This window comes from Squalius cephalus (assembly GCF_949319135.1).
Source record: "Squalius cephalus genome assembly, chromosome: 18".
NCBI classification, from domain to species: domain Eukaryota; kingdom Metazoa; phylum Chordata; class Actinopteri; order Cypriniformes; family Leuciscidae; genus Squalius; species Squalius cephalus.
Genome location: NC_137139.1, coordinates 10,692,935 through 10,981,292, shown reverse-complemented (window position 1 = coordinate 10,981,292; position 288,358 = coordinate 10,692,935). Strand labels below are relative to the sequence as shown.

At 38.6% G+C, this 288,358-nt stretch overlaps 6 protein-coding genes across 30 annotated transcripts in view; 3 read left to right on the top strand and 3 right to left on the bottom strand.

Moving 5' to 3' along the window:
• ap4b1 (adaptor related protein complex 4 subunit beta 1) overlaps positions 1 to 10,917 on the bottom strand; it is a 23,888-nt gene extending 12,971 nt beyond the window's left edge. Inside the window, exons 1-6 of the mRNA XM_079849439.1 lie at positions 10,779 to 10,917; positions 10,165 to 10,295; positions 9,070 to 9,294; positions 7,637 to 7,767; positions 5,754 to 5,901; positions 4,094 to 4,590 (exon numbers count right to left, since the gene is read on the bottom strand). Coding sequence (XP_079705565.1) covers positions 4,094 to 4,590; positions 5,754 to 5,901; positions 7,637 to 7,767; positions 9,070 to 9,294; positions 10,165 to 10,277 — 1,114 coding nt within the window. The 5' untranslated portion in view covers positions 10,278 to 10,295; positions 10,779 to 10,917. The remainder of the gene's footprint in view (positions 1 to 4,093; positions 4,591 to 5,753; positions 5,902 to 7,636; positions 7,768 to 9,069; positions 9,295 to 10,164; positions 10,296 to 10,778) is intronic.
• Positions 10,918 to 12,061: 1,144 nt separating this feature from the next.
• Positions 12,062 to 64,863, top strand: bltp3a (bridge-like lipid transfer protein family member 3A). 3 transcript variants are annotated; one of them, XR_013818957.1, is made up of 21 exons: positions 12,062 to 12,219; positions 33,109 to 33,271; positions 33,372 to 33,410; positions 34,685 to 34,776; positions 36,536 to 36,725; positions 38,932 to 39,072; positions 39,835 to 40,005; positions 42,644 to 42,824; positions 44,004 to 44,090; positions 47,179 to 47,349; positions 47,618 to 47,766; positions 51,295 to 51,445; positions 51,603 to 51,796; positions 53,608 to 54,890; positions 56,280 to 56,464; positions 56,552 to 56,632; positions 57,441 to 57,597; positions 58,520 to 58,785; positions 59,510 to 59,618; positions 59,717 to 59,802; positions 60,779 to 61,391. XR_013818957.1 is itself a non-coding variant. In XM_079848550.1 (21 exons), exons 1-21 carry the CDS (start codon positions 12,176 to 12,178, stop codon positions 60,887 to 60,889), a joined length of 4,113 nt encoding a protein of 1,370 aa, XP_079704676.1. In that variant the 5' UTR covers positions 12,062 to 12,175; the 3' UTR covers positions 60,890 to 64,863. The 3 variants fall into 3 exon arrangements, 2 of the variants coding, with proteins under 2 accessions (XP_079704676.1, XP_079704675.1); XM_079848550.1 differs by having other exon boundaries at positions 47,621 to 47,766; positions 56,552 to 56,697; positions 60,779 to 64,863; XM_079848549.1 differs by having other exon boundaries at positions 56,552 to 56,697; positions 60,779 to 64,863.
• A 12,284-nt stretch (positions 64,864 to 77,147) lies between these two features.
• LOC307146236 (NACHT, LRR and PYD domains-containing protein 3-like) lies at positions 77,148 to 95,777 on the top strand. 5 transcript variants are annotated; one of them, XM_079850118.1, is made up of 15 exons: positions 77,148 to 77,229; positions 77,596 to 77,687; positions 77,847 to 77,948; positions 79,289 to 79,384; positions 79,526 to 79,580; positions 81,306 to 81,537; positions 81,793 to 83,533; positions 84,347 to 84,520; positions 84,928 to 85,101; positions 86,166 to 86,339; positions 86,635 to 86,808; positions 91,425 to 91,598; positions 93,570 to 93,743; positions 94,459 to 94,632; positions 94,971 to 95,777. In XM_079850118.1, exons 2-15 carry the CDS (start codon positions 77,635 to 77,637, stop codon positions 94,981 to 94,983), a joined length of 3,510 nt encoding a protein of 1,169 aa, XP_079706244.1. In that variant the 5' UTR covers positions 77,148 to 77,229; positions 77,596 to 77,634; the 3' UTR covers positions 94,984 to 95,777. The 5 variants fall into 5 exon arrangements, with proteins under 5 accessions (XP_079706244.1, XP_079706246.1, XP_079706243.1 ...); XM_079850120.1 differs by having other exon boundaries at positions 77,187 to 77,229; positions 81,375 to 81,537; XM_079850117.1 differs by having other exon boundaries at positions 77,187 to 77,229; positions 94,459 to 94,565; positions 94,971 to 95,776.
• A 1,602-nt stretch (positions 95,778 to 97,379) lies between these two features.
• taf11 (TAF11 RNA polymerase II, TATA box binding protein (TBP)-associated factor) lies at positions 97,380 to 99,703 on the bottom strand. Its single transcript, XM_079848622.1, has 6 exons — positions 99,589 to 99,703; positions 99,234 to 99,383; positions 99,015 to 99,160; positions 98,794 to 98,881; positions 98,026 to 98,122; positions 97,380 to 97,933 (listed from the first exon to the last, which is right to left on the bottom strand). The coding sequence occupies exons 2-6, from the start codon at positions 99,369 to 99,371 to the stop codon at positions 97,803 to 97,805; spliced, it is 600 nt and encodes a 199-aa protein (XP_079704748.1). The 5' UTR covers positions 99,372 to 99,383; positions 99,589 to 99,703; the 3' UTR covers positions 97,380 to 97,802.
• A 2,453-nt stretch (positions 99,704 to 102,156) lies between these two features.
• LOC307145432 (ankyrin repeat and SAM domain-containing protein 1A) lies at positions 102,157 to 232,365 on the top strand (the record flags this gene model as incomplete). Of its 17 annotated transcripts, none has more annotated exons than XM_079848561.1 (28): positions 102,168 to 102,601; positions 131,489 to 131,569; positions 131,665 to 131,821; positions 135,706 to 135,768; positions 146,759 to 147,055; positions 148,692 to 148,767; positions 148,852 to 148,953; positions 149,039 to 149,125; positions 150,268 to 150,440; positions 152,634 to 152,690; positions 154,961 to 155,081; positions 155,955 to 155,998; positions 157,321 to 157,420; positions 164,572 to 165,065; positions 181,030 to 181,080; positions 183,457 to 183,526; positions 186,950 to 187,062; positions 204,828 to 204,926; positions 205,062 to 205,208; positions 207,482 to 207,589; positions 209,421 to 209,588; positions 209,664 to 209,801; positions 210,036 to 210,107; positions 211,533 to 211,619; positions 213,743 to 213,880; positions 216,544 to 216,708; positions 219,939 to 220,027; positions 225,528 to 226,712. In XM_079848561.1, exons 1-28 carry the CDS (start codon positions 102,423 to 102,425, stop codon positions 225,529 to 225,531), a joined length of 3,480 nt encoding a protein of 1,159 aa, XP_079704687.1. In that variant the 5' UTR covers positions 102,168 to 102,422. The 17 variants fall into 17 exon arrangements, with proteins under 17 accessions (XP_079704680.1, XP_079704685.1, XP_079704692.1 ...); XM_079848562.1 differs by lacking the exon at positions 225,528 to 226,712 and adding an exon at positions 220,132 to 220,185; XM_079848554.1 differs by lacking the exon at positions 135,706 to 135,768 and having other exon boundaries at positions 102,157 to 102,601.
• Positions 227,462 to 265,373, bottom strand: LOC307145437 (PDZ domain-containing protein 4). 3 transcript variants are annotated; one of them, XM_079848574.1, is made up of 7 exons: positions 265,244 to 265,373; positions 239,271 to 239,536; positions 238,261 to 238,351; positions 238,039 to 238,137; positions 235,156 to 235,218; positions 234,051 to 234,152; positions 227,462 to 230,480 (listed from the first exon to the last, which is right to left on the bottom strand). In XM_079848574.1, exons 1-7 carry the CDS (start codon positions 265,301 to 265,303, stop codon positions 228,636 to 228,638), a joined length of 2,526 nt encoding a protein of 841 aa, XP_079704700.1. In that variant the 5' UTR covers positions 265,304 to 265,373; the 3' UTR covers positions 227,462 to 228,635. The 3 variants fall into 3 exon arrangements, with proteins under 3 accessions (XP_079704700.1, XP_079704701.1, XP_079704702.1); XM_079848575.1 differs by lacking the exon at positions 265,244 to 265,373 and adding an exon at positions 240,835 to 240,878; XM_079848576.1 differs by lacking the exon at positions 265,244 to 265,373 and adding an exon at positions 240,847 to 240,872.
• Between the last annotated feature and the right edge of the window lie 22,985 nt (positions 265,374 to 288,358).

Below are 288,358 nucleotides of genomic sequence, written 5' to 3'. Positions count from 1 at the left end.
AACAGAATATAAAGATATCAACGAAGCACCTGAAGAGAATAATTTCATCTTTTCTGTACTTCTAAACACTCCAAATATACAACAAAATGCATTTAAGGGCTAAAAAAGTGCATTTAGCATGATATGTCCCCTTTAAGTCCACAAGACCGAAAGTGCATATGAAGTGTGCCATTTGGGACAGGGCCATTGACTATGCTGGTCCATTTCTGGGGAAAATGTTTTTAATCTTATTCAACGCCCATTCTGAGTGGATTGATGCATATCCAGGAAATGACTCTTGAATCACTCTTTACTCTTGAGTGCCTCAGAAATAGCTTCAGTACACATGGCATTCCTGAAATGATAACGCTCAGTGTTTTGGCATTGAAGCGAGCAAAGAATTCATGTCTAGGAATGAAATAACACGTCACCTCTGCAACGTGTCATCCATCATCCAATGGTCTTGTTGAGTGGGCAGTACAAACTTTTAAGGAATTCATGCAAAACGTTCTGGGAAACACTATTGAGACCAAGTTGCTTAGAGCATTTAGTTATCGTATTACACCCCAGTCTACAACGGGACTGTCACCTGCAGAAATGATGAGGGGAGGAAATTGCAATGCAACACAGACAAAATACACCCTAACTTCACCAGCAAAACTGAAGCCAAACAACAAGTTCAAAAAGAGCACCATGACCAACATTTTGAAGTAGGAGAAACTGTGTATGCATATTCGGGTCCAAATTGGGTGAATCGAGCAATTAAGGACAACACAGGACAAAGGTTTTAATGTTGTTTTAAGGTGGGGTAGAATTAAATGAATGGCAAAACTATGGCGTCATTTTTTAGTCAAATGTTATGAGCGTGTAAGACATGCTCACGAGCACATTATGTTATTTCACACGCGCAAAAATGAACCTTCAGCTGGCATGATAAAAGTACTCGCGCACAAATTCAACAACCGAGAGGTGTACAGGTAGCTGCGAGCGAGTGCCTGGCATACTCTCATAGGTTAACTCTGCTTGTACAGTGGAATCCTGCTCGTGCGCGGCGGGCTTCTGCTCGCGGAGTGCTGTTTTGCTCGCGCAGTGGATTTCTGCTCGCTCAGCTGATTTCTGCTCGCTCGAGTCTACATGACTTTTGACAATTTGGGGGCGGAAACCAAGGAGGGCACTGACCCTCTTATGATTGGTCACTTTCATCATGGAAAATCTTGGGAAATCCTAACCCCGCCCACCTTCTGACGCAGCGCACGTCACTCAGCTCGTTCTGCTACTCCGGTTATCTCTGTGTATATTTTAGGCAACGAAATATGTGATAAAACACCTTGCTAACTATTTTCGTTTTCATTTAAAGAAATCTTAAACATGATAGCCACACAAATGTGGTTCATGCAATGCGTATTGATTATATTCACTGCACATAACGTTGGGGTGAAATGCTCATTTTCACTCAATCTCCTGTTAATCTTGAGTACCTATAGAGTAGTATTGCATCCTTCATATCTCCAAAAAGTCTTTAGTTTTATTATATTTATAAAAGAAAGATAGGGTGTACCGAGTCTTTCCGGAAAAAACCGAGCGTCTGGAGGCGGGCCGTGTGGGCGAAGCCAGAGCCATAGAGAGAATCCGTCATCTGGGCTTTGTTTATAAAACATTCATCGTCGAAATGCAGGGAACAAACAGTCTACACAACTCGTTTTTGCCCCGGAAAAACAATCTGCATCCACTGTTCCTAACGCTGGGTTCTTTGGGAAGCTGAAAATCTTCCTTCATATCTCCAAAAAGTATTTTGTTTTATTATATTAATAACAGAAAGATAGACTGTACCGAGTCTTTCCGGAAAAAACCGAGCGGCTGGAGGCGGGCCCTGTGGGCGAAGCTAAGCTGTGCTAACGCGCCGAGCTAGTGACAACACACAGAGACATTTATTCAGTTCAACAGTTTTACTCACCGTCCGGTTCCAACGCACGACCGCGAATCTTTATCATTGCGACTGCTCGATCCTAAGCATTAGACGATCTGCAAATCCGTAGATCTGGGCTTTGTTTATAAAACAATCATCGTCGAAATGCAGGGAACAAACAGTCTTACACAACTCCGTTTATGCTCAGGAAAACAAACTCCATCCACGGGTTCCTTAATGCTGGGTTCTTTGGGAATCTGTGCAGGGTTGTCTTGCCCTGGCAACCAAAAACACACTTCTTTGGTGACATTGACTTCCCAAAAGCCGGGCAGGGCGCTTTGATGGCGAACTGCTTTCACTCTCTTGCTCTGGTCTAAGAGTGCGCGCGCGGCCGTGATCTTACCGGAGAAGTGCCCTTAGGACCCATATAAGGAAATTCCGTTACATCTGACGTCACACATACCCATACTCGAAAAAAACTTTCCGAAACTTGTGACAAACCGGAAGGAGTATTTTTGGAACAAAAATACTCCTTCAAACGTACAACTTAGTTTTTGAAACTTTGTCCATGTTTAGCATGGGAATCCAACTCTTTACCAGTGTAAAAAACTCAGTATGCATGAAATAGCATTTCACCCCCCCTTTAAGCATTTAATATGTCCCGACGGCAGGGGAATCCTGGAGTATGACGTATTGAGCACAGCGCCGCGATATTAAAGTTAAAGGGTCATGAAACCCTAAACTAAATTTTCTGAGATTTTAACAGAGGTATGTGTGATGAACATCATTGAAGACAATGTTAGCATCTGTTAGATTTAATTGTAGGGGAAAACTGGTTAATTTTGAGGTTATTTTCTTCTTTCAGGTTTAAAATCTACATCGTGTCCACTATAGTACTTCGATGACGCATTGGTGTAATAGTTGAGAATCTATATGTTGATGGGTCGCAAAGTGTTTGTTTCCGTGGTGTGAAAGTGGGGGTGTGTTGCATGGCTTTCCCGGCGATGATTCCAGGGCTAGACTCTGGCTGTGGGTGGTTGGTTGGGTATCATCTACCGACACATCGAAACTGTTTGTAGCAAGCATCTTTCTCGAGGCGTGAGGTGTTTTGTCATTTAAAAACCTTTATAATGATCATGTTAGCTGATCTATAATGCGAGATGGGCGCCGCAGTTCAGAGAGTCGGATCTGTCAGATTTACAACACGTCAATTCATCCACTTCTCCAGAAATAATAAGTAAGTGGCCAGTGAAGTTGGACAAGAAAAAAGTTACTTACACAATGTGTATCTGATATGAATAAAACACATGGTCAATTTATAATTGAAAGGATTGCTATTCCTGCTTTCATAGACATCAGTGTGTATTTTACAAACTACAAATGTATTGTTTTGCTAGTGCTTATGTGTATTTAAATGTCTGAAACCTAAAATAAAGATAATGTGGTTAAAAACACTGAATAGTTGTGTCATATGACAAGCTTTAAAGCGTTAATCTAATATATGTAGCAGGGCATTCAATTACTTTTAAAAGGACAAATTTCACTGGACTTTAAAAAATACAAATCTTGTGTGTCCTCACATTTTACCCCGGATTTTTAGTGAGAGTCGGCATGGGCCACTGAAAGATGACAGACTGTGTCCCTTTACTTTTGTGAAAACAATATAGTTTCAAATAGAGTAATCCCAAGAGTAAGAATGATTAAATCTGTTAGTAAAATTATTATATCCTAGCATGAAGCAGCTAGGTTTAGTCAAACTCTGTACTAATACCCTTTAATGGTGATTTTGGCCGTACCCACCTCAGTGGTCTCAACTGTATCTAACAATTAAAATACAACAAAATTATTATAATAATTCTGACAATTAATTGATGTTGGAATGATACTCAATTAAATGTAGAAAAACTATCATGCAAATCTCTTTTTTGAGTGCAACCCAGTTACCGAATTATTTTCTCTTTTAGAAAAATGGGGGAAAAAAATTGGCTAAATCTTTGTTGCCCATTGTTGTTGTTTTTTAATTATTTTTTTAGAAAAATAAATTTGATCCATTTCTTTTTTATATTTATATATATAGCGCATTACTAAAAGTAATGAAATCACGGTTGTAAACCATGCACAATGTGCAAAATTTTTAAGTCAGCATGAAACAGAATTTGTAACAGTCTTTTCTTCCCTGTTGTAACATATATTTGTGAGATGTGTTACCTATAGCGGCAATGGCTGCCTGGGCAAGCTCAGGAGACACATCAGTGCAGTAACTTCTCAGCTCCTCCAAAACCAAAGCCACGTTTTCATCGTTCACCAGCTCCACCAGGATCTCCATCTTGCGAAACTTAATGTAACCCGGTTCAGAGTAACCACAAAAGAAGCGTTTGTAATGTGTGCCGAAAAGGCCCGGCTGACTCCGCATGACCTGCTGAACGTGACAGAGCCCAGCGAAGCGAAGTTCGCGTGATGCAGAACCACACGTGGCCAGCAGGGGGGCGCTTGTGTGCAGGAGGGCGTCGGCCTGCACAGCCGGGTGGGCGGCGGCTAAATGAAGGAAGAGGCGGAGCGTGGAAACTGAGACATGTGCGTGGGCGCTTTGGAGGAAGGCGTCTAATAGGCTGAGGATGTCGAACAACTCGTCATCGCTACGAGGGCGGTAGCGTAGCAGGAAGGTGAGGACCTCACTCTGAGCCCAACTGTCCAGGTCCTTCATTCTGAAGGAGAAAACACACACAGACACAAAGTCCGTCATTAGAAAATCTGCTAAATGGGTAAATGACATGATTCGTGATGCTGTTAGCATTTGAACACCTTAGTCCTTCAAAAATGCAGGAAAAAATTTAAAAAACTAAACAAAATAGAAAGTGGAGACCCTTTAGTTTAGGTTGTAAAATGTCATGTGGTTTTTATTGTTAACTATTAAAAAACATGGTCAGTAATTGAAATAAAACTGAAATAAAATAAATGTATGTATTTATGTATGTATCCTTTAAATATTTTTAATAACCTTTTCTTTTCTAATTTTAATAAATTGAAGTACATTATATATTAATTTCCACATATATAGAATTTAGATACACCTGTTATATAGTAGAATTCATTTAAGGCATGACTTTATATTTAAGGTATTCATGTCAGTAATTTTGAACCTGTTAATTGCAGATTACATTAAGTAATTGGCAGCATGTATTTTTCTTTATTTTCTCTTCCTTTTTTCTTCTGATTATGTATTGTTGTAAAATACTTCAAATTAAATTAAATGAAATACACAAAAATATAAATATTACATGAAAACAAACTTTATATTTAACTGCTGGCTTAATATTTTTGTGGAAACTGTATTCTTTTGAAGAACAGAAGAACGTTCAAAAGAACAGCATTGTTTACCTTAGTAACAAAATCCTTAAACTTAAATTAGAAATGTTGCCAAATAACTGAGTACTAAAATTACTAAAACCGAAATTTTAATTAAATCAAATAAAAACTAAATAGAAAAATATGCATATAAAATAAAACTAATAAAAATGACAAAATCACATAACAAAATTACAAAAACTTAAAAACATAAGTTAAAATGTAAACTGAAAATATGAATACTATATAGTAAAATGTTGTGCAAAAATGTAATAATATTTATGAATAAGAAGTGTAAAAAATACTTTTAACCTTTGAAAACACTTATTAGGGTTTGTACATGTATTTAAGGTGTAAGGAATGTGTTATTACATATGTTATTACATAACCAAACGAAACCAACATGAATAAAAAGAGCATATTTCTAAAAACTTGACACTTTTTTTTCTTCTTCGAGTTTTCATGACAAAATTACATTATTTAGATGAACAATCCATTGAACGTAATGGCAAAAATGACACACCTGTTGAGTAGGTGATGAGCAATGGGTTTGTTAATAACCACACCACCCTCATCTTTGAGAATTTCCTCCAATGCACGAAGACAGTTCACCACAACCACAGGGTCCGGGTCCCTCAGGAGAGCATACAGCTCGTTCACTATACTGCCATCTAAACGACACAATGTATTCATTTAGCAGACACTTATATCCAAAGAAACTTCATTCAGATGCTCTACTGTACATTCATCATGTAAAAGACATAAACTAGATTCTTATAGAAAGGCTATTCAAAGCCCTTGAGGCTATAAACACACTGAATGTTTAGAAAAGACAGGAAATACCACAGTTTTGTACTGCTGTTTAGTATCATGGTGATAAACAAATTGGGATTTCCTAGTTTTGGCCTGTTTTGATGATCCAACAGGGCTCCAGACTAACATTTGAGAGTTCTACAGATGGTGGCGCCAGCACCTGAGACACTTAAACATAAAGGTATTTTAATCATAAAATGACTATTGTTTTGCATTAGTAAGTGCAGTTACTAATAATATTACGTTTATTTCTTGGAAATGCACATTTGACAGTTAAGCACTGAGCTTGAGTTGAGATGCAGATAAAATTAACTTTTATTAACAACAGTAACGTGCAATACCCAAATTTTTATTGGGAAAAATTGAAATATTCTACTCTCATTAAAAGTACCATTGTTCTTGTAGAGTATCATACTGAACTGACCGACAGCTTCAGTGATTATAAAACGAGCGCTCTATACTTATTTTCTTTGTAATTCAGTCAAAATTTGAAGAAAAGTTTTTGTTTTTTATGAGACTTTATGACGTCCTAAATTTTTCCATATATTAGGGAGTGGAAATGACTAATAAGTTAATTAGAGCTCCTATGCTGCCATCTACTGGTTATAGTGGTAATTGTGTGTCTTTTATTTTGAAGGGGTTTGTTTCCCACTAAGTGTTTAGTTTTCCTATAGGTTTAAACATTTAGTTTTTCAAACCATCACATTAAGAAATAATTTGGCTAATATTTTCGATTTGATAATATTGGATTGGAAAATTGGATAATATTTAGAGCTTTGAAGTGCTGGAAAAAGTGTGAAGCACTTGAAAAATACTTGAATTTCACTCTTAAAAGGTTGTACGAACCCTGAGATGAATAATGTACAAAACAACAACATTCGACTATTTCTGCCACAATACCATGGTTACAGTTAGCATGAATGTTGGTGATTTGTGGACTGAAAAGCCTTCTATAACTTACTTAAATGTTACTCCTGTGTCAGCCCTGTTTGATCTGATATCTGCGGTTTATGTGCCGAAATTGAATGCTTCTCAATAGATCTCACTGCAATGTTGTTAATTCTGCATGCTCGAGATCGTCCCGCAAGTAAACCGGTTCTGAGCTCGCGCTGCGTTGTCTATTGTTGCTCCGAGCTGATAAACGGTCCGTGCAGCACAGCTCAATCGAGTAGCGCAGTTTCCTTTCACTTCTGTTTCATTTGCCGTTTCTCATATGCAACATAAAAGGCAGCTCTTATCAGTAGGGCAAACGTGGTGGTCGCACTAACAATGTTTAGTTGCACCAGCAGGAAAAAAGGTTGCAAAACGCCACCATTATGTCTGTCTGGAGTCCTGTCCAACAGGTTATCTACAAGTATGTGATGTTGAGGGAATGTTCTGTTCAGTTAAGGGTGTGTGACATGCTGTTATTCGTCACAGACGCTGCACTTAAAACATTCCTTTAAGGGAACAGTGTGACCCAAATTATTCAGCTCATGCATTCATGTGCATCCATGCACATGTATTAACCAAAATAGAATAAGATAGCAACAGTTATTATCACATTATGTTTAGCTACTGTTTGAATTCAGATAAACGGAGACTAGGCTCTACCCATGTCTGTGTAGGGCTGTAGATTGTGCAGTTTGGCACATCCAAGCACAGCGACTCTCCTTACGTAACTGGCCTTGTCTCGCAGACCTGCAACAATGGGCTGCTCTATGTACTCTGGCATACCTGGCATTCTGAAAAACAAGCCAATTAATCATATACAGTATGTTAGGATTTATTCAAGAAATATTCCACTTTAGACTGTGCCTTACTGTGATTTTAACACAGCCATGATGCCAGTGTTATGGGTGGTTTTCAGAGAGTTTGTTGTTAGGATGTTGCTAGGCTGTTGCTGTGGTGTTTTGAAAGGTCAATAGGTTGTGATTGCTACGGTGTCCTGGGTGGTTGCTAGGGTGTTGCTAGGCTATTGCAGTGTTCTGGGAGGGTGCTAGGTGATTGCTAAGTGATATCCAAGGTGTCCTGAGTAGTAAGGCCGACTGTTGTGGTGTTCTGTGTCATTGCTGGAGCATCTCTTGGATGTTGTCATGGTGTCCTGGGAGGTTTCTAGGGTGTTTCTTGTTAGGGTATTGCTATGATGCTGTTTCAGTGTTCGGATGGTTGTTGGGGTGTTACTAAGTGATTGATAGGGTGTCTTGTGTTGTTGCTAGGGTGTTGCTAAGATGTTGTTGTGGTGTTTTGGTGGCTGCTAGGGTGTTGCTAAGTGATTGCTAAAGTGTCCTGGATGGTTGCTAGGTTGTTTCTTGTTAGGGTGTTGCTAAGATGTTGTTGCAGTGTTCTGGGAGGGTGCTAGGTGATTGCTAAGTAAACTCTAAGGTGTCCTGGGTAGCTGATAGGGCATTGCTTGTTAAGAGTGTTGCAAGGCCGACTGTTGTGGTGTTTTGTGTCATTGCTGGGGCATTTCTTGTTGACGTTTTGATGTTGTCATGGTGTCCTGGGAGGTTTCTAGGGTGTCTCTTGTTAGGGTATTGCTGTGATGCTGTTGCAGTGTTTGGGTGGTTGCTGGGGTGTTACTAAGTGATTGATAGGGTGTCATGTGTGGTTGATAGGATGTTTCTACTTAGGGTGTTGCTAAGATGTTGTTGCGATGTTTGAGTAGTTTCTAAGGTGTTGCTAAGTGATTGCTTTAGTGTCCTGGATGGTTGCTAGGGTGTTGCTAAGATGTTGTTGCATTGTTTGAGTGGTAGCTAGGATGTTGCTAAATGATTGCTAAAGTGTCCTGGATGGTTGCTAGGGTGTTGCTTTTTAGGGTGTTGCTAAGATTTTGTTGCAGTGTTTGTGTGGTTGCTAGGGTGTTGCTAAGTGATTGCTAAGGTGTCCTGGATAGTTGCTAGGGTGTTGCAAGGCTAACTGTTGCAGCAGCTGGTGTTGCTTAGCTGATGTTGTGGTGTTCTGGGTGGTTGTTAGGAGGTTACTAGGTGATGGCTTGATATTCTGGGTCTAGAAAGACAAAAACAAATGATGCCAGACATACAAACCTGAAGTTGCACATGTTCCTTAGGGCCAACCCTCGCACCATCGGATTGGGATCAGCGCAATCCTTACGGAGGGTGTTGATTGCCAGTAGTGCCAGGTCAGGCTTGTTACTGGCATAGGTGCACATGTACAGATATACCAGCTTCTTCTGAACAATATCGACCGTGGCACTGGCTTTTACCATGTCCATAAATAAAGCAGAGACATCCAGACCCTGTGTCATGTACCTACAAAGAAACAAACAACAGCCTGAGAAATCTTGTCATGATTTTTTTTTGTCAACAATTCACAAGTTGTGTCTCAGGATATATCTACATTAATTACGGTACATTTAAAAATTGTATTTTCATTTCAAAATGCTCTCAGTCCACACTAGCATTTTCAAGCTTTTTCCAAAGGTTTCTCGTCCACACTGAAACATCACAGTTGCTGTGCAAGCTTAAAACATAATAAATAAAACAAAATTTCAAATTCATCCACTTGGGATAGTGTCTTCAAAAAGCTCAGTTTTCGCAGGAGAAACAAATGCGTTTTCAAATGTATCCGGATTAGTGTAGACATAACTAATGATAAGGGTTAAGGTGGGAATCAAGACGCGTAATGAACAATGACATAAATGTTGTTCTGTTTCTCATGTAATATATTCGAATATATTCTTCAGAAGGCAAGATTACTTCATGATATTTTTAACTATAGAGATGCCCACACTTTTCCAGTCACGTGTGATTAATGGATAATAACTACTGGATAAGTAATCATTTATATGTCATATGCTAATAAATAATTCAAAATGATTTGAAAACCAGTTAAACTGATTAATTCAGAACCGACTCAAAAGTTTATATTCTACTACACAAGCAATATCTAGCTGATGAATTATTTACGAGCTGACTAGCACAACTAGAAATATGTATATCTATAGATATTTCCATGGTTTTTAAGATTTTATTAATTTCAATAAGTATTCCAGGCCAGAAAACTCTACATTTTAATTTTAAATAAATAAAATTTGATTCTGATATTTCCAGGTTTTCCATTGCTTGGTGCTTTTGAAAGTCCTCTCTTCGTCAGAAAAGGCAGATGTACACTTGACGGACCTGATGACTTTGGTGATGTAGTTTTTGTAGCGGAGGCGGTCTGCTTGGACGTGGGGATTGGCCAGAGCTCGCTTGAGCTCTTTCACCGTCTCCTCCGAGCCAAAATAAGGCATTGTGGGTTCTTCAGGCGCCTGCCAAAGAAAAGCAGAGGAACACAGTCTGAACAAACTTAATATCATTTCAGATTCCATGTAAACATGCTGGTGTTGTGTTGTGGAGTAATGTAATTATTCTCTAATGATGTATTTTGGTTTGTGCCTAATGCTAACAAATATCATCAATTATAATAAGTGTCAGTCTGGCAGTAACACACAACTAACTCAACCCCACCATAAAATGAATAATCATAATCATAATCAACCACAACTGGAATCAGCCTGACAGTACAGTAACAGACCAGCATACTGTACATCTAAAGACCAGAAGAAGATGACAGCTGTCAGACTTTATATATTGTTATTTCATGTATTTGTTTAGCTTGTCTTTATGAAGCTCATACCAATTAGTTTATTTCAAAAGCAATACATGTATCATCTCCCTTTCTAAAGTAGCCTACTAATGTGATTTTCGCAGACACAAAGGGCACGTAAGACTATAAAATGTAACATACATACCTCCTCTGTTAGTTTCTAAACAGTACATCAAAACACAATCAGCTAAAAGAAAACAACGAGAACTGAATATTAGAAATATTAGCGCGTTTATGGAAATCATGAAGCGTGAAGCCAGGATCAAAACTATTTTGTTCCTCTCAAAACATGTTCACGAAATTCAAAATAAAAGCTCATCGCTTACCTGATTGATTTTGTGAAGTGATTTTAAATTATATAAAACTAATCTGAATCATAAAAATAAATATTTTTCTTAAAATGACTGTAGTTACAAAAAAAAAAAAAAAGTAATATAATAACCATGATAGAGATTGTAAAAGAGATGAATTTATTTGTTTTTCTGTTGTTATCTGATACAACTGCTATATTATATATGTGTAATTTGAATGCTTTTTGTTGATTTACAGGTGTTTAGTTTAAAACAACACTATATAACACTGTCTGGAGTAAACCAATTTTATGTAAATACATGTTGGCATGATCTATTATAAAACTATGAGAAGCTTCAGTCATTGACTTCTGATGCAGTAGAATGGGAATAAATGACAACATACACTAGCAATTCATTAATGTATGGTAATGATGGAACCATATTCTTTATTAATATTATTATTATCATTATAATTTCAGTTTCTGTACTTTAAACTTTAACATTTATTTTGTTATAATTTTATATACAGGCCATTTTTGGAACTCGCTTAAAATGCAGTTTTAATGCAGCATGCTGTATCATTAATAATGTGATATATTATATTGTCTCCAGATATCGTATATAGTAGTTTAGTTTAGTAAGATGGTTCTCAAATCTTTTGACTTCAAGGGCCCATTAAAAGTATTTTTTACTCACAATTTCTATCTGATAAAATATAATAGAGTTAAAAAAACTCATAAATATTTGCAATTATAAAATCTGAAAAACATAATTAAAAAAAATTATAATTATGCATAAAAATGCACAAAAATATCCAAGCAGTTCTACTGTTTTATTAATTTATACGACTTTTCCATGTCTAGAAATAACACTTTTATAATTCTTCAAAGAAAAAAAAATAGATGTTGAGGGGTGAATTCATATAATAAATATCTTAGTTGTTTTAGTTCTTACTTTAATGCTTGTCTTTATTTCAATTTTAATTAAGAAAATAATAATAATCTTGAGGCCCCTTCATTAGGTTACTGAGGCCCTCTAGTGGTTGAGTCTCTTCTCAGTAAGGACTTTTATTTTGACACGCAGTCGTTGCGGCGATTCTGATTGGCGGAGTCTGCGCTGGAGCAGCAGCAGTGTCAGTCGTGAGTGGGGTGTGAGTGTGTGTTTGTGTGTGTGTCTGCGTCTGCGTGAGTGTGTGTGTGTGTCAGCAGAAGATTTCTGAAGATGCTGGAGAGGTAGCCAGTCTGACGGGATGGCCGGAATAATTAAAAAGCAGATCCTGAAGCATCTGTCCAGGTAATATGCCGTTTGGGTGTCATTTGTTGATTCATCAGTGTCAGTGTTTTCACGGGACAGTCACACCGCTAATAAACAAACACAGACATACGCTCAGTGTGTATCAGTCCCTGTAGTTTATATATTTGAAAGGATTATAAATGTACATTTGGGGTCAGTTAGGTGACATGCTAATAGACTGCAGCATCTATGCTGGTGTTATGCTGAAACTACACAACGTTATGTTGAAACAACATAACTGACCTACACGCACACACACACAAACACACATACACACACTGGGCCTGTGACAGAGTAGTAGCATATTAAACATGTTAGGCTTGGGAAAAACTCCATAATCAGCATGTTTATGTGATATTCCAATAGTTTAAGCAGAAATAAAAAGGTTTATTCAACAGTGATTTTAACTCTTCATGCCTTTGTTTTTTATTGATTTAGTCTGATCAGTAAAATCACCACTGTGACCTTGATTCAGGCTCTGAACCTCAGGTGACTCCCGAGAGTTAAAGATGTTGCTCGTCCTGGATCATTTATTAATATCAAGCACATCCTACCAATCCAATTCCAGACATTTCCTTTTGATTTTAGGGGTTGTTGATGTTTGAAAGAAGTTTTGTGAACTAGCAGAAGGTGTAGGTCTAGGAATATGTCTTATTTGTGGGCAGTGATACTTTATAATCATTGATAGTTAGGGGTGTAACGGTACACTGAAGACACGGTTCGGTACGTACCTCGGTTTTAGGTCACGGTTCGATATGAGTTGGGTACATCAAGGAAAGCAACTAGTCCTTAATGCTAGGTTTCTTTTCATTTATTTTGAACAGACAGCAGAGCAAATTACAGTCGTCGCCCCTGAGGAAGTGTCTACAGTACATCCTCCTTTAGTGTATTAAACACTAAGCGGTAAACAATGCACTCTTGCATATATACGCTGTCATTTTCTTTGTGTGTGAGAGTTCATTAACATGCGGTGACAATGGCGGATGCACAAAGTTCAATATTACGCTTTTTCAAGAAATCACTGAAAGTTAAGCGAGAAGGAGAAAAAGAGCCATCTACATCTGAACCTACTTCACTCTTCCTCGAGGAAACAGTGAGTGAAGAGACACCTGAGGCTTCCCGTTTCCAGGACACGCATATTTCACCACTGGACTGGAGTGAGACTTTCACGACACACATCGACACAATGCCAAATGATTTTGTTTCATTATAACAGCAGAAACTACTTAAAATACTCCATCATTTATGGTCATACAGAGAAGAGCAAGACTTTCGATTCAGGATGCCACTTTCTTCCGTCCCAGTTTCCTTTCCGTGAAGTTTGTGGAGCACGTCACAAATATTAAAGGGGTGGTATAATGTCCTCTCCTTTTCACAAGATGTAAAATAAGTCTGTGATGTCCCCAGAGTGTGTATGTGAAGTTTTAGCTAAAAATACCCCACAAATATTTTTATATAGCATGTTAAAATGGTCACTTTTTGAGAGTGAGCAAAAACGCACCGTTTTTGTGTCTGTCCCTTTAAATGCAAATGAGCTGCTGCTCCCGGCACAGAAGGCAGAGCTTCAAGAGCTCGTGTCCTTTTACCTCACACACGCACTGAAAATTTCAAAAACTTTTAGCCTTTTATGTTCAAACCGGAGTCAGATAAAGATGGAGAGACTCAATAAGTGACAACATGTAGACAACATTTCTGAATGGTTAGTTGGTGAATTTATGTATGTGTAGTATCTTCTAGTCATTGATTAGCATATTCTGTCATGATTATCTATAAATCGTGTTCAGGGGGCGGGGTTTATGTAAATTTTAGGGTTTGTGATGTCACTAACCCAGGAGGAAGCTCGTGTAGTCCCTACCAGCCGTTTGTTGTAGTCCTTAAAAAGCAATTTCTTTAAAAGCAAATATCTCCCTTTGTTTTGAACTTTGAGTGTCGTAACTTTGCAGATGTTAAATGCTCAAACAGCAACATTACACACTAACTAAAGTTAGAAAAGTGAAATCATATTCAACCACCCCTTTAATCTAAACTCAGCGTATCGGCTACTAGCAAGCTCTTGCGTGACATCTGAACTCTTGCTTTGGGTTGGTGCGTAGATCGTCTCTTCTTCTGCTGCTCAACAGTGTTGCATTACCGTGAGCGCCCCCTTCTGGACTGGAGTGTGGATCGCCTGTGACTGACACTTCATTGTCTGACTGAATGCACCAAACCGTGAAGTCCGTACCGTGACGGTTCGGTACCAATACATGTACCGTTACACCCCTATACTATAGTATTTTGAATAAAAATCTGATATAATGATGATATTCTGGCACAGAGATACAAATCACTCTCATTTCATGTCCAAAGAATGAGGAAGACAGTTCTACATAATTTCAACATCAAGTCCTTGTAGTGTTTGGGCTGTTATTTCCCAGCAGGCTCTCTGTGGGTGTTAAAGCACATGCTAGTTCCTGCTGTTCTGAGTCTCAGCTGAAGCTCTGCCAGCTCTCCCTCATTCAGCTCGGCCTCTCCTTGCTTCACTCGGTCATGTTGTTATGCTTGTTTGACGCGCACACACTCCCGGACCTTCTCTTTAGTAGTGTTTACTAAGGCAAGCATCACTACTAGTGCTCATACTGAGGGCTAGGGATTTCAGCAGACCTCTACCACTATATATTAAATGTTGACATTACAAAACTTTTATGCTACAAACATAAATGATTCTTCAAATGAAGGATAACATGAGATTTTTATTAATCATTATAATCAGAATGATATCGTCTGCTGGTGTGGATGCTAATATAGTTATCGTTAAAGTTATTATTCTTGGTGTGACCTGGCCTTACTTGATCAGACTTATGATTTTTAGCTTGAAGAAAATACAAATCCAATAGATGTACATTAGAGGGGCCATATCTAGGCTAGCTCTTGTATTGGGTTGTGGGTCAATTTGACCCTTTAGATTTTTGAATGGTTGGAAATTAACCATACTTTTCCTGAAGTTTTGTAAAATTTTCTAATTTAGGGTCATAAACCGTCGCTAGCGGGGCAAAAGGTGGTGACGATTCTAGGGGCCCCCGCTTTAGTGATTTCAACTAAGGGGGACCCTGTTATATATAATCATTTCTATTATGATTATGATGAACAGCTGAACAGACCCAAAATAAAAATCTATTTTTGATTATTGATTTTTAATCTGGGCTGGACACCAGAATATCACGTAACTGTCCAGAACACCTTGATCATCGTGTGGGTGAGTTGCACAGACATGCACCACTTAGAATCTGCTTGTTCATCGGCTAAGTGATATGGATATCCAGGACAATCCTGCTGGAGTAACCTGGGGTTAAGTGCCTTGGCCAGTGACTCGCTCTATCTGGGGATTGAACCCAGCAACCTTATGGTTATCAGGCCATGAACCCCATGAACAAAATCAGCTTCAAGCTGTTATACACATTTAAAATGTACAGTCTTGTTGAAAAACTGAAAAAATATTGATGAATATTGATGACTCGCCTTGCACTCAGGGGTCCAATCAAATCTCTCTAGAATCAGAACGTCTCTCCCTCTAATACCAGCAAATCTTGGCTTCTGATTTACTTTACTCATAAAGTAAAGGCTATTGGCTATTAAAAAAAGAAGCCCTCGCCCAGTTAGAGGTGTCAACAAAACCGCTTTATTTACAGGGTTTTTTAACCATTACACCCCGAGGCTTTGATGGTGTTGTCGCACAGAAACTGTCCTTTTATCAGAAGGCTTTTTGTCATCAAGTATGCATGATTTTATTTTTATTTATTTTTCTGAGAAGGAAGGATTTAGTGAAAGGAGTATTTATAATCTAGGCTTGCGTGATGTGTAGCTGTGGTCTCTTCACAGAACGCTGAACTTATCTACAGTCGTCAGCCTGACATGTTAGTAGTTTTCACACTGTTTGTTAAGGTCTGTGGGAGACGAACGGGGGAAACTACAGGAGCGTAAGAAAAGAGGAATGGATAATGATGGTGTGAGGAGATACGAGCAGATCCATCCCTCTTACCCATTCATGGGCCAGATTTACTAAACGTTTCAAATTAGCGTAAGAGGTCAATCCCATAAAAGCGCCGGTGGGACTGGAAAGTTTTGCACGTGACGATGCGCAAATGAAAGAACACAGACGCAACCGGATCATTTCCATAATGACCAATGCAATCTACCAAGAGCAGCGCAAATTAGCATCTGGAATTTAGACATGCTTTTTTTGGGGTAGTAAATAATGGCGCAAATACCAGTAAATTGACCAATGCAAACCTTAGTAAATCACCATGATTCATTTAAATGCTCTCATCCCATTGCGACTTTTGCGTGTCTTTAGTAAATCCTAACAGTAGTTTTTTAACACCAAAAGAAGGTTTGCACTGGAGTGAGCAAGCTTAGCAAATCTGCCCTCAAGTGTGCTTTTTGTTGGGTGTATTATTATATTTTCTGGGCTGCGTCCGAAATCGCATACTCTCTTGAGTAGGTACTTATTTTGAGTAAGTAATTACTTTGCGACCACTAAAAAGTTCTATGTCCTATATAGTATGTGTGTAGGCTGAATGTAATCCAGACGTAGGCTACTACATCCGCCTTGTTGTCATGGCCTCGTTTACACTGCAGGTCTTGATGCCCAATTCTGATTTGTTGCCTATATCCGATTATTTTGGACCGTCCGTTTACACATTCTTTCAATTGTGACCCTTATCCGATTCATGTGTTTACACTTGCCATACTATCTGAAACATCGTTCATGCTTTAAAGGGGGTTCTTGCACAGATGGACGAACGCGAAATATGCTTGATGCTAACCCTGCGATATATGTGAAGTTCGCCAAACATCACCATGATTTTGAGACGGAGGAGGACGAAAAGGGCCATCATTATTGCATCATTGCGCATATACTTCAGTTACTGTGTGCGAGAGAGATCTCAGGACTGGTGGGAGCATATTGTGGCGGGCTTTAACGAGGAGCAGTGGGTCCGAAATTTTAGGATGAGCAAGCCAACCTTTGATATGTTGTGTCAAAGTTTGTCCACATTCCTCTCCTACGACGACACAATGTTTCGTCGGGCCATCCATCCCTTTGCAGATGCGCGTCGGGGTTGCTCTTGTCATTAAACCGCAGAGAAGTAGCCTAATGCCTCAGAAAATCCGATCAGGGGTGGGTTTCCCGAAAGCATCGTTGGCCAACTATGGTCGCAAGTTCCGTCGTTACCAATAGAGTTCAATGGACATTGCGATGAACTTGCGACCATAGTTGGCCAACGATGCTTTCGGGAAACGCACCCCAGCCTGTTTACATGACAGTCGCATTGGCACATAATATCTGATTTATATCTGATTTATTTCCACATATGAGTGAGGCCTGAAACCGATCTCGAAATATCCGAATGCATGCGTTTTTTTCCAGTTTACACGGTCATAGAACACATCCGGTCTGTGTCACATATGAGCAAAAAATCGGAATTGGGTCACATTTCACTGACACTGTAAACGAGGCCGTTATCATGTGATCTACCAGCATCAGTTGCGTCGCTTCAGTGCCATTTATAAATCCTCTCCCAGTCATGGGCGGCACTAGGGAGGGGCTAGCAGGTGCTTCAGCACCCCCAAGAAAGACCAAAGCACCCCGATAGCACCCCTAAAAATAATTTCTGGAAGCAATTATATTCAGGCTGTATTCTATGGAAGCCCTGAACCGCATGGTGAAGAAAAAAAGAAAAAAAAAAGAAAACTTATCTTGTTATTTCGAGATATTAAGTCGTTATTTCAACATAATATCTCCTTATTTCGACATAAGTCGTTATTTCGACATAATTTCTGTTATTTCGACATATCTCGTTATTTCGGCATATTATCTCGTTATTTCGACATAACTCGTTATTTCAACATAATAAGGGGACATTCTAATCTGCATTAAGCCACATTAAGCGTTTTTTCTATGGGAGGAAAATGCTTAACGTGTAATTAAACATTGCTGGGCTCATCTGATTTATAGACCTTATGTAGCCCCGCCTCTTTTCAGCGCTGCACTCGTTGTCTTTTGACTTCCGGTCTGTATTTTCACAGCGATTTTGCGTGTTTATTAATGAACGGCTCGTTTTAAAATCTTCCCGGTCGACTGACATTTGTTAAGTCATCTGCTTTAAACATTACAGTCCTCATGATAACTTTCGTTAACTTTACATTAAGTAAATCCACTTCAAAAGCTAATTACTCCTGGACAGCAGCGCCATAGAAATATACAGAGCGACCGCAAAACGGAAGTTAAAAGACAATATTCTAAAGATGGCGGCGCCCTCGTTTCTCTGGCGCATAAGGTCTATAGTATAGCCTACTTTATTATGATTTTAGTATCATAATGATTAATAAATGCACGCACAATTATCCGTGAACTTGATAAATGTTGCAGATATGTTTTACTAGGCACAAACAAATGCCTTTCAACTTGTGTGTGCAAAATTCAGAATTAAATGAATGTGCAGCAATTTGTACAAATAGAGAGTCTGTAGGCCTACTATACGTGTTGTAGCCATTAAATAAGAGCATTTAGTTTCATATTTGTTCAAATATTATAATGTTATTTCTTTTCATCTATGTTGATTATGAAAAGTGAACAGCATGAGTAAGATATGGATGCTCTATATATCGGGAGACATGGAGTGGGTCAGACATGATTTTGACCACTTCATTAAGTTTTGTTTTGTAGAAAGCCTTTCTTTAAAGTGAATTTCGTTTTGTATAAATTTGAATCAATTTTTAATCAACCAATTTCCTGGATTTAATAAATAAGAATATAGCAAACAATAAAATCATGACATGGAGGCGCCGGCGCGCCGCGGTCACTTGCATTGCACGTGAACTGGAGCGCATCTCATCATAAACTTAACCGAAAATCAGTGTATGCCTCACAGACATGAGCAATATATCTAGAAAGTAATTTAAAACGAAAAGAAATAGGCAACTCTCAGATTATGTAATCCATTGTGTGCATTTCTCTCTATAAGCGCGTTCACTACGGAGATGGCGATCGTCAACTTCATCTTTGCAGCCGACACTGACACAGAAAACACTAGTTTATTAATAAAAATCAATGCACACGTGTCACCGGATTTACAAATGCACATCTTGCTTGTTGCACGCACACATATTATGTCGAAATAATGAGATATTATGTTGAAATAGCATTATTAATAATACTAAATATTTAAGAATATTTGATTTAATGCTGAATGTTGCGCTTTTTCAATTTAATAAAATTAAAACTTTAATTGTGATAATTAAAATAATTGAATATTAATTATAATATATATATATATATATATAGCCTATAATTGCGCAGCTCCCCCTGTCAATGATCTAGCACCCCCTCAGTACCAGCATTAAAAATTCTCTGGCGCCGCCCCTGCTCCCAGTGTCCAAGTAGTAGGTCATCTGAGTACTTTTTGCCTATTGCCCTGCATCCGCAATTGCATACTTCCCTTATACTGTATATATAGCAGGCGAAAAACAGTTTTTGACTGAGAAGAAGTATGTCTGAATTCATGATATTCATAAAACAGTAGGTAAAGAGTCCCCGGATGATGTACTACTTCTGGTGAGATTCTGAAGTGTGTATCCGATGGACACTTTACTATCCCATGAGGCCACGGGAGCGGATTTATCAATGGCAGTGATGCTCTCAGTCACATGATAATGACAACATGGCGAATGCAGTATACGTCTGGATTACATTCATACACCTTCACATTATGTGGAGCATAGAAGTATATTTTATTTTTGGGTCAACTATCCCTTTAAGAAATATGAATACAGAAATACGATGAGCATTTACATATATGTTCATATACATAGGCTAAACACTGATGTTTTTGCTGTCACCTTGCCCTACATTGAAGTGACTAACACTCTCAGAAGAAGAGATAGAGAAAGACGACGGATGAGATAAACACACCTGGAGACCGCAGAGACATGCTGAGTTTACAGACGTCAGGCTGTTGTTTGTCCCATAGTCCTCTCTGTTCTCTCTGCTTTATGTCAACCGGGTCACTCTGACTAGAAAACCCTTTCATCATCTTCTACAACCTTTTCCACTGTCTTCCCCTCTTCTTATTTCATTTATTATCAGTATTATTTTATGGGACATTTACACTACACTGTTTTCAACTAAAAACTGAAAACTTTTTACTTGTTTTGGCCGTTCAATTAAACGACAATGGCGTTTTGGGGGCCTGAAAATACAAACTTTTGAAAACGGGTTTCAAAGTGCAGGTTTTTGAAAACTATACCTTTATCGTCTCCTTGTAAACTACATTTTAACAAATGTGAATTTGTTAAAACGGTGACATCATGTGCATGTATATTACGTGTTCAGTCTATAGGTGCGTAGTGTTTCTTTACAAAGTGACATCGCCAACTACTGGCCTGGCATGAATAATACAGCGATTTTAGTCGTTTTCACGGATTGACAACAGTGTCGTCTGTACGTGAAAATGTGAAAGAAAAACTTTTTCCGTATTTACTACATTGTTGTTGTGTAAACGTACCTTTAGTACCCTTGAGATATTATTATATTTTTACTGATTTTTTTTCATTTTTTTTTTTTCATTTTAGTTTTAGTAATTTTATTGTTTTTGTCTTTTTTTTTATTTTTATTTTTTAAATGTCTATATAGTTTTAAACAAATTATTTCAGTTTTAGTTATTTTAGTACATTAAGTTATAAAAGTTTATAAAAAACAGAAACCTTGGCAACTAGCTGGATTAAAATAAGTTTAAGTTATTTTTATATACTTTATTTCAGTAAAAGCTTACTTTATTACAAGTAAAAAAAAAATTAAAAGAAATTGTATGGCTTTAGTTCCAGTTAACTTTAATCGCCCTGTTTCATTTTCTCTCTTTCTCAGAGGAATAACAATCACACAATCCTGTATGATTTTCTTTTTTCAGTAAAACACAAAAGGAGAAGCTTTGAGGAATGTTCACGCTGCTCTTTACTCTACAGTGACCAAAAATCTTCTGCCAAAAATTCTCATTTGCACTTTTTTTTCCAGTCTCGGTTAGAAAACTTCTGAATTATTGAATACGCCAAAATATGTAATTAAATTCTCATTGTCATCAACAATAACACATTAAAGAATCACAGAGAATCACAATCATGTATTGCAGCATATATGGTTAATCGCACCATGTTGAAGTGTGACTGAAGTGGTGTGGTAAATTTCCCTCTCTTTGGTCTTCTGAAGGCTAGGTTAATCTTTGAAGTCTTTGAACAGATGGAGATTTCCCATTCAAATGCATGAAGCGCTTCAGTGTTTTGAAGCGGCCACTCTGTGTTCTGCGTTTGTAGTGAATGTGCTGTTTTCATCTTAGGAAGTGTTTACTGTTTAGGCTGGTGACCGCAGTGCTGTACAGTGAATATTAGATGTGCTCTGTGTGCTTGTGTCTGTGATCTCAGCAGGTTTTGAGGGCAGGGGTTAGAAACGCTCCCGTGGGCTTAAAGCAGTCTTACTGCAGGCCTGTTGTAATCTTATTACCCACAGTTAGTCAATGACTGTCTTTGTGATGGAGTTTCAGCTCAGAAATCAGTTCCTTAAAATATAATCGCGTCAAAAGTGACCGAATGGGGAATGAAATGGAAATTACATGGAGGGCAAGATTTTTTAAAGAATATGACTTTTATATGTTCACATGACCTGAAATGTTATTGGTTATTAAGTTTTCTCCTAATGATGACATAAAGATAATGTAAGCATAATAATATATATATTTATGAATTAATCATTTATTACATTTGGGTCAATGACATGACATGCATTTATTTTGTCCAATTGCATTATTTCCTTTTAAAATAATTTGATAAATTATTCACAAGTATCTCTTTATTCTACATAACTTATTTAGTTTGAATTAATTTTCAGTTCATTCAAATAATAAATATTATTTTATGTTTTGGTATCTTAAACCCACAAAATGTCAGGTGGCACAACCTTCCACATAAATTAACTGACTTAGAATGATTTCTTAATAATAAGAAATTAAAAATAAAATAAAATACTATGGCAAAATGTTATGTTTTATATATGAATTTTATGTTTTATATATGAAAATACATACCACCTGACCAAAAAAGTAAAAAAATAAATAAAAATTAAACGCTTTGAAGAGTTATTTAACAATTAAAACTTGTTAGGGCCCGAGCACCGATGGTGTGAGGACCCTCTTGGAATTGCTCTGTTTATTAGGGCCCAAGCCCTGAAAGGGCGAAGGCCCTATTGTTTTCGGTAGGATTATTTATAATTAGGGCCCAAGCCCTGAAAGGGCGAAGGCCCTATTGTTTTCGGTAGGATTATTAGGGCCCAAGCCCTGAAAGGGCGAAGGCCCTATTGTTTTCGGTAGGATTATTGTTTATTATTAGGGCCCAAGCCCTGAAAGGGCGAAGGCCCTATTGTTTTCGGTAGGATTATTTATTATTATTAGGGCCCAAGCCCTGAAAGGGCGAAGGCCCTATTGTTTCCGTAAGGATTTTTTTTTTTTTTTTTCTTCATTATTTTTTTTTTTGCCTTTTTGACACTTTTGGGGCCCTTAACATGCTCAAAAACTCTTGAAATTTTGCACACACGTCAGAACCCGCGGCCATCAGGGCCGGGCTGAAGCTGGTACCGGGGCGTGGCAGGGGGGCTCGACGGCGCCCCCTGGAATGGGGTCCGAAAACTTGGTCCATAAATCAAACACGCTTGCATGTAATAATATGAAACTCAGTACACATATAGATCTCATCGGGCCGAACAACTTTCGTGCTCTAAGTTTTACAAAAGCCCAACAGGAAGTCGGTTATTATACGTTGTTTGGAAAACGCATACAATGGAATGTGAAATACTCCTCCTAGGGATTTCATCCGATCGCCACCAAACTCGGTGAGAATAAAGTCAAGACATTGAGGATGAATTCTTGCGAACAGATTTTTGATATCTCGAACGGTTTGGCCGTGGCGAGGAAACTAATTTATGGCGAATAATGGGACACAGGAAGTGTGTTATAACTTCTGCATACATTGACTGATCTTGATGAAACTTCAGCAGTGTATTCGTTGTAAGAGGCCGATCACATGGATGTGACTATTGTGAGTCAAAGTTATAGCGCCACCAACTGGCAGCAGGAAGTGTGTCACTTTCAAAATGCTTTGAAGTCACCCTCTTACTTTTACCCGATTTGCTTCAAACTTTGTGTATAATGTAGACACACGGCAGATGTAGACCTGTGAAAGGATTATTGATATCTTAGATACTGTTGCCGTGGCAACGCATCAAATTTGAATATTCTTTTCGGATGCGTTTGAAACTCTTAGCATGCTTGAAATTGGATGAAACTCGACAGACACATAACACTTATTAGCCAGTAGACATGTGAAAAGTTTCAGAAACGGGCGTGGCAGGGGGGCTCAACAGCGCCCTCTTGAACAGGGTCTGAAAACTTGGTCCATATATCAAACACGCTTGCATGAATTAATATGAAACTCGGTACACATATAGATTTCATCGGGCTGAACAACTTTCCCTCTGTCAAGTTTCACGCCAGCCCAACAGGAAGTCGGCTATTATGGGTTGTTTGGAAAACGCTTGCTGTGGAATGTGATGTACTCCTCCTAGAGAATTCATTCAATCACCTCCAAACTCAGTCAGCATGAAGTCAAGACATTGAGGATGCTAAATTGCGGACGGATTTTTGATATCTCGAACGGTTTGGCCGTGGCGAGGAAACAAATTTATGGCGAGAAAAGAGAGGAGACGAAGTGTTATAACTTCTGCATACATTAACTGATCTTGATGAAACTTTAGCAGTGTGTTCGTGGTAAGAGGCAGATCAGATGGATGTAACTATTGTGAGTCAAATTTACAGCGCCACCAACTGGCAGCAGGAAGTGTGTCACTTTCAACATGCGTTTGACAAAAGTGGGTGGGTTAGTTTTACCAACAGTTACAAAAATCAGTATATATATTGGTCTCACCGAGCCGGACAACTTTCTAATTTACAGTTATTAGCTCAGAGCAAAAGGAAGTCAGATATTTTGGTTTGAATGTTGATTTTTTGGATATTTCAGACTCTGAGTTTTTAGCTACTCTTCCTAACTGGTTTATTTTATTCACACCAAACTTTTTCAAAATGATAAAGATACATTAAAGATGCTAAATTGTGAATATTAAACATCTCAAACGGTTTTGCTATAGTGAGGGACTAAAGTAAAGTAACACTTAAAGCCTCATCTTCTAAAAATGTAATTAAACACCATTTATTTCTATATAAAAGTATAAAAATATCACAACTAAACCCATTTTATTCTTTTTTTTTAATTTAATAAATATTTATAAGTTTAAAAATAGTAATTGTACTATTTAGTCCCATAAAAGTCAAGTCATACATAGGGCTATACTGCCCTCTTGTGTTCAAAATCAGGTAGGCCTATTGTATCTACTTAAAAATATACTAGGTATGTGACGGTGAGAATATTTTACCACCGGTTAATCGACGTGTGACACCGCTGGGGGCTTTTGAATCGCCAACTTAAAAACGAAAGTAAAATATGTTCGTCCACACTGACGTTGATAGTGGTTGAGCGAGCGTTTCAAATTAATTCCTATGGAAGTAGGAATTAACTGAAAAACGTTCACTCTGTTCTGCTCGTTCCTCGCCGTGGATGTGCACCGTTATGAATGCCCGTGCAGCCATGAGCATTTTAGTTTAATTTTAAAATTAGCGCCTTTCGGGGGTTGATTGCTTGAAATTATTTTACAAAAGCACAATGTTGTGTTTTATTGCGACTGTACACAAATATAAGTTAACACTTTGCAGTTTGAATGTCATCCTGTATAATGACGGAGTATGTTTTTATGTGTCCACTGTTCAAACGCGCCCACGCCACACACACACACCCACCCACACACACACGGTTTACTATCTTTGTGGGGACTCTCCATAGATTTAATGATTTTTATACTGTACAAACTGTATATTTTATCTCCTTACACTAACCCTACCCCTAAACCTACCCATCACTGAAAACTTTCTGCATTTTTACATTTCCAAAAAAACTCATTCTGTATGAAGCTTGTTTACCCATGGGGACCTCTATTTAGGTCCCCACTGTGATACGAGTCCCCATGAGTCTGTGTGCATTCAGGTTAAAGTCCCCACCGGGACAGAAAAACATGAACACACACACACACACACACACACACACACACACACACACACACACACACACACACACACACACACACACACACACACACACACACGCACACACACACTAGCATTGCAATCTTGACATTGCAGCCTGTTCATTATAGACTTAATAAAATATAATAATAAAATGGTCAACCTAACATATAAAGATTACACTGCTCTAAATAGTCAGTAGTACAATTCGTACAATCACAGTAAGCACCGCTCCACTGTGAATTTTCCAAGGACATTTTTGCGCATGTGAAGAGGATCATTTTTCCCTTCGATATTGGAACGTGAGTGAAGTACAAAGCATATAATAAACAATAGTTTAGCATCCAAAAAAAGGTAATTATATATATATATATATATATATTTTTTTTTTTTTTTTTTTTTTTTTAAGTGACAAGACAAAGAATATTACTTGTCTGATATATATATATATATATATATATATATATATATATATATATAATATATAATATATATATATATATAATATATAATATATATATATATATATATATATATATATATATATATAGCTGCGAGCAGCGATGGAGGGCCCAAGCCGGTGACACCGCCACCCCGGTGCATTTAGTGTAACTAAAGGCACCAGGTTGGCGGTGCCACCGGCTTGGGCCCGCAATCGCTGCTCGCAGCTATATTTATTATTATTATTTTTCTGTCAACCTTTCGGGCACTTTTGAGACCCTTAACGTGCTCGAAAACTCTTGAAACTTTGCACACGGGTCAGAACCAGCGGCCATCAGGGCCGGGCTGAAGCTGGTACCCGGGCGTGGCAGGGGGGCTCGACAGCGCCCCCTTGAACGGGGTCCGAAAACTTGGTCCATAAATCAGACACGCTTGCATGTAATAATATGAAACTCGGTACACATATAGATCTCATCGGGCCGAACAACTTTCGTACTTTTACTTTTTACGCCAGCCCAACAGGAAGTCGGCTATTATGGGTTGTTTTGAAACGCATGCTGTGGAATTTAATGTACTCCTCCTAGAGAATTCATCCAATCGCCTCCAAACTCGGTCAGCATGAAGTCAAGACATTGAGGATGCTAAATTGCGGACGGATTTTTGATATCTCGAACGGTTTGGCCATGGCGAGGACACAAATTTATGGCGAGAAAAGAGAAACACGAAGTGTTATAACTTCTGCACACATTAACTGATCTTGATGAAACTTCAGCAGTGTGTTAGTGGTAAGAGGCCGATCATATGGATGTAACTATTGTGAGTCAAAGTTATAGCGCCACCAACTGGTAGCAGGAAGTGTGTAACTTTCAAAATGATTTTGACAAAAGTGGGGGGGTTACTTTTACCCACAGTTACAAAAATCAGTACGCATATTGGTCTCATCGAGCCGGACAACTTTCTAATTTACAGTCATTAGATCTGAGCAACAGGAAGTCAGATATTTTGGTTTGAATGTGGATTTTTTGGATATGTCAGACTCTGAGTTTTTAGCTACTCCTCCTAAGTGGTTTATTTTATTCACACCAAACTTTTTCAACATGATAAAAATACATTAAAGATATATATATATATATAAATATATATATATAAATATAGCTGCGAGCAGCGATGAAGGGCCAAAGCTGGGGGCACCGCCACCCCGGTGCCTTTAGGTAACTAAAGGCACCGGGGTTGCGCTGCCACCGGCTTGGGCCCGTAATCGCTGCTCGCAGCTATATTTATTATTATTATTATTCTTCTCCGCATTTAATTGCATTTTTGAGGGCCTAAACATGCTCGAAAACTCACGAAACTTTGCACACGCGTCAAAACTGGCGAAAATTGACATCTGATATAGGTTTCAGAATTGGACGGGGCAAAATGGCTCGACAGCGCCACCTATAAAAGTTCAACGGAGTGCGCATCCCGCAACGTTCCACGTACGTGCACGAAATTCGGTACATACATGTAATGACCTAATACCTACAAAAAAGTCTCTTGGAGCATAGCCCTAAACACAACAGGAAGTCAGCCATTTTGAACTTCCTCCCAGATTTTTGTGCAGTTTTTGACATTTTCAGGCCTCGTACTTTAACGAACTCCTCCTACAGTTTTAATCTGATCATCTTCAAATTTGGTGAGTGTAATCTTAAGGCCTTTGCGACGTTAAATTGCGAAGATCTTGAGTTTTCGTCGAAGGGCGGGTCCTCGGCGGCCTGACAAATTTTGATGTTTCGCCATGAAACAGGAAGTTGCTGTAACTCAGGCATGGAATGTCCAATCTGCCCCAAACTTCACACATTTGATAAGAGTTCTGTCCTGAACACATGACCATGCTCATATTCAGTTATAGTCATAGCGCCACCTGCTGGCAACAGGAAGTGACATGTTTAACACTGTTATGGACTCCTAATAACATATAAAAAAGTGCCAGCAAGTGCTAAACATGCTAACAACATACTAGAAGCATGCTAAAACATGCTAGCAAACTCTTAGCTAAGTGCTAAAGCATGCTATTATTGCAATTAAATAGGAATTTGCTGTAACTCAGGCATGGAATGTCCAATCTGCCCCAAACTTCACACTTTTGATAAGCGTTCTGTCCTGAACATATCTACATGAGAATATTCAGTTATAGTAATAGCGCCACCTACTGGTAACAGGAAGTGTCATGTTTAACACGTTGATGCCATTCTAGCAGCATGTTAAAAATGCCATTGACTTCTAAACATGCTAGAAACATGTTAAAACATGCTAGCAATACTTAGCTAAGTGCTAAAGCATGCTAATTCAATGAAACAGGATGTTGTTGTTACTCAAGAAGGCAATGTCCAATCTGCGCCAAACTTCACACTTTTAATAAACGTTCTGTCCTGAACACATGACCATGCTCATATTCAGTTACAGTCATAGTGCCACCTGCTGGCAACAGGAAATGACATGTTAAACACTGTTGTGGACATATAAAAACATATAAAAAAAGTGCCAGAAAGTGCTAAACATGCTAACAACATACTAGAAACATGCTAAAACATGCTAGCAAACACTTAGCTAAGTGTTAAAGCATGCTATTGCTGCAATTAAATAGGAATTTGCTGTAACACAGGCATGGAATGTCCAATCTGCCCCAAACTTCACACGTTTGATAAGAGTCATGGCCTGAACACATCTACATGAGAATATTCAGTTATAGTAATAGCGCCACCTGCTGTCAACAGGAAGTGACATGTTTAACACTGTTGTGGTCTCCTAATAACATATATAAAAGAGCCAGCAAGTGCTAAACAGGTTAGCAACATACTAGAAACATGCTAGCAAACACTTAGCTAAGTGCTAAAGCATGCTATTACTGCAATTAAATAGGAATTTGCTGTAACTCAGGCATGGAATGTCCAATCTGCCCCAAACTTCACATGTTTGATAAGAATCATGGCCTGAACACATGTCTATGCTCAAATTCAGTTATAGTAATAGCGCCACCTACTGGCAACAGGAAGTGACATGTTTAACACGTTGATGCCGTTCTAGCAACATGTTAAAAATGCCATTGAGTTCTAAACATGCTAGAAACATATTAAAACATGCTAGCAATACTTAGCTAAGTGCTAAAGCATGCTAATTCAATGAAACAGGACTTTGTTGTTACTCAAGAAGGCAATGTACAATCTACCCCAAACGTCACACGTTTGATAAGAGTTATCTCTTGAACACATGTCCATGCTCATATTTAGTTATAGTCATAGCGCCACCTGCTGGCAACAGGAAGTGACGTTTAACACTGTTCTTGACTCCTAATAACATATAAAAAAATGCCAGTAGGTGCTAAACATCCTACCAACATACTAGAGACATGCTAAAACATACTAGCAAACACTTAGCTAAGTGCTAAAGAATGATATTACTGCAATTAAATATGAATTTGCTGTAACTCAGGCATGGAATGTCCAATCTGCCCCAAACTTCACACTTTTGATAAGCGTTCTGTCCTGAACACATGACCATGCTTATATTCAGTTACAGTCATAGCGCCACCTGCTGGCAACAGGAAGTGACATGTTTAACACTGTTATGGACTCCTAATAACATATAAAAAAGTGCCAGCAAGTGTTAAACATGCTAACAACATACTAGAAACATGCTAAAACATGCTAGCAAACTCTTAGCCAAGTGCTAAAGCATGCTATTATTGCAATTAAATAGGAATTTGCTGTAACTCAGGCATGGAATGTCCAATCTGCCCCAAACTTCACACTTTTGATAAGAGTCATGGCCTGAACACATCTACATGAGAATGTTCAGTTATAGTAATAGCGCCACCAACTGGCAACAGGAAGTGACATGTTTAACACGTTGATGCCGTTCTAGCAACATGTTAAAAATGCCATTGAGTTCTAAACATGCTAGAAACATGTTAAAACATGCTTAAATGCTTAGCTAAGTTCTAAAGAATGCTAATTCAATGAAACATGACTTTGTTGTTACTCAAGAAGGCAATGTCCAATTTGCACCAAACTTCACACGTTTGATAAGAGTTCTGTCCTGAACACACATCCATGCTCATATTCAGTTATAGTCATAACGCCACCTACTGGCAACAGAAACTGACATGGTTAACACAGTAATGCAGTACTAACCACATAATTATTGTGTACTGAGCATGCTAGAAACAGACTAAACATGCTAGCAACACTTAGCTGAGTCATGAAGCATGCTATTATCACCATTATACAAAACATTTTGTAACTGACTTTGACATACTCTTACTATATATCCCTCCTTAAATGTACATTTCCCAACCATGCTCTGCCTTCCTAAAGCCACCGAGTGTTGATGGCACGGGTGCGAGGGCCCTTTCATCGCTGCTTGCAGCTTTAATTTAAACCTGTTTTTGCTGAAAAAATATGCGTTACATCAATTTTGAAAAGATTTTTTAAAAATGATTTTTTTAAGCTATATTTGTCATTGACTCATTTGTAAAATATATATATATTTAATGTTAAATACATTCAAATACTTGTTTAAAATTTTTCTTAAATATTGTGTTTTTTAACATGTATTTAAGGTGCAAGGAAAATACATTATTTCTTTTTACTTGATGGTTACACCGTATGACATTTTCAAGTCATTAAAAGGCAAATTTATGCCCTCTTACAAAGTCTTGATTTTGTTTTTGGACTCTACTTGAATAGGTTTTCATGACTGAATGTTAAAAAAAACACATTATTTTTCATATATTCTCCATTGTTGCAGCTCCTTTCTTCCCAGTCTGTCAGTATCGCTCTGTTTAGTTCCTGTCTCTCAGAAAAGCTCAATGTGCTCTGTAGGGGTGGGAGATATTGACAAAAATGAATATCTCGATATTTTTTTCCAATATCTCGATATCGATATTCAGACGATATTTTTGCCATCCTTCAAAGAAATGTATGCAAACTGGCAAAGAAGGTCCAGTTGGTCTTTTGACTTGCTGCATTTTACCTATTATTGTAGGCTATAGAAAAAACAATAAAGGAGCTAACTAAACAGAATCTGAGGTAGCCCCTACTTTTTCCACTTACAAAATAAAACAATAAAAAAAAAACGGAACTAGGCACCTCTTGCAACAGTGATTATTAAATCAAACAATATTGTTGATGATGATAATTCAAAGTAAAAAAATAATATTTTCAGAACACTATAATTCCATCCATTTTTTCCCCAAAACGCCTTTTTTTCCTCAAAACGCTATAAATCCATCCATTTTCTTCCAAAAATTGATGGTTTGTCTTTTTAAAAAAGTCTTTTGTCTTTTATTTTTCGTGTTTGCATTTATGAGGAAAAAACAATATCACGTGACAGTTCTCCATTATGGACGCGCGCTCGGAAAGCGGCACTAAAAGACTTTCAAACTTTCACAGAGAACTCAAAACAGAAAGCACAAAGCCTTTCTTTAAAACGAATTTCGTTTTGTATTAATTGTATCTTAATTTTAATACATTTTTCATTCACCAATTTCCTGAATTTAATACATAAAAAGTAAATATAGGCTAGCAATCACAACATAAGGTGCTTGAACTGGAGATATCATCAGGAACCGAACCGAACCGTAGCCTACTCGCCTCACAGGCCTAAAAAATGTGAAATATATTTACAGAAAGCTGGTTCTAAACAAAACCATCCAAAACAAAATAAAATAAAACTATGTAGCCTAATAAATGTGCATTTCTCCGGTGCGTTCACTAGCCTACTGCGAAGATCGCGAGTCAATAGTAGATCGTCAACTTCATCTTTGCAGCCGACACAGAAATTAATAAACAATTAAAATGTCTTATTGCAATATTTTACATATTCATAATCATTACTTTTGCTGGTTCTTTGAGGCAGCTTTTTAGGTTTATGGCGTTTTGGAAAAGAGCTCTTCACATACAAACACCGTTTCACCAAGGCACAGCGGCCCTTCAGCACATAAGAACAAAAAGAGAAAAAGCACGGACTTACTAATTACGAAACTTTGATGTGGTTGAACAGGTGAAACAGTCACAAATTCCTCTGCAACTCAAACCTTCTCAATACGAGTTATGAAGGAAGAGAACAGCATTACAGTTTTCAGCGCGTCCTCCTCTGATTGCTGTGTTGTGACTGAAAAAGTGCGTGCGGGAGCACATGCGCAAAACGTAGGTTTGTAAAATGTCCTTTTGTAAAATGACATATGATAAAATAAAAATAATTAATATATAATTTTCCAAAACGGTTTTGCGCATGTGCTTCTGCGCGCACTATTTCGAATTTACGTATGAATGTGCGTTTTTGACGACACGGGACCATGGGCTGGGCCACTTGGAGGTTGCTTCCGGGAATAGTACTGCCCTACAGTATTAAAAATCACTACATATAATTGTTTAGAAGGTTATAGTGTGCGTTATTTGTTTTCTCTTTAACTTCTATCAGCTCTTTTCATGTTTGGGGGGTCGGATTGCACAAATTATGAAATATTCGATATCCCAATTTTGCATATCGTCCAGACAACAATTTGGATATTATCGTCTAAACGATATATCGCCCACCTCTAGTGCTCTGATTGGTCGGCTGGATCAGTGTGTTGTGATTGGTCAAGCTCTTTGAGTGTGTTTGAGAGAAATGTCCCGCCCCTTACCATAACCGTGAGTTTCAACCAGGTTTCAACACACTACGAACTCAACCAGGCCCCGCCCCTTTAGTTTTCATATGCAGTGGACAGGAATTATTTAAATGAGGAATATTGTGACGTGTTCGTTCCCGGGAGAAAACTCAAGAGTACAATGGAGGCGTTTCAGGGAGTTCAGAAACAGTGTTACTGATATAGAGAATAACTCCCGCTGGAGGAACTTAGTGCTTTATTACTTTGCAACATTGCACATTAAAGGCCCTGATATACTCATGTTGAAGTACTTCTGTTGTTTCAAACTCCTGAAGCGAACTTCGTTTTTACCTGATTTTTCGTTTTGGACGTCACACCTGTTAGTTCTTCGATTTCACTTTAAGTATATCGGGGCCTTAAAGAACTTTTACATGTATAAAAGCATAATAGGACCCCTTTAAATTAAAATCTTCTTGAAAATGGTGTAAAACATGAGTTCTAAGAACTTGGTACATGTTTTAAACATGTTTTAAACACCATTTATTTATGGTGGACCCTTATTGACTCATAACTCTTAAACCATCTAACCAGTGCTTTGTTCTTGTGTAGGTTCACTAAGAACCTCTCCCCAGATAAGATCAACCTGAGCACACTGAAGGGAGAGGGTCAGCTGTCCAACCTGGAGCTGGATGAGGAGGTCCTGCAGAACATGCTGGATCTGCCCACCTGGCTGGCCGTCACCCGCGTCTACTGCAACAAGGCTGCTATACGGGTAGGGTGGAGGAGTCATCATTAATGTGAGAGGATACTGTCATGAATAACGTTATAGCTTGGAGAACTGTAGTTAAATGTCTTTTTTTCCCCCATGTCAGATACAATGGACGAAGTTGAAGACTAGTCCCATATGTTTGGTAAGAATCTCCCTGAGTGTGTTTCCACTCTTATGTCATGCTTCTCAGTCACATTCTGCCATCCCCATGCTTATCACATGATCTCCAGTCCCTTTTCACTTCTGCAAAAGTACCTTTATTTTATTTCTGTGTTTCACTCAGATGTTACAGCGTCTGATAAGGTCGGATAGAGTTCTGTGCAATAGTGACTGCACACTTTTTCAGTGGCTTGATTTACAGCTAATTTCTCCATTGGCGTTTCAGCAGTTTTAGTATTTAAACAAACCAAATCACATCAGAGATTAATGGCAAAACCGTAGCAGTTGATTTGAAGCAAAAACAAATGCATATTATGTGAGAATGAATGAACTACTTATCATTTCAAATGATAAGGTTGAATAAGCCTGGGACTTTTTGTGCTTTTTTTAACACTCATGATGCATTCCGATCCATTTTGACTTGTATGAGATACATCGATAATTTGGTTCCCCTACTAAAAACTTTGCAAATGAGCAAAGACTATCAATATACACATCATTTTTTTTTTTTTTTTTTTTTTTAAAGATATAATCATAAAATAACATTTTGAATTGGGTATTAACTGAGGCTGTAATGTGATCTTGTGCAATTATTATTATTTATTTTAAATATATGAGTTAAATTAGTCTCAATTCTGTAATATGTCATATCTCACACACTTTTGCATCTGGATTTTGTTGATAAACATGAATATGCACAACTATTGATGAACCATTGCAGCATAAATTGATCACCATTTTCATCTAAAAGTGAAAAAAGTAAATATAATTAGTTTTTTTTAAGGTTTTCATGTATTTCAGTGATTTTCTTTAGTTCATGTAAAATGTGAAGTTTCAAAGAATTTCTCATTTTATAATTAATAAAAAGGGGGTTAATGTAATAATAACATGGTAATAACCTTCAAAATGTTGATATTTTTGCATTTCAACATGTTAATGAGAAGTTATTAATCAGATACAATGTGGTTTTAGTTGAAACATATTAAGTTAAGACTGTGTTCGGAACAATGTATGCAGATTTTGAATCCATGTTGTGCATTAATGCTCTATCACTACAACATCCCATACATTAGATTAACTAGTTAAAGTTAGCTAGTGTTACTTAAAACTTCACTCCGAAGATTTCAGGGATCTTCCCGTTTCCATATTCTATAGATAATGTATGTCTTGAGAAGTGTAGATCATAATAAAACAAGTGACTAACAATACATCAGTTCAGTTCTGACGCACTGAATTCTGTTTCCTCTCCTTTTGCAGTTCCTGGATAAAGTAGAAGTTGAAATGAGAACCTGTGAAGAACCGCGGCCTCCAAACGGCCCTTCTCCAATAGCCATCACTGCAGGCCAAAGGTCAGAGTGATCTGCCATCCTCCTTTTAGTATACAAATGTACAGTGGTTTACAAATCATACAGAGAGTGTTGAAAGCTCCCTATGATGTCCTCTCCATCATGCACAGTGACATTTAGATTCATTAGTGGTACTTGCTAAGTCAAGCATCAATTCTGTTATTTCTTCAAACTTTTAATAAAACATATGGCACAAATGTACTACAAACAAATGATTCCTCAAAAGGTGGCCATAAATTAGATCCCATATAAGCTATGAAGTGGGGACACAAGCCAAATCTATAGGAAACAGAATATCATTAGAATATTCTTTATAATATCAGCAACAAGCCAGGATGTTAAACACCTAGGGTTTCATTAAAATGATGTGGGTTTTTTTTACCATCATTCAATAAAAAGCGTTTTATAATCATCATTAGGCACACAGCAGTTGACACAACACTTCATGTTTTATTTTAATTAAACAACATACAATATAACATAATATTTATAGTTAAATTATTCATTTTGTCTTTATACATTAAAATGCATAATATCAGCGTCATATCATATGTATACATGATATAGTTATAATAGTCATTACAATTCAGATCTAACCTTTTTATCATAGTAAACATCTATATATGGTTCCCAACAAAAGTATTGTTTAGCGTAAAACATTTTGAAGATTAGTGAACAGGCTGTCGATTACTTAAATGTTAAGGTGTTTTCTCACAAAAGCATTTTATTCAGTGTAGTGAAGATTTTCTCCATTGACATCCATTCATAAAAAACAGCCTCTGCTCTCCTTTCCTGCGTAACAGTGTTAGCATTAGCCGTTACGTTTTTTTGGCTAAATCTTGCAGGCTTGTCATCTAGTGGCTATGCCTCTACTGTGTGTATTCATGTGTTTTGAAGGAGGCGTGGCTTTGAGATGCTCTGAAAAGGGAGAGTTGGATCTTAAGGTTGGGACACACCACACCGACGGCAAAGAACTAGCGCTGATGAAAGCCGACTGTGTTGTTGCCTCGCGTCGCCTGCGCCGGGGGAAAAAAGCTGCACTTGAACACACCGAGAGAACTACAGCCGACTGTCAGCTAGCATTCACGTTCTGTGCCTGCGTGTAAATGAGACAACTGTCTGTTTCTGCAGATGTATTCATCATTTAAAAAGGGAAACTGACACTGCAGGCTGCAGATACACACACCGTAAACAAAGCAGCGCGTGCTAATCGTTTTGAATATCAATCCTGCTGATCACTTTCTTTATTCCACTCCGCTCATGTTAATATTAAAATATTCACCCAGGAACACTCAAGTAACATCAGAACATCCTTCCGTCTGTACCGTCTTGACTTCTTTGCTCGCTGTTTTGATTTTATTTTTGTGCACTGACTTGTTCGCTAAGCTGAACAGCCAATCAGAGTTCTCTCTCACCGACGGCCGATTCTACATGCTGTAGAAAAAAAAACCTGATGCCGTTCGAATAAAGCCAACGGCTCTAAACAACCATGTTGGCCGACGCTCAAAAACCATTGGTGTGTCCCTGGCTTTTTGCTTTCAAAGCTAGCTTGCTATTGCTAGCCTCTCAGAAATTGCCTACCCTACCTTTAAACGTATTAATTTCAGTTACTTTCCCAGGCAACTTTTTTTTTACATTTTAAGTTGTTCATCTAATTCTTTTATTTTATTTCAGTTATTGAAAAGTTTTGGTTTTAGTGAACAGTAACTGGATTGATCGTTCTGTCTAACGGATGTTTGCGGTCTGTCTCTGGCCTCTGCAGTGAGTACGGCTTCGCTGAGAAGGTTGTGGAAGGAATGTCTGTGATCATCAACTCCATCACGATTAAAGTTCAGGCCCGAGCGTTTCATGCCTCCTTCGAGCTCTGGCAGCTCCAGGGCTGCAGCCTCAACCCCAAATGGCAGAAGAGCGACCTTCGGCACACACGCATTACTCATCCTAAGAGAGGAGAGGTACAGTACAGACGGCAGTGAAAGTGCCATGCAACAGTAAAAACAGGTGTACGGTGTTCATGTTGGGCTGTCCTGCAACGCTGACCCCTCAATTTGACACGTACGACACCTACTGGAAAAAGCACCCGAGGTTATGCAGCACTTTTGTCGCATTTAGCTTGAAGAAGTGCAAAAAATGTCCTCATTAGGTTTTTGTGGCATTAAAAGGGATTACCCTGGTTAAAACACCTTTGAGTATGAACTGTCAGCTTCTTCATTTTAAAGAGCAAGTGAATCATATAAGGGAGAAAACTAGCATTGGTTACATGATCTAACAGGGGACAAAAGCAGCACAGATCAACATCTGCCAGATCAAAGTGTTTCTACACTTCACTTCTCCTCTATTTGTTCCTCTTTCACTTGCTTTTCTCCACACACTGAAGCACATGCTCATGAGAAGTCCCCTCTCATTACTTTTCCAGACCAGCATTAGGTAATGAAATCTGGCCAATCATTTTGATATATGGACTGAGTATTCAGGTTGCCAGATCTTCTAAATGAGCTGTAATGCAGTTAGATGTGAGATGGATGTTACACTCAGAGATGACCTCTCCTGCTTTCTTAATATAGAGCTGTGCTTCAGGGTTACGCCGCCCACTGAAGCACAGCCAGTGGTGTAGAAAGCCAAATGCTCCGATTGTAATGTGTCTTTTTTTAGCCATCATGAAATCAAAACTGACACTATCTTCATGGTAGCACTTTAGGTTACACTTTATTTTAAGGTGTCGTTGTTACAGTGTAATTATATATTTAAGTACTGAGTAATATTAAGCAACTACATGTACTTACTATAGGGTTAGGGTGGGATTAGGATTTGGTTGAGGGTTAGTTGCATGTAATTATGCATAATTTACTGTTATTACTATGGTAAGTACATGTAACATATGTAACAAGGACACAAGTGTTACCGCACTTTATTTTACAGCCCTGTTCCACATGTACATACTATGTACTTATTATAGCAATTACAATAACTGGGTAATAACCAGGAACTAACCCTGAACCTAACCTTAACCCATGTAGTTACCTTATATTACCAGTACTTTCTTAGGTTAGTACACTGTAAAATAGAGTGTAACCATTTTCATAATACACTTGTCTGACAGTTTTCTTGACTACTGTTATATACACAATATGTAAAATTAAGAATGTTCATAAATTTCAAAATTTATAACATCTAAATCGCATCGCAAGTCTACAATTTAATTAAAAAATATAAATGCATTGTGGGTTACAATAGTATTATTACAATAGTAATATATTTCCATTTTTATTTTCATGATAATCACAATAAAAATTATAATAATTATTATTTTATAGTATTTTTGAATGGGTCAACAACAGTGAAATTGTGGCCTATTATAACAGTCATAACTCTGTTCATGAACACTCAAATTTAAAGTTTTTCCCAATAGTTCACCCAAAAATCATAATTTACTCACCCTCAAGTTGTTTTAAACATGTATGAGTTTCTTCTACTGAACACAAAAGATATTTTGAAGAATGTGGGTAACCAGACAGTTGACGGTAGCCATTGACTTTCATAGTAAGGAAAAAATATATAATTAACGATATTCAACGGTTTTATTTTTGGATGAAATATCTTAAAGGATGTTTTGTACCCAAAGTAAGTGCCAAAGTGAGTAAGCTTTTTCTTATTATTTTTATTTTCTATGCAGATGCACTCACCTACAAAATCAACCCAATCATTCTAGAATGATTAATTTTCCAAAGTCATATAGTTAAAATCTCTGTATTTTTTTATATCGCAATATATATTGCAGAAAATCAAAATATCGCAATGCCACTTTTTCCCAAAAACTGTGCAGCCCTACTACTCTTGTAGGCAATACAGCCTTTCTTAAATCTTGCACATAGGTTAGGCAGTAATTCAATGACAGTTTACATGTAAGTGCAAAGAAAGTTATGACAATAATAGAAAACAAAGACGGATTTTAAAAGGAAAAATGTTTTATTTTGAAGAAAGTCCATTCGATTGCCATCTTGGCAATGCCCTTGGGTAGCTATTACCAGTCTTTAAACTCTACTTCAATGTGGTAAAGATTAAAATCTCCATGATTGCTCTCCAAGCTTGCATTAGTGACACGACTTGCCTGTGTTGGTGTTTTTCATCGAGTGTGATGGCTTATACTCGGGTGTCCTGCAGGTCCTGACGTTCAAGGAGATCAACTGGCAGAGTCTGCGCATTGAGGCCGATGCGATTGAGAGTGACGAGCAGGATCTGGGCAGCACGCCACTGCGCCTCATTACCAACCAAGGACGTATACGCATCGCTCTCAAACGCAGGGTACACTTTACATATTTATTTACAAATCTTCTTCACAGAAAAACCCTCTTCATCACTTGTTTGCCAAAGTCACATGAGAAAATTTTAAACTACTCCTAGGTTTTTGCCTGATTGTAAAGTTTGCTTGGTTTTCCATTCTGCCGGGCAAATATTGACCATTTTTGTGACCATTATGAGTTTCATTCATTTGATATCAATTTTGATATTTTGATGTCTGACATAGTGTGACAGGGCATCGTCTGTTTCAGCTGATTTTATAGTGGTGTGTTGCTTTTGGGATACTGGAACTAAGATTAGATCATCATAAATATCAGAATTTGCACTGAATGATATAAAAAACTGACGTTGTGATATTTTGTTTCTATTCGATATATAGACTGCTTTATACATTTTTTTGATGACCAAGTTTACTTTAATAGCTCTATTTGGAAAGATTTATCATTCTAGAATGGTTTTTCGAATGAACGAAGATAATTTATAAAATATATATATATTTTTACTTTTGAAGAATCTCTACTTGAGTTATCATATATGTCACATTTACAATATGTTTGACAGTTCTTCACTGTAGCATTTTTACCGTTAAAATCACAATCATTTTATATCATTGTATATTTATTTAATTAAATCACAGCCTTTGCGATGTGATAATCACACTAAGCTTATCTCATGAAATTGGTTTTATGTCAGTATATCTTGCAGCCCTAATCAGAGGGGAACGGCATGTATTCTGTGCTGACGTTACTACCCTCCTCGTCTCAGGTGAAGGACTGTAATGTCTTGGCCTCTAAGCTGCTCTTCATACTGGATGATCTGCTGTGGGTGCTGACAGACTCCCAGCTCAAGGCCATCATCCACTACGCCAAGTCTCTGAGTGAGGCCATGGAGAAGTCCGCGCAGCAGAGGAAGAGCATGGCTGCTGAAACACTACAGGTGCCACACTGGACCCTTTAAATCCCTCTCAAAAATGTTATGAAGACAACTTAAGGGGCTTTCGTATGAAGGTAAAACAGTAGCAAAACTCGAGAGCTTGCTAATTTGAATGTGAGAACTTGTAAAATTAATATTTGTATTTGTAAGTTGAAATTTATACTTGCAGCTCTGATGTGAAAAGCTGCATCTATCGATTTGCACACACAGACAATACTCAGAACACCTGTGTTTTGAATTCGAAGTTGCAGATTAATAGTTACAAATGTGTAAAGTGTCATTTACATAAACAAAATGACAGGCACAATTGTGTACTACACATTTATCTTTGTGCTTTAGTTCAGTTTCGTTGTACAACCACAAGTCGGCACTCACAACCTCTCATATCTGGCAGTACAACTTCAAATCCTAGCGCTTTGACTTTTGCTACTCTTTTTGCGATATGCCTGTAGCAAAACTCACTCGTGCACTTGTAAATGCAGACTTGAGAGAGCAGAGTCGGGGGCGGGGCTGGGGTCGGAATGAAGTCATTTTATTGGTCGATGCCTCACCAATGAACAACGCCAGCCACAATGCAAACATTTGTATGCATATGTATCAGCTATTTTTTAAAACGCTTGGAAAATATTTTTATGAAATATCATTAGTTTTACTGGAATAGTTTTACAGAATATGAACGCAACGCGTTTAATTGAGACAGTGGTATTAAAAGACCAAACAGGAAACACCATAAAGCATTTCGCTTTGGAAAAATGTAAATGTTTTAAATATTCACCCTAGCCTAACTGTTGGACACACAAAAACAAACAAAACATAAATAAATTATATATATATATACGTACGTGTGTGTGTGTGTGTGTGTCTTTTACAGTCTATGGTATACCATATATATATATAGGGCATATATATATATGGCATACGTCATATGTTTTACGTCATATTCTGTGCTCATCTGCTTTTCTGTAGTATGCATTAGCATTGTGTCTACTGAGTTTGATAATTTCGTTTATTTATTTTAATATCAGTCTAATGCATTAAGCCATGTTAGTGTTTCAGTGCACGCGGGTTTCGTGACATCATCGAACTCCCATTTCATTGGCTAGGTGCCAACCAATAAAACGGCTCCTTTGACCCCCCCTCCTCCCGCCCCCCTTTCCCTCTCACCGCCTCTGAGTTTCAAGTGCACAAGTTAGTTTTGCACCTGATATATCGCGAAAAGAGTAGCAAAAGTCAAGGCGCGAAATTTGAAATTGCAGTGACAGATTTGAGAAGCTGCAAGTGCCTAACTGAGGTAGTACTGCGAATGTGAATGTAAGATTAAACGCAAAATATATATTACAAGTTTGTGTCTGTCGTTGTATTTCTGTGAATGGCATTTTACACATTTGTGTCTACTTGTCTGCAGCTTCAGATTCAGAATACAGGTTTGTGACTATTGTCTGCGAGTGCAAATTTCAACATTCAACTTCAGTTTTTTATTTTACAGGTTTTCACATTGGAGCTGTGAGTGTAAATGTTCATGTACAAGTACGAATATTTATTGTACAAGTTCTCAAATTCACATTTACATGCTCTCGAGTTTTGCTACTGTTTTACCTTCATACTTTCGCACCGAGTAGTTCTAGGAACTCAGTTCTAGGAACTGGCCACCAGGATGGTTTCCCGAGAACTAATGGATCCCTTAGGAACGTTTTCCATGTTGCATTCGCACCGCTAGTAGGAACTCTGAAGTGGCGTGAGCCGCGCTTGTTGTTGTGACTTTTATTTTGACGGCTCTGAGAACGCCTGAGCAAACAGCGCTCGCATTCTCTGTGTTCATTAGTTTCCGATCTGTCTAACAGTCCTGTCTAATACTTAATTAGATAGAACTGTTAGACATAGAAAGTAGACAGTAGTGAAAAGTTATCAGCGTATGCCGTGTGGTTGATGTCCAGTGTTGCTAGCTGAGCAGAAATACATAATCATAATCATGTTTGGCTTGGTCCCCTGAAAGTTGCGTTGGATTTTCTCCTCAGCGTAAAGGTTAAGAGGCCCATCTATCACTGTTTTCCATGTTCGTAGAGTTAGTTTCTGGAGTAAATATATAGGCTATAAACTGTTTACACTGCTTTTTTTTAAATGGCGGGTGCCAGTGTTTCGCGTGCGTTCGGCCAATCCGCGTCACTAACGTCACTGGTAGTTCCTATAGTGCTGGTTTAGACCGACTCTGAAGTTGGAGCTAAATCAGTTCCTCCAATAGGAGTTCCTGGAACTAAAATCATTCCTAGTTCCTGCGGTGCGAACACACCAAAATCCGGGAACTTCCGCCTATAGTTCTAGGAACTATGAAAAGGTTCCTCCGGTGCAAGAGCCTCTTTAATGGTTAATGAGATACTCTTATCGGCACATCAGATTTTAAGATCAAAAAGAAAAGGAAACCCTTTGCCCTATACTGCACTGCCTCAGGTTTTGGGGTAAAGGTTGTAGTGAGGCTTTTGGACACAATTGTCATTACAAAACAGCTCAACAAAGTAAATGTTGTGTAAAGCCGTCTATAAGATATTCAATCCCTAGTGTAGCCCATCCTGCGTCAGCCACTCCCTGTGAATGACTCAGACAGTGCCGGAGTGTGTGTTTATGTCTTTGTGTGTTTGTGCACCAGACTGCGCCTCCCTCTCCTGGGATCCACCCTCTGTGGACTGAACCTCCTCCACCCGAAGCGGTCGGGACTCCGGACACACTGGCCCAGTATTTCGACCTCCATGATGTTAGAGAATCATCCTACCACACTTTCATCTCCCGTCTCGACCTGCACATCTGCAGCGACAGCTGTTCAGATTCTGGTAATGAATTCAGATCACGGTTACCATTTAATTATATTTCTACCCAGTTACTTGAAAGGAATAGTTAATTGAAAATTTAATTTTGTAATTAATTCACTAGGACCCACTTTATATTGTGTTTTTAACTACTATACACTAACATTTAAGTTAATAATTTGATACAATGCACTTTTTGTGTACATACATGTTTAACATTGTCTTTATATTTAAAAATACCTGCATGTAAACACATCTGTTATTAATTACTAATTATTAATCTATAATTATATTGTTGACCCTTCCCTTTTAAATAGGGATGTCAGTTTACATAGATTTACATAATAGATTGGTTTAAATTAACAATCAATTAATTGTTAACCTTAATTAACCAATTTTATTCCTTAAAACGAATCTTTGATCACCAAAAGTATATATTTAAAAGTTTTTTCCTTGAAAAAACGTCTGTCATGCCTTAAAAATAGCTTGAATGTAACTCCACACCCTTGCCTCATTTAGTATACACGGTTCTATGAATATGCAAATGATCCCTGCCTCCACTCACTCACACCAGCTCACGTTGATCTGATTGGTTACAAGGTAGTTTGTGACGTCAGAAGCACCAGCGATTTCAAACCGTGTTTTTGAGACTGTCTTTGGTTCACTGCAGTTTTAAGGAGAAAATACTCAGCAATGGTGTCGACTTATGAATTAGTACATGGTTTGTGTTAAAGCATATTAAAAACACTACATAGACATATAAACAACATTAAAAACTTGATTTACACCACAGGGAGACTTTAAATCTGAAGTGGGGGGTGCTAATAAGTTATCATGTTACTTAACAACCACTTGCTTAACCAGCACAAAATAGGTGTAGTTTTAAAGCTTAGAAGCTTGGCTTTAGAGTGAATATAGGGAACATGACCATCACTTAATAAGTGCTTTTAAATTTGCTGGCATGTCAGAAGTGCTCTATTTTCATAGCGTGAAAAAATAACTGCATGAAAAAAAGTAGTTTGTACATTCAAATAAATAGTCTTTTTTTGTTTAATGGCAAAAAGAAAGTCGTACAGGTTTGGAACCACATGGAGATTAAATAATGACAAAATTGAAAGTTTTGAAGGGAACTAAACTTATCTTGTTGGCTACATATATCATCATAACACTGACATACCCATGTGATTTATCCTGTACACACAGATGAAGCTCCGCCTCCAGGAACACAGGGTGCGATGCAGCTGACCCTCCGGAAGCTGGGCTGGGATTACTACCCTTTCCACAGACCAGGTGACAGACGGGATTCATATCATACACCCTCTGTTGCCTTGTGGTTCTGAGGTTTTAACTTGTACTTTTCTGTCTCTGGCTTTGAGGTCACGCCATATAAATTCACTTGACTATGTACACTACCATTCAAAAGTCCATTCTGCTCACCAATGCTGCATTTATTTGATCAAAAATACAGTAAAAACAGTAATATTCAAGAATATTTTTACACTTTAAAATAACTGTTTTCAGTTGTAAATATATATTTTTCTATTTGAATGTATTTTAAAATGTAATTTAGTCCTGTGATCAAAGCTGATTTTTCAGCATCATTACGCCAGTCTTTAGTGTCACATGACCCTTCAGAAAGCATTCTAATATGGTGATTTGATGATGAAAAAATAATTTTTATTATCATTTATTATGATTTTACATTTGACTTCCCTCCTCCTCATTCATTTAAAATTAGACATCAACCTTCTTAGATTGATTCCTCCTCAATCAATTCATAATAAACAATGTAACAAAGAGTTGTTGTTTTTTAAAAAGAAATGTGTTTTCCAATACATTTTTTGTGAATAGTGACCCGAGGTGTGTAACAGTGCAAGTATATTTTTTTCTGCACAACAATAATTGAATTTCTGATGACTGAATAAGTGCAATTCATCTTCATTCCTACAAGGTGCCAATGTCTGATACACAATGATAACCTGATCTTTTACTCATCATTAAAAACAAAAGAATAGGAAGAATCATCAGCGAAACTAAATGAACTGGCTCAGTGATTTACTGCAGAGCAAGTACTGAACGCAATCAAATATTAGTGTCACTGTCACTTGATGGTGGGTCTGGTGAAGAAGCTGTCATCGATCAAAATATTGATTATGAAGACTTGGAAAATGATAGTTTTGAGAATATGGTTGACATCGCGAAAATGAGTCGGATACTGAATATACAAAGGAAATGAACTCTGATGTTGACACTAGCAATGTTTCCATCACCCTGTTTTTATGCATTGCACATGTTGAAGTATCGCATCAGAAATGAGAGATGGAAACGCCAAATTTTCCGAAAATAAATAAATAATAATAATTTGCAAAAAAGATTTTACGTCGTTGAGGTGGTTTTTGACTTGTGAAAAAAAGAGTTTAATGCGAATAATGGGAGATGGAAACGCATTTGCCGGATAAGCAGCAGTCACCCACTTTACTGATTGGCTGTTTCCGCTGATGGTGTTTTATTTACAGTGGGTTAGTAGTTTACCAATAAATAGCACCATCACCTGCTCAAACTTTTTTTTTTCTGCGACCTTTGATTCACTTCACGTTTGGATGGAAACGCAGCTAGTGATGACAGTAAAAAGCATCCGCTCAAATTAAACACTTTCAAGGTCTATTCTTTAGTAATTGTTACTCTAATATCAGGAGAGTTTTATACTATTGCAGCAGTTAGAGAGTCATCCATGTTAAATATACTAGATCCGGGTCACTAAAGACCCAAATATTAAAGGGGGGGTGAAATGCTCATTTTCACTCAATCTCCTGTTAATCTTGAGTACCTATAGAGTAGTATTGCATCCTTCATATCTCCAAAAAGTCTTTAGTTTTATTATATTTATAAAAGAAAGATAAGCTGTACCGAGTCTTTCCGGAAAAAAACGAGCGTCTGGAGGCGGGCCGTGTGGGCGAAGCCAGAGTCATAGAGAGAATCCGTCGATCTGGGCTTTGTTTATAAAACATTCATCGTTGCATCCACTGTTCCTAACGCTGGGTTCTTTGGGAAGCTGAACATGGTAAGCTTTCCCTCACATCCAAAAACACACTTTGGAGACACTATGCAGCGCTGCCGATGATTTCCTGTTGAAGCGCGTTGATGTGCGCGGTCTCGCTCTCCTCTGGTCGACGTGTGCGCGGGCGAGCTTTTCCGGGAGAAATGCTCATATAAGGAGTTCCACTCTGGTCTAGAGCTGTAATCGGGCCTTAAAAGTTCGGCCCGAAAAGGCTCGAGCCCGACAGAGTTTTGCCCGAGCCCGACAAGTACATTTTGATTGACAGCTTTTTAAAAGCCCGAACCCGTTTACAGCCCGACTGTCCAAAAGGCCGTCTATCAGCAGTGATAAGAGTGTCGGAGAAAAGCGCGGACACGCGCTTCACACCGCGAGCCGGCACACGCACCACTCGGCGGAAAAGGGAGAGAAAGAAAAAAAGAGACTGCGCCGCACGCACACAGCAGCACCTTTGTCTTTCGTAAAAAAAAGAGTAATTTATACATTTTTTAACATCATTTATTCATGACTAACGGAGCTAGAGGCCACTTGGAAGTTGTAACAAAGAAATAAAATAAGTCCTTCAGAGACCAGCCTCCATTTCACCTCCTCAAGATCCATTTTCACGCTAATCTAAACACATCACCTGACCGCTCATTTACCACGCAACCCAAAGCGCGAGCCCGAGCCCGGCCCGAGCCCGTGTAAAATAATAGAAATTAAGACCGAACCCGACCAAACCCGTCGGGTCCCGTCGGGTTCGGGCAAAGATCTTCAGCTCTACTCTGGTCTACGTCATTAGATCCACGGTCGAAAAAAACCCAGCCGAAACTTGTACCAACCCGGAAGTAAGATTTTCGGCACAGAAATTCTCCGTTATTCGTCCAAAATATTTTTTAAAAACTTTGGCCATGTTAAGCATGAGAATCCATCTCTTTAACACTGTAAACAACTCTGAATACATGAAACACCATTGTACCCCCCCCTTTAATGATTGGCAAAAACTTTTTTTTTTAACAACATTCATTTGAAATATAATTTTTTGTTAACATTCTAAATGTCTTTACTGTCACTTTTGATCAATTTAATGCATCCTTGTTGAATACAAGTATTCATTTCTATTTTAAAAAAAAACAAAAAACGTATTGGCCCCAAACTTTTGAACGGTAATGTTGCTCTGAGCTTTTTGTTTAGGTTGTCACTGTTTTTGAAGTCTTGTTTTTTCCCCTTATTGTAACGACGCAGCGATCGATGTATTGTGTGAATGGTTGACTGCAGGGTAACTGGCAGATGTGTAGTTGAGTGAAGCCAGCTGTTCAGTGACATGTGCTGTGTGCGGGACAGGTGAAGGCTGCCGGCACTGGGAGCGTCACTGCGGGGCGATGGAGTCTCGTGCTCAGTGGGCCGCCAAACTACTGCAGGAGTTTCAGAGGAGCGTGGAGGATCTGGGCATCCCTGGGCCTCACACAGAACCAAATGTGTCTGCTAAAGACTCTCCAGCCAAAAAAGTCAAGGGTAAACTTTCTCTGACTGTCTATCCATCCCAAATCATCAATGAATGTTGGTGTTGTTGTGCATGATTCATCAGTCCACTTTATTGAAAAAAAACAAGAGGCACAGTTCTTATAATTTTGTAGTCTAAACGCTAAAAAATATTTGAAGTGATGCACCGGTTCCTCAAAAAAAATTATGTATTTGTCATGAACGTGTCTGGTTTTGATTTTGAGAAGTTCTCTTGTTAATTTCATGAATTGAATTTGAATTGGTCCTGTTTTGTTTTTAGCAGACGGGGAATCACTGTCTAATTTCAGTCCTGAACGGACTCAGACCCCGCGCCGGACATCAGCAGCCGCCCCGTCCTCGGGAACCACACTGAAGAAACTTCGCTCCAGCTGTATGGTGATCCGCGTGGATGATCTGGACATCCATCAGGTTTGAGACGTCTCTGCACAAACATAACAAAAGTTAGTGTGAGACACACGCTTGACAGTGACAGCCTTTATATGCTTATATACAATGCAGATCAAAAGTCAATTTTCTCATAAAATTTCTCCTTTTGATCAAGTCCATTTTCTCATTGCAGCATCACCTCTTTTCTCACAATGTCTGAAACGATTTGATAAAGAATTCAGACTCTCTAAACCCCTCCTTTCCGAAAACCTACTCTGTTCTGATTGGTCAGATGGCCCAGTCTGTTGTGATTGGTCTACTCTGCTCTGATTGGTCAGATGGCCCAGTCTGTTGTGATTGGTCTACTCTGCTCTGATTGGTCAGATGGCCCAGTCTGTTGTGACTGGCCTACTCTGCTCTGATTGGTCAGATGGCTCAGTCTGTTGTGATTGGTCTACTCTGCTCTGATTGGTCAGATGGCTCAGTCTGTTGTGATTGGTCTACTCTGCTCTGATTGGTCAGATGGCCCAGTCTGTTGTGATTGGTCTCCCGCTTACAGCATGTGTTGGAAACCAAACGCTCATTACCATATCTGAATTTGGCGTGCTCTTCCGCAGCACTTTATACACAATGATACGAACAGTAATGATGGCATCGGTTTTACCATATCTATTCCAGCCTGAGTCCTCATCCTTTAAAGTGCATCAAAGTGGATTTGACATGGTAAAAATAGACGTTGTTTGCGGACAGTCAATGAAGACCATAGGCTGGCTTTATGCAAATGTCTTACAACCAGGGCCGGCCCGAGGCATAAGCGAACTAAGCGGCTGCTTGGGGCCCCCTCGCCACCAGGGGGCCCCCAAGCGAGTTTTTTTTTTTTTTTTTTTTTTTTTTTTTTTTTTACATATTAATTAAATTAAACAAGTGACATAAATGAATGAATGGATTAATAATTCAAGACAAGAAAATTCTGATTTCATGATCAATATACCTGCCTACAACTGCTGCTGTGTCTGCCAGTGTTTGAGTCATGCGCATAACCTCGCGTGCATAGACAATTCGTGCGCAAAGTCACGGTAATGTTAAGCCATGTCACAAAAATTTGATTTGATCAATGATTTATCCTTTAAATTTAATGATATTCAGAACAGAACAAGAATAAAAAAATAACTAAAAACAAGCCAAAACGAAATAATTTAAAGCGAAAGTGAAAGCGGCGTTGGGCTCACGTATCTCTCTCATTAGAATCAAAATGTTTCAACATTCGCAATGGATTTGGATGGTAAAATATTCTTTATTATAGGCTTCTTTGTACTTCACCCACGTTCCAATATCGAGGGAAAAAAATCATTCTCTTCACATGCGCAAAAATGTGCTTGAAATCCAATATCGAGGGAAAACAAAATCACTCTCTTCACATGCGCAAAAATGTGCTTGGAAACATCACAGTTGAGCGTTGCTAAGGCCGTTACGCAGTGCTGAATAAGAATTGTAGGCTTATTTAAACAGAGCAGTGTAATTTTTATATGTTAGGTTGACTATTTTATTATTATATTTTATTACGGCTATAACGAACAGGCTGCGATGTCAAGATTGCAATGCTTGAATATGTTGTGTGTGTGTGTGTGGCACGGGCGCGATCGAACAGTGGAAAAAACATACTCCGTCATGTTCATACAAGACATCATTCAAACTGCAGTGTTGCAAAACGTTTGAGGATATTTTGCAATATAAGTTTTTTAATATGTTTTGTGACAATTTGTTCTCAGAAGTTTCAAAGAGTTAGTAAAAGAGTAAAGAAAAAGTTAAAACATTTTTAAGTATCTATTTTTTATTAAATATTTATTTTGTATTAATACATAACCTCATTGTATTAATTTATAATGTAACATTATAGAGTGACATTGTGTCAATAATCGTCAAGCACAGGTGACTCCGTGTGGTGGGAGGGGGCCCCCAAATCAAATTCTGCTTAGGGCCCCCAAAAGGCTCGGGCCGGCACTGCTTACAACCCTACGTAGGTTTTAGCAGGAAGCAAGACTGGAATTACTGATGACTCGTTTCAGCAGTTCAGAATCGATTCTTTCTTTTAGGAGACCATAACTTTATTTGTTGTGGACTTTGTTTAAATCTTTGAAGACCTTTTACATTCTCAAACAGCTACATTACACACTACATGAAAGGTAATATTTGAAAAAGCATATTAGGGGCACTTTAAAGTTATATTTACAAATATAAAATTTAATTTCCAGGTTTAAATTAGATTTTGAATCTCAGATGTGGATAATGTGTGACTTGAACAACACTGTAGATGTCTAAGCATATTACAGCAAACCGTTTATCATAAAAGCCTGTAATTATGGGTACTTTTGTTCTATTATGCATAGCCTAGACTTACACTGAGACAGCTAAAAGAGGAAGTATGCATTTTGTTATTGCTTTTCCTTACCACAAGCTTGTTTACTCATGCTTTTTATGTGACACACAAGTCAGTTTCATCTAAATTAGTCTAGTCTTGCCAAAGAAACCTGCTTATGTCATCCCTTTTTCATCACAAGGAGAAAGCAGCCTGTGATATGTTGCCTATGTTATGCTTTGGTTAACTACGCTCATATCAAATTGAGTTCAAGTACAAAAAAGTTATTTGATCATTTTCATTGAGATTGGTATTTGTTAAATGAGAGTAGAGAACAATAGCCTCGACAAGACAATGTGAGACTTTAATTTTTAACATGATGCATCCTTAGGGCTTTTACATGTCATCAGTGCTGTCAGTTATGATATAATGCATGTTTTCTTGTGTTCACAGACACGGTTGTCTCAGTAGCTCAATAGAGACAGAAGTGTTTACTGTTAAAGCTATAACTCAAAATTGAGTTATCAAGAGTGAATAAACAGATAAAATGTGGGAATATAACAGCACTAGATAAATGTTACATTACATGCATGCATTTAGCGCTCACTAATTATATAAGTTATTCAACAGCTCGCTTTTGAAACTGAAATTGCCATTGCTAAATTTTCTGGCACAAACAAACCTGAGTTACACTATCGGTCAAAGGTTTGAGGTATTTAAGAATCTTTTTTTTTTTTTCCAGTTTGAAATATTCATACTTTAATTCAGCAAGGACACATTCAAGTGATCAAAAGTGACAGTGAAGACTTAAAAAAAAAAAAAATCTATAAATAAATGCTGTTATTTTGAAATTTCCATTCATCAAAAAGAATCCTGAAAAATATATATTTCAGAATTTCCATGAAGCAGCTCAACCGTTTTTAACATTGATAGGAATAAGAAATGTTTCTTGAGCATCAAATCATCATATCAGAATGATTTCTGAAGGATCATGTGACACTGAAAACTAGAGTAATGATGCTGAAAATTTCAAATAGAAAAGAGTTATTTTAAATTTTATTTTAAATAATATTTCACATTTTGGTCAAATAAATGCATTCTTGGTGAGCACAACAGCCAATGAAATTGCACAAGGAAAGATTATGAGGGAAAGGCAGGAAGCTGAAGTCCAAAGAATGTGAATGTTTGTTATTAAAGCCCATCTGTTTCTTTAGGTGTCCACCGGGGGCCGTCACAGCAAGAGAACGCAGTCCCTCCTCTCCTGCAACCGCAAATCCCTTCATCTACCGGAAAACACTCCTGCAATACACCTTCAGTTCACTGAATACTACTTCCCTGATAAGCCTGGACTTCCTGGTGTCTTAGGTAGGGTTTTTCACATTCATTGATTACTATTGTTAATGCATGTCATTTATATTTACAAACTCACATCCTTGTGGGACCCCAGTATGAAGTTTGATCTGTCCTGCTTGGAAAGAGTTACCATTTTTATGTTCCACCCATTGTCCCATTCTCTCTTTAGTGCCCTGCTCTAATCTTTATGCCCAGCTGAATGGTCTGCAGCTGTGTCTGGATGCTCCGAGCATCTTGTGGATGACTCTGTTTTCACGGGGTCTACACAGGACCCTAGATCAGGTCAAAGCCTTTTACCACCTCCAGGACAGCAGCAAGACAGACGAACACATCGATATCCGCCTGGATGCAACACAGCTGAAGGTAAACCATGAGATCTAACAGGCTTTAAAAGGAATGTCATGTATGGATCAGTATGGATCTTGTAAAAAAAGCTTTTGGTGCTAGACATTTGATCATCTGGTGTCATTTACACCTGAATGGTTTATAGTTCTGATCCCCTCCAATTATATAGACCTTATGCGTGCAGCCATCTTTCGAATTTTGTGTTTGAACTTCCGTTTTTTGCGTTAGCTCTGTATTTTTCTATGGCATCGCTGTCGAAGAGTAATTAGCTAGTGAAGGAGATTTACTTATTGTAGAGGAAATGAAATGTATCATGGGCATTGTAATGTTTGAAGTGGATGTCATAACAAAAATGTCAGTAGACCTGAAAGATTTTAAAACGAGTGATTCATTCATAAATCCATAAGATCTTACCTTCATGCTGTGGAAATAAAAAGCTAGACCGAACACTACAAGCGCAGCGCTGAAAAGGGACGGGGTTATATAGGTTCTATAGAGCTTAAACACCTGATTGGCTCCTGCATTCAAGAGATCAACAAACATGTTTGTGATTGGCTACATTTCTCAACGCTGCAAAAACATGTTGTAAATGAAAACATTTGACATTCTCCAGAGCGCAAACACAAATACACACTGGAGCGTTTACCAAATCCGTTTAGTCAATATTATATTAGTATAGTATCAACTGAGGGTGCTCTTGCTTTCGTTTGAGGGTGCTTAGCACCTTCTCGCACCCCCGTAGAACCAGGCCTGCCTGTGTATCTCACTCTTCTTCTTCTGAATCAGTTTTTGGTTCGAACACAATATGGCTGAATTAAACCGATATTTCCACTTGCCATTGTGCAGCGTTTACTACAGTTGACAGAGTGGGTCAGGTAGTCCGAAATGGTGTGAGTGAGTGGAGGTAGGGACCAATTAGCATAGTCCTGCGCATACTTAATGAAGCAAGGGTGTAGAGTTACATTCAAGCTATTTTAAGGCATGAAATTATTTTCACAGGAATTTCTTTTTTTTAAATATGCAGTGATTATCAAAGATGAGTTTTAGGGGTGTAATTGTTGACTACAGGGGGACTTTAAATCCCAATCTAAGAGTGGGTTGCACCAATAAGGTATTAAGCTTAAATCTAGATGCCCTTTCACACTGAGGTTGTGAATCGCCTCAGTGTGAATCGCCGACGAACGGCACTTTCACAATGAAGGTGAAACGATTGATTGCGTTCTGCTAATTCACGCCTGCACGATAGGTGGTTCTGACCGAGAATACATTTTTCCTCATGTATGGGATGTGTATGTTGTGCGGTGAGACATAACTTGAAACTATTTCAAGGAAATCTGTTTAAATGTGTTTTTAAAGGGGAAGCACATCTCCGTAGCCTGGAGTCGGTTCACTCTCTTCCTATGTTGCTTGATCAGACCTTTATTTTAACAGTCTTTCTACATAGCAGTTTATAAAGACAGTTGACAAGTTTATTTCCTTCATAGGCAAGAGCTACTAATGTCAGAGAGAGAGAGTTTCTGGTGATCAAAAAAAAGGAAATGGAATATTAACATTGTTGCTGTTTAATTACAATGGCGAATCCATCATGGTGGAGAAAATTAATCATAAATTTTAATCACAGGTTAGAATTGTAATCCTTGATTTGTTAATCTGTGTTTTAAATTAAGTGGTGCAACACAACTCGATTTAAATAAAACCCAGATCAACAAATCCTTGATTTAGCATTAAACTTAATTCAATCATTTTCGGTGCAACCCACCCTTACTCTCTTTGTGCTTTTAATAACATTTTGCAAGTGTTTTGGCTGAAACTTATTTTGTTTTCTTCAGCTGGTCATTCCTCTGGAATCCTCCATTATGGATCACCCAGACCGCCCTCAGTCATTGAGCATCAGTCTTCCTCAAATCGTCCTCAGCAACACGCGTCACTCTCCTCACGGTTCCCGTTCGGACCTCAACAGCACCTACGACAGCTTCTCCGCCTGTCCTTTCTTCCATCCCACGGCTTGCCAATCATTCCCTCGGGATCAGAGCCTCCTACATCCCCTGCCATCAGCATTCCTTCAACGCTTTCTGGAAGACAAGTCCCTGTCGTTAGAGCACAAACGTCCCTCTCGCTCGCAGGACGTCTGGTCTGTCAGTCTGTCCCGAGTGACTCTAGGCTTTGATGGGGCTCGTCGAGGGCTCAGAGGGAAAACCCTTCCCTTTGTGGAGCCCTTTGCCATGTCTTTGTGGTTGTGCCGCCCTTCTGCCTTCAAAAAAGATTCTCATTGTTCGAGTATAGATGGCGATTCAAAATCCCCCACCGGTTCTAGCAAACATCCTCTCCTTGACTCACCACAGCATGTAAATGACATTATATCTGATAAATTCGACCAGACCAAGGATCTAGTCAACTATCCTTTGGCCTCCATCCATATCTTAGCCCAGTCGATCACTCCAGTTAAAATGTGGCTCAACCACTACCAATTTGTAGCCCTTTTGCGGATGAAGGACTACCTTGCCCGACTTGCTGGAGATTTGACCAAGGACTTCCAGGGTTTGGGACAATCCACACATAAACCTTCAGATCCTCCTTCGGTTTGTGTCTCCGTGCTGATGGAGGCGATAGAGCTTGCTCTACTTCTTCCTCCTGCAACGTGCGAGCCAGAAGAAGCCCATTCCCCAGTGGAAACGGACACTCCCAGCTTGACAGACTCTGATCTCTCGCCATCGCACCATGCTGGTGAGCCTGGCCTGCTGGAGGACAGTGGGACACGAGGGAACGAGGAACAAGAAGATGATGCCGAGCAGGAGGGTTCGGTGGAGGAGGCTTACGAAGCCATTGAAGAGGGAATCGATGGACAAACAGGGCAGGATGGTGATGCTCAAGCCGTTGTTCCTGCCATGTCTCCTCTGCTTTCTCCAGTGAATCCTGCAGTACTGTCCCGGCATAGCTCCACTTTCAGCTTGGAGGGGGAGCTATCCAGTGCCCTGAATGCCACCAGAGGGGTCACCAAAGATGCACTCAGTGCCTCCCTGGATCTCACCAAAGGGGCGCTGTCCATCACGAAAGATGCCTTCAGCCTCCTGAGCCGAGGATCTGGCATGACCAAACTCTTCACTCAAAACAAGTAAGACCTCTGAGCCATTTGCATTGTTGAGGTCTTGATCTTAGGATTGCACAGATACAGAAAAATTACAGCTGATACTGATAATAGTCCTGTACACAATTCACACTTTATCTCATTCAGCTGCTAATGAACTCTTTCCATAGCTAATTAAAGTAGTTGTAAATGCCATCTATTCTATCACTTGGCCATGGTTGATTCCATCTGAGATTATCTGATCTGATATGAGCCATTTAATTTGTGGTTAAGCTTGAAACAATGTATCTTATGTTCTCTGGCCATCTGTCCATCTTTTAGATGAGCTCACATGCAGTGCACACAGTACATAATTGAAAAGAGCTGATGCTGTTTGTGGCTGTTCTAGTGAATGCTTATATTTTAAGGAAGACACATTGGTCTGTATTTGAAAGTGTTTGGGCATTGTTACAGTAAATGTTCTCATTTGTTAGTATGTTATCAGTCTAAAATGGTCATTTGACCCAAAAATTAAAGCACTATTATCTTTACTCACTCTCATATTGGTACAAATCCATAAGACTTTCGGTCATCTTCGAAAAGTTTTCTATTTTTATTGTTTTTAGTTTACGAAACCTGTGAGATTTCTGTCTTCCGTTGAAACTATTTCACCAAAACTCTGATGCTTCAAAAAGTTCATAAAGACATTGTAAAAGTAATCCAAATGAATCAAGCAGTGTAATTTAAGTTTTCTAAAGAAATGCTTTATGATGAACAGGTTTAATTTAGGCTTTTATCCAAACGTGATGAACTCACATAATTTGAACACATCAAATATAAATAAAGACAACAGCAGCTCAAACGTGCTTGATTGAAGCGTAAGAACCAATAAGGTTTGTTCCATGCATCAGGAAAGTTCGACTGAGTTAATATTAAGTGTGTGCGATGCTCAGTGTTATATTTAAATAAAAGACTAAATTAAATTATTTGCAGATTCCACCTCTCTATTCATCTTGTTTACTTTATGTAGTTTTGGTTGTGTGGACTTTCAGTGGAGGGACAGAAATCTCACAGGTTTCTTTTAAAATGTCTTTGTTTGTCAAAGCCAAAAGCCTCGTGAGCAGCACTCCGACATGTAGGCCTAGCGCGGTTGCACTTCAGACGACCCGAGTTCGAGTCCCGGCTCATGGAACTTTCCCGATCCCGCCCCCCTCTCTCCCTCACACTCCACTTCCTGACATTTCTCTTTACTGTCCCATCTCAATAAAGGCAAAAGCGGCAAAAATAAATCTAAAAAAAATATTTGTTTGTGTTTCGAAAATAAACGAAAGTCTTATGGGTTTGGAACGACATGAGGGTGAGTAAATCATGACAGCATTGTTCTACTTTTCCATGAATTAACCTTTTAACATGTTTAACATGACATGGCTTCTGTAGGGAGCAAAGCTCACGGCCAGAGGATTCCAGTCCCTCCATCATGGGGAACCTGCGGCTTCACTCCATGAAACAGTCGCCTTCCCAGAATTCCTATGACAGTGCCATTTTAGAGGGTAGTCTAGCGGACGATGGCTTATCCATTGACAGTGACATCAGTGAAAACTATGTCATCCTAATGGACTCTGGTACTGAAGCACTTGTATTTTAAAAGCTATAACAATTATATCTGTCAGTGTCTTTAATTGATGTATATTTGTGTTGTTGTGATTCAGAGTCTGGTGTGGAGTCTTTGCGTCCTAATGGGACAGGTGTCCTCTCGGGAAGCTGTGTGAGTCCCGCTCCAGGAACAGAAGGTGGGTCATCGGCAGACCTCAGCAGCTCTCTGTCCCAGAGCATTGAAGACATTGCCCAAGATATGGTGAGTTGTATCTAGTGTAATGACATCTAGATGCCTAAACACCTGCCACTTGTCCACTGCATGGAAGATGTCCACTTTAATGCAGTTCTTGTGGTCTAAAAGTCTGAAAAACAGCAAGGTACTATGTTTTATTTATACTTTTATAACTCATTTAATATTTACCAGTCAGACAGCAGCCTTCTAACAATCTGCATCCTTAGAAATGCTTTGAATGACTCAGAACGTCAGTGGAGAAACGCACATAGTTCGTCATAACATCGTAATGTACATCACACACGCTATATTGCTAAATGTACCCGATTTTTCATATCAGCAGAAAAAAAATACCGGGATAACCTGGCTTCTCTTGAGACTCCCCTGCTTCAGAGCGCTCATAGTTAATGATGTGCTAAAGCCCGCCGGCACGTTGATCTGATTGGTTACAAAGTGGTTTGTGACGTCAGAAACACCAGCGATTTCAAACCGCGTTTTTGAGACTGTCTTTGGTTCACTGCAGTTTTAAGGAGAAAATACTCAGCAATGGTGTCGACTTATGAATTAGTACATGGTTTGTCTTGAAGCATATTAAAACACCACATAGACAAACAACATTAAAAGCTGGATTTTCACTATATTTAAGCATATTGTACTAAATTGTGCTGGTTTAAAGTCGACATAAAACAGAAGTTGCGATAGTCTTTTCTTTCCTTACTCTTAGTTGGTTGCGTGACTGATGTTTGATGAACGCTCTGCTTTTATTTCAGGTGTCTGTGTTAGTTGTGTGTCTGAGTCGAATGGAGTGCCTGTCGGAGATGCGCGGTGAAGATATCGTGGTGGCGCTTGAAGCCCAGGAGCTTGTGCCTAAACAACAAGGCAACCACAAACTCACAGACCTGCTGGCAGGACCGACACTGACGCAGGGTTAGGATGCTAAATGTGTCCAGAATTGTGATTGCAGAAGAATTGTCAGGATGTAATTTAGGCTGTGTTTACACTTCAAGGCATAACACACACGTCCTCTCTTTTTGACAATCTTTTTTTTTTTGTCTCGCCTTTTTACATTAACTTAAGATAATTCTGAGTTTGCATTTATCTCCCGCCCAAACATTTCAAGGATTCCATTGGTAATCACTTTCACTAGCGCCACGATTGACCCTCGGCGTTTGAATGCGCTTGTGCTAATTCAGCTTTTCAGAAGTCGACAAAAGTACATGCGATTGCAGTTACGATATACTGTATGTGAAATGGACAAACAAAAGATGCTTTCAGTTTCTGTGGGAGCGTTTACAGGCCCATCCAACCCGATCTCATGAGAAAACGTAACTATTTTACGGCAAAAAGTAAGCATGAAGGTCCACACCTAAATCTAATCGTCAGTGGAATGTAAGCAGATCGTACGGAAACATATGAATGAGTTCAAATTTCTTACTAAATAGAGCCACTAATTCACCAAAAAGAAAAATAGTTATGAATTGCCATTAGAGTTAAGAAAAGCGATTCCTATTCGCAAATGTGTTGCTCGCACTATTGCACACTGTTAAGGCACAGATCAGGCGATACACACATGCTACTCGTAGTACGTCTCTTTTCACTCCCTGGTTATGAAGTCTGTATTCCAGTAATCTGTATAAACCACTAATTATTCACAACACACAGGGTACCATATATTTATCTTGGCAGCAACCCATTATAATTGCCTCTCTCGCTCTTTATTTCTATGGTAACTGATTCTCAATCTGCTGTGAACATCATGTTTTTTTAGATATACATGCAGTGTGATACTCATTCCAGATTTACCACAACATCCTCTCAGAACATCTTCACTCTCTCTCTGTCGCCACAGCTGCTGCTTCCTCTCCTCTGTCTCCGGGCCCCCGCTCTCTCTCCCGCCCCCCCGCAGCGGCCCTCAGGCTAGAGATGGGCCCGCGTGCCGCCAGACACTCGCCTCTCTCCGAGAGCGTGGGGTTCATGGAGATGTGCTTGACAGGGTGCAGAGCAGAGCTCCTGGCTTCTACCTTAAACACACTAGGACCCTTCCTGGAGGACGAGCTCAGCGCAGACCCCCAGCCAATGAGACTGTGGTTACGGGACACTGCTATTACACTAAAGGTGAGAACGAGGGTCAAATAATGGCCACATCTCTCATCATCTCCAGCTAATGGAAGATTAGGGATTCCCTTATAGATTATCTGTTATGTGCTTAGTTGTTTACTGTACAAGCTACAGCATCGGAGTATAATAAGACAGGACTAAGGTAATGAAAGACATTGTATGATGTTTTCTGTTCTGTTTTTTAGAGTCCAGCATCTCTTAAATTCCCCTGTAATTTTATCTCTTGAAACTCATCTTTGATCACCAAAATGACATATTTAAACGTTTTTTCCTGTGAAAAAAAAAAATCTTCATCCCTTAAAATATCTTGAATCACCACAGACCCTTGCCTCATTTAGTCAGCATGAAACAGAAGTTGCGATAGTTTTTTCTTTCCTATTGTGACGTATATCCAAGTGAAACGGCTTCTCGAACAAGAACAATTGTAGGGCGAAGCTTGATTTTGTTCAAGGGGAATTGATTGGATGGTTGTGGTTTGCTATTGGTGGATCTCGTGTGAGTGACAGGTCGCCCCGCCCTCATGACAGTAAGACATGACGAAGGCACATAAATAAATAAAAAGATGTCAATGGATAAATCGCTTAAAATAATAAATACTGCAATATTTAAACTTTAATAACCTTGAGTTTAATTTTTGTATTTGCTCCATCATAGTATATCAACTTACACCAAAACGCCAACTAATTAAATGTTCTCTGTTTTCTCTCTCTCACTCTGTCAGGACGATAATCCTCGTGTCTTCCCGACTGCTCCTCAACCAGTTCCTGTGCTCTTCTCTCTGGACGGCATTGCGCTGGAGCGTTTGGATGATGGCATCCTCCGCTTGAGACGTGAGTCCCTCGGGTTCGGGTTACTGCAGCTGCTCAGATGTTGAGGATGTTCCTGTTGAACTAACGTTTGCCTCCTCTGTTTCACTCTCACGCATCAGCTGCACAGAGCCAATCAGGGATCGAGACAGAAGTGGACCAAGAGAGAGCTGACCAATCCTGCTTCAGAGCTGAGGAGAACAACAAGGTATGGTATATTAGGAGAGTAATATGCAGTGTAACACTGTATTTACTGTATTTGGCCTGTTTGAGTTCTGTTTAAGATATTAGAACATATGCCTATTCATTGTAATTTTCAAATCTCATTTGTGCTCATATTCAATTCAGATATGGCATATATAGATGCATAAGGCTGGACATGGCAGAATCAAGGGCATCAAATCTAACGTAATGCATCTTGATGCACAATATTTGAAATAAACAGTGCAAATGAGTTTTGTACGGAAGCCCATTTCTGCCATGTAAGTAAAAAATCACAATTGTGATATAAAAATCATTAATATGAAGAAGTCAAAATTGAGATAAAACGTTAAAAGTTGAGGTGACTCAATTGAAAATTTTGGGATACTAAGACAAATCCATACTATCTTTTAATTTTGACTCCTATCAACTGTCATAATTGACCTGGATAATTGTCAATTTTGACGTCATAATTAATTTTGTGAATTTCAACTTCATTTTGACTTTGTCAGAATCTCTAGTTTTTTATTATATTTCAACTGTCATAATTATGACTTAGTATCTCAATTTCGACTTTTTATGTTGTAATTATGACTTTTTACCAAAGCATGATTTTTTTTTTTTTTTTACTAATCTGGCAAAAATGGACTTTCATAATTTTGAGGGCAAATACTGAGTTCTTTTTTGGAGGAATCAAAATCAAAATCAAAATTCAGAGTGATAGAGTGATTGTAATTTTCCAGTGCTTGGCTATGATTCCTTTCGAGAACGAGAAGACTCGAACGTCAACCTTGGCATTATTATTCATGGATGAAGGTGTATTGTTGCAAGTTCAACTTCTCTCTAAAATTGTCTATTTTTAGTATGTTTGTCTGTTTCAAAGGAATGTTTTTGTGCTTCAACTGATCATAATTGATATAATTTGTTATTTAATATTTAGTTCAGGATAGGTGTAATATGTATGTGTTTCTCCGTTGGTACAGTCTCTGGAGTCCAAACTCACTGACGTCCAGTCGGCTCTGGAGAAAGCTCTGTCGGACCGAGAGCGCCTGCTACAGGAAGTCAGGAAACACAACCCCTCATTCACCTTATGATGTACAAAGGGAAAGAAACCACAGACTTTAGTCCAAATGAGGCACAAGCTAACATGTCTTGTAGATAAACCAGAAGAACAAGACCTTTGCCTTTTCTGACTCAAAGTTCTCATCCATCCCTTTCTCGAACATCTGAGTGTAAGACCAGACAGTTCAGTCTCTGTGAGCGTCCTCCACCCAGTCTTCCTGTACAGCGACTTTTCTCTCTTTGTGACTGAACTACATCGGCTCATCGAGTTTCCAGTTGGAGGAGGACTGAAGTGAAACTCTTTCGCTGCCGCAGACCCTCTTTACCGCACAATAGATCATCTCTTCACTTCTGGTCAGCATGCTTCTTGCACATTCGTCTTTTTTGATTTCATGACTAGAATATGTAAAGCTTTTAGATTTTATAGACACGTCCGAGTGTTGTTTGGTACCAAGGCTTTGTAGTGCTGGTATACAAGCTCTGTTCCCAAACCTAGTGAGCAGCCTTCATAGACAGGGCTGGGTTGACATTATCAAAAAAAAATTTTTATCACTCTTGGTTTTCATTTTGACCCTGTTAACACCTAGTAGACGAGGGCTACACATTCCTGTTTACACCTGGTGTTTTAATCCGTCTCTTTTGTCCACTTTCAACCACTTCTGTCCTGATTTCTTCGAGGGGAGGGTCTATGGGCGGGGAAATGTATGTTTTTTTCAGATCTTTCGATCTAATGGATGAAATAAGCTCTCGCAAATAACATATAAACGCGACCGGAGACGACAGAAAAACATTTTTAGTTTCTGCTCTGAACCGCAAGACCAGCCGAGCGCTGTGAGTGTGTGTTATAAATCAGCAATGGTGAGAGAACATTGTGCTTGGTACATTTTTCATCTTCAAAACAAACTTCTTCAGCCAACAAAGTTTAAATCCCGTCTGGCTAGAGAGTTTCCCATAATGTTACTCATCAGGTCAGTATGTGGAGAGAAGTTGGTCTTTTGTGGCTGTTTGAACACATTCGTCCACATGAGCATTTACACTACGAAAAGCAATCCGGACGAATGTGTTTTCAACTACCTCTGGAAGTGGTGGAAAGTGGACAAGCTCAAAGCGTTTTAGACTCGTTCACACCTGTATTTAGCGTCGTCCACTTCATCTGATCGACTGAAACGCATCTTTATACCAGGTGTAAGCAGGGCCACTGTAAATTTTTGGGATTGACAACAAATTTACTTTCAGGTGTGAGTCTTGAACTCTACCATTCACAGAGCAACTTACAGTAGCCTCTAATTAAAAATTGATCTAATAACTGTCTTACATCATTATATCTACAAAATTAACAGCAATTGAATATGGAATTTGAATTCTTTGAGAAAAGGAATGTATTTATATATATATAAACGAATCAATATAGAATTGAATCAAATCTGAATTGGAATTTAATCGATTCGTGGAATCTGTCAATACCCAGCCCTAATAAACACAATATCAAGACATAGTAGACGTGTTGTTAATACAAAAGGTACTCCACAAATGATGCTGCGCTCAAAAATAATAAATCAAAAGTCAAATCGGTCACTTATGAGGTTCCATGACTGTTAGGATGTTGTATTTGAAGGTTACTAGTAAGAGTAGACACGAAAGCAGCTTACTAGGTTTAGGGAACAGAGCTGTGGATTTGACTAGTGTACTGTATAGTACGTTTTTTATTAGCTGCTATTCATCTGAATCAGTGCGGTGTGTAGAGTTGAGCTGATGTGTGTGTGTGTTATTGATGAAAGGAGCTGAAACAAAAGCACTTTGACTTAAATGTTCACTGCTATACATCACCCTTTATCTGAGGTTTAATGTACAACAGATGGTACTTCTATTAACCAACACGTCCTCAGAGTCGTTGTATTGAGATGATGCCCATTTCCTCTAGTGTAAGATCTCACGTCTCATACTGATGAGCACAGATTGAAGTAGCATTAGTGCCAATGCTGGTGTTCATACGAGTTGCTGCACAGGGACTTTTGTGAAGTTGTGAAGTCACTTTTATTCAGTATTATTTTTGCTTGTGTCAATGTAACACATTCAGAGTGATCTAGATTTGTTACATTGTAAACTGGGTAATTATACCCAACATAGCGTGAAAGCAGCATTAATTATAAACATTAGTTTTGTTTAGTGTTTATGTTCGTAGTCTGTTACACTAAATAAGACATTTCACTAATCTGTAGAGTTAAAATATTAATGTTGATGCATACTTGAACCTCATTTGTATGAGGAGATGGTTTCTTGTGAAGTAGAGCAATGACATGGGCAATTTTTTGTTTTATATAAAAAATAATGGAAATAATTTAATATTTTTTATTGTTGAGCTAACCCCCTTTTAAAATGTTTAACTAGGAGTTGTGATAAAAGGATGATGTGAAACGTGTTTCTGTTTGATGTCCTGTACGTCATTTAAGTAAGTAAAAGTTATTTACTTTACAACTACAGCTTTTTGACACCTTGAAGTTGTGTATTGTAATGTTTAGGACTGTCACAAGGCTTATTTCCATGCTAAATCAGTATTTTGAGGCTGATAAATCTGGTGGGTTTATAGGAAACAGCTGGATGAATGTGACTCCTGTATGTCCTATCAACATCCTTCTGTCTTCAAACGTCTGGATTGATTTATCAGCAAGTGTACGGTTAGTTTCAAACGTTATTGAAAGTGCATTTTCTGTTTCTGTATCAACCTGTGATGGTTCGTGTCTGTGCTTCAGCTTTCAGTGAAATGTGTAGCATTTACATACACTAAACATTCTCTGTTAGTGTATTAAGATATGTCACGTCTTCCTAAAATCTTTGGAAAACTAACGGTTACAATTGTCTAAAAACTGTAAAGACATTTCCTGTAGATGGTAGTAATTGAAACATTATTCTTACGATCAAAAAACTTCATCCAGTGCATGCGAGGAAAAAATTTTTTTGGTGTTTTCTGCATGACTTTTACTTGAAATCTTTCACAAGTGCAACATCATCAAGGTCACAGACTGTTGAGTGAGGATTTTAATTTATACATTTTATTTAAGGGTCATTATTTTACTGTTGTAGACGAGTACTGCATATGTGATCAGAATGAGCATAATATGAGCATATGTTAAATATTTACCTGATTTTACTAATTGTATTGATTGTTTTAGCTGTGTAGTTGGTACTAAATGAACTTCTAATTCTGTGTGCAGTTAAATCAGATTATTTGTCCAGTACGACGAATGTTTTAAGTTTGAAGGTGTCAGACGGTGTGGTTGATCTTTTCTCAAGAGCAGGATGATTGGTCTCTTCATCAGTCTGGAGAGTGAAAGTAGTTCTAGTTAATGATTTGTGATATATTTGTAAGAAACAGAAATGCCCTTTAGATACACACTAATTTTACATTTCTCCTCTAGTTTCAGAAAAGATCTGAACAATGCCTCAAACTGTGCTCAGATTTGCCAAGATACCAAAGTCTGTAATCAAAAGTCAGAGATTTCAATATGAACTCAAATATTTCTCAGATTCACAAAATGATCCGAGCTGCCATCCATATATTGTCACTATTTCTCCAAAGGCATTTTTAGAGAAACATCTTGAGTATTTTTTTTTTTTTTTAAACAGTGCATACATATTCTTATCCAGAAGATGGCATGATATGTGATGTGTCTCTAAACTGAATGTTTTGGGCAGCAAACTCTGCTGGGATTATCAGGTGTACGGGAAGTGTTAAATTGTTGAATTGATTTGTCCTTGATTGTCTTGTTTTTGGTTAATTGAATGTCACATGTTCATCCCAGTAAATGCCCCGCTGACCCGCTGTAGATAAAACAATTATTTTGACCTCTGATCTATTCATTAAAGTAAGCTAATATCATTTCACATTTTACATCACCACCATTAAAGTCCTGGAACAAAACATTAAAACCAAACTGATATTTTGTTGGTTCTGTGAACCATAACTGTGTGAAAATGTCACCAATGATGATCAATAAAATGTTTCTTAAAGTTGAACTTTGTATATCTCCTGTCAGTTACTCTCTAATGATACACTTATTCAGCTGAGAACTGCATGACCAACATTTTATTTGTTCAGAACGAGTGTGTGTGACATTATGATATTAATGTTGAGTAACTATATTTTTATGTACACTATTGTCATATATATTGCCAGTCACTTTGCCCATCTCTGCTCCACCAACTAAAATAAGTGCAAATTAAGCCAAACCAGAATCAACCTTTCCGCATCCTTGCAAATCAAATCCTGCATTCAGAATCGCTTACCAGCATATTACCAGGCCTATTACTCTTTCTGCCATGTAATAATTTATGGTAAAAAAAAAAAAAAATTAGTACGACTTGTCAACCCGTTCTCATTCCCAGGGCGTCATATACTTACGCTTTTGTCACGTCCGTTGGCGTCTACTACCAACGCACATGCCACCCTTTAGCGTCAATATGAGACGCACAAAACTTTCCACTAACTCCAACGTAAACCCATCCGCGGTACTATTGGACGCCCAGGGCAACTTCGTCAGTCATCAACTCATTCCAATATAAACCGGATGATGGATAATGATATCTTTAATAAAAAATGTGCTTGATAATTCTACAAAACATTATGATAATGTTATGGACATTATTTTTTTTAATTATTTACCTTTTGTTGCAGAGAAATAAAGGAATTACTTCTCCACCTCGTATGTCACAGCAACCCACTCAGAAAAGCTTTTGCTGAAGCTATCAGCTGACATTTTGCCAGCCTTTTAGATATAAGACAAACATAGGAGAAAAGTCTAAGGAAAATAATATTTGTGTATGTGTAACTTACCATAAACACTAACTAATAAACATTGCATGCATCTTCATTAAGCTTGGCAAAATTGAAAACTCACTCTTCCGAAGCGCCCTGTTCTTTCATCAAGCATTTTGATGTACGCCTTAAAGGAGAACTCCGGTCAATTTTAACATTGAGCTAATTTTTTTGTACATTTGGAGTGCTGTCAATATAGAGAACAACGACAAAAATCAGTGTTGCCTACACCGTGTTATCCTCTTTTTAAAATTTGCACCCTGTTGACAAACGGGGCAAGTTTTAAACCTGCTTTTAGCCTCTTAACATCCTTGATGTGTCATTACAAGTGCACAGGTCATGTGAGTGATTCCTTCGGTGTGAACGCGGGTCAATCTGACTGCAGTAGATGTGAAAGATATGAATAAAAATTATGTTTATTCAGCCAGCGCACATACCTGTATTTACATCCTGTTTTCGGTCAAAGTCCAGAGTAATCGATTGTCGAGTTCACGCGCATTGGTTTAGTACCTAGGATCACGCGCCCGAACTCGATAATCGATTACTCTGGACTTCAACCGAAAACAGGATGTAAATACAGGTATGAGCGCTGGCTGAATAAACATCATTTTTATTCATAACTTTCACATCTACTGCAGTCAGATTGACCCGCGTTCACACCGAAGGAATCACTCACATGACCAGTGCACTTGTAATGACACATCAAGGATGTTAAGAGGCTAAAAGCAGGTATAAAACTTGCCCCGTTTAAGTAAACAGGGTGCAAATTTTAAAAAGAGGATAACACGGTGTAGGCAACACCGATTTTTGTCGTTGTTCTCTGTATTGACAGCACTCCAAATGTACAAAAAAATGAGCTCAATGTTAAAATTGACCGGAGTTCTCCTTTAAGTGATACACCTGGTGCGGCCATCTTAAGGTCATAGAAAGACTGAAAGACATCAGTGGTATACAGGGTGCAGAAATTCATGGTTCCAGGCCAGTATCCAGCACACTGGATGTCCTTAATAGTGGGGGACCATGTTAGGGAACAGTTGGTGCAACTCACAGCTGGCAATACAAGGTTGTAGCGGCCTGTAGGGAGTATTAATTCAAATGAATAAATTAAGTAATACTGTTCATTTACCTCAACAGAAGAAGGAAACAGGCCGTTGTTTCTAATTCCCTCTTTCTGATAAGTTTAAATGGTTATAGGAAAAGATTGCAAGAAGATGTTGCGGAAAACACATGATAATGCACTTGAAATGTAGGTACTGCCACCTTGTTGTGCTCGTGCATTACAACAAAATACCGCTTGGATGATACATTAACACACATACACCCACAGTGGAATTGGGCAAAACCTCTTGCATGATGAGTAATCATGAACAACAAGAAGGAAGGGAGGTCAGTGCGCATGTGTGGGCGTAGTGTGTGTGACAGAAGAGAAAGAGAGACAGAGCACCAGCTGTGTCGGTGTTGTGCAGAGTTTTCCGCACCTCGCGGGATGGTTGAATCATTTATCACCATTGATGAACCGCGCAAAGAATATTATATCGTTTTTAAACAGTACTTAGAATATACTCACGAGAAACCGTGATGTGCATGCAATTCTCAGCGGCAGTGCCGGCCCAAGCCTTTTGGGGGCCCTAAGCAGAATTTGATTTGGGGGCCCCCTCCCACCACGCGGAGTCACCTGTGCTTGACGATTATTGACACAAATGTCACGCTATAATGTTACATTATAAATTAATACAATGAGGTTATGTATTAATACAAAATAAATACTTAATAAAAAATAGATACTTAAATAAAAAGTTTTAACTTTTTCTTTACTCTTTTACTAACTCTTTGAAACTTCTGAAAACAAACTCACAAAACATATTAAATAAATTATTTGCAAAATATCCTCCAACGTTTTGCAACACTTTGCAGTTGAATGATGTCTTGTATGAACATGACGGAGTATGTTTTTATGTTTCCACTGTTCGATCGCGCCCGCGCCTCACACACACAACATATTCCAGCATTGCAATCTTGACATCACAGCCTGTTCATTATAGCCGTAATAAAATATAATAATAAAATAGTCAACCTAACATATAAAAATTACACTGCTCTGTTTAAATAGTCAGTAATACACTTCGTACATTCAGCGTAAGCACCTCTCCACTGTGATGTTTCCAAGCACATTTTTGCGTGTGTGAAGAGGATGATTTTTTCCGTCGATATTGGAATGTGAGTGAAGTACAAAGCCTATAATAAAGAATAGGTTACCATCCAAATATATCGCGAATGTTGAAACATTTGATTCTAATGAGAGAGATAGGCCTACGTGAGCCCAACGCCACTTACTTTCACTTTCGCTTTAAATTATTTCGTTTTGGCTTGTTTATAGTTATTTTTTATTCTTGTTCTGTTCTGAATATTATTCAAATTAAAGGATAAATCATTTATTTAAAGGGGGGGTGAAATGCTATTTCATGCATACTGAGTTTTTTACACTGTTAAAGAGTTGGATTCCCATGCTAAACATGGACAAAGTTTCAAAAATTAAATTGTACGTTTGAAGGAGTATTTCTGTGCCAAAAATTGTCCTTCCGGTTTGTCACAAGTTTCGGAAAGTTTTTTTTGAGTATGGGCATGTGTGACGTCAGATGTAGCGGAATTTCCTTATATGGGTCCTAAGGGCACTTCTCCGCGGGCGCGCGCGCACTCGTAGACAAGACAGAGAGAGAAGAGAGCGAAAGCAGTACGCCATCAAAGCGCTGTGCTCGGCTGAGGCTTTAGGGAAGTCAATGTCACCAAAGAAGTGGGTTTTTGGTTGCCAGGGCAAGACAACCCTGCACAGATTCCTAAGAACCCAGCGCTAAGGGACCAGTGGATGGAGTTTGTTTTTTCAGAGACTGTTTGTTTTTGTGCAAGACTGTTTGTTCCCTGCATTTCGACGATGATTGTTTTATAAACAAAGCCCAGATCGACGGATTTGCAGATCGTCTAATGCTTAAGGATCGAGCAGTCACAATGATAAAGGTTCGCGGTCGTGCGTTGGAACCGGGCGGTGAGTAAAATTGCTTCAAATGTCTCTCTGTGTGTTGTTAGCTCGGTGCGTTAGCACAGCTTTAGCACACCGCCCACACGGCCCGCCTCCAGACGCTCGTTTTTTTCCGGAAAGACTCGGTACAGCCTATCTTTCTTTTATAAATATAATAAAACTAAAGACTTTTTGGAGATATGAAGGATGCAATACTACTCTATAGGTACTCAAGATTAACAGGAGACTGAGTGAAAATGAGCATTTCACCCCACTTTTAAATGTAAATCATCAATCATTGATCAAATAAAACTTTTGTGATTATGGCTTAACATTACCGTGACTTTGCGCACGAATTGTCTATGCACGCGAGGTTATGCGCATGACTCAAACACTGGCAGACACAGCAGCAGTTGTAGGCAGGTATATTGATCATGAAATCAGAATTTTCTTGTCTTGAATTAGTCATTAATTCATTAATTTATGTCACTTGTTTAAGTTAATTAATATGTATAAAAAAAAAACTCGATTGGTGGCCAGGGGGCCCTAAGCAGCCGCTTAGTTCGCTTATGCCTCTGCTCAGCGGGCACAACTCGGCACAAGACTGGCAAGCGAGCAGAGGCAGAGCATATAGAAAATGTCAACAATATGCCTCAGTTTAGCTGTAAGTGTACGGGGTAAGTTACAGTGACTAAATAATAGAGACTGCAACTCTGCAGCTTCTCAAGATTAAAGCGAAGCTACCATGTGTAAAATGTCCACTTACCATTTATGGTAATGACAGCCACATTTCTGCCAAGTGACGCATGAATGTTGCCTGTTGAACAGCCACACACGATCTGGTCTCTGTATAGGTAACAGCCGTGCTATCAAAAAAAAAGAAATTGTGTATTGTTTAGATACCCAAAAAAAGCACACACACTAACTTGTTCTGCAAATATTAACTATTTCTTCAACTAAAAAGATGCATTGCATAGAGAATTTGAAAAACATCAACATTTGGTTTCTTAATGTGAATCCAGTAACAGGAATAGCACATGTTTCATACATAGTAAGGCAACATACTTGGAAATGGTCTTACCCATTTGTTGGCGCAACTCTGACAAAGGCTGCAAAAACCCTCCAGTTAGTGACTCTCTGTTGTGCAAGACAAAGCGTGAATGAACACCAGTATCACAGTCCTCACAAAGGAACGGGATAGGCAGGCAGTCCAGACACCTCACAACAGCTTGTTTGCCACACTGGCACCCACAATGTGGATGTGGATCTTGGGTAGCCAGCATATTTTCAACAAGAAATGGCCTGGCCTCTTTCCACTTTTGTGAGGACACTTTGTTTCTGATCTCCCAGTCAGTAGCAGCTGACTCAGGTGACACCTCACAAGTCACTGCTGTATCCTCTAATGTACCGTCTACTTCATCGTCTACTCCATCCTCAAGCAGCTCAAGGAGCTCCTGACGAAGCACCTCATTTTCAGATCCTAACAGAAAAAGAATGAAATACATAAACTTCGCCAAAAAAACAACTCTATTGTTTCAAATTGACAACAGCTCATACATTTCTACCTAAACCAAAACTGTCAAGAAATGACATCTAAACTAATTAAAAGTATAATCTATCCAGGCAATTACAATACACTATGCTTTAATTATGTACCTTTTGTTAGGTTGACACTGGCAACAACATCAGTAGGTGCCGCACATCTGGGCTGATCTGTGTTAACAATAATGTTTTGAAGGAAATACAGGTGGCAAAGACATGCAGACTTTATAAGGGAGACTATCAGTTTTCAGTACAATTCTGACAATAACATTTGCTCTGTTTTATTAACTGATGGTATTGCTGCTGACTGCAACCCCTTCAACATGACATAAGGAGAGAAGAAAGACAATCTGGAACTTTGAAACTCCTTTTCACAGACTTTAATAAGGTTATGGAGATTAAAACCATGTTAATATCAATCTTTATTAGTTTTTCATTAATCACAAAATGTGTTATTGCTTTACCTGTGCGTTGATGTTGCTTGATAGTTGGCGCTGAAAATGACATTGAGACCAATTTAGTAATGGAAATTGTTAAGTAAACAGAAAGGAGAAATATAAGTAAGACTACTAACCAGATGGCATTCCACTGGTTTTCCTGCTGGATGAAGGCCTTTTAGGAATAACAAACCCATGCCTGTCACGCTTCTTCCATTGGACAGGGGTTGGGTTGTGTTCCCTCTGTGCCTTGAGTTCCTTCTGAGCCTCACTCTGTGTAATTCAACAAGACACAAAAACGCAACACTCCAAATAATGAGTCAATAATTTAGGTGTAAAATAATTTTCTTCAAACGTTTTGCCATAATGCAACACTTAACTAACCTCCAAAACCCGAAGAACTCTGTTAACATCCTGAAGCTCTTCCTCCAACTCCAAATCTTCAGCATCAAAATCCAAACCACTCATTTTTCAACAAACTAAACAGGAGAGATAATATTGACAGAACATGTCTGTAACACTAAAATACACAGATATCTTACTTAATGAAAACCTACAATCAAATGCATCTTCATATTTTGTACTCGGGTGAAAATGTAAAGTAAAACAAATTTGAAAATACATGCAAAGTTATAACGTGAGGTTATAATGTCATAAGTTAGCCACGTTGGTATTTTTTTTACAAAAAAACCTGAATTTTCATTTTACACACTCACTTGAATAACGTTACAATATATCATATTGTAATGCTCGTTTTGTGGCCTGTACAATTAATTCATTTTGCCCCAACTTCATAACAGATTGCAAAAGTCTTCTCAACAGATTAACCTGCAGCCATGTGTTTCCCTTATGGTAGACTTTAGCTAGCAAGCTCGTTAGCTAGCCTAGTTTAAATCATAGACAGTGGTTTAAATTTACTTCTTGAAAAAGGTTTGCGAGATTTTAGCAAATCAAGCCAGACACGTTGTCTTTCTAAAACAGCTGTATATCACCTTCAGAACTTAAATAATAGCCAAAGTTTGACTTACCTGTCTCAGAAAATGCTCAAGAAGAAAAAACTCCCATTAAACTCTGGTGCATTGGTTGCAATTTATTGGGTGAATGAATCCACCGACCCCGTCAGTGTCTCCATAACAACCATATGGGTAGTTCTCTTCTGCCAAAGATTTTATCGAGATTAATTGATTATTAATGGTAACGTTTGTGGCTAATGGTAGGCTGAATATAAATATTAATAATAAAATCATCTTTAAACCAATCAATATTCATGACGCTGTTGTAAAGTAAAAAAAATAATGACCATATCATGTTCATATTGTATTGTAGGATTATCAATCACATTTTTGTGTTGAAATATAAATAAGTAAACTGCTGTGAGCTAGGGCTGGGTTTCGATTCAAATTTCAAGAATCGATTCGATTCCGATTCTCAAGATCTTGAATCGATTATCATTATTCGATTCGATCCGATTCGATCCGATCTGATCCGATCCGATCTTCGAGATTTAGATAATGGTTTTTGAAAAAAGCATTTTTTTCCAGCTGTTACCTGAATTACAGGACTGTAGTTATGCAACATATTGATACTATTATTATAGACATTCAACTGCAAATTAATGGAGTATTGGTGGTTGTAAAGAACAATCCCCCTTCCAGAGTGTTGATACAACTGCTTTCACAAACTTGCACTGGTGTAGACGACCGAGGACGCAGAGGTATATCAGCAGCAATAGACCGATTATTTAGACGCGAACCTGATGTATTATTAAAAATGACATTAAGAATTTTCCAAAAAGCTGCTACAGTTCAGATGCAAATGCACCTTTATTTTTTTATTTTAATTATCAACATTTAGAACACATTTGTTCTAAGCCAGTGCAAATGTAAACAGATTGTTGGTTACTGGCTTCACAGTAAACAGACAACATTACACAGTAGAGATGCGCGGATGGGCTATTATTTCAACCGCATCACAAAACAAAACTCATCCGTCCGCACCAACGTTTTTGACCAATTTTCAAAACCGCACCCGCCCGCCATCCACTTAATGTATGCATATATTTTTTATTTGATTGGTTAACCGCCAGCCACCCATCCGAATTTAATTAAAATATAATTTTTCGTCACGTCATCCGCCCGATCCACGGTTTATCCACGGAGTCCGCGGCTGTAACCGCCAACCGCGCATCTCTACACAGAATGTAAATAAAAATTTAACTTACAAAACCTTTAGAAAACCTTTGCTTTTGTCAAGCTCGTTCTCTGCATTGCTTCTGAACCCGAAATGGTGCCAGATCGCAGCTTTGAGCGTTTCTGGAGTTTTCAAAGCAACCGCTTGCTTAACGTTACTGACGTTGTTTTAATGTCCTTCCACCTCGCGCGCATGCGTGAATTCAATGACGCGGCAAGTTAAAGTTCACGGGGAAAATCGATCCTCTGAGTTACGGATCGATCTTTAGAAATTAATATGAAAATCGATTCAGAATCGGTGAATCGATTTTTTCAACACAGCCCTACTGTGAGCTGTTTGGTGTTGCAGTGCAGTGGGTTTGCTTGGAGCTTTTTTTTTTCTTTCATTGGTATGGCAAAAAGGACAGCAAACTTATTGCATGTAAAATTTAAGCTACTCAATAATATTAACTTTTTATTAATGGAACTGTTGTATAAAGGCGATATCACACAATTGTGTTGCCTTTTAATAACTTCTCAGAAACAGCACAAGTTGTTGTCGCTAGTTAACATGATTATTTATTTTAACACTTTTGTATGCAAGCACTGCCACTGATCTATTCATGTCTCTATTATAGATCATGGAGGCTTGTATTGTCTGTTATTTGTCAGGAGCGAAATATTACAAAGGCATGAATATCAGTGTGCCTGTAAGGAACAAATACTGGTTTAACATCAGCAGATACTTCATCCAATCTGCAGAGTTCATCCACAAGGCCCTGAGTAACCCATAGAGTAAGAGCTGACACACACACACACCATATAATCTATAATCATATATAATTGTTCAAGTGTCCTACAGTGACAAACTGTCTAAACATGAGTGTGTTTTTCTATCCTCAGATAAGGTGTTAGTGCACTACAGAAAGGGTTCCAGCCGCTCCATGATGATCCACCTCATGATCCACCAGAACATGAAGGTATAGATGCATCAAGCCCAACATAGGCTTCCTGAAGCAGCTGATGATCCTCGACTCACATCTGAAAACAAAACAGAGAGACGTAGATAAACAAGCACAGATAAAAAAAATAGAGGATGTTCCTGATCATGTCATAAAGATGAGATGCAGGAGGCGAGCAGGGTGGGGCCGAGAGCCGCGGGAACGGAGCAAGGCCGGCGGCGCGATGGATAATTGACAATGAGCTCCGGGAGGATAAAAGGAGGAGTGATGACGTGAAGGACGAGAGAGGACCAGGTCTGGACTTTTATGTTGTGTTTTATTACGTTTATGGCTTGTTCAGTTGGGGGTTTAAAAGACACTTTAGCCCTGTTCACACTGCCAGCGACAAAGTGACATGATCCCATTCTTTTTCAGTGGAGATCTGGTGATTTCCAGCGACACGAGAGACAGTGACTTTTGGCGACAGGATGTAGACATGTCCAGCGACGCAACAAAGTTGATAGATGTTTTAGGCCGCTGAACTTTCAGTAATCCTAACAACAAACAGCTGTGAGTAATGAAGTGCAACAGCCTCTGATTGGTACAGTAAATTACATTATCTAATCAGCATAGATGGTAGGGAAAGGTCATATAGGTTAAGTTTCTAAAAAAAAGTGCATCTATTCCACTTAAAGCTACAATATGTAATTTATTTTCCGCCGCTAGGGGTCGCTAACCTACAATAACCTACAATAACAAAGGTGTAGGTTGATGATGCATTAATAAGCGGAATAATGGAACTTGTTGTTATGCTGATAGATCTAATAATGTTTATGGATAAGTGAAAACATTCATGCTTTTTAACATGACTATGAATAATTTTTTGGATTTAAATCGGCTTGCAATCAATTCTGTCATAAAAATCTCATTCCAGTTAAGTAACCAAAGTTGGCAATTAACCCTGGATAAAGATGATTTATATCAATTTACTGTAGATCCAAAACAGAATTAAGAAGAACATCAAAATATTGGCACACTTTTTGATGGGTGACCTGTGCCCCAGTACTTATGAAAGGCTAGAAACACCCCTGGTCGGGACTCCAACTGGTGCGAACTTCCATTAAGCATTGCTCTAAAAACAACGACTTGGTGGATGTCACTGTTACTTTGACATCCAAGTTGAGTGCGATTTTGAGTGTAATTTAAATGCAGCTTCCCATCATTTGACACTGTCAGAGTTCAGGGACTCAATATGAAAGCAAATATAGTAAATAAAGACCATAGTTGTGTTCTAAATTAAACACTATACACTCACCTAAAGGATTATTAGGAACACCTGTTCAATTTCTCATTAATGCAATTATCTAATCAACCAATCACATGGCAGTTGCTTCAATGCATTTAGGGGTGTGGTCCTGGTCAAGACAATCTCCTGAACTCCAAACTGAATGTCAGAATGGGAAAGAAAGGTGATTTAAGCAATTTTGAGCGTGGCATGGTTGTTGGTGCCAGACGGGCCGGTCTGAGTATTTCACAGTCTGCTCAGTTACTGGGATTTTCACGCACAACCATTTCTAGGGTTTACAAAGAATGGTGTGAAAAGGGAAAAACATCCAGTATGCGGCAGTCCTGTGGGCGAAAATGCTTTGTTGATGCTAGAGGTCAGAGGAGAATGGGCCGACTGATTCAAGCAGATAGAAGAGCAACTTTGACTGAAATAACCACTCGTTACAACTGAGGTATGCAGCAAAGCATTTGTGAAGCCACAACACGCACAACCTTGAGGCGGATGAGCTACAACAGCAGAAGACCCCACCAGGTACCACTCATCTCCACTACAAATAGGAAAAAGAGGCTACAATTTGCACGAGCTCACCAAAATTGGACAGTTGAAGACTGGAAAAATGTTGCCTGGTCTGATGAGTCTCGATTTCTGTTGAGACATTCAGATGGTAGAGTCAGAATTTGGCGTAAACAGAATGAGAACATGGATCCATCATGCCTTGTTACCACTGTGCAGGCTGGTGGTGGTGGTGTAATGGTGTGGGGGATGTTTTCTTGGCACACTTTAGGCCCCTTAGTGCCAATTGGGCATCGTTTAAATGCCACGGCCTACCTGAGCATTGTTTCTGACCATGTCCATCCCTTTATGACCACCATGTACCCATCCTCTGATGGCTACTTCCAGCAGGATAATGCACCATGTCACAAAGCTCGAATCATTTCTTGAACATGACAATAAGTTCACTGTACTAAAATGGCCCCCACATTCACCAGATCTCAACCCAATAGAGCATCTTTGGGATGTGGTGGAACGGGAGCTTCGTGCCCTGGATGTGCATCCCACAAATCTCCATCAACTGCAAGATGCTATCCTATCAATATGGGCCAACATTTCTAAAGAATGCTTTCAGCACCTTGTTGAATCAATGCCACGTAGAATTAAGGCAGTTCTGAAGGCGAAAGGGGGTCAAACACAGTATTAGTATGGTGTTCCTAATAATCCTTTAGGTGAGTGTACACTAACTATGCACTTCTACTATGCACTACGAACTCAACCTTCTAGTGCAGGCAGTGGTCACCAATTCTGGGAACATGGACCGGACCCCGGCCTGGTTCTATCTGGAGCACGAGTCAACGGTTGCACATTTTTGTCAAAACAACAGAGTTGTACCAGAGTTGCCAAGTCCGTCTATAAAGCGCAACTTTGGGTTTCTTTTTCTTTTTCAAGAAATCATGGGCCGCAGTTTTTGATTTATTTATTTATTTATAAATACTGTTTTTGCTGTACACTCGCGCATCTCTGAGTGGTTTCAGTTGAATATGCTTCAGGCTCATTTATCGAGTTTGTTGACATTGAGATTGTAACAGGCTATGCTGCTGTTGCTTGTCTTGCAAGAGTTGGCAACACTGAGCTGTACTCACCACAACCACTCAGGGTCCATTATAATAATAATCTTTCAGCGTTACATTATATCCTTTAATATATTCATCTAGATCCAGATCCTTTCTCAGTAAGCCTTATGTGTAATATGTGTAAGGTATTGGACAAAACAGTAGACTAAAAGTCTGATTAAACATCTGATCTTTTTTTGACAGTTTAATAGTCAAATCCAATTTGGCCAAACAAGTTAAGTATTTTCATTTTTGGAGGGATAAAAATTCTCAGACACCAGTTGTTTTTTCCCAGTATCCTTAATCCTTGATGACTATTTCAACTGTTTTCTTTAACAAAGAACTACTGCTGTCCACATGGAAGTGTGTAACTATTCCAAAACAGTATTATCTGGACCTCCGCTGGGAATGAAAAACAGAGACTGGATCTCTTGGAAATTTAATTCAACACCCCTGGCCTACAGACTCCTCCTCCACAGGTGAAAGTAAAACTGTTTACCAACAAAAGATTCAAGGAAGCACTTGGTAAGAAGAGGGGAATTACACAAGGAAAGACGAATACAGTGAGTATCACAGCTTGTGCTTTACACATTGACACAATAAACTAAAACAAAATCGTAGAGATTTAAGTCTTATTCTATAGTATGTAATACATAATACTGTAATGTAATATTCATGTGAATGAGGAACTGGATGTCAGCAAGTTTCAACAGGTAAGTACTGAGCAAATAACAACACTTGAAAAATTAAAACAAAAACAAATGGTAAACCTCACAAGAGAACATTAACATTCAAAACTAACAGCTACATCGCACATCCCTTTGGATTGATCAGCACAGAAACTGCAGGCAGAACAGACAGCCACTATAACAAATACAGAGACTTTTGATGTTTTGATGTATCTGAATTGCTAATATGTGTGTGCTCAGTTTATTTGCAGATATATAATCAACATTTTAAATGATGCCATGGCTTCCAGAAAGAGTCTCTATGGAGAAACTGGTGCAAAGACAAAGGAATGGTGAGTCAGAGTCAATGGTTAGGTCCATTTCACTGTGGAGTGGCAAATTTCAGCATTTGATATTTATTTGTAATTTAGTTATTTGATCATTCTGCTGTACATAATAGCAAGAAACAGATTAATAATAAAAAACAATAATGAATTGCTGTTTATTTTCAGTCAAAGTGAATCTACTAAACCCCGCAGTGAGACCATGACGAGCAAGCAGTCAATGGATGAACCATACGGCTTCAGTTCAGGAAACACTTCTGCTCATGTGAGGTAGGAAGAGTCTCATGACAGCTGGAGGAACAGGTCTGACTGCATCAAGGATCCCAGAAAATGCATTTCCTTGCTTAAAAACAAGTTCCTCAAGCATGATGGGTTTGAAACTTTTTGACTTGATGACAAAATTTGAAGGCACCCCATGTACTCATATTTCTAAAATATATCAGCTTATTATTATTTTTTTTTTTACAGGAGTGGCAATATACTGTATTAAATTAATTAAAAGATACATAATTAATTAAAATAATAAAGGGTTCACACTTTTTGACCAATACATTTACATACATTTTCAGTTGTTTGTGATTACAGGATAAGACATTTCAATTTCTACTCCCTAAAATATTTTAAAGCCTAACATAACTATAAAATTGTAGATGCATCAGACACACTAAATGCAAAAGTTAACAATTGTAACTTTTCAAATTTTTTTAAATATCTTAGATAAATCAGACACACGATCTAGTCCAAAAGTAGATTCTGCTTGATTCATTTAATCATCCTATGTTTGGGGCATGGCTACTGCTGCAGGTGTAAGGTTTTTAGCCGGTGCGGGACCATGGCTGACGCGTTACAGGGGAAAAGATCACAGTCATAAACATGTCAAAGAAACAGGGAATTGGGATGCTATGATTTTGATTCTAGCATGCATAGATGGAGTTACAGTATTAGCAACAATGCAAATTTCCTTTTTACACAGAAGGAATGGGCATGAGAATTTTATTGTCATGATCAAAATATGTGATGTATATGTTGGGGTATGATTTTAAATTTACAAATGCATATGTGACGAGTTGGGAGTGAGATTGTGTTGATTATAGTGGAATTACAGCAAAGTTCAAAAAGGTATTATTCAATCTGTTTACCTCTTTGACTTAGGTCTCAAATCTTAAAGTTTTCACATAAAAGCATATACAGTCCCAGTCACAGGACTGGCCAGTTATGCAATGGATACATTGATTGCATATATGATTTTGAAATAATATATAAATATAAATTCATATTCTATGGGAGCCATAAATGCATAATAATGGTTATTGCATTTTTGATGCGGGCCAGACCCTCCGTCACCCCTAATATTGCATACTGGTTACTTGTACAGTATATTAATTATTAAGAAATTAATTATTAGCTGTAAATGAGGATGATAAGAAATCCACCATGTCATGTCATGACAATGAAAGTCAGGGGGGTTCACTGTTTTATCATTGCTTGGTCAAAACATGTTGAAAACTTCTTCAAAATATCTTCCTCCGATTTCTTCAGAAGAAAGAAATCATACAAATTTTGAACAGCATGAGGGATTAATTGTTGTTGTTTTTCAATCTGATTCAAAGTGAATCTACTAAACCCCGCAGTGAGACCATGACGAGCAAGCAGTCAATGGATGAACCATACGGCTTCAGTTCAGGCGACTCTTCTGCTGATGTGAGGTGAGGACAGACTCATGGTTTACAGCTGGAGGAGTCTGAACAGTTAATGTAAAGATTTAAGATGACAAATACTCACATTAATTCAATTTGTGAATTGCATGCCTGAGTAAATATTTACAAAAAATCTTCACACAACCACAGTGTAAATCAGGAGGAATCAAAGTCTTCCACAAGGAGGCAGTTTGACATTTTTAAGGTATGTGTTTTACCTTATATAAATCCAAATGAACATGACATCCCTTCAGAGACACGACTATGGGTGGTCTTTCATATAATTGGTTTTCAAGGATAATATCTTCATCTTATGAACAAATGAATCAAAAGTGGGCCTTTTTGGTAATGGTCAATTAGTGTTGTTTAAGTTAGTCTACTTCAAAATCCACTCAATACCGCTAAGTTTCCGTTCAGCACAAACCCTGAGTTCTGCATGCCTGCAAATGCTCTCATTATAACCAACAAAGTGTAGACACAATGTAAAGAAGCTATTCATTTTGCATTGTAGTGAGCTTCCTTAGCTAAAATGTGAGTTTTAACAGGAGTTCAGAACTCATTCAGTGAGCTTGTGATAAACTAAAGTTTTGCTTGCTTATTTTTTTGTTTGTTTTATGAATACATTATAGTCATCAAAAATATATAATATATAATCTGGTAACAATTTAAAAGATGGAGCTGAAAATGTAGATTTGCCAATATTTATAATAAACATTTTACATCTGTCACGTGTGGTTGCAGGAAGGCAGGCAAAGATGAGAATAAATTTCCAACACGAAGGTTTAATGGTAACAACAATATAAATTATAGCATAACAGGCAGCAACACGCACTATACACAACGTAGATCGGACAAAGACTGACTGAACAGACAGAACTTAAATGCAAACACAGATGATGATAATTTATTGAACACAGGTGATACAGAAGACGATGATGAACTGAACACAGGTGATACAGATGAACTGATAATGACAATGAAGATGACACCTGACTTGATGACAAGCAGACTAGCATAACAGGCAGCAACACACACTATACACAATGTAGATCGGACAAAGAAATGTGATGACGTGATGACAGACAAGTCCAATGAAAACAAACTAAACAAAACACAACAGTGACAACATGAAGCATGTAGCCCACATATATAGCATGCATTACAGTGTTTGTTTAATTAAGAAATAAAAGACAATATTCCTATAATCTCAGCAAAAAAAGGAACAACAAATGAGCATGAAATGATTCAACAACTGAGACCTAAACTGAACAAATTTCACTGACATTTGACGAACAGAAATGGAATAATGTTTAATATCAAAAATAGCAGTCAGTATCTGGTGTGTCCACCAGCTACTTTAAGTCCTACAGTGCATCTTAACCTCATGGTCTGCAGCAGATTGGACAGTTCTTATTTTGAGATGGTACTCCACTCTTCCACCAAGGCATTTGCAAGTTCTCTTAAAGTCCCATGTAGTCAATAATTGTATCCCTTAAAACTCATCTTTGATCACCATCTTACATTACAGACATTGCAGTTTATTACTCTGTCCACATGTTGAAACATTCTAGTTTAGTATTACTATTCTGAAGTGGTATTGTTGTGATTGGTCGTAGTGTTATCCAATTGCATGCAGTGAAATTTTCAAATACATGCTTGGTGCCGCCCCTAGAGCTGGCCAATTTCCTTAGTCGATGCCAGACCCTTAATCTTTCAGATTTGGGTCTGGATTTCCAGGCTAATTATGAACACAAATTATTGTAAATTTATTGTAATTCCCCTGCAAAAGACAAATGTCCTTTTTTTCCAACCCAATTTTTTTAAGAAAACAAAATTGGGCACACGGTGTATTTTTGTATCTGTGTTGACATACTTGATATCAAGTGATATCATGGAAAAATGCCTAATTTGTGAAAATCATCATCTGAAGATGAAGAAAGAGCTGAAGAGGTCTACAAGACTGCTGAGCCCAGATAACCCAGAATTCTCTAAAATAAAGGAGGAGGAGGAGGATGAAGGTCAGAGAACTGATTACCCAGAATTCTCTGAAAGAGAGGAGGTGGATAATGAAGAGCAGAGCGGAGTCAGACAGGGGCTTCTGAAGACACCGCAGGTCCTGAGGAACAGGAACCATACAGACATCACTAACATACTACAGACCAGTAAGAGCTTTATAGGAATATAAATATTTATTCTCATGTTACAAATCTGTATGACTGACTTGTGTGAAATGCAAAAGGAGTAATCTAGCAGAATGTCCAAACTTCTTTTTTCCATAAAATTAAAGTGAATGGGGACAAGGTACAGTTGTGGTCACTATTTTTGTTTATTGTATCATAAAAATAATAGATTGTAATGTTAGTTAATGTATGGCTTGTGAATAGCAATTTTTATTTTCATCTTTCTCTGTTTACCAGAACATACCCCTTTCTGTTTGGTACAACACAAATCTACAGTAAAGGAAAATTTCCATATAATTAATGATGGAATTTCAAATCAAGGAAACTCAATACCTCTACATGAGATCTACACGGAGTTGTACATCACAGTGGGAGGAAGAGGAGAGGTCAAAAATCAACATGAGGTAAAACAGATTGAGGCAACATCATGGACACCAGTGACACATGAAACGCCAATCAAATGCAATGACATCTTTAAAGCCTCACCTGGACGAGACAAACCCATCAGAACTGTACTGACTGAAGGAGTTGCTGGAATTGGAAAAACAGTCTCTGTGCAGAAGTTCATATTAGATTGGGCGGAAGAAAAAGACAATCAGGATGTTCATGCCATATTTCCCCTTCCTTTCAGAGAACTCAATTTAATGAATAAAAAGAATATAAGTCTGATGAAACTTCTTCAATACTTTTTTATGGATACAAAAGAACTGAGAGCAACAGACTTTGATGACCTCAAAGTCCTGTTCATATTTGATGGACTGGATGAGTGTCGACTTCCTCTAGATTTCCAGAACAATGATAGCTTGTTTGATAAAACAGAATCAGCCTCAGTGGATGTGCTGCTGACCAACCTCATCAAAGGGAATCTGCTTCCTTCTGCTCTCCTCTGGATCACCTCTCGACCAGCAGCAGCCAGTCACATCCCTCCTGAGTGTGTTGACCTGGTCACAGAGGTACAAGGTTTCAATGACCCTCAGAAGGACGAGTATTTCAGAAAGAGAATAGGTGATCAGAATCTGACCAATAGAATCATCACACACATCAAATCATCAAGGAGCCTCCACATCATGTGTCACATCCCAGTGTTCTGCTGGATCTCAGCCTCTGTTCTAGAGAAGATGTTGAGTGAAAACGAGAGTGCAGAGATCCCAAAGACTCTCACTCAAATGTTCACTCATTTCCTGATCTATCAGACCAAACTGAAGACCCAGAAGTATGATGGTAAATATGAAGTAGATCTTCAGCAGGCCAAGATGACCATCTTCTCACTGGGAAAACTAGCTTATGAACAGCTAGAAAAGGGGAACCTGATCTTTTATGAGGAGGATCTGAAACAGTTTGGTATTGATGTCAGAGAAGCAACAGTGTACTCAGGAGTCTGTACCCAGATCTTCAGAGAGGATTTAGGATTGTACCAGGGGAAGGTGTACAGCTTTGTTCACCTGAGCGTTCAAGAGTTTATTGCTGCTTTATTCAAGTTTCTTTCAGATAAAGAAACAAAAAGTAGCATGACAGATTTACTGAAGAGGGAAGTAGACAAGGCTTTACAGAGTGAAAATGGACACTGGGACCTTTACCTCCGCTTCCTTCTGGGTCTCTCACTGGAGTCCAATCAGACTCTCTTGCGAGATATTCTGACACAGACAGAAAGCAGTTCTGACAGCAAACAGGAAATAGTAGAGTACATTAAGATGAAGATCAAGGATAATTCCTCTCCAGAGAAGTCCATCAATCTGTTCCACTGTTTGAACGAACTGGAGGATAATTCACTAGTTCATGAAGTTCAAAAATTCTTGAGCAGAATGAATGTCATTCATTTCCCTAGAATCAGTCTTTCTCCTGCTCAATGGTCAGCTCTGGTGTTTGTGTTGCTGAACTCAGAAGAGGAGCTTGATGAGTTTCAACTGAGTAAATATAGACCATCTGAAGAAGGTCTTCTGATGCTGCTGCCAGTCATCAAAGTTTCTAGAAAATCTGAGTGAGCATTTTTCTAATTAAAATACATCATAGTTTATTTATTGCTTTAATGCTCTGAAAATATTGCATTGGGAAACATACCATATTGAAATATATACAGTACTGTGCAAAAGTCTTAGGCATGTTAGTATTTTCACCAAAAAAAAAAAAAAAAAAAAAGGTTTTAAACCAGTTATTTCTATATTTTGCAGTAGTGTGCCAGTAGGAAATATCAGTTTACATTTCCAAACAATCCATTTGCCATTAATTGTAATAATCCAGTGAGGTTTTTGAATGAGTCTGACAACAGCCAGTATGCTCAACATGGCCCCACACCATCATCGAGTCTGTCTGTGATTACATGAAGAAACAGAAAAAGACAAATAAATAAATAAATAAATCCAGAAGAACTGTGGTAACATCTCAAGAAACTCGAAGAAACCTACCTTAGAAACCTAAACTTGAAGAAACTATGAGCAAGTGTACCTAGGACAAAGGCTGTTTGAAATGCAAAGGGAGTTCTCACCAAATAATGATTTGATTTACTTAATATAATTAAATTGATAAATAAAATCGATTTATGATATTATTTTTGAAAGCATCCTCACTTTATAGCATTTTTACAGAAGAACATAACATTTTCACAGTACTGTAGCTTTGCATGAAGGTTTATTCATATACAAATTGTTTTAACTAATTTGAAAGCTAAAACATAACATTTTTATATGTATTGAGTTTTGTCAAAAGGCTGAAAAATAATGAGATACTGTATCTTTTGAACATAAGCAATTCGGTGTCTGTAGTTACATGGTTATTTTGATCACTTCTCTTAAAGTCTACAGAGCTGTAATCTGACAATGAAGAGCTGTTCAACACTGGCCTCAGTTCTCAGCTCAAACTCTTCAAGTCTGAGAGAGCTGAACCTGAATAACAACAACCTGCAAGATTCAGGACTGAAGCTACTCTCTGAGGGACTGAAGCATCCTCAATGTAGATTGCAGACTCTAAAGTAAGACGTTACTCAAAGGTTTTTTAAACGTAATATGAAAGATCCAACACACCTGCCTGGAAACACTCTAACACCACTAAAGACTCTGCAGAATAGTAATCCTTTAGGTGTAGGATTGGGCACCCCTGCTCTACACCTTATCTTTTTGTGTATATATAGCTTACATATTTGTTATAACCACTAATAGTTTCTTTGTTTTTAATGTCAATACATCAGTCAAACACTAACAATTCACATAATTTTTTCCAGTGGCATTTATTTGTGTTGATCTCTGTGAGTGATTTTACTACTTGTGCAGACTACCTTTGAGAATTGTTCAGAAGTTCAGATGAATTGCTATTAATATATATATATATATATATATATATATATATATATATATATATATATATATATATTCTCTACAGGCTGTATAACTGCAGGATTGGAGAAGAAGGTTGTGTTGCTCTGGTTTCAGCTCTGAGATCAAATCCCTCACACCTGAGAGAACTGGATCTGAGCTGGAATAAACCAAGGGACTCGGGAGGGAAGTTGCTCTCTGATCTATTGAAGGACTCACACTGTAAACTGGAGAAGTTATTGTGAGTGCTGCTGTATTGACAGATTTTTGAATGATAAATAAGTTATTTCTTTATTTTTTGCTCCTTACAAACTCCTTTTCTGTAACAATAGGGTCTAAAAGTCTGAGACCGCAAGTAAAATGGCATGTTATATGTCTCTAACCATGTACAGGGACAACATTAAAAAACAATGAATAGAAAAACATGGTTAAGATTGTGTGTGAGAGAGTGTGGACCCAGATAGCCTAGTGTTTGTCCTCAACACTAATAAGTGGCTGCAATGGCAAATAATCTTTGATAAGCAACGTTATGCACTGGTGTAATTTTTATGCAAACTTTCTCCTCCATGTTTATAATTTTTAGCAGCATAAGATAGCATGCAGCTGTCTACATTAAAACCAGTTTAGTGCTTGCTTCAGAAGAATTACTAGAGCAACCAAAACTAGGAACAATTACTAAAGAACAACCAGTACGGCAAAGTTACCAGTTTAAACAGGTCCTATACAGTTTGTATCATAGTTTAAGAGTTTTGGTTTTGGTATGTTTCAGTACTTGCTATATTCAAGAGAAAAAGTAATGTACTAACAAAAGAAAGAATACTCTTTAGATTACCTTAAAAGACAGCTTTTTAAAAATTAAATCAGCATTTTAACTTTGAAATACATGCATTACACTACATCTTTTAACAAAAACTGCATTTCTAATTCAACATATAACATTTGGAAGCTGTGTATCACTTTTTAAACAGCTGAGCAGCTCAGAACACTCAGTCAATCTCTTATGTTCTAGGCCACTATTTTTATGTTCTATATGCTATATGCGTCATCAGATATGAGATCAACTATGGTGCATATGACTCAAGTAAGAGTAAATAAGTTGTTTGCTTAAAAACTACTCAAGTAACTATGTTACAAAGTATTTTAGTATTATTTTTCTATTTTATAGTCTGTACCGGCACCCAGTTTGCTCTGCTCAATATTCTGCTCTGTGTGTGCCCTCACTGCTCAGTTGCTGTTCATTTCACCTGCTGGATTTTCAATTGTATTGAGCAGTAAATTTGAGGATGTTTCTTTTTCTCTCTACAGGCTTTGTAACTGCAGTATTGGAGAGGACGTTTGTACTGCTCTGGCATCATCTCTGAGATCAAACCCTTCAAACCTGAGAGAACTGAATCTGAGCTATAATAAACCAGGACACTCAGCAGTGGAACTGCTCTCTTACCTACTGAATGATCCACACTGTAAACTGGAGAAACTGCAGTGAGTCTTATTAGTTATTATAGTTTTGAAATTTGAAATTATCATGCTATCATTGGGCAGATGTTATCATTGAGAACTAATGGGGTGGATATTTATTTAAATAATAATAATCCTTATAAGTTATCTCAGGACATCATTTCCTATATTTTTCTCTGGTTATACAACACTATGGATAGAATAGTAGTAAAACAATAACATTAAACAATACATAAACACATTCCACCAATGGAAAAGTATATTTATATTACAGTGCAGAAAGAGCAGAATAAGAATTATTTCTGTATATTCTCCACAGGCTGTGTAACTGCAGTATTGGAGAAGAAGGTTGTGCTGCTCTGGCTAAAGCTCTGAGATCAAACCCCTCACACCTGAGAGAACTGAATCTGAACTATAATAAACCAGGAGTTTCAGGTGTGAAGCTGCTCTCTGATCTACTGAAGGATCCACAATGTAAACTGGAGAAACTACTGTGAGTTTAAATATTTTACCATATTGTAAAATGGTTAATATGATGTAGAATTTATAATACCTTTTAATAATACAGACATATGGGAGGAATTCCAATGTTTTTATTTTATTTGTCCAGAATTTACACCACAATGATCACATGGACCACTGCAGTACAGGGTTTGTCTTTGTCAAAAAAATATATGGATAAAATCTAAAGGTCCATGAAAACGAAACTGAAACAATAACAGTTTGTGTGTCATGATACGTTGTTGGAAAGCACACAAAGATGAAGAATCAGGTTCAACAATTTTTAATAATATCCAAAGGTATCTTCAACAAAAGGCAGGCAAGCAAACATAACGTCACATTAACGAGACCGTACAAACTAAAGGGAAAACAAACATGAACTTATATACAAACGATAACAAGGTGCATACACCTGAACAGAATGACAAACCAAATTAGTTACTATGACAACTAAAGACTGGTGGTCACTAGAATGGCTGGATCCCAAATGGCACACTCCGGCCTTGTGGACCTCCTCCGAGTTCACACTAGGTGACGTCAGGAAGTGCAGACCTAAGGGGCGCTGGCCTTGAGTCCATGAGGGCACGCGAGCGTGTATTTTGGGACAGGCTTGATGACATCATGCTACCGAAAGTCAAACAGCCACGAAACTCCTCCCCTGATTGGGTGTTCGCAATGATTCCTGGGTAGGTAACTCGTGTGGAGGGTGCGAAAATGCGGGCTTTGCCGAAGTCCGCATCAAGGGCACAAAGGCGGCGCTCGCAAGCACACTTCTGAGCGCTGAAATGCCGAATGGGACATCTTACGGACTCGTACACTTGGTGAGCATGCGCAATTTAAGGCCACGAGACCGCGAGTCCACATGAAGTGTGCCATTTAGGATCCAGCCAACAAAGGAAAAAGGAAACTAAATAGAAACATACTGAAAGTCTATGAAAATAAAATTAAGACAAAAATAACTGAATATGTTACTATGTGACCGTTATTTTTTTCAAAGTTTGAAATGTCCTTGATCTTTGAACTTACCAGCTCTCACCAGCCACCCTAAAGATAACCTGAAACGTAGATTTTCAATACTTGATATCATAACTTTAAAATCAATTTGTAGTCCCATTTAAAGATATAATATCTTTAAATCTATCTATCTATCTATCTATCTATCTATCTATCTATCTATCTATCTATCTCTCTCTCTCTCTCTCAATATATATATATATATATATAGAGAGAGAGAGAGAGTATATATGTATATATATATATATATATATATATATATATATATATATATATATATATATATATATATATATTAGTGCTGTCATAGTTAATAACGCGTTATTTTAACGTGTAATTAACGTAGCGTGTATTTTCTGTTTGACCCGTGGCCCAACCCCTAGTTGGAGAAATGGAGATACACAGTGTTACCAACTTAGCGACATTGCAGACCCCTTTAGCGATTTTTCCCTTCAAAAAAGCGCCCAAACCTTATTTAGTTTCTGAGAATCGCCGGTACTGCTCTCCCAGCACGCACTCGCACCTTTCTCTCTCTCTCTCTCTCTCTCTCTCTCTCTCTCTCTCTCTCTCTCTCTCTCTCTCTCTCTCTCTCTCTCTCTCTCTCTCTCTGCGTCTCGTGCGGCAGAGAGGAGCAGCGCTTAAATTCAGTTAAACACAGATATTATGCTGCTTCTCTAATTTTACATGCAAGTATAGCCGAAATCACAGCACAGATATTGTCTTTATCTTATGTGTATTTGATTTCATTAGACGACGACTTGATTATCGGGATTTTTGTGCAGATTAACATCTTGGAAGGGAGAGCTGGTTATGTCTTAATGGGTCGCGTTTCAGTCACTATTTCATATTCATTCCGTTGTTTGACAACAGAAACAGTAAAATATACCAATGAAAACAGTTTTATTGAGAATTTAGCTTCATCAAAATGGGCACAGAGAGAGACAAACCAATGTAATAATAAATGTACATTTAGCATTTTCAGAAGAGCTGCCCTGTCATGCAAAAATCTAAACATGTTTGTGTTAGTAAATTGCTCAGTGCAAAGAAAGAGAAGTAATGAGAACCTGATATTTCTTTGTTCTTTCTTCATGTGTCTAATAGACATGAACAAGTTCTTTGAAAAACATCTATGACCTTTGAAACATGTCTCATCTTCATGCTCTATATTTACTATGCTGCCCTACAAAGGCAAAAGACCTTAAGTCGCTAGAGTGTGGAACTGAGAAAAATGACTTTAAAGATTTTTAGTTGTCTCGCCAAATTAATTATAGGTAGGACACTGGAAATCTGGCAAATAGATGTTTTAGTAATGGAAATTATATACATAAAAAAATCTTGAGCTCAAACTTGACTTTTGACCACTATTTTAAAGTTACTGTACTCTGCCTTTGTATTGTCAGCAAAAAGTGAGAAGTCATGCCAAGGCAAAAGGCAGTAACTTCCACATTATCAATATTTAGTTGCTGATCACCATTAACAAAATCATTATAGTACACACCTGTATAAAATCTAGTGATCATGGCATTTATTTTGTATGATTTACAATTATTTATAGCCATCTACTTATTGCTATCCTGTGCTTTGGTTGCATTCTGATGGCATTATTAATACATTTGACATGACAAAATACCTCCTATTAGTCCAGTGTTAACTCGACCGCGTTTAGGGCGGGGCTGAAGGCGAAGTTTTGGCACTCTGCCAGCTAGTTTGCCGAGCTTTAATTCTTGGTTGTATTCATCTGATACGGCAATGTGTAACGTTTTTCTGTCAACTCTGCATAATCCTTCGCGATCGATATCGCACGTTTGTCGATGGAGCAGACCATACTAAATGTTCTGACCGCTCTGAGGACATCAGAAGTTAGAGCGACTGATGGCAGCTGTACAAAGTACACAGGCTACACCGTAATTTTAATTTTAATGGACATTAAAACAAAGGCAGATAACCGTACAGTCTGGTAGGTAGCATTATTTGATTGAACACCGGCACAGTAACTTCATATTGACGCGCGGCTAAACAAAGGCAGAGCACCGTAACTCGTAATTTGAGCGTTCCAAAACAAAGCCAAAGAGCGGTAACTGATGTTACGGTGTTCTGCCTTGGTTTCTCATGGGCTTTTGGAAGTTACTGTTAAGACAAATCATTATTTTCTCGATAAAAAAACGGAATTGATTCAAGATACTTGTCCACATGATAAAGAAGGTCTTGAATGTGCCAAAAATATAAATAACTCATTTTCGACAAAAAACGAAGTTACGGTCTTTTGCCTTTGCACGGCAGTATGGTTTCAATAATAAACATACATTTGCATAAAGCATCCATATTTATCCATGTCCAGATTAGAGTATTACAAACTTGAAAAGTATTCATTTAAGGTACATTTATAACAAATAAAAAATGTGTGAATAATCGTGAGTTAACTCATGACAATCATGTGATTAATCACGATTAATTTTTTAATCGATTGACAGCCATAATATATATAATATTGAATGCGTTTAGCGATTCTAGTGAAAAACTTAAATTTTACTTTCACTTATTTACTTTCGACAAATGTTTACCTTGTGAAATTTGTAGTACTTCTGGACATGTATACATTTAAAAAATAATTTAATTCAAACCACTTAGCATTAAATTACTTTATATTGAATTGGTATTTTATATTAATTGGCTGATGGTGCAGGCGCCTCTTCACAGGCACTACGTCACTCACTCTTAACCTTCATCATTCCCCCGCATTTTGTAACATATCTTTCCGTTGCGGGTCAAAATGAACCAAAGCCCTAAAATTATACTTTTTTTTTTTTTGTCCAGAAACCTTATTTTATTTCATTTTGATTATATATAATCAAATATATATATATATTTGACTGTTTATTTGACTGTTTTTTTTTTCATTCACTATAACATAATATATAAAACATTCATTATAACATAATATATAACACATTAACATAATTTTCTGATCATTAATCAATGATCATTAATCATTAATCAGTTAAAGCACATCAACAAAACATTTCTTTGAACACAGAAACTCACCAGAGTTTGTAGAAGTAATGTTTTCTCAATCGACATAGATTGGAATTCCTTTTGAAACCCATGAACATACTTAAACAATTTTATATGAAAAGTTCAAACATCTTTTGTCAGAAAATTGTGCGTATCAGCTATAGTCTTCTCTCAATATCTATTCTCTCAATATGTCTTTACATTGCAATGAGAAATGTACAGTATTTTTTTATAGTACAATGAATTTCAAAAGAGCAAATATAATTAGATTTCTCTTGTTGTCACCGCTTTAAGGGTGTTACGATCCAGCTTGTGCTGCAGCAAACTGGGTGTCTCCTCACATTTGTGAGATTTTACAGACTGTGACAAGTGTTGGACTAATGGAAACATACCCATATTTCAGGCTGTTCCTTACGTTATTAGAGGATGTTCACAGTATTGTAATTTTTGAGTAAATTATGTGTTTAACTTATAATCAGTTTCTCTAAAAATAAAAGTAATACACATAACATTTTTTTTTGCTGAATTCATGTGCTGAACTGAAAGGTGTGTGTGTCATGTGCTTTCTCTTTCTCTCTATAGGCTGTGTGACTGCTTTATTACTGAGGAGTGTTTTAAAGCTCTAGTTTCAGGTTTGAGATCAAACCCCTCACATCTGAGAGAACTCAATCTCAATGGAAATGAAATAGGAGACACAGGGGTAAAGCTGCTTTCTGATCTACTGCAGGATAATCACTGTAAACTGGAGAAATTACAGTGAGTGTCAGTGTAGTTATTGAAAGGCAGCACCACAGTGAAATTATCTTCTTGTTCTTGTTTTTCTTTTCTGCAATTCAGTATGAACTATAATGTACAGACTCCTTTCAAACATTTTATAAAATACAGTTTCCCCCATATACTGTACGCGCTATCTATTATTGGTTGTTTGGTTATTTAACCATCCGGTGCTCATGGGGTTCAATCAAAATAAATTTTTTCAGTCAAAAACATTGTGTTAGAACATTATGTTAGGCTGAAACAAAGGTTACAAAGTTTTTAACATAGTCCTTCGAGCTAAGATGGCTAATGTATTTTTGCCCACTAAAGAGCAGCTCCTTCTGACATCTCATTATGAAATAAATGTTTTTCTCTAGTTCACGTTGGCCACAATTATTGGCATCCAATTATTGCAATGTCCTTTTATCAAGATAATAGCTCTGAGTCTTCTTCTACAATGCCTGATGAGTTTGGAGAACACCTGACAAGAGATCAGAGACCATTCCTTCATACAAAATCTCTCCAGATCCTTCAGATTCCCAGCTCCATGTTGGTGCTTCTTCTCTTCAGTTCACCCCACTCGTTTTCTACAAGGTTCAGGTCAGGGAACTGAGATGGCTATGGCAGAAGATTCATTTTTATTTGCTAGAGTCCATGGTTGATAGGTATTTGCTAGAATCCATGATACCATGTATCTGAACAAGATGGCTAGGACCTCCAGCATAAAAAATAGGCCCACAACATTAAAGATCCAGCAGTATAATTAACCGGGGGTTTGGGTACTTGTTATCCCTGTTTGCTGCCAAAAAGCTCCTTTTTTAGTTTCATCTGACCATAGAATAAGGCCCCTTTTGAATTCCAGTCGTGTCTGACAACTGAATATTCTGGAGTTTGTTTTTGGATGAGTGAGGAGGATTTTTCTTCAAACCCTCCCTAACAACTTGTGGTGATGTAGGTGTTGTTTGATAAAAAAAATGTTTTTAGGTTGTCTGACCCCAAGACTCAACTAATCTCTTCAATTCTCCAGCTGTGATCCTTGGAAAGTCTTTGGCCACTCAAACTCTCCTCTTCACCGTGCATTAGGATGATATAGACCAGGGATCTCCAACCCTGCTCCTGGAGATTTACTGTCCTGCAGACTTCAGTTCCAACCCTGTTCCAACACACCTGCCTGTAATTATCAAGTAACTCTGAACAGCTTAATTAGCTGGTCCAGGTGTGTTTGATTGGGGTTGGAGCTAAAATCTGAGGACAGTAGCTCTCCAGGAGCAGGGTTGGAGACCCTATAGACACATGTCCTCTTCCAGGCAGATTTGTAACATCTTTAGTTTATTGATTCTTAATTATCGCCCTGATGGCAGAAATGGGGATTTTCAATGCTTTATCTATTTTCTTACAGCCGACTTTCTATTTTGTAAAGCTCAACAATCTTTTGCTGCACATCAGAACTATATTCTTTGGTTCTAATCATTGTGAAGAATGATTAAAGGAATTTGGCATTTGTGTTTCCTTATATGTATTCTCCTGTGGAACAGGAAGTCATGGCTAGATGCTCTAAGTCACCCTGGTGTGCTAAAACAAACTTAAATATGAATGGGAATATATTTGCATAAGAATTTATAGGGGTGCCAATAATTGTGTCCAACATGCATTGGAGAAAAACATTTATTATTGTGAGTTTCCCCCTACTTTCAATTGTTTTACTTCAATGAAAGTTTAGAATTTTGTGAATTTTTTTAATGAAAGATCAAAAGGATAAACAATGCCAACAGTAAAAAATGTGAAGGTTGTTTTAAAATGCATCCAACATCATATGATTGTGTTATCTTGTCTTATTCTGTAGTTTGCTCACAACTCTTGATCCACGGACTGTTTTTTTCTTTGGAATGATAAAGTACACATTCATCTGATTCTAACACTTACATATAAATGTATATGATTTAACTATATTTTCTCTCCTTTCAACTGCAGGCTGAAATCGTGCAAATTTCAAGAAGAAGGTTGTGCTGCTCTGGCTTCAGCTCTGAGATCAAACCCCTCACATCTGAGAGAACTGGATTTGAGCAATAATAAAATAGACGATTCAGGAATTAAGCTGCTCTCTGATCTATTGAAGGACTGGAAATGTAAACTAGAGAAACTGCAGTGAGTTCTGCACTGGTCATATTATATTTGTAGTATTTGCGGTATATATATATATATATATATATATATATATATATATATATATATATATATATATACATATATACATATATATATATATATATATATATATATATATATACACACATATATATATATATATATATATATATATATATATATATATATATATATACATATACATATATACATATACTGCAGTGGCCAAAAGTGATGTCTCGCCTATGAAAATTAACATCTTCATCCTTTATTCCTAATTTTAAAAACTTGTTAAAGATTTTATAGGCATATTGCTGTAACGTAGTCAACAGGCAGAAAGACAAATGAGATTTAAAAACAAAACAGTTTTTTATTAATTATCTGAACACATTGGAGATAACTCAAGAGAGTAACACAAACAACATTTAAATCAAACGAGAACTGACAAAGAACAACAAAGAAACAGGGTTATAAATACATGGTTGGAACAAAGGAAACCAAACTAGGTGAAACTAATATGTTGTAGCCAGTGTACGCTTTTTCCTGTGAGCTTTTTTTATTTTTTATACATTTTGTTCTAAAAATGATTTTAAAAACTGGGCTGATAAATCATTGTAGGCAGATCACACACAAAATATCTCAAAAATACATACATTTCATTTGTACAACATTGAAGGAAACATTAAGGATTGTTTGTACTTTTTATTCACTACAGGCTGTATAACTGCAGTATTGGAGAAGAAGGTTGTGCTGCTCTGGCTTCAGCTCTGAGATCAAACCCCTCACACCTGAGAGAACTGAATCTGAACCACAATAAACCAGGTGATTCAGGAATGAAGTTGCTTTCCGATTTACTGAAGGATCCACACTGTAAACTGGAGAAACTACAGTGAGTGATGATTTACTCCAGGGATGGGCAACTTCGGTCCTGGAGGGCCACTGTCCTACAGAGTTTAGCTTCAACCCTAATCAAACACACCTGAACAAGCTAATCAAGGTCCTCAGGATTATTAGAAAATTACAGGCAGGTGATTTTTTCAGGGTTGGAGCTAAACTCTGTAGGACAGTGGCCCTCCAGGACCGAAGTTGCCCATCCCTGATTTACTCCATGAATTTTAAATGTTTAATTGCATATTGCAAGTAAAGTGTCTGTCATTCACATTTTTGTCTTATTTTTTACAGTAAAATGTTTATTCATTTCTAAGTTTTCAGTCTTATTTTTTACAGTTTCATTTCCTAAAACAATCAACTACAAAGGCTACAAATGGCAATCCAAACAACTGATTTCTGTCATAATCAACCGGATTATGGACATTTCCATTTAGTTATTTAGCCATATGCTGTAAGGACTTACAGCAAAGTGACTTACAAATGAAGAACATGAGAAGAAATTGATCATAAATGTAATTTTATTTTTTATTTTTTTCAATACAATTGAAAACATCTATACAATTTAAAGATATGAAGTACAGAAGCAGAGAAAAGAGTGTTTATGATAGTGCCCAGGAGACAAAGCTCTAAACTGGTAAGTGTGACTTGGAGACCTCTCCTCTCCAGGAAACCTTAAGGGTTCTCTTGCCATGGGGTAAGGATCGAACCATTCAAGTGCAATTCTGCTTTTCTGATGATCATTACCTACAGCTGTTTACACATTTCTGATCACCAAGAGAGCAGCATCAAAAGAAAGGAGTTGGATTACCACCTACAGCAGATTAGTGGGGTGGGTGTTGAAAAGAGTTTCTTTGTTAAAGGAACTGTTTAAAAAAGAAAAAGAAAAAAAATGTATGTGTAAATGAACAAGACATTGGTGTCATGTCAGATTGTTGGTTTTAAATTCTTGAATTGATTTGTCCTTGTTTACCTTGTTTCTAACTGATTGTCTTGTTTTTTGGTTAATTGAATGGCACATGTTCATCCTAGTTCATGTCCTGCTGAGGATAAAACATTTATTTTGACCTCTGATCTATACATTAAAGTATGCTAACTGTGTGAAAATGTCAACAATGATGGTCAATAAAATGTTTCTTAAAGTTGAACTTTGTGTATCTCCTGTCAGTTGCAGTCGTGTCATTGTTGGGGTTGTTACGCTATGCCCTTTACACCATTTTCACAAGCAGATGTCACCAGTTTGGAGTGCTATGAAACAGTAAATCATTTCGCAGAGCTGATAGATTTAAAAGTTACAATTATATACAGTATAATTGTAAATATGTACTTGTAAAACATATTTTTAAAAACATTTATTTGAGATTTATATTTTGGTTGTGATGTATATTTTTTATGCTCTGCTTATTTATGTAAAACTGGCACATATAAACAGTGATTTGGGCCACATGAGATACATTACACTTTCCACAGCAAGATTTCATCACATTACATGCCTACATAACTTTAAAAGTGACTTTTTGATGTTTACAGACGACTCCACAGGTGAAAGTAAAACTTTTAAAGCCACCACATTACATCATGACATACACTATAACAGACAGACTCAGTCCTCTAAAATTATTGCCTACTTGAGGGTGTCAAAACAAATAACTGTATGATTATCTTGTAACTTCCACTGTTACAATATAATTTTAAAATGAGTGCACATTCTTACACAGTCTACACCTTAAGGCTGGAATACACTACACAACTTTTAAAATCTGATCAGATTTTAAAACACTAGGTACAACACTTGCTGACTTTGAAAAACCGGGCATTACTCTAAATGATTGAGGATCAAACACTATCAGAAGTTGTTCCAAAAACAAACTCGCACAGAAACACGTGCCTCGTTATAGGAGATGCTTGACATGAAAATAATGCATTCTTTTCGGCTCAAAATCTCAGACATGCTTGATATGCTCCAACTGGACGGATTCATAGTCTTAACCTAAAACATCAGTCAGTGCCCATCATACATTATGTGATTTTCTTTGAAATCTGTCAACTTTGCCGATTTACTCTGACTTTCAGCAACTATCGTTGACTTGTCCAGAGTGTAAATCTGGGCAAAAAGTCACATTTAAATATTATTCCATTAATTTTTATGAAAATGTGTCATATAATTGAGATGTTTCTTAAAAACTCACTGAAATGTTTTGTGTAAACCTTATTGCAGATAACTGCTTATAAACTTCTACAATATAAACTGTTTCAATATAAAAATTAATGTGATTTGTTCACTTCAGTATTTTGGGCAGTTCCATAAATGTCTGTATTGCAAAATATTTTTTTTATATTCCTTCTTGTTCAAGAAGCCGTTTCATTTTGATATACGTCACAATAGTGAAGAAAAGACGATAACAGATGTTAAAGTAGAATGGTCTACAGTCTTTACAAATGAGGATCTTTTTCTGTTTGTTTTGTATTGATTAATTAACCATCAGGTTTATATACTATTATACACATAAACTAGTTACTGTCCTTTGATATTTTGCACTGCATTATAATGGTAAACTCAGAAACCTTTTAGTTTATATGCAGACTAACATGGCATTATAAGATATGAGCCTAGATTACATTTGTTATTACATATAATAACATTTGTTATTATTAGCTTTTCTATGACTCGCTCACCACGCCACTAGTGTGCTGGCTGTGAAAAGGTTTACACTAATAAGAACAGAAAATGATAAAGAAAACTCTGGGTTCCGTCAAAATATTTAATATTCCATTCTTCAAGTCAAAAGATAACATTTTGACAATGTCCACAAACATAAAATGACTGCACATATATGCAATTTTCAAAACAAAACAAACATTATAAAATATAACAATAAAAAAAGAGAGTCCACAGACATTTCTCTGACCTAGAGATTTGAGTCACAGCGAGGAACTGTTCGATATGTACTGTCCTAAAAGTCTTCAATAACATGAATTTATTGTTGTTGTTTATAATTCAGCTGCTATCTCCAGATGACAGACTGAAGTATTACTACATTGTCAACTGTAAACCTCATGATCAAAACAACAGTGCCTTCCAGACACCTCAGAGATCTGGAAGAAGACATGGTCATGACCATATTCCCTCTGCTTATCCACAGAGCCTTTTCCGTGAAGAGGGACTCAAGCTCAGTGGAAGAGGATGTGTTTGTGTTTGGTGTTGGGAATCTGCTCTCGGCTCTTCAGTCTCCTGACGGCTTCTCTCATGTGTTTGGGCTGCAGGGGTGGCGTGTCGCCCCACTTCTCACACACGTCAAGAGCTGGAGTGCAAGAAAAAAAAAGAAAAACATTATGGAGGCAATCAATGAGGCGTACGGTTTCTAGCTGAATCATACTTCAGTGTCATACCAACCTTCCTCAACAATCTCCCCAGCAAACACCTTCGAAATTCCAGACATGGCGATGACCACATTTTGAGAGACGGATGATCCTGTGATGGACTGAACTAGCTGGAAGACAGGAACAATCTTTTTAAACAACTTTCAACCTTTTTCATATATATATATATATATATATATATATATATATATATATATATATATATATATATATATATATATATATATTCCAACACCTTGTGGTATACTTAGATCTTGTAAATGTTTACAGGATTCCCATTAGAATTGTTTTTATCGTCATTTGGAACCAAGCCTAATTAAAATGTGTGTATCAACTTATTATAAATGTTTAATTCCTATACTATCTGTACAACAATTACATAACGGTTTTCCTTAATTTTCCAGTAGCAAGACATTATTTCAGTAGAAGCAGGGCTCTGATAACATTTACTATATCATGCAATAAGACTCAAAATATCAAATAAAAATCTTTTTTGATAAAAAGGACTCTCATTTGATCAAATTAAGTTGTTTTAAAGTTGGTCCCATATTATGATTAATTCCAAATGAAATCTTGCATATATTTCTTAAGGATTTCCTGACTGATCCCATGGATGCCAGGTGTGCTAATCACAAACTAGCCCAATGGCCAATCAAAAATAGTCAAACTCAAACATGACTTTGTGGGGTTTTGGAGTGTCGAAATTGTACATCTGACCTTCAACAATTTAAAAGTAGCCCAGAGGAAAAAAACACGGACAAACACCGACTCCTCCACTTACTCTCTTTATAGCTGCCTTTGGGAAAGCGGAGCGTCTGTACATCTCATAGCGGTTCAGCTGTTCTTCAGAGAATGATGATACTAAAACTCTGTGCAACAAAAATGAGGAGTAAACATATCAGTCAGTGTAATCTATCAGAGGCAGGTTTTCAGGTAAGGTAAGTTTTGCACCTTAATACAGTAAACCAGCATGCAGCACAATGAATGACAAACAAAACTCACTGCATCTTTTGTATTTCATCTTCATCAACTTTTTGCCGTTTCTCCTTTTTCTTGTCTTGCTCCAATTTCAGTTTTTTAGCAGGAGAGGGGTGAAGAGAAGATCCTTCTTCATCTTCTTCACCAGCAGCAGCAGCGTCTTCAGACCTCTAAAGATAAAACATGAATAAATACATTTCTATTATATAATTTCTAGTGTTTCTGGATGAGAGGTGGACGGACCGCTTTGCCCTCCTCCTTGGGTCTGCTGTGTCCCGCCGCGGGTTCATTGGAGACCCCGCCGCTCGCCGGAGCGTCCCCGGACCCCAGGCTCTTATGCTCGACTCTGTCCTCGGGCTTCACTCGGTCCGGGTCTGCCATGCTTCGGCTGAGCTGAGGGGCATTCAATAAAGAGGAAGAAGAAATATAACTTAATATAATATGATTTTACATCACGGTACTATATATGTTTATTGTGTGCATAATTTACATTAGACTGGGACCGAAACTGAAACAACATTTTAGACAAAAAGGCCGTGTGTGTAAATAAACAGTGCAAAATAGACATTAAAAACAGAGACTTCTCCTAATAACATACCTCAGGCCGACCGCAGGGTTGAAAATAGTTTTATAAACACGGAATCAGAACTGTTTGTTTGTTTTACGCCTCTACACTCCAGACTGAACCCGGACTCAACAGTCAGGACAATATCCGGTCAATTTCAAAATAAGAGTCCAAATCAGTTTCCATCACTGGGTGGCGCACTTTGCTAGATAACGAACTGTTGCGTAGGAAAAGCAGCTTTGCTTATTTTTTTACATTCTATGCTTTGCACAGAGGAATAGAGGAATGCTCCACTGAAACGCATGCATATCCTAACCTACTGTCTAATTGGAGGAAATTGTACAACAACCGCTTAAATAAGTATCTCGTTTGAATCTATTACTTCCAATGACATGCTTAAGCTTTTTTTATATTATTATTTAAATAAAAAACCCATAAACATAAACACAAACGTTTGTGATTGTGCCATCCTGACCAGCGCTAAGATAAGTAACAAATGCCACGTGACACACCATTTGCTTATTTCTTCATAAGGAGCGTGAGGGCCTATGGTACGGACACTATTTTACACATAGACTGTAAAAAATAGATTTTACAGCTAAAAAAAAAAAAAAATGAGAGAAAGAAAAAGGTAAAATTTGAGTCATTGAGTAGAATTTACACATTTAAATTAGAATTATTATTTAGATCCAATTAATATATTTTGCTTGCACCCACGCCTCTTTAAACACCACTGAATTTAATCTATAAAATCCATACTTTTAAGACCAAGAAAATTTATGTCTGAAATTAATTTATTTACAAAAATCGCTTTTTAGAAAAAACATTTATTTTTAATTATATAAATTATTTTATTTTATGTGATGCTTTTTGCATGAAATTTCAAGTGGTAAATGTGTATTTAAAATATCATAATGTATAATCTATAAATGCATGATGGCCAAATTGGTTTATGAATAAAATAATAGGCCTACTACAGGAGCATAAGAGTCAAGAACCCGCTAGAAAATCAATCAAAGACTGTAAATCCTATGCTCAAAATAATGAATCGGTTTGAGTAGGGTAAACGTAAATTAAACAAATTAGTTCAATCAAATGAACTGAGTCTATACCTTTCTCTTTCTTTTGATTTCACAAAACTGACAGATTTTAAGTTTTCTGAGTGTTTCAATATTTTGAGTTTTATTAACTCGCTTCTTTTAACTTAGACAAACTTAACACTGGGCTGGGATTCCTATTTCCTAGCATGCTTTGACATGACACTTGAAAGGGAGAGTAAATGCTAAAATGAAGTGTTATATAATGTTTTTGTGTGTGTGTGTGTGTGTGCAATATTAATGTTTATGATTTAGTTTTATTTTATGTTTAGCTATGCTAACTTAGAAAAAATTCTGTTATGTGTTTTTTTGAAGGGCTTCAGTCATTGTGATGAGTGGAGCATGAGCTTTGAACAGGTATATGTTAAATGTTCTATATTGCCTTACTTATAACTTACTTACAATGCATTAATAAGCAAGTTAGCATTTACTAGCTAATTAAAGCTAGCTATGTTTCCACTACTAAAAATATTCAAGTAAGATATTCCATGGTAATTTGAAGTGAAATGTAGCTAACTCAAATATTTAAAGTTAAGAGCAATTAAAATGTATGAGTTCAAAAATAAAAATCAGATTTTTATCGAAAGGAATGCGTTTCATTACTTTTACGTTACTTTTCCTCACCTGGGCTGGGCTTGCTTATTTGTTTTATAATAACAAATAAATAAATAAATAAAAATTCTATTTTTGGCAAATGTGAAGTCAACTCAGATATTTTGTTGTAGCCTACATTTAAAACTAACGTTGTAGGAGCCATACTTTTATTTGTTTTGTTTAATGTTACAATGTTATTAGTTATTTTTGATTTAATAAACTTCAGTTATTTGTTTGGAACATCAACAGGCCTCTCAGGATCTATTATGGTACTTCGCACGCCGTCAGAATCATAGCATCAACATCTCCCACAGTGGACGGGAAACAAAGATTAGAAATTGGGAACTTGTTTTTTAACACTACAAACATGTTACTTTACTAGTTACTTGAAAAAAAAAGTAATCTGATTATGTAACTTGCGTTACTTGTAATGCATTACATCAATGTTTGGAAGAACCTAGGCCAGCGTCAGAGTCAATAAATCAAAACTTAATATCTTGTGATCAATAGCCTTGATGCACAATGAGCTTGATGTGGGTCAGGTACTCATTTTATCATCAGATCATTAAATATATATAAATCTAAAATATTCACGATTACTTAATTAGCATCTAGAAAAAAATCTAAAATTATAATGGATTGTTATATCCATCAGTCCCGTTGCTGTTCATAATGATCCACTTTATAAGAGACTCTTCTGATAATTTCTCAAATGAAGTAATTTTCCATGAACCCTTTGTTATATTGTCACGGTTTCTTCTTCCACTAATGTCAGGATGTAAGGATAAGCGATCAAACGAGGGGTTTCACATAATGGGATCCATCGATTTCAATTCCCTAAATGCCATTCCACCATCATTAGTGTAATTAAATGATTGTGCATAATTCCGAGCCCTCGCGACGTCACCAAGGAGCGCGCCCGTCTAGGAAGTGACGTGTCGAGCCGTTGCCAAAGGAAGTTTGTGCGGGCGCTGGGAGAGAAAGTTTCCCCGGAGCAGGAGCGATTGGAGCGGGAATAACCCTGACACAGCCGCCGCTGGTGGACCGAGCGGAGCGGAGCGGGAAGAGTGCGCGTCGGGGCGTCGGAGTGGCTGCCGTGGGACCGTGTGGCCGACCGTGTGATCGTTCCTCCGCCGCTGGTGTGTGTGTGTGTGAGTGTGTGTGTGAGTGTGAGAGATGGGGAAGGAGCAGGAGCTGCTGGAGGCGGCGCGCACCGGGAATCTGCCCGCCGTCGAGAAGCTGCTGTCCGGGAAGAGACAGTCGGCCGGGTCGGCCGCCGCGAGTGGCGCTGGATCCTCCGGGAATACCGGGAGCGGCGGGCACAGCTCTTCCCACACACTCTCCAGTCTGCTCAGGTGAGAGAAAACCACGGAGGCTTTATCTCTACAGGAGACCGAGCGAGCGGGGCTAGTTGTCACTCTTTACTCCAGGGATTGTTTTCACAGTTGTTTTTTATTTTTATTTAAGTCGTGGACACAAACATTGAAGTCTTAACTAAACAAATAACTTAGCATTTCCCATGGGGAAACAAATATATAATTGAAGGCTCTATAACACTGTTGTGTTGTCTATAGTGGGGCATGTTGTCACACTGTATGGGGTAGGTTGTCACAAACTGCTGTTTATTGACTAACTGATTTGAGGTTAAGAATAACTTCATTTGAAATCTAAAATGCTATCTAAATAATAATAATAAAGACTGTCTTTTACAGCATACGTATTTACACTCAAAACACACGTGACAACTTTCCCCAGCCATTCATGAAATCTCTTTCACATTTCAGTAAACATCTGCCTTCATCATTTTAAAACCTCTTGTATGTCTGTGTGGCTTTATTGTGCTCACTTGGTACCCAACCGCACAAATTATGATATTATAATTTGAGTTTGCAGAGCAAAATTCACCAGATATGTTTTAATTAAAGGTGGTTTTGAACTACAGGTTTTTAGACCACTGCTGCGAAGAGAAAAACGCATTTGCACAATGACATGTTTGACCTAAAACCTTACGGTTCTTCCCTTGTTTTCTTGGAAACAGCTGAATTGGAAACCATTTCTGTTAGCTGTCAAAAAGTATCTCAAGGAATCATCCTCTTTCAAAGAACCCTGTCAGTTCTTTCTCAAGATAAACATGTTGATGTTCCTCTTTATGTCATAAAAGCATGAGTAACATGCGCCATCATCCCTGCTATTACAAAGCAAAACGTAGTGTCGTAATACCGAACATTCCTGCTGGATGTGATTTGCACATGTATTTACAATGTAGATGTGTGTGTGAGTGAGATAGAAATGTAAATTATTCTCAGTGTAGTGTGTGGATAGAGAGCTGATCACATTTGCATGCACTTGAGCTGCCTCTTCATTTCTTATGCATTTCAAAGTCCAGACTCCTCTAGTCTGAATAATGTTTAGGCAATTGCACATGTTGCGCTATAACGTGGTTTCTTATCTGTCTCTTTGAAGATGTATATATAAAGACACTGTTTGGTTTGTTGGATCGTGCGTGTTAATGGCTGTCTAACTAATATATATATATATATATATATATATATATATATATATATATATATATATATATATATATATATATATATATATATATATAAATATATATATATATATATATATATATATATATATATATATATATATATATATAAATATAAATATTTTTCTATATTTGTATATTCAGAGCTCCTTACCAGATTGAGTTTTGGCAACAAAATGACTTAAAATATTTTTTAAAGGAATTTTGTCCTTTAATTAAGCGAAGAAGCATCAAAGTAATAGTAAAGACATTAATAATATAGGTGGAAATAATGCAGGTACACTTTTTTTGGGGGGGGAAACCGTGTTTGCTCAAGCAAGTTAATCAAAACCTCGTCTATGTCAGCCTACTAGCATTACCCAATAGTGACATTTAAATCAGTCTTCACAACAATGTTCAGGGTTTTTAAGGCAGAACAACACATGTATATGATTTACAACTCTAACATGGTGACAACACAGAACTAACCACGTGTGGGTTCCCAAAAGCAGTTTTAGCCAACTATGGTCGCAAGAGCCGTCGTTATCAGCATAGTTCAACGAGTCGGTGTTTCCCAAAAACATAGTTCTAACTTCCAAATGAACCATCATCGCAACGTTGTGTGTTTGGAACGACAGCTCTCGACCTGTGGTTAGAAGCAGAGTTTCTTGTTTGCATGACATGTGGACTCAATCCTTATCTTGAGCCAAAATATGGAAGCTGACATTCAGTACAAACTGTGTCTTTTATTTAGAATACATACAAATGTCATTTACGTCTTTTAGTTTGTAAAGAGATTTAAAGCGTCGTTTATGAAGAGTGTGTATGTGTGAACGTGCTCTCTAGCCTATAAGAACGAGCCTATGATTGAATCTGGAAATAAAGCAAAATAACTGAGAAAAATGAGAAATAGTGCTCAGATGCCATGTCTGTAACTTATATCAAAACATCTAGCGTTAATTAAATCTCAGTTCGAACAGATTCATTAAAGTAGTTATTACTCCACCACCTGTGTGAGGTCATGAACCAACGTGGTTGAACAACTGATTTGCGACAGTACGGTTTCGGGAAACAGTCGTGACTAGCTAGTTGATTTCTTCAACGATGTATCGTACTATAGTAGTGAAGCAGCGAGTTGAAACACACCCCAGATACGGCAAATAACGATTCTGTTCGCTGCCTCTTAAGTTCTCCAATCCTCATTATGAGCTTTTGCTGCTAGTCTTCTAGGTCATCATCACTCTCCATCTTACCCCTTCATCTGGCGTCACACACACGTACAGGATCTACCTATTCCACGTGCAATTTGATCAACTATAGGCTACATTCATAGAGGCCAGATATCACCCCTTCTCCCCATCAAAGCTCTTTGTGTCCGCTGGCATCTGTGTGTCTCTCTGGCTCGGTGGATCAATGTCTGGCAGTGCTCTATGGTGAGAAAGACCGGCTCAGCGTGTGTCGGAGGGAAATAAACGGATGATCGGCTGGAACTGGTGCCAGCAGGAGAAGAATAAAAGGGTGCTCTCTCTCTCTCTCTCTCTCTCTCTGTCTGTCTGTCCTCCTTCTGCTCACTGGCCAACGATCTTTAAGAGCATCAATCTGTATTTACTTACCAGAGACGCAGTTATCGGCAGGTGTTAAAGGGAGTGCTGTGTTTGCGTGCAGCTTGTCATTTGGCGTGTGTAATGTACATGTCAATAGTATTTTGTGGTGCGAGTGTGTGTCTTACTCTGCTTGTGTGTACATTGGCATCCCTTGCCGTCAGATCTGCCTAGTTTAGAGCGAGCAGTCTTCACAAATCTGCACTTATTAACAAGGCCAATTCCACCTTTTATCAATGTTTTCATGTGTCTCTATCTACGTTTTTGAAAAAGTCTAGACGTAATTCACTTTAATTTCCAGATTGTGGCACACTAGTGGGAGTAAAACACATTTTACACAAATTATGATTGCAGAGCCAGATTATCGATTAATAAAGTCCTCAAAACACTTTTTCCATAGTGCATGATTTGTAAACGGATACATTTTGATGTTTGCTTCTCATAATCGGCTCCATATCTTTGGCTTTTCTGAACTTGCTCAGTATCTCGCTCAATGTATGGAAAAGAGCACCTTGGATATTCTTTGGTAAATATTCAAAATTCGAGTTTCAGGGTAGAAAGAATGTGTTTTTTTTTTTTTTTTTGTTTGTTTTTTAAGACATGAGGGTGAGTAAATGAAATAATCTTCGGATGAGCTATCCCTTTAACACACCTGTGTTGTGATGGAGGGGCTTGCCTTGGCCTAATATCTGTGCACCAGAGGTTTCCTCGCGCTTGGAACCCGAGATGAACCGGTCTTGTTTTCTGTCTCTGTACTGTATGGAACGAGGGGTCGTGTTGAGACTTGTCATGTTGTTTTGAAAGGGTTTGAGAGGCGTTTCCTCTCCGTTTCGTGGAATGTCGTTTCAACATGGCGGCGTCTACAGTTTTGGACATGCTGCCTTATCTGTATTTATAAGTGTGCTCATCTGCTTATATATTGTCTGCACATGTGCATTTAATTTAACACCCTTCTGAGATGTTTTATCACCCTCTCTGTCTATGTATCTGTCTCTGTCCATATTTCCATCTGCTTGTCTATCTATGCCTGTTTATCTGTATGTCTATCTATCTTTCATTCTGCTTGTCTGTCTGTCCATCTGTTTATCCATTTTCTGTCTGTATCAGATGTTAGTCCAGATGTTTGCCTTTTCAAAGTTTATTTGTCTGTCTATAGGAGGATCTTTGTTGACATCTTTGTACGCATGCGCGAGTGGTTGTGTGGCAACAAAACAAACCGTATGGCGGGCTGTAAAGACGCGACGAGCACTTTCAAGAGAGTTAGCGGGCGAAATCCACAATATATAAGCACTTTAACATCTGAAGACCGGAGGAGGTTTGGAGAGAAGCTCAAAATTTGTATTGATGACAAAATCGAAGTTATTCAAAGGCAAAGCCCATATGAGATCTGGGATGACAAAAAACGTTGGTCCGACTCGCCCGTGTCTTGGCCACCAGAGACATTTATTCTTATTTAATAGAAACCCCTGGACCCTTCACTCATGAAAGATTAAAGGCTTTCAAAAGTCTGGAGGCCTATGATTATTTTGTTTCTCGAAAAGTTGGGCCGATCTTTTCTGCCAAACCGAAAGAAATATGACTCGGTTGATTTGACTCATTTTAAAAATTTTTTTTTTATTAAATCTTCTATAAATACATAGTCACGAAGACTTACCATGAACAAAATGAGCCTCACAAACTCGATCAGTAACTTAGCTGCAAGAATCCAGGCTTTTTTCGGAGCGTCCAGGTTCATTTCTTTCGTTTTTCGCGATCCTTTTCGGAGGGAATTCAAAAAAACTTTTTATCAGGCCCCCAACAAGCCGTACAATCGACCACAGCAAGACGGAACCATCCTCTTCTCTAAATCCTCCTCCAAACGTGCAAAACAATCAAATTACAGGTATCTAGCGGTGTTTCTTGCCACACGATTCCCATGATGCAACGCGACAAACATAAACAATGACGTCACAAAAGATCCGCCTATTGCCTGTCTTTCCTTTTGGCTATCTATATGACTGTCTTTATGTGTCATTTTGTATTCATTTGTCCATTTGTCTGGACAGACACTGTCTGTCTTTTTATCTATATGTGTCTGTTTATCAGTCTATCACTTTCAATCTGTTTATACATTAATCTGTCTGCCCTCTCCATAACCTGTCTGTTGGTCTATAAGACCTTTTCTTTCTTTTTGTCTATCTGTCCGTCTTTTTCTTATCTATGAAAAGAAACTTTCACAACTTTCTTAAATCAACAGAACCAACGTCTCATTATGTGGTCCAGACGGACACATCTGATTGGTCTGATGATTGGTAGATAGCAGGACAGGTTAGTTAAGGTCACTGCTCTGGCTCTTGGGCAGAGAAACCAAAAGAATTTAAATCAAATGAGTTGGCTTATCAAATAGATATTTCCTTTGGTTATTTTCATGCCTACGCCTGTTAAAATATATTGGATGAGCTACTGTTACTTTCACTGTTCATGTTATTGCTCTATCATATTTATCTTTAATTTAATAGCACAGTGAATGTTTAGTGCTGCTCCAGCAGGGCTCAACCAGTCGAGAGCAGTGAGTGATTTTCTGTCTTTTGTTGTTAGATTAACATTGAGGATAAAGACAGCGGTAGGTTTATTAGGCTGCTGTCACTTTAAAGGGATAGTTCACTTTGAAAGTAAATTTTGGTATGTTTTAGCTTACCTCAAGGGCATCCAAGATGTAGGTGTCTTTTTTTCCGCAGTAGTTTCAATTTTGATATTTTTAGGTCAAACCGTTCTTGTCTCTCAGTCATATAATGCAGGTCTGTGGTCACTGTCTCAAAGAGCATGCACAAAGTCCAAATTAAAACAATTCCCCATCGTCCAAATTAAACAATTCCCCATCGTAAGTACACATTGATGGCCTAAGACACGAAACGAGCGGTTTGTGTGAGAAAACGAACAGTACTTATATCGTTTTTACCTCTTATACACAGCCATGTCCAAGTGATCTGAGGGTGCGCGCACATCCTGGTGTGTGACGTGTACGCAGACTGGTGCATAGATATATACACTAGATGTCGCCTTAAAGACATTCGTTCCAATTATCTGCCGTAGACAAGGCGACATCTAGTGTATATATCAAAATTGAAACTACTGCGGAAAAAAAGACACCTACATCTTGGATGCCCTTGAGGTAAGCTAAAACATACCAAAATTTAATTTCAAAGTGAACTATCCCTTTAAGAGCTGCACGTATCCAACAACATACTGTTACATGTGTTTTCTTTTCAACTGTTCATGTTCACTTAAGACAACCGACTATGTTTCACAAGGGTAGTTTCCCCCACAGCTCTTCCCATGAGAGCTGCTTTCTGTATTGTTTAGTTTTCACGTCAATATGCTGTAAACAGATCTGTTATACGTACGTTATAATTAGGTTTACTGTACTGCCCTCCACAGTCATAGTGTGTGTCAGTGCAATGCCAGTCACAAAAAGTTACATTTTGACTCTGCTCTCTGCAGATGTTCATTCACTTTTTTTGTATAAGCTGTTTTTGATTGTGGTATACAACAATTTCAAGTCATAAATCTTAGACTCTTTATTATTTATTTGTGTATAAGAGCAGCTTTGTATGTTACTAATTATTCAGAATATGCGTGAGTCCACAAGCATTATGTTTGTATGAAAGCTGCTGGTACATCACTCTATTTTTTTGTATGAAAGCTGTTTGTGATTTTGCTAAAGCAAAATGTTTTTTGTCTGAAGGATTATATTGCTCATTGCACAATAACAGGAGGATGTTGGATAGAAGTCTATTATGTTATGTTAGAGATTCAAGCCGTTTCTCAATGTCAAGGAAGGATCCTCGGAAGCCAGAATTTCGAGGATGCTACGTCATCGACATCCGTCGAAGGACTGTTCCAATGTCGAGGATCCTCGGAATTTCAACCAAGGACTGAGTCCTTCGTTCGAAAAATATCCCATATACAGGAAAGGATGCATATGTTTAGCCTTCGCGCTCTCAAATCACCCACAATCCTATGCGCGCAGCTTTGCTATCTTTTTCAAAAAATTCTAAATGTCGGACGTTAACGGAGTCGGAGCATTAACGGGGCAATATGCTTTCAAATGTAAGTATATTTACGTTACCAAACATTTATTTAAAAAAATAATTACATCCATTATGTTATGGGTCAAATTGACCTGCACCATTTAAACACACTTGACAGTCAAATAATCAATATGATTAAAAAGGAGTTTATTGCCTGAGTGAACAGAACTGCGTCCATAGCAACGCTCTGTTTTTCATTTTCACTGACGTAATGACGCAATGATGTGCACTTGCTAGCCTGTTCCAGAGCCGTTGAAAAACGTGTTCTCCAAATGCTAAAGAGGAGCCTCGCCTAGCCTCTGAAGGAAGTGACTTGAAAGGACCAGTCCTGCCAAGGAAGTATCCTTGACATTGAGAAACACCTTCAGAATATGTTGAAGTTTGTATTCATTGACTACAAGTATGCTGCTAGTACAGGCACATTTCTTTTCCTGTTGGTTCTTTGCAATGTTGGGACATATGCTGTCAAATGTAACCTTACAATTGACCTGCCAAATCACTTCCATTTGTTTTATTAATAAAATATATTGAAAGTAAATTCTTTATGGGTCATTATAAATACGTTGCTTAAAAGTAGCTAGTAGTCACACACACACACACAAAAAAGATGCATCGGTTCAGCATCGCGTCACAGTCCTCTGAATCGAATCGTGAAGTGCCTTGAGATTCCCACCCTACATAATTATGTGTGAATTTGTCAGTTCAAGCGCAAAAAGACATGAAAGAGAAGTCGATTTGGTAATACTTTATTTTGATGGTCCCTTTTGAACATTCTGTTGACTGTAAGTAACTTTGCAACTACATGTCAACTAACTCTCATTGGAGTATTAGTAGACTGGATAACTCTTTATTGTGATGGTCCTCCAACAGACACTCTGCTGACTATAAGTAACTTTGCAACTACATGTCAACTTATTCTAACCCTAACCCTACCAGTCTACTAATACTCTACTAATACTCTAATGAGAGTTAGTAGACATGTAGTTTTCTTCTAGACAACAGAATGTGTTAAAGGGACCATCAAAATAAAGTGAAACCGTCGATTGAATAGGCCATTCGCACTGTGTCTGAGAGGCAGCTTTTCTGTGCGCGCCTTTTAAACTATAGACAACTTGTTTGGTTAGTATGATTGGACTGAATTCTCAGCATTGTGACTAAAGGACCGCTGTGAAGTGTTGGACTGGTCAGGGAACAAATTTAAATCTTATCTGTTGTCCATTTCTGTGTGCTACACCAAATCAGACCTCCAGCTTCTGTAAAAGTGCTGAGTGTTGTTTATCTAGAGATCCTGTTAGACTCTGTTCACACAGGCTGTCACTTTTGATTCCCACAAAACCTGGCGAAGGGAAGTTCCTCTGAAGAGTGGCCAGTGTAGTGGTGGATTTCTGTGGGGAGATGAAAGGGCAGGTGCTTCCTGAAGAACTGCAGTGTCTGGGAACTCAACGGGACTGTGGTTGGGCTGTGAACAGAGCTGTCAAAACGGAGAGCAAGGGTCCATGCTGAAAATGAACCATGCTGAAACGGCAAAGTGGTGTATCGCAGACTTAGCCGTCTGAATTGTTTCATTTTTCAATGAATCAGTGGATGATTACAATCTGAATGTTTTATGCTAAATCATAGCTAAGTATCATGCGGCTTCAAGCGTTGTGACATCCATCTGAGCTTAGTAGCGAGTTAGTTAACTGGCTTAAGTGGAAAAACACTATATACCCTGTATGCATTGGTGTTGGGCGAGGACAATTGATGCTTTATAGAGGTTAGGTTGTTTTCCGCTTTCGTGTTGTGTGAATAACACACCAGGCTCTGTTTGATGTGGCCGCCTCACACACTCAACATTGAGTGGTTTGGTTGGGGAACTGTGTGACCAAGGACCGATCTGTATCACTTCCTGTTTTTATTTTAAAGACTAGTTAGGCATATTTAGTGTAATATATCCAGCCAAGATGAGGCCTTCTGGCATGTAGTTCTACAGGTCTAATTAAAGGTTTTGCTAGTGTGGTACAGCAGTCAGCAGCACGCAAGATCCTGACACGTTTTTGCTGTAGTACGTAGGTTTAAATTCATGACCACTCTGTTGTTTCCACTGCAACACTTCTAGAGAAGCTATTCTAACACTGTCCTAACCAGATGCGATGCAATGACGCAATACATGAAAAAAAAACGTGTCTTTTCCATGTTAATCAGAGTTTTTGCTTGCTAGTTTTGATGCTCACATCAGTGTATAGGCGAATGCCAGTGGTTGAGCGCCAGTGGGCGTGGCCTATGGTGCGATAATGTATAACTATTCATCAAAGTCTTGCTCTGAAAGCGGTCATACGCGAATGTATTTGCCTGTGTGACGTCACAGATCCCACAATATCAAAACGAGTTGTTTTTCGACGTTTGATTAAATGCTTTGTTTATAATGAGGAGGACGTTTGACGAATGAAACTTGCAGGATGTTTTAATGCTACAAAGATCTCTTATATGGCAAATTTGATTTCTCACGTCATAACCCTTTTAAAGGAAACCACTAATCGAATTGATGTGGCTTGCCCTGTCTTGTGCTTTGACAAATGCGTGTGCTGTTCAATGCATTTGAGACTAGGAAAGCTCTAATATTACAGATATACAAAAAAACTCAAATTACTAATTATTAACATGTCATTTTTGGTTTGTAGCCTAGTGCATCCAGAGTTTTCCTTTTCAGCCCAGAATTATTATTTCGGTGCCATCCCTATGCTATTTGAGATGCGTTTTACTTAATTATTGTTTTTTTTAATTTGTTCATCTTTTTCATCCAATTAATTGATTTTGAGTGTCTGTGAAGAAAGGGCCTGCAGGCTCCTGATTGACTGTGATTTGTGATTGATTGTGTCGGCACTTGTAGATGTAACATGTCTGGTGTGGACAACTGGAAACTTATCACATCACATCTAGTTAGGACACGGTGTAAATAGGTTGAGTTGTTCTGCTCATGTTGGTGATAAAATCTTCCCTTTTTCTCCTTAATAGTTTTGCTGTCTTGCTGCTGTTTTGTCTCTGCTTAAAACAAAAAGCAAGAAAAAGCCTCCCAGCACAAAAGTTGATGGCTATGACCTTCATTCTTAATAACTAATAGTGAAAGAAGCTGACCAAGTAAAAGTGTGCTAAACTGTGTAAAAGTTTTTAAAATCAGTTTATCTTTGAGCGAAGGGAATTTCCACTAGCTTTGTTATGACTGATCTCAACAACTGTGTCTTTGGCCTCAGAATGAACCTCCTTTGACTGGATTGGACTCAGTCATGTGGTGGACATTTAGCAATCCCTGCTTCCTCTCTCCTCTTTGTGGATCTTTGTCAAGACAGGATGGCTCTACATTTCATTCATATTTAACAGTTTTGCCAGTTTAGAACCTGTTTAGGTGTTTTGTTTGACATGTATTGTATGGGTAGATGGATAGGTAGCAACATGCTGCCCTCTTTAGGTCTTATCTGTCTTGTTTGGCTGTAATTCTAAGGTAGTCTCCTGCTTCAAGCTCAGTGAAAAGCTTGATTCAAAGTGGCGGACAAAGTTTAAATTTAAATGTATTTAAGGGTGTTTTGGAAATGTCAAGATATGGGGCAAATAAATGCGCCTGAATGAGTTCTGTATTTATAACATAATAGCTCAGCAATATGACACGAGCAAGAGTGCTGTCCCCCCCACCCCAATATCAGCATGATTGCAGAGGTGACAACAGTTCAAAAAACAAAGTTAATATTAAATTTTAGACACAACATTGTCAATATTGATGTTTTCACTGAAATTTGCCAATTACAATATTTCTAATCAAAGCAGAACTGTTGCACTTCTCAGAGCAAAATGTTTTTGTGTTTTTGAACAAATTATAACTAAATTAACAAATTAACTAAATTATTCATTGACTCATTCATTAAGACCACCTACTGGCGGTTTTAGGAAAACCTTGTCTGTTTTCATTTACATCTGTGTTTTTATGAAAATTCAGTTGATTTAGTAGATTTAAATTAGGAATACTGTTCGGTATTGTGATACTTCAGCTGTATAGTGCCATAAGATATATTCATGGTAGGCTATTGTGACAACAAAAGTACTGTCAATCTTCGCAGTTTCAGATTGCATTCAGTATTTAGATTTTAAATACGGTAACGGTTGTCAATCCAGTAACTTTGCAGTGTACTTACTTAGCAGCAGGCTTTCAATCTGTAACGCACAACCTCACTGAATTCTGCACTCTTGCGAAAACTCCCTTTATAATAAAAAAGCTGGACTTAATTATACAATGAATCACTCATTCACATCGTGTGTACACTTGGTTGGTTAATAAAAGGATTTGCGAGCGTGCGGCTCACATTGACCTTGTGCGTTTTCAGCTGTGTTAATAGATTCTGACTGACTTACTGACTACTAGCATCTCTGATAGGCCATTGCATTCATGCGCTCAACAGATATGGCTGTGATTGGCTACAATGCTCAACGCTTGTACAAAAAAACACTGTATATAGAAACCTTTGCTCAAACAAACATGAAGGAGAGCGTTTGAAAGCAGAATTTATCATTGGGTAGTGGGTACCGAATATACCTGGGACTCGGTTCTATGTATCGTTTTTATTGGTACGTTTGACAACACTAGTTATGCTGGTATTAGTTTTTGCTGTGAAATTCATTGAAATTGGTGTCGTGATTTATAAATGAAATTCTGAATTTTAATGGCATCAAAAATATTAATGTCGTTACAACTTTATTTCAGGGAAAAACTGTACCGTTAATATATCGTGAAATAAAAGATATGATTTTGGTCATATCGACCACACCCCTAAATTGTAACATGCTTTACTTTACATTCAGCACATCCACATATATTAATATGCCTTGCCTATACTAAGCGATGATGGTTTCTGATATTACACGTGTGTAACAGTTTCCACTCTTCACCCGTGATACTCTTCACACCCTTGAGTCGTTCTCAGTGACTTTTTCCACACACCTACATTTGAAATATTTCCTGTTGTGTCGTTTAATTTCTTTGTGTGTGATAAAATGTGCATTAAAGCATTAGGATAAGTTCAGTTTGAAGTGCTATGTTTTCTCGACTCATTTGACTGTCAGTCATGACCCAGAATGCACTGGGAGTGAGTGACTTGCCTTACAGAATCACCTGTTAAATAATTTGCCCTCTCACGTCTCTAACACACACTCTCGGCTAGCTGGAATGTGGTTTGTCAGGAACTGAACATTAAAATGGGAGCTTGTTGTGGGTTATTCCTGTAACTCTGCTGGAATTGACTGCAAAATCACCTTATCTGTGATTGAACTGAATTTAGGAGATCTTACACGGGTTGAGTTTGGAGTGCAGTGTCTGATAACTTATCTATGTTACTGTAGGCGGGTAAACAAATTGTTTGATACTTTATTGCTTCACTTTGAAATGCAAGTTTTCATAGTGGAGGGGATATTACAGCAGTACTCCGGAAACTCATTCAGTTCAGCAGTTGTTTTCACAACTAATGGGCAGTTTCGCCCTATGAGGAATCTGACACCCTCAGGAGGGTATTCCAGGAACTGAACTGGACAAGAAGGTCCTCTTTTTCTTTCTAGGTGCACAAAAGCAGAATGATCTGAAAAGAAACACACACACACACACACACACACACACACACACACACACACACACACACACACACACACACACACACACACACACACACACACACACACACACACACACACACACACACACACACACACACACACACACACACACACACAAAAACTTTTACTTTGAAAGTGATGTATTTATATTCTGAAAGAAATCAGACTAATCTTAGTAAAGTGTTCATGCAGTAGTTAGGAAGGAAGTAGCCTAGTCTTGGGCAACTCTAATTCAGTACATGATTTGTTCTTTTTTTGGTTTCAGTATTAACGCTTATGGGGTCTTTTGAACTGAAGAAAAAGCATTCGCTTCTCCTAATATGTTTTGGTTATCTGACCCTCAATTCACCTCTCATTAAAAATGTCCTATGAAAAATGTGACTACAGGCATGCTGCTTATTTGTTAACATTTGTGAATTAAACAGGCTTTGGCGTTTACTTTGTGTGCAAATATATATATTTTTTTAATCTTTAGTAGCTCTAAAGTTAGCTCATAGATTTTGGGACAAAGGTTTAAACTTTTTTTCTTCTTCTTTTTATTAAGAATAATTAGTCATTTGAAAACTGCAATTTCTCCTCTGATTATTTGGGGGAAATCTGCAGGATTCTGTGAAATGCGTTTAAGCATGGGGAACTTCATAAATGAATGGTGTTTAAATTCTCTGAAAATCTGCAGACTTAGTTTCTGTTTGAGCATGTGTAACAATCTAAAGTAACAGCTTGTGTTTTATTCTAAAGGCAGCCGTTCATTCTTCATCCTTTATGATGTTTTTCCCTTCACCTCCTCCGGTTCCTGGCAGGCCGTAACCCACCTGCTGTGTGCACCACCTACTCCTGCTTACCGACTTCAAACGCTGTTTTATTTGGACACAGAAGAGTTAGCCTCTGTAATATCATTTCTGGACACCAGTTAGTCTTGTCTAGACATTTTGATTGCTTGTTCTAATTTAGTAGCCTCTGAGTTGCCTTATTTTTCTTCAGTGTCAGCAGAACGCCACAGACAGCAGTTGAGAAAAACCTGATTTTTTTCTTTTTAAATCTTGAAATGTCTAGCATTTTTCTATTAAAGGTAGGGTAGGCAATTTCAGAGAAGCTAGCAATAGGGGCTTTCGTACCAGGTAGTTCTAGGAACTAGCAACCAGGATTGTTCCCCAAGAACTATTGGTTCCCCTAGGAACATTTTGCTTGTTGCATCCGCACCGCGAGTAGGAACTCTGAAGTGACGTAAGCCACGCTTGCTTTTGTGACTTTTATTTTGATGGCGTGGCGGAGCTTTATTTTGGCGGCGCTGAGAACGCCAGAGCCTGAGCTCACAGCGCTCGCATTCTCCGTGTTCATTAGTTTACGATCTGCCTAACAGTCCTGTCTAATATGTTATTAGATAGAACTGTTAGACATAGAAAGTAGATTGTATGTGAAAAGTTATCAGCGTATGCCGTGTGGTTGATGTCCAGTGTTGCTAGCTGAGCTGAAATACATATAATCATAATCATGTTTGGCTTGGTCCCCTGAAAGTTGCGTTGGATTTTCTCCTCAGTGTAAAGGTTAAGAGGCCCATCTATCACTGTTTTCCATGTTCGTAGAGTTAGTTTTTGGAGTAAATATATAGGCTATAAACTGTGTGTTTACACTGCTTTTTTTTTTAAATGGCGGGTGCTGGTGTTTCGCGTGTGTTCGGCCATCAGCGTACACTAACGTCACTGGTAGTTCCTATAGCGCTGGTTTAGACCGACTATGAAGTAGGAGCTAAATTAAGCCGCTTTCCGACCAATAGTTACAGGAACTTAGTTCTAGGAACTGTCCACTTCTAAACAGTTCTATGAACTACTCTCCCCCAAACTCGGGTTTGCTGTTTGCGTTCGCACTGGCCAAGTGGCCATAGGAACTGGTAGGAGGGGTAAGGGAGTGACGCAAGCACGGCGACTTTTATTTTGACGGAGCAACGTACCTTTATTTTGGCGGCGCTGAGAACGCCAGAGCAAACAATGCTCGCATTCTCTCTGTTTATTAGTTAGCGATCTGTCTAACAGTACTGTTTAACATGTTATTAGATAGAACTGTTATAGAAAGTAGACAGTATATGAAAAAAAGGTTATTAGCCTATGCCGTGTGGTTGATGTCCAGTGTTGCTAGCTGAGCAGAAATACATAATCATGTTTGACTTGGTCCCCTCAAAGTTGCGTTGGATTTTCTCTTCAGCATAAAGGTTTAGATGCCCATCTATCACTGTTTTCCATGTTTGTATAGTTAGTTTCTGGAGTAAATATATAGGCTATAATCTGTGTGTTTATATTATAGCTGTTTTAAAAATGGCGGGTGCTGGTGTTTTGCGTGCGTTCGATCATCAGCGTACACTAAACGTCACGGGTAGTTCCTATAGTACTGATTTAGACCCTACTTTGAAGTAGGACCTAAATTAGTTCCTACAAATGGAGTTCCTAGAACTAAAATCGTTCCTAGTCGGCGTGTTCGCACCGCAGGAACATCCGGGTACTTTAGCCAATAGTTCTAGGAACTGTGAAAAGGTTCCTCCGGTCGGAAAGCGGCTTTAGTTCCTCCAAAAGGAGTTCCTAGAACTAAAATCATAGTTCCTGCGGTGCGAACACGCCAAAATCCGGGAACTTCCGCCAATAGCACAAATAAGCACATGACATTACAATAATAATAACGTAAGCAACTTGCAGAGCTGTATTTGTACCATCTGACCGCTGCAAATTCATTTCGGCGTTGATGGTGTTGACATAGAAACACATAAATCCGAGTCTGAGGATGTGAACAGCTCTGGGTAAAATGTCACGGGTTGCCATATCATAATTACGGTTATGTCATGGCATGAAAGCAGCATAATCTCATTGTTTTAGTCTTTAAACATTTACTGTTTATTTACTTTTTGCTAACATGTTTAATCAGGTTTGTATCTAATTACAAAAACATTTGATATATTCTCCGTCTCTCTGTTGACTAACGTCTCACAGATGTTGTGGTTTCATGTCTCCAGAGATATGGTTCTCTTCTCCACTGATGTTATGGTTTATAAAAAGAGTGGTTGATATTTACTAAAAGAAATAAATCATATTTGTTTCCTCTAAGAGAGAGCTTTTGTCTCTCGCCTTTCTTGCCCTTGATTTGTTGCTCACAGAATTGTGTCAGTGCTTGAGTCGGGACTAAGAGGTCAACCTCGGCATGCGTGTAACACTTTGTTCGAGTCTCTCGGCACTGCAACGCAAAACTTGGTCTAGCTTCAGCCAAACTGGAACAGAATCGTTCTATTTCCAGAGGAGAGAAGTGGGTCATTTCCTCTTCACAAAATGATGTCCATCAGACTCTCACCTGTGGTCACTCTAAAATGAGGAAATGAAACATTGTTTTCAATCATAGGCACAGATTGAGCTTTTCTGCCGGTGGTTGCCCACACATCCCCCACCCCAATATTTGCAAAATATTTTTGCAGAGTTGAGCAATGTAGCCAATCACAAACATTGATGTTGATTTCTTGAATGCAATGGCCAATCAGAGGTGTTTAAGTTAGCACTGAACAAAAACTCATGTGTTTTGAGCGAAGTGGTTTCTGAGTTCTCGCAAATCCTCTCATTGTAGGGAAATTATGTAAATAAGCGATTCATTGTGCAGACTGCTTCATTGATTATTACAGAACTTTGTGAGATCGCGATCAGTGTTGATCAAGTTACTTGGAAAAAGTAATTAGTTACTGATTACTTCTCCAAGAAAGTAATCCAGTTACTTTACTGATTACTTATTTTCAAAAGTAATTAGTTACTTTACTAGTTGGTGGTTTTCCATTGGTGGTGGTTGAGGAGATTCCCTCATCTATGTAAAGCGCTTTGAGGTCTCAGAAAAAGCGCTATATAAATGTAACGAATTATTATTAATTATTAGTTACTTTACTAGTTACTTTTCAAAAACATGATGCACGAAATGAATACGCTATAAAGCAATAGACCTTTCTGCTTAATTCTTATTCTTTCTGCATATTCCATCATCTAAAATTGAATCAAATGAAACATTCTTTTTTAAAACTTGTTTTATTAGTTTCAGTATTTTAACTTTATGCACATTGCATCAATGACTCACTCATTAAGATGGTCGCCTGCCGCCTCCTACTGGCGGTTTATAAATATTATTTCTGTGCACAAATAATATTTCTTATTTGTATATTCAAAAAATATTTTAAATAATCTCATTACATTATTTAATGAAGTTTATTTGATTGGTAACAGCCCTTTAGCATCTTATTATTCTATTGTAATTTATTGATCAAATTTAAGAATTTTAAATGAAAGATGAAGCAAACGATTAGGGAAAAATGCCCTTTATAAAGGTTAAAATATCATAAATATGCCGATTTATATATGTTAAAGCTGACTGAACTGATGAGAATACTGATTCGGAATAAATTATATTTACAACACACACACAAAAAATCACATTTTTTTCCTGTTCTAACAAGTGTTTTTACTCAGACCGAATGTGAATGACCGACCGAAGGACAAATGAAAAGGCTTAAATGTTGAGCCCTGGTATATATTTTTATTATTATTCATTTATTTACCCATAAACCTGTCTTTAGGAAGCCATAAGTTACAGTGGCAAGAATAACTTTGTGAAACATTTGGGGGGGGGTGGACAGGGTTTACATTAAGACAGGAGTTTGCCTTAATCTAGTTGATCATGCATTTCTTTTCTTTTATTCCACAGCTGATGTGTGCAGTTTTTTTATTGCTTGCATTAAAATCATTTTCTCTTGTTTTGTTTTTTAATTGCAGTCTTTTTCTTCTGCCATTCATGCTTATCAGCTCCATGCAATCTTAAGCTTTTCTTGGTTCAGCTGCACACAGTCTGAAAAGTTTTTTTTGCAGTTTGCTAAAATAAAAGAGCCATTCTAAGAGCCATCGTTTAAGCTGTTGACTTTTCTACCTTGGGAAAGAACGTTAAACGAACAACTTAAAAAGGCATGACAAATCATGACATACGACTGACATCACTCACATCGCACCAATGCATTATCCCTCATGAACAAATATAACGTCTGATGTTTGCACGTGCATACCAGTTTACCATTACGACATCGTTCATGAATAAACATGACGTCTGAACACGGACAAACGGTGCGTGTTGACGCGTCAAAATTCACGCGTTTCGTTCAAAGACTTTTGAACGCGATCGCAGTGTTTACCACTGACTTCGCGGCGCTCATGTCATTGTCACTCATGAGTCACGGCTCACGTCGCGAGACAGTCTCGCAGTATAACGCAGTAACGCAGCCTGCTTACGGGGAAGTAACAGTAATCTAATTACTGTTTTTGCAATTGTAATCCCTTACTTTACTCGTTACTTGAAAAAAGTAATCGGATTACAGTAACGCGTTACTTCTAACGCGTTACTGCCCATCAGTGATCGCGATGATCTAAGATGAGTGGCCGCTTTTTAGTGATTATAAAGAAAGCGCTTTTTGCATGCTTTCGGCCATGTCAAATCCCACATACAGTATGCTTGCTTTTCTGTTAAAGGCATACTATGCAGTTTCCGTTTTCCTCAAACAGTGACCCCTAGAGTCGCTGTGGAGTATTTGTATTTAATGTTACTGTCGTAAATACCACTCACGCAGAGCCATCTCTGCACTCTTCCGACCGCGCTTTCTTCGTTGACTCTGCCATGATTCACGTCTGAAATGCGTGCTAGTGTCTTCTATAGAGGCTGCTTCATATGTTGTTGATGTATGTGACGTCGTGCCGTAAAGCAAGTCGTGATTCTCGCAAGATTTGTCGGGGCGCCACCTCTCAAACTTGCATTGCGTCACCCCCCCCTCCCCCCGCTTAGTTATCGGGATGATTCGCCCTACTACTACCATCGAAATGACTTCGAAGCTGTTATATTAAGGTACAAATCTTGCATAGTCTGCCTTTAAATCAACGGTAGTTTGTGAATAAATAGAACCTGCTTTTATGTAGCTGTTTTTAGCTGTTAATGCGTTATTGTCGAGAGATTTTCTTCACACACAGTGTGAGTTGCAGTCGGTCATGTTTTACCGCACTCTTTTGATTGACAGGATATAATCGGCACTGATCATCGGCTCTTTTTAAACGATGGCCGATAGTGAAAATAATTGCTTTTATCGGCCGATACCGATTGTTGGCCAATACTTTGGTGCATCTCTAATAATAATAATAATAATAATAATAATAACAAAAATAACAATTTGTTATTGTGTTGTCATTCGTATTATTATCAGCAGGCTTCTAATCAATATTTTACGCCTCTGGAATAAATTTTGTCTCTCCATCTGCTTTCTGTTTGGTGCGAGTGCTAGTAAACGTGGCACCAGTGTCAGTCTTTCACACGCACAGATGTTATTGGACTCTCAGTGACTCGTTGATGCTAAACATGCGTCACGTCGCCACATTAATCATGTTCAGTGTAGACATCTTTGTGCTCTCTTTGTGAATGTCATTTTTACCTGTGAGGGCATGGCCATTACTCCAGTCTTCAGTGTCATATCATTTTAATGCGTCCTTGCTTGGGAAATATTTCTTTAAAAAAACAACAGCAATGTTTTACTCTTTTTAATATCTGGCCTTAAAGCCATTGAAATGTATGATCATTAAAAAAAAAAAAAATCATTAAAAAGTTTGTGAACCCTGAAGCACATCAACACAAGCAGTGGTGCTATCCTCCTAATCCAAGGCTTTTAAGCCAGTGCTCTTGAGTATGTCTAATCTGTGCACGGCAGTGATCACAGAGCGCAGAGAGTGGATGAAGGGAATTCTGATGAGCGTGTGCCAATGATGCATCTGATTCTGGCACCGGGTTTAGTACACTTAATTAAACTCCAATGCCCTGGCAGTGTGCACCATGTATCAGGCTCCTCTTGGCAATGTGCCGTGGGATACGGCTAATCCCCAGCGCAGTGTCCATCACCTCACTAATTGGCTCAGGAAGATATCCGTGACTGCGATAGACATGTCTTCACCTGTTCCCTCGTTTTGATCTGCTTCCTATTATGGCATATTGTTGGGAAAAGTTGGGAAAAATTACTTTATTCTTCTTGAAGCACTCTGATGCAAGCATCTAGTGACCAATGAGAATTTAAGATAGGCGGGGTCTAATTATGCTTTTGGAAATTCTCGCCGGCTTGTTCCGCTCCCTCAAATCGGATCATCCCAGTGCTTTCTTTACCATGTAAATGGCACCAGATCTCTTTCTTTTTGCTCACACTATTGCAAAGGCAGATTTTGGCCTTTTTTTCCCTTTCTTTCTCTTGTATCCCTTTTCGATCTATTTATCACTTCCTCCATTGCTTTGGGCCCATTTTTTTTCTTCTTCCAGACATTCAAGCGAATACCCCCACTGGGAAATTAAGGATTAGCTTTTCCTTTTCCTGTCAGAATTTTAAAGCTAGCCCTGTATACACAGACTACTGGCCCTTCACTTTCATTCCCTCATCGGGTGCGTTTTAAAAAATCGTCTTCCCTTCTTCATCCTCTTTCTCACTTGTGTTGGGTTGGGTTTGAAGTAATGTAAGAGGATGAAGATGATCCTCTAGCGCTGGTGACTCATGCCCTTGAGGTCAGGCTTATTATGAGGGTTTATTAGTCTTCCAGACTTGTCAAGTGTTTGATGCCTTGTATCTCAGAGTTAGAAGTCTGATTCATTTGAGTCTCATCTGAATCAAAGATTTACCAATTAATTTAAGGTCAATGTTGCATTATACCTATTATTGATATATTTTTGTATCTTTTTTTTAATCTTTTTTTTTTTATTAAAATGTTCATCTAACTCATCCCATCTCATTAGTTTAAGGTCACTGTCGTATTTAAACTCATCTTTATATATATGCTATATACATTAACTTTTATAAAAGAGTAGAAAGATGATGAAAAACTGCAAAATATTCTGAAATGTGTGTGTATATATATATATATTTACACACACACACACACACACACACACACACACACACACACACACACACACACACACACACACACACACACACACACACATATATATATATATATATATACTGTTTATACTTACATTTCAGAATATTTAGCAGTTCTGAATCACATTTTTCTACTCTTTTATAAAAGTTAATGTGTTTTTATAGCTTTATATTACTTATTTAGATGAATTTAGTGTTTTTTTTTTCTTTTCTTTTTTTAATGCTGTCATCCTAATTGTTGTCTTTGTTTTGGCAGATGCTATAAATATTGGTGTAAAAAATAATTTTATCATCTGATAGTTTCATACAACAGTTACTTCTGGTCCTCAAATCTGAGCAGTTTTCCAATAGTGCTGGCAGGCCTTCATTCTGTAATAGTGGGTATTTTTTAGTGACTCTTCCTGCAGGTTACAGTGCTATGCTAATAGGTGGCAACAACTACATGTCTTTGTGTGAGTCACTGAATCATTCGTTCAAGTGACTCTTTTCAAGAAATGTTGATTCATTCAGAAACTAAACATAGGTATAGGTGATCATAGGTAACTAAACCTATGCGCGTGAACTCGGCAATCGACTACTTTGGACTTCATCCGAAAAACAGGATGTAAACAGGTATTTGCGCTGGCTTAAATAACATCATTTTTATACATATCTTTCACATCTACTGCAGTCAGACTCACTCGTGTTCACTCAGAAGGAATCACTCACATTTTCTGTGCACTTATAATGACACATCAAGGATGTTAAGAGGCTAAAAGCAGGTTTAGTACTTGCCCCATTGAAGTCAACAGGGTGCAAATTTTAAAAATAGAATAACTCGGTGTAGGCAACACCGATTTTTGTCGTTGTTCTCTGTATTGACAGCACTCCAAATGTACAAAAAAATGAGCTCAATGTTAAAATTGACCGGAGTTCTCCTTTAAACTGCAATTCATCGACCGGCCACTAGAGACAGCCTCCAAAAGACAATCACATATAAACCCCCTATGTTAATATGCCCAACTTTACAGCAGAAAATAAATGTTTACAGCCTGGTGCAAAAAGTGGTTTTGGTCTATATAGCTAATTTTGCCCTTCATGACAACTGTGAGGGGGGTGAATTTTTTTTAATAACTCATCCGTTTAAATTATATTAAGCTTTAAAGTTCTGCATAATTAAGGGCGTGGCCACTTGATTGACAGGTGGATTACCACTACTGTCACTACTAGCCATCACGTCCCCTCAGCTAATCCGCATCTTTGCCCGTTTCCGGTCATCCGGGAGTGACGTGCTGCCAAGATGGCGACGGCCGGCTCCGCCCACTTTAGGCTTCAAAATCACTCTTCAGAAAACTACGGGTGACGTCACGGACACTACGTCCATATTATTTTACAGTCTATGATCATATAGTGACACGTATGTGACACAGCTTGTGTGCAGAGATGTGCAACAGTTAATTTTCTGTGGCTACATCAGTAACTATTTTAGATAGGTAGCAAAAACCGATAAGGTAACTGGAAATATTGTGTTTAAATGGTAAGCTACTCAACATTAACTTCTTGTTATATTCAATAAAAACAATATTACACGCAAACAAGCAACAATATCGCTTGTGTGATATTGCCTAAATATATTTAAAAAGATATCAGGACACATGTATCCCTAACAGTATCTCGACCTCATCTGAACTAGGCTACTTTTACTTATGAGTAACTGCAGCTTGACAAACTGCGGTTTTAAAGTCTTTCCCAACACTGAAACCTCCATATGCGGGTTTTACCACATGCAGAGCTTTTTTCCGTAATGGCTTAAATGTTGACATTATGAAAGCTGTTACGTAAGGTGCCTCTCTCTGTTTGTTCATTATTTTAATCCGAGTCGTGAATGGATGTGCTTCCCTGCCGGCTTCCAGTCAGAGATGTGCTCAGTGGGGCCGAAGCTGTGGCTGCGGGCAGAGCTCGGGGCCTTAATGCCAACTCAAGCCTTCTGTCCCTCAGAGTTGCCCGGCCTCTTAATATATTCTGATGGCCTGATGTTTTCGCATAGGAAATACGCCACAAGGACAGAAGGCCTCAGATGTCTGTGTGTTGTTGAACGAAGGTGTTTGTATGCATCATGAAGTGTGTGACACAATGGCAGGTGAATAGCAGAGAAAACACTGGCCATAAATAGTGCCAACAATCTATATTTTGCATTATTTTTATTAAAAATAGTACACTGGAAAAAAAAAAAATTGGTGTAGAAAGAATTTTCACTCAACAAAAATCGTGAAATTTTGAAATGGTATATTCTTGTAAAACGTAGATAATCCACATTATGATTGTGTTAATTTCTTTTCATTTGGTGGCTTAATGCAAAGAATTTTCCAAGTTTTTCTAGATGGAATCTGTTTCTCCCGCCCTTCAACATTTCCCACCGTTTCCAGAGTGTACGAGAACTACTCCAAGAATTCAATTTTGCTGCACAGCATGCTGGGTAGACATTTCTCTTTTTCCCCCCCCTCATTCTAGGGGTTGGAGAAGCATTGTTGTGAAAGCATGGCATCAGAGCTGCTTATTTTTACTTGCCATTTTGTGGTCTGAAAACGATGATGAGGTTTGTAGTTTCTGTGGGGTAGAAAATAGTCTTTGTGTAGAACAGCAGTGTCATGGTGGAGGCTTCATGGGGTCCAACCATTCGCCAGCCAGACCCTTTTCCGCACTTCAGTTGCCATGGCGCTTTCACAATAGAGCACAGTGGGCCGGAGGTGCCCGTTTGGGTGGAGCGTGATGTCAGATTTAGTTGAGGGATATTTCTTTATCTTCCTGTATTATGATGTGCTGTATTGAGGGGGCAAATGTTGCATAATCAAATGAAAACTCAAAGTAAAGTGACATTACATTTTGAATTTGCAGTATAATGTACAAGGCCCTTTCTTTTTCTGGTCACTGCAACTTCCAGTGTATGGAAATTGTGAGAATTTAAAGAGATCACAAAATTAAATCTTGAGGAGGTGTTACACAACCGGTTTACTCATTGATAAAACATAGGTTTAATATAATATACTAAATTCTATGTTTACTATAGTTAAAAATAATGTATATACTATGCAATATTATAATTAGGTCTGTCAAGTGATTTAACATTTTTCATCTAATTAATTGCATGATGTGCCGATTAATTAATCGAATTAGCTAATCGCAAAAATTAATTAAAATTTGTTTTGACACGTGAGGCTGCACAGAGCGGGACACTTCAGATGCGGGTTTAAAACAGACAATGAAGAGGTAGGTATACAGTACACTACCGTACATGTTTTCATATTATTAATTAGTTTTCATATTATTAATTAAAGTATTAAAATTAAAGTAATTAAAGAATTGAAGTAAATAATTTGTTGACTAGATGCTGCATTAGTGGGCGCTAGGCTAACATTACTAGTACCTCAAGTGGTTAAAACAATGTGACAAAAACACACACAAGCCAGACCCAAATGTTTAATTTCATGATTGTTACAATCTATTTGCATTCATTTATATCCAGCTGGTCACTTTTATGCATTTGTTAGCGAAGTTGCATATTTAAAGCTAGTGACATGAGAAAGTAAATTGATTATGGTCATGCAGCCGAGAGAAAACAAACCAGAAACGCATTTGATTTCATTCGGTTTTCGATCATTAAACCCCCCCCCCTGCACGCCTTGGTTGTCAGTTTGTCTCAGGGGTTTACCCATTTTTACAATGGCGATGCAATAACTTCCAATAACATTACCCGAACATGCATCATTCATGCTGTGTATACTGTTATGTTTTGCAGTTGTATTTAACAATAGGTTGTTTATGACACTACGGCATTGAGTTCTCTCTGTCATGAGAATCCAGCTCATTGTGTGGATCTTTGTAAACCACACTGCTGTTACTTCCTATCTCAACTACACTCTCATAAAACTGTCAAAAAAAGGGAGGGGTAGTTAGTTGTAGGTTATTTTTAAAGTGCCCCAATTATGCAATTTTAAAGGTTCATAATTTTGTTTTGCAGTCTCCAATAGTAGGTTTGCATGCAGCCAAGGTCAAAATCACTTTAATTTTCTCATAATGTACATTGCAGCATCACCTCTTTCCTCACAGGGTCTCTAAACCCCTCCTTTCCAAGAGCTGACTCTGCTCTGATTGGTCAGATGGCTCAGTCTGTTGTGATTGGTCTACTCTGCTCTGATTGGTCAGATGGCTCAGTCTGTTGTGATTGGTCTACTCTGCTCTGATTGGTCAGATGGCCCAGTCTGTTGTGATTGGTCTACTCTGCTCTTATTAGTCAGATGGCTCAGTCTGTTGTGATCATAGACTGTAAAAAAAGATGGACGATCACGATGCCCCTTCGCTCTCTTCCATTGATGAGAACTGAAGCCGCCAGAGTCCCGATATGGCGCTGACATATTGGAACTTGAGTCTGCGCAGTAGCGATCTCGGGACCAGACCTGCGCAGTAGTGAGCAGGAAGTAAAGCCGCGAAATCAACGTTCCGCCCTCACTCGCCTCAGGGAAAGTGCATTCTGCACACTTTTTTAAAAATTTATTGCAGTACGACAAGAGGCTTGTTAAAATAAAGTAAATACAATCTCCTCAGTCCTCCGAAGATCCCGAAAAAATGTCCGTTGGTGCTTCAGTGACTACTTCGCTCAGAGAACCTGTCAATCACAGCTGTCAATCATGAAGTTACACCACCGCATCACGTAACTAACTAAAAACCAACTTATTTTTGAAACAGACACTTGAACTTACATCAGCGTGATAAAAACGACAGCAAATGAAAGAAACGATATTTGGAAAAAGGTATTTGAAGTGTAATTTAATTGTTTAGTTGTTAAATTTCATCTATTCTGCAGCACTTGATGCAAAATATACAAATACAAATATGCTTTATGAATTTAACCTCACTTTATTAAGCAATGTCTTTGCTCCTGACCTTCGATGATCCAGTTCAAACATACTAAGCAAAAATTACTTTATTTAAACATTACATTTGTTTTTGAAAGGTTTGTTTGAGCTGCGCCCTCTACTGTACAGGCGTGAGTTTGCATTTAGATCAGTTTGAGGTTCATTATTACTTCTTTTGTGTGAAAGGGCCTTTACATTGTCCATTCTTGGTTTTGTTATTAAAAAACAAGGAAGCCCAGCCCAGGTGAGATAAAGTAACGCAAAAGTATTGTAACTAAGTAATGCAATTAGTTACTTTTTTAGGGAGTATCACAATATTGTAACACTACTTTTAAATGTAACTCTCCCCAACATTGTTTAGGAGACAATAACTTTATTTGTTGTGCACTTCGATCTTTATAACTTTGCAGACCTTTTAAAGGTAATATTAAAAAAAAAGCATAATTGGGGCATTTTAAACTATTTTTTGTTTGTGTGTAGTGCACAGATGTCAGTTTTAATAGTGTTATTTTTTTTTTGTCATAGTTTTTATGATTTCCTATATATTTGGACAATATTTCAACATCCTGGAATGCATTAATTTCAGTCCATTGTAGTCCAATCATGTGCACTGTAAAATAATGAAAATAGGTCAAAATGTCACCAAATTTTTAATACTTTATAAATGATGAAATATATATTTATCAAAATCTAAATGAGTAATTTAGTCAAAGAGATTATCACTGTGTTGAGGTCAAATAATGTTGGTTCACTGCATATTCTGTGAAGCAGCAACACTTTTTGTTTCTCTGCTGGTGCAGTTTTCTCTCTCTGTGTGACGTTTCCTGGCTGGAAGTGGAGTGATGGGAACGTCAGATTGGAGTGAGAGAGAAGAGCTGCACAGTTTGAGAGCCTTTCTGCCACCGGCTTCTCCTTTCCTCTTCCTCTTTTGTCTGTGTGCTTTGTGTCTTCATTTGTGCTTTGTCTTGACAGCGAGCGAGTGCATGCGCTGTACAGCACGTGATACGCTCTCCTCTCCTCTCCTCTCCTCTCCTCTCCTCTCCTCTCCTCTCCTCTCCTCTCCTCTCCTCTCCTCTCCTCTCCTCTCCTCTCCTCTCCTCTCCTCTCCTCTCCTCTCCTCTCCTCTCCTCTCCTCTCCTCTCCTCTCCTCTCCTCTCCTCTCCTCTCCTCTCCTCTCCTCTCCTCTCCTCTCCTCTCCTCTCCTCACACATGCTGCAAGTACACAATATGTTTACAGCTACAGCAAGAGAACTGTTCCCTTCAGTCAATTATGTCTTTATATGTCGAGTGCACAGCCTAAGGGTGTTTTCAGTGAGGTCCAGTGTGCAAAAGAACAGACAAAGAGTTGTGTGTTTTGTAGTTTAGTCGATTTACAAGCACACTGGGAGAGTTTATGCCAAAATTAAATTTGTGTGGATGTGACTGAGGCCCATTAATTTCTTTAAAAATAGCAATCTGAGGCAGTGTCCAGCCTTTTCAGGTTATCTCATCCATTTCTGGTAGTGAGAAACCACTGATTCAAGAGCTGGAACGGTGTACCAAAATCTTAAAATCTGCCCTGAGTGTTCACTGAAATTCTTGTCTATTGTTATATAAATAATTAAGTATATGCACAAAAATGAAACCGTTTTAATTGTCACCACGTTATTCCTACATTTTAGCAGTTTTTTTATTGACAAAATATTAACTAAACAACAACAAAACTGTGATGTACATATATTTATGAGATGTTTTATTTGATATATCATTATATGAAATTTGTAAGAACATATAATCTCAGAATTGCCAGTATTAACTCGGATGGATTTAATTAAGTTCTTTTGAAACTCATGAATGCCTGAAAACAGAAACCTGTATATTCATTTTCAAACAAAACCGCATCAGTTATTATTAGAATGTTTTCAAATGAAATGTAGAAATTTTACTTGCATAAACTTTCACTTTAAGATAAAAAGATGATCAACTTTTCAAGCTGTAATTTTTTTCATGGCTGCCATAAATATGTATGCATATTCATATCAAAGTTCATTCTCAAAAGTGTGAGTGTGAGATGCCTAAATATATTTTACAAAAAATGTGATAAATTCATAGAGAAGATCTGCATTTTTGTTTTAAAGAGTATATTTCTTAAACTCTTAAATTAAAATAATAACAATAATAAAAATAAAAAAGTAGTGTGTGATTTGAATTTTGGTTCCCCATTTTTTTTTTTTATTATTAGAAATTTTGGTAGTAAGGTCTCATTTGTTAAAACTAGTTAATGTATTAACCAACATGAACTAACTGTGAGCAATATACTTTTTTTTTTTTTTTTTTTTTTTTTACATTTAATAATCTTCTAATCATTTAATGACAGTATTAGTTAATTAAAATACAGTTGTTCATTGATTTTTCATGTTAGTTCAAAATACATTAACTAGCCTAATGTTAACAAATACAACTTTTAATTTTAAGAATGTGTTAGTAAATGTTAAAATTAACATTAACTAGCACTAACAAATGCTGTAGAATTGTTGTTAATTGTTAGTTCATGTTAACTAACGTAGTTAACTACAAATGTAAAGTGTTTACAACATTTGCATGTATCTCTTCCGGGTCAAAGCGGACCCGAATGCAATCTGTACATCCCACATCCACATCCTGTGCTCCTATGTTTTCTCAACTCATGCAAGTTGCTCCAGTCTCCACTATCAGCAGAACCTGTTTGCCTGCTCTCCGTCAGTGACCTCACACACACCGGCTGATGTCATTGCGCTAGATTCAGGTGTGACTCACGGTTTCATTCAAGAGGCGTAAAAAATCAAAGGGATTTTGCTAATGTGTTGACCAGCAGATTGCAGAGCAGATTGCTTGAGGAGTAGCAGGAAGGATGACGCAGAGATGTTCATTCCCATGGCATTAGCCTGATGAATCATACATTAGACCAGCACACTCAAAGTCCAAACCCTCACAAGGTTATCAGAGGACTCAATCCAGGCGTTTCTGTGTCTGCACCACAAATAAACCAGCGAGATTGCCTGCGATAATGGGATTTAAAACTGTGATTTCCAGGACTGGAGTATTTGTGAATGTCTCTATTGTACTCTGTACTGTGAAGTTCTGTATTCACAAATTATTGGAAACACATCATGGGAAAGCCATGAAGAACTGGGGACCTTGCTGTTGTCGGGTTGTTTTAGCATTATTTCGCGAACCCCATGGTCACTTGCATTACAGTGCAAAATAATTTTGTATTTTTCCTCAAATTTAAATTTTTCCTAAATTTAAGAATACTTAGCATTTTTTTTGTTGTGTTTTTAAAAGAAGTCTCTTCTGCATTTAACCAAGCATACCGTTATAACAGTAATAATACTGTTTTTCATTTGAGTATACTTTAAATTGTGTTCCTGTGGTGAATTTTCAGCATCACCACCCCAATCTTCAGTGTCACATGATCTTTCAGAGATCATATGCTGATTTGCTTAGTTGTATGCCTAGGCAGTTTTTCTTTTAACCCTTTTTATTATTATTATTATTATTATTATTATAATACTCAGTGTCTGTCCACTCTTTGTTTTACAGTATCTGGAGGGGCCCGAATGTGAACTGTGTGGACAGCACTGGATACACACCTCTACATCACGCTGCTTTAAATGGACACAGGTGAGTCCTGTCACCTGATGACCTTTTGACCTCAAAGATAATTTTAGTTTATTTATCGAAATGTACACACAATTGTGCTTGTGTCTCTCTGTCAGTGAGGTGGTGGAAGTACTTCTGCGGAACGAGGCTCTGACGAACATCGCTGACAACAAGGGCTGTTACCCTCTGCACCTGGCGGCCTGGAAGGGGGACCAGCGGATTGTCAAGCTCCTCGTCCACCAGGGTCCATCTCACCCCAAACTCAATGAACAGGTCTGACCGCACGACACATTCAAAGCCGTATTCTGGGTTATTTACCACATAAGGTCTATGAGCAGCGCTGATGACTTGCTATTGATTACCACAGGAAGTAGTTTTGACTCGTCTCTCAGTAAAAACAGAATGGAAAACATGTATAAAATACTCTTACTGTCTACAGGTAAACTGGAAATCTATTGGGCCAGGCCTTCTGGAGAGTTTAAAGTGCCTCTATTATGCTAATTCCTGATTCTGTTTTGCAGTCTCCTACAACAGGTTTACATGCAGGTCAAAAAACACTTTACTTTTCTCATAATATACTGTTCAGCATCGCCTCTTTTCTCAGTGTCACGATAAAGTTCGATAAAGTATACAGTCTCTCTAAACCCCTCCTTTCCAAGAGCTGACTCTGATTGGTCAGATGACCCAGTCTGTTGTGATCGGTCTACTCTGCTCTGATTGGTCAGATGACCCAGTCTGTTGTGATTGGTCTACTCTGCTCTGATTGGTCAGATGACCCAGTCTGTTGTGATCGGTCTACTCTGCTCTGATTGGTCAGATGACCCAGTCTGTTGTGATCGGTCTACTCTGCTCTGATTGGTCAGATGACCCAGTCTGTTGTGATTGGTCTACTCTGCTCTGATCTGTTGTGATTGGTCTACTCTGCTCTGATTGGTCAGATGCTCCAGTCTGTTGTGATTGGTCTACCACTTACAGCACATGTTGGGAACAAAACTCCCATTACCATATCTGAATTTCAGTGCCAGATCTTCCTCAGCACTATGTTTCCATCACCCTGTTTTTATGCGCAGAAAATCTCTTAATTCACAAAGTTATTAGCTCGCTTGAGGTGGTTTTTGACTTGTGCAAAAAAAAAAAGTTAATGCGAATAATGGGAGATGGAAACGCATTTGCCGAATAAATTTGGATGTAGCGCACATTAAACCCACGCTACTGAGAGGCTGTTTCCTCATGATGGGAGTTCCGGCTCTCTTTAGGGAACTGAACCGGATCATTTGGCTCATCTCAGTAATAAGAGTATACGTTTGCGTGTGTCACTCCTCTTCTTTTCTGCACACTGCTCGACCACACGCACACCATGCACTGACTGAATATTATGTTAATGTGTGTAGCGATGAAGAGTGGCTGGGTAATGCCATCACACGTGATCGCACGCACATACGCCTCAAAATAACATTCAGTTAGTGACTACTTGACGTGTGGCTGAGCAGTGTAGCGAAAGGATAATCATATTATTCTGTCTTGTATTAATATACAAAAAGGGAAAACGTCTCTCAGATGGGAACCGACTCCCACCGTTCACTTAAAGGATTCGGCTCATGGAGTCGAGCGACACATCACTACGGTTTCCACTCATCGTGTTTTATTTATGTTAGTTACTAGGTTACCGATACCACCGTCGTCCACTCGATCAAGCTGATGGAAACTCGCCTAATTTGCATTTGTTTGTTTTGCGAACTTGGAAAAGATTCGCTTCACGTTTGAATGGAAACCCAGCTAGTGATACGAACCGTAATGATGCCGTTGGTTTTACTGTATTTTGGTTATACCGTGATGTTTTACTGAGCACAGAAGTGGATTTGCAGCACAGGAAATATGTTCTCGACATGTCAAAAACACGATGTTGCTACGACATGTTGCTTCTCGGCTACAACTACAGTGTTTTAGGGTCAAAGTAGATGTTGTTCGCAGGCAGACAATGAAGACCATAGACTGGCATTAAGCAAATTTGTTTAAAACCTACTTTGGATATCTTACGGAAGTGAGACTGGAATTGCGGATGAATCAATTTTTTTCTTTTAAAATAACTTTATTTGTCGCGCACTTTCATCTTTAAAACTTTGCAGACCTTTTACATTCACGAACAGCTACATTACACACTGCATGAGAGCTAATATTTGAAAAAGCATAATAGGGGCACTTTAAAAACAGAAATGTGAAGATTGTGCATTTGCTAAGAACTTGAATGAATTCTATAGTTCGACATGTGTTATTTGAGCTGGAAAGTTGTTTAAAATGTCTTTATTAAGTTGGGTTACTTTTTAGGTCAAAGAAACGTCTACTTATGCGTTAACTAATGCCATTCCAGTGAGTGGAACTTGCTCCATATAAACAAGTCCCTGCATCCCAATCATACTATCCATCCTCAACAGTTTGTGATATCAGAATGTGTCAGATCACAGTATGTTAAAAACAGCCCTTTTGTAATTGAAGTTTGTTGACTACACATTAATGTTGACGAATCACAAAACCCCATTTTAGACCCCGTTTCCACCCATATTTAGCACTGACCAGAAATAATGCATGTTAAAACCAGTTGGAAATACCTGTAGGTTATGGTTGTACTTTGTCATATTGCATATTTTAAATGTTTAATCTGCAACGCTTCCTCTCCGCCAGGATTCCAGCCCGAGAGACGAGTCATAATAAATCCTGTCAGTCGTCTTTAAGTTGCTCTGTAAATATTTACCTGTCTAATGACACACTATCTGAGATCAGTAGTCGGGGATTGGGAGGTTGTTGACTAGTGAGGGAGGGTGTGTTTTAGTCATTTTGAGGTTAGATTCGAGGTTATGTTTCTTTTGACACGTCTCAGGAAAAGCTGCAGCTTATCAGGAACACTTTTGCTTCCTCTTACAGCTTCACACTGCTCATTTACACTTCGAGTGAGTGTGTGTGTGTGTGTAAAGATAAAGCTAAACATGAGTTCAGTGGCTTCTCACCCTTAATACACGCTGTTTTCACAACTGCTATTTTTAGTCGTAACACATTTGGCTGAATTTCAAATGTTTTTAAGTAGAACATGACACACACGGTATGACTGTATACTGTGTGTCTGTTTGAATCAGTCGAGTGTCATTTAAGATTAGGACACTTAAGTTGCAGATTAACCAAATTCAGGCACGGAATGAATAACCACCAAAATATCGGAATATAAACACTGACATTTCCAGTGTGATGATTTTTACCGCAAATTTGGGATGAAATGCATTATTTTTTCTCATGCTGAATTAAACGTACAGGTCATGTGACAACAATGTATATAAAAACATATAAAATTAATGCGGTTTTGGAACTGAATTGCTCAATTTGTTTGAGGTTTGTTGACCCAGCAATGACATATTGAAATGTTTCTTTGCTCTCGCTTGCCTTCCCGTTCTACAGCTGTTCCCTATTTATTTCCGACCTCGTGACATCTTTTAACAAACGAATCTGAATATTCATGCGCACCTGTACCCGGGGTTGGTTTTTTATTGTTTGAATGAAATGTCCCCAGAGGAAGGCAGAAACGGCCTGTCTTCAAATGCCCTCGTTTTGCATAATTTGGAGAGACTTTTCATGCATTTATTATTCCGCAGTGATGCACTCCATGTTTTTCAGTAACATAATAATCACAGTTTTCATTTAACAACTCTGTTATTGTGCTGTTTTCTCATTGATTTGTTATAGCATGACATGTCTCAAAATGAAATGAAACAGGGCAGCCAAAAATAATGATTTATTATTATTGATTCATAATGAATTTGGACTAACTAAAAAAAATACTGTCTCATTTCATTTTTTTTTTTTGCCATTTTATAAGGCTGGTTTATTCTCCATTGTTTGATTGGTCAAATTCAGCGTAAATTTCATTGTCAAATGTTTCTGATTTGTCTAATTATAGTTAGACATATATATTCCTCACAAATTTGTATCAAAATAAATATTCATTCGGCATGTATTTTTATTAAACGTTAATCATTCGACGGACTCTAAGCCAGCCTGTAGTTTCTTTTGCCTGTTTCATCATGTGATCATGCATTTGATTAACACTTGTGTTCAGTGTGTGTGTGTGTGTATGTGAACACGTCTCCTTCCTGTTCTCTCCCCTCTCCCAGAGCTCTCTAGACAACACAGAGTTCAAACGCTGTGGCCCATTTGACCCCTATATTAATGCCAAGGTGTGTACCCATGACCTCTGACCTGCACGCTTCACCTCCATATGCCACGCCTGGGTTTGTCTGGTTTCTGTTGGGACAGTGTCGCTTCACTCTTTCTCATGTTTGTCATCATGTGGGTTATATAAGCACACATATGCCGTGTGTGTGTGTGAAGGCGTATAATGTATAAACACGTGACAGACTGTGCTGCGATTCTCACTGTAGTCTGAAGTAAGTTATGTGCACTTGTTTTTGTACAGTTTGTATGTGAGAGAGCATTTTATCATGAAAGGTGTAATTTCTGCAAACTGCGAAAATTAATGATGGATATCCAGACAGGTTTCCCACACCGTTAGACTAATAATGCATGACAAGAAAAGGGAAAAACTCACGGTGTGAGAAGATAAAAAATACTATTAGTAGCATTTTAAGTTTCAAATATATTTAGAAAAATTTCATAGATGCAATATTTAAATACATAACACAGTTTTCAGTAGAAATGGCATTAAAGTATATTTTAGTTTACCTAATACCATACAAATGTACTTTAGAGGGACAAAAATGCATTTAATATACATTTAAAATATAGTTGATTTTAATCTACATTTAATTAATATTTTTATTTTATAATTTGCAGAAATATCTAGGGGGGAAATGCAAAGCAGGAAAGGATATCATAGAGAGAGCCCCTCCGAACCCTCATAACTGTGTGTCAAAGACAATTAGTCTCTTAAAAATATTAGATTATTAGATTTTTAAGAGAAGACAACATAAGCTCAGGTTGTAAAATATCTTCTGGTGCAACTAAAATAGAGTATATACAGATATTAATGTGGATTTGTATTAATAAATACAGATATTAATGAATTCATGATAAATATTAGAATATTGGATATTAAAATATTGAGAGTGCATGCAAAATATCAGATAGTTTGATACTTTTTAAGAGAAAATAAGGTTAGTTCAGGACAGGTAGTAAAATATGTGGTGCGACTTGATTAAATTTTAATTTGTATAAAATACTTTTTACCTTCTAGTATTTATTAATCTATTTCTATTTTAAATGGTTAATATGTGTTCTCTCACATGTATTCAAGGTGTCATGAACCGTACATGCAAAGATTTAATGAAGAATTTTGATTTGTTTTATTTATCTTGCACTCTTATTTGTCATCAACCTTTTTATAATTCCTTTATACACAAGCAATTTTTTCCCTGTTCTGTAGCCTTTTTTTGTCCCAATACCGAATAATAAGTGAATGTAATGCCTTTGCAGTTTAAAATGGGATAGGAGAAAACATTTGAACTTTGAGAAATGTTGCACGTTGAATCTTTAAAGCCGCTGTATGATGTTCTGCTGAAGCTCAGAGAATCCTCATCTCGCTTTCGTTCGATAGCACAGAGGGGTTTCACTCCAGCTTCAGATCTCGTACAAGCGGCCGTGTGTGTGTGTGTGTGTGTCAGGCAGGTTACAACTGAACAGACTGAAGCGGACATGAATAATTCATGAGCTGACAGGAAGTGTGTGTTTTGTGATTGTTAAATGGTATTTCTAGAATACTTGCTGTGCCACACACACACACACACACACACACGCAGAGTCGAGAAGCTTTTCTGTGTAGCCGTCGGCTTGAATCAGTGTCAGAAAGTGTGTGTGTGTGTGTGTGTGGCAGAGAGAGGTGGGGTGTAGTCATGGAAACGGTGTCATGGCTGGATAGCTGAGGGCCGACCCTGTAGTGCATCAAGAGAGAGATGAAGAGAAATGAAAGGAAGACAAAATACAGAATGATGAATAGAAGAGAAGCCATTCATTCACCATGGGTTTTGATGTTCTGCAGGTGCAAAATAATAATAGTAGTCATTATGATAATAATAAAATAGATCTGCAGTAATTTTTTTTTATTTTTTTTTTAGTCTGAAGAAGAAAAAAACATGAAAGTAGATGAGTTCCAGTGTTATTAACTAAAACTATTTAAAAAACAGTAATGGGTATTATACAATTTTGTTTTAGTCTAATAGAAATAAAGCTGGAAGGAAGGAAGAAAGTATTATTTATCAGCTTTAATATATCGGTCAAATTTAATAACATTAAATATGAACATATATCGGCCGATACTGATATGGTGGCCGATATATCGTGCTTCCCTACAATACAAATAACAAAAATGCATAAAAAATAAATACAAATTGGAAATGTACGAATAAGCAATCAAGACTCAGTTGAAATACGGTAGGTGCCTCTACCTTCATTATTGCAAAACTTCAAAAACACACCTGTAAATACAGTTTACTGGAGTCTCCAGCTGAAATGAACACTCGTGGCAGTAAAATCATTTGTATTAATTTTCACACAAATTATGATTACGGGGGCAGATTATCAATTCCTTGCACAATGCTATTTATAGTGTTATAAAAACACTTTTACCATAGTGCATGATTTGTAAACTAATGTGTTTTGATGTTTGCGTTGCATAACCAGCTCCATATTTGTTGCTATTTCCAGTCGTAGTAAACTTGCTCGATCGCTCATCTGATACAGCATTACACTCGAGACACAAAGCGCTCGGTTACGAGTCCAGAGAAACTCGAGTCACGACCGCAGAGCTTAAACACTTTTGCAAATACCATGGCAGAACATGCGTTTGTATCTCACGTTTGCTTTTGTTAACTCTATCAGGGTTAGGGTTTAGTGTAGCTGCAACTTCATTTTCAAACGTTAGCGCATTAAACTTTATGCGTCACTCCCTGGAGAGTTAATTTCCACGCTGCCGCGATACATACAACAAAAAATGTTGACATATTCACATTCATCTGTTTCTGAGAAAGCTGAATGCCACTTTTACCATCAGTTACTACCATTGTGGACATGCTAGCACACATAACTCGCGGTTTGAACAGTTAATCTAAAAAAAGATTTCCCCTTCTGAATGAACACACATTAATGACAGAAGATCAAACACACAGTGTGTGTTCACACAGCTGAGATTCACCTGCCTACTGAGTTTATTTCAGGAGAGCCGTATTTCAAGAGTGCATTCATCCCCGCTTCCCTTGATCGTGTCTGTGGGGAACCTCCCGCTCTCAGATGACCTAGTTAGCGGGAAAATCTACACAAATTATTGCCTTGTCATCATAATTCCCAATGAACATTATAGGGTTGTTTCAAAACCTAGCCAGTTGCCTCACGTCTACTGTGTAAATATGCCACTGCCTTCTACAGGTGCATTTATTTGATTCAAAAAACAGTAATATTGTAAATTTCTATTCTATTTTAAAATAGCTATTTTATATTTGGAATATATATATATATATATTAAAATGTAATTTATTCCTGTGATCAAAGCTGAATTTTCAGAAATTATTCTGATTTGATGATCAGGAAACATTTCTGATTATTATCAATGTTGAAAACAGTTGTGCTGCTTTGCTTCATATTTTTTTGGAAACCGTGATAGATTTTTTTTTTTAGCAGTCTTTGAATATCATTTTTTAAAGAACCGCATTTATTTGAAATAGAAATCTTTTTTTAACATTGTAAAAATGTGTCATTATAATTCATCCTTGCTGAATACAAAAAATTCTAACTGAACTTTTCTATGGAAGCCTGTTACCGCCATAGTTGAGTAAAAAATATAATTCTGTAAGTCATAATAATGAGAAACTTTCTCATAATTATGACTTAACATCTCGTAATAATGAGAAATTTTCTAGTAATTATGACTTAACATCTTGTAATAATGAGAAACTTTCTCGTAATTATGACTTAACATCTTGTCATTAAGTCATTTAAGAGAGTCATTATTAAGTCATTACGAAAAAGTTTCTCGTTATTTTGAGATGTTAAGTCATTATTATGAGAAAATGTCTTGTTATTTTGAGATGCTAAGTCATAATTATGATAAACTTCCTCATTATTATGACTTAAAGAATCTTTTTTTTTTTTTTTTTTACTCAACGTTGGCGGAAACGGGCTTCCATTCTTTTCAGCGCTAGTGTAAGTAGAGTTAGGGTTACTATAGTATGTTTCTACGATAAATGGTGTGCTACTATAATAAGCATAAAAATACTCCGAAAACCAAAATATTGGGTGAAACACTCCATTTAAACTGGAGTAAACGATTTCTATCAACTCATCCGCCATCCTGGGTGAATGTGTCACTGAGGGTACGTTTAAATGACAGTGATGGACTGAAAAGCCTTTCAGTTTCGCATTTTTCGTGTACAGACCATAGACTGTAAAAAAATATGGACATAGTGTCCGTGACGTCACCCGTAGGTTTCTGAAGACCGTTTTTGAAGCCTAAAGTGGGCGTGGCCGACCGTCGCCATCTTGTTCGCCCGTCACTCCCAAATTTATACATTTTTACAGTCAGACAATGAGCTGAGGTAACGTGACGGCTAACAGACAGCAGACAAACGGCTAATGATGACTAATGACCACAGCAGCGGGAATCCACCTGTCACTCAAAAGTGGACACACCCTTAATTATGCAGAAATTTAAGGCTTAATATAATTTAATCGAATGAGTTGTAAAAAAAATTCACCCCCTCACAGTCGTCATGAAGGGCAAAATTAGCTGTATAGAACAAAGCCACTTTTTGCTCCAGGCTGTAAACATGTTTTTTTTTCTGCTGTAAAGTTGGGCATTTTAACATGGGGGAGATGCAGATTCGACTCACTTTTGCAGCCAGCCTCAAGCGGCCAGTCAATGAATTGCCGTTTAATTCACTTCCGTGTTGGTTTCAAGAGAGAGACACGGAGGTTGCTGCTTGGTACAGACAACAATGTTGTCAAAGCTATCCCCGTTCACACAGATCCGTGAAAACATCTAAAATTGCTGTATTATTCATGCCAGGCCAGTAGATGGCGATGTCACTGTGTACGGAAAAAGACTGAACCTATAGACCAGGGTTCACCAATCTCGGTCCTGGAGGGCCGCTGTCCTGCAGAGTTTAGCTCAAACCAGCTCCAACACACCTGTTTGAAAGTTTCTAGTATGCCTAGTGAGACCTTGATTAGCTGGTTCAGGTGTGTTTAATTGGGGTTGGAGCTAAACTCTGCAGGACATCGGCCCTCCAGGACCGAGATTGGTGAACCCTGCTATAGACCTTATGTAGCCCCGCCCCTTTTCAGCGCCGCGCTCGTTGTCTTTTGACTTCCGGTCTGTGTTTTCACAGCGATTCTGCGTGTTTATTAATGAACGGCTCGTTTTAAAATCTTCCCGGTCGACTGACATTTGTTTAGTCATCTGCTTTAAACATTACAGTCCTCATGATAACTTCCGTTAACTTTACATTAAGTAAATCCACTTCAAAAGCTAATTACTCCTGGACAGCAGCGCCATAGAAATATACAGAGTTCACAGACAATATTCTAAAGATGGCGGCGCCCTCGTTTCTCTGGCGCATATAAGGTCTATAGACAGAACACGTAATACACATGCGCATGATGTAGTTTACAAGGAGATGATAAAGGTATCGCTTTCAAAAACTTGCACTTTGAAACCCGTTTTCAAAAGTTTTCATGCCCCCAAAACGCTGTTGTCTTGTAAATGAACGGCCAAAACTCGTAAAGTTTTCTGTGTTCAGTTGAAGACGGTGTCGTGTTGAGAGAGTTGCAATACAAATGTAATAATCTGCAACGGATAAATGCACAATTCAGCCTTTTACCTTTTGTTAACAGGCTTTGTGTCTATGATGCCTTACAATGCTGGTTTTGAACGAAGTCTCGTTCGTGTTTCTTGACCTGAACTCATTGGTAGGAATCTAGTCCTGTCTGAGACTAGAGATTTCCTCATCCTTCATGTTGGCTGAGATTTCCAGTGTGTTCCAGCATGGCGCTCTCAACCCGTGATCTCTTCGTGACATTAATTGTTTAAAATCACATCAGTTGTGCAGCGGGAACTTTTTCTCTTTCTCTCTCACTCTAAAAGCTTTTATGTGTGGGTACCAAACGTCCCTCGGACTCTTTGAGAAATGTGAAATGCTCTGCTCTCTTCCCAGAGAGATGGTAATGTGGAAAGCATTGCATTGCGCTCCCTCCAGAGAGATGACACATCTGTGTGTGTGTGTGTGTGTGTGTGTGTGACAGAAACACAGAGAGCGCTTCAGTTCTGTCAGTCTATGGTTGATTTTGGCAACTGTGCCTGATTGTAAAGAAACCTGTCAAGGTCATATTTCACTCTAAAAGAAAGAGATGGTAGTTTTCTTAATGGTAAAAAAGGGCTTAAATTCCTATAATATTATTTGCATTGCAATGTTTTATTTTAGTATTATTTTATATAATATTATTGTATTTATTAATTAAAATAAATAGATTTTTTTTAATTTTAAGTTTTAATTTTAGTTCATTTTTGTAATGTAACTGTAAAGTTTATTAGTTTTGATTTTAAATATTTGTTGTTATTTCAGTTTTATTTTGTCATTTTAACTCATCTCAACTAAACATTTTATTTTAGTTAATTGCCAAGGCAACATTTCTAAGTTTTGTTTGTTTTTTTATCAAATATTTATTTTATTTTATTTTATTATTGTTTATCATTATCCATTATATGTTCTTTCATTTCAGCTTCATTTGAATTTTTTATAATTTTTTAAAATAATTTTAGTTAACAATAACAACACTAGTTGTAATCGCATAAGCTCAAAAAATAAATTCCCTAATGTTAGTACTGTAATGTAAAAAAAATATTCTATATTATTTTAACTAATTAATTTATGCTAATTTTGGTTTTACTGACTTTATTATAATTTAAATTGAAATAAAATGCAGTATTTTTACTTTTTTATATACCGTAAAAATGACTGAACAATGTAATTTACGTTAAATTAAATGTGCATTGTACATTATTGAAATAATTAACTAATATTCATTAAAATAAGGTAATGATGCAAAAAAATGTAATGCTTGTAAAAACTTACAATTATATAAATAAAAAAATACTGCACTGTTAACATTAGCTACATTAGTTAACATGACCTAATGAACAATGCATACAGCATATATTAATCTTAAAGGGATAGTTCACCCAAAAATGCACATTTTGTCATCATTAACTCGCCCTCAAGTATACAGTGTGTGTATATTGTTATTTTTTCTCGTGGAGCAGAAAGCATGTCAGTGTGTGTCAGTGCTCTGGTGGCGGCAGCGGTAGCATCTGCCCCCCCCCCCCCCCCCCTCTTTGCCACAGGGCACACACTGATGATGTAATCACTCCTCCCGCTCCTCACCGGTTATATGCTGATGATGTAATCATCATGACATCACGTGGTAGGTCAGCTTTCAGCTCTGATTATCCTGATCCGCGCGCATGTGCGCTGACCCGGCATGCATATCATAACCCTTCTGGAATAATCCCAGCATAGGCCCGACACGTCAGGCTGCGTTCACATCTCAACACGGGACTCCATGCAGTCACGCTACGCACATGTGGAACTTGTGTTAATGCGCTCCTTTGGTTTGCTCCCTCAGGAAGGGCACATGCGTTCACATATGGAGTCATGTGATCGGATGAGGGATGACAGGAGTCATCGGGCTTATTAAACCCAGAGAGAGAGAGAGTGAGCGTGAACAGAAAGATAAGCTCGTTTCATCATGTTTAGTCCAGAGCTCGGGAAAGGCCATCGCTGTGAGACTTCAGACTCTTAAAGACGTAGTTCACACAAACATCAACGTTCACACATCCTCATGTTGTTCCAAACCCGTAAGGCCTTCGTTCATCTTCAGAACACAGACGTTGAAGATTAATATGTTGTTAATAAAGTGGTAAATTAAGTTTTTTGTGTGCAAACAAAGCACTTGCATGACCGCTGGAGTCACATGATTACTTTAATGATGTCTTTACTATCTTTCTGGGGCTTGAAAGCGGTAGTTGCGTAGCCTGTCAATGGAGGGACAGAAAACTCAGATCTTCATTTGTGTTCTGAAAAGTAACGAATGTACCGTTCGATTTGTTTCTTGTTGCAGCGAATCATCATAGTCATTTGATCAAAGTATGGATCCGTATCGATGTATTATTACACCCCTAGTTTGCTCTAGATGTTTTATGTGCTTTTGTCATTTCTATATTTTGTATATTGTTATTTAGTTTTATTTTTGTTTCAATTTTAATAATTAAACTTATTTTAATAAGTAAACTTGCTTTATTTCAATTAGTTGCCAAGGCACAATTTATCATTTTATTTGATTAAGTTTTGCAAGTTTGGGTGTTTCATGTTATACTAATATTTTATTTATAGCTGTATTTTTAAAAAACTGAATCAATTTGAATTGTTTCTAATTATACTAGTAATGATGATGACGTAGTACTGATGCTGAAAGTGCAGTAACGTGTGTTTATGAGAGTTACCTGTGTGCTTGTGAGCGCTGAAATGCTCCGTCACGCAGGTCAAACACACACTCAGTGTGGGGTTTCTGTTCAACACGCACTGTTTTGAAATGTCATGGAGAAATCAGCACTTTCTATTTTAAAAACACAGTGAAAGCTCACTTCTCCTGACAGGCGGTCGTCAGCGCTGGACCGGAATTAACATGAAAATGAATCTGTTGTGTTTGTGGAAAGACTCTGAGCCTCTGTGGTGTCCGGTTCCTCACCAGATAGAGAGAGAGACAGAGAGAGACAGAGAGAGACAGAGAGAGAGAGACAGAGAGAGACAGAGAGAGACAGAGAGAGATAGAGAGAGAGAGAGAGAGAGAGAGAGAGAGAGAGATAGAGAGAGAGAGATATATAGAGAGAGAGAGATAGAGAGATAGAGAGAGAGTCATTCACTCGAGAAGAGCTCTGAGGAAACGAGTGTTTGATGAGAGAGTGATGAAGCTCATGAAGGAGTTCAGTCCAGCTGTTTCCTCACGGATATCTGGGATCTCTGCGCTCACTGTCACTCGAAAGATGTGAGAGCTGATATTAAGGGATCTGATTCTGCTGTGTGTGTGTGTGTGTGTGTGTGTGTTTTGGTTTTCCTTTTTTCAGTTTGAAGAATAAAGGGCTTGCTGTGTTTTTGTTTTCCAGTCTGTGGAGGGAAACGACAGGTGTAGTTTTGTTCTCCCGTCTCTCTCTCTCTCTCTCGTCCCTTATATAATGGCAGGAGAACACACACTGCCCTGCCAGGTGAATACACACTTCTTTCTCTCCCAAAACATATGAGAGTTTGTCTGAGGCTCGCTAGCTTTGATCTGTTTGAGTGAAATAAGTGTCTGTAATGTCTCTGAGGAGGCGCAGCTCGTCCTCTGCCACTCCATCAGTGTGAACACAGTCTCTCTGCAAAGCCAAGATAATCAAGAAGTGTATAATAAACAAAGAATAGTATAAATGTTAGCAATAGCATTCAGTAATATACAGTATTAATGTAATTATAATAGTTATTATTAATGGTGATGGTAATAATGCTAAATATATTTGTACAGTAGAATTTTTATTATATTGTTAACATAATATTGTAATAATAATCATGATAATTTGCTAATGAATATCATCATCATCATCATCATCATCATCATCATAATAATAGTTATATTAATAATTAAATTAAAAATGGTAATACAATAATAATAATGAATATGATGGTAATAAATGAAATATGAACAAAAATAGTTGTATTAATATTTACGTCATAATCATCATAATAAAAATGGTAATAATAAAGAATAAAAATGCAATAACCGTTTTATTAATCATCTTAATAATAGTTTGTTGTTGTTATTATAAGATTCATAATAATGATGTGTGTGTGTGTGTGTGCGTGTGCACAGGATGCTTTACCCACTGTGATGATGTAGTTGTGGGGTGTGGTCATCAAACCAGCACATGTTCATTGACTCCGGCTCTGCTCACACACACACACAAACACAAACGCACACACACACACACACACACACACACACACACACACACACACACACACACACACAGACACACAGACACACAGACACACAGTCACTCAGAGTGGTGGAGTGTGTGTGGCTTGCCTTGTGTCCACTGCTGCCAGCCGCCCGGACACTTTCACAAGCCTTAGAGAGAGAGAGACACACACACACACACACACACACACACACACACACACACACACACACACACACACACACACACACACACACACAGACAGATCTCTGCACAGCTCTGGAGGAACCCGAGTCTGATGATGAAGGGCTCAGTCAGATTCTCACTAGCAGTTTTTGAGCTCTAGGGTATTTTGTGTTTAATTCCATAGTTATTATTACACTCAAGATTTGACTTGATTCAGTCAGCAAACAAAGCAAATATAACAGCGCCCTCTGGTGGTCAGGTTTCAGTACATCAGTCATTGTGAAGTTGAATGATATGCTACAATCATGCTGTACATTTCAAACTATGAGTCATTTTGTTTAATTGTGTCTAATTTAAGTATAATATTGGAAATACCAAGAGTGATAGTTAGCCAATGTCAAAGATATTGACCACTGATCAAAAGTGACGGTAAAGTAGTGCACATATAGTCCAAAAAACACTGTAATGTTTGAATATCAATACATTAGATACAACATATCGAATCAAGTGTCATTGATTTAAAGATAACACAAACACACTTTACACGCCATGAAATTTCACAAAAATAAGTTTGTAACGCATCTAGTGCTGAAAATGAATATTTAAGCACTTTGAGTGTGTGTGAGACGAGTTGTCTGCATGCGGTCAAGCTTGCATGTCCTCTTCTGCTCTCTCTGTCTTTCTCCGGCTGAATAACGGTGTAAGACTGTTGTGATTTTGTGTATTTTACATAAATTCAGTCCGATGTTTTGTCTAAAAAGTTACGAATCTTCCACAATCCTGCTCTGTTTCGACTGATCTTGTTTTTTGTGTCGTTCTCCTAAAAGCGGGCTTTATTGCCAATGCGAAGCTATGCTCACATAGCTTTACCACCTTGTGTCTTCAGCGAAGGCTACAACTGCCTGGATTCGCTTGAAAATGGTTTATTTCTCACACTTTTCAGGCCCAAGCACTGAAGTAACAACATCTCTCCGTCCTCTTCTCCGCAGAACAACGACAACGAGACGCCTCTGCACTGCGCGGCTCAGTACGGGCACACGCGGGTGGTGCAGCTGCTGCTGGAGGAGCTGACCGACCCCACCATGCGCAACAACAAGTTTGAGACGCCGCTGGACCTGGCAGCGCTCTACGGCAGGCTGGAGGTGGTCAAACTTCTGCTCAGCGCTCATCCCAACCTGCTCAGCTCCAACACCAAGAAGCACACGCCTCTCCACCTGGCCTCGCGCAACGGACACCTGCCCGTGGTGGAGGTGCTGCTGGCCGCCGGCGTGGACATCAACTACCAGGTGAGGACGTCTGGGCCCAATATCACGCAGGAGTGCCATGATGAAGCACTGAACCTAAAATCTTGCATCAGCTACTCACCTTCAAGTCTATCCAAACGTGTACAACCTTAATTCATCTTCAAAACACAAATGAAGATATTTTAATGAAATCTGAAAGACTTGCGTCCCTCCGTTGACATTCTATTAACCAAAAACTCTGACATTTCAAAACTTTCCTTAAGAGTTTGTAAAATAAATCCATATGAATCGAGCAGTTCAGTCCATTCTGAAGAGATGTGATCATCGATTGATTGAATTTGATGTGATGGATTTAATTTAGGCTTTTATTCACATATAAACATTGATCAGCGAACGTGAAATATGGTAATTGGAAGCTTGCTTAACGTGTGAGAACGAACCTCATTGGTCATTAAGGAAGTTCAAATGTGCTGCGAAACACGCAAGAATGAATCTCATTGGTTCACGCGCATCAAGCAAGCATGATTGAACTTTGATTGAGCTGTTTACCAATCATCTCAGTGTTCTAAAGATGAAAAGAAAAAATGGATTTGGAATGACATGAGGATGAGCAAATGACGACAGAATTTGTGTTTTTGGGTGAACTAATCCTTTAAATTCTCCTGTTATGCATTCGCATTTAAAGTCCCCCTGTAGTAAATCATTGTATCCCTTAAAACCCATCTTTAATCACCAAAATTACATATTTAAGAGTTGTTTCTTCGAAAAAAAATTTTTCATACCTTAAAATAGCTTGAATGTAACTCCACACCCTAATTTATTATGCATGGTTCTATGAATATGCAAATGTTCCCCGCCTCCACTCACTCACACCAGCTCAGAGATCCACTCACGTTGATCTGATTGGTTGTAAGGTAGTTTGTGACGTCAGAAACACCAGCGATTTCAAAGCGTGTTTTTGAGACTGTCTTTGGTTCACTGCAGTTTTAAGGAGGAAATACTCAGCAATGGAGTCGACTTATGAATTTACACATGGTTTGTCTTAAAGCATATTAAAAACACCACATAGACATATAAACAACATTAAAAGCTTGATTTTCATCACACGGGGAGTTTAAGCACCCAAGATGTTTGGGCTGTATTCGAAATAGCATACTACCATACTTCAATACTTTGACTATTTCTGCAATATGCATAGTTTTGCATTATGTACATTTTCTTGTATGTATGTCAAATCATAGAAGTCATTTTTTCATAAAAATGCTGTTTCATGTTGACTTGTGTCCAAGTGCATATCAGTGCAGGTGTGTGTTGGCTGGGCTTTTTAACAGTCATGACAGGTGGTTTTACCTCACCGTGATCTGAGCTAACAGCTCTTTAACACCTTGCCAGAACACTCCTTACCTGAGAAACCTGCTCACACACTTAACAGTTACAACCTGCCATCTGCCTCTCACTCAGAGCAGCGGCCCACATTCACACAGTCTGCTTTGTCTGATAACATACTGAGAAAGCCAGTGCAGTGCGAAATTGAGTCTCTCTGCTCTCCACTGGGTTCTGATATGTCACATCGGACTCGGTTATTGCCGTCAACTGACCCGAAACGCAATGTACAAGAGCTTTTAACCTTCACTACTTTGCTATCGTGTTATTTAAGTGTCATTGTGTTCGTTCACAGACAGAGAAAGGCAGCGCCCTTCATGAAGCAGCTCTATTCGGAAAGACGGAAGTAGTGCAAAAACTACTCAACGCAGGTAAAAACAAAGGCAAACTCAGAAATTACCAGTCCTTTGACTGCCGGAAATGTCCCCAGGACGCTCTGTCTGAATGTTCTTCAGGTATTGATGTGAATATCGTGGACAGTAAGAATCTAACAGCGCTGGACACTGTTAGAGACATGCCCTCTCAAAAGAGCCGACAGATCGCCTCCCTCATACAAGGTACGTCTGGAGCAGATCTCACACACACCACTGAGCCGGTTCCTCCTCTGGTCCTCGGTTTCACGCTTGTCTTGTGTCTCTGCAGCTCACATGAGCGGGCGTCCGTCAGACACGAGCCTCCCTCCTCCACCAGTGCCTCCACCTCAAGAGAGCCTGAGCCCCAAGAGAAAAGGTCAGAGCAAAACTTCAGCTGTCATGTGCTCTAGGTTTTTTGGGTGAAATTTTATTTAGACCTTGTTGACACCTGGTATTAAGATGCGTTTCGGTCGATCGGATGAAGTGGACAACACTAAATACAGGAGTAAACGGGTCTAAGATGTTTTGAGCTTGTCCACTTTCTATCACTTCCAGAGGAAGTTAAAAAAAACACATTTGACCGGATTGCTTTCGTAGTGTAAACGCTCATGTGGACGAATGTGTTTAAACAGCCGCAAAAGACCGTCTATTCTTCACTTACTGACATAATGAGTAACATTATGGGAAACGCTCTAGTCAGACGGGATTCAAACTGTTGGCCGAAGACCCAAGTTTCGTTTGAAGATGAAAAATGTACCAAGCACAATGTTCTCTCACCATTCCTGATTTCTAACACACACTCAGTGTTCAGCTGGTCTCGAGTCTGTCAGAGCAGAAACTAAAGCTGCTGTTCTCCGTGTGTTTTTCCATCGTCTCCGGTCGCGTTCATATCTAAACTGAGCGAGCTTATTTCGCCCATTAGATTGAAAGATCTGAAAAAGCCCATACATTTCCCCGCCCCTCGAAGAAATCAGGACAGAAGTGGTTGAAAGTGGACAAAAGAGACGGAATGAAACACCAGGTGTAAACGGGGACTAAATTACACAGATTTATTTAGCTGTTAATTGTTTTACCATAGAAACGCATAATTTCGATTTCAAGGGAGTGAACAGCTCTGTCTAGGACGTCCCACGTCGCCGTCTAGTGATTATGACAAGACCTGAACGCACCAATACTACTATTTTAAATGTTTTATCAATGCATACTGTGTTCTAATTTACTTTTATTATTATTATTATTATTTATTTATTTATTTTTAATTCCACCATTATTCCATCCTGAATATAGTCTTGTTTTAAATTTTGTTTGGTACATTTCCTTGTATTTGGTCATTTGTATTATCTGGAGGTGAACATTAATAAATGAATGAATGCCGAATTGGAGTTGAGTCCGGCATATCCTGATTCCTCTCTCTCAGCAATACTTGTTTTGTCTCCCTCTCCAAATACAAATGATGCTGATGCTCATTGTATCCTTTGCTGTACAGATGTTGTAATGTGTAAATGTGTGTTTTCACAGGAGAAATGGAGCAGCAGGTCAGTGAGCTCATATCCGGGTTGTCTCCGACCCCCGTGGAAGAGAGTCCGTATGAAGCCTTGTTTGAGGCGTCCTCGTGTCACTCTCTCGACAGCCTGGCCAGTGGAAAGTCCTCGGACAGAGACTCCGGGCGGCCCGACAGTGAAGCCGGGAAGGTGAGGATTCGATATACGGATATTTCTGTCTTTGAAATCCTTGTTGGTTGAAATCAACCAATTAAACACACAGGGTATAAATGTTTCAATTTTTTTTATCCACTGCCTGCAAAAAAAAAAAAAAAGTTACTGTTTGGATTTAAATATGTAAATACTTAAGAGTCCATGATTAGATTGCAGTGATTATTATGTTTCTATCATGTTATATGTTTGGCAACAGTTCTTCTAACCCTAATTGATGGAGTGTGTAGCTTGTAGGAAGGTGTAACCATGTAGGAAGACACACCATGGTCATATTCCAGGATGACAAAGTCAAGATTCTTCAGTCTTAGACTGTGAAAGAATGGTTGGGAGGAGCATGAGGAATCATTTTCACACATGAATTGGCACCTTAAATTCATTGAATGTCTTTGGGATGTGCTGGAGGAGACTTTACAGAGTGCTGGACTCTTGCATTGTCAATACAAGATCTTGACCAAAAATTGATGCATCTCTTTATGGAAATAAATGTTGTGATGTTACTTTTTTATCAAGAGGTGCATCAATGAATTTAAGGTCTGGACTCAGAGGTTTAAATTCATGTGTGGAAATGATTCTTCATGTTCCTCCCAACCATTCTTTCACAGTTTGAGCCTGATGAATCTTGACACCGTCGTCATCCTGGAATATGGCCATGATGTGTCTTCCTACATGGTTGATCAAGAAATGAAAAGCTACACACTCCATCAGTTATGGTTAGAAGAACTGTTGCCGAACGTATAACATGATAGAAACATAATAATTACTGCAATAATGATCCAGTCATAGACCTTTAAGCTTTTGCATATTTATATCCAAACAGCGAGGTTTTTTTGGCCGGCAGTGTATAAGAAATTATACTCTCAATTCTATATGTAAGAAATATGCTAGCCAGGGAGGCAATTCCAATGAGGAAATGTAATTGATATTTATAAAAATCGTAGTTTTGACTCTAGAATCTGATTGGATGAGCCTCGTCCCAAAGTCTTCATTAAAGAGATATTTCACAGCTGGAGAGTTGAATGTGTATTTAAATTGGGTAATTTATGTAGAAGAAATGTGAAATTATTTTAGAAGTTGGTGCCTTCTAGACTGAGAAAAGCCAGAAAATTTATTTTTGGCTCATGTGGATGAAAGACAACAACTCCCAGAGTGCACTTGCTTCGCTGCCCTGAGGACACTCCCAAGCCACGCCTACCGGTTACAGAGGGCAGTAGCGGAAGAAATGATATAGCTAGGCTACTAGTTGACTCGAAACTGAAAAAACGCCGTTTTATCGTGAGATGCCCCCCCTATGGGCGGGTTGAAAACATGCGGAACGAGCTCCTCCAACTGGCTGTAGTCTCTCGCCTCTGGCCAAAAAAGCCTCAGATGACGCAAAATGGCGATTTTTGCGTCATCTGAGTTTTTTTTTCCAGACACACAATACAGAAATCTCTCGTCTCAGGGGGACATGAGGGAGGGAAGCATTCGAAAATACTACCGGGTTTCTACTGATACAACGCTTAATGCTAATCGGTGAAGTATCCCTTTAAATACTAATAAATGCACTTGTGGCCACACATTATATATTAATTAAAAGCTTAAACATTCAGTGAATGAATTATATTACTTGGCAGAAGAATTATGATTATTATGTTAATATTTAATTATACATTCAAGATATTTATTGAACTTTAGTATATTTTATCAAATTGTTTTTGCCTTTTAAGCAATAAATGAAATGATGATGCAATGTGATACAGTGCGCACAGTTTTATTGGTCGGTTATTCTTTTCAATTACTTTATTTTCAGTAGCCTTCTGTGAAATCTGAAGATTTGGTGTAGTAGTTTCCTCCACTAGATGGAGACTTTTAATTACAGGTCCATCATGGTGTTCACTTTGAACTTCGGTAACACTTTATTTTACAGTGTCCTTGTTACACGTTACATGTAGTTACTGTAGTAATGACTTTAAATTATGCATAATTACATGTAACTAACCCTAAATACAACTCTATAGTAAGTACATGTAGTTAACTATTATTACACAGTACTTAAATGCATAATTACACTGTAACACAGAAACCTTAAAATAAAGTGTAACCTACATTTCTTCATGTCTTTCTTTAAAAATAATAAAAGAAAAAGGTTTCAACCTGTTTGATAGTAAATGAGTTGAATGTTTCTGACAGAAAGAGCGTCATCCTCCACAGAATCAGTCTACACTGGAAGAGGAGCTCAGCTCTGAGGTAAAGTCTCTGTTCAGACTTCCAGTGTTTGGTTCACATTTCACATTAAATCAAATAAAGTCTGGAATCCCTAAAGAATCCCTCTGGAAGAACAGCCCAGTGATTCCATGTGGCGGATGCGATTGACCCTGGTGTTTCCAGTATCTGCCTCCATCGTTCAGTAGAGTAGTCTATATTTGTACTTTTACTTGTCAATATTTCTTCAGGAATGTTCACCTCTCTGTTTACTTCCTTTAAAATCTCGTATTTGTTTCATTTTCTCTTACAAAAGAAGTGCTGTGGATGTATCACTGTGGTATTTACAGTGCTATGCATAAGTTTAGACACCCATGCTAAAGTTGACTAAAAAGATGAATAAAAAATCATCTTTTGGAAATTGAACTTAATGCCTTAATTAAAAAAATTAAAAAATTTAAAATTAAAAAAATTCTTTGTGAATGAAAAATTCTTTCATTCACAAAGAAAATTGGTGTCCTTAAAGGTTGGATTTTTCCTAATTTTTTAAATTAAGGCATTAAGTTCAATTTCCAAAAGATGATTTTTTATTCCTCTTTTTAGTCAACTTTAGCATGGGTGTCTAAACTTATGCATAGCACTGTAGCTATGGCCATCACTCAAAATGCAATCCTGTAGATTTTGATATTAGCATGTTGCTAAGCTAATAGCTTTATACTCTATCAACAAAAATCACACGACACACAAACATTGGGTGAATTATTTTCCGGTGTTGTAATGAAAAGTACTTATTTATGATCAACATTTTCGTTCACATGCAATTGTCGCAATTTGCCTTCTAGTGGCAGACGCACAAAACTTTCAAATTGGTCATGAAGCAGCCATTTCCCTTTGCTTATTCACCATAGTAAAATTAATTAATCGAGTGCATTAGTGCCCGCCCCCTTTTTATTTATTTATTTATTTTTCTCATAGGGATTGTAAAATAGTTTTCGTTCAAGAGTTATTTCAGCTACTAGGGGAATCACAACACTACTCTATAACACTACAAACCTTGATTTGAAGCATAAAAGTTTTTGAAAATCAGACAAAAAGACAAGAACTACAATCCCATAAAGCATTGTGAACCACATAAACGATGGAGCAATAATAAGTTACTTATTTACTAATGTTGATTATATGTATAAAAGCAATATATACATACAAACATTTCCGTATTTTGAGAGCATAGAGAGATCGACTCGAGCGGAGCTAAACAACTCTTTTTGCTGGTTTCTACTCTTGTTCCTCTGGTTGGTGGAATTTGCTGTACAGCATCATGGGTAATGTAGTTTTTACCATGAATTCTGCTGTTAAACACGATTATTTTACAAATAATCTGAAATAATGTGGGCCATGGATTAACAAATTCGTAGCTCACAGTGAGGCAGTCTTTAAAGGTTTATAAACTACCTTTCCAAATCAATATCAATTTCCCTATGGATGTTTTTACTTCTGGAACCTGACTGTTGCTCTCTATAATGAATGTATGAATATATCTACAAAAAACAAATTGCAAGGTTTTCAATGGCTAATCAACACAGAATAATTAATAATAATACCATGGAGATATAGTGAATAATTGGTATGATATTTACATGGTACACCCAGCTGCTATAACATGTTTTTTTTTTTTAAATGAACCTTTTTTTTGTTTGTACTTTTATTATCTATATTTAATCTGTACATGAATGATTGGCAGCAGTGCACAGGGTGGAGAGCAGAACAATGAACATTGTGGCGGAGAGGCTGTTGAATCTGTCTTTCCACTCGCTGACTGCTGTTTCCGCACGTCTACCCAAATCAAACAGCATCCTCATGAATATTAATGCTGTGGGTCTCTGCAACACACAGCAAACCTTCTGTCTGAAAGACTCAGGAACCCATGACCAACACGAACACACTAGACTAGAGCTGGATACAGAGATTCAAAGCTTTGCAACACTTCACTCAGTTTTGTCAAACACTCTGAACCGAAGTAGTAGGCCAGACTTTCCAACGCTTGATTTATACGTTCATGCAGTGTCAGCAAAATGATCACTCACTGGACTGTGCCATATAAATGACAGAAATTCAGACTTGACTCTGTTACCTGCTGCTATTAGAAAGGTCATCTTTTTTTTTTAAGTGCTGCCGCTCATAAAGCAATACGGACTGTGAAGTAAGTGATTGCTTTTTATGCCAGTGTTTTCTGCATGAACTGAGTCTCTCTCTCTCTCTCTCTCTCTCTCTCTCTCTCTCTCTCTCTCTCTCTCTCTCTCTCTCTCTCTCCGCAGGCGGTTCACACTAACAGCAGTGTGGATGAACGCGTCGAGCCCGTGGAAGAGGAGGACCACACATATGAACTGCTAGTCACTGCACAGACCAAAATCCCCAACAACACACAAAACAAGAGAGGTATGGACACTACATGACTTTTGGGTCGTCTTCGATGCGGTTGTGAGACCTCACACAAGCTTTATAGATTTACCCCACCACTTTGTTTATTAAACATGAGCCAATTTGCATATGCCCCTCATAAATATATGAGACTGTCATCTCTGAAAACATGAACTTCAACATTATGCTCTGCTATAAGATCAGATGTTACATCTAGTCGTTCTTTGAAAGAATCAAAAAGTGATTTCAAAACGTTTTTGTAAACTACGACTATTAAAAATCATTTTTGTTAAATTGAAATGAAGCTGAAATAAAACAAGATATTAAATGAAAAAACTTAAATGAAAATGAGAAATGTTGGCTTGCAAGCTTAATGAAAACAAGTTGAAGTACTAGAATTGCTAAAACTAAAATAAAAACGAATTAACCTGTTAACTGTAAGTGTCCACTTTTTTACTGCCTTTTTCCCCTATCACATGTTTTAGTAATCATTATAAATTGGGTATCATTTGAAAACGTAAACCCTCAAAATTCATCCTGTGAAAACTGTTTTGAAATCGGACATTGTGTTAACATGTAGATGTTATTTTAAACCTTTAAGCCGGCTCCTCCCCCCTAGTGGGCGCTGTCATGTGTCATTTTACAAAATTTACTGCAGTATTTTAGAATCAAATCTTTTTCAAATTTGACAAAACGCATATCGTCGGAAAGGTCTGAGACTCGAGGTTACATATTTGCTACTAATGCTAAAATAACACCGTTTCAAATGGATAGGGAATGTCTTAAAAGTGAAGTCAATCAATATATCCTAAATTTACAGGATGTGACCTTCTTTTGCTATCTTTTGCTGTTTCTTTTATCATTGACATAACTTGATGTCTTTATCTCCAGATGTGGACATCTCAGCCAAGTCTTCCAACAGTGTCCTACCTCAGGTGAGAAATACTGATTATTATGCTTGTTCCAAAACTTCACTGCCTAATTCTTACATACTAAGGCAACATCCCAACTGCTATGACACCTCATAAGTGAGTGATTTAAAACGCTTTAGGCATTTACACACAATGCTACACACACTGCTTCACACAAGAGACTTGACTCAATGCATTCCAGCAGAGTTTAATATTAGCATGTCGCTAAGTAGTGGAGCGGCTAAGTGATATAATCGTTCAGTTTATGATACAAGCGTGAAAATTGGCATGAGCAGTCTCCATTTTTCAAGATGGCCGACACCTTAGTGGAGCAGTTAAGTGACATAGTGGTTTATTTGGTGATACAAACATGAAAATTGGCATGAGCAGTCTCTGATGGTCACTAGACAATAAGCCACCCACAGCTACTTGAAATTTCAAGATGGCGGCCATTTTTCAAGATGGCCACCACCTTAGTGGAGCAATTAGGTTCATGGCAATTTTCATGCTTGTATCACCAACTAAATGATTTCTTAAGCCTAATTGCTCCACTAAGGTGGTGGCCATCTTGAAAAATGTCCGCCATCTTGAAATTTCAAGTAGCTGTAGGTGGCTTATTGTCAAGTGACCCACAGAGACTGCTCATGCCAATTTTCATGCTTGTATCACCAAATAAACCACTATATCACTTAACTGCTCCACTAAGGTGTCGGCCATCTTGAAAAATTGCCGCCATCTTGAAATTTCAAGTGGCTCAGGCAATTTTCTTGTCAAGTGACCCATGGAGACTGCTCATACCAATTTTCACGCTTGAATCATAAACTGAACAATTCTGCCAAACATAAGCACTTAGCCGCTCCACTAAAGCTAATAGCTTGATACTCTAAAAGTGTACAACACACACAATTATTTGGTGAAATAATATATTTTTAGTTCGATTTTTCAGTATTGAATGAAATATGCTTATTTTTAATCAACATTACTCTCATTCACCGTCTTGTATTTCTTGGATTGCCTCCTTTGTGAAAGATACTGTACATGCTATGCTGCTAAAACGAAGTATATTAGGAGGCAGCGAAACTGAGTTCAGGCTTCAGGTCAGGATTCTGGAGTTACCCATGATGCCTTAAAACGCTGTCTGCATAGGAAGCTTTAAGTTTTTAAAAACAGAGCTTTGTTGTTTATTTACTTTTATTCAAATCTGTCACGCTGTCCGAACACTGTCTAGTGTGCAGTAGCCAGTCAGTATTCATCTGTATGCAGCATCTGTTGTGTGTGTGTGTGATTGCACATGTGATAAAAGCTAGACATTCCTTAATGTGTGAATATTGGTGTTATTGTTGCAGCGAAAGACCGCCACACACACTGACCTACGACCTCCAGCGTCCAACACAAACACTCTGCAGCCGCCTGCTCCTCTTTTTAGCACAGGCCAGACGTCTGGAGGTAAGTGTGTGCATATGTGAACGCTCACTTCCTAATGACACCGTGAACACTAAGAACTGACCTTTACAATGTTGCTGCCGTAGTTGAATAACAGTATAACAGGTTCAGTTAAACTACGATTTAGCAACCAAATATGATTCAAACAAATTAGAGTACATGATCTTTACTCTTAAAATGCTTGCTTTCTGTCTGAGACTTGTGCTTTTGTGCTGTATTTAAAGGAAAAAATAATTGTATGTATTATTTATGTATTGTGTCATTCCTACGGAGCCCCTAAAGGGACATAGGGAAAAAAATGAAAAACACTTTTGATTTGCTTTCTAAACTGACAAATCTTGGCATTCACTCACATCAACTTTTGTGATGGAAATAATGAGGTAGGAGAGAAAGTAAAAAAAAAAAAAAAAAAGTCTTTCACAGGTCTTCCAAATTCTGTATGCTGTATTTATTTTATTTTTTTACTGTGGAACGCAAAATCAGACATTTTGAAGAATGTTCACGGTGCTCCTTTCCATATAATGTGGAAGTAGTGACGCCATCAAGCTCCAACGACAAAAAAACTCCTCATCACCATTAAAACACAAAAGTTTTCTAAATTTTCATTTTTGGGTGAACTATTCCAAAATATTTCCAATTGTCATCAGTTTTGGAGCAAGAATATTGGTAGGATGGTAACTCAGTGGACATTTGTCCAGTGCGTTTGTTTCTGTGTCCCTCTCTGATCCTCCTAAAGTCGTCCCTCAGAAATCCTTGCCTAACTTAGAACAATGTTTACACAGTGTAACACGACTCTAGTTAGCATTACTGGCCAAGAGTCCAAGAGAAATGCCATTACGGCTTAGTTTCACTCCAAAGGTGAAACCTGTGCACATATAAAGCCATTATATTGCAGCGTGGGATAAAGTTCTTGTTCTGATATGGTTGGATTTTCATAGCATTGGTACGTGTGGTAAATGCCAGTGGAAGTTATATGAAAGCCCCTGCACTCTCCTCGTATTTCAAAACAAACAGCAGAGCGTCTCTCCTCGTCTCGTTGCCCTTCTCGTCCCTTAAGCTTCATAGACCTCAGCTGCCGCCTCCACTGTCGTACTGCGCTGCGCACCTGTCAATAACCCTGCAGGAAATCAGTCTGTAGACACACAGCAGCACACCCCCAAATAACAGGGTGTAAGCTTGTCATATTTCTCATGTCTGGCTCTCACAGCGGGAGCGATGCGTTGATGTATTGAGGACTTGAAGGAGGTTCTGACCTTAGTGCTTTGGAGATGAAAGCTTCATCCTGAGTGCAAAAGCATGTGTGCTTTAGACGTCCCTTCCCTCTTTTAATAAACGCTTCTCACCGTTGGCACGCACCTCCGAAGCTCTTAGCACTTAGCTGAGGAGATGCAACAGCTGAGGACTGAACTGAGCCGGTTACCCTAGAACTTTCTGACGGGTGACATTACTTCAGCTCATCAGATGTCAGCACTGCTCAAGTGTGCTTGGGTGTGTTCAACTTGCTCAGGACAACACTATATACATAGTAGTGGTGGGGAAAAAATCGATTCTGTTCAGTATCGCAATATTTTGCGCACGCAATTATATCGATACAGTAGCGCAAAGTATTGCAATATTAATTATAAAATTATCTGTTTTACTTTCTGGTTTTCTCCATTGGTTTTCTCGGAGTTTACTCTGATAATTTACATTTGCATATTACATCCACTAGGTGGCGCTTGTTGCGGTGCTTTGTTGTCGTGCATTCAACAGCAAATTCAAATGAAAATGGCTTCACCATCACAACCGGTTGCACACAACGCTCCGTCTTCTTTCAAATCAAAAGTGTGGGTAAATTTCGGTTTTCATCAAAAAGCAAATAGTATATTCCCAAATGAATTTTGGTTGATGACCTTGCAGCCAACTGGACTGGACTCTAGCAGTGCACATTTTTGTTTATTATTTGTATATTATAAGTTGCTCTATTTATGATTATTCTCAGGTTTCTGTTACTCTATTATGTCTGCTTTATGTTACTCTTTAAGTTATGTGCTGGGAGCTCACCATTCATGTGAGAAGTCTCCTATTCAGAGAATAATTACGTCCTGGCCTGTAATAAGGTCTGTCCTGAATGTTCAAGGACAAAGTTTTTGCACTTCAGTTAATGTGTAGAAGATAATGTTCACAGAATTAAATGTGACATTTGAAGTCTTATTTTCTAAATTTTTTGTAATGCCTTTGAATAATATGGGGGATATGAATCGCAATATATCGCAGAATCGAATCGCAATACTTGCTGTATCGCAATAAGAATCGCAATACTAACGAATCGTAACATTTTTGTCAATTCCCACCCCTAATACATAATGCACAGCCTTCTATTTAAAAAACAATTATTTTTTTGAAATAATGGACATTATTCCTAGTAGTAGTGTGGTGTGGGTATGACGTCATTTTGTAGGACAGTTCGCATCCCACTGGCTCCCTCGAGAAAATCCCAATAGGATTTTTCCATATGCTTTTGGATTAAAGTAAAAAACAAGCTCTGTGATCAGCAAAAGTGTATGACTCTTGCACGTTTCATCACAGATGAACACCACTTTAATGAATTTTAAAGCCTAAATGCAGTCGCCAGAAGTAAGAAGCTAAAGGCTATAAACGAACTACACCATGGTCACATGACTTCAATGTCACCGTCACTAAGCTTCCACAACTCTTTCAGTTTTTACCTAAAAACATTTTCCCAGAGCGTTTGAGTTAGAATAGTTTATAAGAGCACAATTATGAGCATAATGAGGCTGTAAAAGCTGACTGAGTTTACTGTTCGGCGTTTAATCTCCTCGATGGTCTCTGTAGTCCCATTTAGCCACTTGTTAGCATCCGCCTTTTTCAAGACACGTAACGGCTTCAAAAAATCATAAGTGTGGTAATCCTGGTGTATTTTATGCCGTAGAATAAAACATGTTAGTGTCTTGAGCTTCTGTTCAACACAGACCTTATTTCAGCCATTTAACCAAAACCCCATTTATTGTAAAAAAAAAAAAAGGACTTTGGGACGACGGAACCGGAAGTGCTATCATAACTCGCTTCCGCATTTTGGCTTACAAAGTGATGCCATTCCTGCGCCACTCTATAGACCTTATGTAGCCCCGCCCCTTTTCAGCGCTGCGCTCGTTGTCTTCTGTCTTCTGGTTTGTATTTCCACTGCGATCTTACGTATTTATGAATGATCTGCCCGTTTTAAAATCTTCCCGGTCTACTGACATTTGTAATGACATCCACCTCGAACATTACAATCCTTGTGATGACCTTCGTTACCTCTACCATTAATAAATCCACTTCACTAGCTAATCACTCTTCGACAGCGACGCCATAGAAATATACAGAGCTACCACAAAAAACGGAAGTTTCGATATTCAATAGTACAATACAGTACAATATCCTAAAGATGGCTGCGCACTTGTTTCTCTGGCGCATAAGGTCTATAGTAGCTAATGTGCTAGACTATTATGTAAGTTTGTTTTACAACAGGAAAATTATGATAAATGTTATAGATGTACTTATTTCATTAAATACTAATCATGTTCTGAAAAAAGAGTTCTAGAAAACCCGCTTAAGCTGATTGGTTTGAGATTATCTTAAAGACCAGCCTGAGCTTGGAGAACGACAAAGACCAGTAAATCATCTTAGGCTGGTTCAAATGTTTTGTCATTAAAATAGCCTATGTTGTCTTATACGTCTGTGCTATTCACTTTTAAACATGTTACATGTTACAATATTGAAACTGTTGGAATTGACTAAGTGTTAGACTTGTGTTACTCACATGGGACCGCTATTTGTGTGGCGTGTATTTAAAGGGTTTCAGATCCGTTTCATTTCAGTTAGTATGCTTGCTTCAGGTGTATAGTTGTTGTTGCTAGGTGATTTTTTTTTAAACTTCTCCAGTCATTTTGAATAGAAATCTGCAATCTACAGTTTCCTGTGAGGGCTAAACATTTCCAGACAGATTTCACTCATGAAGTTAGTCAGACCAACAGAAAGCTGCCTGGTTTGAAATTGACTCCTGTGTGAGCAGTGCTTCAAATTTTTCTCATGAAATTTCACAGAATTTTTGCTAATGTGACCTTAAAATGTTACGTAGACAGCAAATTGTTTGGCGCTAGGTTTAGAAACAGAGCTATGGTGTTCTTTGGCTTGTCCACAGTGCTTTTATTTCATTGAACATTGGATGATTTAACCACTGCATGCATGTAGTTCCTGGAAACGGACATGTTGTTAGAGTAAACATGGAAAAATGCTGTCAATGTGTAGTGTTAACGCTAAAGCCTTGGGTTTGGATGGAGAACAGCACTGACTTAATCTTCTCCAGAGGGTCTTATTGATTTAAAATGACGTCACAAATGCATACACAGACTGAAGGCCCAGTGTGTGTGTTTGGGTGTGTTGCATGAGAAAGTGATTAGACTCATGGTTCTGGTATTGTGTGTCTGAATGTCCCTCGGCACACGTCAGATTCACTCACAATTCCTTGGATAGCTTGAAATATTAAGCTCTCGGGAGAGAGTTGCTAAGTTGTAGTTTACTGTAAACCAAACATTAACGCTGAGATGATTTAACTTTAACAGAAACTCACATTGCCAAACTTAACGGACCTGGTTTAGCTTCAAGATCCAAATTCTACATTGGTAATCAAAAGGTGACCCAAAAATAGTCTAAACCATGTACGATTATATGGATAGTTGCATTGTATTAACATTTCACAATTAACACGTGCCTTATCAACTGCACTAAAGCTGGCATTAGCATAAACTGTCCAAGTTTTCTCTTGTAATTGTACTTGGAGGGTTGGGCAAAACGTTTAAAATCTCGATATTTCCCCATTCCGTTCGACAGTGGCTGTACTTGTATGACTGAAAATAGAGTTTATTCCCAAGATGTCCACACAGTGAAATGACTTGCCTTGAAAAGGGATTTTGGTTTAACTGTTTAACTTTAGCTAGTAAGAGCTGTGCAGGTAAACTTCACTTCCCTGGTCTTAAGTGGCACACTAGTGGTTGACGCTAGAGCAGGGCTAGCCAAACCGATTGGCTATTGTTTTCAAGTAATCCGAGCACCCTAATTAGGTGGTTCAGAAGTGTCTGATTACAGTTGGAGTTAAACTCTTGCACTGGAGGCTGTGCTCGTCCTTGTTAAGACCGCCTGCCTCCCATGTTGGTGGACCCTGGTTCAAATCCCGCTCTGAGCAGTACGAGTAGGACCATTTACATTGGTGCCGTGACCCAGATTGAAATTAGGTGTATGTTTGTGTTACATATGCCTGCTAGTAAGTTAACCCTACTTCCCTGCCTACAAGACGCACACTTGCTTGATGTTGTTTTGAATCCCACTCGGAGTAGTGGGAGGACTAGTTACACTAGCTGCCGGAATAATAATAAATCCTGTTTAATTGCACCTGAGAAGTTATGAAAGTAACAGTCTCACCCCCTTTGGGTTTGTTACTTCCAGTATTGAAAGATTCATGCCCAGTATTGTACAAGTGTTTGCTGTATGTTTGTATACTTGCATACAGAATGTTTTTGACCTTAGGCTCTGACACGGCTGACTTGGTTTTCTGGTCACCAAACACCACATGCAACACCAGGATATCTCTCTGGTATGGTGGCTGTTTGCCCAGCGCCTGGGTCATATCTAAATCTGAGGGATCGATTTATCTCATGGTCTGTGTTTGTGTGTGTTTGCAGTGTTCTGTTATGGCCAGAAACAGAGTCTATGCAAGAACACAAGCACAGATGTGAATGTTGTTAAACAAATTGTAATTGTACATTCCCATACTTGCATTTTTTTGTGCATCATTTGAGTTTCCTTGAAATGTCTGTCTAGCTGCGTCCAAAATGGCTTACAGTCTGAGTAGCTACTATATTTGATGAAAAATTTGCGCTTAATTAAAAAAATATGTTCTATATAGTATGAATGTGTGTAGAATGGACGTACTACATCCGCCATTTTGTCATTGTCGTGTCTTGGAGGCGTCAATGCCATTCACAAATCCTCTCCCGTGGCCTCATGGGATAGTAAAGTGTCCATCAGATGCACACTTCAGGATCTTACCGGAAGTAGTAGGTCATCCGGATACTCAAACCCAACTGTTTATTTATGAATTCGGACATACTACTCATTTAACATACCGTTTCCCCTCACTATAGTTGGGAAGGCATCTTTGGATCTATATTAAAAATAACTTTTTCTAACTAATTCAGCAAGATCTTTTGCTCCAGCATAACAGTAGTTGAACTAATAGAGAAAACTGACCATGGGAGAAGACAATTTGTGCTAAGTTACACTATAGTGCTCCCTGTGGTGTTGCTGAGAATGAAACTCTCTCTCTTGAAATCAATCTAGCAAAGAAGTGTTCATGTCCCTGCTAACATACTACATGTTTCAGGCCAGAGAGAGATCTGTAAGTGTGCTACTCCGGGACAAGGATTTTTCACAATCACAAAGCAGGGATTTCATTTTTAAGAACCCAACGCAGAGCGGTGTGTTAAAGAGGTGTTTGTGAGAAAGAGCGAGTGTGTTTCTTTCACAGTCATCTCTGTGGGATCCTGTTTCAGGCTTGCCACTCATAATGAAGGGAATCCTTAGTGAGGCATAACTTCTCTGGAAGCAAGCCTTATAAAGCTGTCTGCTTGTTAGTAGTATGACACAGAGAGAGAGAGAGAGAGAGGGAGAGGGGGAGAGAGAGGGAGGGAATAGAACAAGCAAGTCACAAACAGATCTCTATGGAGAAATGTCAGCTGCTTATAGACTCCGCTTGGAATTCTGTAACTCTGGCACTTTGGAATTGGTGAGCCCAACTTTCTTTCTTTTTTTCTACATTTTTTTTTCTCTCTTTTCCAGTCAGAAAACAATAACAGATCTGTTTCAGGCACTGGACAGTAGTAGAGTGGGTGGATTCATGTTATCTGGACTAGATATTGCTCCACAATCTGTCTGTAACACTCTCTCTCTCTCTCTCTCTCTCTCTCTCTCTCTCTCTCTCTCTCTCTCTCTCTCTCTCTCTCTCTCTCTCTCTCTCTCTCTCTCTCTCTCTCTCTCTCTCTCTCTCTTCTTTCTCTCTCTCTCTCTCTCTCTCTCTCTCTCTCTCTCTCTCTCTCTCTCTCTCTCTCCTCTAACAGAGAGCTCATCGCATGGTCAGGATATAAGCGCTGCTGTTCCTGAGCAGTTCACTGGTCTGCTTCACGGGTCCTCGCCGGTGGTCGACTGTCGGGAGGAAGCGTTCAGACTGCCGTCCTCTGCAGGGAAGTCCGGTGAGGCTTCCAACACTTCGACATCTGAGAGCTCCGCTCCCCATCCCAAAACTGCGGTCACCATGGAAACCATTCTCCAGGACACTGACCCCAAAGCTATCTACGCTACAGTCCACAAAGAGCCGCGAGATTCACCGAAACGCAACTCGCCGGCCCGCGATCCTCCGTTGACGAGAAGGATGCCTCCGCCGGGGGATCTCAAGCTAGCACGTAGCCTTTCCAAGTCCGACTCCGACCTGCTGGTGTCCCCGCCCGGTGAGGAAGAGACGGGATTGGGTGGGCGAAGTGAGTCCGTGTCCAACTGCAGCACCGCCAAGAGAAGGCTGGAAAAATCACCTTCGTTCACTTCAGAATGGGACGAGGTAAGAGCTCCCCCAAGTGGCCTGGATGTCTTTCTTGCATGCTATACGACACACACAAAAAATCAAAAATAATCATAATTTCAGACACCAATATTTTTGCAAGAAATGCTATTGAGTGCCATTTTCAAATTTTGGCTGACAGATGAAAAATTAATTTGTTCAGGATGTTTGAATGTGAAATTGTTCTTTGTTGTGTATTCTTTAGCTCTTTGTTGTTGTTGTGAACTGGATAATTCACAATAGTCAAAAGGTAGTTTGAGATTCACTTAAAGATCATCAGTTTTAGGAACATTTGTTCCTGAAAAGAGTTTGATTGAAGTCAGTATTGTGTTTGAGGAATTTTTAGGTTTATACAGCTATTACGAAAATAATATTTAATACTTTAAAAGTAGTTTCAGCCTGGAATATGAAATGTTATGCAATATTCTAGTTGTTTCAGTTTAGTTTATTCAAATATTGTACAACATTTTATTAGTTTTAGCGTAAATGGTATGTCGGTGAGACCAGTTGGAGGAAGAATGTGTTGTGATCGCTTTTACAAATATATATAATTTAGAGTGGTTCCTAATTTAAAAGTAGTATTTATAGTTTCAGTTTTCAATTGGGTGCATCACTGAAGGGATATCTTTATTTTAACTGCAATTGTTTAAAACGTGTCTGCTGTTAACTCTTTCCCCGCCATTGACGAAATGTTCCAGCTTTCTGTGTTTTCACTGTTATACGGTAGGGGGCGCTATTACACATCTTCTGAAAGAGTTCAGAATCTCATGATCAAAATACAGGTGAAGAAGAAGCAGAAACAAGCAAAATCATATGTAATCATATGCATGTAAAATAACGCGATCATCAACATTACACAGTATATAAATCAAAACTGCCTAATGTCACTGAATGAAATGTCGACCCAGGACGAGCTACAGGACTGTGAAGCTTTGGGGTGTTGATGGACTCAGTCTACTCCATCTGTGTTTTGATCATCGTTCTGAATCTGATCCAGAATTAGACTTCGACCAAAACACGATTTTTCTGTTCTTTCTTTTGATATATTGCATATTCAGATATTCATACAATTAAATATTCTGGTTTCCTTGAAACTTTTATGAAAATGATCAAAAATGCTGGCAGTGGCTGGCAACTCTTTTCAAAAATGCTGGCGGGGAAAGAGTTAATGGCACAGATAATTGTTAGTCGTTGAAGTCCATTGGGAAGTATGTATGAGATGCAGGGAATGAATGGTAAATGGTGACCTTTTCAGTCTATCATTTCTCTTTGCGCAATGATTTAAAGGGAAATGTAAATGCAGAATTGGGTTCATACAAGCCATCCTCTCTTCCAGTGTAATATCTGATGCTGTCTGACAGCTTTTGAGGAATTTAAAGCTCGACTCTTTCTTTCTGTGGAACACAGTATTGTACATTTCTAGTGGTGTTAAAGGAATGCTCTGGCTTCAGTACACCTCGTCTTCTTTATTGAAGTTATTTCCAGTCTTTCCAGGTAAGTTTCACACAAGCGTGGATACTTCCAAGAAAGGAGGTGTTGTAAATTCCTTGTTTACATGGAGCTAAGCAGATCATTTGCCAGACCATTGTCTTGAATCAGCAGAAGAACATAAATTTGTCTCCTTCCAGTGGTCTGCATATGTTCACTGTCAAACGATGAAAAACGGCCAACAGCAGTCTAAACAAAAGACATCTGCTATGTTTGTACCTGACACGAGGTGCACGATAAGCCTCGTCCACTTAGAACAGTAGTCCCGCTGCTAAACATAACTGTTTGGAGTGTGTGTAAGTGTGTTCAACATAACACACTTATTTTTAAATTAATGCTAGTGTTTGAATAAAATTATGAGTGAACATTGTTCACTTTCATTGTTTCAAGTTTTAAACCCTAACTGCAATTTTCTCTGTTAATTTGAGCTTAATGAACCATTCCTTTAAAGATTGCATGTCCTGTTTGGCCATTTATTTGAGAAGAATGTGGAAGGAAATGTCTGTTATCCAATCAGAATTAAGCTTTCGCCATTACCGTAGCTTTGGCTTCAATCTGAAGATCTAGACATTGGAGACAAACACTCAGGGACTCATGCACAGTTTCCATCAGCTGGTCTTACACTCTTACAGACGAGACGGTCACAGGTAACAGAAGACTGTTGCCAAACACGCTCTAGTTCCACTCAAGTGTGCAAATTAGGGATGAACGATATATCGGCCACCGTATCGGTATCGGCTGATATATGTTCATTTTTAATGTCACTGTTATCACCCCGATAAGAACATTTGGCCGATATATTAAAGCCGATAAATAATGGATTATATCCTTCAGCTGAGATGCTTCAGATGCGCTGTATGAATTGCTTGAAATATGATTGGAATCACTTCAAGAAAGAAAATACAGTAAGTGCAACAGATAAGTCTGTCATATAGGCGACATAGAATTATAAGAATATTATATGGTGTGCTTGAGACACGGCTTTTATTGGTGAGGCTTTTGTGTTTGTAATCAGGCTCTCAAAAATGATATAAAAATTTGGATTTAGATTTATTATATATCGGTTATCGGCTTTCAAATATAAAGAGTTATCGGTATCGGCCACAATGTTCATATCAGTGCATCCCTAGTGCAAATGAACAGCTGAGAAATATCAGAGGCACAAACGCCATGTTTGTTCTTGTCGTGAGACCTGCGAGATACTGTCTTGTTTGACTGTCTATAAAATGGACATGAAAAGTAGTTGAAATACATAAAATGACTGTATTTTACAATCTTTTGAAATATTCAATGGTATTACTAAGTTTATTTTTATAATTAACTCTTTAAATGAACTCATTTAATTACAAAAACGTATCTAACGGTGTCCCACATTTTGTACGCAACTCTGTTACCAAGTGATTTCTGTTTAATTTTAAAAGTTGAAATGTCAAAATCACACAATCAGAGTTTTAAACCATTTTCACAGATTTAACAGGGTACCAAATATGTTTTTTTTTTGGCTTCATGAGATAGACTCTTTTTTTTAAGTCTTAAAGTTGCGATGTGAGTACCGACAGAACTTTTCTTTTTTGGGGAGGCTTTAGTGGGGCGTATTGTGACGTACATCAGAGTGAAATGGGTTATCGAAAAAGAAATGTAGGCTGGGACTTGTTCAATCCATTAGTTTCTGATGGATGGAAGCGGTTTTGAATGCGAGCTCACAGATGATTGTAAGAAAGGGACTAATAATTGATTGGAGAAATCCTGCAGACATCAACAGAGAGAAGTCTGTCTCTCTCTTCACTGGATGATCAAGTTATGACATTTTGGCTTAAAATTGCGAAATGAAACATGCATGATGAATCGTTCACAATAAGATCTGTAACGTAAAATCGACTTGAAGCACCTCCTTTCACTAACCATTGAAAAGGCAAAGAATTATTATTCTTATTTTTCTTATTCTTATTTTGTATGCTCTATTTTTCACCTCTTTGTTGAAAGTGTCTTTTGTAATACAGTATTGTTTTCTCCTAGAGTCTAACATAAAGCTAATGCAGACTTTTATTATACCTTTAAACAGTGTTTGGATCTGCTAGAATAGTGGGTTTCATAATGATCAACACAAGTTTTTCTCATTTTTCGTGACAGTCTTTATCGTGACCTTATCACCATGACGATGACCATCGTGACCAGGTGATGCTATTGAAGCATCACCTGTGGTGTTTCTTCATTTGAGACTTTTGATGTGAAATGACGAGAGCTCCTGCTGATAAAAAACGTGTTTCTTCATCTCTCACCCTGTTCGGCATGTTTCTGTTGCTCATGAACCAAACATTTGAGATTTGTGTGGAATTTCTCCAGTGTTTAGAGTCGTAAAACACACACTGTCTCTATTGCTTTCCTACTCTGTGTCCATGTTTGTTACTCTCTCCTGCCCTCTGCTGGAAAGGCCTACATCCATCCATCCATCCATCCATCCATCCATCCATCCATCCGTCCGTCCATCTGTCTGTCTGTTTTTGTGTCTGTCTGTCTGTCATCAATCAGGTTGTTTGTTAAATATAGCATTTCAGAATATTATTAAGAAACAGGGACTTGTGAAGAAACAGAAATAGTGTTTTCTGACGACAGTAATTGAATCTTTCCATGTAAAGGGAAACTATAACAGCTGTGGTTGAAGGTCCTGCAGCTTTGGGTCTGTGTGAATCTTAATAAACATGCTTTCATTGAAGAGCCTCAGCAATTGCTTGATAGTTTCAAACGGTGGAATCAACTGACCCGAGTCGTCATGTAATCAAAATCCACTCTTCACTTTCTGAATACATTGAGTATCCAAAGTCTTTGAGTAAACATTGAAAATCTTATTTAAACCTGAATAATAACCATAATCCAAACAATTTTTGATGGGTATAAACTGATCTCTCTCCACTCTACAGATGCATCATTGGATATCTTATTTCACTCAGAAATATGTCAAATATCAGATGCAACACGAATGCAAATGTTTAATGTTGACGTTAAATCAACATAAGCATGTCCTCTGCCTTCTGTCTGTAGCAGCAGGATTTATATCCATATGTTGTCTCTCCTGCCGTCTCAAATGTCCGAACAGCAGTCTGTCATCATTCCTGTTGTGTGTTTTCTGTCTGTTTCTCTCTTCCTCCTCCCCCAGCGGTCACGGCTGGCTGGCCCGGGACACTTCGCTGCCCTGAGTGACAGCGTGTGGGTGCAGGAACGCACAGCAACCCATCACTTTCCCTCTGTGTGTGTGTGTGTGTGTGTGTTCTTCCTCTTCACACTCGCGCACACAATCTCACACAAAGTCTAATTTTCATACAAAGGAGATTTTGACTTGCATGAGGGTGTGTGTGTGTGTGGCAGGGGGTTGGGAGGGAAAGGCAGCTCATGCTAATACAGGACGTCTCAGGATTAGACTGAACGGGACAGTGTGGGAAGCTCTCTGTAGGGGCCAGCAAGTTTAGGAAGGAGGTCTGGTCTGAATGTGGAGATGCAGTCAGCCCGAGGGAGTTAAGCGAGGGAGTCGCGTCTCCTCCGTCTATGCATTGGCTCGCCCGGCGTCCCGCTCAGGCCGAATGGCTGCCACCCGACCTGCGTTTGTGAGTGCGCTTTGTTTTCTACCTATCAGCGGCTCTGCTCGCACGATGACGTTGTTTAAAACAGTTGGCAGGTACGTGGGATTTAATGCTGACGTCCACAAGTTTCTCGATGGTGCAAGTCTTGGGAGGATCCAAGAATACATTTGGCGCTGTAGAGATGGATGTATTTGCTTGAAAACGCAGAAAGAATGATGTCGTTGACGTCTTGACCGATCTTTTCTCTTTCAGTTTTGGTCTATTGCGTATTTACTGCGTTTACTCCAAAGTTGACGGCAATTTTTAAACCCTTGAAATCTTGTCTTTTTTTTTTTTTTTTTTTTTTTTTTTTGCTTTTTAAAAAACTATATTTTATGTTTTAATGATTAGCAAACAAAAAAGACTTTTGTAATAAAATCAACTGTTTGTAGTTCCAGAACATTTTCTCTAAACTTTTTAGAGAGTTTGAGATGAATGTCACACATTTCAGTGATTAGCATACGAAGCAAACTTTCGTAAATTAAGGTTTCTTTTTATTCTGACAAAACGCAGTGTTTGGTAAACATTGTGTTACATATTTCTCTAAACTTTTAAAAGTTTCAACTTTTTATAATATGAAATGGATTTCGTAAGATTTACCACTGAAAACATTTTCAGTTTTTTGGTAAAACAGAAACAAGGGTTTTTTATCAGTGTTGGCTATGATTTGAATTCATATTCCTAAACCAATTTTGTTTGCATTAATGATTAGCATAAAAAATGGATATTTTTAAATAAGTGTTTTCTATGTGCTTAATATATTTCTCTAAACTTTTAAAAGTTTCAGCGCTTAATAATACCAGATTAACTTTCGTAAAAATTACCATTTGTTGCGGCAGAAAATGTTCGCCAATGCTTGCTGCGATTATAATTCCCCTAAACGGACCTATTTGGCATGTTTAAGCGATTAGCATATGAAACGGACTCCCGTAAACAAGATTTTCAGTGTGTTGTGCCAGAACATGTTTTTTGCCAGATGTAACATTGTTAACGGAGTCTCTTCTGCACAGATCTGATCCGCATGCCGTGATGATTGGCAAACAAAACAGATTTTTTTGTGAAGATTTTCCATTAGTTGCGCACAAACAGTTTTTCACCTGTTTCCTGTGATCATTTGCATGCTTTAAGATTAGCATACAAAGTAGATTTACATAAATTAGATTTTTTCCGTTTGTTGTGCCAAAACTTTTTTCCGCCATTGTTTACCATGATTTTGATGTTCTTAAACTTTCGTGAGCTTCCAGTTGTTGTGACGGAACAGTGTTTGATTTGATTTCAGCTCATATTCCTAAAGCTGCTACACATTGTAAGACCAATTTCGCAGGCTTTAATGATTAGCATAATATAGATATTCATAAATAAAAAATGTTTTGTGCCAATTTTTGATATATTTCAATAAACCTTTAAAAATGTCAATGGTTTAGAATACGAAATATGACTTTCAGAACATCTTCTCAATTTCTTGCTGTGATTTTATTTTCCCTAAACTGACCAATATGGCATGTTTAAGCAATTAGCATATGAAACAGACTTCCGTAAACAAGATTTCTGTTTGTTGTTCCAGAACACTTTTATTTTGCCAGTGTTTGTGATGTAACCTAGTTGACAGAGAGAGGCTCTTGCTCTGGGTCGACTGGCACCTGTCTTGGCAGGAGTCTTTCTGAGTTTGGACTTGATGAATGGATGGCAGCTTGGCTCTTTTGTGACTGGTTTTTGCCCTTTTGTTCGCCCATGCCAGCCTTGCCAGATGCCTGGGGTCGTTGTGTTCGTCTTCAGAATAGATAACTGCTGTGCCATACTACAAACACACAATCCTCCCCGTATGAACCGCGCGGCTCAGCTATACTTCAGCTGGCGACCTGTGACTCCACCGCGGCCTTTGACTCGACTATTGTTTGAGCGCTTTACCATTAAGAGGCCCTCACACTGAATCTCTCTCTCTCTCTCTCTCTCTCCCTCTCTCTCTCTCTCTATGGCCCTGAGAATCAATAACATTGTTTTGTTGTGTGTGTGTGTGTGTGTGTGTGTTTTGAACCCCTGGGGATCACAGGCTGGACAGGTTTGAGTTGATCTACTCTACTGAGGTGCATTAATGTTGCCTTCTGGCCTACTGATGGGAATCTGAATTGTGTTTTCATTACAATTTTCATATTGAATGAGAGTGGCCTGCGGCTCAAGGTTGTGTGTGTGTGTGTGTTTAAACACTGCTTGCTCAGAGGCTGAGCAAAATCTGTTATTTTTTCAATTATGTATTTCCTGTTACACCCTTTGGGTTTGAAGTGGGTCATTGAATAGAGTCTGTGTTGTTTTATAGGATAACTATAAAATATAGGATAATAAAATAACTTTCCTGAGACCGAATCCTAATTAATGTTTCAAGCGGACGCAATATGATATGGTTCATTAAATCTGAGTTAGGGCATGTTGTTGCCCGCTTCGGTTCTGTTTCTGTCTCTTGTTCTCAGCCTAATATTTCCAACCAAAACTGTCAGGAAATAACTGTCAACTGGGGGCGTGCGATATTGGCCAAAAAAACTGTAGCTCTATTTTCTGGGATTTTATCGATAATATAATTGGACAGTATTTTGCGGAGTGTGTTTATGGTTTTGGTAGCTTGTCAGGTTTACGACTGCCGCTGACTCCTGAAGTTTCTGATATTCTTCATATTCTGTGCGGTGGTCAGTTCACAGCGGTGACAGAAATGATCTTTTACAATAAATTTAAATTTATTTTTTACCTTTTATGGGCATTGTACCTTTATAAAACCATTTTTCTAAACTAAATAAATGTATGCATTGTCTTTTGTGTCAAAATGCTTTAAATTCTTTAAATAAATTAAGTAAGGGTTAATGCCCAACGAGGTGTCCATTATCAGGTTTTAATGGACGACGGCGAGGCGTGAACCGTCCGACGCGCAGCGGAGGCGAAGTCCATTAAAACCTATTTTTTTACAGTCTATGATTAAAACCTGATAATGGACACCTCGAAGGGCATTAACCCGCTTATACCATGGTCACTTGCCAAAATAACACATTTTTAAAACATTAGTTTATATTTTAATTAGTTTTACAATCGAAATCTAAAGTTACAAGTTACAAACAATAACTTGGTTTCCTTGGTTACGCCTGACGGTTTATTTAGGTGTACATTATCACTTTTTAACGGACACCCTGCAGCCAATCAGAATCGAGTATTCACCCAGACCATGGTATAAATTAGAATAATAATACACAACAGGGCTGTTACAGTCAAATGAAATCACTATCAACAAAATGCATCTTTGCAATGCAGAGGAAACACGGAAGCTGCACCTGAAGTGGCGTTTACATGCGTTTACACAGACTAATGCAGCTCAGACGGACATAAATGCATTTAACCTGCAGATACAAATGCAGAAATAATGTGTTGATGTTTTAAACATAAAATGTTGAATATTGACATTTGAAATAATTGTAAAAAAAAAAAAAAAAAATGTAAAAAAAACATTTTTTCCCCATTATCACATACTGCATGCGTGCTCTCTCTGGGCGTGTTTTTATAAAGTGAGGGAAATACTCGATAATGTCAGATAGCATATCGTTAAAACAACAATTAGCTACAATACCGCACACCCCTACTGTCAACAAAACTGTTGTCATAAAAAAGCATTAGAGGTTTTTTTCTTTTTTTTTACTTTTCTTTTGAACTCTTAATAGATTTTTTTTATTAACCCTCTGAGGTCTGAGCTGTTTTCTGGGCCTGGAGGTGTTCTGATATGCTCTGACATTTGTGCTTATTTCTGTTACTTGTGACATTTTCATGGCTAAAGTCTAATTACACTGTATTCAGCACAAACTCTGCTACAATAATATATCAGCAGCATGTATATAAAAGTTTGTAGTTTTGAGATAATAACATTTATGCGTGGTTTGTGAAAAAACAAAAAACAATTGTCACTGAAATAAGCTCATGAAACCCATACTGATTATTTCTTCATAAGACTTTTGAAAATTGTATCACGTAGCCCAGAATATTTGCTTCAAAACTATGTGAGAATCACCCTGACTGCTCATTCAGAGAAGACAATATATTGATTTAAAAATTTTACGACGTGTTTTGTGTGAGAAAGCTTTATGCAAGAGGCGTGGACATCTCATTATTATGTAAGCTTTTCTCACCTGAGAAAGACAAAAGACACTCCCTAATGGCCCTATTAGGAGCTATCAGGCCCTGCCATTCTGAGCAACCTTGCACAAAGAATGAGGAGATTTAAAAAAGAATGGCTTTTTGATTGTTTTTAATGTATTTACAACACAACATAATGACAAAAAAACACATTATTTAACACACTGAACTAAAGACAGAGACTTGAACTGTCATACACCTTTGTGCCATTCCTGAAACATAGTAGGCTACATACCTTTCATTTCCATGGTGTTTGATTTTTCACTTTAGCATGTTCATGTATGGAGACTTATGTGAATGTTGAAGTCAGCATGACTTATCAGTGGCATCTTGTTCCTCTAAAAACAACAACAACAACAAAACAGCTGTGAACATGCTGATATCAAGAGAAATGCTGCACAATTTGGGGAATATATTTTAGATTTTTCAGGTTAAAATAGCTTTTTAAAATGTACAGAATACACACACACATATATATATATATATATTAGCCTACTTTTACCATGCTGTGTTTTATTAGAATATAAAAACATCCTCGTGTTGAACACGTAGGCTATACAAGCACTGAAAGGTTGCCTATCATTCTAGTTCACATTTCACATTTCATGTTTCTGTCTACATGTACATATATGACATTAGGCTTAGTTCATGTTTTTACTCCAAACTCATTTCATAACATACATTTTAATCTGGCACGACCAGTTTAACATGTCTTACCTTAAAAATCTTCTCATCTTCAAATCGCGTTCTTCTGAGGTAAATTCAAGGTAAACAGCACAGCACAGCACAGCTTACAGTTGTCCAAACCCGATGAAAGCAGAGAAGAGTACTGTAAGTTACGAAGTCTCTGCTTCTTTGTTTTGAGGTGATGAGGGCGTTTACAGGTCTGCGTTTCTCCGCATGGATCATTTGCATGTCAATCGCTCGTGCGCGCGTGGGTGTGGTCACATTATAGTTAATGAGGACGCGTTTGAGAAACTGTACATGCCGCTGCTTTCGTATGGATTACTTAAAAATAGAATATTTGTTTTTTATATAATTTACATGCTTTAAAAATAGAGATTCCAAGCGTTGTATAGACATGCGTTTCAAGTCTGTGTGACAAACATTCGCTGAGTTACAGGTCATTTTCTGTCGCATTTCAGAATGAGTTTCACATTGATAGAGACGGCAGAACGCGCATCATGTTTATTTTCTTTGTTTTACGAAAAACACAACATTTTGTTTTTATTATGAGTGTACACAAATAAAAGAAGACATTTAACAGTTTTGAATGATGTACAATACAAGTATGTAAAATCAAAATCAACAGAGTAATTTGCACTGATATAAAAAAAAACGAGCAGATCACGCCGGCGTGATTGCCGACCTCAGGGGGTTAAATAAATTTGAGCAGATTTCATGGTATAGTGGTTGGCACATGTGCATGTTGAGCCATGTTGCTCATATAGGCAAAATGGTTTGAATATTCCCTATTCCATAATTTCCTGTCATTTCTACTATCCCTATCAACAGATTTCTGCAGGTATGACGTCAGAACCCGGAAGACTAATTCAGTTATGTTTACCACAGGCTTTATTTGACTCATTAGAAAAAAAGCCATTATAAATCCCCATAGGAAAGTCTCGAAGGAACCAGCGGTGAATTAGTCTTCCGGGTTCTTATGCAATACCAGCACCAATCTATAAATTTGGAAAAATGCCAAACAATAAAGACTGCAATAATAATAATAATAATAATAATAATAATAATAATAACCTTTGCTGAAATCTGGTTATTAGGCAGGGCTAGAATGTATTTATATGTTGGTACCGTTGTATAGCTGGTTTGGTCAACATGAAATTTGAATTTCTGTTGAATTTAAACAGCCGTCATTCACAAGATCTACACTTTCCCACCTGCTATTTGCATGTTTATTAAATATTTTACCTGTTTTTGAAATGCTCTCTGCTAGCACTACGGTACTGGCCAGCCTGACTCTGCATGTTTTTATCTTATTTAATCCCATTGCACAGAATTTTGCAGATTTTAACTTTTTCCACACTCTGATTTTCCCACAGAAGTATTCTTTTACAATGCACTGCTATTGTTATAGGCTATTCTTTAAAGCTGACAATTTATTTTTAGGTGTGTGTGTGTGAGAGTGTGTGTGGCGAGCTGTTTTGCAAACACATGCAGTATACTGTATGATGCAAGCTCTCTTGCTGATGCAGAAAACATTTAATTATTTAGCATTTATTCACTCTTTTATTTCCTTTGCATGCAATATTTCTCAGTTTGGTTCATTAATTGAGCCGTGCATAATGTGTGTGTGATTATAGCACGCGTTTGCTTATTTGCATGCAGCACTGTTGGCCTGGACTGAGTTTAAACCCGTGAGCCTGTAGAGTCGTCCTCTGGAGATCTCAGCTCTGGTTCGAGAGTCAGATATAATGGCAGTCCGAGATGCCTGAGGAAGCTCAATAAGCTCAGGTTTGTTTTCCGAAGCTAAATTTAAGGGGGAGAATTTGTTCCTTTTTTATTTTTTTCAGATTTTAGAGCTCTGTCATATCATAACACACACTTGGCCTGGTATTGGTATTGAATTGCCTCTAGATGGCTCTATGTAATGTTATTATTTTTCTTTTTCTTTTTTTCTTGATCACAGCTTTTATTATGATTTCTGTTTGGTGGAACATACATGAGACCCTTTATTAATAAATCCATACAGTGCAGAGTTATAATCCAACAGTAGTAACAAACAGTACAAACATCAGATGAGATTTTATGGGTAAATATGTTTAAGGCCTGGTTTCACAGACAGGGTTTAGATTAAGCCAGGATCAGGCCTTAATTAAAGTAGGACATTTAAGTAGCTTTTATAAATGTGCCTTAGAAAAATACATTACTGATGTGCATCTTGAGACAAAACAATGGCACTGACATATTTTAAGATATGCTTTCTGTTAAAACAGCTCAAACATGCATTTTAGTCTGGGACTAGACTTAAAGGGGTCATATAATGCCATTTTTGTACAAGCTAATATGATTCTTTAGGGTATAAATTAAAAGTTTGTAATATACTTTAATTCAAAATTCTCATTAGTATTGTAAGAAAACACTCATTTTACCTGGTCAAAAACAGCTCTGTTTTCAGCACGCCGTTTAAGTGCATGTGTCTTTAAATGATAATGAGCTTTGCTCACCCCGCCCCTCTGTTCTGTGCGTACACCGTTTGAAATAATAACACAATAACCGTAAAGCGTTGTTCATTATAAACGTGGGATTATGAATTATATTGAGAACGTCGTATATAGAAAACATGCTGTAATGTACCAGTGGAGTGTAAACAGTGTAAACATTCATCGTGAAGCGTGCAGCAAGGTTTGCAAATTTGCAAAGATTAATATAAATATTAATATAAAGGTTAATAAAACATTACATTCACTTCTTCTGGAGGTTCAGCAGGAACACGTTGGTACCGATCCGTTTTTTCTTGTTTGTAAAGCTGTCTGGTGTGAAATGATTGGGCAGTCATGGGGAATTCCCGTGAGGGAATCCCCGCGTCAATCCTTTGGGCATATCCCTTCAAAAACAAAACTCAGCCACTGCTCATTTACATCAAAATGACTGCTGTGTTCCTTATTACACCGAAGAACACCACAATCGCAGATGCCATTCTGCTCATAGACAGTGCTCCAGTGAGGGTATCAACAATGATGTGCGGGCTATGATTGACAGCTCGCTTACGAGCGAGGGTGGGTCTGTGTTGAAACGCTGCTGTCAATCACCAATCGTGGGAGGGGCGTCGATTTTGTGACGTCACAAAATCGAACGGCTTGATTTCAGAGGGGGTCAAACATATAAGGTGATTTAAAAAAAAAAACACTGGATGGATTTTTATCATTTTATGATGGTTGTGTACAGGCACTGCTAACACACATTTCAGTACAATCAACTTGTAAAAGTGCATGTACCATTATATGACCCCTTTAAAGGGATAGTTCACTTTGAAATTAAATTTTGGTATGTTTTAGCTTACCTCAAAGGCATCCAAGATGTAGGTGTCTTTGTTTCCGCAGTAGTTTCAATTTTGATATTTTTAAGTCAAACTGTTCTTGTCTGTCAGTCATATAATGCAGGTCTATGGTCACTATCTGAAAGAGCATGCACAGAGAAGTCCAAATGAAACAATTCCCCATCGTAAGTACACATTGATGGCCTAAGACACGAAACGAGCGGTTTGTGTGAGAAAACAAACAGTATTTATATCGTTTTTACCTCTTATACACAGCCACGTCCAAGTGATCTGAGGGCGCGCGCGCTTCCTGGTGTGTGACGTGTGTGCGCGTTCTGGCTTAGTCTGCGCAAGCGCCGGAAAGTGTACAAGAGGTAAAAACGATATAAATACTGTTCGTTTTCTCACACAAACAGCTCGTTTCGTGTCTTAGGCCATCAATGTGTACTTACGATGGGGAATTGTTTAATTTGGACTTCTCTGTGCATGCTCTTTCAGATAGTGACCATAGACCTGCATTATATGACTGACAGACAAGAACGGTTTGACCTAAAAATATCAAAATTGAAACTTCTGCGGAAACAAAGACACCTACATCTTGGATGCCCTTGAGGTAAGCTAAAACATACCAAAATTTAATTTCAAAGTGAACTATCCCTTTAAGCCTTGTCTGTGTAACCAGGGGTAAATGTCATATAACTTAATGGTCCTAATATAGGTCATTTTCTTTATGCAAAATCGATTTCTTGACAGGCTTTGGGAGATTCACCCAGTTACGTAAGTGTTCTTGTAATGTTTGCTCTGGTTAACTATACTTGTGCATTTGTCTGCAGTGAAATATATCACAAGTTGACATAGACATCAGTTTGTTATTCATCGTAGCTTCTTTTCCAATTGCGTGATAAGGTCAGCAGACACACTGATCACATTGAAGAATACTGATGTAGATAAATATGAGAGACTTTGCATTTTAAAACAACTGGAAGTTTTGGTTTGTTGCTAAAAACCAGTTACCGGTCAGAGCTGTAGGGTGCTTTCACACTAGCACTTTTGGTGCGCACCTGCGTTCGATTGAGGCCAGAGGTCAGTTCGCTTGGATGATGTGAGCCTGCAAACTGTACCCGAGTCCACTTAAAAAGGGTGCTTCATGTGTTCATGGTTCATGTGAAGTTCCCCCTTATGTGACTCTACTGGGGGTGATTTATTTTTTTATTTATTTTTATCTATTTATTTTGAGGGGGAGGTCATATTTTTAAACACATTTTTAATTTTTCAATGATCTCACTCAAATGTTTGGTCACTCAGTGTATTTGTATTTATTTTTGTATTTTATACAATTGATACAATTATGTGTTGAATCGTATCGTTTTGAAAGATACTTACAGAAATTTGGAAGTGTACAACTGGGGCGCAAGATGGTGCTATTGGCTCATATGCATTGCTCAACGGCCTACACCCGGTGGAAGGAAGTTTGATTTCAAGTTTTGTGTTTAATTTATTTATTTTAACTAAAAATGAAATGGGAGAAATGAAGTGCAGTCAGGTTCAATTTTGTTATACACCAAATCTCAGGCCAACAGGTTTTCACTCTTTTTAGGGAATCAATCACTCATTCTGATTATGGTTTTGACTTCTAATTACGGCTAGATTCATGCCTACACGTTGTTTGGTTCACTGTGTTAATGTTGTAAGCACTTAAGATGCATGTTGCGGGGTGAATGTCTGTCAGATGAAAGGTGATGATCGTGTGTGTCTGTGCTGACTGTAATTTTGATGCGTTGATGAAGACCTCAACACATTATTTAAGGCTGTTGCGTTCATTAGACCATTGATGTAATCAAATAAGTTATATAGTTTCGGTAACACTTTATTTACAGTGTCCTTGTTACACGTTTCATGCATTTAATATAGTAATAACTATAAATTATGCATAATTTCTTGTAACTGACCCTAATCCTAAACCTAACCCTATAGTAAGTACATGTTGTTAGTTATCATTACACAGTACTTAAATATAATTGCATTGTAACAAGGACTCCTTTAATAGTGTATCCGTAGTTTCTCTAGAGAGAGAGAGAGAGAGAGAGAGAAAATCATGCTCAATACCCACAATCCCATGTCATTTATACTAACATTATATCAGCAATCATTGACAAACTCATATACATTGACCACTTGCTGTAACACAGTGAAACCTTGTAAAAGAAAAGTGAATAACTGTCCAATCTGCCATTCATGCGCTGTGAGTGCTCTAACAGATGCGCTGTCTATTGAAAATGAGAAAACCGCTGTGGGACGGAGGGATGTCAGACATAACTGATGACTCGTCTTCCTCCTGATGGATTCTGGATGAGACTGGAATGAGAAAACTTCAAATAGCTTATCTTTAAATCAAAAATACTCCCCTGTTGCTGAAGGAGCCAAACTGGCGTTATCTCCGGGATCAAAGCATTCCCACTCTCCTCGTTCCCAGACTGTTTTTTTTTTGTTTTTTTTTGACAGCCATTCAAGTGTTGGTGCGTCTACAAAAGGGTTTATTTCTGGAAACATGGTCACTGAGGTGCCAGATCCACCTGGATGTCACCTTTATATTTAAATCCCATTAACAGTATTAAAGGGTTCCTCAATTGTGCCAATGTCAAGACTCAAACATTGTTCTCCCAAAATAGCATTTGAACAAAAGTTGGTTTTCTCCCTGCAGAGACAGAGGCATTCCCTCTCTATTCCATGGAGACGTCGGCCGTCCCAAAGAGTAAGATCCTCCACCCGTCCCTCTGTCTTCTGTGCACCTCTGCTGTTCCTCTGCTCTTTACTGCTGCTCGCAAGCATTACGACGGATTCTGCAGAACAAACCTTTATTAATGGATGTAGCAAAGTTAAATGGAGGTGTTCGCATTTTGTAAATGAATGATTCTTTACTCATCCTCATGATGTTCCAGTGTTGTTAAAGTTAAAGGGATAGTTCACCCAAAAATGAATATTCTGTCATCATTTACTCACCCTCATGTTGTTCCCAAACCTGTGTGACTTACTTCCTTCTGTGGAACATTAAAGAGCATATTCTGTAGCGTTTTGGTAACCAAACATTACATTTGCATTTTTTTTATTTTATTTTTTTTATTAAAAAAAAAAATTATCATTTGACTTCCATTATATATATTTTTTAAACATATGGTGTAAGTCAATGATCACCGAAACTGTGTAGTTACCAACATTTTTTTTAAATATGCTCTCTAGAAGAAAGTCAGTCATACAGGTTTGGAACGGCGTGAGGGTAAGTAAATTATGACAGAATTTTAATTTTTGGGATATTCATTATCACTTTAACTAAAATGATTACAAATGATTTAAATTATGCTGAAATAAAATACAAAAGTTAGATTGAAAAATAAATGTATTATGAATGTTGACTTGGCAACTAGCTAAAATAAGTTAAAATATTGAAATAGCTAAAATGTTAATAAAAATAAATAAAAGCAATTAGAAATAAAAAAAACCTAATAAAAATGACAAAACCGCATAACAAGAATACTTTAAGACTTAAAATATAAGAACTATAAACTATATCAAAATATTAATACATACTATATAAATAATACTAAAATAGCACTGATGTTCCATACCAATATTACTTTTTCTTCTATGTAACATAAAAGGAGATATTTTTCAGAATGTTTATGTTGTTCTTTTACATTCAATTAATGCAGATGTACGACAAAAAAAAAAAGTTGCTAATGTGATTCGTTGGAGGTATTCCAAGTCTTCTTAAGTAATATAGGCCTAATAGTTTTGCATGAGAAAGAGACCAAAGTTTGAAGTCAAAAGTTCAATTGCACATACTGTATGCTGTCATGCATGGAAGAGAGCAGCATTAAAATTCTTCAAACTATCTTCTTTCTTTGTTCCACACGAGAAAGTCAGTCATATAGGTTTGGAACAACTTGAGGATGAGTAAATCAGGACAGAATTTTAATGTATTTTTTTTTATCTATTCCTTTAAATGTGTAACTGTCACTAGACGTTTGGAAACCTAGTCTTCTCGAGACCTCTCTGGGCCAGCTTGTCTTGGCAGCGGTGGCAGGATTCAAGCTCTCTCTCCCCTCTTCGGTCTACTGCTCTCTTGTTGACCTCACTACTTTTGATAAGCTATTGCTCGGCAGCTTTGCTGTCACTGTTTTCTTTTACTAACTCCTATTTTTTTTTTTTTTTTTTACAATTCTGCCAGTGTTTAATATCAGTCACACAGACAATTAAAAGAATTTGTGCGTCATTTGTAAATGCCTCGTCACCTCCTCCTCTGTTGTCTTTTTATTACATAACTCCACTGCTGTACTGAAGTTATGAGCTGCTTCCACACTTCTGTAGATTCATAAACTGCTAAGGACAGAGATCTTAATCTCTGACTCGGATACGACCTGTTTTTGAAGTCATCGAATTCTTTTCACGATTGAATGGTTTATCATATTGAAATGACGATCAGACTATGCTGATGTAATCAGTGTTTTTCCGTTACTGCAGCGTTCTGTCAATCACTGAAGGGTGTGCACGTCATGATCAATGATTGCCGATTCCAATGAGATCCGAGAGAAGAGTCGCTTGACTTTGCTAACTTCCAGAATAATCAAATACACGACAGAACTACTTTTACCCTTATGACTTTTCAGACGGTTTCTTATAGTCAGACATTTAAGAAGTTTGACTAGTGATTGATGATTGTGAATATATGAAATGACGTGTTGTCCCCTTGATCTCCTGCATGTTTTTGAGTTTACCTGGATGTCTTGGTGTTTACTTTGAGTATTTGGACTGTGGATTGTCTTCCATGTGTAACCGGGGGTGAGTGACATACCCTCAGTTCACTTGTGACTCTGTTGGTCAGGGCTGGTGTAACCAGATGTTTCTCTGTCCAACATTAAGTCACTTCTTATTTGCCTTGTGCATGATCTTTATAACCTTGGGATGATAGATGGTGTGTTTCTCAGTCGGTATTGTCGCTGTTTACTGCTTCATCTGCTCTGCTGGGAAATCATTAATGCAAAGTAACATAAATTACAGCTGCTTTTTTCCAAATTGCGCTATGGTTAGTGTCTTCATGTGGTTGTCTCATTGTGTTTTTTTTCTCTTACAGATTGAGAAGATCATGACTTTGATTGGTGCCGGCATTGACTTCTCCAAAGACCAGGATTGCTCCGCCACAGGTATGTGATGGCGTTACCCTTTCAACTGTGTCTAAACACTGTTGCCCTGTTTCATTATTCAGCTGAGAGAGTTTCTGGCATAATGCACAATGCATTGTATTTTTAATTTATTGTGTTTTAATTGAGAGGGGAGATGTTTTTTCAATCACTGCTCATTGTAGCCAAAGTTAGCTGGCGGGTTTGGTCTCCTGATGTTAACTGAGCATCAAGTGTCTTTGGAGATTGTATGTTTGAATGAGGATCTGCCTTCGGATCACCTCTCCTATGAAATGAGACCTGACTGAGCAGACCAGCAATGAAACACAATAACCTCTTGATGGGCAAGAGGAGGACGAAGGCCAAGTCCAGAAGAGTTACATTAGTGAACAAAGGATATGGGGTTGGCTGGCCCTTTAAATGGAGAATGAGAAATCCCAGTGTGCCGTTGAAGGACGAGGGGACACTTGAGAGTTAAATCAATGGGCGCTGAGATGCTTGACGATTCAGCCTTGTTGTGATGCATGACCTTGTTCTGTATGGAGGCAGTTTATTGACCTTCCTCTGGAATTAACCAAACTACAGCAATCGAGACTGTCACGCTTGCTGTACCACTCGGTCCTGTAAGCACGGTTTGGCAACTCCTGCAAAAACGGACGGGGAAGATTCTGTTCTTAAGTTTAAGCCTTGAATAAATCACCATCCTCACATCAGTTTATCTTAAAGCCTGTAGACACTGTTTCAAGTGGTTTGTGTCTCTGCAAGGGGCCTTTGTATTCCAACTGGGTTCATTGGCCCATATAACTAGCTAGAGGACCAGTCCTTCCACTGTCCTTTTGTCACATGGCACTGGCACTGACCTCATTTCCTGTTTCCTGCGGGCATCCTACTTGGACATGATTCCTGATTTTTAATTTTATTACTGGTGCTTACTAAAGCCAGCATTTATTACTTTTGCACGTCCTTGACAATATGAATTTGAACAAACCCATAACCAAAGTAAGACTTTAAAGTGTTGCTTGTCCTGCACTTTTTGATACCTCAAATCATGCAGTTTATTGAGTTGTGCTATTACCTTTTTAAGAAATCAGACTTCAGATTTTTGGATAAGCAATAAAATGGACAAATAAATCTAGGGACCAGAATATCATAGTGAGTGGGCTCTTTTGACTAGGCTAGAAAGCCACCACCTAGATACCTCCAAGAACAATCTTGGTTCTCTTGTACCATTTTAGATGGTAACAATACTTTTTTTTGTTGTTGTTTTTTTTAACTAAAGTGAACTTCTTTGACTTTGACTTGGCCCACCTTTCCTAATACCAAGCACCTGTCACATCAAGAATACCATATTTCATTTACAAACTCCTGCAACAGAATTTTTTACAGAGTTTTTTATTTTGTTTCTGTCTATGTGGATAAAGGTGCTAAAATATTAACATGCATGTGTGTCAGGGGAATTAGAAGAAGAACTGCCCTGCAGCTTGGCAATAATCTCAGATCTACACCCTCCAGCCTAGAAGCTCTGCATATGCCTCTGTGTTTGTGCTTTGCTTTCTGTGTAAGCACTATTTATCATTGCACCTTGTTTCTTTCTTTGTCTTTTGAATCAATGCCTCTAATATTGTTACCGTAGTCGACTACACTGGCAAAAGAGGAATGGTCTTGGTCAGGTCAATGGATGGGACAAAGGTTCGATGAGTCCTTAGACAATGGACAGCAGGCCCGCAGTTTCTTTGAGGGGAAGAGCGAGTGAGGCAGGGAGGGGAGGAGACAGGGAGAGGGAGGGGAGAGCAGGAGTGAGGGAGAGAAAGGAGGAGACGGAGCAGGAGTGTTGCAGAGCAGAATTGACAGTGTCCGGTTGAACAAGGAGACCGCACCTTCTGTGCCGAAGGGATTACTGCTGCATTTCTTACAACATCCAGACTCGTCTGCACCGCTCGCCCTGCAAAGTGTGTCAAGTTTGAGCGTCATTCTGTGGAGCAGGGTTGACAAACATCCCACTGACCTTGCATTTCTAATTGAGCAGCTGCCGTGATGTCTCAAGGAACTAGAGGGATATCTAGACGTCTGCAACATACTCGGAGGATTGACTGATGGTGTGGGAAGTGCACCCACTTTCTCTGTTTGGACTTCTATGATTCTGGGAAGACTTTGTTGTGTTGGAAAAGCGAGTCTTGTACTTTTGCGGTTGGGAGTCTCTGATTAAGTTGAATAACTCTGGCAGATACTAGTTCTCATTGGATCATTGGTTTTCTGTTCACTTTTTCTTTTAATTCCTCTTTGATTAGACCGACTTCTTCAAGTCTAGGTTTATTAGTGAGGCATGTGTTTGGTGCCCTCTTTTCCGTCAGCTGCTTCTTCTGCAACTAAATTTAATCATAGGCAGGCATATTTGTTGTAGAATATAGATGATATCAAGAATTTTATCTGAGCAAAGAGTTGTGATAGCTTTTTTTTTCTCTCTGCCTACCAAACACCAGTGCTTGATCTCATGTACCTTTGATCCTAAGAACCACAGAGTGACTTTGTACAATGCAAGTCATGCAGTCCTGCCTGACTTTTAAGTACCAATATCATAGAGATTGGATTAGCAGTTAATTTGCATGAGGATGAAGAGCGCAGTATGCACAATTTAAGAGTTTCCAGGCTCATAGCAATTTTTAGTCACTCTTAGGAGATCAGGAGATTGTGACATTTTGAGAGTTATTAGTAAGAGTCACTCTGCATGGGATTGGTAGACATTGTTTGGACATAATTAGAGTTGCACGGACAGCACGTCTGCTTGTTTTAGTTAAAGGTGGGACGTTTGTTTTGTGCACCTACCTCCACGTGGACACGCCAGGAGGGAAAGTTTTTCCTGATCCCCTGCTGTGCTCTTCCTCATTAAACAGCTCAGTCCATTACTGTGTGCGAAGGTGGATCTGCAAGCTTGCATTTTCAGGAACTAGCTTTGCCGGGATTCTAAAGAAATTGGTTTTATTACAATGTTGTTTCTATGGATGCACATCGTCTTCTCTCACTGTTTGGATTGTGAAATCAAACCTTTGATTCATAGGCTGATTTCGGACTCAAATGGAAACTTCGATAATTGCTGGTCTTGGCCCCCAGCTGTTTTCTGTGTGCATATTTCATAGCAACTTGTTACAACTTCTTAAATATAAATTGGAAGGTAATGTGGAGTCTAAGTCTGTGATCAACCTCAGCGTTGGGCCCATCTTCATCCCAAATTCGGAAACACGAACTTCATTCTTAGCAAGCGTGGTTCGCCCCTGCTGTGGGAGCGACCACACCTCTCAGCCGGGATCCTGTCGCCTCTGCCTTCTTGGTGTTTGTGCTCTCGGCACTGCTGGCCGAGGATGATGTGGCAGTGCCACGTCTCTTCCTCCGAGTGCCGATGCTATCGCCTCAACGGTTTCTCGCTGCTCAAGCGCCTTCCTCTGTCCGCAGGTGGATCCGGGAGGCTACTGGAGCAGTCGGTCGGCGATTGGTTGGAGCATATAGGCCTTCCACAGTATGAGAGCAAGCTTCTGCTCAACGGCTTCGATGACCTGCGGTTCATGGTGAGTAACGCATGCCTTGTTTGTATTTTTTAAAAAGCATCTCACTTTTATTGCTACTGTGTCTTTAAGACTTCTCCATGTGAATGTACTCTGTTCTGATTGTCTAAACTGTTTACATGTGAAAACAACTTTACATTTTACTTTGCCATTTGGATTTGCCATTGGTATCTTTCCATGCCATTAAGAAAACCTTCACATCTTTACAAAATGCTTGTCATCAAAGAGTTTATATTTTTGTATGGCAGTTTTGATAGTCTGGTGGTTATGGATCTGGGCTAGTAACTCTGATGTTGCAGAGTAATCACCTTCAAGCACACTCCCAGAAAAAGAGAGGTTTTTCTTGTACCCTGAATAAATAAGTGTTTAGAAGTGTGCTGCCGTAGCAGAGTGGACCTGCAGCCAAGCACACTTCTGTAACAGCAGCGGGACAGTCAGCATTCGCTTTAAACTGGGAGGTCAAATGAACGGGGAGGGTTCTTTGATTTAACATGATTTACTATAGGAAAAATAGGCACTTATTCAAGGCGGATGCCCCAGTCTTTATCCAGGGCCTGAATGATCAATCATTAACAACCTAATTAGGACATTGTTGCGAGATTGGACGCTAAGTGGAATTTCTATGTAGACAGAGCTCCGTTACGTCCAATAACTGCAGACTGTAGACAATAAAGGTTTGTAAAACACTAGCCTCTGGAAAATAGGTTTTTATAAGCCCAATTTATAAAGAGTACTTTAAGTGGTGTTTGCTAAGGCTTAAATTATCATCACCAAGAACTATACCTCAAATCATGCATTTTTTTTAAACTGGGGTGAGCCATTCTAAATCTGGGTGCACAGACGCTGCACGTTTTTTTAATAGTCCTTTACGATTGTTGCTTGAGATATATATATATATATATATATATATATATATATATATATATATATATATATATATATATATATAATTTTTATTTTATTTTTTTAATAGCGATAATATCACTTCACCACGGCAGGATTAGAGGAATATTCTAGGATTCCCAAAATTTGTCTCAGACAGCCAAATCGTGATCTTTTGACTTGGGCTTCCAGACCATGCTAGCAACATGTTGGAGATCACACAACATTTTCTCACTCAGAAAGTGTATATATATAGTTGGAATTCGTAACACTCTGTTTTGGCTGTTGATTCACATTTTTGAGGATTCATGTATAGTGACACGGCCCACAAACATGTTCTTCGCCAGATTGAGAAGCCCATACGATGCTGTATTAAAGAACCTGGACTCCTCATAAGGGGCTGTGTTGTTTTTACCATGTGAGGTAATGAGGATTGATGGTGATGCGGTTGAAAGCCTCAGCTGGCCGAGGGAGGCGATGTGCGTGTTGTAAATCAAAGATAGAGACGGGCCCCTGGACGCCCTCTGTTCTACTCTGAGAGCCACCTCATTGCAGAAGTAATGAAGGTTTTATGGCCAAGCTGGTCAGCTGTGTGTGTGTGTGTGTGTGTGTGTGTGTGTGTGTGTGTGTGTGTGTGTGTGTGTGTGTGTGTCTTGATGCATCGGGCCATCTCTGTAGCTCCTTCATAACATCATGCTAGGTGTTGCATAGATAGAAAGGTTGGAGAGGTTAAATTCCATTAATGTTCTCTGTTAGCTATTAATGACACTGAACTGATGCACAAATGAGGGTAGTCACCAGTCAAATAAAAAATAGTTATACAATTAACAACAATTATACTTCTCACACAAGTAAACAAAATTCACCATTTATAATTTTCATTTAAACAGTTGGTATCATTTTTCACATACTGTTCAATATACGGTACCATTCAGAAGTTTGTTTTGCACAATAAAAAAAATATATATACTTTTTTATTTAGCAATGGCATATTGAATTCAGTCAATGTTACAAAAGTCAAAAACATGCTGTTTCTTTTTTACTTTCAGCAAAGAATCCTAAAAAAATTGTTTGTCACAGTTTACACAGAAATATTAAGCAGTAAACCTGTTTTCAACATTGATAATAATCAGAAATGTTTCTTGAGCATCAAATCATCATATAAGAATGATTTCTGCCATCACAGGATTAAATTACATTTTAAAATGTATTCTAATAGGAAACATATTTTAAAGATTTGGTAATATTTCACTGTATTTGCTCAAATAAATGCAGCAGTGGTAAGCAAGAGACGTTTGAACGGTAGCATATATGCAGTCTCAGCCCATAATGCTGTGCTCAAAGTCAGTGGCGTGGCATGATGCGGTCACATAATCACATAATGCGTTCTTTGAATGTGAGTGTTCAGCACAGCTGAAGTCCACAATAACACAGATACAGGAGGCTAGTCTCTCTGCTGTGTTCAGATTGCCTTGCCTGAATGCATTTGTGGACTTGTGCTGATTTATATATGCAGGATTAATAAATCTTAGCTGGACCGTACAGCTATACTCTCTTACATACTTAACTCTAAATGTCACAGTGGAGACGAGTAAGAAATGAATTCGGCTTGGATTTGTTTATATGCTGGTCTGTACCTCATCATACTGTAGCCTAGACACTTTGAGCTTCTTAAGGAAAAACGCTCAATTTTGTCTCCATACATTGAAACTGCAGAAAGGTCATTTTTAACTCTGAGCTGATTGGAAAGAGGCAGGCGTTTTCACATGACTATTTTAACAGCTCAGCGGGTTTAGCATCTTCAGCTTTCGATGTGTTTAATATCTGCTGAACGCTTTGAACATCACTGTAAAGCTCCATCTCGTTTTTGTCTTTTTTTGGAGATGAACACTTCATCTTCCTCTGCTCACGCTCTGTTTTTCATGGCAGAGTGTAGGATTGATGATCCATTCTCTCTAAGATAATACTGGTGCAGAACACTTGGGCTTTTTATACATGGATAAACACTTTTTTTTTTGTTTTGTTTTTGTAGCATTTCCTTTCCTCTCTCTTCTCTTTCATCTTAGTTTACCAGAGTTCTCCTCACTATATTTAAAGGGGGGGTACAATGGTGTTTCATGTATTCAGAGTTGTTTACAGTGTTAAAGAGATAGATTCTCATGCTAAACATGGGCAAAGTTTTAAAAAAATATTTTGGACGAATAACGGAGAATTTCTATGCTGAAAATCTTACTTCCGGGTTGGTACAAGTTTCGGCTGGTTTTTTTTAGATCGTGGATCTAATGACGTAGATCAGAGTGCAACTCCTTATATGAGCATTTCTCTCGGAAAAGCGCGCCCGCGCGCACGTCGACTAGAGGAGAGCGAGACCGCGCACATCAACAGGAAATCATCGGCAGCGCTGCATAGGATTTGTTCAAGAATGTCTCCAAAAAAGTGTGTATTTGGATGTGAGGGAAAGCTTACCGTGTTCAGTTTTCCAAAGAACCCAGTGTTACAGGAACAGTGGATGCAGTTTGTTTTTCCGGGGCAGCAACGGAGTGTAGGAAGTGCGGTTGTGTGTTCTGGTCGTTTCAGTGACGAATGTTTTATTAACAAGGCTCAGGTCGACGCTGGATTTGCAAATCGTTTGCTATTAAAACGTGGAGCGGTCCCAGTGATAAAAGACCCCATTCATGTAAGTACAACTGGATCAGATTTCTGTCTTTTGCTGGAAATCAAGCACTACCGCTTGACTCTATAGCTCCGCCTCCAGGACCTCGGCTTTTTCCGGAGAGAATCGGAAAGCTGTATTTTTCTTTTCTAAATATAATAAAACTAAACACTTTTTTGAGATATTAAGGATGCACTACTACTCTATAGGTACTCAAGATTAACATGAGATTAGGTGAAACTGTGCATGTTATGTACCCTTTAAACAGAACAGGGGCTCCAGACAGCAACTAAATTGGATTGAAAGAAAAAAGAAATTCAGAAATAATTTATAATTGAGAGTACGTTTACACGACAACGATATGCTTAAAACGGAGAAGTTTTTCCTTTGATTTTTCCACGTACATACGACACCATTGTCAGAACGATCCCCATTCACACGGATCCGTGAAAACGTCTAAGAGCGCTGTATTCTGCTGCCAGACCATTAGATGGCGATGAAACACTATAGACTGAACACGTAATACGCATGTGCATAACGTCATCGTCTTCAGAGATTCACGTTTTTGTTGTTTACACGGAGACTGTTTTCAAAAACTTGCACTTTAAAAATCATTTTTCAAAACTTTGAGTTTTCAGGCGCCCAAAACGCTGTTGTCATGTAAACGAACGCATAAAAAGTTTTATGTTTTTAGTTGAAAACGGTGTTGTGTAAACTGCCCCTTAGTCACCATTAACAACAGTCTGGATAATCGTATGTACATCAATATATGGTTTTATCAGATAGTTGGACGTTTATGATATTTAATTACTTTCAGCGTGTCTACACCGTACGCGACCGCTATAACTAGAAGCTGTCTACACTGGACCCGACCGCTATACGCGACCGCTATAACTAGAAGCTGTCTACACTGGACGCGATCGCTACAACTAGAAGCTGTCTACACTGGACGCGACCGCTATATGCGACCGCTATAACTAGAAGCTGTCTACACTGGACGCGACCGCTATATGCGACCGCTGTAACTAGAAGCTGTCTACACCATACGTGACCGCTATAACTAGAAGCTGTCTACACTGGACCCGACCGCTATACGCGACCGCTATAACTAGAAGCTGTCTACACCGTACGTGACCGCTATATGCGACCGCTATAACTAGAAGCTGTCTACACCGTACGTGACCGCTATAACTAGAAGCTGTCTACACTGGACCCGACCGCTATACGCGACCGCTATAACTAGAAGCTGTCTACACCATACGTGACCGCTATACGTGACCGCTATAACTAGAAGCTGTCTACACCATACGCGACCGCTATACGTGACCGCTATAACTAGAAGCTGTCTACACCATACGTGACCGCTATACGTGACCGCTATAACTAGAAGCTGTCTACACCATACGTGACCGCTATACGTGACCGCTATAACTAGAAGCTGTCTACACCATACGCGACCGCTATACGCGACTGCTATAACTAGAAGCTGTCTACACTGGACGCGATCGCTATAACTAGAAGCTGTCTACACCATACGCGACCGCTATAACTAGAAGCTGTCTACACCATACGTGACCGCTATACGTGACCGCTATAACTAGAAGCTGTCTACACCATACGTGACCGCTATACGTGACCGCTATAACTAGAAGCTGTCTACACCATACGTGACCGCTATACGTGACCGCTATAACTAGAAGCTGTCTACACCATACGTGACCGCTATACGTGACCGCTATAACTAGAAGCTGTCTACACCATACGCGACCGCTATACGCGACTGCTATAACTAGAAGCTGTCTACACTGGACGCGATCGCTATAACTAGAAGCTGTCTACACTGGACCCGACCGCTATACGCGACCGCTATAACTAGAAGCTGTCTACACTGGACCCGACCGCTATACGCGACTGCTATAACTAGAAGCTGTCTACACTGGACGCGATCGCTATAACTAGAAGCTGTCTACACCATACGCGACCGCTATAACTAGAAGCTGTCTACACCATACGCGACCGCTATAACTAGAAGCTGTCTACACTGGACACGATCGCTATAACTAGAAGCTGTCTACACCATACGCGACCGCTATACGTGACCGCTATAACTAGAAGCTGTCTACACCATACGCGATCGCTATAACTAGAAGCTGTCTACACCATACGCGACCGCTATACGTGACCGCTATAACTAGAAGCTGTCTACACCATACGTGACCGCTATAACTAGAAGCTGTCTACACTGGACGCGATCGCTATAACTAGAAGCTGTCTACACCATACGCGACCGCTATACGTGACCGCTATAACTAGAAGCTGTCTACACCATACGTGACCGCTATACGTGACCGCTATAACTAGAAGCTGTCTACACCATACGCGACCGCTATACGTGACCGCTATAACTAGAAGCTGTCTACACCATACGTGACCGCTATACGTGACCGCTATAACTAGAAGCTGTCTACACCATACGTGACCGCTATACGTGACCGCTATAACTAGAAGCTGTCTACACCATACGCGACCGCTATACGCGACTGCTATAACTAGAAGCTGTCTACACTGGACGCGATCGCTATAACTAGAAGCTGTCTACACCATACGCGACCGCTATAACTAGAAGCTGTCTACACCATACGTGACCGCTATACGTGACCGCTATAACTAGAAGCTGTCTACACCATACGTGACCGCTATACGTGACCGCTATAACTAGAAGCTGTCTACACCATACGTGACCGCTATACGTGACCGCTATAACTAGAAGCTGTCTACACCATACGCGACCGCTATACGCGACTGCTATAACTAGAAGCTGTCTACACTGGACGCGATCGCTATAACTAGAAGCTGTCTACACTGGACCCGACCGCTATACGCGACCGCTATAACTAGAAGCTGTCTACACTGGACCCGACCGCTATACGCGACTGCTATAACTAGAAGCTGTCTACACTGGACGCGATCGCTATAACTAGAAGCTGTCTACACCATACGCGACCGCTATAACTAGAAGCTGTCTACACCATACGCGACCGCTATAACTAGAAGCTGTCTACACTGGACACGATCGCTATAACTAGAAGCTGTCTACACCATACGCGACCGCTATACGTGATCGCTATAACTAGAAGCTGTCTACACCATACGCGATCGCTATAACTAGAAGCTGTCTACACCATACGCGACCGCTATACGTGACCGCTATAACTAGAAGCTGTCTACACCATACGTGACCGCTATAACTAGAAGCTGTCTACACTGGACGCGATCGCTATAACTAGAAGCTGTCTACACCATACGCGACCGCTATACGTGACCGCTATAACTAGAAGCTGTCTACACCATACGCGACCGCTATACGCGACTGCTATAACTAGAAGCTGTCTACACCATACGCGACCGCTATAACTAGAAGCTGTCTACACCAGTGGTTTTCAAACCCTGGGTCGCGACCCTCGGGTGGGTCGCGAGACTTAAAAAATGGGTCGCCAGGATGATTTACGGAAAATATAATTAAATTAAAAAACAAAATTTGTTTTCATAAAATCATAGTCTATAGGCCTATATAAAAGAAACACGCGCAATATGGCTATTTAAAGAATTAATAGATTAATACAACGAAAGAAAAAACTGGCAGCATGCTGCTGAGTTTGGTTCATTTCTGTGAGGCGCTGCGCCTCACAAACCAGTTGACGGAAAGGAAACCGAGACGGCAGTTTGTTTGTTTTCTTTATTTTACAAAAGCACAATGTTGTGTTTTATTGCGAGTGTACACAAATATAAATAAATACTTTGCAGTTTCGAATGATGTCCTGAACAAAATAACGGAGTATATTTATATGATTCCATCATGCCGGTGGCGCCTCACATGCACACAACATATTCCAGCATTGCAATCTTGACATCGCAGCCGGTTCATTATCAAAATAAAATAGTCAACCTCACATAAAAATTACACTGCTCTGTTTAAATAGTCAATAGCCTACAATTCGTGCCATTCAGCGTAAGCACCGCTCCACTGTGATGTTTCCAAGCACATTTTTGCGCATGTGAAGAGGGTGATTTTCTGAAGAGGGATCGATATTGGAACGTGAGTGAAGTACAAAGAAGCCCACGAGCGTAATTTCCTATGGGGACAGGGGGGACATGTCCTCCCCACTTTTCAAAATTCAAAATCCCGTTTGCTATTTGTTTATAGCTGGTGTGCACGCGATGTTCCCGGACACGCGCGCATCGACATAGGCTCGGTCCTGCTCCTCCGTGGTATCGCGTTTGCGGCACAGGCGATGAAACGCCAGAAACAACAACAGGTGACTAAGCTATCGTTATATGATCCCGCTCTTATTCATGCAAATGCTTTTTCATGCGCGACAAGACAAAAGAGAACGCGCTGTCAGTGAATGTCCTCCTGACACACACACACACACACACACACGACCCACAGATAGACGCGCGCCATGTATCAAGTTCTCTTTCGCGCTAGAACGAACAGCACACATGTATGCCAAAATGTCCGCTTTTGTCGAGTATCCTCACAAGAACAGTCTTAAATGACTTAAATAAAATCTTAAATGAAAGTAAATAGTAGTGAGAGAATTGGATGCGTCGTGAGATCGTCAGCTGTGGCTGGTCCTAAAGTGGCAGCAGCTAATTCTCTGAGAAAATTACTAACTGCTCTTGACTAAAGAATGCTTGTAGCTTTAATAAGGATTTATCTATATTTAGTTTATAATTTATGCAGTGCAGAATGTTTTGATAACCTTATTCAATTTCTGTATATTTCATACCTGTTTGACAGGAAAGGCACAGGTAAATATGACATTTATAATGGGTTTATGTAAGGTTTGTTTGAAGTTCACTTAAATTAAAAGTTTTTATATTTTTTGAAGCCTAATAAATATTTAAAATTTGGGGGGATAATCATTTTAATTTTTTCTTAGAAGCCTATAATAAATAATAGTTTAGCATCCAAATAAATCGCGAATATGGAAAAAAAAATTATTCGAATGAGAGTTACGTGAGCCCAACGCCGCTTACTTTCACTTTCGCTTTAAATTATTTCGCTTTGGCTTGTTTATATATATTTTTTTCATTCTTGTTCTGTTCTGAATATCATTAAATTTAAAGGATTTGTTGTGGAATATTTTTAGTGAATTTTTTAAGCATACAGCAAACGATAGCAGGCTATTAATTGGTTAAAATTCTTACAATGGTTAATGGTTAATCGGTTAATTAGCATCCCTGTAGCTTTAGCTAGATCAAAAGAGTGCAGAATCAACTTTGCGTTACGATCGCGTCATGGATAAGCCACTGCACGTGCATCATCAAAAGCGGTTGTTAACAAAAGGCTTAAGAATAGGCCTATATAGGCCTATGGGTCGCGTCAATTAAAAAAAAAAAAAAAAAAGGGTCACTCTTGAAAAAGTTTGAAAACCACTGGTCTACACCATACGCGACCGCTATAACTAGAAGCTCTCTACACCATACGCGACCGCTATACGTGACCGCTATAACTAGAAGCTGTCTACACCATACGCGACCGCTATAACTAGAAGCTGTCTACACCATACGCGACCGCTATAACTAGAAGCTGTCTACACCATACGCGACCGCTATAACTAGAAGCTGTCTACACCATACGCGACCGCTATAACTAGAAGCTGTCTACACCATACGCGACCGCTATACGCGACTGCTATAACTAGAAGCTGTCTACACTGGACGCGATCGCTATAACTAGAAGCTGTCTACACATACGCGACCGCTGTAACTAGAAGCTGTCTACACTGGACGCGACCGCTATATGCGACCGCTATAACTAGAAGCTGTCTACACCATACGCGACCGCTATAACTAGAAGCTGTCTACACTGGACCCGACCGCTATACGCGACCGCTATAACTAGAAGCTGTCTACACCATACGCGACCGCTATACGCGACTGCTATAACTAGAAGCTGTCTACACTGGACGCGATCGCTATAACTAGAAGCTGTCTACACCATACGCGACCGCTATAACTAGAAGCTGTCTACACCATACGCGACCGCTATAACTAGAAGCTGTCTACACCATACGCGACCACTATAACTAGAAGCTGTCTACACCATACGCGACCGCTATACGTGACCGCTATAACTAGAAGCTGTCTACACCATACGCGATCGCTATAACTAGAAGCTGTCTACACCATACGCGACTGCTATAACTAGAAGCTGTCTACACTGGACGCGATCGCTATAACTAGAAGCTGTCTACACCATACGCGACCGCTATAACTAGAAGCTGTCTACACCATACGCGACCGCTATAACTAGAAGCTGTCTACACCATACGCGACCGCTATAACTAGAAGCTGTCTACACCATACGCGACCGCTATACGCGACTGCTATAACTAGAAGCTGTCTACACCATACGCGACCGCTATACGTGACTGCTATAACTAGAAGCTGTCTACACTGGACGCGATCGCTATAACTAGAAGCTGTCTACACATACGCGACCGCTGTAACTAGAAGCTGTCTACACTGGACGCGACCGCTATATGCGACCGCTATAACTAGAAGCTGTCTACACCATACGCGACCGCTATAACTAGAAGCTGTCTACACTGGACCCGACCGCTATACGCGACCGCTATAACTAGAAGCTCTCTACCCCGTACGCGACCGCTATACGCGACCGCTATAACTAGAAGCTGTCTACACATACGCGACCGCTATAACTAGAAGCTGTCTACCCCGTACGCGACCGCTATACGCGACCGCTATAACTAGAAGCTGTCTACCCCGTACGCGACCGCTATACGCGACCGCTATAACTAGAAGCTGTCTACACCGTACGCGACCGCTATAACTAGAAGCTGTCTACACCGTACGCGACCGCTATAACTAGAAGCTGTCTACACCGTACGCGACCGCTATAACTAGAAGCTGTCTACACCATACGCGACCGCTATAACTAGAAGCTGTCTACACCGTACGCGACCGCTATAACTAGAAGCTGTCTACACTGGACGCGACCGCTATATGCGACCACTATAACTAGAAGCTGTCTACACTGGACGCGACCGCTATAACTAGAAGCTGTCTACACCGTACGCGACCGCTATAACTAGAAGCTGTCTACACTGGACGCGACCGCTATATGCGACCGCTATAACTAGAAGCTGTCTACCCCGTACGCGACCGCTATAACTAGAAGCTGTCTACACCGTACGCGACCGCTATACGCGACCTCTATAACTAGAAGCTGTCTACACTGGACGCTGTTTTACTGTATTTATCATCAAATAAATGCAGTCTTAGTGAGCAGAAGACACTTTATAAAAACCATTAAAAAAAAAATCTTACCAAACCCAAACTTTTGAAAGGTAGTTTAAGTGCCATATAGCTATTTACGCATCTATTTACTCTACAGTTAAAATACTTCTTTGAAATTTGCCTAATGACCTGATGCGAGGAATTGTTACTCAGCGTTTTGCGAATGTGGTGAACACGCATTGGAAGATGGGATGTGATTTGTAAAAGCATTCACATCTCTTCTTTAACTAGTGTGGTTTCATGCATATTAAAGAACTTCTGAAAGTCAGAGCTGGAGTAACACACATGCGATACTAGATAGAGGCCAAAACATTGTTCTTACTTTCCCAACTAATTCCAAATGCATTGGAGACGGAGTGCAGGAGAACGAATCAAAGCTCTCGCTTTCATTCGGACACCTGGGGTGAGTTCGTCTTACGTCTTTCCAGAAGTGCATTACCACCCGCATCCATCTCCATTCCTTCTTCCCATCCTGTCCTCCTCTCTGCACTCCACTTCTCCATAATTCACCCCAAAGAAGCCCATCGCCTTTGATCTCGCCGGAGATATTTGATCAATAATTAAAATGAGCTTGTCTGCCGTGTATTTAGGTCTTGCATTAAGAAACTGTCTCCGATTTGACTTTAATATGTTGCTATTTTTACTTACTGAGTATTAAAACGCATGTAAAAATGAAGGAAAATCTGAGGACACAAAGTGGATTTCGTGAGGTGCATTATGGGAAATGTAATTTTGCGATGTCTGAAGTGATGGGTAGATGCGTGATATCCAGTTAAGCAGGTTAATTAAGTGTGTTCATTACATCCATTAGTTTCCTCGGAGCGATCTAAAGCGCTGTACTCCGCTGTTTGTGTCTTACCTGTGAGAACGGTGTGATCTGTTCAGTGTTATTGGAAAGAGGTTTAAATAATTGAGATGTGTCTCCTCAATATTGCTCAGCCTTTTGGGAATATACAGTCTGAACTACATCAGTATTTTCACATACAAAAAGGTTAGTCAATCAGAGACGTCTTACATTTGGTTTAGAAGAGAAAGTGGGAAAATAGACACACACCAAAAAAAACGTATTTAAAAAAATAAATAAAATGCTGCAAAAGCCTGAAATGTGGTCCGTTTTGGGCCGGAGGATGTTAGCATTCTCCTTGCCACTGTCCCCATGTGCAGCCAGCTTACAAAGTCATCAAGGCACTTGCGTTTGCAGAGAGAGGTGAGAAGTGGAATTAGCTTCACGTTTGGGTCAGTGAATAGCACTTCAGAATGACCGGCCACAGAAAAGAGCTGGCATCACGATCAGATATCAACACCAGTACCAGGTCTGTGTGTGTGTGTGTGTGTGTGTGTGTGTGTGTGTGTGCGCGCAGCATCGATTTCAAATAAATGCTGTTCTTCTAAACTTTCTTTTCAAAGAATCCTGAATGAAATCTATCAGTTTCCACAAAAATATGAAGCCGCACGACTGTTCTCAACATTGATATTAAGAAATGTTGGTTACACTTTATTTTAAGGTGATGTAGTTTCATTGTACTTACTCCAATAAGTACTGAGTATTATTAATTAACTACACGTACTTACTATAGAGTTATGGTTTTAGGGTTAGTTACTTGTAATTATGCATAATTTACTGTTTTTAGTATAGTAAGTACATGTAGTAACGTGTAACTACGTCACCTTAAAATAAAATGTGACTGAAATGTTTTTAAGCAGCAAATCATCATATTAGAATGATTTCTGAAGGATCATGTGACACTGAAGACTGGAGTAATGATGCTGAAAATTCAGCTTTGATCACAGGAATAAATTACATTTTAATATATATTCACATACAGTAGAAAACTGTTCTTTAAATTGTAATATATTTCACATTTTTTCATTATTTTTGATTAAATACAGCCTAGATCATCTTAAGAGACTTTAAATCTTTAAAAGATCCCTTAAAACTTAACTTTTGACACAAAAGAAGTTTATTTGTGCAAATATACAGTCAAACCAAAATTTATTCAGACACCTTCAGCATTTCTCTCATTATCACAGTTTATTCACTATAGTTTAGAAAATGGTAATGAACTATGACAATAACTCAGTTATTAAATCAGTTGATATTTCACTGGTTTTGTCCGTCCTTCTATTAGACTGTCTCACAGATGAATTAGGTTGAATATCTGTCAGCTGTAAAATTTAACTACACAATTAGATAATACCAATTAAAGTGAACCAATTGCCAAGCAATGCTTCATTTGTGCAGTCTGTGGTGTAAAAAGTTCGCATTAGCAATTAAAGAAAAAACACTTCAGCAAAACATGGACAGGTCAAAGTTTCTGAATAATTTTAGGTCCCAAATTTGTATAAATTTTACTGATAGTCCACTGTATGAATAATTTTTGGGTCTAATATGTCACAGTTTACTTTATTGTGCTATCCTCACTTACATAAATTAACTATAGTGTCCTGCACCGACTAGTAAAAAAATATAAAAAAATTATATCTGGTGTCTGAATAATTTTTGGTTTGACTATGTATGTGTATGTATATGTATATGTGTATGTGTATGTGTATGTATATGTATATGTGTGATTGTGTGTATATATATGTGTGTGTGTGTGTATGTGTGTGTGTATGTATGTATGTATATCATTCCTATCATTATTTATGGTAGTCTATTGGTTTACATTAATCTATCATATACAATGTAATAGCACTTTATTTTTCAAACAACCACCAAACTATCAGTATCAGTACATTTTGTTTTTAATAACTGAATGTTTGCCTCACAACTCTTGTATCAGTACGACGACCATATTAAAAATGTGTGAGTGACCTTTGCTGGACGTGGATTCACCCGCGTCACGCCTGTTGATTTATGATTGACAGAAGTGCAGGAGCTCTGAACCAGCCAGCGTCTGATTGGTGCTTCTGAAAAAGGCGTCTCTTGATGTCATTGACATGATTGCTAGTGTGCAGAATGATTACAAATGCTTCTGTAGTCATAAAGCATCTGCGTCGTTCCTCAAAGTTAATTCAGGTTCCTCTGCATTAGAGAGATTTCCTCTGAGGTTTTCCACAACAGATTTCGTTTGATTTCTCATGCACTGCTGCTGGAATTGAGCTGTTGTTTGGTGGACTTCCCTGATTCTCTCCTCTGCCATCATGAGGAATCTCTCCACAACTGGAATCAAAGTTTTATTCTCAGATGTCTTTGTGAAATTGGATAGTTCTAAAAAGACATTACTTTGCAAAGTTCGCAAAGTCTACAAAGTCTCTAGAGCCGTGAGTCATACAGGTACAAGCTTTCATTAGTGCTGTTTGCAAAGGAGAACCACTGTTATATACTGGGGGTTTGGGATTTAAATGCAAAGTATACAAAAGTTTGCCTCGTCCTTCATTGTTTGTGGTACAGACATGAACGATACCTACAGTCTTTTTGTTGTTTGTTCTGAGTTTTTGTTTGTGTTGTGTTTGTTCTGAGTTTTTTTTTTGTGGTTTGTTTTTTATTGTTTGTGTTTTGCTTTTTGTTGTTGGTATTTTATTGGTTTTTTTGGTGTTTTTGATTTGTCTTTTTGTGTTTTATTTGGGTGGGGTTGTTTGTTTTTTTTTGTTTATTTGTTTTGTGGTTTGCTTTTTCTTGTTTTTGTTATTGGTTTGCATTTTGCTTTTTGTTTTTTAGTGTTTTATTGGGGTTTTTTTGTGTTTGGAGTTTTGATTTGTCTTGTGTTTTTGGATGGGGTTGTTTGGTTCTGTTTTGTTTGTTTGGAGTTTTGTTTTTTGGTCTGCTTTTCATTGTTCGTGTTATTGGTTTTGGTTTGCGTTTTGCTTTTTGTTGTTAGTGTTTTATTGTTTTTTTGTGTTTGGTGTTTTTGATTTGTCTTTTTGTGTTTTATTTGGGTGGGGTTGTTTGGTTTTGTTTTGTGTTTGGAGTTGTGTTTGGAGTTTGCTTTTAGTTGCTAGTGTTTTATTGATTTTGTATTGTTTTTGGTGGTGTTTGGTATGGCTGTTGTTTGATTTTAATTTTCTTTTAGAAATAAAATGTTCTTGTTGAAGTGTGGATTGTGACTGAAGGATTGTGTTGCAGTCTGAATCTTTCTTTTGTAAGAATGGACTCTGAGTCTCTCAAAAGTGACATTATCCTGATGCTATTTATTTTGATAGTTGATTAGTTAGTTTCCAAATACTTTTTGGAGCCACTGAATGTACATCCTCCATTTGTTTCATATTCAGTTGTCTCATAATCGCATTTGTAGAAAAAATCTCTCTGTGTTGCACTCAGATTTCAGTCTTTACTGAAGGCTGATAATGGGAGAAGAAGAGTTAAGTGGAATAGAGAGAGAGAGCGAGAGGGAGATGAAAAGAGGACAGAGACAGATTGATCCACCTTAACCTTTCTGCATTCAGCCGCCGTTTCTTCACTCTAAATGATTTGGGCAGTTTTACCCAAACCTATTCCCCATCTGCCTCCCTCACTCACTTTACCACAGGATGAGCAGATGAGACGTGAAGTGGCTCAGATCGCTCATGCTGTTTGAGTGGAGTGAACGATGACGGACAGTGATGTGATTCATCATGTTCATCAGAGCATTAGATGTCTCATATTTGATTCAGATCTGCAGATCCTTCATTGCACAGGACGTCTGTGATGATTACCCACTGCACCACTTTCCTTCACCGGCACAATTGTAGGACTTTACTCCATGTGTTTCCATTCCGTCTGTCCAGCGAAGTGTAGTGTGGAGGGACCGAATCACAGCTGATCAGAACATTTTGTTTAGCCTTTTTATTGTTTTATTGATTTGGAGGTGGTTTGCTTGTTTGCTGATTTTTTTTTTTTTGTGGCTTGCTTGTTTGTGTTTTATTGGTTTTGTTTTGTGTATGTTTGGAGTTTTTGTTTTGTTTGTGATTTACTGTTTGGTTTATTGGGTTTGTTGAGTTTGCTTTGTGGTTTGCATTATGTTGTTTGTACTATTGGTTTCATTTTGTGTTTTGCTTTTTATTAGCATTTTATTGGTTTTGTTTTGTGTTGGTTTGGAGGTTTTGTTTTGTGTTTTTTATTTTTGTATTATTGATTTCATTTTGTGTTTTGCTTTTTGTTAGTGTATTATTGATTTTGTTTTGAGTTTTTTGTGGCTTGCTTGTTTGTATTTTATTGGTTTTGTTTTGTGTATGTTTGGAGTTTATGTTTTCTAGGTTGCTTTAAGTTGTTTGTTTTATTGGTTTAGTTTTGTGTTGTTTTGGGTGTTTTGTGTTTGTTTTTATTATTGGTTTCATTTTGTGTTTTGCTTTTTGTTAGTTTTTTTATTGATTTTAGTTGTTTGTATGTTTGGAGTTTTTGTTTTGTTTGTGGTTTACTCTGTTTTAATGGGTATTTGTGTGTGTTTTGAGGTTTGCTTTGTGGTTTGTTTTTGGTTGTTTGTATTTGTTTAATTTTGTGTTTTGCCTTTTGTTAGCATTTTATTAGTTTTGTTTGTTTGGAGTTGTTTGTGGCTTGCTTGTTTGTGTTTTATTGGTTTTATTTTGTTTGGAGTTTTTGATTTGTGCTTTTATGGTTTGTATTTATTATTTATTGGTTTCGTTTTGTGTTTTGCCTTTTTAATATTTTATTGGTTTTGTTTTGAAATTTTTGTGCTTGTTTGGAGGTTTTGTTTTTGGTTGTTTGTATTATTGGTTTTGTTGTATTATAGTTTGGAGTTTTTGTTTTGTCTTTTTGCTTTTTGTTTGTTTGTTTTTACTTTGTTTGATTTGGTATGTTATGGTTTGATGTTATTGTTTCACGGATTGTGACTGAAGTATTGCGTTGCAGTGTTTATATTTGCTAGCATGGACTCTCGGCACATAACGACAGCCGCTGCTTCACAGCATACACTGAAGCAATGTGTGTTGGACACTAAATGTGCCAGTTCACTGTAAATCACAGTTCACTTCATTGTAGATCTCAAAACACTTGCCGTACATTCTTTTATCATCATCTGTTTGTCATGCTTATCATATTTTAGACAGTTTCAAGGCTGTTTTAATACAGTGACCCTTCAGGTGCAGGAAGGGTTATGCACAGTGTTTCCTCTTTAAATGCATTAATTGTGTATAAAGGGACTGCGAGGCCTGATGGAAAATCTCTCTCTCTCTCTCTCTCTCTCTCTCTCTCTCTCTCTCTCTCTCTCTCTCTCTCTCTCTCTCTCTCTCTCTCTCTCTCTCTCTCTCTCTCTCTCTCTCTCTCTCTCTCTGTGTGTGTGTGTTTAAGGTCTCGTTGTAAGATCAGCACCTCAGATTGCTCTCTGCGCCTTCTTGCATCGATCGCTCAGATGCTGCTGTGTTAGATGTTCTGCGTTTAGACTTTATGGCACTGATCAATAAAGAAACATGAAACACGCGCACTCATACAAACACTGAGATGTGCGCCGTCTCTGTCCAAGCTGATAATATTTTGTGTCCGTAATCCATATAGTGGAGACATACTGTATCATTGTTGAAGAAAGTAAAGGTGGTTCAGTGACTAAAACGTAAGATGCTGTTCTCAATGGTGTTCTGCAGTAAATTGAATTAAACCTTGTGTGTGTTCAGACAAAAGACACATTGACCAAGTGGAGCACTATTGCCCTTCAGTATTGATATTGAGTTGTGTATTTGGGTCTTTTGTTGTGGTGTTGTGTATATTGTAATCTAATCTAAACTAAACTCAACAAGATCAATTTATGTGAGAAGCAAAATAAGACTTTTTTTTCAGAGATTTTGTTTATTTTTATTTTCCCCATGATTTAAGCATAAACCTCATTTAATGTTGTTAGGTTCATGTAATATATTAATGCAATACATTTATCTAATTAATCACATAAAAAAAAAATCACATTTTGTGAACATTAAAACACACAGAGAAAGGAAGCTATCTTTCACAGTATGTCTAACGGTTGTGTTTGTGTAGGGAAATGATGTAATGGAAGAGCAAGATCTGAGAGAAATCGGCATCACGGATCCGGGACATCGCAGGAAGATCATCAGCGCTGCACGTTCTTTACCAAAGGTCTGTGTCAGTCTAAAATCATCCGTTACATGCTAAGATGGTCTTTTATCACTTATGACTTTATCAGGATGATCTTGTGAGAGGTCCATAATTGTGATAATCTCTGTTGTGTTGATCTGTACTGGTTTCGTGCAGGTGAAAGCGTTGGGCTGTGACGGCAGCACGACCCTCTCCTCGTGGCTGGACGTCCTGGGACTTCAGGAATACCTGCACAACTTCATGTCCAGCGGCTATCGCACGCTAGAGTGTGTGAAGAACCTGTGGGAGCTGGAGATCGTTAATGTGAGGACAGCGGCATACATTCAGACATTTACAGTCGTCAGTAAAGACTGCTTTTTTGTTTGTTTGTTTTTATATGAAGTATCAGTAACACTTTACTGCTTAACTACTTTATTAACATGAAGTAACTATTAAAATAATCATAGTTAAAGGAATAGTTCACTTCAAAATGAAAATTCTGTCATCATTTACTGTTTCAAATCTGTATGAATTTCTTTCTTCTGTTGAACACAAAAGAAAGATATTTTGAAGGGGGAAAAATACTATGGAAGTCAATTGCGTCCAACAACTTGTTTGTTTCAAAATATCTTATTTTGTGTTCAGCAGAAGAAATAAATTCATACAAGTTTGAAACGGTAAATGATGACAATTTTCATTTTGAAGTGAACTATTCCTTTAATGTTAATTTTAACATTTACTAATACAATATTAAAATAAAAAATTCTGTTTTTTAATACCATTTCATGAACCTGAACTAACAATGAACAGTTGTATTTTTATTAACTATCATAAAGAAATAGTAACGCATTCATTGCTCATTGTTAATGTATTAACCAATGTTAACTAATTGTAACTTGACCTTATTGTAAAGTGTTACAAAAGTGATATGATTTGCATATTGGCTTTTCTTTTCTTTGTAAAAGTAATTTAATTACTTGTTTCTGAATTAAGGCCCGTTCACACCAAGGACAACTATAGGATATATAGGATAATAGAAATAGTTCTAAAAATCATTCTCAAAATTAAAGGTACAATATGTAAGATTTCACAAAAAAATCACTTGCACAGTGTGATATATTTCCTGCAGTTGTGTACTGACAATATCCCAAAAGTTCCCAAAGATTTTTAATTTCAGAGAAATTCCAATTTTAAATAATGGCTCGTCCCTGTCGTCCTGTCCCACTTGTCGCCTGTCAATGACGTAATATCCGCATTATCCCTAGTTTCCGCTCGTACTGCCATAGTAACCATGGCGACAGACGTGGACAACTGTGTTTGTGGTTTCGTTCAAACATTATGGATTATGGCAAGCAGACTTTGGGACAAAAGGAGAACTAAAACGAGGATCAATATCAGCGTGGCGTTTTCGAGATGCCGAGAGCCCCACGTCCACGACAAACTTCATTTTGTATAAATTGTATAAACTTCAAATATTAGACAGGTGAGCAAATGTACTGTACATAAAACGAATCAATGTTATATAGCTCAACATGATGAAATGTTAGAATATGATCAGTATGTTATTCTAATGTTGATCTAGCTTACTGCTCGTCTCATAGCCAACAAACTAACACATAGAATAACATTATAACTTTCAACACACTCAAGTGCAGTTTAGTATGATAGTGTAGACCAAGTGAAACAGTGCTGCTTTACCTCACAAGTTTGTTTATAATATGTGTTACATAAACTGACCTGTGTGAGTAGTAATTCAGCACTTGCCGGTAGTTTGGTAGAATTAAATGTCCTCATTCCTTTATATCTGCGGGACTCGTGTATGGCGCTGATATCTGTCTCTCATTAGCAATCGTGTCCTGCTTCATACCACAGTCATGTTAAAAACATGAATGTATTCACTCATCCATAAACATTATTAGATCCGTTAGCACAGGGTTCACCAATCTCGGTCCTGGAGGTCCGCTGTCCTGCAGAGTTTAGCTCCAACCAGCTCCAACACACCTGTTTGAAAGGTTCTAGTATGCCTAGTGAGACCTTGATTAGCTGGTTCAGGTGTGTTTAATTGGAGTTGGAGCTAAACTCTGCAGGACATCGGCCCTCCAGGACCGAGATTGGTGAACCTTGTGTTAGCATAACGATAAGTTCCATTATTCCGCTTATCACTGCGTCATCAACCTACGCCTTTGTTATTGTAAGAGGTTAGCGTCGACCACTAGCGTCGAAAAAAATGACATTGTAGCTTTAAAGAATAGTAGAGTTCACACCACAGCTATAACCATAATGGCACGGAAGAACAATATCATTGCATTCACTTTCAAAACATTATTTTCCAGCTGATGAACGATAAAAACATGGACAGCCTGACAGCCAATCAGAATTTGTCCTGCTTTAACAAACTCGAGCATTTAAAGCGACAGACAGCAAAACTGCAGCGTGCGCTTATAATAAACAGAATAATATTGTCCGCTGGTGTGGACGCCAATGTATTTATCGTTATCTTTAAAGTTATCGTTCTTGGTGTGAGTGGGCCTATTCAGGGTATTTACGTTGCTTTCTGGAGTTTAATTTTTGTTTGTGTGTGTTTTGTGTACGTGTAGGTGCTGAAGATCACGTTGTTGGGCCACAGGAAAAGGATCATCGCATCGTTAGCTGAGCGGCCCTATGAGGAGCCGCCGGTTAAACCTCCTCGCCTCTCTCAGATCAGAGTAAGTGCTGCGGTGTACAGTAACATGGACAGACCTCCGGCGGAGGGACAGAATCACACTTTGTTCAGTGTTGCATTGCAGGTTTTTTTTTTTTTTTTTTTTTAATGACACTGATTAATTTAAGTCCTTTTTACTGATATGTAATTAATGCAATTTTAGTTGACTAATGAAAAATGTGTCAAACTATAACAGATCTAACTTTGATCTATAAATGTATTCATTTAAATGTGTCAAACATTTAAACGTTTTGTTTGCGTGTTTGTTTCATTGTTATTTTGCAGTGTTGTTTTCATATTTTTACAGTAGTTTATTGGCATGATTCATCTTTCATCTGGTCTTCATCAATGACAAAAAAAAAAAAAATTAAATAGATTTGTCAGTTATTGCATTTAATAGATTAATACTTATGCCATGTCTTATTTTCGCAAACCATGCCTTTCAGAGTTTGTGTCCATGTATTTTGATGTCTAGATGTGTTTTTTATGTTTCCTCTGTTGACTTTTGCAACTCAAACAGCAGCTTGACTGCACTTCTGTCCCTTACAGAAGGATATTGGCTGAATCTCACAATCAAATTGGTCATATCTCACACAAAAAAAAAACAATAGATTATATTTTGCATGAATAAAAACAGAAGCACATTTTAAGGACCTTTAAGAATTGATGCATAATTGTTTTTGAAATAAAATAAAATAAAACTTATTTGATATTACTTTAAGTATTTTTATTTAAAATAAACTAAAACAATATTTAATTAAAAATAAATGTATTTCATTTAGCATTAAAGGGATAGTTCACCCAAAAATGAAAATTCTGTCAGTAATTACTCACCCTCATGTTGTTCCAACCCCGTAAGACATTCGTTCATCTTCGGAACACAAATTAAGATATTTTTGATTCAATTTGAGAGTTGTCTAACTCCTCCATAGGCTTCTAAGGGACTGAAACTTGCTGGCCCAGAAAATGTATTAAAGACATCGTTAATATAGTCCAAGTGACTCCAGTGGCTCGATCTTAAGTTTATAAAGTGACGAGAATACTTTTTGTGCGCAAAAACAAACAAAAATAACGACTTTATTCCACTTTTCATTTCCTTCTCTCTGGGCCTTGGGTCTTTTCACGTAGTGTTTAAGCGTAGCGCGTCTGTGTTGCACGTCACCACGTAGGCTCACTATTGGCCGACGCTGGTCATGTGTGATACGTGGTGACGTGCAACACAGACGCACTACGCTTAAACACTACGTGAAAAGACCCAAGGCCCAGAGAGAAGGAAATGAAAAGTGGAATAAAGTTGTTATTTTTGTTTGTTTTTGCGCACAAAAAGTATTCTCGTCGCTTTATAAACTTAAGATCGAGCCACTGGAGTCACTTGGACTATATTAACGATGTCTTTAATACATTTTCTGGGCCAGCAAGTTTCAGTCCCTTAGAAGCCTATGGAGGAGTTAGACAACTCTCAAATTGAATCAAAAATATCTTAATTTGTGTTCCGAAGATGAACGAATGTCTTACGGGGTTGGAACAACATGATGGTGAGTAATTACTTACAGAATTTTCATTTTTGGGTGAACTATCCCTTTAATGTGCTATCCCGCTCCCGCTATAAATGTGCAGGAAGATGTTTGCTATGACACTTCCTCCGCTGACACACCCAGGTAGAGAACAGTTTGCCTCATTGAACGGACGGTACTTCAGTCCCTCTGAAATTTGGCATCAGCCCTGATTATAGTCTATAACAAAGTGCAGAATACTGGAAGCTCTCTCTCTCTCATTTATGAGGAAGCACATCTTCCCTGTTGGCTGATCGCCCTCATTGAACACTTCTTTTGCAGTGTCAGGATCTCGTGTCCCAGACCTCGTCTCCTCTCAGTCACTCAGACTCCTACACTCGTTCTATGGATCCGCTGTTGCCCGCAGGGGATTCTGGGAGGAGGAGAGGACCCGACTCCGAGTATGACGCGGCCACCCGACAGCGGCCCAACGACAGAACACAACCACAAGTGAGTCAAACTCAGCGATTCCTTCCGCTTCTGCTCAGATGAGGTTTATCCTAAAAGAGTTCTTCCTCCCTGAAGGAGAAATATGAGGAACGTCAGCGGGAACCTCGCCTGACCTTACGACCCCCGAGTCTGGCGGCTCCGTACACACCGGTCCAGAGCTGGCACCACCAGCCCGAGAAGCTCATCTTTGAATCGTGCGGTTACGAGGCCAATGTAATCATATTTCTATCAGCCTCTCTTTATAAAATCATTATTCCCTTGATGGTGTTTAGATGTGATTTTGCCAGACCAACTGAAATCTCTCTCTCTCTCTCTCTCTCTCTCTCTCTCTCTCTCTCTCTCTCACACACTCTCTCTCTCTCTCTCTCTCTCTCACACACTCTCTCTCTCTCTCTCTCTCTCTCTCTCTCTCTCTCTCTCTCTCTCTCTCTCTCTCTCGCTTTGCAGTATCTGGGCTCGATGCTCATTAAAGAACTAAGAGGAACGGAGTCAACGCAGGACGCCTGTGCTAAAATGAGGGTAGGTGTTCACTGAGGTGTTCTTCAGCCAGTGAGAGCTCAAGGTCTCTCTTGTGAGCGTCTCGCCAGGACACTGAGATCATCATTATATTCTGGAACGGGCTGACTGTCAGGGAAAACTGCCACCCATGCGAGTCCTCTACAGGACACTAGCGCAAAAAAAGACCGTTTCATAATAGATACAGAGGACTGTCCAGAAAGTGGAAAATTAACTTCTGTGTGTGTGTGTGTGTGTGCCAGACTGCAGATTTGCACTTCAAGGGCTTGATAAGCAGTCATGTACGTTCGGGTTTAAATGGTTAAATAATTCAGCAGAACTGTTTGCTCAGCCGGTCACTGCAGAGATGTAGTCAGATTGAGCAGTCGGGCCAGAGTGATGCTTTTAATCAAGAGAGCCAGCCAGAGAGAAAAAAACCTGTTTTCTTTACTAAGTAAATGATGAAAGAAGGGCATAGGGATGTATGAAGGGGATGTATGTCCTTTGAATATTAGCACTGGCTGTTGGTGAATCTTACAATGACACTGGTCGTATTTAATATTTCAGTCTTAAAAATAAATAAATGAAAATATATTTTGGATCAAGAAAAGAAAATAACCACATTTTACATAATAATAATAATAATAATAATAAAACGGAAATAATAATGACCTCATTCACGTTTGAGCTTCTCTATTTAATGGCAAACCCACTTGACGGAGCTCACGCCACCTACAGCTCGACTCCTGCATGACAGGATAGCCAATACCGATCTGATATATCGATCCTTGAGGTTGACTCGGGTCATCCCTAATTTAAATACTGTAAAGTCATTGTTCAGCTAATGTTTGCTGATGAACCCCAAGCTCTTGATCAAGAACTACTGTTTTACAGTCATGAGAACTTTGGGACAAAATGAATGGTCGACCGATATATCGGGCAATATTTGGTGTTTTTTAATTCAGCATCGGCCGATAAGCGTTTTGTTTGGCCGATGTGTCAGAAGCAGGACGTGTGTCAGACCGAAACCGGTCCGTGCGAATCGGATGCGAACAGGAGAGCGAGTTCTGCTGTCACTGGAGACGCACGATCGACAAACTTTATTTCAAACTACGCTGCACTTTTCCCAGTTGCCCAGCTTGTCATATTCATGTCATTTTCACTGTGGGCTGCATGTAAAATTAGGGTCTTTATTTGAAAAAATATGATTCCCAGTGCTCAAATTTTCCAGATTACTGAGTGTCCTGTTGACTATAACGGGTGTTATAACGAAATGGTCATAAAAAATGTTGTGGTGAAATATTTGGGGCATTATATTCACAACCCTTCTGTAATTCTCTCTCTCTCTCTCTCTCTCTCTCTCTCTCTCGCTCTCTCTCGCTCTCTCTCTCTCGCTCTCTCTCTCTCTCTCGCTCTCTCTCTCTCGCTCTCTCTCGCTCTCTCTCTCAGAGGTCGACAGAACAGATGAGGAAGATCCCCACCATCGTCCTCTCCATCACGTACAAGGGTGTGAAATTCATCGATGCTGCCAACAAGGTGATGACATCATCCTCCTCTCGTTCGCCCTGGGCAGGCGATAAACAGCCGCTCGTTAAACTGAAACCCCTCTGGCTCATGGGACATCTCTGTGGGGGGAGGGGGGGGGGTGCTGTGTTCTCATCGCGTCACATGACTGATAAACTCAGACTTATTGAGTGACTCCTGGCTGATCCTGAGCTCTGAGTCATTTTCGCTTTGCTAAAGGTCACGGGTGTCTGAAGCGGCTCCGGATTATATTTATTCATATTCATTAAAGTTTTAAGTTGTTTTGATCCTGTAGATACTGCATTGACATTAATCTGTTATTGTTGTTATAATTATTAAAATGATGCTTGACATTAACTTTTTTGCTCACCAGCCACTGTGGCTTGTGGTTTTCCAAAGTTACTCGCCACTCAGCATTTCCACTGGCCACAATCCTGACATTGATACCATGAGGGAAAACTGCCATTTAGATATTTTTAATATCATCCCATAATTTGTCAGCAGGTTTATTAGTTGCTGTCACTTTAAGAGCTGACGCACAGACACTGTGACACATGCGTTTTCTTTCTCATCTGTTTACATTCACTTAAAACATAACTGACTGTGTTTACGCGAATACTGGCCAAGACCATTTTGATATTTTTGTATATTTGACTGTTTAACCGAAAAATAACTCAATTTAGTGCTGAGAGGCGGCTTTATGTAGTAAAATTATGGTCAATACATGCAATCCCTCTGTGAAATTCAAGCCCTGTAACATCAACAATATTCATCCGGAGCAAATGAAACGAGTGAGTGAGTGGAGGCGGGTTTGTGTGTCACTCGCTCTCGGAGAGATGAGAGAGAGAGAGAGAGCAGCTGGTCTCCTGTGTCTATTCTGTGGAAAATTAGTATTGGACGTGTTTCAGATTTCAGGATCAATATTGAAAAATCTATATTTTGGACAACACTACATTGCACTTAGTTTATTATTTCAGATGCATTTTTAAAAGACTACAATTGAAAAATGTATATATAATTTATAAAATTCAAGCCGCCAGCGTGGCAAGTAGCTTTTGGCAGGTGTTAATGTTATATATATATATATATATATATATATATATTAGTGCTGTCAAACGATTAAAATATTTAATCGCGATTAATCGCATTAATGTCATAGTTAACTCGCGATTAATCGCAATTAATTGCACGTTTTTAGCTATTCTAAATGTCTCTTGATTTCTTTTTGTCCCATTATTTTTTCTCATTTTAATACTCTTACCAACATGGAAAAGTGGATCAGCTTGCTTTGTGCAAATGTTTTTTATTGAAACGACACCGGCATATACGGTAGTGTTCAATTTCACACTAACATTCTCACTTGGAGCAAATAATCTCTCACACAATGTAACTGTCCATCAATAAAAGGGTGAAAGAAATACTGACGAGGTCCTGATATTGACAAGGGGGCGGAGAATTCGCATCAGCTGTGTGTGTGCTTGGCCATCAAGTGGTATTTCAGACTGGACGTGCTGCAATGATAGCTCAGTTCACAACGACAAAACACACAGATCACTTTGGTCTTGTCAATTGAACCATTTGGCCACTTTTTTAAAATTAAACTTTCCATTCAGAATCTTAATGGCATCCATTTCGGCGTCTCGCGCTCATCATTCATCCACTCAAAACGTAACGTTAAAGGGGGTCGCACACTGGATGAGAAGCGAAGCGCAGCGCCTCGTATTTAAAATTCGAACACATGAGTGAACACACACCGGCGGCGTCATTCGGCGTTTTATTGCTGGCCATAAACTGAGAAAGTGCGCGTCCGATGTGCGATACAAGTTGTCCTAGACACGGCTTCTCATCCACTCTTTGGCCGGCTCACAAGCCCAAACAAGTGTGTGCGGCGTGCCTGTTGTTTTGTTTCCGGTCTAGCTAGATCTGGTGGTGTTGTTGCAAAAGTATGTGAAAAAAAATTACAAAGTTTGCTAGGCGTTAATCGCGCGATAAAAAAATTGACGCCGTTAAAATGGGTTTGCGTTAACGCTGTTAATAACGCGTTAACTGACAGCCCTAATATATATATATATAGTGTTTCTGTGATTGCTGTTGAGGCTCTGTCTCCTAATATGATCTTGGTTTTGTGTGTGCAGAACATCATCGCAGAACATGAGATCCGGAACATCTCGTGTGCGGCTCAGGACCCTGAGGACCTCTGCACCTTCGCTTACATCACTAAAGATCTGCAGAGCAGCCATCATTACTGCCATGTGTTCAGCACCGTAGACGTGGTGAGACAAACATGACCAGCGCTTCAGGGGTTCTCAACGGTTGGGCTTCAGTTTCAGATGCTGATTTACAGAACTTCTGCACAGAAAGCTGTCTGTCATGACCCTTTTGAGAAGCACTGCTCATAGTCTCTCTCTCTCTCTCTCTCTCTCTCTCTCTCTCTCTCTCTCTCTCTCTCTCTCTCTCTCTCTCTCACTCTCACTCTCACTCTCACTCTCACTCACTCACTCACTCACTCACTCACTCACTCTCACTCACTCACTCACTCTCTCACTCACTCTCAAATTCAAATTCAAATGAGCTTTATTGGGATGACTTGTACAGTATTGCCAAAGCATAGGCCATTACATAAGCAATGAACAAATAATCAAAGTCAATAAATCAATCAGTAAACAAATGCATGAATACATTTATATAAACAAGAAAAAAAAACACCTTTGTACATTTGTACCAACATTCAGACAAGATAAGAATGATTCTGACTTTAGTTTATGCTGATTTACAGAACTTCTGCACAGAAAGCTGTCTGTCATGACCCTTTTGAGAAGCACTGCTCATAGTCTCTCTCTCTCTCTCTCTCTCTCTCTCTCTCTCTCTCTCTCTCTCTCTCTCTCTCTCTCTCTCTCTCTCTCTCTCTCTCTCTCTCTCTCTCTCTCTCTCTCTCTCTCTCTCTCGCTCTCTCTCTCTCTCTCACTCACAATGGGCCGTGTGCCAGGACTCTGATAGTATCTCAGAGTTTTATAGGAGAGTTTGTGAGCCCATTAAAGTTACATTGATCATACAGCTGCCTGAACGATACAGACACACTAGACCTTGAATACTTACAGCCAGACTCTAGTAGAGCAGCAATTAATGATTCATTTGATAGTTCACAAATCAAGCCATTATTAGAACTGATAATTGACTATTCAGGTGATTCATAAATAGCTATAAGCTTTTACTTTTGACTTAAGAGGTTATATGAGGCAGGCAATAATTAAGTGCAATTAAGTTTTGATCAAAAGTTGAATGTATAGACATTTGTTATGAAATATTTCTATTTGAAAAATATGTTCGGTAACACTTTACAATAAGGTTTCATTAGTTAGCATTAGTTAACTATTTGAGTTAACAAGAACTAAGACCAATACTACTTCAACGATACTACATTTATTAATTTTAGTTAATATTAATTTCAAAATTAACTATGTGTTGCTCATTGTCAGTTCATGTTAGTTAATACATTAATGTTAACAAATGAAACCTTATTGTAAAGTGTTACCAAATGTTCTTATGAACTTTATATTCATCAAAGAATCTTGTTTCCACAAAAAATATGAAGCAGCACTACTGTTTCAACACTGAAAACAATAATAATAATAAATGTTTCTTTATCAAATCAGCATAATAGAATGAATTCTGAAGGATCATGTGACACTGGAGTAATGATGCTGAAATGCAGCTTTGATCACAAGAATAAATTACATTTTAAAATATACAGACCCTTTCCAAAAAATTAGAATATCATGGAAAAGTTTATTTATTTCTATAATTCCATTCAAAACGTTAAACTTCCATAGATTATAGATTCAGGGCCCACAACTTAAACGATTTCAAGTATTTAGTTGTTTATTTGTACATAATTTGGGCTTCCAGCTCATAAAACCCACAAAAACAGGATTTTAAAAAATTTGAATATTACATAAAATCACACAGTAATTACACAGTGATACCATGGTCATTGAACCAGGTTTTGGTTATTTTGGCAGTGTGGGCCGGTGCAAATCCTGCTGGAAAATGAAGTCAGCATCTCCATAAAGCTTGTCTGCTGAAGGAAGCATGAAGTGCTCTGGAAATGTCCTGGTAGACGGCTGCGTTGAGTGGACAGCACAGTGGACCAACACCAGCCGATGACATGGCTCCCCAAACCAACACAGACTGTGGAAACTTCACACTGGACTTCAAGCATCTTGGATTGTGTGCCTCTCCATTCTTCCTCCAGACTCTGGGACCTTGGTTTCCAAATGAGATGCAAAATTTGCTCTCATCAGAAAAGAGGACTTTGGTCCACTGTGCTTTATTAAATCCAGAGTCAACGCAGCCGTCTACCAGGACATTTCCAGAGCACTTCATGCTTCCTTCATTTTCCAGCAGGATTTGCACCTGCCCACACTGCCAAAATAACCAAAACCTGCTTCAATGACCATGGTATCACTGTGTAATTACTGTGTGATTTCATGTAATATTCTAATTTTTTGAAATCCTGTTTTTGGTTACTTTTTTTCAGTCATAATGTGATATAAACTCACAACTGAGAGTTATAAAATCTGAATTGTGAGATATAAACTCATAAAATATGCGCGTAGATGCACAGAGAAATGCTGCTTATGTCCCTTTTCAGAGACTCCATGATGTCTAATGTGCAATTATATGAAAAGCTGCTCTTCATTACACTACTTGACATAACTAAGCTTTCCATTACACACTTTATGAGTTAAAATGCCTCTTAAGTGCAGTATAATGGTGGAGGCTTGTAGAAATGTACTGATGTATGACTCTGTTGATGAGGCTGTTTAAGAAACCTCTGAAGATGGATCGAGGTCATTTGAGCTCTTTGATAATTTCTTAATTGCTGTTTAAGCACTCCATCATCATAGTTAATCGCTGCGTGTCCACCTCCCGTCAGAACCTGACCTACGAGATCATCCTGACGCTGGGACAGGCGTTTGAAGTGGCCTATCAGCTGGCACTGCAGGCCCAGAGGACCAGACAGCAGCAGAACACCGAGATCATCGAGACCAAGAGCAGCAGACCCACGCCCAAACCACGAGGGAGCATGCGCAAGTCAGGGGTGAGAGCGCACACACACACACACACACACACACACATCCTGAGCCCTGGAACAACCCACCGGTTCCTACACAGCTTCCTCCAGTCAGGCTGCACAGAGTCGATATTTTGGTCCGATTTCTGAATTTACACCATGTTAGACTTGTGGTTAGTTTGTTTAGATGTCAGTCAGACGGTCTCTTCCTGTTTTTCATCTTCAAATCAAACTTGGGTCTTCGTCCACATAAGCGTTTACACTACGAAAGCAATCCGGGTCGAATGTGTTTTCAACTCCCTCTGGAAGAGGTGGAAAGTGGACAAGCTCAAAGCGTTTTAGACCCGTTTTACACCTGGATTTAGCATTGTACACTTGTGATAGACCAAAACATCGTAATATCTAAATGGTAAATGGGTCTAAGTGGGCAGTTTCTAGCCAGAATACACCATCAATACATGAGCTACATGAACATACGCAAAGATTAAAAGCTAACTCTCCTAATTATTATAAGTATTCGACTAATATAATTTGTTCTATATTTGAAAGTTAGATGTAGTGTTGTCAAAAGTACCGACTTCGGCACCAAGTCGGTACTGATATTGTAAAATGTGACGATACCAGCATTTCCCTCTAGCATTTTGAACGGATTCTTACACGCCTCTGATTGGCCATTGTGTTCAGTCGCTCAACATATGTCTCTGTTTGGCTACATTGATCAACGCTTCCAAAACATGTTGTAAATGGACATCTTTGATGCTCTTCATTGAGCGCTTACACAGATACACACGAGAGCGTTTAAAAGATCCCTAATATATCCACTGATAGACGTCTGCTTTCAAACGCTGGATCAATCATAAAAACAGAAAACATAAACCCACTGCTGAGTCCTAGAGCTCAATGATCCTCCCAAAACCCATCTGTCTGTGTCTGCATTTGTAGTCCAGTCACTGCTTAATGTTTACATGTTTCTTTGGTTTCATCCTCTCAGTTCAGCTTCACCTTGCTGTATTCTTGTTCAAATTATTCTTTACACTTTCCAGTGCTCAGTTTCCATCTTTCCTTCATCCAGCTCGTCCTTTATTCACCTTGTCACTTCAATAGCTCCAATTCCCATGGTTCCTCTCTTTATATGACTTACTGGCAGATCCATATCTAGCCCACGTTTGCTGTAGTGGATGGTTTTTACCAGTGCTTTGACGAGTACGTATAGTGCTGTGGAGCCCCCTGCTGGTGCTGTGAGGAAGCACACATTCAGATGAGGCTGTGAGCGCTAATTACATACTTTTTATCATATAGGTTAGTTTAGGGACCATAAAGACACTTTATTTCAAATAAATGCCAATATTTTAAAGTTTCTATGGAAGCTTGTTTCCGCCACAGAATAAAAATAAAAAAGGTAATTGTGACTTTTTATCTCACAATTGCGAGTTTACATCTCAGATTTGCGAGATATAAAGTCAGAATTGTGAGATATAAAGTCAGAATTATGAGATATAAAGTCAGAATTGAGAGATATAAAGTCAGAATTGAGAGATATAAAGTCAGAATTGCGAATTATAAAGTCAGAATTGCGAGATATAAAGTCAGAATTGTGAGATATAAAGTCAGAATTGTGAGATATAAAGTCAGAATTGAGAGATATAAAGTCAGAATTGTGAGATATAAAGTCAGAATTGAGAGATATAAAGTCAGAATTGTGAGATATAAAGTCAGAATTGTGAGATATAAAGTCAGAATTGTGAGATATAAAGTCAGAATTGTGAGATATAAAGTCAGAATTGTGAGATATAAAGTCAGAATTGTGAGATAAAGTCGGAATTGTGAGATATAAAGTCAGAATTGTGAGATATAAAGTCAGAATTGTGAGATATAAAGTCAGAATTGCGAGATATAAAGTCAGAATTGCGAGATATAAAGTCAGAATTGAGAGATATAAAGTCAGAATTGAGAGATATAAAGTCGGAATTGCGAGATATAAAGTAAGAATTGCGAGATATAAAGTCAGAATTGCGAGATATAAAGTCAGAATTGCGAGATATAAAGTCAGAATTGAGAGATATAAAGTCAGAATTGTGAGATATAAAGTCAGAATTGTGAGATATAAAGTCAGAATTGCGAGATATAAAGTCAGAATTGCGAGATATAAAGTCAGAATTGCGAGATATAAAGTCAGAATTGAGAGATATAAAGTCAGAATTGAGAGATATAAAGTCAGAATTGAGAGATATAAAGTCAGAATTGAGAGATATAAAGTCAGAATTGAGAGATATAAAGTAAACTCGCAATTGTGAGATGAAAAAGTCGCAATTTCTGTAAGTTTCTATTCATCAAAGAATCCTGAAAAAAGTTTCCAGAGAAATATTAAGCAGCATAACTGTTTTATAATAAATGTTTCTTGAGCATCAAATCAGCATATCAGAATGATTTCTTAAGGATCATGTGACACTGAAGTAATGATGCTGAAAATTCAGCTTTACTGTCACAGGAATAAATTACATTTTAACATACAGTATATTCACATTGAAATAGTTATTTTAAAGTGTAAAAAATATTTCACAATATCAGAGTTTTTACAGTATTTTTGGTGAGCAGAAGAGACTGTTTTCAAAAACATTAAAAACCTTACCAAACCCAAACCTTTCAACTGTATTTAGATGCAATATGGGGTTTCCTTTACAATTCAGTGAATATTCTGGGTTACATACTGTACACTTGTCAGAAAACTTACGGTAACACTTTATTTTACAGTGTCCTTGTTACATATGTTACATGTACTTACCATAGTAATAAGAGTAAATTATGCATAATTACATGCAACTAACCCTCAACCAAATCCTAATCCTACCCTAACCCTATATTAATGTAGTTGCTTAATATTACTCAGTACTTAAATATTTAATCACACTGTAACAACGACACCGTAAAATAAAGTGTAACCTACACTCCTGTTCCACATGTACATGCTATGTACTTATTATATTAATTACAATAACTGTGTAAAAACTAGAACCTAACCTTAGCCCATGTAGTTACCAGTACTTTCTTGGGTAATAAAGTGCAACCTTTTAACTAAATCAAATGTTGTTGGTTTTAACCAGTAACCTTAAAAGCTTCAGGCCTCGTTCAGAAGCAGTAATGCTCCTGTGAAGGACACCTGAGGCGAATCTCTCGTACTGTGAGAGGAGCTGGTGTCTTCTTCATAAAGCTCAGTGACGGCCAGGTGTTGACCGCTCTCCGATACTCTGCTCTTTCAGGTGGAGGCGCTGGATGTGGACGCTCACGGTCAGAGCAGTGCGTCCTGGATCATGGACTCCAAAGATCCCAAGCGCACCGTCAGCACCAAGTACGAGACCACCATATTCTGATTGGACGATCCTCTCCTCCACGTCCCCCTCCCCCCACCCCCCCTCACACCTTTTCCTTTTGCTCTGTGCCTTCACTCTCTAGATAGACATGACCGAACTCCTTCCTCCTCGCCCTCCTCCACACGGAAGACACCTTCTCCATTCACCTCTTACTTCTCCGTCTGTCTCGCACGGTCCTGACGCCTTTCCTGAGGCCTCCAGTCTCACTCAAACAAACACATTTCCCGCCGTCCTGACGTAGCCCTGTAGGTTTAGGAGCCCGTAGTCGTATCATAACCGTCCCGAAACCAAAGTATAAGTGCTGAGGACCAGAACATCTCATCAGTGCTGTCATGTAACCTTCCTGTGTCAAACGTCAAGAAACTAACATTTCCAACTCCGTTCTGCTCAAAGGACTCCATCTTTCACACTGACCGTTTTTTTCCTCTTAACTAGTTTTTCTTTCTTTTCCTCCTTTCTGTGGTGCTCGTCTCTACCAGGCGTCGACCGCAATGAGACACTGATGAAGACTCTCCTCCTCTTCCTCCTCTTCAGTTTCAGCTAAAACGCCTGGACTTCCCTAAACATGTAGCGTCGAATTAAAAAAAACACCGCCAAGGATTACGTTAAAGGCACTTTCCATGAATATGGTACATTTTGGTGTCCCGTAATTTATTTTTTGGAGCAATAAAGGCACAATTCACATAATATTTAGAATTAGAACGGTAAGACTTTACAATAAGGTTCATTAGTTAACCATTAATGTTAGTTAACATGAACTAAGAATGAACAATACTTCTACAGTATTTATTAATCTTAGTTGATATTAATTTCAACATTTACTGATACATTATTAAAATCAAAGGTTGTGTTTGTTAGCATTTAATTAATGCACTGTGAATTAACATGAACAAACAATGAACAGCTGTATTTGTATTAACTAACATTAACAAAGATTAATAAAAACTGTAACAAATGTAGGTTACACTTTATTTTAAGGTGTCGTTGTTACAGTGTAATTATATATTTAAGTACTGAGTAATATTAATTAACTACATGTACTTACTATAGGGTTAGGGTAGGATTAGGATTTGGTTGAGGGTTAGTTGCATGTAATTATGCATAATTTACTCTTATTACTATGGTAAGTACATGTAACATATGTAACAAGGACACTGTAAAATAAAGTGTTACCTCAAAGGTATTGCTCATGGTTTGTTAGTTCATGTTAGTTAATACATTAACTAATGTTAACTACTGAAACCTTATTGTAAAGTGTTACCTTTAGAACTAATAAACATGAGCCGTTATCTAACGTAAAAAATAACATGATCGCATGTACAGCCAACAGTCAAAACAGCACAGAAGTGTTTTATTTGACTTGAATCAATTACCTAATTATGTTAATTAATTGCCAAAAATATATTTTGCTGTCCCATAATTTGAGTGCACTGTATTTACTCTTATTTATTTTTTAAATAATAGTTTTTCATAAAATTGTTATATCATTTGGACCTTACTAATAATCTCATTTCATTTTCTATTTTTTAAGCAGATTATCATTGACTGCATTTGTCAGCTGTTCAACCCTGTTACCAAAGTTATTGTGAGAAAAAAAGGATTAAACAAATATATTTCTTTAACTTAGGGTAAGTTTATGAATAAGAATAACCACGAACCAAAAACTAGCCAGCTCCTGCTGAGTGAGGCTTAATTAAACTGAATCTTTATTTTATTCTCTATTTTATTTTGGTGGTTTTTATTTTTTTATAAATTTAATTTATTTAATGTTTATTTTTTGTGTTATTATTTTTTAAAAGCACACGTCACAAATAAATCGTTTTTAAAACAGTATTCAAAGATGTCCCAACATTTAGGAATTCATATAAAAGTAACAATATTTGTATAATAACTGTATAATATTTAGTTTGACCTCCTGAGGTGATGGACAGAGGTTAAGCACCTCCTTCCCTTTGCTACAAAGAATAAAAAAATGGCTTGACTTTAAAGCGATGAAATTTCTGTCATTAATTTCTCACGCTCATGTCGTTCCAAACCTGTACAACTTTCCTTAATCTTCAGGACACAAATGAAAACAAAAATGCAAACAAAGCACTCGCGTAGCTTCATAAAATCCACATGGATTACTTTAATGATGTCTTTACTATCTTTCTGGGGCTTGAAAGTGGTAGTTGCGTAGCCTGTCAATGGAGGGACAGAAAACTCTCCAATTTCATCATAAAGATCTTCATTTGTGTTCCGAAGATGAGCGAAAGTCTTATGGGTTTGGAACGACACGAGGGAGAGTAATTAATGACAGACATTTCATGTTTGGGTGAACTATGCTTTAAGTTTTAGTCAAGCCCCATCTTGTACCCTTTCTCATGGAAAGTGCGAGTAAATGATCAGATGTTAAGCATTGTTTGCAGTTTGTGTTCTTTTAGCTCACTTACTGACATCTAAAGATATTATGATGGACTGTGAGGGCTAGATTATTATGAGTCCTTTTATGTTACTATGCACATCTAATTGATGCTATACATTCTGTCCATCCTAACATACTGGCAGAAGCTTCTTTGAGTACATTAGAAGTTAACTGAATTGGGATTGAAGTACCTCGCTGTAAATGTAATTTTGCTGCCAGTATATGGATTTGCGTTTAGCACTGTGATATGATGTGTTGTCTTAAGTCTGAGTTAGCAGACCAGGCTGGGCCTAAATGTCTGAACCAAATCACAAAGAGGTGTCTGAGCAGATCGCCAGCTCAAAATGTGTCTGACGTCAAGGAATCAGAGTCAAGTGTAACATCGACTGCTTGTTATCGGCGTGATCAGGTGGTGCACGCACAAGCAGACTCAAAACAGTGTTGTAGTCAACAGGGGTTCGTACAAGATCAAATGCCATTGTGGTTTAGAAAAGCTGTTTTGTCTTTTGTTTTCTTTACTTTGGGATTTAAATGTGTTCATGTATTCTTCACAAGCCTTAAAAATTCTCATGCGATCATGTAAAATATGGGTGCATTCACAAATACATAACACTTATCAGGGGAAACAACTAAATGTCTCCGCATTCAGAATATCATGATGATATGGAAGCCCATCCGCCACATAAGAAACAAAAAAACATGCTTTGGCAAGTCATACTTGATATATCTCATAATTTCAGCTTTTATATCATGTTTATGAGGTTGTATGCCATAAATATCAGAAGTCGAAATTGGCATAATTGACTTTTTGTGCCAGACTAAGTTGAAAGTGGCATACTAAATCATAAATATGATATAAAAAGTTGAAATTGACGACTTTTACTTCTCATAATTATACTGACTTTTTACATACATGATGTAAAAAGATGAAATTATGAGATTAAAAACTCAAAAAGCTGAAACTGACCAGTCAAAATTGAGATAAAAAGTCATTGGACAAAAGTCATAATGACTTACTTTTTGTCAAAATTATGACTATATCTCAGTTACGACCTTTTATCTCATAATTTTCTTTTTAACCTCTTACCTTATAATTCTGACCTCATAAATTCGACGTTTTATGTCATAATTATGATTGACCCAAGCATTATGTTCTTTGTGTGGCAGAAATCGGCTTTCATATGACGACACACTGGCAGCCAGTTTTATTTGTTGCATCCTTTTAGGACAGTTGTACAGTGATGACAGAATTAGTTCAGTATCAAAGGATAAAGTTATGTTTATGGACCTATGATCAGCATCTCATCCCGTCTAACATCTCCCTGTATTGCCTGCTGTGCTCTCTCTTCATCCTGAAACGTTTCTAACTGTCCCTTTACGTCAGTCTGCTGCTTCTGTTGTGCTTTATTCAGTTCTCTCCTCAAAGTCCTCTCCCTTTGGACCCCAAGGGCTAGCCGTTTGTAATGCCTATTAGTCAATGTGGATATAATATGTGATATAATGATTCACGACCTGGGGAGCTGATTGAGACGCATCCATAAAGCCTGATGTGGGAATGACCATAAATAAATACATAGACATTAAATATTAATTATGTGCAATACTCATTTGAGAAAGTGGGCACGGAGTATATATACGGAGAAATATTTAGCCTAAGATGACATCTGTGCAAAAGCTGTGGTCTATTCCAGTCTTAAAGGTCTAATCGGCTAACTATAAGCTAACTGAAAAAAACTTAAAGAGAACCGTATATACAGTATAATTTATGTAGTTATGTCCAGGGCTTGACATTAACACCTGCCAAATGTGTGTGTGTATTTCAGCAGTGGCATGTCACGCACTCACTCCCACATATAATATATACATTTTTCAGTTGTGTTCTTTTAAAAAGGCATTTGAAATAATAAACTATGGAAATGTAGTGTTGTCAAAAGTATAGATTTTTCGATACTTGATACTGAAATATCTGAAACATGTCCAATACTAATTTTCCACAGAATAGATACCGGAGATCAACTGCTCTCTCTCTCTCTCTCTCTCTCTCCCTCTCCCTCTCCCTCTCCCTCTCCCTCTCCCTCTCTCTCCTCTCTCTCTCTCCTCTCTCTCTCTCTCTCTCTCTCTCTCTCTCTCCGACAGCGAGTGACACATAAACCCGCTTCCACTCACTCACTCGTTTCATTTGATACTGATGAATATTGTCGGTGTTACAGGGCTTGAATTTCGCCGTGGGATTCCACGTATTGGCCATAATTTTACTCGTTCCCACAGATTTTGTTCTCACACCCAAACTGTGGCACATAAAGTCGCCTCTCAGTCCTAAATTGAGTCCTTTTTTGCTGCTTATTGCACTTAAACAGTCAAATGCACACAAAATAATGTCAAAACGCCGGTCTTTGCGAGTATTCATGTGTAACAGTCAGTTATGTTTTAAGTGAACGTAAAGGAAAGAAAACGCATGTGTCAGTGTCTGTGCGTCAGCTCTTAATAAACGTCTGTGCGTCAGCCTAATAAACCTGCTGACAAATTATGAGATGATATTAAAAATATCTACAGTATATGGCAGTGTTTCCCTCATGGTATCGATGTCAGGATTGTGGCCAGTGGAAATGCTGAGCGGCGAGTAACTTTGGAAAACCACAAGCCACAGTGAGTGGTGAGCAAAAAAGTTAATGTCAAGCCCTGGTTATATCACATGATATTTGATGCGTAATCGAAGTCTCCGTGAAATGTCATTTGTATCCCATTTTAATCGGATGTATTTCTGAGTGAAACGAGATATTCATCAAGAATACTGTAGATTGTCCAGTTGGCTGGGACTAGTGCGTCCTACACACCAGAACATACGTCAGCACTGGTTAAAATATCAAGACAAGTTTTGAGCAGCCAATGCTCTCTTTAGTGTCCAAAAGGGAGAAGATTTTGTGGGGGAAATTATTGGTACTACAGCATCTTTCTTTTCCACACCTTCTTTTCTCTTTTCTCATATCTGTTGTAAATGGTATTGGCATGTTAACTAGATCCCACACTTTATTTGTTTGATTTGTTTTAATCCCTGTGTGTATGTCTCCCTGTAGCTGACCAGTGTGTCGGATGCCAAACAGAAAGGAAAGTTGGGATGCCAATGACAGCATGACTGTGGATGAAGCATCAGTTGTATTTCGTGTGTGTGTGTGTGTGTTCGCGTGTTTATATAGTTATATGTAAGTGTGTGAAGCCTGCAGTGATCTCCTCCCATCCCATTAAACACACGAGCCAAAGACAGACCCGTCCGCTGCTCCGCTCGCACACTATTTTAACACTCCCACGCTTAACGAAACCTCTCCCTTTGATAAACATCTTGCTTTTATCAGACTTCAGACGTGTTCAAAGACTTAGAAACACGCAGCAGTCTCTGTATTCTCACGCGGCGACAGGAGCCGGTGTTGACGTCGTCTTTGCTTTGATTTCGGTCGAGTTTTGTTTTACTTTCTTTGTGAAGCGACAGTCTACACACTCCTGTTTTATCTGTGATTTTGTCGTCTAAACTGATGGTCTTTCATCTCACAAAGTGCAGATGCTTTCATTTTGTCTGATAACTTTGAAAATAAAACCAGTAAGTTAAAAACACTGATTCTAGTTCACCAAAACACTGATTATAGACAGTTCAGTCTTGTCTTTTGATGTCCAATTCAGATCAGTCCATCCGTAAGTTGAGATGTTTGATTCGTACTGTCAGTATTTCAAGTCGGTCAACCGACAGGCTTTAGTACGTGCGTCTGTCAAGCTGAACAACATGGGCAAGTCCATTCAAACATGAGGAATGTGAACTATGGTACGAGTTTCAATAGGAAAGGTTTGACAGAAACTCAATGGCAGTTTAACGGGAGATACTCTGTGTTGTGACGTCTTATGGTACACTATTATGATTAGTTAATAACTTTATGATGGCATGAGATTGGTACAGTCCAGATCTTGGTACTTGTAGTGACTTTTACACGTATACTGTGATTTCTAATACAAAATGATGACGTTAATGTGACACTACAAACAACAGCGAGTTGTTTTTATGTGTAGAGTTTCTTAATGGAACTGTTTGTCTCCTTCCTTTTTAATGATTAAGTTGCAGAAAGCAGGGTATGTCGAAAAAAATAATAATGAAACAAATGAAAAGGTTTAAATTTGCATATCCATCCGTCTTAGACAAACCTGTGCTTATATTTTGTGTAGATAATAATGCATAAATATGAGGTTTAGATGGGAAATATTCCTATATGCATTTAGCCCTAGTTTACAAGGATTTTAAGTCTGGTACTTTTTAGTTTGATTTATTTTGAATCTTCATTTTTAACATGGTACGTTAAAAATGGGTACAGTGCTAAATACAAGCAGATGCTAATGCTAGCACCTGTAACAGCCGCAGTGTTTGCACAACTAATCACATTAGCGAATACAACGGTGACAGTTCAGATCATACTCATGGCTAAATGATTAAAATATAAACAATACTGGATTGTAAAGTAATCCTGGGTGGTCTGTCTTTTGATACTTGAATGATTATGCTTTTATAGATATCTCTCTCTATATATATGTATATGTATGTACTGTATGTATTTTTTTTTCTGTTTACTTTTTGGTCATGTTTTTGTCATATCTAGAGAGGAACGTCTTTTTAAAGCTCAACATATCATGGTGTAAGTGAGCATGAGACTGACAATGGTTATCTCTGAGAGACCTTGCCACAGAATCAAAGAGAACGATTGTAAATAATCTTGGGCTTCCAGTCTTTTTTATGATTATTATTTTTCATAATTGTACATCCAATAAATGAAGAGATGATATCCAGTGTCATGTCCTTTTTTTATCCATAACATTAAGCACCAAATGTGAAGGTTCTTGCACATAAATGTCCATTTGTATTTGAGATCAAAAAGCATATTCAGCTCATTTTATTTAGCACAAATATTAACTTTGTTTCTGGTTTGAAGTTTTTTTGTGCAAATAACAGGTGAAAATCAAAGATCTTCAAGTTGCAAAAGTTTTATTCAAAAACATTTAGGGACAGAAATTCCCCCATTTTAGACCTGCAAGGTGTTAAATGAACATTTGGACACAGTATATTAATGATCTGTATTACAGAAAGACACAGCAACAATTTCACTCGACAGTTTCACACAACAATTTAAATATTTCCCAGACAACAACATGCAAAAATTTTACAATATCAGAAAAACTGTTTCAAATGTGATTTTACAAGCTGACAACAAAACAGTTTTAAGAGAGATTATAATGTCAGATTTGTTTCCTTGAGGGTTGACAAATGTACCACAAAAATAAACAATCAGATATTTTCTCTTTGGATGTATGACAATTGACATTACCGCTGTGCCAATATTTGTGTGCTGAAACTTTTTTGCTTTTTGTATTTTTGTTGTCTGTTGTTTTGTTAAATGATTCATGTGCTTCTAAAATTGTGAAATCAACTAATTGGCAACAAGTAATGGCTCATTCTTTTTTTGCTGTGCTTTTGCTATTTTCATAATTTTGCCAGTGACGAAAACCACACATATTGTGCTTAAACGGCAGCAGCAAATTCATAACCAATCACCAGGTTAACTTGGTAATTTCATGAGATCTGGGGCCAGTTTCATAAACACATATGACTTAAGTCTTAAAAACTTTTCTAACCAGCTTGAACTTAGCCAAAGGATTGGCGGTCTTTTTGTTTAAAAAATTATTTTTTATGAAACTGATTTTTAAAATAGTTAGTACTAGTCTTAGAAAGAAAAAAAAAAAGTCATAACATGACTGACTTGTAATACTACTCTAAGGTGATTATGCAACAGGCCCTGAATTGAACTTAAATTAATTTTGGTTGCTCTCTCTTTCTCTTATTATTAAACGTTCTTCGATTGAAAAGTGTGAAAAGAAATGAATGTATTGATCTGGTTTGGAAATGCTCGAGACCGCCGCTGCATTGTAACAGTCTGAATGCAAATTAAATTTCAAGCATAAAAACAACTTATGCGTGCTGGTCCCATGTACATTCATTTGACATTTTGCCTTTCTGTCTTGTACTTTTCTTTGTACATTTTATTGTTTCTCAATTAAACTGCTAGGCATCTCTATCAAACAGCCGCAAATCATTGGTAAACTTTGTAATCCAAATACCCTCCTTGTTAAAAGATCTCACTGCACTCCAATTATCAAACAGTGGTCACGGAGAGCAAAGGGTTGTACACTTTCTTCCCATCTACTGAACGGGTCCCATGAGCCAGGAGCTCCTGAATGGTGATCCAGTTGTCCAGGATGCGTCGGCTGCGTTTCTTCATACTCTTTTTCTGGCTGAGCTCGAGTATGGAAGCCTGTCCCTGCGGTCCAGAGTCTTGCTCCTTCTCTTTCTCTCGCAAGAAGTCCAGTCGGCTCTGCATCATGAACTCGCGGCGGCGCCGTTGCTCCCGAGCTCTCAGAAGCTGCTGTTTGCGTTCCTCCTTGCTCCAATAGCGTCCCATCTTCATTTCACTAACCGCATCGTCGTCCGTGGTCATCCCGCTGCGCTCCTCCCGAATCTTCATGGCGCGAGCCTTTAGCAAACGGTCTCTTACCGGACGCTTCGCCACGTAGCGTGAGCCGTCGCTGCGGATCTTTACCTTCCACTCCATGCGAGGTGAAGATGGAGGCAGCGTTGGTGGTATAATCAAAGAAGTGGCGGTGGATTCTCTGTTTGCACAAGTTATTGTGCTGGAGTGAGCAGGAACCTGTTCAGGGGTGTCCCGAACTTCTGCACTGTCAATGTCCCTCAACTGCATGCAACTCTGGTAGCGTTGAGGCAGCGTGGTACTGCAGTGGCGTCGGGACAGGTACGGACTGTTTTCTGCACTCCTTCCCCCTTTCACTATCCCGGGAGTGAGAGTCCCATTAGCATGGGAGCCCCTTCGTGCTCCATCCAATCCCTTCCTACTGCTGCCGCCATTACGAGAGACTGACCGAAGCCTTGTTGCTGGATTAGAGTCTCTGTTGTCCCCGAGTTCTTCACTCTTTTTCTTGGCATCTGATGAAGGCGGCGTGTTTGGATTCTTCTCCCGGCTTGTGCTCGTCCTGTGACGGGGCGTCCGAGGTCGCATGGTTGCAGAGGCACTGGAATCTCCCGCCGCGGAGGGCGAGGGGTATCGTTCGCTTGCCAGAGGTGTGCTTCTGCAACTTTCCCCACCCGTATTATAGGCGCTTGTGCTCTCCTTGTCAGAGCGTTCCCTTTCTGGGATCTCGTTGATATCTGACAGTTCATGGTGGATGGCCTCTGCACCTCCACACCTCGCCTTTGCTCCTTTTTCTTCATCGTCCTCTTCGTCAGCTGGCCAGACCTTCAGGCAGCGTTGGCGCAACTGATTCATCTTTTGAGCCCGCAAAACATTGCGCCACTTGAACTCCAGGTGGCGTATTTCCTCATCTAGAAGGGAAATCTCGTGCTGCATCAGGCTCTCGTTACAATTCATGTCAATACTGGCGCCATGGTTCCTCCCGTCCAAAAGAAGAAGTGCGTTTCCATTCTTCTCGTAAAGGCACCGGATCTCCAGTAGCTCTCGGTAACGTTCATATTCCTCTTCGGTTAAACCTGGCATGAGCACTCTGCTGGTCCCTGAGCCCAGTGTTTCAGGCACCCCGTGATCTGCCACTCCCACCCCATCCGGCCCTAGCAGCGAGTCGTTGCTGTAGTGAAACTCCCATCCGTGCTGAGCGGCGCGAAACTTGCGCAAACTGCCGGGTGTGTTGGTGGCATTGGTGGTGCATGCACTGGTGGGATCATCCGCCAGCTCGGAGGACTCTTCACAGCGCGTGCTTTCATCTGTGCGACCCACCCCGCTGTCCAGCTCCTGGCTGTTATTGAGGGCAGTGTGCCACAAGTTGGGGCGGCCACCTCTGATCCCACTGATGTCACTCAGCAAGGAGCTCGCTTTCCTCTGGTGTTGCGGGCTGGGTAAGTTAGAGGCGTTTTCCAAGTCCTCTAGATCCAGGCCCACACTCAACTCCAAATCCAGATCATCAGCCTCATTCTTCCAAGATTTGGATTGTTGAAGATAGAAAGCAAGAAGAAAAAAAAATCTAATTAGCAAAATACTTTATAAGTCATGCTGCACTCTTAGGTTCAATGGGTCTCTATATAGAACCCTAGGGTTCTTGACTCAATTTTATGGCAAAAGGTTCTATATAAGGAGAAGTGTCTTAAGTGATTGAATAATAATTAAATTTTTAACAGGTTATTTAAAAAAAATCTAGTGATAAAGCATGTTTACGAGCTGTTTAATTCATAAAATGATCACATGATGATACCCTTAAAATGTTCTATAAGGCCAATTCACACTGCACAGAAAAATGCCAATTAACACCAAAAAAGTTAGCTGTTGGGTTTAGAATTTTATTAAAAATAACGGTCATGTTCACATTGACCCAACAGACACCGACAAACACTGATTGACACGTTCATTTGAGTGAAAATAAACCCTGAGCAACACCAACAGACGGCGACACACTGATCCGACAAAACCCAACAAACTTCGTTTTTTTTTTTGCGTTTGTCTGCGCGGTGTGAATTGGCCTATTAGTCCAGTCATTTTAAGCCAAAATGGGCGTCAACCTTGAACAAATTGCAACAGAAGCAAACTCAACTGATTTTGTATCCTCAATATGTCCTGAGTAGGGGGGGGGGGAAAAGCCCAGAAGAATCCCATTAGGGGAAAGTTTTGAAAAAGACCCAAATATAGCCTATTCATACGCCTATTCATTCTTTTTCTTGAATCTTGTTGACATATAACAGTAAAATACTTCATGTTAAGGTCTGAATGGAACCCATTTAGGCTACCATGAGCATTAATACATAGAGGCAGGAAGAAGTACTTTAGAAACCAGTCTTTATTCATTATTATTGCAGAGATGGGATTTGGGGCTGAGTCCGTGGGACTGTTTCTGGGGATTTACTTTTTATTTTACCTACCTTTTGTCTTCTGCATTCTCCTTACCATTGTCTCCTGTTCTTCCCTCAGACTCGTCCCACAGAAACAGTCCCACGGACCCAGCCCCAAACCCCATCTCTGCAATAATAATTAATAAAGGCTGGTTTAAAGTACTTCTTCCTGCCTCTATGTATTAATGCTCATGGTAGCCGTAATGGGTTCCATTCAGACCTTAACATCAAGTATTTTACTGTTATTTGTCAACAAGATTGAACAAGACATTTTCACCTGGCTAGACCCAATGTTTAGATCTGTTGTGGTATTTATGCAAATTAGCACATAAGTAATTAGATTATGCACCGTTTGTCCATGTTAACAAACAATTTCAAAACACTTGCAATACATTTTTCGTTTGTCTTGATGTAAGTAATCAACTCAGTAATTTTCATGGTGATATCTAAAGGTTAAAATTTTTACCCTATTCATGTGAGAAAAAGAATTAGGCGTATGAATAGGCGTATATTTGGGTATTTTTCGAAACTTTCCCCTAATGGGATTCTTCGGGGGTTTTTTTCCCCCCTTACTCAGGACATATTGAGGATACAAAATCAGTTGAGTTTGCTTCTGTTGCAATTTGTTCAACCTTTTTTCATAAAATGACTGGACTATATATATGAAGCGCCTAACAGGACCCTTGAGGGTTCTATATAGAACCTTTTCTTCTAAAAGTGCAGTAGGCACTGTATGCAGAGAAACTTGCTTAAAACACGTTCTGATTGGTCAACAGCAGCAAACACATTAAAACACCCCTGTCTGAACAGCAGAGGGCAGTGTTTGCCAATGTAAGTCCAATTTTGGATGCTGGAACTGATTGTGGGGTCTTTTCCCATCTGTTGTAGGAGGCCTTTAAATGTGAGAGGTTTCTCAAATGAGCCACCTGTGCTGGGGAATATACTGGCCCAAGGGCTCACACACACCATCTGGACCTTCCATACTCACACACACACTTGTGTACTACTGACCCCAAATACTAAAACTGTACTACAGTAACTATTTCCCAATTGACCATTCACTGTTCATTTGTTCTTATTCTCATCTCTTGGTTTAATGATTTTCCACAAACTGTTTTTAAAGAATCTCAATTAGATTTTTACTTTGTGCCAAACCCTATGGATACAGCTGACAGATTTGTAGAGAAAAATACTGAAATTCAATTAAAGATGGCGTTTTATTTCAGAACTGGACCCAAATGGGTTTTATTCAGACCAATGGTGTATAAAGCTTCTTTTTTTTTATCTTCATTGGCTATAAACTTGTATGTTATATTAAACACAAATGAATATCTTTCTGGGTTCAAAATCAGCATCCTCAGTTTATCATGATTATTATATGCAAATAAGATGCATTTTTTGTGATCTTTATTACCTTGTTCTCTTGTACAGCTTTTGTGTCAAATAGTATCATGGTAAATTAACTTCATAAACATGCCTCAGACTTCAAATGCTGTTTTGGTCTATTTGTATTCATGAACTGGGTGATTCCTTGGGGGTTTGCATTATGTTTTATTTAAATATTTACCAGTGAGATACGGACTGTTGCTATGGCTTCCACAAGGGCTAAAGATGATAAATCTGGTTGTTAAAGCATGCTGACAGACCATGAGGTTTGGGACCAATCAGTGAAGAGACACACACACAGAGAAGATATTGAGACATTATAATTTGTGTCCTTATTTTAACTTAGTCTGTTGATTTTGATTCTCGCACATTGAAGCTGACCTTCAATTTCAGTGCGATGAATGAAACTAATTTTGTTTTGTTATTTGATCACACTGCCAATATTAAGATATTTTATACAAAATTGTAAAATAACAGTTTCAAAAATGATAATTGGATGTCATTCACTTAACCTTCCCAACTTTTCCACATACTAAAAAGAAAGACTAGTCAGTATGTAGTGTATACTAGTGTTCAGTTAGTAGCTACTCTTTCATTCTGAACAAAGCCGATGTCTCAGACTGCATTGGAAATGTTCAAGGAAATAAAATGGATATTGTGACTCACTATTGGAGGATGTGTATTATGGGATGTCCTAAGTCTTTCTCTAAAGTGTGACCTTGAGTAGAACAAAAGACTGCCAAACCATGTGTCCTCATCTCTCCTTGTGTTTTGTTCTCTCTCTTCCATTTATTTCCTCGTCTGGGTTTTTTGTCCTTCTCTGCCCTTTTCTGTCTGCTTTCATTTGTAAATGGAGAACAGAACGAAGCCATGTGTTCACCTGTACACTATAACACATTTGTCTGTTACTGCTTGAATAAGCAGACCATAATACACTTCAAGTAATGTCTGAATATCAAATTAGTTGTCATCAATAGCTTCAGTAATACGTGAACGTTCACCAAACATTCGCCCTGTGCTGCTACTGAATCTACAGACTCACAGCATAAGAAATTATATTTACTGGAGTTATGAGTTTGTGCTCGAGATGTGAATGTGGTGACTGGTGAGATAGAGACTGAATGCTGCAAAACAATTCAAAAGATAATAAATAGACAACATGGTTTTCATTTGCACTTCTCCCGCTTCAATAAGAAAATTCTGTATGAAAGCGATTAACTTAATTGAATCAAGCGATGATATCTGACTGCTGTTCATAAAGCCGAGAGAGTCTCACCTCGATGTCTGGTCGTGCCAGTAGCAGAGAGATGTTGGTGCTGTCCTCTCTGGTCAGGATGGCCACTGCTTCCTCTCGGTTCTGGACATCCACCCCGTTTATCTGAACACAAAGACACATCAACAACATGTCACATCACAGGTGATTGTTGTGCTCATGAGTTTACATAACCCTTGCATCATCTGTATTTTGTATTATTATTATTGTTTTGTTTATTTTGCCCTAAAGAAGCTGATGCAGGAGGAGTTTTATTAAGAACCAGTATATAATCTTTTGAACATTGATTATTTTGTCCTGTGGAATAAAAGTAAATATATGTTATGTCAGATATGTTCTTCAGGGCAGATGTAAAATGTATGATTCCTCTTATTTTAAAAACAACGATAAACTTCTTATGGAATCTGTAATGGTTATGGATAAGCAGAAAATACAACAACATGATTTTGCCAAGTAGGATCAACATCTCGTAGCTAGTTATTAAAAAGAATGATTTTAAGTAGGGATGCACCAGTACGAACATTTTGGCCGATACCGATAATTCTTTGATTGAAAGCCGATGACCGATATATTGGCCGATAAATCTAAATCCAAATTTTCCATAATTTTTGAGAGCCTGATTACAAAAACAAAAGTCTCATCATTAAAACCCATGTCCCAAACACAATTATAATGATGTTCTTCTTATAATTTTATGTAGCCTACAGTATATGACGGACTTGCGCTGCAAATGTTGCACTTTACTGTACAGTATTTTCCATTTTTTAAGTGATTCAAATCATATTTCAAGCAATTCAAAACCATCATGGTGAACAGTGCACATCTGAAGTGTCTCACCTGAAGGAAATTATACATTTATCGGCTTTAATATATCAGCAAAATTTTCTTATCGGGCCGATAATGATAACATTAAAAATGAACATATCATCCGATACTGACATGGTGGCCGATATATCGTGCATCCCTATTTTTAAGCCACCAACCTTAAACCATACTCTAAAATTTAATTGGTTGATATCAAGGAAGTTGATCATTATTGGACCACTTGTGAACAGTGTGTCGTTAATCTGTTTTCAGACGGATAATAACACAGTTTGGCTTCGGTTACCTGCAGTATTCGGTCTCCCTCGCGGATTCGGCCATCCTTGGCAGCAATGCTATTAGGGTTGACCTGTAATATGATACAAAATCAGTGCCGGCGACGGGATGGTTGCTGCATACAAGAATACTACTTCTGCTGTATAAATATATAACTCAAATAATCGTTTAAAACAAACATTTACATAATGTAAATATATATCCCTTGGATATGCTGTGGGGGCAAGTGCTTCCAAACAGTCAAAACAAAAAAAAAAATGATACAGTGGATATTAAAATTCTACACACCCCTGTTAAAATAGCGGGTTTTGTGATGTAAAAAATGAAACAAAGATAAATCACATCAGAACTTTTGCACATTTAATGTGAAAACTACAACCTATGCAATGCCACTGAAAATCAAAGTGACACATTTGGGAGACTGGATATATCAGAAAACAATGTTGATCAGAGTCACTTTAGCTTAAGACAGGTCTGTGTGTACTGTTTTTACATGAGCTTGATGATTAGTTCATTCTGAACACACTCACATACCCAATTATAAAAGGGGGTGCACACGTTTGCAGGTTCTTCTAAGTTTTTGTTTTTATATTATTTCTCTGAAATGTGTCACTTTACACTTTTTACATTATACACAAAAACACTTTTTTAACGAGGAGTGAATTCTTTTAATTGGGTATGTGAGTGTGCTCTTTTTCTTTTTTTATATATTCACTGCATTTTAACATTTTTTCATTTATTCTGATCAGGGCCGGATTAAGAATTCAGAGGCCCCTGGGCACAATGTCTTGTAGGCCCCCCCCTTAGGCAGGCCAAATGTAGTTTGTCCAAGGAAAGAAATCCCCCGCAAGAAATTTTTGTACATTTTAAGGTTAAATGCATTAATCTGGTGCACTTTGAGAGCTCAAAATGAAGAGCTTCAACCCATGAACTGTGCACACTGAACAAATAAAAAGCAATGACTTGTACCTGGATATTAAAGAGGGCTCAAACATCTTTTTAGTTATGATATAGAGTCTCAGTCTGCATTACATTATCACTGGTGTTTTGGGATGCCAAACAATTATTATAATAATATAATGATGATTTATATAATTATTCCTATGACATAAAATCCATAAATGTAGGCCTATTGTATAAATGAAAATGAATATTTCAAAAGTAGGCTATATTTTACATTACACTATAGTATAGGAAAATTACAATACTTTTGTCCTAATTTCTTCACTTGCAAGAAATAAACCCTTGAGCTTTTATTGTGGAGAAAACACCAGATCACCATGCTGATCACGTGAGCACAAAGTGCGCACTTTTCTTTAAATCACGCAGCACAAACAGAATGCCTATACAGGATACTTAATTAAAGTCTTGTGCTGTTTTATAAAGGCACAAAGCCATATCACGGTTTCGATTTTAGTTCGTTGGCAAAATATAACGCTAGAGACTTTTATGTTAGGCTATACATTTTGTGTTGGGAAAAGGGAGAAGAGCGAGTTCGGCAAAAGGCGGGTCGAACGTGTCAAAATCTACTTTCAAGCACCTCACGTCCTACGACCTATGCCACTGTAGATATTTAGTGGCGGGCGTCTTTTTGCCAAAAAGACAGGCACTTAGTGCAAATATACGCTCCGTTATCGGAAACGTAAAAAAATAAGGATTTTTTTTCTTCCACTCGCTTGGGCCCCATAATGCCCATTGGATAATCCGGCTGGGTGCCCCCCTATTGGCTGGTATCGCCCAATCCCGTCTATGGATAATCCGGCCCTGATTCTGATGCTACACAATATCCATGTACATTTTTACTGTAAATGCATTACTGTACACATTTTTCACAAACAGAATTGGTTAAAAAAATGGATGTGATCATCGACAGCATCTGTGGCGCATTTGATATTAAACATTTTCTTTCAAAATTTGCTTGAAAAGGGTCATTTCTGCAATCTAAACATATGCTGTAATGTGACGTGTAATTTCTACAGCTTTATCTTCAACAGAGAGAATGTACAAAAATAGTGACCGTTTCCAAACAAGTTTCCTAAACACTCCCGCTACCCTTGGCCGGTCAAGATGCCCGCCTCAAAACTTAAGCCATTGGGCTGGTTGGGATGCTCAAATTACCCTATGTTGAAATACCCTACAAATGGCTTGCCTTTGCCTTTGCAAATTAAACTAAATACAAAATTGCATGCTTCAAATGTAACATTTCATTAGGCTTCGCGTCAGGTTCTTTGCCACCACATCGTGCACTAAAATCATTGAATGCACTTCTAGCAGTAGATTATCACGATTATACCATGGTCATTTGCCAGCATTGACAACTTATTGATGTTTGCAGTGCAATATTTGACCTGAAAGCATAAAAATGATGGTTATTAGATCTAGCATTCTGCCCGCTTTGAATCTGACAGAGATAAAGAAGTGCGTAAGATTACATTTATTTCAATGAATGAATTATAGCATTTATTTGAATTTATTATCAAGAGAGAGAGAGACATTGAGAGAAACAGTGCATTGATATAGAGCTGTGATTAAACTGACTTGGAACAACCTGTGCATTAAACGGTTTTATTGCACACCTTTCAGCCAATCAAAATCGAGTATTCAGCCAGACCATGATATAAAGAATTAATAATATACAGTTTGCAAAATTGAAAGCCTCTGTGTTAAGTAACAAGGTGTAATTGCATTGTAATTGTCCTGTTTAAGTAGGATTATCTTGTGCACATGCACTAATTCTTGAGAGATGAAATGGTGTTCTGGAATTAATATGGCATTTTATTTAAAATAATGATTTATCTAATGCTGAAGCAGAAGGGCGTAGGTTCACAATCCTCCCTGAGGCTTCATTCATAATTCATCGGTCAGCAGATTCCCATTATTCCCCATTTCTCACCTCTCCCACGTAGATGCCCAGATCCTCTTCATCATCAGTGCGATAACACACCGTTAAACCCAGTTTATCTTGCTGACAAGATTTATACAATTCCACCTCCTGAAGGAAAACAGATAGAGAGAGAGCTAAACAAACAGAGATAAGATGCTCCTCTTCTGCCAGTGTTTCTGGCTAAAATAAGCTTATTTTGTAGTAGAGGAAATTTAAAGAGACTATGTTGACCTCATACTCCAGGTCATCTTGTCTGTCCACCTCATGTTGACTAATGTCAAAGTAGTCCGTTGGGTCATAATACACATGATCCATAGGAGAGCTGAGGAGAAAAATAAAATATCTACAATTAACCACTAGAGTGACGCATAGAAAAGCAGTCACAAAAAGCCAGTGTAAGTGCAACTGTTATTTAATGCATATATATTATTTAGTCTTTTATAAACTTCCAATTCACTCAGTATAATAAATATTTTGGTTACATTTTATTTTAAGGTGTCCATTTATGTACTGAGTAATATTTACTACATTACTATATAATCAGGGTTTGGTTTAGGGTTATGCAGAATGTACTGTTATCACTACAGCAACTACAACATGTGTAACAAGGACAGTGTAAAATTAAGTGTTAGTTTTAAACTTTAGAATGAATATATTGTAAGAACATCCCTAACAAAATAGCCTGTCCATATACTTTTCATGTGAAAGCATCTGATGTCAAATATTTATTTTCTGTAAGGTAAAATAATAGTATAACATACACTGCCGTTCAAAAGTTTGGGGTTAGTAATATATCATTTTTTTAAAACATGCATTAAATAGCTAAAAAATATATATATTTAAGATAAATCCTAATTTTTTTATCAGTTTCCACAAAAATATGAAGTAGCTGTTTTCAACATCGACAATAACAAATATTTCTTGAGCATCAAATCATCATATTAGAGTGATTTCTGAAGGATCATGTGACACTGAAGACTGGAGTAATGATGCTGAAAATTCAGTTTTGATCACAGGAATAAATTACACTTTAAAATATACTCACGGCTATTTTAAATTGTAATAATATTTCACAATATTACTGTTTATACTGAATTTTTGATCAAATAAATACAGTCCAAGTATAACCTACAGCACACTTGTGAAGGGTAATACTGCACATTAAATGATGTTCCTACTGTACGTACATCATCATAAAAGCATTGATTTTGAAACAGTGTGTGTTCTGGAGGCCATCTTACAGCTGTCTGAAGAGGTACGGCTCCGGCATGGGTGGCAGTGGAGGGGAAGGAGGAGACGCGGGTCTGTTGTGATGGACAGCTCGGCCTAATGTCACCATGTGCTGGAAGCTGATGTCTGTCTGCGTCCCGCTGTCCACACAGTCCGTCACGAGCACCGTCCCGCCAGCGGCTCCAGGAGCACCGGCTCTCCTCCTCGTGTTCCGCTTACAGCGCAGCGCCTGCAGACTCTGGTCCTGAGACAGCCGGGACAGGGCTTTACTGTTCACCTGCGTTCAGACACATCCATGCTGAGAACATTAACACTTTAACTCATTAGATATGATAAAGGGGTCGAGTCGTCCATTTTTCCTTGATATTTTTTCATCTTGAAAACATACAGTACTTTTACGTTAACTCAAGTCCACAAACAAATCTTTTGAAACTATAAGCTGAAAAAAAAGTTTAAAAAATGACACACATTTACACATCAGCAACACCTGTTCAGTGTTCAGCAGCACGATTAGTTTTATATTTTCGTTTTTTTAGCAATTAGCTTTTTAGGGTTTTTAGGGTTCAGTTTTAGTAATTGTAGTAATACAAGTTTTTCTGTTTAGTATTTATGTTTAGTTAAGATTTAAAGTACTAAAAAAAAATTTTTTTAATAGTTTTAGTTAACCCACTTTTTGGAGCAGGAAACACTGATAAAGTACAGTAATCACAAAAAGCATGTGACCCCTTTAACAGATACTTTTTAAGAAGACAGTAAAGGACCATTCACACCAAGTACGATAACTATTACAAATAGTTCTAGAAATATAAATTTCAGTTCATGAGCGATGAAAACATTGACAGCCAATCAGAATCCACTCGACTTTAAAGAGCGCGCGAGTAAACTGAACGTTATCATGCGTTGGTGTGGATGCTTTTATAGTTAGAAATACAGTTATCTTTATAGTTATCGTTGTTGGTGTGAACTGGCCTTATAAGCATGCAGAAAGTACAGAGAGATCATTGATGAAAAGGCTTCACAATATGAGGTAGGGAACAAATTCAACATAAAAACACATAGACCATAGCATAGTTAATATGAGAGAGATTTGTTTGACTGACAGTATGAACAGCTGTTGAACGCTGATCAATATACATACAACAAATGTAATAAACACTCAATGATCTAATGGATGTTAGTTAAAGGGATAGTTCACCCTAAAATTGACAATTTGGTCATTATTTACTCACCTTTATGTTGTTACAAACCTGTATGATTTTCTTCCTTCTGTGGTACACATAAGAAAATATTTTGAAGAATGTTTCTGGGGTTTTTTTCCACACGATAAAAGTCAGAGGTGTTCAAAACAACAATGGACCTCATTATCCATTATCAAAATATCCTCAGGTTTGAAACAACACGAGAGTGAATAAATGATGCCAATTATTATGTGGGGGAGGGGATGGGGGTCCTTCAAGTGTTCATGTTTCCTTTAACATGAACACTTAACACAACATCTAAACATATCTACAATGGTCATTTATCGAAAGCATCACACAACATTTACGCAACACTCAGACATGTAAAAAACAAAACCTTTAATCCAACCTCCCCATTAAAAGAGCTCAGCATGCCGTTTGTCTGCCCCCTCTGTGGGGAGAAAGAGGAAAGTATTAAGATGGGGGGAGCGTATCCAGGCAGAGAGTCCTGTTCATTTAGTGCTGAGGAGACAGTGGAGAAACTGCACTCAGCAGAATACAGTCTCATGGTGATGAATGACCATGATACTGGAGATCTGCAGGGAGGAGGGCTTTAAAGTGTGTGGTTAAGGGTTTAATATGAAGGATTTTATATACACTATGGTATGAAACTCTTGAAGACGGTGTTTGTTTTATGCAAAATGCCTGATTTACATCTTAGATGTTGACTCACATGTCGGCCATGACATTAGTGACTCAAGACAGCTATTATCATGCAAACACAGTTCTTGTCTACCCTTGTGAAAAACAAGTGCACTTGTATTGAATGTGCTCTTACTTTATTTTACAGTGCGTGCACTTATGTGTACTAACAGTGTGTTAACTAAGAAAGTACTGGTAATATAAGGTAACTACAGGGTTAGGTTTAGGGGTAGGCTCGGGGGTTATTACCCAGTTATTGCAATTACTATAATTTACAGTATGTACATGGGGAAACTATAAAATAAAGTGCTACCATACTAAGTAGGCTATATTTTTAAAAACCTGTACTTACAGATACTATTAATGAAATTAAAGGCACCTTAAGTGTACTTTTTTTTAAAGTGCACTTTGTAATATTAAATTAAAAGTTTTATTCTAAAGTACATTTTATGTTTAATTTTATGATTCATTTTAATTCATCATTTTGTCATGGTTTAAGTACACTTATTTTGATGTGTTGACTAACATACTAAAGCACATGTACAAGTAATTGATTATAATTTAACTGTAGTTTATTTAATATCACATTTAAAGTTAATATATTTTTAAATGTACTATATTGCAACATCATCAGAAATATATTTGCAGTTTTTCTCAGTCGCTTTGGTGCATTTCTCAGATCAGAAATGAAATTCTCAAAACCACTAGTCCCTTTTGCACATCATAAAAGCAGTTTCTCATTCTTTAGAACAAGCTGCGATTGCTTTGGGACATCCATACAATTGATTATGTACAATTGTCTGCGGTTTCCTACATTATCAGTTGTTAATGCCATGTTGCTCAAAATGTAGGCATATTAAATAGTTCTCTGTGCAATAGTCTTACCCCTCAAAACATCTAGTCATTAGTTCCTCGTATAAGTCATTAAATGCAAAATGGTTGATCTTGTTGTCATAAACTGTCAAGCATAGCCTATTTTCTACATATTTCTATTAGACTTTTTGTAAATGTGCCATGAATTGATGAATTGTGCAGGTGAATCTTGACTTTCACTAATGAAGAGATTGTAGATCAACCAATGAGAAACCAGTTCTCTGAAATAGCTCAAAGTTGCATCTCATGAACCTTCAATTGGCGAGCATATATAAACAGAGGACAACACAAGAGTTATAAAGTCTGACAATGGATGAACATCCAGGAAACGATCAGGGTCAACAGCCGAGAGGAAGAGGAGTAAGGATGTGTGGTGGAAGGGTATGGAGGAAGAGGAAGAAGAGGCCAAGGGCACAGGCGCATATCGGATGAAATAAGGGCCACTATTGTGGAGCATGTTGTCAATCATGGGCTTACACTGGCTGAGGCGGGTCGAAGGGTGCAGCCAAACATTGGGAGATCGACCGTATCCTCAATAGTTCAAACGTTTAGTAGAGAGAACAGGTATCTCAACAGGAGGAGGCTATTTGCACCATGCTCAGAGCAAACAATGCCATTAGATTAAGGGAGATACAGAGTGCCATTATAGAAGACAACAATGTCTTTGAAAACATCCAATCTGTTAGCATCTCAACAATAGACATGAGCATGAAACAGCTGTACCGTGTGCCATTCGAAAGGAATAATGACAGAGTAAAGGAGCTACGGTACCAGTATGTACTGGGTGTGTGACTACAGCAACATTTTACAGTGATGTCTAGTACAGTAAGCATGACCTGTACACATTTTCTATGGCTGTAGAAGAACAAAAGCACATGCAATATGTATGAATCTGAGGTAACTGTATCTTGTCCAAAATGAAAATGGATGTAATTCATGAAACTAATTTTGTGTGTTCTGGGATACAGCGTATAATGGAATTGGAGTCAAGTGAACCATCTCACAACTTCACAAATGTGGACGAGGCTGGCTTCAACCTGACCAAAAGCAGAAGGTGTGGTCGAAATGCCATCGGCCACAGAGCTACTGTTGGTTTGCCAGGCCAACGGGGAGGAAATATCGCTATGTGTGCTGCTATTTCAGAGCACGGCGTGCTAACTCATATTCCCCTTATAGGGCCATTCAACACACAGCATCTCCTCACCTTCTCAGAGACCCTCGACAGGACTCTCATCCCTGATGATGAGAGGGGTCCATTTCGAGATGATTTACCAAAGTATGTGGTAATTTGGGATAATGTGAGATTCCATCACTCAAACGCCATCAGGCAATGGTTTGTGACCCACTATGGGATGCTGATGGATTTCCTCCCACATTATTCTCCATTCCTTAACCCATTTGAGGAGTTCTTCTCAGCATGGAGGTGGAAGGTCTATGATCGCCAGCCACACACTCAGATGACCCTGCTGGCTGCCAGTGGTGTAGCCTGTGAGGACATCACAGTAGACGCCTGCAGAGGTCGGTTAAGACATCCCAAAAGATTGCATTGAAAGGGAAGATATCCGTTGTGATGAGACTGCACTGCAATTCCTCATACAGTGCTGCATGCAAAAGCAAAGTTCTGCCTAAGGGGTCTTTCCTGTGTTTGCCTTTCTAATGTTGTATTTTCACAATAATATTGTAAGGTTAAAACTGTGAATCCTATCCTGTCTCTTTCAATCAATAACTCACGTACAGTAGTGTGTACATTTGTACTTTTGAAATGGATATATGGCATACAGAAGAAGCGTAGCTTTGTACATTTCAATACAGTAACTGTTGCCATAGTTTTTCATAGTTGCCAATTTGATTGTTTGTGAACAATAACACAAGGACTTTTCATTCTGATGGCACTGATATGTTCATTGATAAATACTTACTTTTAAGAGATGAACTAAAGATTTTGAGTAAGTTACAGGCTTTTGCAGGTAATCCAATGTGTGGTGCTGTTTGTACGAATTGTTTTGAGAATGCACATATACTTCTTTGCAAATGTTAAGGATGATTTGAGAAATGCACCAAAGAACCTGAGAAAAACTGTAAATACATGACATACAGGTTTCAACAGAAATTACATTAAAGTATATTTTAGTTTATCATAAATGCTTGTCAGTACATTCAGCAGTATCTTTAACCATCTTTCAAAAACAATAGAATTGTGAAATGATATATAAAGATGTACTTAAGCAAGTTCAGCTAAATGCATTGAAGATAAATTTAAACTATAATACGTTTCTATTTAATTGCAATTAACATGCAGTTACATGTATGAAAACATTACATTCAGTTTACATTTAAAGTCCCCCTGTGGTGAAAGTCAAGCTTTTAATGTTGTTTATGTCTATGTGGTGTTTTTAATATGCTTTAAGACAAACCATGTGCAAATTCATCAGTCGACACCATTGCTGAGTATTTTCTCTTTAAAACTGCAGTGAACCAAAGACAGTCTCAAAAACACGGTTTGAAATCGCTGGTGTTTCTGACGTCACAAACTACCTTGTATCCAATCAGATCAACATGAGTGGATCTCTGAGCTGCTGTGAGTGAGTGGAGGCGGGGCTCATTTGCATATACCGCATATACTAAATGAGGCAAGGGTGTAGAGTTACATTCAAGCTATTTTAAGGCATCAAGAAGGAAAAAACTTTTAAATATGTCATTTTGGTGATCAAAGATGAGTTTTAAGGGATACAATTATTGACTACAAGGTTACTTAAAGGCATAGTTCGGCCAAAAATGATATTTAACGTATGACGTAGAACGTAGCGTTTGATTTAGCTATACTTCGTTCTACGTCATACACCAGCATTCATCTCCCGTGAACACGCGTCGACCGTTGCCGGAAGCAAGATATTTTCATTTATAAAGTTTTAAATATGTATATTTTTACGACAAAACCGCACGGATTACCCTCAGAAGGCCTTCGTTTATCCCCCTGGAGCCGGATGGATTACTTTTGTGAAGGATGCATGCACATTTTGGGACTTGAAGGAGTGGACCCCATAGCTTCACATTATAACCACTGAAAGATCTAAGACATTTTCTAAAATAACTGAAAATGTGTTCGTCTGAAAAATGATTGACTTATGCATCTCGAACGGCTTGAGGGTGAGTAAATCATGGGTTAAATATCATTTTTGGCCGAACTATCCCTTTAAACATATTATATTATGGTATATTATTTACATTATAAGTACTCTATAAAAGTATGCCAAAGTGTTTTCTTTTCACACGAGTGAAAACCAATATTGTTTGCCAAGTTAATGTTTACACTTCTCACTGTTATTGGATGTAACTGGGAGGCTGTAGGGGGATCATCTTTGACCTCTGACCTTTGTGCCCCTCTGACCTCTCCCAGAAGCTTATGGAGGACTAGCACGTGTATGAAAGCGTTCCCACCTAAATGATTCCACTGTGTTTGTGTGGAGGTATGGCTGAGACTGGTAATCCCCGCGGCGAGAGAGACTGGTAATTAAGGATTAGTGTGATAATATTCAGCAGGATTCAGATGGAAACAGCGTGAGCTTCAGACTCAGGTCCGAGTGGGAGGCTTCATCAAAGAAACACAGCCAGAACACCCAGAGCTAAGACACGTTTCCTCCCTCGCTTTCCCCCTACAGCGACTCAAATGTAAATTCTGATGGTCTAAATACTATGTGAAGTTAGTATGAAGCTATTCCTCATAGACGCACACACTGCATGTTTCTGAAAGAATGCATTATCATTAATAGGCCAAACTAAACCTGTTCACTAATCTGTAAGTTGCCCAACATACTCATTTGAGCACAAATGTGTCTTGCTACGCAAACATGATTTTTGCACAGCATTCATTACAAGCACAATGCAAGTATATGGCAAGTGTTGTATTCCCAGGGTTTCCACACTGTAGTGGATCTGCTAATTTGTGTTATAGTGAACATTAGCTAATGTTCTAACTTGGGATGAGCACAATTACACATTTTTATAATAGACAAGTGAAGTCCTATATAATCAGTCTTGATTCGTGTTCACAGCCCCTGATCAGATATGCTTGTTTATGGACACTATGGGTATGTTGATCTTGGAAAAATATTCAATCAACCAATCAGATTTGAGGGACAAGTTTACAGTTGATGTCAAGTTTAGGCTTACAACCAGGGTTAGGTGCTTCTACATCAGTGTTATTCTCCTATCCTATCATTTAATAACTTATGGGTAGTGTTGGGTTTAGGTGTAGAAATATGGCTAGACTTAAATTTTCAGACAGGAATGTTGTTCCAGGATCAACAAAATATGTTGACCCAGAACACGTCAAACTCGACAAAACCAGGAGGTGCTTTTAGGTCTTAGTTTTTCAAAGTAGGCTATATGCTCTGCTATGTCTCTGAGAAAAAAACAAAGAGCACAAAACACAAGTACGGATTATGTTCTCTTTCACGTTTAATTGCTCTTTTAGTAGCTCTTTTTAATGTCAAGGAATTGCCGCTCTTTATTTGCTCTTTCTTTTTCGCTCTAACGTGTCCATTTTGAATATATTTACAAATATATTTATGTCATCGCCACAATATATATCTTCATACCACCCAGCTCTAATGGACGCTAAATGTTCAAATTGTAAAAGTTGTGCAGTGTTTTCCATCCTTTACTAGAACTTACATGATTTACCCGAGCACATCATTTTTTTTAGTTTTGTGTCCTCGTAATTTTTAACCAAAATAACCTCCACTCCCTCTTGCAGCAACATCTCTTCTCTTCTCTGATGATGTGTTTACTGGCGTGAGGGCGGGGCAATAACCTCTCACTCACATGAGATTCACCAATAGCAAACCACAACCATCCAATCAATTCCCAATGGACAAAATCAAGTCCCGTCCTACATTTCTTTCTCCTTCGAGAAGCCGTTTCACTCGGATATACATCACAATAGAGAAGAAAACACTATAATAACTTGTTTTTCATGCCGATTTAAAAATGCTACCTCACTAATCAACTAGTCTACAATCCTGGCTTTTCTTAATGCACATACTGGTCTCGTTCCACCAACATTTTTCTCATTCAATATCCCGTTTCACTTCACTGGAATGCTTTATATTACGGAATTAAAATGATTAGTGAATGGCATTTCAGAGCGACTGAATCCTGTGGAAACCTGCGTACAGTATTATTGTGTAGGCACAGACTCCATGCGGAACATTTGCTGAGAGTGACCTTGTCCGCTGTCTGGAGATTTCTATATAAACTGGTTTGTCCCTCCCAAATCCATTTCAACACAATATTAGTGCTGCTCTGTTGTGCCCAAATATGCCACATTGGGCTTGAAGATTCATCGTCCCTCAGCTTTTAATAGTCTTGCTGTAAAGGCCACTCTTCTCCGCTGTCTTCCCGTCATATCATTTCCAAGGATACGACCGTCAGGGGCACTGGCTTTCATAAACGCAATCATGCACACAGTTTAACACGCCTTCCCCAGCCAGAGCTATAAACACACACACATACTTGGAGTGTAGTTTGGACGGACGGTTTAATTAACAGTAAGCGATGATTTATTATATAGGAGATGTCCTCATCTCCGGCACGGAGGCATAACCGCGTCCCCAGACACTAATTCAAGCGGGCGTAATGCGGAAAACATCTCAAGCCGCACGTCCGCTCCTGTGTCTGCAGGGTTACAGGTCCAGAGACACATACATGATTGCAGAGGGACACAACTATAGGTGTAGAGAGAAGAAAGTCTTCAGTATTCCTTCTGAAGCTGGAGTACGGAGAGCAGACGGGGGATGGAGGGGGACGTTCAAAGAAGGTGACAGACAGAGAGAGACAAAACAGGGGGAAGGGAAAGAGAGCATAATGGGGAGATTCAGAGAGACTATCTCGGCCTCTGCTGCTCAGTCGGCAGCAGTATAACCATGACTGGCACTAAAGCCTATTTACAACCTATAGATCATTACGTTTAGTTATTATTATTGCTTATAATAATTGTATTATTTATACTATATTTATTATAATATATAAATATTATGTTTTGAATGACTTTTTAATTAATCAATATTGCAAATATTTTGTGCATTAGTTGAATCAAAATTGATTTCTATAGAGTTTTGGATTTTGGATTAGCATGTTGCTATGCTAATCGTGTAACACCATGTCCTAACCAAGGGGGTAATCCAGCACCCGGAAAGTGTACCTTCCCTGGGGGCCGCCATTGGCTAACAAGCCATCACCTGCTGTTGGCATTCCATTGACTCCCATTCATTTTGGCGTCACTTTGACAGTGAATAACTTTACATCTGAGGCGTTTAAAGACTCCATTTGTCCATTGTTTATTTCTAAAGAAACACGACAATGTATAAAAGGCTCCATTACCTTGTATCTTACATTATGTCCCCGTAGAAGCCGTTTTTGTAAAAATAGTCTAATGATTGCGTCATACCCACGCGACTCTCTGTCGCACAGTAGAGAAATTACCGTATAGATAGGAGGAGAAGCTCACGGGCAATTGGGAGGATGTGGAGACACAAAGTCCGATAAAGTCAAGGGAGAAGCCCATAGAGAGTCATAAAGTTGCTCCTGCTCCTAGCTCATGGACAGCTCCTACTCACGCTCGGAAGATTCGGAAGGGAATGATTCAGATTTCTCTCAGCACAGCTACTAGAAGACAGACGGGTTGCTCACGTCACATCTACGTCGTCCAGCTCAGTTTGAGTCTGCGCAGTCGCTCAGCCATCAGGAAGAGAGTGCTTCTAATTGACTTCACTGGTCTCCGTCGAAGTCTATGGGGTCGCTGTGTCCATTTCTTATACTGTCTATGGTCCTAACCAGACGCGATGCGAGAAGAGTCCAGCGACAAGCAATTTGCAACGCGACTACGTCAAAAATCAAACAAAACCCACAGCCAATCAGAACAGCGTCGGTCTCGTGGCAAGTGCACAGTACCAGAGAGTAATCTTGACGGCAATCGCAAGAAAATGGATAAGTAGGCTATATCAAATTCACAAATATTACACCATTTAAACATTATTAAAAATACATACTGAGTAACTAAAACAATCTTTGTCACGAATACACTTGTTTGTTCACAGTTTGAACGTTCTGAGGTGAATTATCCATTGTTGCTTTTACAGCTACAAAGCTGGGAGCACTAAATGATATTCAAAGTCACATTAGACGCTTTTAACATTAAATAAAGCACATAAACAGTACCTGAGATTATCACTGCCACACTTTGTGTTTGTTGTTATCGTTTCATAAAAAAAAAAGCTACATTTTGAGCAAAAAGCTGAGAGAATAATAGAAAGCAGAGTCTGGATCAGATTCAGATGATCAAAACCCCAAACACCTCTAAAGCTTCACAGTCCTGTAGCTCGTCCTGGGTCGACATTTCATTCAGTAACATTAGGCCGTTTTGATTTATTTGCTGTTTAATGTTGATGATCGTGTTATTTTACCGTCTAGCAGTGAAAACAAGGAAAGCCAGAAATTTCTGTCAATGGCAGGGAAAGAGTTAAGTAGGACATTAGCACATTTTTGTAATGTAATTTCATAATTACGTCTATTGTCTTTGAAACGTGGTTAAAGTTACTGCTGAATGTGCTGACAAGCATTTATGGTAAACTAAAATATACTTTGTCATTTATGTTGAAACTTGTATGTCATGAATTTAAATATATTTGTAATTATGATGAAGCTGCAATTTAGTGCATTTGAAATATTTTAACTGTAAATGTAAAATCAAATAACGCACTAGTTAAAATTATAATAAAGTTTGCATGTGCTTAATTTCTTTGTTAACACATCAAAATAAGTGTACTTTACACTTACACTTATAAGTGTCGGTTTCAGCCATAATCATGATAGTCTGCTCTCTTTAAGTGCACTCGGTTACCTTTTATTTTATTAATGTCATGTTATCTGCAAGTACAGGTTTTTTTTTGGTTTTTTTTTAATATACTTTTAAGATTTAACGTACACTAAGTGTTCAAGGTACAAGTTTTCGGTCTGTGACTGTTATGAATGTGCAAAAATGGTTTATGGTTCATTGAACAAACATGAAAAACATTGTTTAAACACTTTCCAATTATGATTTGTAAAGCGTATTTGGATTTGACAAAATTATCTTTAAAATACAGTATCCTGAAAAAGGGTTTGTTTCTTTTTTTGCTGAATTCATTTGCAGTTCTGCCTTATTGTTTGACCCAAACAAAATATAATTGTGCTACCTGTGCCTACAGTACCTTGTAAAACAGCCTGTTCATCAGAAGCCTATGATGCTTTAAATAGAGGCATTTCAAACAGAGGGGAGATCGAGGATGAAGTGGTTCAAGGGATGAGTAATAATGGTGAGATGGCTGGTTTGCCTCTTATCTTGTTCCATCATGCTCTCGGATGGGTTTTAGAAATGATCTTGGGTGTGTATTGGCGCTGGTGTGTGTCTCCAGGAGCACAGCGGTCCAGGAGGACAGATTGTAGGAATATATTTCTGTCAGGACCAATATCGTCAAAGATGATTGACAATTAGCATACAGTTTGGATTGGCGGTATATTTCTGTTCTGGGCAAGAACTCCCTGCCCATCCATGCATTATAACTTACGTAAAAGCATACAGTAGCTTTCTTGGTAAGGCCCACACGTAGCTATATATATATTATTAAACTGTCTGTCAGGTTTACGGATCAATAAAATCTGACAAAATATTATCAAAAATGTGGCTAATGTGCTTGCAAATTATAGAGTTTATAATACAAGAAAAGTTTAATTCAGTAATAGACATAAATGATCAGATTATGACTATTGACTATTGAGAAATATTACATCATATTTATATTCAAATGTAATGAATCTGAATCGAAGCTGAAAACCCAAAATTCAGTCATAAAACTTCAATCATCTAGATTCATTTACATTTACATTTATTCATTTAGCTGACGCTTTTATCCAAAGCGACTTACAATTGCTATATATGTCAGAGGTCGCACGCCTCTGGAGCAACTAGGGGTTAAGTGTCTTGCTCAGGGACACATTGGTGTCTCACAGTGGATTCGAACCCGGGTCTCTCACACCAAAGGCATGTGTCTTATGCATTGCGCCACACCACCCCAGATTCAGTCAGATTTACTAAATAGAATGTGTTTGCTCCATTTTATGTTGTTTCAAAAGTCCTATATTACAAAGCAATGTTAATAAATAAGTATATTGTGTATTTCCTGTTGAGTTTGTGTGAAGTGTGACTCCTACTCTGCTCTATTTTGGTCAGATGACTCAGTCTGTTGTGATTGGTCTACTCTGCTCTGGTTGGTCAAATGACCCAGTCTGTTGTGATTGGTCTACTCTGCTCTGATTGGTCAGATGGCTCAGTCTGTTGTGATTGGTCTACTCTACTCTGATTGGTCAGATGACTCAATCTGTTGTTATTGGTCTACTCTGCTCTGATTGGTCAGATGGCTCAGTCTGTTGTGATTGGTCTACTCTGCTCTGATTGGTCAGATGGCTCAGTCTGTTGTGATTGGTCTACTCTGCTCTGATTGGTCAGATGACTCAATCTGTTGTTATTGGTCTACTCTGCTCTGATTGGTCAGATGGCTCAGTCTGTTGTGATTGGTCTACCTGCTCTGATTGGTCAGATGACTCAGTCTGTTGTGATTGGTCTACTCTGCTCTGATTGGTCAGATGACTCAGTCTGTTGTGATTGGTCTACTCTGCTCTGATTGGTCAGATGGCTCAGTCTGTTGTGATTGGTCTACTCTGTTCCGATTGGTCAGATGACTCAGTCTGTTGTTATTGGTCTACTCTGCTCTGATTGATGACTCAGTCTGTTGTTATTGGTCTACCCTACATCCTTATGCATCGCTTTCTGCCAGGACTTTTACGTGCTTTTCCAAATCTCGAAAGTGACCTCGACGTCCGGGTTATCGGTAACATTAGCCATCAGGCAAGTGTTATTTAAAAAAACTCCTGATGTACTTAACTTTCCAATGCCTCGTTTTATGAGTACAGAACCTATTTGTACTACTGTAGAGCTAGCTGTCTCCTCATCTACAGTATAACGTCTGTTTTGATTAAACCGGTGTTGTGCATGACTCAAGGTTTATGGGTTTATTTGGTATCTAATGGTAGCTCATGTGTGTTACTAAGACACACTGACACCTGTTCTATGGCACACACACAGTGAATGTGAGAGAGAGCGGGCGGTGAGAAGCATACTAATGTTCCCGCTCGCTCTCTTGGGACTCCCCGTCTGACAGCAGCTCAGAGTAAACGCTCTCCAGATAAAACCGCTCAGAGCTGGGAGCACCACCACATTCTCACATGTACCTCTCAATAGTTTTGTTGAATTATTTAACCTGTAGCTGCAGTAACACTTCTCTTTGTCTCTGAGATAATACTAGAGCGGAAGTTAATTTCCCTTTTGTAGAATTCTTCCCAAATCATCTGCATATTCTGACAGTTTCTAGACATCTGGACATTAAAAATGCATGCATGCTTTTTGTCTCTTTATTTTCCATTCTAATGTATAAAGTGGCTGGCAAATTATTTGAGCTTAATGATTTAATGTTCTCATTTTTTATTACCCATGCAGCATGTACTTTGAAAGCTGTGGCTGTTTTGTATGTAGAAATTAACTATGCATAACTCATATCATACCCTGCAGACAGTTTGTCAAGGGAATACATATCTGCTGAAATGCCGTGAAGCGGAGCGATCCTTTCCTACTGTGGGCCTGCTGCAACGGATTTATTCAAATTAAATACAAAGATATGTTCGAAAGCCTCTTGAAAAACAAACCAATTGGATGGTTTTACAGCAGGCATTGTTTGTGCAATCAGCTTTTGTTTGTACAAAGATTGATTGTTTCATTTTGTAGTCTCTCAGCACAGACAGCATAAGGGAGTCTAAACATCTCCAGTGTTTAGGCTGCATCTCTCCGTATTTCAAACTATTTCTTTCTCTTTGATGTCTGAAACATTACTTTGTACGAAAACCAGATTAGTTTGGAATGCTCTAAATAGGCAGTGACTTTCTCAACAGTTACTGATATGCTTTACACAAATACAGTGCTGACTACATAGTAACCCTCATTCTGTGAAGTCTCTTGGGATTCTCATGTGACTGTTTATTTGGAGTGTCACTGAAACCCTAACCTTGTTTGCAGCAAATACAACATTTGACTAAAACGGTTGATTTCAATAGTGTTTAGCAATCTAGGCTCAATGGAAAACATACAGTAGCTCTACCTAACAATGCACCAATGCATACAATCAGGGCTTGACATTAACACTCACCAAAAGCGTGTGTATTTCAGCAATGGTGTTTAACGCAGTCACTCCTACCAGCCACTTTGGCGGCTTGAATTTTATAAATAATATATACATTATTCAATTGCAGTCTTTTAAAAATGCATCTGAAATAAACTAAACTAAGTGCAATGTAGTGTTGTCAAAAATATTGATTTTTCAATATTGATACTGAAATATCTGAAATGCTTCCAATACTCATTTTCCACAGAATAGACACAGGAGACCAGCTGCTCTCTCTCTCTCTCTCTCTCTCTGAGAGCGAGTGACACACAAACCCGCCTCCACTCACTCACTCACTCACTCACTCACTCACTCATTTCATTTGATACAGATGAATATTGTTGATGTTACAGGGCTTGAATTTCGCCGTGGGATTGTGCGCTTTGTGCATAATTTTACTCATTCAGATTTTGTGCTCACACCCAAAGTGCAGCACATCAAGCCGCCTCTCAGCACTAAATTGAGTTCTTTATCGCTGCTTATTGCACTTAAACAGTCAGATTCACACAAAATAATGTCAAAATGCTGACCTTGTCGAGTATGTGTAAACACAGTGAGTTATATTTTAAGTGAATGTAAACAGTTGAGAAAGAAAACGCATGTGTAACAGTGTAATGGATCCGTGCGTCAGCTCTTAAAGTGACAGCAGCCTAATAAACCTGCTGACAAATTATAAGATAATCTAAAAAATATCTATATGGCAGTTTTTCCCCATGGTATCGATGTCAAAATTGGAGCCAGTGAAAATGCTGAGTGACTTTAGAAAACCAGTTGCCACAGTGGCTGGTGAGCAAAAAAGTTAATTATAAAAACCTGCATAAAATTCACTGCAGTTTCCAGCTGAAACACTAGTGGCAATAAAACACCAACATATTTCTTTCCTTTTCAATCAAATTTTGATTTCAGGGCAGATTATTCTTTAATAAAGACTTATTTTTGCACAATTCCTTTACTATACAGTCATATGACCTCAGAATTTTACCATAGTGCACAATAAAAGGGCTCAAAGGCTTGCAGAAGCAGGATAAAAGGGCATTGTTGCTTCATCAATGCATTTTTATCTCACGTTTACTTTACACTGTCAGTTAGGTTTAGGGTTTAGTGTAGGTGGTACATTATTTTCAAATGCAATAGAAGATTAACCTTTTAGAGTCACTCACCGGACATTTCATGTTTGAGCTGCCATGTTACATTCAACAAACAATGAATTGTTAATAATAAAACTGCGCCAGATTCATTTTGAATAAAACTGAACTCACCTTTAGCGCTAGGCCTACTCACTGGACATTTGAAAGCGTCGTGAAACATGCAGGAAGAAAACATAACATAATTTTGCACAAATGTCGCCACAGGGATGTTTTTCCAATGAGCCTGGGTTGGTTTTTGGCATTAGCATGTTGCTAAGCTAACAATGTGATGCTGTTATAAGTACAAACAATATTGTGCAAATATATTTAGCAATGACATTCATGCTCATCCACCATATTGGATGATTATTTTTCTCTGTTTTGTAACAGAGCTATTATCTGAGCATAATTCAATGCACATAGATCATCTGTATTGCAGCCCTTTGACTTGACCTCTGACCGTCTCATTAATCCTGTACATACCAACATGTCTCAGAGACATATAGGCTACCTGTTGGTGTACATACTGATGAGGTGAAGGATGAACTCACTGTTGACACTCATTTCCATACTGAGTAGATCTTGATCCCTCCCTTGACGATTAATTCCGCTGGGATTAATTAGACACACATAGTGCTGAACCCTCATTAACACGCTCCTGTGATATTATCTGATACAAATGTGCGTCTGCACACCGGTGTGTGTGTATTTGTTTTCAGGGGTCTGGGTGATCCTTTACACTTAAATTATGCAAATTTACGTTTTCAGAAGGAAATATGAGTGGTGCTTGGCAATGCAAAAGTGACACCACAATGATAGGGTGTTGTGGATGATTGCTATGCAGTGCTAAGGATTTCTGAGTGTTTTTAGCATGTTTCTCTACAGTTTCTAGAATTCTGGGTGGTTTCTTGGTGCTTAGTGTCCTAAATCAAAAGAGCCCTATCCTGCTGGCATCAATGTAATTTCACCTCTAATCTGAAATCTTAAAGCCCAAAGTATACTTATTTGGTTTTTATGTGCTACTGTATTGCCTATGTATATAGTATGCAACGTAAATTTGCTCATCACTAGGAGTATATATAGACATATTTATCTAATCATTTGCTATGTACAGTATAGCCATGGCCAAACATTTTGCAGTGATATAAATGTTGCATCGCAAAGTTTGCTCCTTCAGTTGTTGTGATGTTGATTCACATTGTTTCTAGATTATTGTGCAGAAAGATCAGATGCATATGACAAATTTGCAAAAAGCTTCATTGGCCAAAAAACCTTTATTGCAAAAATGAAAATGTCACTGTTTTTTATCCCTGGTACAAAATGACCAGCAAACATAATTTCACTAAACATATCATCAGCACATGGAAAAGTGTGAATGAATACTAGTCAGGTGAAATCACTCTATTATTCTTATTGGACTATAAGAGTAGACTGATGAATGAAGAAGACCGTCCAATCATTGTGTTCTTGTGTTAGCAATGGTTACCTCCAAAGAAAGATGCACAGCCATGATTGCTTTGCATCAAAATGCCTGCAAAATTGCTGCAAAGTACTGCACCTGAAATAACCATTTACCGGATCATCAAGAACTTCAAGGAGAGAGATTCAACTGCAGTGAATGCAGCTTCAGGACGTCCCAGAGTGTCCATAAGCGCCAGAACGGTCTCCTTCTGAGGAGTCGCTGCAGAATCGTGTCTCACCAGTGCAGAGCTGCTCAGTATTGGCAGCGGGTGTTTGTGATGCTTATACTCTCTCTCTGTTTGGGACAGCTGGAAATCAATTGTCTGGAGAAGAAAAGGTGAACGCTACCATGAGTCTTGTGTCGTCCCAACAGTGAAGCATCCATGTGTGGGGTTGCTTTTCATCCAGGGAGTGGACGCTCTCACAATTCTGCCAAAAAACACTGGCATGAATAAAGAAAAGCAACTTTTCTCAACAATCCAGAAGCATTTTGGTGATGATCCGAGATTTTCCAGCATGATTGAGCACCAAGTCACAAGGCAAGATTAATAATGAAGTGCCTCGGAGATCATTATATTGAAACTATGGATCCGTGGCCAGGCAACTATCCGGATCTTAATCCCATTGAGAACCTATTGTCAGTCCTCAAACGGCGAGTGGACAAGCAGAAGCCCATAAACTGTGATCAACTCTGAGCACTAATAAGGCAAGAATGGATCGCCATCAGTCCGGATTTGGCCCAGAAGCTGATATCCAACATGCCAGAGCAAATTGCAGAGGTTATGAAGAAGGGACATCACTGTAAATACTGACTCTTTGCATATATTGCATATCAGTCAATATCAGGAACAATTTCCTCACCAATCGTTCCCAGACTGTGAAAATGGGCCCTTATGTGTCATCCACCCGTACACTTAGTACCGGTTCTCCAAAAGAGTGTGCTGAGCCCTTTACTGTACTCCCTCTGCACCTATGACTGCAGCAGAGCCCACCACAGTAATACCATCTTCAAATTTGCGGATGACACAACAGTGATTGGACTTATCGAAGGTGGTGATGAGGTCCAGAAAATAACATCATGGAGTTCAGCCAACAACCTGACTCTAAACATCTCAAGAACGAAGGAGCTCATCACAGACTTCAGGAACCAGAAGGAGGATCAGTTTCCCCTTAAAATCAACGAGGACTGTATTGAGAAGGTTCACAATTTTAAATTTCTGGGCACTTTTATCTCTGCTGACCTCTCCTGAACTGCAAATACTACAGCAGTCATCAAGAAGGAGAGGCAACGACTACACTTCCTGAGACTTCTCAGGAAAAAACAACATGGGTGAAAAGCTGCTGGTGAATTTCTATTGTTCTTCCATTGAGAGTGTGCTGACCTCTAAGCTAGTTGCTCTGAGGCAGATAAGAGGACCATTAACACCGCACAGAAGGACATGTACAACTCTCGATGCCTCAGTAGGGTTAAAAACATTTTAAAGGACTCCTCACACCCCGGGTTTAAATGGTTTGACCTGCTGCCATCAGGCAGGCGTTACAGGTCCATAAAAATGAAGACAAAAAGATTCAAGGACAGTTTCTTCCCCAGAGCCATAACCTTCATGAACTCTAATATGCACGGATCCCTCTCTGCTACATACATACATAAACATATACAGTCTCAGGGTGTTATTTTCATTTTGCAATTCACAGTTTTAGTGCGATATATTTCTTATTAGTGCAATATTTACACCTGATTATAAATTTATTATTTTTGTATTATATGTTTAATATTTGTGTTGTATGTAACATTGTTTGTGTTGTTGTATAATCCGACACTAAGGGAAGCACTTCCTAATTTCGTTATACATGTTTATGATGACAATAAAGGTAATCTAATCTAATACGTACCAAGATCTCTGAGGAATGTTTCCAGCACCTTGTTGAATTTGTGACAAGGCAATCTGGAGGCAAAAGGAGGTCCTACCCGGTACTAGCAAAGTGTATCTAATAAAGTGGTCGGTGAGTGTATATTGGCAATTTGATCATGTTAAAAAAGTCATTACTTCTAGAGAGAAATAGCGCAGACACTGAACAAGATGAACGAGATGAAGAATGAACAGGTGTGACGTCATTTCAAACAAAATCTGGCCAAAAGTAAGGTGTTTTTCAGTGGTCTGAAACAGTTCGCCATTGTGAACTTTCCAGAAACTTCAAACTACCCTTGATGATTAATCCATGATGATTATGTAATAGGTGGGTGTGCTCTGGGGCTTCATCTTCTTTCAGCCAAACACAATCGGAGTTGTATTAAAAAGGATCCTGGCTCTTCCAAGCTTTACAATGCGAGTGAGTAGAGTTTTTGAAGGCCAAAAAAGTGCATCCCTTCATCATAAAAATAATCCATATGACTCCAGGGGGTCAATAAAGGCCTTCTGAAGTGAAGCGATGTGTTTTTGTAAGAAAAATATTCATATTTATAGCTTTATAAACTATAATCACTGGCTTCCGGTAACGGCCGTACGCGAGTCTAGTTTCGGTGGAGGAGTGACCTCTGACCCGACGCATGACGTAGGATGTAGGAGTAGCGTAAGCTCAGGTGAGAGTCGACGCCTCTCGCGGTTCAAACTAATAGAGCTGAGCAACAAACTCAAGCTCCTCCCACATTTATATAAAAAAATTCTCATTTTAGACTTCTAATTCATGACTTCTAATCCGTCTTTTGTTTTGCTCTATCCTCTGCGCTTCACTGTTCGTCAATACATCATGCGTCGGGTCAGAGGTCACTCTTCCACCGGAACTAGACTCACGTACGGCCGTCACCAGAAGCCAGTGATTATAGTTTATAAAGTTATAAATATGGATTTTGAGGAATTGATGAGTAGTTGATTGGATGGTAGTGTTTTGCTATTGGTGGATCTCATGTGAGTGACATGTTGCCCCGCCCTTGTTCCAGTAAACACATCATTAGAGAAGAGATGTTGCTGCACGAGGGGGAGGGGGGGTTATTTTGATCAAAGATTACGAGGGTGCAATAATAATAAAAAAAAACAATTATGTGCATGCATAAATCATTTACAATAAATACTGCAATATTCCATTTAAAAAAAAAGAAGTGTACACATTGTTAGAATTTTTTTTACTGCGAGCGTACAGTATGTGTGTATTATGCTGCTGATGAAATAAATATAAATAGCAGATTTAAAATCACATTTTTCTGGGAGATTCTGCAACGGTTGAGAAACTGCCTGGGATGAATGGGAATGCTAACGGCTAGCTTTCTCCTGCTGTTCTACACCTCAATGAGCACCACTAACTAGAAGTGAACATCATGCTGGTAAAAAATTAATGTAACTTTAAAGAAAATCCTTTTGAGGCTTAGTAAAAGAGAGAGAGAGAGAGAGAGACAGAGAGCAAGATGTGATTATACGTCTGGCATGACGAGACAGACAGACAGAAAGAAAGGGTGTGGCCGAGCAGAGGCGCGAGGCTGTGTGTGTGTGTGTGTGTGTGTGTGTGAGAGAGAGGGAGGCAGAGTGATTCTTTGATCACGTTAAGCACTTATTTGTGCCATATGTTCATTAATACCAATGTAACCGGGCAAAAATCAGTGTAAGACGACTCATTTTGCTTGCTTAATGAGTCTGGTTGCCATAGTTACAGCATCCCATTGCAATGCAGCTCAGAGAGAGAGAGAGAGAGAGCGAGAGAGAGAGAGAGAGAGAGAGGAGGGGGTGCTCAGGATGATTGATGGGGTGCTGGATACTGCTGGTGTGCTGGGCAGATTGATGGTGTTTATTCTGCGGTTGGTTTTGCCAGTGGAAAGGAAACTACACATTGAGAAACACTGAACACCCACATCAGATAAACACACTTTCCTGCTTTGAGAGTGTTTGTGTGTGAATCTTTTGTATGGCGTCTCTGATGCTCATTTTCACCTTATCATATCTGCAATGTGGAAATGGATTTGCGGCACATATTGAAAAAAACCAATACTGTCACATTTGGAGAGTCAAAATGGATTTTGTAAGATGAGTTCAAGATATGATTTGAATTAAAATTATGATCGGTTTAAAAAAAAAAAAAAAAATTAAATACATTTTATTTTATCACAATTTCGAGTCCCATAATTCTCTGCACACTTAAAGATATAGATCAACCCGAATTGAATATTGTGTCATCATTTCATGTCATTTAAACCGGGATGAGTTTCTTTCTGTGGAAGACTAAATGAGAAGTTTTGAGGAATGTTCATGCTGCTCTTTTCCAAAGCATACGGAGATCACTTTTTTAAAAAGAATTAAACACCGTGATGTCAAATTATTTCACTCTCTAGCTAATCTGAAACAATAAGCTTGAGTTAACCACAGGGTCAAATTAGTGTGCAGTCTGAGCCATATGCATATTAAAGAGATTCACAAACCAACATCCACTACCAACTTCATACTGTGTCCAATTTGTTTACAAAATGTGTAAAATTAATAGAAATGATTTCTTATCCTAACCTCTAACCCTAATTAACTGCCCCTAAAATAATTAATTACAGGACTGTCGAAAAATCAGATCAGTAAGATATTTCTAATGTTTTCGAAAAAGAGTTATTTATGCTCACCAAGGCTGCATTTATTTAATCAAAAATACAGTAAAAGCAATTATATTGTGAAATATATATATTTTTTAAATTGTCTACTTTCTATTTAAATATATTTTAAAATGTAATTTATTCCTGTGATGCAAAGATGTGATTTCAGCATCATTACTTCGATCTCACAGACAAATTTAATTTTTTAATGTGACAATTTCATATCAATTTATACAATATGAATGGTATGAAATTTTTTAGAAAAATGGACGTTGACGTCATGCGCATTCAGTCTATAGGCGTGCAGTGCTTCTTTACAAAGTCACATCGCCAACTACTGGCCTGGCATGAACAATGCAGCATTTTTACTCGTTTTCATGGATCCGTGAAATCTGTCAGGTTGATAAGAATGAAGTTCCAGGATCAGCCAAAATGTTGATAAGAAACATAAAGAAGGATAATTGATTTAATTAACATTAGCTTGGTTAAGGTTAAAGAGCACAAGTCATGATGGATCAAATCATTACTGTTCCACTCCACATGTACAGCACAACATGCAAAGTCTCTAATTGGAAGGATTAAAGAGAATAAAATCTCCTAATTAAGTTTAATTAGCGGGGTCTTTTAGCAACATGGATCCCAGGAGAGGCTGTTAAAGTCAGTGGACGCAGAAAGAGACTTGGATGGCATGTTTTGTTGTGAACTGCTTGGATGGTTTTATTTCTGAGAACATGAATTATGTGTGTGTGTGTGTGTGTGTGTGTGTGTGTGTGTGTGTGTGTGTGTGTGTGTTTGACTGAATTTAAAATGATTTTATAGTGCTTAAAAGGAAGAACTATATTGAAGTTCCTCGTTTTTCTTCCTCTTCTCCAAATGCAATTAATTAATCACTTAACATTTGCATGTTAACACTTTATACCATTCATAATATAACATCAGTAATGTCATTGTAATACTGCATACTGTTTTTTTCCTTTCTTTCTTTCTTGTTTTTTCTCTCTAATATATAGCTGCCTTTAAAGGTGCTCTAAGCGATGTCACGTCACGCGTTTTTTAGGCCAAAACATTTTTTGTCACATACAGCAAACATCTCCTCACTATCCGCTAGCTGCCTGTCCCCTGAACACACTGTAAAAAAACACGGTCTCTGTAGACAGCCCAGGCTCCACAAACGGCAACAAAAACAAACTGGCCCAGCCTGGACCCACGAAACATAACAAACAGGGTTCCAGCCAATAACCGACAAGTATGATTTGGGGGTGGGGGTGGGGGGTTAGTGCGCGTGCACATGAAGGGGGGTGTGGGGGGTGGAGGAGAGAGAAGCATGAAGAGGGAAGTTAGCTAGAGGAGAGATGTCCTAGACAACGACAATGACTAACGTTAAAAATGTATATTCTTGAGAATTTTGATATGGCCGACACATGACCAAAGAGACGACGTTCCGATTAACAAATAACAAAGAAGAGGGAAAAGGAGAAGGAACGCGAAGTCCCGAATTTACATCGGAAAAGCGTTCAAAAGGTGGCGAGAATAGAAGGGCTTCCAATCTGACGTTCAGGTGGCTCTGTTTTTGCTGGACAGGTTAAATCCAGTTTGGTTTTTCTAAATGGTTCATGACTGTTTCAGGAAGCACGGAAGGAGGAGACGGGATGAGGAGGAGGGAGGGTCGAGCTAGCCTCCGTTTTGTTTGACAATATTTCGAATGTCAACAAGAAGTGACTTCACCCAACATCACTTAGAGCACCTTTAAAACAGTATTGGATTGTGTTGATTGTCACAACTATAATGTTGCTGCATTACAAGCACTGGTAGTTCATTAATTAAATGAAAATCCGGACACACAGTTAAATCTGTTCTATCAGTTTTTCTAGATGTTGAGAGTTGTCACTGTGGCCTTTGATCATGTCTCTTCTTTAAGATAAGAATAAGTCCAGCAAATGATGGATCTGTGGATGGACTGTAGTGAGATGAAGCTGATTAAACTGGAAGGAGACTGTGAGAGTTAGTCAGGCACGGCTCTGGACAGCCCCGCCGGGTCCTGAGGAGCCACTAAGGTCCACCGATTCATTTCTGCTCTGTGATGCGTAGAAATCAATTACTGTCGTTATATGATGGCAAACAGCTAAAGAGAAAAAAAGCTATCTATCCATTCTTCATCTCTCTATCCTCCAGCTCACCTTTCCATCACGCTTCTCTCCATCTGGTTCCAACAGTAATGGAGTCCATACACGTCTTTGCTGTAATGGAATGTACAGATCTTTAACATCTTTTGTTCTTCTTATCATGTCGTCGCCAATCTTTTTTTAGGCTTCGGTGGTTTAAGAAGAAGCTTGAGTAATATGTGACCTGGAAAATGTGTCTTTTGCTGCACTTTTTAGGGTACTTTTAAATGTGCAATGAAATGGAAATTCACCCAGTCTTTTCTAAATGCATTGGTGTGATTGTGAACAATTCATTTTTTGAAATGTCCAATTAAAAAATGAATAGGCAAAAGTACCCGGATGACCTACGACTTCCACTGAGATCCTGGAGTGAGCATCTAATGGACACTTTACAATCCCATGAGGCCACGGGAGAGGATCTGTGAATGGAGGTTGAAGTGACGCAACTGATGCCTTACATTTTTTTCTATTTTACTCTGATGTACATCACAATATGGAAGAAAAGATCTGTCACTACTTTTGTTTCATTGCAACTTTAACCTATAATAAATATCAGATAATACTTATCTTAGGCTAGACTTTCAGGTGAGCTGTTGTGTTTCTGGGTGATGGGAAGTTAAGACCGACCGACAGTATTGTGAAAATGTAATATTGAATGAGAAACATTTATTTTAATGTGCCTCCTGAGGTCATCAGAACAGGAACCTCCTTCCAGAGGAGAAGCACATTTTCTGATTTCGATTAAATATTATGACAACAAACTTTCTTTTAAATTGCCTGTATGGACTGATCACCACAAGACTAGCAATGTGCGCTAACAAAGTGGCTCATTTTGATTTTATGTGGCCTTTAGAATTGCTCACTTGTCACCCCAAGTCCATCATGGCAAATACTTTATTATTTTATTTATTGCTGTAAGTTTGCAGTACGTGATGAGCGAGAGAAAAGCTTTATTCAGACAGGACTATGTTGCTCTATGAAGGTCAGATAAATCTGCGTTTCATAAATTTATGATTTCAATCTTGTCCAAATTGAGCATGTCTGTGTTTTTCTCTCACACCTCTGATAACATTACAGAGCAAATTAATTACCCACTGCTTTCCTCAACTCCGCTAACCTCTGAGAAGAATGTGTATTATGGTATTGCATTTTTCACAACACTCCTCATTTATTTTGACCTTTGTCGAATGCCAAGTTTCTAGGAAGTTGTTCTAGATCAGTTCTAGGTTATTTTTCACAACACTTCTAGGTTCCTCTGCTAGATGTGTCAGACCAAGTTATTGCTCAAAACTGCCACAATAATAGCAGTATAATTCATCCTTTCCCCTAAATTATTTTCCCTAAATATGTCATTTTTAAATAATATAGCATTTTAATTGCCATTTTTAGTTTTCCTAGTTAGCATTGTGTCACTCCTGCTCATGTGATATTGCTCATATATATGTTTTTACTGTGTTTACATTTTCAAGGCGAATCAGCCAAGAAATAGCTTACTTATAATGGTCTTCGCTGGGACAGGAGAAAGTGTTTTTTGTAACATCAAATAAACACATGATTATATTTTCTACAACCTAGTTCTACAACTACTCTCTCTCTCTCTACACACACACACACATGCATATATACACACACACATGCCACCATGTTATATGAAAACAAAGCTTAGCACTCTGTACATTTTACACAAAATGTTGTTCTACTCTGGTTCCAATTAATAATTTGAATGCTTAAATAATGATTATGTTGGTAATTACACAGTCGCACCCCTCTCTCTCGGTAACAGCTTGTTAGCGCTAAAGGTCGGACTGTTCTGCTAATTGGCTTTATTAGTATTGGTGGCCACTTATCGACAAGACTTTCTATCAAAGATACATGCACAGTCTGGTTGCAATTTGCAAGCTTGTAAACATATATACAAGTATTCACTTCAGTACTACCCAACATGATAATGTAAAACAATGCTCATGAATCACAATCATAAAATGTCAGGTATCAATGGCTTTCCTCTAAAGTCACCCCTATGGTTTCAGACACCAGCTATGATTCAGAAGTTCATTACCAGTCTTTCTTGTGCATTTTTATTAGCCAAGTGAAATATTTAACAGCCCAGAACAGTTGTTAATAAAAGCCACAGTGGAATTTTTGCTACTTCCAAGAAGTTGATTGAAAATGAAATGATTTGAATGGCTTGGATGTTTTCTTCCTTGTAGTAAGCAGGGCTAATAAAGCTCATTAAAACACAACAAAGAAAGCAGAGGAAAGCAAGCAGTTTACTGCAACCACTAAGACCAATGTTGGGTGAGATTCAGCCTTTCTGCTGTATATATATATATATATATATATATATATATATACATATATATGCATTTAGTTGAACTTAAGAGTCCTTTTTTTAACCTACTTTAGTAGACTTAAGTACATCTCTGTGTATTTTCATAATTACTTATATTGTCTTTGAAACTAAGGACTAAGTGCACTGCTGAATGTACTGACCAAGTCAAGGGCTGGTGGTCTATTCAGATCTCTATGTATCAAGCCATTCAGAGCAAGTTTCTACCTTTCTACAAGTGGGATTATGGACAGAAACAACTTTGATTTGTATTCTTACCTGGAACATGACCCTGTATTGCTCCTCGGGCTTCTGCACCACGCACATGTTACACCCCATCCTGAGTCCTGACGTCTGACCACGGACACCGCCAGGCCACGAACCCGCTCAGATCACCTTCTCAGAGGAACCGCTGTGCTAGTTCAGACACAACCGCATGTCCCAGATGCCCACAGACAGTTCACTTATCTTTCGCAGTCCAACAACGAGTTCTGCGAATGTACTACGGGGAGAGCCGTTGAGTTTAAACCATTTCCAGTTCAGAGACACATGCAAGTACAAAAGTCTTTAAAGAAGTAAGTTATGAAGCTTTTTAACAGTGCTTGTCATTCTAACTTGCTCAAAAAAACAATGTCATATCTCAAGTCTGTTGTGGAGTGTGAAATCCAATGAATTCCAGCATGTAGAAAAGTCCATTTGTGCTTTAAGTGAAATGTTGTAGTACGGCACTTCTTCTGTTCTTGTCCCCATTGATGTGCTTAATTCAGGGAAATCAGCATGAAATTACGCGCCTGTGCTTGCTCTCATGCTTTTATCCAGGCCACTTCCACCAGCGCTTTTTCCGGGACTACATCCAAATGACTCCTAAATCAGTAAATGCTGCATGTACATCCAATGTTTTATTACAAAGTGAAGGAGGGATGATTGGATAGATTGAATGTTTTGTCAAGAGAGACCTTCAATGAAACGCGTTCCAAGAAGGAAAATTACTTTTGTGAAATCTGTGGCTTCATTTCAAGTTTTTGCTTCCAAAAAGTGTCATTGAAATTCCAAGGCCTTTTTTGCCAACGTTTTCAAATGAAAACTGAACAGCAATAATTGCAGTGCAATGGTCAAAGCAGTGTATTTTATTGTAGCTTTTAACTGCAGAAGCCCTCATGAATATCAGGTCTTTTCTTTTCGAATCGAATCAGTTCTTGACTGTAGCTACAGGTTTTTAGCCACAATTCATCTCCTCACTTACTACTTTTCACAGTTTACAAATCGATGGATTCTTTCACAGTTTCGTTCGACTGCTGTGGATATCAAAGAAGAGTTTGAATGCTTAACGCCTTCACGTATCCATACAGGATGATTTCAAGTGCCTCCCTTTGGCTTTGTGCTTCTGTCCCTCCACCTGTTCCACTTTCACAGCAGCTTTTTCTTATCTCCCTCTTGTGAACTTCTGCATTCATGGAGGTGTTTCTTGTCAGTCCCTCAAAGACTCTGAACTGTGTAGTGAGAGTCGCATTCAGTTGAACAAAAATGCATGTTGCAAGCTGGGTGAATTGGTAAAAAATTGGTTGCACATAAAAGCGTGAGGTGAGAGAGTCAGTGTGCTTGAGGAAAATTCAGTCCCACGCACTCCTACATAAACATGCTTTAACAGTTCTGCTTAGGTGCGAACAACAGCAAACTTCGCTCGCTCGACTGGCGGCCCATCTGTACACATAACCGCCATAGACACTTAACACACACTCACGACACAAACCCGACCAGATACAGGTGTGCAAGTCTGGATAAGCACACACATGTAAATCAAAAGCATTTGAAGGAGCAGCTTCGCATAAATTGAGGTTGTTTCCAAAAAAGGACTGTAAAGCTGTGTAAAATAAAGCTCTGTACTTAACAGTCAATCTTAACCCAATTCCTCAACAGTGAAAATCTAGCATTATTCAGATCAATGAAAGAAAATTCAATTAAATGACACAAGCCCTTAATAGTGATCATTGGCACTCTGTCATGGAGAAATCAATATCTTTCTTAATAAGATAGCAGTTGGGTGCCTTTGGTGCTCAGTGGTTTGTGAAATGTAATTATCAGACGTTCGGTTTAACAAATGCTTCGTCGTTCTGCTAGCACACTTTGCTGCAGAGGTGGGACATTAGAAAACTGAGCTGTCCGAAGGTGCGTATAAATCTTTGTCCAATCGCAGTCTCAAATCTGAGGCAGCAGTCTTTCTACCATTCAGGAGAAACAGATATGCAACTTGTTCGTAGCAAGTTCGTTAATTTGCTAGTTTTCTTTGTTTAGCTTTTCTGTCTGTCTACCTTCTTCACACTTTCTCATCACTTCACTCTTAGTTTCTGAGGAAAAAGTCCAAAACTCAATCTCAGAACATTCTTAAAATTGCTGTCATAGCATTTTTACTCTATCCAAATGTCGGCTCTCAAACCATCCGGTTTCTGATACGAACACGCTTCACGACGGCGGAAAGCTTTAACCTCATTACACTGTCAAAGGACTCGTGTTGTTTCACGCACCCTGCTGTCTGAGATTGCAGGCTAGCCATTCATGCTGCAGTAACGTGCCAGACAGACTCCGCGCGCCCCGAGAACCTAACAGGCGTCACCCTCGTACACCCACACACACAGACGGGTCAAATGTTACCACACACACTCATGCAAGCGCAGAAGACTGGTGTATTTCACCTGAAACAACCTCAGATAGTTAATCAGGACAGCTAGAAAAGAGTTAAATAGAGAAAAAAAAAAAAACGCAACAGTCTCAAAAGTATTCCTCAGACTCAACTAGACGCCATCAAACATCAGCACACCCTTCAAGTGGGACGTGAAAGAGCATCTTTCAAAGAACTCTCAAAGAAACAAAGTCAGGTATGAGGGAGAGGCGTGTCATCCCTCCTTCTCTCTCTTCTTCCTCCCAAGTGTGCTGTGTCCTTTTGTTTGGGGAGGACTTGAGTAATCCATAATGGCATGTTTCTTTTCCCCAAAAATCCTTGAAAAGAGGCAGAAAACTGGATCAGTTCCTCCAGCTGAGGGATGGTATACTGGTCCAGTTCAGAGCAGAACGCCTGTGATGGAGGAGGACAGAGGACGGGAGAGGGGCGAGCAGGCAGGTGAGGTGAGGTTGCTGCTGTCTCGTCCCCTCATGCGAGCCGCTGAATAAACTCCCCCACTGCAGCGGAGAGAGAGAGAGAGAGAGAGAGAGAGAGAGAGAGAGAGAGAGAGAGAGAGAGAGAGAGAGAGAGAGAGAGAGAGAGAGAGAGAGAGAGAGAGGCACACAAAGACATTAACGCCCTGTGAAGCCACACACACACACACACTAGTGCCCGTGCTCACTGGCGGAATAGTTTAGGATGCAACAGAAATCATCCTCCAGCTCGCACACACACACACTTTCTCTCCCCTCTGCTCTCAGTGTTTCTCTGCTTTACTGTCTGCCCCTTTTTTAATATTATAACAAAAAAAAAACAAAAAAAAATGAATATAAGGAAAATAATAATATAATTTGAACAGCTAGTTATTCCACATGACTTTTTTTTTACTTCCTCGTCCACATATCTTTCTCTATGGACAGGTTTACAGATTTTGTTGTGATTTATTGGTGTGATTGGTCTGCTAATATTGATAAAACACAACAGATGGGTTACGGGTTGCGGCTGTTGTGATAATTTTTGCACAAAGATGAATCAAATCATGACCAAATCATGAATCATTTTGATCTTTAATCAAAATCCAACTAGGAAACATGCGGGTAAATCACATGTAGAAAATATACACAACTACGTAAACATCAACCAGACTGAAGAAAGAACCAAGGGAACTATAGGGGCCATTCACACGACACCGTTTTCAACTAAAAACACGACAATGGCGTTTTGGGGGCCTGAAAACAAACTTTTGAAAATGGGTTTCAAAGTGCAAGTTTTTTAAAAACGATACTGTTATCGTCTCCTTGTAAACTATGAAAATGTGATTTTGTGAAAACGGTGACGTCATGCACAAGTGTTCAGTCTATAGGTGAGTAGTGTTTCTTTAGACAGTGACATCGCCACCTACTGGCCTGGCATTAATAATACAGTGTTTAAGACGTTTTCACAGATTCGTGTGAACGGGGAACGTCGTTGTGTGTTCACGGAAAATCATTGTCGTGTAAGCGTATCCTAAGGGCTATATATGCACAAGGCAAACAAAGGGAGCTAAATGAAACGCAGGTGAAGCTAATTAGTAACTATGGAAACAAGCTGGCACACAATAGGCAACTAGGTCAACTTAATATGACAAGGAACTGGAACAGAACTGAACTAAACCTAAACAGAGCTATAAAGATCATAAGGTGGTGACTTTGTATTAATTTGTAAGATCTCATGCAAATATTTTCGTACGATCTTATTACACCCCAGTGACGGATATGTTTAAGGATAGAAATTCATGCTTTGTTTTTATCTAGAAATCTTTTTTTTTTTTGTCAGCCCGATCTCACGGAAAACAATTTTCAATGAATTTCTACAATTTGAACCATACGAAGTTGCACGATTTTCAGGATAAGGTCCACCCCTAAATATATCCATCACTGGGGCGTAAGCAGATTGTATGAAAACGTACAGATGAGATTTTACAAATTAATTTGAATTAGCCAGTAATTTACCAAAATGTATAATTGCCATGAGATTGTAGTTTTTGAATACAAATTTGCCAAAATGTAAAATAGTAAGGGTTTCTCATGAAAGGGGGTTGCAAAGCATCAATATGCACAATAAAAAAATAAATAAAAAAAGCTTGCTAGTAATGGTAATACAAATAAATAAAAACAAATAACCGAATATAATTTTAATTAACTTTTAAAAGACATTTTTATTTGAAATAAAACAAATAAAATATCGCTCTCATTCACATTCTTCCTTTAATGCCCTACCTCTCTCACTCTGCCACTCTTTCCCTTTCATTCCTTCTGCTGCATAATGCATTTTAAAACTCCTGTGTACTAATGGATGGATGTGATATTCATAAGGTCATGGATTCATTTCTATTGTGCGTGATTCAGGTTTGAAATCTTTTGAAAAAATGAATCATTCATCTTCTGTATGGATCAAAGCTTCATGGTGAGAGAGATGAAACCCGCAGATCCACACCCTAATATCAGCGCCTGTGTTCAGATGTGCTGGTGTCATCATGTCATTTCAAATGGACCATTTATTTTATGCTGATGAAATAGCACCTGAAAGACAGCAGATGGAAAATAAGAGAATGAATGGACGAGAATGAGACACCGAAGAGAAACTAGGTAACAGGTGTGAGACCATGATGAAAGCTGAGAAACAGCCAAGAACTGTAATGTAATTAGTGTGTGTGTGTTTGCGTGTGTGAATTAGTGTGTGTGTGTGTGTGTGTGTGTGTGTGTGTGTGTATGTGTGTGTGTGTGTGTGTGTGTGTGTCATCAGAGAGGGCTTAGACAAGACAGGGAAACCTTAAAGGGATAGTTCACCCAAAAATGAAAATTACCCCATGATTTACTCACATTCAAGCCATCTTAGGTGTATATGACTTTCTTCTTTCAGAAGAATACAATCGGAGTTATATAAAAAAATGTCCTGGCTAATCCAAGCTTTATAATGGCAGTGAATGGGAGCCCAAAATGTGAAGCCCAAAAAAGTGCATCCATCCATTATGAAAGTAATCCACACGGCTCTGGGGGGTTTATAAAGGCCTTCTGAAGCAAAGTGATGCATTTGTGTAAGAATAATATCTATATTTATAACTTTGTCGACTAAAATAATTAGCTTCCAGCAGATGGCCATACGCAAGTCGACTTACGCCAAAAGAGTAACACTTGACGATGTATGACGTAGAATGTAGGAATAGCGTAAGCTTTGACACCTCTCGCGGTGACACCTCTCAAACAAACAGGGCTGGGCAACAAACTCAAGCTCCTCCCACATTTCTCTTAAAAAATTCTCATTTTAGACTTCATTTTAGACATTAATGGTGTTGTTTTGTTTTGCTCTATTCTCTATGATTCCGCGTTTGTCAATGCGTCATGTGTAAGGTCAGATGTACGGTCGTTTGTTGTAAGCTAGTTAATTTAGTTGATAAAGTTTTAAATATTGTTTTTTTTTTTACACAAACGCATTGCTGAACTTGAGCGAACCAGCTGCTCCCTCAACTCCTTCCCCTCTCGAGCCGAGATGCGGAGCCGCGAGGCAGAAGCGAGCTCACGTCGGCCTAGCGCCCGCGTGCCTCACTCTCCCCCCAACGCGACGAGTCCTCTGTACTTCACCCGCGGGGATCAGCGCCCCTCTTCTGGCCCAAGTGGCATAGTCTCATTTGGCGGGTCTGACGAAGAGTTAGCCTTGATGTCTCAGGCCGCCTATAAGTGCAAAGACTGGGCGAACTCCAGAAATGACTCCGCCCCTCTGCCGCCTAAACAATCTGATGACGCACGGCCTCATATGGACACAGAGCTTTTTGCAAGTCCTTACAAAAGCTTTAAAAGAGCTCGGCTTGGATCAGTCAGCCCCAGAAGAGCCCGCCCACAGCCGAAACGGTTATTGCAGCCAAGGCGCCACCAGCAGGGCCCTCGCCAGCGTCCAGCCCCGTTCTTACCAGAAGTCCACCAAGAGCTCACCAAGGTGTGGTGAGCCCCCTATTCGGCATGCGTCCACTCTTCTTCTTCGGCCGCTCTCTCCACGGTGGACGGCGCCAAAGAAAAAGGCTACACGAAGTAGCTGTGGAGGAATCTGTCACTGCGCACCTCTGGCTGCCGACGGCTATCAGCTGGAAGACTAAGACTAGTCACCCCTCCAAGCCCTGCAGGACCACGTCAGCGCTTGCCTCCAGAGCGTTCGCCGCTGACCATCAGGCCGCCTCCGCACTGCATACAATGGCGGTGATTCAAGTTTATCAGGCCATGCTTCTCCATCACATGATAATTAAGGAGCTGCACAGTGCAACGGACTTGGCCCTGTGCACTACAAAAAACCACCGCCCAAGCCATTGGCCGTGCTATGGCCAGCCTTGTGGTGCTCGAGCACCACTTGTGGCTTAATCTCACAGAGTTTAAAGACGCTGACAGGACGGCTCTTCTCAACTCCCCCATTTCCCCGTCGGGCCTGTTTGGCTCCATGGTGGTCCGTGGTTTGGTTCTCCATGCTACATCGCAGCCCAGAAGTCATCGCAGGCTATGTGTCACTTCTTGCCCAAAAGAGCCAGCTCCTCCACTGCCTCCAGTCGCTCGAAGACGGCCCAGGCCAGCCTCAGTGCCTGTTCAAGCTGAAAGCAGAGCCTGAAGTCAAACCACACCTCCGCCTAGACAGACGCTACCCATTTCCGAAGCGACAAGGGCCTCGCCCCAAAATAGAGCTGGACCCCGTGCAGCTGAAGCAGTCCTGATGTCTCAGGACGGAGGAGGAAATGGATAAGTCCCGCAAATGTGCCTAAAAATGTGCTTCCCTCTTCAGTTCAGGGCGGTGGAAACAATGTGTTTGTTGCCGGTTCTGGGCCCGCCACACCAGTTTGCGCACCCAAACCTCTTCTTGGTGTTATAGCGAACCAAATAAATTTTTTACATTCTCACGAAAAGAGCATTCCTCCTCATCTTAATACTGTGGCAGGTGCCATTCTCCTGCCACAGCCCCAGACACAGCCTTTAATACTTCAACCTTTTGCCACCCAACTCAGGGCATGGCAGGCCATCCCCAGAGTGTCGGGCAGGATTTGGGGGATAATAGAACGAGGTGAGAACATGAGAACTGTCGTCTGAGACCAAAGTGTGATTCACGCCCATGAAGCGGGTGGTCTGCGAGTGAATTGAAGCGAGTCAGTTCACTCGCAGACCACACGCTTCATGGGCGTGATTCACACTTTGGTCTCAGACGACAGTTCTCATGTCTTCAGAGCCGAAGGATGGTGGCCTCAGGCCCATACTCGATCTGAGATGTCTAAATCACACCCTCATGAGACGGCCTTTCAGAAAGTTAAACTATAAAACAAATCCTTGTGCAAATTCACAGCGGGGACTGGTTTATATCAGTGGTTTTGAAAGATGCCTTAGAGGTTAGGGCCAACTCCACTAGAGGTATAGCTTGGGTGTGGTCCAGTGGAATATCTATCACGGATATCTGTGCGGCAGCCGGCTGGTCCTCGCTGTCCACTTTCATCCGATTTTACAACCTGGACATCCTGCTCTTCAGGCACAGGTGTTGTCAGTCTAAATGCTTGTGTACTATATAGTCAGGCTCCGGCTGCAGTCTGAGCCTCTCATTATGCAGCTGATCACGGGGCCCTCAAACGAGCACCCCCAAGCTGTCGGCTTGTAGCATGGCGCTATTGGATTAAGTTCCCCATAAGAGCCAGCTAAAAACTGACGCAATGTGAGTGAACCATATTGAAAGGCAACATTTATGGTTTCTCACGTAACCCCAGTTCCCTGAGATAAACAGGAGTGAGCATTGCGTAGCTTGCTGTGCTACTACACTGTGCAGCGAGTCATGCTAGCCGCTCCACGGTCAAAAGATAGACGAATGGTAATTTCTGCATGGCTTATATAGGCAGCCAACCTCGCCCCTTTCGGCGGTCCCAGGTCTTGTTTATATAGAGAAAACACTCAGCAAAAGAAAATTCATTGAAATGTGATCCATATGCATGATCACACACACACACACACACACACACACGGTTTGGTATTGGGTTGTAGCAGGATAAGAGCAGTGCAGAATGTATGTGATGAGCGCTCATACTCTTGTCCTGAGGGAACCACGGACTCACAGACCAAATATATCATCACATAAAGATGATTCATTTATCCTGTTTTGGGCAGACACCTCCATTTAAGGATTAAACATGTGCACCATACACTACCAATCACTTCAAAAAACTTCAGACACACGTAATCATTATTTATTTTTACTATTTGCAACAGTTTTGAATGGTAGTGAAATCATAAAAACTATGGACGTATATATATATATATACACACACACACAACTCAATATAAAACAGCTTTGCCATCAAATTACATTTAAAAATATATTCAAATAGAAAACAGTTATTTTCTTAAATATAATATTATGAACTGCACCTTATCAATGAAGAGATTTTAAGTGGAATTAATTTTTTTTCTATAAATAGAAATGATTCTGTATGTATGCGTGTGCGTGTAGCAGCATGACTGTCTGGGATTGAATTGACCCTATATGTAGTTTGCTCCATAATTCATGAGACGAGAGATCATGTCCATTTAGTCTTTGCAAGCTGTCAGTCATCTGCTAATGAGCAGTAATGGCAATCCAGAGCTTGATAGAGTATCTTAAAGTAAGTAGGCCACGCCCACTCCTTTCTGCAGCCAATCAACAGTCATCAGAATGATCATATCCCACAGCTGCAGAGCTGGATGATTCATCACTGTGATATTTATCAACACAGAGACACACTGGGAAATGTGAACTGAAATATCAACTGCACATATTTCTCACAGCCAGATAGAGACGTCGTTTGTAGTTTGATGATGAATGTTTTTAGCTGTAAATTATAATATGATTTGGGTCATTTGTTTTTGCTCATATCAAATTGTTAATAATTTCCCCCAAACTTTTAATGTTAGTAAGCTTTTTAAGCACCAACACTATTTTATTTATGACTATTTGCATCGTCTCCCTGACCCTTACAGTTAACTGTGCCTTTAAGGCTTCTAAATAAATTCCCTCTTTGTAAGTAAGGGATAATGCACATCCAGCCTGTGGTTCTCTCAAAATAACCCCCGACAGGATGACGAGGACCCCGACCCGAAGCGGAGGTCTTGATCAGCCTGAAGGGGGTTGTTTTGAGAGAACCCCTGGCTGGATGTACATTATCCCACTTATTACACGGCTACTTGCCACATAAGTAAATAATAATTAGACACAAAATATTAATCTGAGTTGAAATATTTTATTAGGTCTTTAAACGCAAAGTACTACTGGATGGCATAATTAAATAACTGTACACAAAATATTGATTCGACTGAGTTTTAAGATTTTATTAGCTCAACAAACGCAAAACTTCCATGAAGAAAAAACGTTCCTATCAGGCGTATAGCGCTGCTGACTTCAAGTCAAGTCAAGTCAAGTTTATTTATATAGCGCTTTTCACAATACAGATTGTATCAAAGCAGCTTCACAGTATTAAATTAAAATAATACATCAATGTTTGTTTCTAGTGGAACGTCCACGTTTGGTAATGCTGATCAATAGTACTGTTGATTGATTAATTAAATTAAATATCCCCAACTAAGCAAGCCAAAGGCAACAGTGGCAAGGAACCGAAAAACTCCATCAGGTGACATGATGGAGAAAAAAAAAACCTTGGGAGAACCCAGGCTCAGTCGGGGGCCAGTTCTCCTCTGGCGTTTATGAACTAGAGGCCGGATTTAACTGTAAGATTAAAAATATTATATAAATGCCTGGCTGAAGAGATGCGTCTTTAATCTAGTTTTAAACTGGGAGAGCGAGTCTGAGCAACGAACAGTATCAGGAAGACTATTCCAGAGTTTAGGAGCTAAATGTGAAAATGCTCTCCCTCCTTTGGTGGATCTGGATATCCTAGGTATGACCAAAAGCCTCGAATTTAGTGATCTTAAAGAGCGCGATGGATTATAGGGCGATAGAAGATCGGTTAAATAGACTGGAGCTAAGCCGTTTAGGGCTTTATAAGTCAGTAGCAATACCTTGTAGTTAATACGGAACTTTATAGGTAACCAATGTAGTGATGATAAAATTGGTGTTATATGATCATATTTTCTTGATCTAGTAAGAACTCTAGCGGCGGCATTTTGGACTAACTGTAGCTTGTTTATTGAGGATGCAGGACAACCGGCTAATAAAGCATTACAGTAATCTAGTCTCGAGGTCATGAATGCATGAACTAACTTTTCTGCATCAGACTTCAGTGACCCGGATGAGCCTGTGTTTCTGTTTTCAGCAGTTGTCATGGGAATATTGACAGCTATTGGTGCTATTGACCAATCAGAATCAAGTATTCCACAGAGCCGTTTAAGTAAAATTAGCGCTCACACGTGGTTTGCGATCAGTTCTAATATAATTTGCCCTTCAATGCTTTGAGGCTCTTTATAAAGCCTGCATTACATGTGACAAATTCAATAACAATCAAAAACATTTGCAAGAGACTTTTTGTTAATGCGAAATCAATTATGCATGACAAAAAAGCCTTAAAAGAATAGATAAAGACAAGTAAAAAAGGAGCATAAAAATAGAGGAATAATAGAAATAAAAAGGTAACAGAGGATGAGTATAGCGATTAAACATAATTTTAAAAATGTATTTTTCATGCAAAATATTGCTTGATTCATTTAGAAGATGAGGCAGTTCCCAAAGTCTTTTGTGAGGTTAAAATTCTGTGGTGAGATTGTGAAGGTGCAGCACCTGTCTGTGCAACTGACGAGACATGAAGAGAGAAAGCTGGAAGGAATATGAGCAGAATTTTAACAATGTTCTCATCATTTATTTAGTGCTTAAGGGTATGAGTGAGGCAATCATTAAATAACCCTGTTGACACTGCTGCAGAGATGTGTGCATGTGTACATCTGTCTGTCTTCTTGCTTTTCTCTGAGTGAGTGAATAATCAAATCATATTCTGAATATTCATGCTGAAATATCTGATTGTTATGCAGCAACAATGAAACTGGGCTTAGAATGACATTATGGTGGAAAATCTAATAAGCAAATAAGCTTTTGGTTGACCAGTGAAATATGCACTCCACACTTATGTTAAACATTAAATATGTTCTGACTGTTCTGCATATTGATAGTTGAATGAGGTTACTCAGATTTCTTGACGCTGGAATTGTATTGTATCATGTCCATTTTATGGCTTTATTAAATGCTAGAAAAGCTATATGGTAAAAGACACCAATAGGTTCAATAAAGCGGAAGATTTAAACACAATTATTATTAATCGTTCTTATTATCATCAATGTTGTGATTTTTTGTGGAAGCCGTGATACATTTTGTCAGGATTCTTTAATGAAAAGAATGTTCAAACACACAGTATTTGTTAAAATAGAAATATTTTATGTATTTTTTTCTTTCTTTCTTTCTTTTTAAAATCTTACTGGTAGTGTATAACGTTTTCCACAAAAATATGAAGCAGCACAACTGGTTTCAACATTGATAATAATAAGAAATGTTTCTTTCAGACCAAAATTAGGATGATTTCTGAAGGATCATGTGACACTGAAGACTGGAGTAATGATGCTGAAAATTCAGCTTTAAATCACTGGAATAAATTACATTTGACAATATTTTACAATTTAACTTGCAATAATAAACTGTTTCTACTGTATTTTTGATCAAATAAATAAGTGTAAGACTATAAGCATTAAAACTGTTTATATTCCAAAATTTTGACTGGTAGTTATTATGAAAATTCAATGACTGCTATGAACTATAACTTCAGGATACTAAATGATTTGACGATCTCACATGCTAAAGGAGAGAAGGACGGCTGTGATGATATCTATTGAGTGTATATACACAGTAATATCTGTTTCTTAGCTCTCCTCAAACTGAGAGATTATCATGACTGCAAATCTGTTGGGTCAATAGCAAACGACTGTGATTTCTCCTGGGTTTGGTCAAGCCATGTTCAACCATGACCCTCTGTTCTCATCCCTCATCTCTGTTTCTCTCTTTCCTCAGAGGAATTCCTCCTTAATTAGCCTCATTAGTGAAGACAACAGAATGTTTTGAGCAACTGTGTGCAAACATTGTAAATGAAAAGTGTGACATTTTTCTTACAGTGATACAGTCCATCTTGCTGAAAACAAATTGCTAAATGAAGTTCTAGAATGAATGAAGTTTTAGATGCAGCGGTTTCCCTCAAGCTTGAAATCAAATCTGAAATAACATCAAAGCCTGATCACCTTACTAAAACATGGAGTCTATTTCTATGTTACCGATATTTTAAAGACCCCATGAGTTTGGTGGCTTGCAATCCATGTGAATTAGCTGTAAGGTTAAAATTCATTTTAAGCAAATATATTTAAATTGTACAGTTCTTGTACTGTGAAAATATGACATCCTGCACGTACTGCATAGATTTTTGTCCAATCAAATGCTTGCTTGAAGTCATGTTGGAAAGATTATATTTATGCCACCACAATGTAGTAATTACGAGTGGAAAATGTCTCTGGTAACCTCAGCCCCTGACATGTAGGGAACGAGATATTGCGTCAGTAGCTGGGAAACCCTTTCTCAGACTAATCGCTGAAGCCCAGTATCATAACTGCAATTTGTAAGCTATGTTATTGGTGCGAATGAGGTCCATTTAAGGCAGTGGGGAGCCCCATTTTCTCTGAATCTTTCGATTGAGGATAGAGAGCGATATGCTTGCTCGATGTGCACGTTCTAAGCACGGTAATACGGCCAGCTGCCCATGTAGACATAACAGGTTGTTAGTGCAACAATACATCAATAAAATGAATCACACTGACACAGTCAGGGGAGTAAGTTGCACAAGCACTGCACACCATGGGTTTGGGAAGATAAGAATAAGGTTGGCATGCGCAATATGGGATGGTTGCCTATAACCGATATGCCAATATTTGTCCAACTCATTTTGACTGATTGTTAATGCTGATAAAGATATACATATATTTTTTTCCTTCATTTGGAAACAACAACAAGTCTCTCCTGTGCAGGAATTATAAATGAATTATTTTTCCATTTCTGTTAGTATTGAGCAAAAACTGTATCTTTTCATTCTGGTTTCATTCTTACCACTTGTTAGAACTAAATAAATGTAGTTGTATAATATAAATAAATAAAGTTCTAACCTAAACCTAAACATTATATTTGTGGATTATTTATTTGTAGATGATCTACAGCAATGTAGTCGTCTACACATGATACACAGGTGGCGTGACTTCAGGTAAAGGGTGCTGCCTTTAGCCTCTAAAGAACTCCTTGGATTCAAGCTATTTTCATCATCTATTTGAAAAAAAAAAAAATGATATTACAGAATGCATATTAGTAAACTGACTATATAGAATCACTTAATTTACAAGTGTCATTCTTGTGATATTTAGGCTATGGCTTATGACATCAAATCAAATCAGACTTGTGATTTTATTATGACAAATTACTGCTTTAGTTACTCAGAAACAGAAGTAACAATGTTATTTGTGTATTCGAATTTTCATTTTATTAGTCTAACAACAGCTCTTACCAGGTGGGCACTCGGACTTGGAGGCTACTGCTGCTGTACGCACTAGACTAGTGAAAGTTGACGGGTGTCGCACAACGGACACTTCCTTCTGTACTCGTATTTACACGTTCATGGCGGAAGTAAATCTAATCACAATACATGCAAAAGTTCACTTCAAGAACGACCACACTGCTGATTTGATCTTATCGCTAGCACTCCTTGCACACATGTGAGTTATCGCAAGTGCATAATCAACTCGTTATCTTATCGGCAAGGCATATCGGCATCATTTTTTCATAATGGTTTGATGCTGATTATTACATTTTAAGCCTTTATCCGATGTTGTGGCGATAATATCATGCATCCCTAGAATATAGCCTTTATGGGCTAGCGAGAGACACAGACTCAGTGCTCCTGCACAGTGAAAGTCTGTGATGCGAAGGATGAGACATCCAGATTATAGAACCTGGCAAAAGTATTCGGTGAAGACCATCCCGTTGCCAGGTGGGATGTCCTGAAGGGACAGGCCACTCAACCATGCACAGGAGGAAGCCATCCCTCTCGTGGAATAGGTTTTCACTCCAATGGGGCATTGCACACCTTGCATTATATGCCAAGGTGATCGCGTCCACGATCCAGTGAAACAATTTCTGTTTGGAGAATAGCATTGACTGCTCTGAAAGCCTGAACTGACGTGTCTGATCTACATAGACACGCAATGCCTTTGAGAAAGCCTGATATGTAAACACCTGAACTCTAAAGGGGCTGGTAAGCACCTTCGCTACATACCCACTTCTGGGCTTTAAAAGCCTGCAGATCACCCACTCGTTTCCAGATTGCAGGTTCCATAACTCTAGCTGTGGATGCCAGAATGTGCCACTCGCTTGAGAGAGGAGGTCCCTCACAACAAATTCTTAGCATTCTCTGGGGATGTAGTCTCCATTCCCAGTGAATCCGTGTCTCAGTTCAAGCGGCCTGGCACATGCACTGCACAGAGCGAGAGTAGATGCTGCTCGCACCATGAAGGGAGACGTCGAACCAACGCCGCCATCGGCTGTGATCTGATTCCCCCTTAATGATTTATGTAGGCCAAAACTGCCATGTTGCCAACTGCCCTTGTATTCGGTGAGCTCAGCATCAACTGTGGATGGTCGTTCATCACTATCACATGGAGAGGGACGGCAGAATCCTCTAGCGAGTGGAATCACTCTTCTCCATCGGAGCCTGCGAGAGACATCATCCCCCTCGTCTATTCCACTGAACACATTCACTCCGTGAGCTTCAACGGAGGAGTGGAGATTGGCTCGTACATATTGAAACACATCTATTATACTTCTTAATTTATTTTAGTCCAAATTCCTAATCTAAGACAGAGAAACAGACAGTTTGACACAGAGTGACAGAGACTTATGGCTTCTTCTTCGCGCAGGTGTTACTTATAGAGTTGATAGGCCTTTATCTCATTTCCTAGTTTCGGAACGTTCGAAATCGCCAAGCAGTGTACTCGCACTTCCGGTGGTTACTTAGTTACCTTTAGATGAAAAGTAGGTCAGTAAACTTAAAGAAAATCGCGATATAGACCAGAGTCTGTCAATATTAAACCGCATAAAGACTATTTAAATAGGAATAGTCTAATAGGAATAGATACATAGGAATCATGCATGTTCTGCGTGTCTCTGTGAATGAATGGCACCAGGACCGAGATTGGTGAACCCTGGTCTACACGGCAACCCGTCAAAATAAAAGTTTGGTTTAACCTTTGAAGAAAGTTTTGCTTAAATCATTACATTTTAAATAATTGGTTATAACAATTTAATTAAACCATTAAAATAGAATCAAGAAAAAAAAAAAAAAGAAACTTTTGGGAGATGCGAGAGCAAAGTAGTCCAGTGATAACAGGCAGCCATGGTAAACGCAATAACCGGAAGACGCAGTACACTGCTTCAGCAATTTTTCGTGGCTACTTCAGGCGTCCTATTGTGATGCGATAAAGGCCTATTATGGCGATGTTGCGTCACCTGACCGTCCTAGGCCTATGGCTTGGTGTGTACTACACATGACTCTGACACTGGCTCACGCTGAAGGCGTTCCCATTGAGTCAACACCATGACGCGGCGTCGATGTTTCCTCGAAATGGAACTGCACTACAGCAATTTCACTGTGTACTAATGCCCGGGACACTTTGTATGATTTTGGGCAATGTCTGTGAATAGTGGCAATGTCTGTGGTCGTGGCTCCTAAACGGTGGTCTTACGTCGTACAGTGAGAGAGGTTTAAAGATGGCTGTTGTCATAGCCTGTGATCATTTTCTGACAGTTTCAGAAATTTAGCATAATCATCTCACAGTGTGTTTGCTGCTACAACCTACGTCTGCTGACTAGTCAATAAAAATGTAACATGATATGGCGCATTGATTAACGCGACGGTTTGAAATATCGCGCTAAAACTACTTACCTCGAGCTCCATTTACAAAATGCCTTTCTTTTCCCCACTCATGACCACATCCATATTCTCCTCTTTCGCATCCTCCTCTTTTTTCAGCGCACATAGAAACCACAACTGCCAAAGTGTGATTCATCTTGCTCCATTTGTGCACATGCTGCTGATGATGTTTTATTCTTCTATAGTAACTTGCAATTTAACGTAGCCTGCGATTTAATAGGTGACATTATCGTACAGTCTACATACATGTTGTACCCAAGTTTATTAGATCCATGTCATACAGTGTGATTTGTAATGATCTTATAGGTGTCACGGAACAGAAGAAGGCAAACGAAGGTAATATCCAAACGATGGTTTATTGCAGGAAAGTAGTGACGGGAACAGGTGAATACTGGATTGGTGGATCAATGCTGAGATGCTGATGGTGAATGACAGATCTTATCTTTTGCAGGTGAAGATGATGCAGACTGGATCGCAGGAGAGGACAGAAGAAGATCACACAGGTGAGTTTCTCAAAGGTAGGTGATCAGGTAGGTGGTTCTTAGTAGGAACGACGAGACCAGACAAGAGTGAACTGAAGAGTGACTGCTCATATGTGTGTCTTGAGGAGGAGATGATCAGCGGCAGGTGTGATGATGGCTGAGTGCAGGTGGGGACCAGAAGGGATGCTGGGAAATGTTGTTCTGTGGCGACTGGGTTGGTGACTGAGGATTGACAGTAGGATTGATGAAATCGCATCGTCTGTAGCAGGCATAAGGAGTCCATTTTTCATATGCTTTTTTGTTTAGTTAATTTACTGTCAGGATTTTATTTCTAAGGTTTATTAGCCATCTTTTTTATAAGATATATACTATTATCTATATATCCATCCATCCATCCATCCATCTACAGTTACAGTACTGTGCAAAAGTCTTAGGCATGTTAATATGCACAAGGAGTCTGACAACAGCCGGTATAATCTGATCTCACCATCATCGAGTAACTGAAAAAACTGAGACAAACTAAATCCAGGAGAACTGCGGAAACGTCTCGAATTTATTTATGATTTAACTTCTATTAACTAATTCAAATCAATATATGGTGTAACGACCCTTTGCGTTTAAAACGGCTTTTGTCCAGGTACACTTAGTTTTTCAGGGAGCTTTGCAGGAAGGTTTCTTCAGCATCTTGGAGACGTTCCCACAGTTCTTCTGGATTTAGTCTGTCTCAGTTTCTGTATGTTTATGTAATCACAGACGGACTCGATGATGGTGAGATCAGATCATACCGGCTATTTTCAGACTCCTTGTGCATACACAAATCTCACTGGATTATTACAATTAATGGCAAAAAGAATGTTTGGAAATGTAAACTGATATTTCCTACTGACACACTACAGCAAAAGATATAAATAACTGACTTAATATAAATAAATAACTGGGGGATATTAACATGCCTAAGACTTTTGCACAGTACTGTATCTATCTATCTATCAGCATGCTATGTGAGACAAAAAACATGCCAAGCCACAAGTACTGCTTCAGATTAGTGTTTGTTACACAGCACTGTGGAAATATGAACAGGTAGGCCTACCATATTTGTTATCGAAAATAATGTTAAACATGCCATGTTACTTTATTTTACTGTTCTCAAAGGCTAGAAAGTGCCGGTTGCTCTTCCATGGGGACGAATGGATGGCATGATGTTAGATGAGAATGAGTAAGAGAGAGATGGGCTCAATGTCAGCAGAGGTTATTTGGCTATGAGATTAGGCTTTGATAGGTAATGGTGGGAATGCTGCTGGTGGGGGCAGGGAAAATAATATTGACAACCAATAGACAAAAAGGGCTGAGATGTGAAGTGGTTACAAACGATGGGAAAAGAAACAACTCTGCCTTAAAATCCATTTACTGGTTTCCAGCTGCTCGTTAACTGGTCAATCAGCCAGCATGTTCCAACAAACATCTTGATCACCTTGAACTGGTATGAATGAAACACAGCTACCATGGATGGATATTAGACTAAAATGGGGGTCTCTGTATCCTTGGGCAAAGTGATCTTTGGATCTATAATTATTCCCCATGCAGTTTTTGATTAAAATCCTTGAACGTTTTATACAATGTCAAGCCAAATGTCTTTGTAAATGTCTTGCGATGATTCAGATGTATTACGAGCTATTTGGCTCTCAGTACTGGGTGTTATTTGAGACTATGGTGTCACTGTCATGAGTACATGTCCTCAGTGGAAGAGGCACACTGTTTTCTCCTGCTGTTCTAACACACTGACTGTCCTAAACAGGCCCCTTGTGAAAAAGAAGTGTGCTTTGTAGTGTACTTCAAACCTTAAAAGTATACTTGCAGATACTATGATATTAATGAAATAAAAGGCCACTTAAGTGCACTTAAAGAGAGTGCACTTATATGACTGTGTCTAAAGTGCACTTTGCAATAATGTAAATTAAGTCTTACTTTAAGGTACATTTATTTTACATTTTTATGTTTCAATAATCTTTTGTCATGCTTTAGTATTATTGTGTTGAGTAACATAATAAAACACATCTTACAAATAATTCTTGTAATTTAAACTGTAGTGTTATTCAATATTGCATTTAAAGTTAATATATTTTACATGTACTAAATTGCAACTTCATTACAAATATGTAATTACAAATACATGACATGACAAGTTTTAAGAAAATACATAACATTTTAGTTTATCATAAATGTTTGTCAGTACATTCGGCAGTACACTTTAACCATATTTCAAAGACAATAGAAATAATTATGAATTTACAAATAAAGGTCTCCTTAAGTCCTGTTTAAGTAGGTCAAAAAAAAACCTCTTACGTCCAGCTAATTGAATTTAATATACATTCAAACTTTATAATTCACTTTCATTTAATTATAAATAACATGTAATGAAGTGTCAAAAAGCATTACATTCAGTTCACACTTATTATTTTAAAGTATATTACTTCTGTAATAAGTAGCCTACTTCTTTTACAATCCAACATATGAAATAAGAGAAAACTGCTTAATGTGAGAGAGAAACGGTTCGAGTACCTGTTCAAGTTTGTGACCGTGTGTTGCCTTGAGCAGAAAACGGTGACATTTCTTGTTATGCTTCCTTTATAGATTGTGACAGCTAGCCTGGAGGAAGCATAGTGTTTCTTAGAAAGGTGCACGACACACTCAGGTACCGATATAAAGACAAGTGCTCCCGGAGATGATTTTTGAAATACATTTAGGCTATATTATGCTATACACAAATACATAAAATATTTATGTACTTAAAATATCTTGCATTTAAAGACTGATAGTATACAGAGATCATACTATCCTTACTATAGCGATATTAAAACACATTTAGGCTTAATATTAAAGGGCCGTAAGACTTTCGTTTATCTTTGAAACACAATTAAGATATTTTTGATGAAATCTGAGAGCTGTCTCACTCCTTCATAGGCTGCTATGTAATTGCATCTGCTGGCACAGAAAGTTAGTAAAGACATTGTTAAAATAGTCCAAGTGACTACAGTGGCTCAACCTCAAGTTTATCAAGTGACGAGAATACTTTTTGAGCGCAAAGAAAAAACAAAAATAACGACTGACAGACTAGGTCATCTGACCAATCAGAGCAGAGTAGACCAATCACAACAGACTGGGCCATTTGACCAATCAGAGCAGAGTAGACCAATCACAACAGACTGGGCCATTTGACCAATCAGAGCAGAGTAGACCAATCACAACAGACTGGGTCATCTGACCAATCCGAGCAGAGTAGACCACTCACAACAGACTGGGTCATCTGACCAATCAGAGCAGAGTAGACCAATCACAACAGACTGGGTCATCTGACCAATAAGAGCAGAGTAGACCAATCACAACAGACTGGGTCATCTGACCAATCAGAGCAGAGTAGACCAATCACAACAGACTGGGTCATCTGACCAATCAGAGCAGAGTAGACCAATCACAACAGACTGGGCCATTTGACCAATCAGAGCAGAGTAGACCAATCACAACAGACTGAGCCATGTGACCAATCAGAGAAGAGTAGACCAATCACAACAGACTGGGTCATCTGACCAATAAGAGCAGAGTAGACCAATCACAACAGACTGGGTCATCTGACCAATCAGAGCAGAGTAGACCAATCACAACAGAATGGGCCATTTGACCAATCAGAGCAGAGTAGACCAATCACAACAGACTGGGTCATCTGACCAATCAGAGCAGAGAAGACCAATCACAGCAGACTGAGCCATCTGACCAATCAGAACAGAGTAGACCAATCACAACAGACTGAGCCATCTGACCAATCAGAGCAGAGTAGACCAATCACAACAGACTGGGTCATCTGACCAATAAGAGCAGAGTAGACCAATCACAACAGACTGGGTCATCTGACCAATCAGAGCAGAGTAGACCAATCACAACAGACTGAGTCATCTCCAATCAGAGCAGAGTAGGCCAATCACAACAGACTGAGTCATCTCCAATCAGAGTAGAGTAGACCAATCACAACGGACTGAGACATCTGACCAATCAGAGCAGAGTAGACCAATCACAACAGACTGAGCCATCTGACCAATCAGAGCAGAGAAGACCAATCACAGCAGACTGAGCCATCTGACCAATCAGAACAGAGTAGACCAATCACAACAGACTGAGCCATCTGACCAATCAGAGCAGAGTAGACCAATCACAACAGACTGGGTCATCTGACCAATAAGAGCAGAGTAGACCAATCACAACAGACTGAGTCATCTCCAATCAGAGCAGAGTAGGCCAATCACAACAGACTGAGTCATCTCCAATCAGAGTAGAGTAGACCAATCACAACGGACTGAGACATCTGACCAATCAGAGCAGAGTAGACCAATCACAACAGACTGAGCCATCTGACCAATCAGAGCAGAGTAGACTAATCACAACAGACTGAGTCATCTCCAATCAGAGCAGAGTAGACCAATCACAACAGAATGGGCCATTTGACCAATCAGAGCAGAGTAGACCAATCACAACAGACTGGGTCATCTGACCAATCAGAGCAGAGAAGACCAATCACAGCAGACTGAGCCATCTGACCAATCAGAACAGAGTAGACCAATCACAACAGACTGAGCCATCTGACCAATCAGAGCAGAGTAGACCAATCACAACAGACTGGGTCATCTGACCAATAAGAGCAGAGTAGACCAATCACAACAGACTGGGTCATCTGACCAATCAGAGCAGAGTAGACCAATCACAACAGACTGAGTCATCTCCAATCAGAGCAGAGTAGGCCAATCAAAACAGACTGAGTCATCTCCAATCAGAGTAGAGTAGACCAATCACAACGGACTGAGACATCTGACCAATCAGAGCAGAGTAGACCAATCACAACAGACTGAGCCATCTGACCAATCAGAGCAGAGAAGACCAATCACAGCAGACTGAGCCATCTGACCAATCAGAACAGAGTAGACCAATCACAACAGACTGAGCCATCTGACCAATCAGAGCAGAGTAGACCAATCACAACAGACTGGGTCATCTGACCAATAAGAGCAGAGTAGACCAATCACAACAGACTGGGTCATCTGACCAATCAGAGCAGAGTAGACCAATCACAACAGACTGAGTCATCTCCAATCAGAGCAGAGTAGGCCAATCACAACAGACTGAGTCATCTCCAATCAGAGTAGAGTAGACCAATCACAACGGACTGAGACATCTGACCAATCAGAGCAGAGTAGACCAATCACAACAGACTGAGCCATCTGACCAATCAGAGCAGAGTAGACTAATCACAACAGACTGAGTCATCTCCAATCAGAGCAGAGTAGACCAATCACAACAGACTGGACCATCTGACCAATCAGAACAGAGTAGACTCTTGGAAAAGAGGGGTTTAAAGAGACTGAATCTTCAAATGAAACGTTTTCATATACTCTTTGAGAAATTAGGTGATATGCAATGTATATTATGATAAATGTATATATTATGTTGTTGTTTTTTTGCATATAAACCTATTGTAGGATACCTCCAAAACAGAATTAAGAACAGTTAAAATATATAAGGGCACTTTAAAACTATCTTGTCCGCTTAAATGAATGTGAATTTGCCAGACAAATATATACAGTATAGTCTGGTCAACAGCTTCTCATTAGATATGCAGAGTGCTTCTCACAAACACTGCAGTTTTTCCCCCCTGTTGTAATCTAGTTTTGCTGTCATCTCTAGAGAGCCCAGACTCGATCAATATTCTAATGACAAATCTGCCTCAAGTAATTTTTCCACAAAAACAGCACAAACCACTCCGAGGGCTGCAGAAAGCTCTCTCTTATTTTCCTCTTAACACCCTTCCTCTCCTCTTCATGCCTCGATAAGCAGTTTCATGGAGATTAGGGCTACCGTTTACACGTCTCTGTGTTGATTTAATCCAAATCAATATGGGAACAGTGGCTGTGGATACTGCCTTGATCATTCCTGATAAACCACATCCCTGGGTGTTCGGTACCTAGATAGAAATATGTGCGAAGATTGCTTATGATGTACAGGAGAACGTTTTTTTTCAATTTCTCACTTTAAGTGTTGGTTTTTGATTGGATATGACCCCTCTCTCAAATTGAAACTATTCCTTTGATCATAAATATCTGTGCATGACATATTCTCAGTGCCCTTTTATGCCCTTGTATTGTTAATAAAATTTAATTAGATGAGATAACATCTGAATAGAAATGAGTTGATCTGCAGAGCTTCTTCGTGTAGTTGAATTTACTGAATTTAGC

Bases quoted from the DNA above. Each gene is read 5' to 3' on its own strand.
- bltp3a (XM_079848549.1), top strand. From the start codon at position 12,176: ATGGCCGGAATAATTAAAAAGCAGATCCTGAAGCATCTGTCCAG. The intron at 51,797-53,607 runs GTAAACCATGAG...TGTTTTCTTCAG, and splicing joins TGGATGCAACACAGCTGAAG to CTGGTCATTCCTCTGGAATC. The intron at 59,803-60,778 runs GTATGGTATATT...CCGTTGGTACAG, and splicing joins GAGCTGAGGAGAACAACAAG to TCTCTGGAGTCCAAACTCAC.
- LOC307146236 (XM_079850117.1), top strand. From the start codon at position 77,635: ATGGCTTCCAGAAAGAGTCTCTATGGAGAAACTGGTGCAAAGACAAAG. The intron at 84,521-84,927 runs GTAAGACGTTAC...TATTCTCTACAG, and splicing joins TGTAGATTGCAGACTCTAAA to GCTGTATAACTGCAGGATTG. The intron at 91,599-93,569 runs GTGAGTGTCAGT...TTTCAACTGCAG, and splicing joins TGTAAACTGGAGAAATTACA to GCTGAAATCGTGCAAATTTC.
- taf11 (XM_079848622.1), bottom strand. From the start codon at position 99,371: ATGGCAGACCCGGACCGAGTGAAGCCCGAGGACAGAGTCGAGCATAAG. The intron at 98,882-99,014 runs GTGAGTTTTGTT...TTTGTTGCACAG, and splicing joins GATGAAATACAAAAGATGCA to AGTTTTAGTATCATCATTCT. The intron at 97,934-98,025 runs GTTGGTATGACA...CTTGCACTCCAG, and splicing joins TGGGGAGATTGTTGAGGAAG to CTCTTGACGTGTGTGAGAAG.
- LOC307145437 (XM_079848574.1), bottom strand. From the start codon at position 265,303: ATGGGGTGTAACATGTGCGTGGTGCAGAAGCCCGAGGAGCAATACAGG. The intron at 235,219-238,038 runs GTGAGAAATGGG...ATCATATTACAG, and splicing joins TGGGCATCTACGTGGGAGAG to GTCAACCCTAATAGCATTGC. The intron at 234,153-235,155 runs GTAACCGAAGCC...CTTTGTGTTCAG, and splicing joins AGGGAGACCGAATACTGCAG to ATAAACGGGGTGGATGTCCA.